This window comes from Synchiropus splendidus, chromosome 4 (genome assembly GCF_027744825.2).
Source record: "Synchiropus splendidus isolate RoL2022-P1 chromosome 4, RoL_Sspl_1.0, whole genome shotgun sequence".
Lineage (NCBI taxonomy): Eukaryota > Metazoa > Chordata > Actinopteri > Syngnathiformes > Callionymidae > Synchiropus > Synchiropus splendidus.
This window is the reverse complement of record NC_071337.1, coordinates 30,511,122-30,739,258: the sequence shown is the minus strand read 5'-3', so window position 1 is coordinate 30,739,258 and position 228,137 is coordinate 30,511,122. Positions and strand designations below refer to the sequence as shown.

General features: G+C 41.8%; 8 protein-coding genes across 22 annotated transcripts; 3 read left to right on the top strand and 5 right to left on the bottom strand.

Annotated features, from left to right (window-relative positions):
- Positions 1–1,458: 1,458 nt before the first annotated feature.
- Positions 1,459–4,676, bottom strand: rpl14 (ribosomal protein L14). The gene is made up of 6 exons (XM_053862789.1): positions 4,627–4,676; positions 4,058–4,159; positions 3,892–3,986; positions 3,675–3,774; positions 1,624–1,677; positions 1,459–1,552 (listed from the first exon to the last, which is right to left on the bottom strand). Exons 1-6 carry the CDS (start codon positions 4,627–4,629, stop codon positions 1,493–1,495), a joined length of 414 nt encoding a protein of 137 aa, XP_053718764.1. The 5' UTR covers positions 4,630–4,676; the 3' UTR covers positions 1,459–1,492.
- Positions 4,677–19,210: 14,534 nt separating this feature from the next.
- Positions 19,211–53,070, top strand: LOC128757106 (growth factor receptor-bound protein 10-like). 7 transcript variants are annotated; one of them, XM_053862160.1, is made up of 17 exons: positions 19,211–19,243; positions 24,798–24,885; positions 30,095–30,179; positions 33,844–34,090; positions 34,517–34,634; positions 40,931–41,087; positions 43,035–43,150; positions 45,260–45,334; positions 45,987–46,124; positions 46,744–46,854; positions 47,389–47,487; positions 47,990–48,067; positions 48,565–48,681; positions 49,281–49,347; positions 49,409–49,496; positions 49,747–49,840; positions 50,374–53,070. In XM_053862160.1, exons 2-17 carry the CDS (start codon positions 24,835–24,837, stop codon positions 50,518–50,520), a joined length of 1,788 nt encoding a protein of 595 aa, XP_053718135.1. In that variant the 5' UTR covers positions 19,211–19,243; positions 24,798–24,834; the 3' UTR covers positions 50,521–53,070. The 7 variants fall into 7 exon arrangements, with proteins under 7 accessions (XP_053718135.1, XP_053718134.1, XP_053718132.1 ...); XM_053862159.1 differs by lacking the exon at positions 19,211–19,243 and adding an exon at positions 20,958–21,021; XM_053862157.1 differs by lacking the exon at positions 19,211–19,243 and adding an exon at positions 20,972–21,244.
- An 818-nt stretch (positions 53,071–53,888) lies between these two features.
- LOC128756784 (triple functional domain protein-like) lies at positions 53,889–113,868 on the bottom strand. 5 transcript variants are annotated; one of them, XM_053861444.1, is made up of 64 exons: positions 111,170–111,223; positions 105,448–105,517; positions 101,099–101,149; positions 93,014–93,088; positions 90,461–90,575; positions 88,584–88,776; positions 86,392–86,496; positions 86,095–86,291; positions 85,320–85,566; positions 84,775–84,897; positions 84,114–84,305; positions 83,282–83,413; positions 81,710–81,940; positions 80,763–80,885; positions 80,288–80,479; positions 80,026–80,195; positions 78,059–78,233; positions 77,509–77,704; positions 76,208–76,374; positions 75,994–76,113; positions 75,487–75,678; positions 75,251–75,400; positions 75,071–75,185; positions 74,728–74,843; positions 74,258–74,380; positions 73,996–74,190; positions 73,801–73,916; positions 73,028–73,094; positions 72,803–72,912; positions 72,470–72,539; positions 72,301–72,390; positions 72,132–72,224; positions 71,948–72,059; positions 71,692–71,882; positions 70,850–70,951; positions 67,985–68,014; positions 67,586–67,728; positions 67,397–67,496; positions 67,092–67,335; positions 66,884–66,991; positions 66,516–66,709; positions 66,276–66,446; positions 63,666–63,761; positions 63,445–63,593; positions 63,148–63,214; positions 62,672–62,775; positions 62,529–62,598; positions 62,363–62,452; positions 62,196–62,288; positions 61,953–62,003; positions 61,799–61,876; positions 61,544–61,723; positions 61,293–61,473; positions 60,625–60,873; positions 60,090–60,505; positions 59,404–59,651; positions 57,822–57,960; positions 57,727–57,754; positions 57,488–57,650; positions 56,723–56,844; positions 56,561–56,639; positions 55,766–55,966; positions 55,562–55,700; positions 53,889–55,429 (listed from the first exon to the last, which is right to left on the bottom strand). In XM_053861444.1, exons 1-64 carry the CDS (start codon positions 111,206–111,208, stop codon positions 54,884–54,886), a joined length of 9,234 nt encoding a protein of 3,077 aa, XP_053717419.1. In that variant the 5' UTR covers positions 111,209–111,223; the 3' UTR covers positions 53,889–54,883. The 5 variants fall into 5 exon arrangements, with proteins under 5 accessions (XP_053717419.1, XP_053717421.1, XP_053717420.1 ...); XM_053861446.1 differs by lacking the exons at positions 105,448–105,517; positions 111,170–111,223 and adding an exon at positions 113,586–113,868; XM_053861445.1 differs by lacking the exon at positions 67,985–68,014.
- A 3,007-nt stretch (positions 113,869–116,875) lies between these two features.
- cfap90 (cilia and flagella associated protein 90) lies at positions 116,876–119,326 on the top strand. Its single transcript, XM_053862327.1, has 3 exons — positions 116,876–116,992; positions 117,557–117,673; positions 119,165–119,326. The coding sequence occupies exons 1-3, from the start codon at positions 116,876–116,878 to the stop codon at positions 119,324–119,326; spliced, it is 396 nt and encodes a 131-aa protein (XP_053718302.1).
- A 3,005-nt stretch (positions 119,327–122,331) lies between these two features.
- On the bottom strand, positions 122,332–164,388 carry adcy2b (adenylate cyclase 2b (brain)). 4 transcript variants are annotated; one of them, XM_053862698.1, is made up of 25 exons: positions 163,563–164,388; positions 157,051–157,248; positions 152,479–152,640; positions 151,798–151,947; positions 148,748–148,896; positions 146,848–146,959; positions 145,544–145,671; positions 145,087–145,245; positions 143,859–143,991; positions 140,033–140,209; positions 139,908–139,948; positions 139,746–139,850; positions 139,351–139,420; positions 138,064–138,161; positions 136,333–136,417; positions 135,602–135,742; positions 134,621–134,749; positions 132,043–132,227; positions 131,103–131,187; positions 126,828–126,986; positions 126,536–126,682; positions 126,349–126,456; positions 124,789–124,903; positions 123,700–123,824; positions 122,332–123,637 (listed from the first exon to the last, which is right to left on the bottom strand). In XM_053862698.1, exons 1-25 carry the CDS (start codon positions 163,824–163,826, stop codon positions 123,485–123,487), a joined length of 3,378 nt encoding a protein of 1,125 aa, XP_053718673.1. In that variant the 5' UTR covers positions 163,827–164,388; the 3' UTR covers positions 122,332–123,484. The 4 variants fall into 4 exon arrangements, with proteins under 4 accessions (XP_053718673.1, XP_053718674.1, XP_053718676.1 ...); XM_053862699.1 differs by having other exon boundaries at positions 135,602–135,739; XM_053862701.1 differs by having other exon boundaries at positions 135,602–135,739; positions 139,746–139,826; positions 163,563–164,387.
- A 12,124-nt stretch (positions 164,389–176,512) lies between these two features.
- Positions 176,513–189,460, bottom strand: tent4a (terminal nucleotidyltransferase 4A). Of its 2 annotated transcripts, none has more exons than XM_053863812.1 (13): positions 188,522–189,460; positions 186,105–186,228; positions 184,051–184,097; positions 183,837–183,957; positions 183,358–183,465; positions 182,309–182,437; positions 181,102–181,315; positions 180,497–180,623; positions 180,324–180,427; positions 179,471–179,655; positions 179,047–179,202; positions 178,759–178,932; positions 176,513–178,363 (listed from the first exon to the last, which is right to left on the bottom strand). In XM_053863812.1, the coding sequence occupies exons 1-13, from the start codon at positions 189,235–189,237 to the stop codon at positions 178,205–178,207; spliced, it is 2,364 nt and encodes a 787-aa protein (XP_053719787.1). In that variant the 5' UTR covers positions 189,238–189,460; the 3' UTR covers positions 176,513–178,204. The 2 variants fall into 2 exon arrangements, with proteins under 2 accessions (XP_053719787.1, XP_053719788.1); XM_053863813.1 differs by having other exon boundaries at positions 178,879–178,932.
- Positions 189,461–190,547: 1,087 nt separating this feature from the next.
- srd5a1 (steroid-5-alpha-reductase, alpha polypeptide 1 (3-oxo-5 alpha-steroid delta 4-dehydrogenase alpha 1)) lies at positions 190,548–195,588 on the bottom strand. The gene is made up of 5 exons (XM_053862540.1): positions 195,163–195,588; positions 194,902–195,068; positions 194,208–194,309; positions 192,904–193,054; positions 190,548–192,841 (listed from the first exon to the last, which is right to left on the bottom strand). The coding sequence occupies exons 1-5, from the start codon at positions 195,471–195,473 to the stop codon at positions 192,775–192,777; spliced, it is 798 nt and encodes a 265-aa protein (XP_053718515.1). The 5' UTR covers positions 195,474–195,588; the 3' UTR covers positions 190,548–192,774.
- A 428-nt stretch (positions 195,589–196,016) lies between these two features.
- nsun2 (NOP2/Sun RNA methyltransferase 2) lies at positions 196,017–209,393 on the top strand. Its single transcript, XM_053862448.1, has 19 exons — positions 196,017–196,211; positions 197,142–197,299; positions 197,480–197,584; positions 197,658–197,763; positions 198,717–198,788; positions 198,920–199,004; positions 199,108–199,300; positions 199,724–199,798; positions 199,932–200,062; positions 200,763–200,836; positions 201,548–201,678; positions 202,624–202,720; positions 203,697–203,791; positions 204,645–204,737; positions 204,816–204,951; positions 205,835–205,915; positions 207,246–207,384; positions 208,681–208,720; positions 208,792–209,393. The coding sequence occupies exons 1-19, from the start codon at positions 196,149–196,151 to the stop codon at positions 209,087–209,089; spliced, it is 2,172 nt and encodes a 723-aa protein (XP_053718423.1). The 5' UTR covers positions 196,017–196,148; the 3' UTR covers positions 209,090–209,393.
- The last annotated feature ends 18,744 nt before the right edge of the window (positions 209,394–228,137 follow it).

Genomic DNA, 228,137 nt, shown 5'->3' with positions numbered 1-228,137 from the left:
ATTCTAATATTATTGGATGAGATAGAAATGAACTAGCACAAATTCGTTATTACAATATGAAGTCAGCTCCAACCTGCCCCTCACCAGAAAACTCTCCCTGCTTTCTCTTTGAGTGCAGATCTCGTCTTCCGGGATAAATCACTGGATTTATAAACGCAAACCAAAAAACGTATAAGAAATCATTAAATTGAGCGTAACTAAATCCAAACTCACAGACTCTGAAACCCAACAAACCGCTTTAACCCTGCGCCTGTTCCTCGGGATTTTATTTTCTTAATGGCATTAGCTAGTTTCCGGTAGTGAAAAGGGTGACAGACGTTGTCTTCATACTGCGCATTCTCGCGCGTTGGTGCCGTTCATCTTTGACGTCACAGCTACGCTCACAGGGATGCGTGTTAGTCAGTTTTTGTGATCTCCTCTCCATGTTCTGTCCATATGACTGGCCATGTGAACCAACAGAGCTGGAAAACAGATATGTGGACGAGCCAAATTCTAATTCGTGTGCGGTTATGTTCACTGAGTATCGATCCGAATCCTGACATGTGTCCGGCAGGTATCATGGCCCAGGTACATTACTGGGCCTCTGGTGTTCCGACTCCGCAGTGAGGGACGAAAGTGAGATGACGTGATTATGCAACACTCGCACCGACCGCCGAGATTTAAGGCAGAACCTGTTCTTGTGTTGAGAACATGTGCATGTCCATTGCTGACAAGGAGTTGCAGTGAACAGTGAACGTTTGAGAACGACGTACACCCATGTCATGTCGGCAATGTGTGGCCTCTTATTTACACCTTGTTGGTTTTTATTCCATAGAAAAATAGAGACAAAGGGTGAGACTCAATTTAAAGCAAACTTCTCCACCTAGCGGTAGAAATTGAGAATGTTGGGACGCTCAGTAAACAACCCGTGATGCATGTGTACATGCCGTATATATATTTATATATTGGTAAATTTCAGGCACAGTGTATAGTATGACTTCATACAACAGCCAGGGATTACAAAGAGAGCCAGGTATTAAGTGGCACGATGCAATGGAGCTCCAGAATTAGTTTAAATAATTTAGATCAAAAAGAAAAAAAAAAAAAAATCACAAATCTGAAGAGATGTTGAAGAACACCCTGATCTCAGAACAGCAGGAGCAGTTGAGGCCTGCGTTTACATGCCCCTGCCTGTTGCAGCAAGAGGCCTGAAGCACTGCAGCACACACGTGAATTTGGAGTTCTGCCACATCTGCCATAGAATCATTTGTCACTTTACATCAAACAATACTCCGTGGTAAAATGAAGATAATGAATTACTCATTTCTGAACCATCAGATTTGCATGTATATGATGCAATTAATTGGAATTAAATGATGGTTTTTATCTGGCCTTAGAACAAATAGACCCATAAGAATAAACAGCCAGGTGTCGGTTGATCTGTCGGTGAACTGTAAATAAATTGAAAACACAGCCAAACAATTTAAACAATGAATTTTATTTGTGAAACAATTCACTTCTTTGCAGCTTCTTTCTGGAGCTTCTTCACCTCGTGCTTGATGATCTTGTTCCTCTGCAGAGAGACAAGATGCACAATTGACACGCTGTTCCACAGACAACTGAATGTGGAGTCTGTTTACTCACCATTCTCTTGGCCTTCATGACCTTGTAGCGGTCAAAGTCAGACATCTGAGATCGCTGCATATATAAAGACAATATTTCAACGCATTCATATCAGTGTATTTCACAGGCACAAAAATCAGACAAAATGCAATTCCAGTTAGGATTGAACTTGGAAAGATTGAATGAATGCTGAACAAATTGATCATATTTCTGGTCGCTATAAAATGGACATCTAAACGACACAACACCTGTCATGTAAATACATTAATCCACACACAAAAAAAAAACAGCAAATTGACATGAAGCTCAGAAAAGTTGTGGAATGAGTGATGAACCAGGAGTGATGCCAACCTTTGTTTCATTTTCTTATCAACACTGTCAAAGTTTACCCAGTAGGCACAGAAAACAGACACTTCTGTCTTAACAGCAAGGTACCACTCTAGAAAAGGCAGAGTGTTGGAACATTTCACTGAGCATACAAATTAAAGAGGTTAAGGTCCCTAGTTGTCACCAAAGATGAGCAGCAAGACGTCTGAGAAGGTTCACGTTTTCATGCCTAGTCTATGTATAGAATGCCGGGGAGAAGCCCATCGCTGCTAAATGAGGAAAATACAGATGGTACTCTAACAGTTCTTCAGTTGCAGGAAAATTAAACACTGGCATCCAGGTACATTTTTCACATTGTATACTAATTACTGTCCTATTCAAATAACATTCTCCAGAAATCAGTCCATTCCATGCGTTATATCGTTGCAGTTTGGTAGTATGGACAAAATGACAAGACATTGATGCAACCACTTCCATTATATGGATCACCAGCCAAGACCAAAGAATCCAAGTGTACTGTATATGCATCCACTGGGTATCAATAAGTTATTGATTTTCCAACCAGAGGTGGGCGATATTGACAAAAGAATTTAAATAAAAATGATGAATAAATTCTTATTACATGTATTTGACAAACTGCATTCTGTCTTGAAATCCCAAATGTTATGATGAAATTGACCAGTTACTAAGTGGTCAGTTCTCTTTTCTGCATTACTGATTATCACAGTTAGCCAAGCGTTGAAATGGGGAAATTCAACGCTTGAACCGTCATGCTTGTAACCTGTCGGACTGCTCTGCCAGTTTCATTTTGAGGTTAAGTTGAGCTGTCTGTCATCTCCAATGTATCTCACGTCTCTTTAACAGTTTACTATAACTAAGACCGCTTTGAACGCCACTGAAGAAACATTTAAAATAATGTGAATTAATGATCAATACATATTCTATTTTCATAATGAAAATACACTGTCATTTATTTTCTGGCGTGATACAAAAAAATATTTCTACAATTCTCTCCCCTAAAATGGTCATTTTTCATTGACATCCCTGATGACTTCACAACTACACCAACCGATTGAGAATTTGTTGATGGTCCCAAGCTGATGGTGTGTTGTAGCATTTGTACCGTCTCTGAGACACTTTGGGTGGGATCAGTGAACCCAATGTGAGCAAGTAGCACTGGCCACCGCTAAGACCCGAGCAAACGCCCGTCAAAAATCCAGTATCCAACTATTTTCATTTATGTGTTTTTCAGTGGCAGCAGTGCTGCGGGAGACCCTGCATGTGCAGACTCAAGGGTGTACTAACGTCATTTATTGAGAGTTTCTTGAATTAAAAATAGGACTCAATCTATGATCTTGAACCGCAGCCCTCCAGACTCATGCTACATATCGGCTGTCAAAACGCCTCAGAGCTGGAGAGCACAGTGCACCGTCATGGTCTCAATATATTTAAGCATTCCAAAATATGAAAGTGCGTAACACGCATGTGCAGTCCAATGTTGTAGGTGCGCTTGTGTTTATCAAATGAGATGGTAAATTCTCCTTGTGGGGACCATGTGCGATAAATTATCAGCCATTCCCATTTCTAACACTTGGAGAGCAGTTCAATTCTTCAGTGACAAAACAAGTTATAAATAAGGTAACAATAGGCAAGTTCCAAAATAAGTAAAACAACTGGTCAACAACATTCTTAGATTTTTTTTTTTTACAATATGACAGATTATGATCCAAGGAGTTCCAACACACCTTCTTTTTAGCCTCGATCTTCTTGGCCCAGCTGGTTTGTTCCCACTTCTCATTGACACCAGCCTTTTCCCAGGCTCGCCTCACAAACTTCTGGCGGGCACTGCAGATGACCAAGTTAAGTTAAAGAAGTAGTCGTAACAAAACGTTGAGGTGAAGAGAGAAACAACACTACAACTTACTTGAACAAAGTTGCTTTTTTAGATAAGGTGTAACTCACCTGTGTGGTACTTTAATGACGAAGTCTGTGAGCTGCATGCATTTGAATGGCATTGACTGCCTTTTCACGCCAGTGCAGGGACCGTCAACCAGTGCCTGCAGCCACAGACGATATTAAATCAGCAACAGTCCACAAGACCTCCAAAGATGCTCATTCTGACACTCACCCGGTTTTGGTCGATGACATCAACGATGGCCACCAGTTTGCCAGCGTAGGGTCCGAAAGCAACGTAGGCAACGCGGCCAATCTCAACGAAGCGCTTGTACACCTTAGACAGTAACAGTACAAAAGTGACCTACGACGAACAGTCCACACACGTCATGGTGGAAAGAGGACTACGTCAAAGCGGGACGACAGTAAGCATCTGCTAACTGCTAGTGGCTATTAACATTACTTCAAGACTCCTTACATTGCATTTCAACTTCATTTCCACAATGTTCGCGGTGGCCAGAACTTAAAATTCAAAATATTGTGACTTTGAACTGAAAACACGTAACACGGCAAGTCGGCTACCATCGCTAGTTCACGGCCTCGTCGCTGCGGGACCACGTTTTAATGTAGCTCAACACGACCAGGTCCTTCCTTACAAGTTTACTACACAGAACAACTAACATAACATCACACCATATGAAAGAGTTTGTTGTGTTACGAAATATATAGTAGAGCGAGACAAAATGGGAGGGTACAATGGGTGAAATTCATATTTTTATTTCGGAGTACACGGCACAAGCTTACCATGATGGCTGACCGGGAGCAGAAAGGACGTTACAGCTTCCGGTAAAAGAAATTACCACTTCCTTTTAGAGAGTGCGCATGCGCCCGGTGACGACAAATATTTCCTGCCTATGAGAAAATTTTTAAAATGAAATTAACTGACGGTCTATGCATGTCCATCAACGTTAATTCAAATAAAATTGGCGAAAAAGTTTCTACAACTACTCAAAAGAATGACTCATAACATGACGTCTTCACGGAACCTACAAAACAATTTCTCCACGATACATCACTTGATTCACTTGAACGTAAATAAAACATTATCATCGAAGATTTCAAACATCCTTTCTCTATAGTGCACTTATATACCCAAACATCAAAGATAAACAAGAAAAAAATATAAATGGATTAATATCGGACATATTAAATTTTGCAAAATGCAGCAATTACTAATGCATTTTGGAACGTTGTTTATACCTTTACACATTATAATATACAAAATGTTAGAATCACGAAAATAAAGGAAAGGGTATTTGCCACCAGATGGCAGTCCAATCTTATTTGGCTACAGTGCATTTGCATGCTTGCACAGGTGCCGCACTGAAATCCAAAAGGGTCGTGTGGGTGCAGGTTTTGGGTCCAACCGATCAAGAGCGTACCGTTAAACCAATGAGGTGTTTGAAGTCTATCATTTGATTTTCAGGCAGGTGCAGCTTGTTTGGTTGCAACAAAAGCCTATTTATTAAGCCAAATGGTTTAATAAATAATACATAATACATTTTTTTTAATCATTGAAAATCAATTTATTCAAGATTTCTGTGGATCTACGTGTGCACTAAGTAAAGTAAAATATAAAAAAAAGTCATCCTACTGCCCTACCATTGCAAACAAAGGAGGATTCAGTATCACATCTAATTGTCAGTACAGTGATAGTAAAAAGAACAAACACATTTTAGAAAGATCATGGAGATGATGATACCCATCATACCCAGTTTTTTTCTTTCTTGAGTGTTAAACATTTATTTTAGTGAATTTATACATTTCTTTTTACCCTTGTACAAGAGGAGACAGACTGACTTCACCTGATTTTAAATAATTCTGAGATTACGAGGATAAATTGGAGGTTCTACCTCCTATAAAGCAGATTTAAGGTTTTACCTCCTATAAAGCCATGGTAGCAGTTTTGTTTCAGGGGACATGCCTCACCTCCATGTGAGTATCACCACTCCTCTAGTCATAGAGAACAGAAAAGATAGAGAGTAAATGGCTAGTCTTCCACCAGCTGGACCACAGTGGCTTAGATAGCGCTGTAGGAGCAGCTGCTTCCAACAGTAATAACTGGAAAGAGAAGACTCTTTCAACTCTTTCTTAACAATCGCACACTTGGTACATGGTGAGGACTATCAAGTGAACAACACAAGTGTCTTATCGTTTATGTCTGACAGTCCAGGCTTCATATTTCACTCCAAACAAAGCCAGGAAGCCTGTTGGTGCGTGCAGCTGGACCCCCATTTGTTTAATGGCCAGATGACGATCAGAGCGCAGCAGCAGGAGCAAATTACTCACATTCAAGTGTCATGAGGTGGATTGAGTGGCCGGAAAACAGAGGGTCCGGCAACTGATTACAAGGTTACACACACAGTGAAAGAATTCCACAAATTATTAATCATGCCAAACTCTGCTGATACAGTGCTTCATTCAAACAATAAGTGACTGCTCAGGCCAGTGAGTGCAGAGGTTGGCTCCAAACATTCAGCTGGAGAGCTTTCACGTCTGATGGATGATGTGATTTATTTTCAGCTGCCACGTCACCAATGCTTTGTCTGGGTTTTCCTGTGGCCCTCGGTCCAATAACATGTTTGTTTTCAGGTCTATATTTTGAGTAGCTGACTGGTAGCCATGAAGGAAATCCTGTCTGACCCCTCGTCCACTCCTCTGAAACTCTGGCACTTAGTGACGTCCAGGAGATGGACATTTTCATGTCTTGTAAACATTACGTAACTTGTTGGTCCAATCTGTGTTTGAACAGCCAATCTTTAAGAGGTGACAGGTGAGCAGAGAGCCCTGTATTCAGAGTGAGCGCCACTGCTATGGGTTGGAGAGCATGGTGGTTATAGATGCACCAGTCGCACATAATTCATCACGGGCTACAGGTATATGCTTCAATGTACATGGATTTTATTATGTTTTGGGGCCAAAAGTAAGAAGACACTTAATAACGTGTCAGCTGCTTCCTGACACTGATTGTTTATTAAGAAATATCCACCCTGATCTCATCTCATTTTGGGCTTTAATTCTTTTAGATGACCATCAAAATGAAAATAACTCTGCAGAGTTTAAACAAATGATTCCTAAAGTCCTCAAATCTTCATCTAAGTCATAAACAAAAATACTGATGGTGTGTTTCTAATCAGCAGACTGGCTCAGTCGGTACATCACCAAACCTCCCTGGTCCAGATGACTGGCTGCATTTTTAGTTCTCTTGACAGTGTTACTGTAATGGAGGTGTCAAATCACACACCTACGTGTATTTTCAACACACCAATAATAGTCATATTATCTCATAATTCTTTATTACAGTGCTGTTAGAGTTGAATTTACACACATTCCTTCATGTTTTTTTTCCATAATGTGTACTATATATCTTTTCTGTCGACCAACTAAGGTTACAGGCAACTACCTTCGGAGAGCGGTAACACCCCTGTGTGAGCCGAAAAGTGTTTCACTATGAAAACACGCACGATTGATGAATGCCTCAACACACAAACACACACAGATGTTTGCAGTTAAACAGCAATATTTTCACTCGGCTCAGCCTTGGAGTTGCAGTTCTGGAAAATCTGAGTAATGCTTGTTTGACAATTTATCTCGGATGTAATGGAGCTTTTGTTTAATCAGACCACAAGGCATAAAAACTAGCTTGTAAGGGCAGGCGATGACAATTAGACACATTCTCCAGCAGGACTTTATTCACATCAGGCACGTTCATGTATTGAAAAAGTGGCCAGAAGTTAATGCAAGTGGTCTGATTTGGACGAACCTCAGAACCTTATTCATATTAGCTTTACATAATCGGATCAATCACTGGTCCTGCATCTCATAAAATTTACAAGAAAAGTGGAGCGGCGTTTTTCCATTTGAGTCAATGTTTCTTCTCTAAATGAGTGTAAAAAATGTTGACTTGCACTGCCGTTACTACACCCTCATGACTTATCCAACATGGATAAGCTGTTATCTAGGGTGCAACAATACTGACTTGTTTTTGTGGAGGGATACAGGAATCATTGCAACAAAGGCACTAATACTTTTCAGCATTGTCAACTCAAATTTCAGTAAAAGATATGTAAATATTCCAATAAAATATCTCTCACAAAACCTATGCCTAAAATCCACGAACAAGTGCACGTCTGCACCCTGCTACTTACTCATTCACTGAACTATTCGTCACACTTTAACCAGCCAGTCATCTTTGTCATTTATTTATCGAAAAATCGCTGGCTAAGTTTGGACCCCAACCTGTGAGAGAAAAGATTTAGTGTGAGGGTTGCTTCCTTAACCATGTGTGCAGATGAAGTGACCCCGATTCTCTTTGTACAAAGGTTTGTCTCACCATTTAATCATTAATAATTCAAACCTCAACATTTTTTTTCTTACATTTTATCCTACAAAACAAAATTGAAAATGTTGCTGCATAAATCCTGCCAGAACATTTTTATCTATGTATCTAGACACACCTGTCCCCTCAGAAGAGCACATCTCCATCCAGACTAGACGGAATTAAAGAACCCAGTTATTGTGTACTGGGTCGCAAAAGGAGCTCACCTGGAGGTGATGTAATTCAAATGGAGTTGGTTTGGTTTGGTTTGAGTTGGTTTGGGTTCACACAATTGATTTTGATTGAGATGAATGTCAAATCTGATCACCGGCCAGCTCCGTCAATAACCGAGCATTTTGACAAGATCATGTTTTCTTTTGGATTTTTTTTCTCATTCATTTTCAGACACTTCTTTGTGTCAGTAATGCGTGTGTCATAGGGCCGCCATACTGCTACCACCTTCTTCTGTTGTATGGTTCATTGCATTTTCACAGCAAGACTATTTAACATGAAATATAGAACAGTGCCTTTCTAGCTCCAGTTGGAGTTGGATTGCAGCACAAACTTACATGTGATATCTGGAACATAGTTCATAGTTCATTTATCCAGGAGGTAAGCAATGACTGGAAAAGCTTATTACCGCTGCCACCTGCTTATCACACAGCATCACAACCACCTGTCTGCCTTCATCTGAAGCCCTGAAAAGCCTTGTTTCAATGCCGGTCTCATCTTCATTGTCCAGTTTCGCAAGTTTGTTGATCCTCTGTATAACTATATATTTTATGTTGCTACTTATTTTTGTACTTATTCTTATTTTCATTTATCTGGCAACCAAACGTATGTCTGCCCCTATGCTTTGAATTGGGTGTTTTATAAACCTCACATGCCCTGACCTGATCTCCAGCTCATGCAAATGAATGAATTCAAATACACATAGGTTTGTTGAAGTTTAAACTAACAGATGATGTGTAACAGTTTTTTACTATCATCATGCAGCCTGGGTAAAGAATCCTACCCACGCAGACCTCTCGTTACTGCAATGACATCTTCAGAGTTCTTTGGGCATCAGAATGGTTCAAACACCGACATGACTCTTGTCAACAGGCTTTGATTTTAGAAGTTGTTATTATGGTAGATCTAATATGTAAATATATAATATGTAAACATTGTGATGATTTGTGTTTCCTGAACTATTTGATCTGCATATTTTGTTTTGGCCAGGGAACATCTCACCCAGAGTCCTGTCATAAATATTCCCCTATAAATTATTCAAATTTGGCTTTGGACAATTGGAAGTCTAGAAATCCATAAAAGCATCACACAAAGAGCTTTCACTGGACCCATAGCATAGAAATGAAATAACCAACTGACTTGAAACACCCCAAAGCTCGACCAATATTATTGCATCAGAAGTCAACTGCAGTATTCCAGCAAATGAGGAAACAATAGTGGCTTGATAGTGATGAACATCAGAGCTGTGCTAACATCTATGTGGGTCACGGTAATAGGGAAATGCTGCGTGCAAACCGCGAACCTCATTTAGGAATGCAGATATCGCTGTGACCACCCAATCACCAGTGTGTTTGTTTGGGTGTAAACACTGCACAGAATAGACAGAGCATCAGTGTGCAGTGTGAGAAATAGCAGTGTGGCCAGTCATTTGTTGCTTGGGATGTGTCAAAATAGGCCAAAGCCTACTACACACATCCGGCCATGGAGGACAATAGATTTTATGAATGAAAATTGTGTGTGTGTTTGTCCTCCACCACAGCAGGGTGTGTGTCTGAGGGGTTAACATGATACCGCTGCCATCAGACAGCTGAGTCCTTTGGAAAGGCTAGTTTCTCAATGGGTGACTCAGCAAACCAATGAGGGTGTTCTGTCACAAAAGCGGTAAAACAACACAATACCTCCTGTGGTTTGCCTGGAACAATATCTGTTCTCAGCTTCCAAGACCTACAAACTGAGGGAGAATTGTCATCATTTGGACCATTTGTTCATGAGAGTCTGCGCGTACAATCAGGACATGAGGCTTTTGTGAAGCAAGACAAAAATATATTCTGTTACTCCACATTATTATTCAAACAAATATTCATAAAGCGTTTATTTAATACATGTATTGACAGTGGGCAGTTGAAGGTTCGAATCCAGGTCCGGGCCTTCCTGGGTGGAGTTGGTATGTTGTCCCTGTGTGTGGGTTTTCTGCGGGTACTCAATAATGCAGAACACCTTCAGGTCTCACAATATTGAATGAATATTGTGCCAGATTAATGTTACATTCTACAATAGATTTTTGTCATATGATGCTGATCTAGCAAAATGTTGAAATCTGGAAACTAACAAGATTTCTGACAAACGTTACGCAGTTTCAACGTTTGCTGGGTTTACATTACGGCCAACAAAGCAAAAATAAATACTGTGTCTCTGAAAAACAAAGCAAACAAGTTGTAGTCAAAGCAGATCTTACGTAACTTGCCCTCTTGCAGGGGGGCATACAGGTCTCAGCCTCTGTGTAGTCATCATCTGGTGAAGGAGTGAAACAATGGGAGTGAAGGGTGAGCGATAACGGAGCCCCTGCCGCGATAATGACACTGTGGGGAAGTTATTTATGGACGTGCTGTGGCAAAATTGTTAGGTGTGTGTTTGTGTATCTTGATCCTTAGTTGTGTGAACATAAATCAGTCTTGTGACTTTTAATATCATTTTATCTTTCCAAGATGTCCTTGGAGGTATAGGTACCCAAGTTGGCACAGTGATGCAAGGTTGTCTCAGTAGTTTATCAGATTTCATGAACAGAAACAGTGCACTAAAGCATTTTTAGGTGGCAAAATTCAAGACCAAAGAACTTCAATGTTAATAATTATTACTGCACATGTAGTAAAGTGCTGCTGGAGCTACAGACATTTAAAAAAGTAATTGCTGGATAAACTCGGGGCCATATCTTACTCCCATTTAAATTTAAACACTTGGTGATGAAGCTGGACGGAACTGTACACCCTTTAAAAATAGCTGCCCTCAACAAAGTAAGCCATTGAGTTTGAGTGACAAGTATTGTAATACACACACTAGTGTTGTAGTACTCGAGATCGGTCCACTTCTTCAGGGTCTTGGTTTCATCTTAGTCGAGAATGCATTTTTACTTGCTCTTGTCTCGGCCTCGGACTGGGAGGACTCGGTTTCCATTCAAGACCTGGCCGAGACAGACAGAGAGAACAAGTTTACGACAGCTTCCTTCCCGGTGTCGTGCCCCTTAGGTGACCCCTCTGCACAGCAGATGACAACACAATTAGGATTAAATACCTTGTTGAAGGTTGCATTGATGTAAAAGCATATTGGCTTATTATTTTATTTCCATTGTGTTTTTTCTTTGATATATGTCAGAGGAGAGGAGGACAGATACACAGAACAGTGGGTGTAGGATTTTGCCGTCACTAATACCAAAACACCAATGAGGTGTCTGAAGAATGTCAACTGTCAGATTGGTGCTGCTTGTTTCAGCTGACCCCTTATTGGTTCACCTATGCAGGTTAGTTTCATTGGAACAATAACCTGCACCCACATTTGCGGATTAGTGAGAGATTCCTTACATATACTGTTTTGGTCTTGGTCACAAGCTTCAAACATCTTCTCCTCCTCTCAGTCTTGATACTTTCCACTCGCAATAAAGTTTTGGTCTCAATTAGTGCAGTCTTGGCTACGACACTAACACAAACATTGTCATTCTCTAAAAAATGACTTTCACGACTTTGGAGGTGAATTCTCGGGCCAGAGTGGACAGTTTAAGGATTCACTTCAATTTCAGTGACTTTCCTGGAGTTTTTGTTCTCTGTGTATCCCAGATATTCTGAAGCTAACTCATTGGCTGAACCTGCTCATGGGAGTTCTGAAGGGACACTGCTGCGCAGCAAGAGACTCTGAGTCCAACTCTTGGAAGGTTGGCTTCCTCCCTGTGTGTCAGCACATTATGTTTTGTTCTCCGGCTGATTGGAGCGGATTGTTCCTTGCTCTGTTGCTGTTGGCCCACCGCCAACATTTTTAAAGCCATCACGAAGAGATAAGCCAATCGACGTGCCCGGCTTACCCTCCAGGTTATCAGCGCTGTTTTCCTAACCCCGCTCAAACTGTTCACATGTGTGTAGCTGTGCAGCTGGGCACGCTCATTGTTCCCTTTTTCACTCTTCTGATTTTTAGATCATCATGATCCATTTGATCATGGCCTCAGCCAGCAGTGAATATGACTCGCAATGTGACTGTAGCAGAAGTCGAAACCCAGTCATCAAAGCCGGATCTTGGGAGCTGAGATCAAATGTAATGTGAAAGCCTGGTTTCAACTTCAGTGTTGTGATGTCGATTACGCACAATGTCGGGTAGCCTGTCAATTGATTTTTGTAGGTTTTTCAAGTTGTTCAGGCCTGTCAATGTGGCATCCTGGGACGGATCTATCAAGTGGTCCTGTCTCCTATCTGTGTGCTGTGTGATCACCACAACAAGAAGTTCAGCTACGTAACAGTGTATCTCGTAGTTCCCAAAAAGTAGTTGAGATCAAACTCTCTCTGGCAAAGTGGACTGCCTCATAAAGCTACACCAAGAGTTGCTTTGTTTACGGCCTTCTGAGAACACTCACATTTTGACAGTTTCAGAGTTCAGATAGAGTACTGCAGAACAGACCTTCTATGATGTGAACTCACAGTTACTCCCAAATTGACCCATCCACATATGTTCCATCTCCTCCCACTGCTTCCTGATTTTTAGCTGGTGGTTCCAACAGAAATCAGTCTTGACTTTGTGAAGGGAACATTCTGCACTCGTTCAGCATCTTTGCTTCCAAAATCATAATCACACTTGTTACATCACATTTGTTAGCTCCTGTTTGACCCTTCTCCAGCTCTTTTAACAGAATATCCTGCCAGGCTCAGACAAACTAATTCTGTTTTTCTGCTAAATGAAATTGGACAATGTGAAATGTAGTTTTCAGGGGATTTATTTGTTTAAAACAATAATGACAATAAATAAATGAATTAAAAAAAACACCATTTTAACAACCAGCAAGCCACTCAAACACATGCTGGTGAATCTGTTGGATAGATGCCAACGCTCATTAGAAAATCACATGTTGCTCCTTCATATTAAAACTATTTGTTTGGTAAGTGAATGCACATTTTGCCGTGTTCTAATGCACACATAATTGATCATTTTGATTCTACTTGTTATGAAATACAAAGCAACAAAGCAAATACAATACAACAATCATCCTGGTTCAAGTCAAATATTTCAATCTGTCTCAATGTAGATTTTTTTTTTTTTAACTGGGATTATAAGTGTAAAAGAAAAACATGCCGACCATATACAACTGGGGAGACTGAATAAATGTTTTTTTTTATAGTAGAGTGAATGTGGGGAATTTTGGCTTCTTGGCCTTACATTTGATCTGTGTGCTGGAATGCTCATAAATCTCCCGCACAGCAGCTTTGCCAGTTTTCAACAGCAGGTCTGCAGGTCGCAGACTGGAAGTGTACAATATACAGTGCAGCTCTCTCACAGACTTTGAATGATTTTACTCTTCCACTGACCACGAGGGAATGTCACAGATCATTCGTCATCACTGTTCACTGGGTAACATTATTTTTCTTGCGTTATATGAATGCCAAACTACTCATGTATTGGAACAAATGTGATGTAGATTATGGGTGAGATGCTATTAATATCCAGACAGACTTTTGGCAGCATTGGACATGTAGGGAGAGAAGTGCCCACCCTCCTGATGCAATGGAGAGAAACACTGATTCAATAGAAAGGTTTTCAGCTTCATTCCGCTGCAGGTCAGTTGGAATGGAAGAGAGCCAAGACTGAAAAAAAAGTTCACTATGAATCATCAAGGAAAGGTCTAAGCCAATTGAGAAATTGCATTGTTATGAAAATAACAGAATAATAGAATAACAGAAAAATGTAGTGGTGTAGTCATTGAGTTCCTAACAGATGCAAGTGAAATCTGATTATGACATTATTATTTTCTGCTTTTAAGAAAGGACAGCCAACCAAAGTTTGCATTTATTCTCCTGTTTTCTGTCAGCCAATTCATAGTTTTCATAGTTTTGATTTTGGTAAGACCTGTGGGTCAGTTTGAAAATGAAAAAAATCAGAAAGAGCCAAACCTGAGTCACCGAAGCAATGTCTGTGGTGTGAAAAGGAAATGACACAACCTGAATGTTGAAAATATTACTATGAACCGGCATTTGCTTAAGTCACGGGTTTGTTTTCCTGTCCCTTTACGGGGGCGCTCTCTTGTTCTGACCTCGACTAAGAGTTTTTTAACTTTTCACCGTCACTGTCGGTGTTCTACTGACTTTGTATCAAAGAATGTTGTTCATGTAATGCAAAATTTTATTTATTTGGTCAGTACTGTAAATATAATCCCAACTACTATTGAATCACTAGCATTTCTGATACATAACCATTTGCTTGTACTGAGCCAGGAGAGCCAGTTAAAAGTTCCACCAGCATTGTTTGGTATATTGCTCAAATTCCACCCAAATAATTCAAAGTGCTGACACAAAATAGAACATTTCCCACCATCCAATCATAAATGATTGTCTGTTGATAGACATGACATGTCTCTCTCAGTTGCTCTGCAGCAACAAGAAATAATTTAATGGTGCTCTCTTACGGAAGTGTGGCTTCAGGGAACAGTCTGAAGAAAGTGCTGCTTGCTCAAACTGTTTTTCAAGATCACCTACCTTACCTTTATGTTGCTTGGTCTGATGAGTGTGTGGGAGTTTTGGATGAATGCTACACTCCTAAGAGATGAAGGATCATTTACTACACGCCCTTAAACAAAAACAAAAAGGAATGCCATGAGCAATAATTGGCCTCATAAAAGAAAAGCAGGTGCAGGAAGAACAATTTTATACTATACCATATGCCATAGAAAAGAGTGGCTGTTTTCACTGCTTTTCTCTAAACTCTATTCCTGTCGGCTGAAGGGTCTGCGCCAGATGGAAGGGTGGCGTCTCAGCACACAGGGATCCAACCCAAACATCTGCCTGGCAATGGCCATGGCCTTCTCCATGAGACAAAATACAGACTTGCTCTGTGTTACACTGTTACAGAGCTCTCTCTGTTTGATCCGAAATATCTTTTGCATCCGGCGATGGGGTCGCTGTCTTGGAAATGAATTCATAGCTGTTTCTGCTTCAACTACTAGCAGTCATCTGAGCAGCGTCTTCATGTCGTGTGAGACACCTTTCCAAGTACCTCACTGAAACTGCCTGAGCTAGTAGAGAGACAAACACTGCTAGTCAGAAATGCACTGCTATCATATCATAGGACCAGAGGAGAAGGGGGAGCTTCTACCAACCATATGCTAGAACCACACTGAGACTAATGTACAGTGCAATAGTGGGAGGGAATGTGGAATTCAGTGTCAAAGGAAATGAGGAAGGAAAACAAGAAAATGGATGAGAAGCTCAAACTGCTACATAAGTCTGGAGAAGAGACCATTACATGAATATTCGCTTAAAGGCCAACTGTATAACTATTTTCGCTATTCTAATAAAAATCAAAGTGGCTTGTTCTCCATGGTGTCCTATTATTAATTGGCTATCATCACTACACTGGACCGGACACGTTTGAGAAGCGTTTAACATAAAAGAGAGACAGAGGTTGTGGTTACGTCAGCTATGGGAGCGCTCTTTTCATTCAACGTGTCAATTGTTACTTAAAGATCCTCAGACAGCCATGCACCACAGTCACAATGACCGGAAGTGTCACGAAGGAGGGGAGCTAAGTAAGGGGTAATAATTAGCAAGTGACATCCAATGTAATTCAGGGAAGGGTGCTTCCAAACGTCTCCCTGCGCCTCGCTTCTCCACTGAAAAGCGAGGCGCAGGAAAACTAACCCTTTCACTTCATTGAATCGCCAGTGCGTCAACCTGCAATGCTGAGGGCTGCCTTTAGTGTCAGTAAAGGACCAAAAATTGAAATAAATGAAAGGCTGAAATAAACCAGTAATATGTTTCATTTAAGCATGATGGTCTGTTGCGGCATGCACCTCATACAGTATATATCTCCTATCTACATACTGTATCTCAGTTGCATGTGGATGGTGAGTGTTGCAATGTACTACTGAATATAGATGGGGTTACGATGGCTGGATTCTTGGTTTCTTTCAGGATTCTTGACTGATTTTGTGATTTAAACAACCCTAGACAAACGGTAGCTCTGCTTCCCTCCTAAACTGAGGTATATGGTCCCAGGTGAGGGTATAGAAACATTGTTTCAAGTTGAAAAGTTAAACGAGTTGATCATTGTGTATTGGTTTCAATACAGCTGTCTCAGCATGTCTACTCGCCAGCTGCTAGCACTGTGTTCTTGTTCAACTATCACAAGGTCTCATCGCCAGCAGCCAATAGTGACTTTGCTTACTGGGATGCTGGCAACAATGCCTTGACAAAAAAAACATATTTCGAGTGCGGTGTCTGGAAGTGTGACTCTAAAGATGACAACGTAAGCAGAAAAACATCCTTGTAAGGTTATACTGTAGAATCATTTTTGTCAGATTTCTTTTCAAGGAACTGGCTTGAGAATGGCACAGGCTGTCTGCAGCCCTTCATCCAGAAAAAGTGGGTCGTGATCCACAGCTGTGGGGTGTCGTGATTCTAAATGTCGGTTCAGACATGAACTGGCTTAATAAGCTTTTTTAAATGACCCACCACAAAGTTATTGATCTTGACAAGCACTCTTTAAACAAATGGTTTAATCCCAGAAATAAAGTCAAGGCAGACTGCAAATTAGACTTTTCACGTCATAACACTTGAGATGAAAAAAGGTCAACATAAAACTTGATACTTCATATTTGTAGTTCGATTGAAAGTTGTGGTGATAAACTGAGCCACCTGTCTAGCAGGGGACTTTTAAATTTTGTGTTCCAGTTTAATTGTTGATTTGAAAGATGTGTTAGAACACTGACCCCTGTTTTTTGTTGTTCAGTATTAGAAATGACTTGAGCCTCTCCATGGAGGTATACATTTAACAAACTTCACCACAGACATTTATGAGACCATGCAATCCTATACAACACTATAAATCTTGAATATCACTTGACTCCTGATGCTGTCTGTAAAGTCTCACTGCTCCAGAGGTACCAGGCAGCTAAAAGAATGTTATTAGTGTAAAAGCTCTTGTTACATGGATTAATCCACAGCTTCGACTTTGATCTCCTGATTCTCTTTAAGCGACTTTGTAGGACCCCTGCCCTCTTGAGCACACACTCACACACACGCACACTGCTCTACATGACGTCCATCATGAGTCACCTAATCTCCGTTGAAAACCCTGACTCCTTCTCAAACGATTCCAAATATACAGTGAACTTCAATATGTGTTCTGTGTTATCTTAATAATGAGAAAAGGGCCTTGCAGATGTCTCTTTTTTAAACCAAGGTGGGAATAACCAACTGTGTGCCGGTGCAGGTTGAATCTTATCAATGCCGAATGAAGTACAATCTCAACACAGTGTTCCAAGCTCTTAATAAGATTTAAGTTTGTGATGTAGCTGTATACCACATGTCTATATTCAAGTGAAGGACAGATCATGACTGTTATAACAGTGTGATTTTCTTAATGTATTTTATATTTTGATTTAGTTATTTAGTTAGTTTCATAATTAATCGTAATTACAAAATGATAAATACATTATAAAGACAGGAGCAAAATGTGTGAAGGTGTGCCAGAATATTAACATTTCACCCCCAAAGTAGATTGCAAAATAATTTTCCTTGTCTGTGAATTATACTTAATTATCCAGAAAATTGGGGATCAAGAGTGTTTTAAACAGATGGATATTTTTACTCATGCAAGCTGACTCCTCTGTCTTTGTGATATTCTCTTCAAGAAGGGTTAAACAATTCAGGCTCAAGCATAGATAGAAGCACTTCCTTTACTGTTGCCTGTGTGTGCCGTTGGGATTCCTTAAGTCACTGGGAATTATACACAATTGCCATGCAACCATGTGTTATTAAAAGTGTGCTCATGAGCTGACCCACTTCAGTGGGAATTATCAAGCTGTTTTCGCCGTGGATTGCACAACTCAATGAAACAGAACTTAAAAGTGCAAACAAACGAAACAGTGGCGACTCTCCAGTCATCAGACGCAACCAAAGCTGGGCTGGATTTCCCATTTCTACTCTGCCTTCTTTGAAGCAGTGGAGGGCTTGACTCCTGTTAGCCTGTCAAAATACTGCAACTTTTGCCAGCCCAACCAGAACCTCAGCTAGTCTTTTCAGAAAACAACAATTGTTGGTTTTCTCCACTTTTGATTAACATCCTACATCCATGAATAGTCAACAGTGTTTTTCTGGATGAGTGTGGATGAGAGTGAGAATTACCACTATGAGATGAGGTTCATTGCTGCATTCAAGAGCGATATGTAGCGACAGGTTTGCAGGTCTACTTACCACAAGTGTCATTTGAAACAGAAGACAGATCAGGATTTTTACCATCAAAGGGTACGAGGTGACATCTTTGAGAGACGATCAACCCTTTGGACTGATCCCTCCCTACGTGCACCTGCCCAGTAAGTCTATTACGGACATGACAGAGCGCTAGCTCCTAACTTAATGATGACTCGCCATCGAATCCCCACTATTTTATCATGAGCCACAATTCATGATCATGGTACGAACAAAGATAATGGGTCCATATGGGAAGCTTAGAAGCTTTGTGTTCTGTTGTATAGGAAAGGGAATGCCTATTTGAGTCATCTACTGATTAGGTTTTAAGGGCCCAGATATCTGGAGAAGAGACAGAAATGCTTTAATAGGAGCAAAAATAAAGACAGTGTGCCAAATGCAATTAAATTAGATTACAGTAGATGGCCTTCATCGGTCCCACCATGGGGACCATGGTCACAGCTGCAAATGACAACAAAGGCACTGGCCCATACCAAAGACATTAAAGATACACAACAAACATCAAAGACGTCCACAAAAGCTTCAGCATTGAGAAAAGTGAAGGCACATCCTTTTCAGGTTTCAATTCATTGCACAGGTACGTTTATCCAAATGAATGAGAAGGGAGCTAAAACATACAATGAGCAAAAATATGTCCTTGGACTTAAATAAGATGAACCATAGTGTAGATTTCAATACCGATTGTATTGTCCTGTCAAGGAACTATAAAACCTGTTTCAAGTCTGGCAAATGTGAAGACTTATAATGATGAAGTACAGCCAGCAAAGATCCATTATTTTAATTTTATACCTTTCACCTTTTTCTTACTAGTATTGACTTTGCCGAACACAAGAGTGCATTGCGTACACAATTCCTCAACAACCAGTCAAGTTACTCAACTCAAAAAACATTAAACACAGCAAGAAAGTCAACAATATATAACTTATAACTCTTATTGGATTAATGACATGCTTAAATCAGCCTTCGTAAGCACTGTCGTGTTAATCAGAAGTACTCTTCGTGGACTTTATCTCCATTCTCAAAGGCAGCAATAAAGAGAATTTTATGTTGTTTAAAACATTGTTTTCCTGTTATCAACTGGCTATCATTATTTATGACCATGCATTGCATGTAAATTACTGGGTAAAGTAACTATCGACAGCAGTAACATGAGTGTAAATTAATTAGATAGATAGATAGATAGATAGATAGATAGATAGATAGATAGATAGATAGATAGATAGATAGATAGATAGATAGATAGATAGATAGATAGACAGACAGATAGATAGATAGATAGATAGATAGATGTCATGTCAGGTAGTGAACACACAAGCGTCTGTGACACCAGCCAGATGGATCCACAGTGATGACTATGTGTCACTTCTCATGTTTGAGGGCACCCTGCTTTTTCCAAGGCCAAGTCAGGTCTTGAGCACGCTGCAAGAAATATCTAGTGTAAACAAGTACACAATCTGCATTCACTGAACAGTTTGACCACAGAGTTTGGTATGATAGCAAATGGTTGCATAAACGTTTAAATGAGGTGTGTAAGCAGCTCCCAAGCTTTGCATTTCAACAAAACAAAAACATTTTTAAAACTTTCCCCGGCAATGTACAAACAAGACCCTGTTCTGTATAACCATCCACCCTCACCATGGAGGGATTTATTCTCTGTAATATTCTCCATAATATCACACACGTAAGGAAACTGCCAAGAGAGGCGATCTCACCCCTGAATGATAAGGTACAAGAACAGGAACAATGCAGGACAGGGGTGAAGAATATGATGTATTCTAATCACATTTCACCATGATTGCCCTCTATAAAACCATTAAGACAGAAATAAACCAGAGGCAATGAGAGAGAAATTCCAAAAAACAATGGCAGACACACACATTTTCTTCCCAACAAAGCTGAGACGTTAACTCCAAAACGGTGAAGTGGCAACCTGCCAAACCCCAGAAAAGTCGATTCATGTCCACTATCAACAGAATATGAAGCAGGGTGAAGACATATAGAAACCATCTGTTGTCAGAAATGAACAAAGAAGTGCGACGAAGCGGTTAAAAACGCCAATGTTACACCTTTCAAGTGTTTCAAGAGTTGCTGCTGTATTTTTAATATGAAGTGGGGTTGATAACAGCTTCTTTTTTAGTTTGGGTGTTGACGGATTCACTTTTTGCAGCGTGCAGTTCCTTGCAGTGCAGAGTGAAGGAGGGAGGCGTGTGTGTCTCTCTCTGTATGTGTGTGTGTGTGTCTAAAGAGAGCGAGAGAGAGAGAGAGAGAGAGAGAGAGAGAGAGAGAGAGAGAGAGCCAGTCAGCTGGTCCGGGGAGCAGCGTGAGATCAGTGTGCATGTGTCTGGATGTATGTAGGTGAGTGAGCAGTTTCAGGAAAGCGTTCGGTGTGTATGCGCTTGTGTGCGTGTGTGCGTGTGCGTGCTAGTGTAAATAAGGAAACACGACAAGGTAAAGACGGTACTGCGAAGCGATATTTGGTGGTGGGAGGCATTTGGAGCGAAGATCTAGGAGAGGATAGACGTCTTGCGCCGGCTGCGTCCTGGACAAGATCCTCGACCTGCGCGCGTCCTCATTTACCGTAAGACATCGGTTTTCTGCCTACATGCAACGCGTTATTACACGAACCGACCCGTAGAAGCACTCGGCCCAGGTACGCGCACGATAGTGTTGTGCAGAATGAACGAACCATCGCACGGCTAATGCTCTTTACCCGGCAGCAGGCAAGTCAGAAATGTGCAACTGTAACCGTGTTCAGGGTGTCCAACACGTTCATTCTTGACGCAACAGTTGTTCTTGGACTAACGAGTGGATTGTAGCAGCAAAATAGGAAAAATAAAGCACCGAATAGCTAAATGGTAAATTGCCAATTGACCTATGAATTGTGACGTGACCTATAAATGAGTTAAAAATCTGGAAGGCACAAGTGTTTACGGTTAGCTAGCCAAAATGCAGCTATCACAAAGACCACTTGCACCGGAGTGTAACTACTCATGTATACTGGATAGCTAACAGTTAACTCCAATCGTTTGTTGAGCCTTAGCTCAGGTGCACAAAATACAATATATGACACATGTAAAATCAGACAACAAAACACAAATGATTTTGGTGTTATGATTTACTGCCAGAATAGCGAAGAACTCAATCCTCCATACATCCATTGCAAAAGGAGTTTTTTCCACGATGTGCTTTCTGATTTAAACTGAGATTCAGCAAATGTCATTTGCTGGATGGCATTGGTGTGAATTTATTTTTTGAAATGGAACATCAAGAAGTAATATAAGGCACAGCTGGGGTCACCAACGTGTTGCCCACGTTCACCAGTTAGCCAGCAGAGGCCAAGGCCGTACCCCTGGGGCCTGCTCAAAAATATATGAGTATTTTCATATAATAACCGTCTTATGATCTTTAATTTTACCATTGGTAAATATTGTGGAAAGTCAACAAAATGATTAGTGTACTGGAAGAATATAATTCATTCAACCTTCATTCTTAGTGATATGCAACAAGTCTTTTCAGAACTGTGTCCAAAAAGGTTGGTGACTCCTCAGATCCAGAAACAAAACATAATCACATGATCTTTTCAGCCTGCGACTGAAGCATATAGTATCATAACTTTCAAATATTGCGTTGGACGAGTCATGTTTTTACCATTTTGACTGTGAAAGATGTTGAATATGTCAACAATTACACACAAATAATGTATCAAAAGTCTCTAAAGGGTTCTTTGTTTGTTTAATCTAAGTATCACTTCATAAGTGGAATATCTGAGTCTACATTATAGTGGGTATATTTCAGGTCCCATATTATACTTACTTTTGAAATGATACGAGAAAATCTGAAATTATATGCAGGACAAATGTATTTTCCTTCCTACACCTCAGTTTGATTGGATTCTCCATTCTCCTCACCCAACCACACCTCCGTTGTTGCAATTGGTCAAAGAAAATGTGAGCTCTGCGGAGGCATCAGCTGATAACATTAATAAAATGAATGTTTCGCCTATGAACATGGGACCTATCATTGTTGTGCGGCATTGATAAAGCGATTAAATAACCAGTTGATTGTTATTGTGAGTCAGTTGGAAGCGAACTCAAATTTAAATACAATGGTTTTTCTTGTCTACTGTTGAAATGTGCTGGAAATTGACTTGAGGACCGTGTGCTGAATTCAACCTGCTCATCTTTGCATGGTTGGATTTATTTCTTTTCTAAATAAACATTCCCTTCTTCTTTTACGTGCTTGCTAAGAACAAAAACAACGACCCAAATACCATAAAAAGTACATTTAGCATAATATGGGATCTTTTAAACTATCGTTTCCATTTTACACCTCTCCATTACCTTTGTCTTAATGCGGGTTCACCACAACTACACATTGCTATTCTTTCGTCTTTTTCTCTTGTTTAAGCGTTGGCATTTGTAAACAGTCCCACTTCAAACCAGATACAACTTTGCTTACATGTGACTTTGTTATGATGCAATGGACCAAACAGAATGCTCCCCCATATCCAGTAATACAGAAATTCGCCCTTTCTCTGCGGGAGGAGCTACAATTGTCAGCAAATGTCAAACTCTTGGAATGTTGGATTTGCTTTCAGGCATATTAACAGAATACACAGACCACTTACCCGAATGCCTTCGCCACACAAATTTGTGTGTGCCTGAACATATAAAAGAAGTTTGTGATTACTGAAAAAAAAAATCTCATGCAATTATGCAAAAGCATAGAGGCAGACTTCTCAATCTGTGCACAGCTCACACACATTTAGACACACATTCTCAGTCAGTGGAGCGACCTAAAGATAGCTAAGCCCCAGTGGAACCAGTAATTAGTGGGGTGAAAAGAGAAGGAGAGAGAGAGAGAGCAGGAGGAGATATTGTTTGGATCATCTGATAACTGTTATATAATGATCCGTACAATAGAGACACCCTGTGAGAGAAGAAAAAACCCAGCAGAGTCAAAGAGTGAAAAATGAGTTCTGTGTTTGTCAAAGATAAAATCATCTCTACAGCTGAAATTGGTATGTGGGCTGCAGAGAAATCCTGCAAGTCATTTCTCCTCTTGCTTATACCGAAAATTGATAAAGACATATCCAAAATGATGTTGCAGTGTGCTTGTTACCTGCTTAAATGGGAACAGGTGAAATAGGTTTCTCATGCTAGCAATGACCATAGCATCACCAAAGAAGACTACCACTGGACACCACTATTTACACACTTACTATTTAAGATAGACCTGAAGCAATGTTCAGACTGTTCTGGTTAGAGATATGACTTTGTGATATATTTCTTCACTGCTTCGAAAGGAAATTAGGTGATAATTTAGTTGGTCACAGTGCTGAGCAAAGGATGGATCTTTACTCGTCCTTAGCCTACCCTTTGCAATCTGCAGGTGGTGTGTGGTCATATAGAGGGTGTCTTATTGAGTGCCACCCCCCTCCGCTTTGTTTGGCGACTGACTTTGTGTGTGTGCGTGTGTGTGTGGTGCAATGTTTACATTGGTTCCAGAATGCGCATGTTCAACCGTGCATGCGTATTTGCTCCTGCAGGCTTTGTTTTCTGTCTGAAAAGAAAGCTGATGCTGAATTCAATGTGTTGTTTGGGTTGAAACTCAAATTCCTGAGGGAAAAGGAGAGCAAATTATTTCATGGAAGTAAGGGTCATGTCGATGTAATTTTGTGTCACTACCAGAGTTCTAACCAATACCATAGTTTGTTTGAAGTTACAAAGTTATCTGTGTCTCTAGGTCAATCCGCCACCACAGGTCAGCAGTCATGAATGGAGATTTGCTGTGGCTCTTCCAAACCTTTTAACAGCTGTAGATTGATGGAGGAGGTGTTGGGGAACCAATGGTAGTTTGTAGGAATAAATCACAGCAACAAAAGACACCTAGTGGTCTGGTGGCATGGCTTGCTGCAGGAAAAGTCACTTGCAGACTGAAACAATAATCTTTTATTGATAATGAATCAGTTCTTTAAACAGATTTTTCTGGCTAGCAGTGGGCTATTACTGTGCCTGTCTCGCCGTGACTCAGTCAAAAGACATGAGGAATTAAAATAGTGAAATTATCTCTCTTAAATTTGGTGAGTTAAACTGTGTATGGGAAATGCATAATTCTCCCTGTTTTTCCAGGTGTCGTTTCAAACAGAAGGTGGAGTGGAACAGTGCCATGGCCTTAGCAGGATGTCCTGACTTCTTCGTTCACCACTCAAACTATCAGGTTAATGCCCGATTATAAGACAATGTTTTACTCGACATAAAGTCTTGCGATACGTCTGTGATCAGAGCCAAACAAATACAGAGACTGTTTTGCCATGCTCCAAATTTACATATGAGAACCACATGTGTTACTGTTATTACCATTTTGAAAAGCCCCATTGCCCTACATTGAAAAACATTAGTCAGTTAACTCACAATCTTCATTATTATTGGATTATTCTTACCTCTCTTTTTTGTGAAAAGCAAGACTGTGATCCACTTGGAAACAATCTCGTCCCTTTTCAGACTACTGTAGGATGACCCAGTCATTAGTGCTTATAAATGTGGACTAGTGAGTCAATGAATTTTGCCATCTTAATTCGTCAGCAGTCAAATTGCTGAACTTTCACTAATGACATTCACAAGGGCTCTGTTGTTTTCCAGTGCCCCAGTAAGTCATGACAGTGTGACCGTGCTGTGCTGGCCAGAACAATACGATAAGCGGCCCATTATTGAACTGCTGAAAAAAGTCTTATTTCCTTTTCTGACTCTGATGAAGCTATCGTTAGAGTGTCCGTCTTTGGTCCCGAAAGCCAGTTGAGAATGGAGCTTTTTGTCTATTGAAGTCTTCCTAAGCACTGCAGTCGGGTTTTGACTGAGTTCATTTGTGAAAGGACAGAGCCTCACTCTCAATGCTGATCCCAAGACTCAACTCCAAGCGATAATAATCTTTTTCACCTGTACCTATTGACTTTGTCTAAACAAAGGAGCACCTTTTATGAAGTACCTGAATTATATACGGTAATTTGTCTCGCTCTGATTTTACTCACCCTTCTTCTTTCATCAGCTTATTTTTCACTAGTCTATGAAGCTGACAATTCTGGGTTAAACAGAAACGAATCGGTGTCACACTTCTTCACACGCTGGACTGGCTAATATGGTGCAGTCTTTGACTGACAACAGAATTCTCCTTCACTCAGTTCATTCATAGATCCAGACGTGCCTTACACATCGCCATGGATGACTGCAGTTATTTCAAGTTGCAAGAAAACACAGTCAAGCTCAGATAAAACATTTTGCTGACAATGATCTTTCGAAGTGCTGACAACCAAAGAAACCTCACCCTATTAACTCTTTCATGAATGCAAGTGTTATTCTAAAAAGTCTTTGTGGGGAGTAAAATGGGAAATAAAAAAATTCACTTTATCAATTTATCATTGAGTTGTCTAGTTTCTGAGGCCTGAAAAAACAGACCTAAACCAAGTCCATGTTTCAAAATATGTAATAAAAATAATATAATATAAGTAATATACCTGTAAGTGTACTTCTTGTTACTTCTCTATGGACGTAGAACTGCCATAACCTTATGTAGCCATAAAGCTGATTCTGATTTCTTTTGAGCAATCAGAACACACTTTCCTTATGGAGCCAACACTATCTCTTAGCTGTCCCTCGGATTTTCAATATCTCTCTTTTCAGATATTTCATCCATGCTATATGTCTCGTACTGTAGCATGTTTGACAATAAAGTTACCTTAACTTAACTTAACTTAACTTAACCTTAACCTTATTCATACTTTTCAGACATGGCTCGAGAATGCACGAGACTTCTACATTTCTCTGTCTGGTATTATTTAGAATACAAGTGCAATGATGTTTGCCAAACATGTGACACACCACCTTCATGCTTCATGAGATACAATCTACATCTTATTTTCTGTGGGCATCCTGAATGCATCCTGTTATAGTTATTCTATTCAACAACTTTTTTGGTCTTTTTATTGTTCTTTCGGATGAACTATGCCCGGTTTATAAAAATTTTTTTATAAAGTAGTAACATGATACATTTTTTGTCCATTCAGCAGTTAACTTTTAAGTGGTTTGCGAACTCTGTGATGTGATGAGAAATATACTGACCTATGAAATTAATTTTCATACGATAGGCTGTTGTTTTTAAGGATTGATCTGGTACATTCTTCACATGGTCCAGCTTGTCATCGATGTTATGCCTAAAAATGATAGGTTGTGGAACTGTATAGACAGGACGTTACTCATGTCAATCAGAGATGTTGGGGGCAAAGTTTTTGGCTTCTTAAGTTTCCAAAAGGGACATAATATTAATTCCCCCCCCTTTTTTGGTATAGATCATTTCAAGTACGCCCACAGTTGCTTGAACAGTCCACATGCTCACAAGTAAATGACTGCAGCCATGGTGAGGTTCAAAATTAAAGCAGCCCGCAAGACTCACTTTTTACTGTCCAACTCCCACAGAATAAGGCCATTGTTTCACTTCTTGCATTTTCTCCCTTCCAACTCACCATTAACCTAAAGAATTTGGCTGAGAAGCATGCATGTTCACGGTCTATAAATAGAGAGCTAAACAAACATTGATAACAAGCTTTGTTGTGCGAATGACCTGAAAGCTTGGGATTGGTGGCCTGACGTCTCTCTGAGACCTGATGGAGATGACGTAACCTCAGATGCCTTGCTTCTTTTGGTGTAGGTTTAAAAATGCAGCTCCATGCTAAGTGCAACCGTGGGACAGCAGAGCCCCTGTTGAGCTGACATTAAGTTGGATTGGTGCTCGTCAGCTTCCAGGAAAAGGTTTTGCACCAGTAAGACTGCAGTGAATAGTGAATTGAATCCCCATAGAAAACAACATTCCTCTACTCCTCATCTAGTGGGGAAAAAACAAAGTTTGATAGTTAGGAAGAATAGGTGGTTACAGCATTGCTCAATGTGTGTCTGTGTGCCTTTGTCAGTTTTTATGTGTGGGTGATTCTGTGTGTGTGCGTGGTGGTGTGTGGGTGTGTGTGTGCTGTCTGTTACGTAAAGTCTAGTATAAATGATACAGCATGCCACGTATAGATGCACACATGTGCAATGCTTTCATCCATCCAAGTGTTGATAAATGGAAAGTAAGCCATCTAGTTTAGTTTCTTACATAACAGTAAACATCACATACTGTATGGCACGATTGGCTCCACAGGCTGCAGTCACTTATTTTATACTGTATACATCTCAGCGAAAGACGTTCTGCTCCTCAGCCTGTGTGTGTATAGCTGAAAATCCATGTGAACTTACAAAGCACCACCTGTCCCAGAGTTATTGCTTTGACACTCAACTAGACTCATCAAAACAGGTTTTGGTAGACTAGGCCATTCAGTGTGTCTCACAGTCTTGGGTCGGCAGTTTGCAGAAATTGCCTTGACAACAGGCGCGCTCAGTCTTGTGCTTTCAAAGAATTATTGCTTGAGAGAAGATGTGCAAGACCTGATTGGGCAGATGTCAGAGCACAGATGTCAGCTGAAGTTATGTCTTTCAGGAACAGTGTGTGAGATTTCAAGAGATTCAAATATATTCTGACAAACACAGTCAACGGAGTGAGCTTTTCATGCTGCTATGGAGGACTAGATTTGGATGGTACTAGTTTTCTTTTCTGCATTGTTTTGTCAAATTTTGTCGGAAACCAGAATTCCACCCTTCTTCATTGGGTATGTTATAATCCTGTTATATCAGGATACATGGTGTATAGTAACCTGATGCATTTGGGGACTTTATAGCAGTTTAACCAAACAATGGCCTCTGGAGAGGGTCACAGACCAGACATCTGGCCAGGCTGTTGGGCTGACTTGTAAGCATGCAACAGTTTGATAACAGCAGTACCACTGCTTCAGCCTGGCGTATCAATCTAACAGAAATTGTGTTTGACTTTCATCCATGACTGAATGTCCTGCGAACCAGTCAAAGTGGTATAATTCATCGTAGTAGTGATTCATCCATCGCTACCGTTGTGTGTGACAGTCAGGAAATGTACATCTCCTGTCTACCCTTTTGATGCCAACATAAAATATCCGGCACTTACGTACTGTAAAATAAGAAGTATCCCTGGAACACAATGGGCATGAAGGCATCAGTTATTTCTGATTCCCCTTTGATATGTGTAAATGTGGCCTGGCCCCGAGAGTCAATATCTGGCTTCAATGAGGTCCGTTTGTGCTTAATGAAACACTTCTAAAAAGGGCATTCCAGCACATTTTGTTAATTATAAACATGTGTATATTTATTTATTTATTTATGTAACGTTGCCCATAGATTGATAATGTACAAATAAACAAAGACAGATGGAAACCTAACCATTGGCGAGGAAACCAGCCGTTGCCAGTTGAAAGACACTCAATAAACATGTACACTCTGAGCCAAGAAATAGTCTGGCATATATATTTGCTGCCTGTTTTCAATTTAACAGCCAGCTGTAAGAGTGCTATTGATGTCCTCTGCTAACTGCCTGTAAATGTTAAACATTTACTCTGCTATTTTAATTAGAGCTAATATTAATGGAAAGTCCAAATGAGATCTAGTTCAAGTGTATGTTTTGTAAGTGTCACTCACATAATATGATGTGCTGTAAATAATTTGGCCTGCAAGCTTTCTGCATTTGCAGCCAGTTAGTTGGAAGTAAAGACTGCAGACGTTCCCTGTCATCTCACAGGCCCTGCAGCCAAGTTGCCTTCATTGGAAAGCTTTTGGCTGCTGCTTCCCAGAGCTATAAATCTTACTCTGGTCATTTATAGATGTTTTCGAAGCACTGGAGGAGAGCCTTGTGTGTGTGTGTGTGTGTGTGTGTGTGCGCGTTTGTGTGTGTGTGTGTGTCAATATGCGATAACATGCACAACAGGACCTCTGGCCACAAGTAGTTCCTGGAAGCAATGCTCCGCCGTTCTTGTTTTTCCTGGAAAAGTGAACATTTAATTTTTTTCTTTTTTTGCTTGGCCCTTTTCCCTACTTTCTCCTCTGCTGCTTCCCCCCCGATGGCTGCTTCAAATTAGACAATGTGTGAGAGGCTTGGCCTAATATACAGTATGTGTGTGTGCATGAGTGTGTCTACTCGTGTGAGAGATTCTATAGGTGTGGCTGAGCTAGTTCTGTTGTTGGCGATTTTTGAGGTGTGTCTTCTTTCAGAATAGGCTAGTGAGTGTGTTCTATTTGGGTGAGGGAAGATGTGCATGTTTTAGTGGCGCAGGGAGATGCCTTAATGGGTTGTAAAGTCACGGCTCCTCAGGTTCAAAGTAGGGATTGTTGCAGTTTTGGAAGCTGTTGTTCCTCGAGAGTCAAGACACAACCACAAGTCTGCTCTGACCTTGAAACACTGACAAAATAGTAAGCTTTACTAACCATGTGCCTTTTTTAATGTGCTAAAAATTTGTTCTATTTGTCTACCTTTTTAACAGGAAGGCACTTCCTCTCGAAGGCCTGAAGAAATGATGGTTCCTGGCTTTCAACGCTCTGCCAATCAAAACATGTCTCATCACCATGGTAACTCTCTCTAGCCAAGGATCTCAATTGAGAATATGTCCAATAAGCCAACAGTCTATTTACATTGTAGGTTATAGTGGATTTTTTTCTTATAGTCTTCAATTCCTTTCTTTATGGGGTCTGTGCTGCTAGATCTTCAGACACGCTTCACGTTTCCAATGAAAAAGATATTCTTTTCTTTCATTGTATCACTATGGTGTCCAGATGGGGAAGGCATAGTCGGGGTTAATGCACCCCCTCGTGAGTAACCGTGGAAAATGTTGGGAGCCCTCCTGAAAAGTAGCCAGTCTGGTTATAAATCCTCCCTCTTCTCTCCTGGGTCAGTTGGTTAGAGTCTTGTCAGCTGTGCTGGTGTGTAGTGGTCATGCTCATGCATGTGTGTAGTAACAGGAATAAACTACATGGAGTGTTTTTATAAGCCTTTTCGGTCATCCAGGATTAACATTAAGGAGAAAGTAGGCCAAAGGTTGGTAAGCCAAAAGTGGTCATTTATATTTGAACACACCAGACAACTACTGACAAAGAGCATACTGTCTTTTCACACGCAATTAGCATGTCATTTACATTTGCAGCCACATATTGTGTGTCTATTGTTTTCCCATAACATGTGGTAACTGTGGTGCATAATGAGAGGAACATACTGAAGGAACAAAATGAAAACAGTATGTGTGTTATATTTTTGGCAGAAGATTAACAACCTACAGGAGCAACCATTCTAGTGGTGGTCTGACAGGAGGACCAACCTTGTCTGTCTTAGTTATTCCGTCGAAGCACTCCCATTGAAGGCAGCAGCTGAACAGATAGAGAATTTTATATTTTATATCAGATTATTACATATTTTTTACTATAATTTTACCAACAGCATGTTCAAGTGCGAAAAGGACTCTTAAAAACAGACATTACCACGAGTACAGGTGGATTATAGCTGCAAGAGTCATCCTAATTGTTGGTACTTCTCTATAGGCTTTTCTTGTTTCTAAATGGGTAAAGGAATCTTTTGGCTGCTGATCCTTGTCACCATTGAAACAAAGAATGCCAGATCTGTGATGTTGTCTGATCGTACATCGTCCAGCTGCCTCTCCACTACAACAGACCAGACCTTTACTGGTATCGATGCTGATCTGTCTTCACTTACGCCGTACTGTACAGAGCCGAGCCCAAGTAGTTATGGCATTTAGTTTGCAGTGAGACTCAGGCACGGGAATATCATTCCATAATGTATCAAACAAAATAAAATGAAGAGAAACTGACAGGAAGCAAAACAGAGGGCGTCACCAAACCAGGAGAGAAATATGGAGTGAACTGAGGAAGAAATCTGAAAACAAATGAAAATGCATTTCTAGGTGTATGCCATTAGCAAGTATCTTGGGGATTAAGAACAGATAACATAGACAGTGTACAACCAAAATAAAACAAAAACAAAACATGGACACCATCATCGTTGTTTGCTGCAGGGCCGACTCTTGCACCTTCTACTGTATCTCCTCCTATTGCTCTGATTTTTTTCACATTCGCCCTACATGGTCAAGCGTCAGCTCCAAATGTGCTGCTTGTGGACTGTCACAGTAAATGGACTCACTGACATGATGTGCTCCGTCACACTGTACAAGTGAAAATCTTCATTAAACTATGAATAGTCGTCTTTTTGGCTGGGGGCAATTTGTGAACTGTATTTCCTCTAGTGCTTTGACAGAAAGTACAGTTGTCTGCCATCTGCATGTGTAAAGTAGTAACTACTTGAAGTAGTATTCTCTTAATTTTTTGGGGATGACCAAATGAATTCACTATATAAATCCAAGCTGAAAATGTGATTTACTACTGCTGACAAACCCACTGAGTCACTGTCAAAGTTACCCAGCTACAGTTTCATTCTGGCTGTGCCCGACAGAGGAGCGTCACGCAAACTGTCAGGCACCCTGTATATATTTGGAACATGGAGGCTCTAGTTTCTGCGACTTTTTATGCTCAGTATAGCATTTGATGATCTGATGACATGTTCCTTGATTCAAAGCTCTTGGTCAACTCTGTTTTGTTCACCAATAACTATGATTTCCAAAGCACTCCTCAGTATGCGTTATCAGTATCAATGGTTATATGACATCAAAGTAAGCCGTGTCTTTAACAATCGCTAACGCACTGGTGGGGAAGTCCGCATTTGTTGCAGCAAAAGTTTAATAAAGATGACTTAGAACTTTATTTTATGAATCTAAACTTAACCAATATTGTTTTCTATCCTTAGATTGTCCTTGTCTGACCCGTTGTTCCTACCCATCTCTACCTCTCCCCCTTCACCTCACCACAACCTATGTCCCACTCATGAACCCCCAGCATCACATGATGTCCCGGACTGTCCTTTCACTGTGTGCACTGCATGTTTTGTGATTGGAGATCAAACAGTCGACTCCTGCTGTTTTGGTTACGTCCTTTTCCCTTCAACTCAGCGGGTTTAATGTACAGTAAACATTCAGTGTGTACATGGGAACACACTTGTACTATGTGTTTAATTCCCAGCTTTAATTACATCCACATTCTCATCTTTTTTTTAAGTGTACACGTTGTGCTTGGCCGCATGAGTGTGTTGGTGGGTGTCCACGTGCTTTGGTGCCCTACTTGTTCTGAACTTTTGGCCAACATTGCACCATGAACGAGCTTAAGTGTTCCCAGAGTGCCGTAATGTTTTCCAAAAGGAATGATAGGAATTCTCTGTGTGGTGTTGGGGGTGGGACACACGTTTGAGTAAAGAGGGCTTTGGCACACATAGTTGGGATTGGATTTGTGCAGACAATTAAGTCGCTCATTTATAACTGATTTGTTTCAAACATTACTATAAAATCAAGCGTTTTGGCCAAGGAGCATTGAATATGTGGAATTTAAAGTATAAGGAGGGAAGTCAAAGTGACACTCGCCTGTGACTTCATTTGGACAAGCCTATGAGCTGTTACTGTGGGCACCCTAGTAGTGTTCTTTTATTGTTTATTATTGTTATTATTATCATGTGGTGGCAGTTTACGACACCAGTGTCAGCATAGCATCAGCATCCTGTTTTTTTGTCGTCCTAGACAAATACATCAGTGAGCCACATTGGAATTCAGGCGCTGTCCCTCTTGAGGTTCTTGTTGATGACAGAAGATGGAATTGTTTCCTCTAGCATTCTTTCATTTTCTTGAGCTCGGCATTGTTGCAGACTTAATCAACAAATTACACAACTGAGTAATGATGCAACTTTCATTGGTCATTGATTCGGAACGTCCAGACCACTCCTTTGACACATCTGGACACAAATAAATTTTATTTATAAGGGCTACCTTTATAAAACAACCACTCTACCATTGCACCATCCCTAACTTTACCTTGTCAACATATGAATGCTTCGAGCTTTTCAGACTATTAAAGCCTTTTCAAGTATAGCTAGGTGTGTGAACTATTATTCAACAGAATTCAACATTATTTAATGTTGAATTGGGTTAAGAAGTGACAGTGATTAAATTTTGTGAAAGTTCATAACTGACAGAAATGATATATGATGGACAGAAATAGTATAATGAATTTGTGCCGTAGAAATGCTCATGTGACCTTTAACACTTTATCCTTGAATCAAAATTTCACACCTGTAAATATGTTATGAGGAAACCCTGAACTAAACTTTATTTTTCTGTCTTCTTAGATGATGATGTGGATCTGGAGCAACTAGTTAATGAGATGAACTCGTCTATGGACAGTGTCTATTCTACGCAAGTGGACACAGAGCTGCTCCTGAACAATGGCCATGGCCACACAGCAAACCACCACCCCGTATTTACTGCCTTTCAGGGTCATGGTCATAATCCGCCTCGCTCAGCCTCATTGGCTCCTGCCTTCTCCTCTAGAGGGAGCCTGCGGCCCACTCAGCCTGTTCACATCCAAGCAGACATGTAAGCAGATTTCATGTTTAGTCAGGTATCTTCCCCAGACAGCTATGCTGTCAATGTTGTCGTCCTTTGTCATAATAAGTCATAATGCAATATCAAAGGGACATGCCCTCATCCATCAATGAAACTCAGTTGTCAACAGTAAGTTGAAGCTTAACTTGAATGCCTTCATTGTGTGCTTCTCCATGACCGTAACAACGCAGATGCATTGCCTACATCATCAAATAATTATACATCAGTCTGAAAATGTTGTTAAATGTTAACAATGTCGAACAAACATTTGAAGATTATCTTTTGTGGCTTTTTTTTTACTATTTATTAAAGTCAAAATAATGATCATTATGGCTGAGTTGTGTTTTCAAGTGGGATTTGTCATCATTCTTTGTAGTGCAGTCATTTTCATGTTCTCATCGTCATCTTTGTTTGCAGGTTTTTGCAAGAAGAACAGAAGTCACGTCCAGCCTCCATGCCGCTCATCCACAACCCATCTCCTGAGATTGCCAGTCCAGCGGGCTCTCCAGTCCTCAGCCAAACATCTGACAAACATGTGAGTTCACAGTGCAGCACCCAAGTGAGAAAAGACAAGAAATGCGTACATGCTTGCGCGTGTGGGTATAGAATTCAGATGACCGTCCTGTTATCTCATCTTTGAATGCGTGTTGGGGTGTATGCAGTATTTCCTGCTGTGGGACAAGAGTTTTTTGAATCTCACTTATTGCATGTGTGTAAACAAAATCAATTTGATCAGGCATGTTTTACCAGTGAAGGATGTGAGTGCTGTACAGGATGCCGAAGACAGAGTGCAGACTTCCGCGGCACAGACAGGAATTCAAACATCTGCAGTTGCTCCTCTGAAGTGTTTGCCAGCTCTGCCAATACAGGAGTCCATTTCCGGTTCACACGCTTTCCCTGTTATTCCTTGACGTCACAGAGTGTGGGTTAGTGTTTGCTTGTGTGTCTCACAGCCCTGCCCTTCCTTCCCTGGGAGTAAGTGTCCTGTCACCGGAATATTTCGTACGACTTTGAGATGGATGCACATCCTCAACAATGACTTAGTTTAGTATTTGGTGAAGGACATGACACACCATTTTGTGTTTTCTGGACACTATCTCTGAAGGTCTGCAGACAGGGGGTAGGTACCAACAAATTGTGTATTACCCCCTAAGTTTGGCTTTTGAAACTTCGGTTGACTGCTACTGAATTAGAATGAGAATTGAAATAACAAAAGCCATGCAGTTGACTAGCAAATGAGTACAGGTATGTGTGGTAAATGAGGCTCATTGATGACACTGCTCATGCATTGATTTTCCTGTGGAGGCAGATTTGAAAAAGGTGAGTGTGATGAACAACCTTAAATCTGGTTGTCTGTTCTGGTTTCATTGCACATTGGCAACATAAACAGTACAATTGTGTTTTATCAGCAGCTGTTGGAGCATTTTAGCGTGATATATTGGGCAGCATGAGAAACTAAAGTCGCAGTTGTCAGAAGCAGACTCAGCTGGTTTGATTTGTTGGCTATAGCTTGTCTTCTTTTGTCGCTTGGCTCGAGAAGCGTCATGAATTTAATCTGCCTTAAAGCCTCAAAGGAACATTGGCTGGTGTTTGATGAATGAATGAGACTGATCAAATCAGTTGGGATCATCCAGACTTGCATGAGCGTGGCCACTTCAGACCCAGGGCCTCTAATGGCATGCGGTGTTGTGTAATGAGTCCAGTTGTGGCAACAGGTATATGCGCCGTTAAAGATCACTTGATGGAGACATCTTTGTAAAGCAATTTATGAAGAATTGTTTCCCTATCTAAGGCTGACGACACTGTGAATTTCTGAACAGACATAGCTAATTGCTGCATTGGCACGGTTTTATCTGAACATCTCTCCCCCTCCAGCTGAACATTCTTTACTAAGCTTCAGTCATTCTCAATGGGAAACAGCGCATATTGTGAGTCATTAAAATGCCCTTTGCGTGACATGAGAGGTTTGTGGCCCCTATTCTCGGGAAAAAAATGGATGCATTTGTCTTCATGCTTTTGACTCAACGAATGAGTGGGAACAAATAATATGATGTTACAGTCCTGTAGTTATGAAGTTGAACAGCTCTTTGCATTCACCTCTATAGCCTCTGTTTTGAACCTTTATCCATGATATATTTTGTCTTCATACCTGCCTGAAATAGTGATGGATTGCTGCCTCTGTTTAGAACAAGCTTACAGCATTATTCAAAGAAACCTGTAGCAAAGACTTCTAATTTAAGAGAGACTCTCTGACTCACACAGTCTCCCTCACATTGCTTTTGTCTGTGGTCAGCTGATAACCCCTCTGCACGCAATGGTCTGCTGACCCACTGCAGTTAGATCAGGTGCATGTGTGTGTGTATAGGAGGGATGGATGACCAAGCAGAGTAATCTCATAATGACATGGATATACTGTATAAGTGCTATTGTTAGCTGGGTGTTGCATCACTAGTTTCTAATAAGGATCTAAGTGCTACACTGTAAATTGAAATTCAGTCATCCAACAAAGCTGAATCCTGAAATGCATAAAGGTGATCCTTCTCCTGCATCGTTTTTACTGTTTGTAATAAAGCTCATTATCACTAAAAGAGTATGAGGTAAAAGTCAATTTGATATATGTTATGGCAGTATATTCTAGAGTTGCTCTGTTGCTAGCTATTGCCTTGTTGTTGTGCTTTACATTGGATTTCCATTTTCTTTACTTTAGTTACCAGTATCAGTTCGCCGCACATATAAACTTGCAGCTCTTCTCTACATAAACTTTGCTGTAGTTGTTGTGACTGTATGATGGCACGCATAAACATAAAAATGGATGTTTTTTGAGTGCAAGACAGCAGTTGGTTACCAGGAGATGGGGTGGTAAGCCACTCACTGAGACTTTGTGGTGGCCATTTAGTGAGGTGAAATTGAGTTTGTGCTGTCTGCCGAGCTAATGAGTCCTGCCTGGCTATAGATAGTTGTTGACACACATACCCTGAATGTAGCTTGCGTTTGCTGCTGGTAAGTGCAGCTAAATTCAAAGTTTTTATGGCATCAGAGTCACGTTTGTTTTTTCGTCCATATGTGTTCCACCCTCTAATGGGCTTCTCGTGTGCTCCTAGAACTAGTTACATCCTGGTAAATACCTTTGAAAGATGTCGAATTACCATGCACAGCCATACCTCCATCATTAAACATGGTCCTATCTATGTGTGGACTAGAAGGTTTCACGTCTAGCCACCTTAAGTTACAGTAATACAAGCCAGTTTATTAAAGTATTGATGGAGGAATGTTCAGGTCTGCCTTGTAAGCATGAGTGGTATCGATTTGTACCTTTGAAAAGTAGACATGTTCAAAAGTAGCAGCAGTGTTGGGCCTCAACACAGGAACTCGCATCCCTCCACCTCACCCATCAATTTTCAAGAATCCTCTTACAATTCACAGCTTGTGTCACAATGGATGAGATCAACTCTGGCTTAAACTATGGGATCGCTGGTGTGTATGTACTGCTATATGTAAGCCAGAGGGTAGTGTTCCAATAGCCTCATAGGTTTAGGGGCCCATAAACCTCTTGGTCAAGTTGTTTTGACCCTGTTACAGATTATTCTTCCTGACCTCTGTCCTTGTACATACTGTGCTCGTACGCCTTTATTTAAATGCCTATTGGGGCTTGTTCATGACCTGTCTGTCCAATATGTTGGCTTTGGCCCTTTCCACGGATGTGGTGAGAGCCCGGTGGGAGAAGATGTTTGTGGGGGAAGGGAACATTCAGGTGACATTGAAGATAAATATAATAATGGTGAAAGTGAGGAGAACATCAAGCATGCTATCATTTATCTATGAATGCTAGGGATTAAACAGGAACAAAAATGTTTGACTCATGAGGCGGGTTTAGCAAACTGGTCCTTTGGCTCACGTGCCCTCCCAATACGGGAACATGCATCATTCTCACACACACCCACACACACTCACACATAAAAACGCACTCCTATAAGCGTTGTTCTGCTCCCCAGATGGCTGCAAACCTGCCGCGTGAGGCAGGAGGGAAAAAAGTTGAGCACTAAAGCAGTTAACTGCTGGAGCAGATAGCCTTGGTTTACATTTGGCTTTCCCCTTGAGAGTGAGGCAAGGTTGTGTTCACATGACCGTCTCACTACTCAGAAAAGATTTCACTGTATTAAATACAGTGAGACAACAATACAGAAAAGCTCTGCAAAGATAAATCTGGAGGTTTGATTCAAATGAGAAATTACACCAGTACATGGTCTCAAACAACAAAAGAAGTTTACAAAAAGATTGCAGACGTCTTCTGTCACAAGATTTCAGACTTTAATATTTGTTGAAAAACAGTGACGAAAGCCCTCGTTCTTGGACAAATGCAACTGTGGAGACAATCCTGACTCTAACGTGTAGATACAGGACTCAACAAGACTGAGAGGGTATACTTTCTGTTTTATTGCAAGACTCCCAGTAACCAAAGATGCTGGTGTTGAGGGGTACCCACAAACCAGTCTTGGGGCCCCATGCTTGGTCTGGCCAGCGCCAATTAAGACTGCAATTTTGCAGCAACCTACCGCTCCTAAAAAGGCAAAAGTCATTATGTTATGCAGCGTCGGTATATGCAAAATGCATTCATTTTCAGTCCCACTGCAAGCAAATGGGATCAAGTGTTTTATTGTGGGGCAGAATTTGGTTGAGTATTTGAAAATATTTCAGAAAAATATGAATCATGAAATGTTGCCATGAGTAATGCCATCATAACTTAAGTGTGAGAAAGACGTTGGCAGTTTTAGCCCCTTGTCTTCTCCAGTTCCACACATGAGCCTAATTATGACTCAGTATTGCATTACTGACATTCCTCCATTGCTCTCCCTTTTTCTTCTAGACCCTGCTTTCATTTTATGAATTTACCTCTCTCCCTCTCTCTCTCTCTCTCTTTCTGCCTCTCTTGAGGCTCCGCAGATTTGCTGAGCAACCACCTCCCCCCACTGCTCCCCCTCCTCTACCCCTCCTCTGACCCCCTTGGCGAAGACCAAGCGACACTCGATCCCTTCAGTTTCACATAGAGTCAGCTGTTCGCTTTAACCCACCTGCGTCTTTGGTTTTAATCGTTTTATCAGGGACTTGGAGCACATCATAATGATACGTTTTGCTTTGGTCCTGACACATTTGCACAGTATTTTACATACAGCTGAGAGCGAGGAAGAGGAAGAGGAGGAGGCAGATATGAGAGGAGGGAGGGGATAGAAATTGAAACCGTGAGGCAGCTCAAAAGGAATTGTTAATGGATGCATGAGAATAAGGGATGTTCAGCCTCTGGGTTTGTTTGATAAATGAAGCTTGTGTGTGTGTGTTTGTGTGTGTGGTTTAGGAAGACAGACAAGGTTACCCATAGCTCGGTGGCTTTTCTTGCAAGAATTGTCTGCAGGGTTTTTTGGAAAGCAGCTCTGGAGATAAGAGTGCATGCTACGTGACAGGTAGCAGCTCACCGTTACAAAATCCTATGGGTTAATCCAGGAGGAGGAGGAGAAGAAGGTAAAGGGAGGAGGCGGGGAGAGGACAAGCAGGTCACACCACTCCTCAGCCTTTATGCTGCCCAGCACAAGAAGAAGAGGCAGACTGTCCGTTTTTCACTCTGTCGCTCTTTTGCTCTCGTCTTTCCTCTGTCACTTCCTCCCTCCACCCCCTCTTTTTTCCTTCTCCTCTGTTCCCCTTTGCTAGTCAGCCACTACAGCCCTCCCTCCGTCTCCCTCTCTCTCTCTTCTTGACTTCCTCTCCTCCCGTGCCTCTCTCTATGACACTGGAAAGCGTCTCAGTGTGAAAATGCCATCCTGCTCTCCAGACTGTTGCCTCTTTCAGGCGGTGGAGGTAAGAGACTTGTATGTGGTCTGTGTACTTTCTGGACGTCAGCGATGACCTCTTTGTGTGTGTGCAGTTGTCGGTTTTTGAGGCAGCAAGGATTTGGGCTATTAAAATCTAAAACTTTTCTGAAACAAATTTTGAAGAGAGGAAAGTTGTCGGACTTGGTGGAAGCTGAGTGATTTGTGGTTTTAGTGTTTGAGCTGCGTTGTTGCACTGTTTTGTATAACGTCGCTGATTTGGGCTCCTTTTACTTCTTCCTGCTTCTCAGATGTTGCCTGATTTTAAATCACATTTTAAAGTCATTGAAGAGATGTTGAATATTTGATTCAAACAGTAGGTCTTACGAAAAAAAAGTAAAGGTTTATGGATGATCATCGGGGTAAAATTGGGCTTCTGGAGGTAATTTTTCATCATGTGAGTGTCCGGTCTCAGCGAGTGCTCTTTGTGTGAATCTCAACATACACATGGTGAGAAGCAGATGGTTATGGTCTCCTATGAAACACTCTTTTTTGGAATGACAAACGAAATAGTTAAAACAGGCTCAACAGCCAGAGGCTTGAACTGATTGCTCATCATTGCTCATTTGATAGCGCAGATTCAAAATGCATTCCGTAAACCAACAGTTTTATTTGACTCTCTTGATGTTATTGCATCCAACAAAAAGTGTCATTGCGCGTTGTGTGCAACCAGGTTTACATGCGTATCTGTGGCGTGGGGTTGGACAAAGGGCTTGATCTGACAGAGTGCAGGGGCCAGACGACCTTTCCCTGGACTCATCCGTTAATTTAAGCAGCCGTCCTGTTGAAGTCACTGAATAATGTGAGCACGACTCAAAGGGTGGACTTGGCCCGACAACTGGTTATGGAGGTAAACGCAACATGCGATCTGATACCTTTCTTCCCCAAGACAACCACGCTCCGGATATTTACTTCCTCTCAATTTAAAGGTTGTGCTGCTTTTATCATTATATTTGTATTCTTATGGTTGCAGATCGTGAAGGTTTGGAGCGAGGATGGGGCCGGTAAAGTGGTGGAGATCCCAGCGGACATGACAGCAAGAGATGTTTGTCAGCTTCTAGTCTATAAGAGCCACTGCCTGGATGACAATACCTGGTCATTGGTGGAGCACCACCCGATACTAGGCCTTGGTGAGTGCATGTCATCTATATGTGCAGACTATACATACTGTGGTCATTTTATTATACAAATGTCTTTGGTACAACCTCGCCTTTTACTTGTCTTTGTGGGCACCAAATATTAGCTAATTTCAAAGTTAATAAAGAGTCATTCTCCCCCTCTCCCCCCCTAAAAAAATCCACTGAAATGTTGCACTTTTGTTGATAGAAACGCTATATTTGGTAGCTATTTATCTGATTGACTCCTATTATGAATTTAAGACATGCTATTTTCAAAGGCAATTTTAGCATTCGATCCTTTGTATCTCCACTGTGTTGTCAAAATGAAGCCTAGTGGTTTCATGTTCGGTAACTTTCTAACAGGGCATTCCACTGTGTTTCCAAAATGGTTTTTGCAAAGTGACACATGCGAACACTTTCCATCACTTTTTTGTGAGGGAAACATCAAAGAGATTATCGTCAAGGGCAAAGTCTGTGTCAGAGTCCCTGTTGTGTGTCTCTCAAACGTCTATGTTCACTTGCGCACGTAGTGACTGTGAACTTGTGAGACACCAAGGTTGTGGCGTGTTTGCATATTAAGCATTTTCTTGGCTTTTCACGCTTGTCTGGCTAAGAAGATGAAACAAAAGACTTGATTTTTCTGAACTTTTTTTTTCTGAACTAACGTATAGAGCTGAGTGGTGCTTTTTTCTGGCCCCTCTATCATGTGGACACAGTCAAAGGACGGCTTTGTGCATTGCAGCTTGATCTGCTTTTCGGAAGAAAAAAATTCAACCGGAGAGATGGAATGTGAGGTGAGGAGAAGGAGGGAGCGAAAAAGAGAAAGAGCAAAAAAGAGAGTCAGAAAGAGGAGGGGGGATGGGTGGAGAGGTCTGGACTAAAGTGTCATTCCAGACTTTCAAGGAGCCAATCCCCGGCCTCTATTGGACGAGCCCCTAGCACTCTTGGCCAATCACTCCTTACTAAAGCCAGCACAGGAAATTCCCCTGCTTTTACACCCCCCCATCCCCACCCACACACCAACACACCCAGACACACACACACACACACACATATATATATATATATATATACATGTGCACATTTCCACCCCTGAACTGTAGTCAAGGTAGTTTCTTAGTCCCACATGCATGAGCTGCTGTGTTTAACTTAAATAATTCAATACTGCAAGTTAATCTGCGCAACAGAATTTATGATGAATCCCCCAACATTTCAGCCGTGTACATATAGAACATCCAGTCTCTATCAATTTATAATCAAGCTCACTTAGAGACGGGCAAACAGTGCATATGTGTGTCTTGGACTTTGCTTATGGCTTTTCCGCTCTCAACAATCAGGCTAAATATATGACATCATCTGCCTGCAATGCCCACAGCAGCACCCTCCTCTCCCTGTTCTCCTCTTCATTGCATGCCACTTCTTCCCATTACGTCTGACACAGCCCCTCCTCATTTGCAGTCTCTGTGCATCGCTTTTGTGTGTCATTCTTGCTGTGTCACTGTAAAGATTGTGTACACAGTGAATAGAGTTAAAGTTTCATTTTATGTCACTGATTGCTTGTGCGTGGGTTGAAGAAGGGCTGAGTAAAAGCAAGTATCAAAGTTATAATATGCTTAGCGTTACTGAAAGAAAGACGCCAAACCTGAAGGGCAGTTGTTCTCAAAAGTCTGTTTTGTTTTATTTTCCACGAACTTAGTTATTTTGAAGTCTTGATCCTCAAATTGAGGCTTAACCTTGTGGGGTGGCAATATGACCCCTTGAGGAGATATGTTTCCAGGAATTGGCTATACTTAAGGGGACATGCAAGCTTACACTCACTGTCTTTGATTTATTCTGGATTTCTCAATTGGTCATGAGAATACTGGGTGATGTCACACTGATTATTTTTTTTTATTGTAGTGTCTGTTTGAAAAGGTCAACTCACTATTTGTGTTCTCTCTGTGTTTGTGCCTGGTACAGAGCGATGTCTGGAAGATCATGAGTTGGTGGTTCAGGTTCAAGCTTCAATGAGCAGTGACAGTAAATTTCTCTTCAGGAAGAACTATGCCAAATATGAATTCTTCAGGAACCCCCTGGTGAGTATATCGCGGTCATAAGGCGACTTTTCTGTGGCATTTAGAAGATATTGAAACTAGCATGCACACATGACATGGCTGGTTCTCACTGAAGCATGGCTGTTTTTAACAGCTATGTAAACTTGTGCACTGTGATCAACGAGCAAATAGCAATCTTGTCAATATAACACGTGGACTGTAAAACTGGCGATTGAAAAACAGCTGATTTCCACAGTTTGGTCGGACTAAAACACGCTAAATCAGGGGGCAGCTTTGCTAAAAATTGCTAATGTCGGTGTAACTGGTGTGTGTAATGTGTAATCCTGCACACATAGCTGCAGTGACTGTGGTGACAAAACAATAACCACAATAATGATTCAGAAACAGTTCACTTCTCTCACTCTCTGAATGTACCTGCTGACAGCATGGACGTTTGCGCTCTGTGAAAAATATAATGGCGAGGATGTACGAGCGGCCGGCACCTTTTCATGAGATTATTTTGATCAGAAGTCCAGACTGTATCAAAATCAAAAGAGCGCTCATGAATCCTGTCTGGAATCTGGAGTTACACATTTAAAAATAATCCTTCATGGCTGTTTCGATTCTAAATTCTGCTCTTCACTTTTGCTAAATAGACGTGATTTTAAGCAATGATATGGTATTGCTTTTTATGACTCGAGCACTCTTCAGTAATCCAGTGTTTCAGACTTGTGTGAGGCGTTTATTTAGCTGGCATCGTGTGCTGTGTCTCTTTGCACCTGGTTTAAACTGTAGTTGCAGTCGTGTTAAATCACTAGCAAGTGGAGGTTGAGATTCCTGTGAAGGGTTCTAGATCTGTATCCTGTTTGGCGCCCACACAGAGGGAATATTAACCACATGCTTGTTCATTTCATCGAGCTACATAGCATTCGTTGGTGGCTGTTCAATCATTGAGTTTACAGGGCTAATACTGCTGTGTATGCTTTGTTCTTGCTGGGTGTAATGGTTAGCTTGATTTTGGGTGTAAACACCCTTCAGGTCTGTCCCAGTATCTGCTGCTGGGCTGAGCAACATGACTATTAACAAAGCTTGAAAAATGCAAATTCTGTGAAATTGTTTCGTACGCTGTGATGCTTGAAATCAATCTCTGGAAATGAAGTGAGTGCATGGTGAACTGAATTAGCAGATTTTGCAACTTGACTAGTAAGTTTCCTAAATGTGTTTTGAGATTATACAATTGACCTAAAACCTGTAAGTACCGTAGTGAATCAAAATATACTTATCTAATTTAAGATTTGAATGGTCGAGATTCAGAGCAGTGCGAGGCTGGTGGGCTCCGCTGCTTCGTTTTATGAAAATCAATTAATGGATGGCCTTGCACTGTATGTTCAAAGGAATGTGTTTTCCTGTCTTCCTCAACCATGAACTCTGGGCACCAAGGAAAGCACATCAGCTGTAAATCACATGATCAGTGTGGCACCATCACCATTCATCAGCTCCTCAAAGTGGAACCTGGTTGTCCTCCTTCAAGCTAGCATGTCCAGCTGGAAGATGACTGTGGAAGACATGGACCTCTTTCCACTTGCATTTCAGCATTTCAATGCTGTCGAGTGAGCGCTCACTCGGGATTGTCTCTAGTGAATGAATGGACTATTCCCAGGAAATCATATGACCAGGATGGAACTCCGAAATAGCTTCCAAACTGGGTGTTACCTGCTTGTCCAGAAGAGCAACTTGAGCCACAGCTAGCAGTCATTTCATCAACTGTTGGCGTGGACTCTGCTGCTGTAACGGTGCCACGTGCTAGGTTTACGTTGACATTATAGCCGTGGTGATTTAGGTGCGTATCCACGCCAGCAGGTGATCTCAGCTCAGTGGTCAGTAAAACACCAGAGTGCTGGCCGCAGGCTGTCAATCACGCTTAGAGTAGCGCTGCTGGGCAAAGGGGATTACATCAGCGGATGAGATCATACTGCATCCACTCCTAAGCACAATTGTCCTCTCTCTCTTTCTCCTCTGGCTGCACTCCTTGCTGTGAGCCTTGCATTCATTTCCACATAATGAAAAACTCTGATTGTATATAAACAGTTTCCAGTCCTGCCTCAACCTTTCACTCATTTTTCTGGCATTTGTCTGTGTTTTTCCATTCAGAACTTTTTTCCGGAGCAGATGGTAGCCTGGTGTCAGGAGTCCGATGGCTCCATCCCTCAAACACAGCTTTTACAGGTGAAGAAACAACTCAGTTAGTAATGACAGTAATGACCTGAACCCTCACAGTGCTTATCTCAGTCCAGTTCACACACACTCAGCTGCACACAGATCATGCTTACTAAATGATGCTAATGCCATACACAGTCACACAGTCTCACCTCATTTAGAGTCCTCCATTGAATCATAATAACATAACCCTGCAAGAAAAAAATATCCATGTTAAGGTGTGGAATACAATAATATTGCTCCTTTTTGTTTTTGAATCAAATAAAACTGGTTAAAACAGTAACTATGTATATAGTTAATGTTTTTTAAATTGGAGAATTTGTATTATTAGAATGATGAATTATTAACTTCATTAATGAAGGAGAATAGATGGTCAACTGAAATATATTCAGGTGTGAGAAATCTATCACAGCAGAGAGGTCGATGTGATCAGTCTCATGAGATGTGAATGAGAGCTACGGCACAGCACAGCTGGCACTAAACACAATCGACTGAATCCCGAGTTTTACAATCTGCTTGGTTCATTCAAATGTGTCCAATATCTCCAACTGCATTTCTGCTCTGCCTCCTCTGCCTGTGTCGCAGGAGGTGGGGCTCCGTGACGTAGAAAGATAATTGTCTGTGAACACGGTCAGAGACTGTCTCCATGTGACTCTTTCAGAACTTCCTGAACTCGAGCAGCTGTCCAGAGATTCAAGGCTATCTGTACTTGAAAGAACCTGGACGTAAGTCATGGAAGAAGCTCTACATGTCGCTGCGACGCTCCGGCCTCTACTACTCCACGAAAGGAACTTCAAAGGTAACGAGAAAGTGACACAAAGCAGTTTCAATGAGCACCGTTTTTTAAAAACTCTGATTGTTAGTGACTTCTCTTAGTAGTGAGCGTTGGTTGAGAATGATGAAATCATCATTGTAATGACACATCCAGATGCCAGTGCTCTTATGAAAATGATTTCCAACCTGACACGTGACAGAAGAGGGCTGTGGTTGAGATCTAAAGTCTCAGATCACAGGATTTGAGATGGTATTGACTCTGTTTTTTTTTTTCACTGAAAGACCCCTGGTTTATTGATTCAAGAGCAATAGTGACTTGATGACACGTTCAGTTGACACTTTTTTTTTTCAAAGAAGTCTGTGGCTACAATAGTTTTGCAACTTTTTAATGTAACTTGAGTGCAGAGTTGTGACTTTAAAAAATGTAAATTTCAGGGGAAGCAGTGAGTATGAGGAAGAAGCTGCTCCTGTTCCTCACTCATCCAGTTCTTTATTTTATTTAGTGGCTTTTCCAATGATTCTTCTCAGGGAAGCTTAATTGGTCACTGAAGTGAGATGGAGCTGTTGTCTTTCTCTCTGCCCCCCCTGATGGTTTGGTGACCTGTCTGGGGACCTTGTTGCTAACCCTCAGCATCCCCCAACAGGAGCCACGTCACCTGCAGCTGCTGTCAGACCTGGAAGACAGTAACATTTTCACCTTCATCCCGGGCAGGAAGCTTCACAACGTCCCCACAGACTTCCAGTTCTGCATCAAGGTGACTCATTCTGAACAAGCACGGACAGACTGGACTAGTCCCTGCACATAGTTCAAGCTCATTACCCCTGAGCTGTGAGAAAATGAATCTCGGCTCACCACCAAAGAGGCAGCTTTATCAAATCCTTCATACACTGAGAGCTAGTTCCCTCGTGCAAGTGCTGCGTTGAGTTGCATGAACCATCACGGACATGGTTTTGAATTCTCCGCTCGTTCATCATATTTAGAACGGTGTGTTCCTCTGGAGGAGTTATCTATGGCAGATCACCAGCTGATCTAGGATAATCCTGCTGGGATAAGCCTGGATGGAGTTGAGAATCGAACATGCCATTTTCACCTTTGACAAGTGAGGTTCTGCTGCACTGATGAAGGTTCACTCCTTACTTGTCGGCACGCCTATAGACCTTCGCATGAAACTCTGGCAACTGAGTCGTCACATTTCTTCCAGACAGATGTGTTGCTCTCATAGGGAAACATCAATATGGTCTTTTGTTTGGGGGCAGATCAGTCACCCGCTTGTCTTTGCTGTTTTCAGCCCAATAAAGCCTGCAGCGACTGTAAAGAGCTGAAGATGCTGAGTGCTGAAGATGAGCAGAGCCGCACCTGCTGGATGACTGCTTTCAGGTTGCTCAAGGTACTGCTGTTTCACTTCAATTGTAATATGATCTATTGTCATCTGGTCCTGCACATTTAAAAATTCATTTAGCAAAATCTGCCTTAGTGAGTTTGTGAAACTGACTCAGGCCTCAATGTTAAATTAGCTGAGATGTCATTGAGAATTTCCAGAGCGACCAAGCAGAGATTCTATAGCAGCAGGCCTGACACACTGGTGTCTTATCCCGGCTGTAGCATACTTCTCATGTTGCTCTCTAAGAGACAGCCAGTTGCTCAGTTCCTGCCGCAGACCCATTCCATCCTGATAGTTTGTGAGTTAGTCACCTGGTTAAGGTAGTCCACTTCCTACAGATGAGGTCCCTTTCCTCTGGTTAGGGGTCTCCATCCTCTAAATCAAAAACGTGTTAGCCATGAAGGCTGCAAGTCATTTAACTCGGTTTGATCCATGTGTGTTGTTAGCAAGCAGCAGCAGTGTGTTTGCATTGATCCTGGAGTTAATGGCATCTCTCTCCTCTCCACAGTACGGAATCGAACTGTATAAAAGCTACACTGTCCCCCAGCAGAGGAAGCCCAACCTCTCGCATTTCTCTTCTCCTGTGGTGAGGATCTGTTCTTCTCTCGCTGTCAGTGACACAAAGGGTTCGCTTAAAACAAGTATGAATGGGTGCATGTGATAACTCACACTTAACATACATAATGGTGCAAAGCAGTTGTGTCCCTACTTTGCCTTTGCTTTGCGTGTTGTTTTAAAACGTTCAAATGTATTGTTGATTAGAATCTGTAATACGGATATCTGAAAGTGTAGAGAAGATGTGTTTTGTTCAACACAGAAAAAGAAAACTAATTGGCAGCCACTAATTGCTGAGTGGATGAAATAAATAATACATAGTGAGTGGCGACGCCTCCTGCAGGGACTGTCTCCTCATCGGGGCATGAGCGGGGCAGACTGAAGTGGGTCTCTGTGCAGACAGGATTTGTCATGCCCCAGTGAGTGTGTCTGGCTTGTAAGACCTCTGACCTTTGTCTACCGCCTCACCACCCCCCTCCCACCCTACTCTTTGACCCCCTGTACTTCCTCTCCCATGTTTCCTCACAGCGAAGCGTGTCTGAGAACTCTCTGGTTGCCATGGACTTCTCCGGACAGACAGGTCGGGTTATTGACAACCCTGTGGAGGCCCAAAGCGCTGCGGTGGAGGAGGGACACACATGGAGGGTGAGTCTGAGCTCCACTTCAGGCTATGATTTTCACTTAGAAAATGGAGGATAATTGTCCATGAGTGATGCCACTGCGTATATATGTGGCATGGACCTCTTCTGCTTCAGGGGCAAATGATTGGAACCTCAGTTGGCTTTCTGGTGGTCACACGGTTGGGCTTGTGTTGCTTCTGTCTGAGTTGTTTTTTTCTGCATCTTGTTGTCATGTAATTCTGAGGAGAACATGGTAAATAATATTGGCTGTCAAGCACCCGACGTTAGGATAGTCTTAGTTGTGATTGGAAAAGTAGAACACACTGAACTCTTGATACAGCTGCTGTGCTTCACATGTGCTACATGTGTGGCTGTGGGTGATGTGTGAGCACGACAGAGCCATTTCTAATGTTCGTGACAAATGTCAGACCCATCCTGACGGCCCGAAGGAACTAAGCGATTAGCTCTTCTTAGACAAGATGTCTCCTTCAGAGGGTGGAATCCTCTAAATGAGTGAATAAAGGCCTGGTGTGAGTGGTTCATTCTTATGATCACCCAGTTAATTCAAGACAAAGCTCCCAGTTGTAAAAGCTAATCGATGGAGTCACTTTTTTTCCTCCGTAGAAGCGAAGCCCACGCATGAATGTCCTCGGGAGTCCCAGTCCCCTGCACCCGTCCTCTCTCAGCACAGGTACTGAGACCTCTCACGCGCTCAAACGCAAGCATCTAATGTGAGTGTCAACCTGTGCCAGTCATCCACAGAACTCAGGTGTGGTTTCATGGGCGCATCGTGAGAGAAGAAGCCCACAAGATGATCATGCAGCAGGGTCAAGTGGACGGGTGAGACACACCATGGTTTCTGTGGAGCCAAGAAGATTGACATATTTGGTCTTCAGAGCTTTCTGACATTTACAAAACTAGAATAGAGCAAGTGATGATCCTCAACCTCAGTCAACATTTGTTTGATTTTAATCTAAACTGTTGCAGAGCTTTATTCTTTATAATGCTGTCTGACATAAAGTTGGACGTGTGTTACTGTATATTTAGGATGGCTGGTGACTCAGACGCTGCCACTGCTTCTGCGTTTTAGGCTCTTCCTGTTGCGGGACAGTCAGAGTAACCCCAAGGCATTTGTGCTCACCATGTACCACCACCAGAAGATCAAGCACTTCCAGATCCTCCCGGTCAGTCCTCAACATTTATTGAACCGTGTACGGTATTTATTTGGAAAAGCAAGTTTGTCTCGCACTGAGACGGCACGTGCCTCTGCCAAGCGGCTGCTTCCACGTGGCTCTAAAAGAATACAGTCAAATCAATAAAACCACTGGCATGATGCGAGAACACAACCTGTGGGAGTGAACGCACGGTGTCATTCCCCAGATGTCGGGCAATGTAACCCAGCAACCCAACATCATTGTAGTTGACTTGGACAGGATATTTTGCGACATGGATCATGATCATGTACGCTAGTTCTGCACAGATCCCTTTAAAAACCTTTCGGGAAACTTTTTTAGCGGGGTTGTCCAAACCAGTCCTCAAAGGGCCAGGGTGATGCAGGTCTGTGTTCCGACCAATTTCCAGGTGTCAGCTGAAACAAGCAGCACCAGGCTGCGGTTTGGACACCGCTGTTTTTGACAGTTTGGAGTGAGTTGCGGTTAGTGAGTCGGTGAAAGTGTGGCACACACGGCGCTAACTGTTCCTCTCTTGTGGTGTGAAGTGTGAAGAAGACGGAAAGGTGTTCTTCAGCTTGGACGACGGCGCCACCAAGTTCACCGACCTGATCCACCTGGTGGAATTCTACCAGCTCAACAGAGGAGTGTTGCCCTGCAAGCTCAAACACCCGTGCACCGCCGTGGCCTTGTGACACTCCCCCTTTGTACCCTTTTCTTTTTGCACACTTCCCCTCGCCCCGGCTGAGCCCCCTCCCACCCCCCTTACAACCTCTCACCAACCCTGAAGAGTTTGAGGAGATCCGGAGAAGTCAACTCAGCAGGAGCTAAGCACTGGAGACGCCTCTGGTGCACAAGCTTTGCTTCGCCTTACTGCGTTTTGGATGCTTGAACGGAAAATGAGGTCTGAAAGTTGGGACAGTGTGGGACCAGGAAGTGGTGGGGTTTTATGGTTGGATCCCTCTGTTAGTCCCCTCGACACAACTCCTCCATTCCTCCAGGCATGATAAGCTGCGGTGTCCCTCAGGGGGGCGCCCTTTGACTTCCTCACCGATCATCAGGGATGGATGAGAAGCTCTCTGGCTGTTGGTCCAGGAGTTCTCTCAGCCTGCGCAGTCCAGTCTGGATAAGCTGACACAACGACCCCGCTGATTCAACACGTGCCCCTCCTCCTCCACACAAGCTCAGAGGGCCGGATGAAAGGAAAAAGGAATGTTCTGTCAGGAAGGCCGTGACGAGCCTCTCTTGTAGAGTCGATTACTTGATGTCATTGTGATGCTGTTTTATTACTGTTGAGTCAATGCAGAACCCGTTTTGCACTTGTGGGGGCGACAGAGAGCGAGCTCTCGTCCTCTTCCTCCTCACCTTCTGAGGGGATCGCAGCCCTGGCGCTAGAGACCTGGCCGCAGGAGGAGGCGGAGGAGGACGGCTGGGGACGGCGCCCCGGGAGCCCGTCCACCCCCGAGCTTCGACCATTTCTTCTTCAATCAAAGGCTGACGTGAATTGGTGTTGAATGTGATTTGTGTTTCTGGAGGTCTGTTCTTAGCTCACTGCTTGCACATTTGAATTTCAACGTTGAAGGGTTCAGAGCCGCCGTGTTCGGACTCACTGCTGCGCGCAGACACTGACCACTGTTTCCAGACAGAAGCACTCCCGAGACGAATAACTTGAATCGTGAGCTCAGCTGACTGTACGGCAGCCCAGTCAAGTGAGCGTCACTTGCCTTAAGTCAGAATGGTGAGCCTCGTGTGTGAAGAGCTGCATGTGAACGCGCGCGCTGGTGCTCACCACGAGGACCGCAGTCGCCGTCAGCAGAAGCTACGCCGGTCTAGGACAAAAGCCACCAGCACTTTTTGGGCCGCGGGGTCACGTGCAGTCACGCCGCACGCCACACCCGTCAGACTCCCGCACCATCACCTTCGCGTCACGTGACCCGAGAGAATCAGTTTACATCGGACGTTCGCCTCGTACCGGCGTTAGCCGCTCCTGGAGACAGACGTCAACCACAATCGCTCTCCGCGATCAGCTCTGCAGCCGCGCTGTGAACGCTCCAGTTGTGTCTCCACAAGATGGGTGTTGCTTAGTGGACTCTTTAGGAACTCTCACCTGCGCTGCTCCCCATGGTCTCATACGCTAACAGAACGATCCCACCGCGTTGCATCTTCAGGGACGAAGCTTTACACATGAACTGCACCCACCATTTGGCGCCTGTGTAGAAGGTTCGGTTCCAGTTTGGTCCTCTGATCCAGAGGTTCAGCGTGTGCTTGCGGCCTGCAGGGATCCAGTCTGTGACTCTGCTCAACTGTTAGACGATCTTTCACCATGTAGCGTTGTCGGCGCATCAGTCCGCCTGAACTTCTGTTCCCCTTCGAGCGCTCACAGTGATGAAGTCCCGCTTCACTGCGCTGACCCTCGATCCTCATGATCCCTTCGCAGTCTCAGTGACGGTAACATCAGCCCGTCGAGCCTCGAACATTGTTGAGCCGACTTCCCTCACTGAGGCTTGGGAACCAGATGCGACGCCGGCGCGTGCTTGCCTCTGTAGCAGTCCCACATTTCCTAGAGCCGCTCAGTCAGGACCGTGACCCGGGTCTGACCCTCCGACTACCTAGCAAACTGGTGCCGCCCGTCCGACCAATCTCAGCACGCGAACCATTCGGCCTTCGTCAGTCAGACTCTCCAGGGATTGGATAATGCTTGAACCCCAACGCCCCCAACCCAACTGTGTCCAGCCTGTAAGCTATTACCGTGTGAGTGTGAGCGAGCGCGTGCGCGGCTAGACTGTTATACTGACTAATCAGGATTGCTAACTCAGCTGTTATCATACATACATGCCTTTGTAGACCAGTAGTGAGAAGGTGGTGACAGGAAAGCGATGCCTTGCTTGGTTGAGGACGGGAGGTGACAGGTATCCCAGTATTCTCGTCACACGGGGAGGCGGGGTATGAGGTCACTCGCCGTCCTCCTCCTCTGGTTTGTGCTACCGTGCAATTGTAGAGCCCGAGTCCACCAGTAGAAGTGTGAACCTATGTGAAGCTCTGGAGGAGACGTAGATCTAACACTGTACCTAGGTCACAGATCACTATGTGAGGGGCGTTATGTTTTACTCATAACTCCACGTAAATATGAAGAATGATTTATTTTGTCCTTTTTTTTTTCAATATTTGACTGTGTGTATTATTGTGTATTTTCTTGTTTGCCACAAAAAAAGACCTTTTATAAAAAATATATATAAAATAAAGATTAAATCACAAAATGAAAAGCAGCTTTTTCTATCATGTACGTTTCACGCACATTCATTGGTTTTCATTGCCTTTACTGAAATGCATAACTGAGGAGTGAATCGGTGCATCATTGGCCTGGAGTAGCGCTATATGTCAACTAAAGGTCTTAAAAATGGAAGAAAGTATGTGAGACATCGTGACCGCATCACAGGAAGAAGCTTTTGCTTAGTCAACTTTTGTGCCTTCTCTGTGGAGTTTGTATGTTCTTCTCTTGCTTGCGTGAGTGGTTGTTTGTCTCTGTGTGTCCCATGACAGACTGGTGACCTTTTCAGTGTGTCTCAAAGTGTCTGGGACTGGGGCCCCAAGCGACTCCCTTAAGGGAATAAAACGGGGAAGATGAATGAATAAACTCTAGGTCTATGCCGACTGTGTGAAGGAGGCCTCTGGCTCAGCTCACTCTATAGTTTGGTAAAGCCAGACGGGAGTGTCCTTAATGCCACTAGCATTTAGGAGTCGAGACTCATATCTCGTCAAAAGGCGATGCTGACCACCATTTATGCAACACAATTTTCTTTTTTTACCCTTCGGATATATCGTAGTTGTATCTGGTTTTACAAATGGACTGGATCTTTTTTTAAGCTTGGACGTGTAGTTTGTCAGCAGCAAAACACACACTCTGACTTGTTTTGGGATCAAAATTGAAGGCGTAGAATAAACTCAATATTTCTGCGAAGCTAAACCAAACTTGCCAGTTTTCCAATGATCACTGAATCCACAAATTAATAAAAATAATACAAAGAGAAACAAAAATGAAGACACAAAACCACAAACACATATCCATAATGTTTAATTTTCTGTTGGCAAATGAGAGTATTTACACACATATGTATGAACTGTACAACAAATATACATGCAAACATAAAAAATATGAACAAATGTTTCGATGACAAAAACTGAAGCCTCCGAATGGAGTTTCCTTGTTTCAATGGCCTCTGGAGACGACAATGAAATAAATAAGGAAATTACACTAAAACAGCAGAGGAAACCAGCCATGGTTTGCCAACAAGCGTCATTTAAAAACTCACAATTCTGACGTCTCGCCGTGTTCGCTTGTCAAACACCAGTTCCTCACTTGTGTAAACCAGATCACAACAGAAGCAATTTAAAGCTAAAGAGGACTTTGGTGCTCCGACTACATCTGTACAAAAAAATACTCTCTCAAATCAAAGTGTGTCGTGACCTTGAACGAGCCTCCCTAAGTTGAAAAAACACAAACCACCTGGCTGTACATTTTTACTCCTAAATTTATTACAGAATCTTCATAAATAGTTGCATAAAAGGTTAAAGCTGCAACATTGCACATGAAAGTAAAAAAAAAAAAAAAAAAAAAAGAACGAGTGCATTTTCAGTATTTTGTTTTGCTTCGCTGCACATTCACGGCTCACAGTCGCTGTGAGGACAAAGAAGGCAGAAGTTCCTGTACAAGAGTTTTAAGGCTTCAAACATCTCTGCACTCCATTTTGTTCTGGGTAAAGAAGCGACCCGGCTCGGTCAGATTGGACGATGCAGCCTGGTTTACTTGGTCGTCTCTGAAAGTGGCACAGAAATATACATTTTGGAACCCGAGAGTTCAGAGCAGAAACCACACACGTCTGTCGGCGTCTCTTTTTTCTCAAAATAAATTACTAATTTATTTATATATTTAATTTATTTTGTGTAATGGAGTATAAAATCTGTGTCGAGCAGCAGCAGCAGACGAGGGCGACCCCTCAACGATGGGACTGTGGTCGTGAAGGAGGACAGATCAGCGTTTCAGCAGCGGGAAGTTGAGCCTCAGGGCTGCAGCCGACACTGGATGAAGCTCCGGACTCCCCCCATGGGTCGAGCGTCCGTCTGATGTTTCCGGCGGTCGATGAAGGCCACGAGCCGCGACGTGTCCAGGCAGAACTCCATTCTGGCATCGGCCCGGTTGCCCTGCAGCCACGGCTCCTGAAGGCAGAGTCCGGACGAAAGCCTGGCGATGGGGTCGGTCCTCAGCAGGAGACAGACGAAGTCCCGGGCCGCTTGGCTGACCCCGTGGAAGTAGTCCCGGGGGAAGCTGAAGTCCAGCCTGCAGATATTCAGACACGTCTCCTCGGCGCTCTCGTCCAGAAAGGGGGAGGCGCCGCTCAACAGCACGTAGGTGACCACGCCCAGGCTCCACATGTCGGTGGTCAGCGACACCGGCTCGCCCAGAACCAGCTCCGGCGAGGCGAACTCTGGGCTGCCCAGCAGCGGGTGGGTGTAGTGCGAGCTGTTGAGCTGCACCGCATCACCAAAGTCAGTCAGTTTGACGATGGGCTGAGCAGCTGAGCTGTGGGACACCAGCAGGTTCTCAGGCTGAAGAGAAAGGAGAAGATGGAACCATGAGCAGGTGATGACGGAATCACAGCACACACGGCAGGCAGGCTGAGCGAGTCAGTAGCACACGGCCGACGCCTGTTTCCATCCAGGCAGAGAGGAGCGACTCACCTTGACGTCCAGGTGAACCACGCGACAGTTGTGCAGGTAGTGTAAAGCTTCTAAAACCCCTCGCAGGTAGCCCGCCACCTTCTCCTCCGTCAGGTTTCCCCAGCTCACGATGTAGTCCAGCAGGCGGCCCTGGTCAGCCCTGGAGGGAAGGTGGTGTTAGAGGAAGGGGACAGTGGCACTGCTGAGACAGGCGGCGGCGCTCACATCTCCAGGACCAGCACGTAGCTGCTGGCTGTTTCATACGTGTCCAGCAGACTGATGATGTTTGGATGCTGGAGTCGCTGGAGCAGATTCAGCTCCTGAGTCACTCGGTCCCTCCTCATCATCTTCTTGTTCACCAGCTTGACCGCCACAGAGCGTTTGGTTCCTTTGTGGTCGCATCGTTTGACAACGGAGAAGCGCCCCCTGGAGACGACCTTGTGTTATTAATGGTCATGGGTAGGGGACTAATGAAATCCAAGTCAAAGTCACACGGAAGCATTTAAAAAGGTGTTGAAAACCTCCTTGCTTCACTTCAGTTTCATGGCCAGAACGAAAGAGCAGATGAAATAGAGAGCAGTCAGGAAGGCTGCGGGACTCAGGTCAGATTCACGTCTTTGCAGTGACTAACTCAGTCAAAACGCCAGTCGGATATAACTGAATTGTGTTTATCATCTCCATTCCTAGTGGTGTGATTGACTGAAAGTGCCCCCCGAACATCTAGCCTTGTGAAGATGAGTCCACTCTCACAACCCTGAGATGAAGTTGGTTTCCACAAACGTTTCATTAGATTTCAGGGGAGAATAAAACCCACTGGACCCTGAGATGGACAACATTAAAGCGGGTTTCAAACAGGAAGCTGGACTTGCACTGCTGGTCCTGATGGCTCTCGGAGCTGGGTTGGACTCAAGTGTTATAGTCTCTCTGAAACGGCTCAGCAAGGGTCCATATTAGGTCCTCCACTCTTCTCCCTCGCCCAAACAGAAACTCAGCTCAGCTGCGACGTCTAGACCCACTCACCTCCCCAGTTCCACCACCTCGCTGTAGTGAGAGTCGAAGTTGTCCTTCCAGCTGACTCGGCTGCCGTCTGTGGACACGGCTGGCGCACACAGACACACACACACACACACAGCACCGTCAGTCAGCAGCCCAGTCAGACGGCTGTCAGCTCCACAGTCTTACCCAAAACTCTGAGGCTGGCTGAAGACGAGACGCTGCCGAGCTCGTTCGTGGCCACGCAGGTGTAAACGCCATCATCCTCGGACGTGGCCCCGACGATACGCAGAGTGGCCTCGCCGTTCTCACTGAGAGCAGCAAGCACAGTGACAGTCAGGACACACTGGTCCAGAACATCACAACACATTAGGTTCCAGTCATTGTCTTAAATGATTTTCTTCCAACACAAGCTGTACATGATTCTCACTTTTCACTATACCAAATAGTTCTGAAGGCGTCTCTACGAACGTGTTCACAGTGTTCCACCACACTGCAGTCACTTATTTCCTATCCAGAGCAGGAGACAGCAGCTCCCACGAGGGCAATGACACATGCACTCGGTTCTGAGGTTTTACACATGTAGAACTTTGGGCAGCACTTGGCAGGTCTAGCTCTGAGAAACGGTCCAAAATGCTGTGATTTAATATGGTTCAGATTTAATGCATTTGAATCACTGCTCATTTTGGAGGAAATAGTGATTGAAAGACACACTAAATACTTGTCCATGATTACTAGAAGATAATCCCAATAAACCATACACTTACGGACACTTACGGACTGTGGATGGGTTATGTAATGTATTTATAATATTGTATTTAAAATATAATATTTTTTTAATATTTTACAACATCAGTATTGAGACCCCGACACCCACCATCACTGGTTGAACAAATCACCTCCACTTCCCAGATAGTAGGAGTCAAACCCTGCGTGTGGATGATCATTTCTCACCTGAAGAGGGCACTAGTGTGGCCATTGTTGAGGAGGTTGCTCTGGTTGGGTCCCCTCCAGGTGACCGTGACGCGGGTTCGACTGCTGACCTTACACCTCAGGGTCACGCTCTCTCCGTTGTCACAGGTCACATCACTCAGAGGGAGGAGGAACTCCGGGGGGACTGGGGACAGAACCAAGTGTCAACTTTTGTTTTTGAGGACTTTGGAAACAACCATCCATCAGGACGTCTGACTCACCGTCGTAGATGTAATTGGGGTTTAGAAGCTGAGAGGATAAAAGAAATGTCAGCTGAAACATGTCACAGGTGACGCACAGGCACAGAGGGACTGACCTTTACAGACACTTTATTGACAAGTCCTTCTCTGGATTTCCTGTAACCGTTCTCCAACTTGTTTTCCTTCTTCCCTTCCTTCTCCTTTTTCTCAGATTTCTTGCGAATCCTCAGGGTCGAGTGCCAGGAAGACTTGCGGCTAAAAAAAAATTGGAATCAAGATTTTAAGCACTGATGATGTTTGAGGAACACAGGGAAAACAAAAACAATGGGATGAAATAACCACTTTTCTTAAGTTGCTCTATAAAACATGAGGCCAGGTTCCCACAGTGCATACCAATAGTGTTGCTTGCCCTGTGCAATGTTAAGGACGACAGCTGAGACTGACGCATCTACGACTGACAACCTAACACGTCCATGCGTGACGACACACATGGAAGGTGGCCTCCTGTAGACATCATCTACAATCATGTGACCAATTCAGCTGCTGTCGTTTGACGGTGCCACGTCAAGCTGTGTTCAGTGACAACAAGTAATGAAAGCTGTCGGTGGCAGAGTGGCACTTCATTCATTATTGAGCGAGCTGTAGTCATTCGACGTGCCGCGGTACTTTTGTGTCCTTCGTCCCCTCCCCTAACCCCCACACACGCATGCGTGCGCCACACATAGCTGACACAGGCAGGACAGCGATCTATTTGTCTCTGCAAAGATACAACCAATATGTACACACAGCACCTCTTTCACTGTGCATTACATCAAAGCCTTCATGTATATCGCCCACCTGGAAGCTACGTAAAATATATTCAACACCACTCTTGGACCCAAAAAGCACCACAGTTTTCCCTTTTATAATAAAAATCCTGCAGCCTCCTGTCACGACTATTAGACTCTCCCCAAGTGGTGTCCCTGAACTGCAGAGGGGTTTATTTCATTCATTGTAAATGGATTTATTCCAGCAGATGGCGCAACACTGTGTCAGTAGCGACACCCTCTGAGGCACGGTTTCCTTATCACTCCTGAAAACTAATGCATATTTGTCTAAACACAACATTTAAGAATGAATAACGTGAAGTAAAAAACAAGAACACATTGAGGAGAAATGTCATTGTTTTGATAGAAGATAACCAAAGAAATGAACGCTGCAGTTACAAACGTGTACATGACAAAAATCCTTGTTGACCACTTCATTCAGCAGAGCATGGTGAGTGGGGAGTGAAAATGTTTGAGGCATCAGCTCATTGACACCAGGAAACTGCTGTAATCCATGTTCACACTTAAACTAGTTAAAATCTAGACAAGCACTCAAGCGAGTGCAGACCTAGCCAAGCAGCTTATTGATACTTATTGGTGTAAATGTTCAATAACTTGATAATATTTCAACATTGTTGATATTAATGAGCCTAGAGGGACAGCAGGCGGCAGTAGCAAAGCTAACAGTGAGCAAGAACGGGAGCCTGCACTGCAGCTCCTTCTGTATCACAGAGAGAGACCAACATCCAAAAGACTTGTGGACCCAGATGGTGACGCAGAACACCGCCAGACTTGTCTGCTCCATAAAACTCCAGGGAAATCAGTTTTCGAGTTATTTGGCTGATAAGCAGTGATGGCCATCCATCCTGGTTGACAGACGTAATAGACTTACTTGACTGTTCCCTCAGGACAGTCAGCCACAACAGCCGAGGTGTGTCCGAGCACGAAACCGGGGATCCAGCCCTCTGCGGCAGGACCTTGTTCTGTGGCCGCCCGGAACACCAGGAACATGTTTTGTTGGTTGCTTGCCAAAATCTGGACCACCTCGCCCTGACTGACGCTGATCTCATCCTCCTTCACGGCCATGTAGTCCTGGGTCACCAACATGGTCGAGACGCTACTGCTGCTGCCGCTTTCACTCTGAGAACAAGGAAGAGAAAACAAGGATGACTGGAGAAGAATTAAGAGACAGACAGTAAACAAGGGATTTTTCAAACCCAGACATGTCAGTTAGGGGACAAACTAAGGTTAGTCGCAGGAGCACACTGGACCACCACCATGGAGACAGCAGGAAATGAAGGTGGGCCAGGAGGAGGTCAGTGTTAGTAGAAACTTGAGAGAATCAGGAGGCAGTGTTTTGATGAGTCATTCTGGGTGAAAGTGAAACACCCTCCACTCGGGGGAGAAGAACCAGAAGACCAAAGAGCAGGAGGTTTTAGAAGACGCGGCCCGCGTGCGAGAGTCAGTGCAGTCAAATTAGCGGACAGATTAGTAGCGCTGCCTGTTGGAGAACAGGACACAGACAGGACAGACCAGAGCCCCCTTTGCCTCTGTTAGTGGCAGCAGTGGGTGTCTTACCCCGTTACTCTGGGTGGACTGGATAGACTGCTCGCTCGCCGAGGAGCAGGTACTCATGCGGTCGGCATCCTTGCTGTGTGTCGAGTGTCGGTGGGTTTGGTTTGAATTCTGTCTCACTGGACTTTCGCCCGCTTCCCCAGGGAAGGTAAAGGAACTGGGCCGACTGGCGGGAGAGCCGGGCATTGAGCTCCAGAATCCTGATTTCTGGCTCGGGCTTGGAGGGGGGGCCACATCTTTGATAAAGGTAGGGGCAGCTTGAGGCGGGGCCAGTGTGGACACGGGTCCTGGCCGCTGTTTGGACAAGGGTGTGGAGGGTAAAGGGTTGACAATGGCGCGGGATACAGGCGCCACAATGCTGGTTTGGGGCTGTACTTGGTCCTCTGTGGTCTGGAGGGGCCGTTTGGCCTGTGTGCTACCTGATGGAGGTAGCAGGGGTGAAGGGACAAGGCGAGGGGTTAAACCTGGATCACAAGTGAGCGGAACTCACACCTCCGTCACATGTTTCACTTGACCAACAGACGGAAAACACTCATACCTGATATTTTGTTTGGACCATCCAGATCAGCCCCCGGGTGGTGCCGCAGGGGCTGAGGTAGTCTGGATGGTTGGGGTATCCTTGAGGGTCGTCGGGAACCGCCCTGGACCGAGCTGCTCTGAGGATTCGCGGTGACGATTCCTATAGGACTGGATCCACTGCTGCCAGACAGAGCTGCCGTTGGGGGCCCACAGGGCCCGCTGCTCGCACCAAGATGATTCCTCTGGTACTCATTGGGAGAGGTCAAAGCTGGGGGAAAAACATTGTCCATGAAACTTTTGCTGCCTCTTTATTGTGAAAGCTAGCCTGTAGTGCAGAAGATCCTGGATCAGTCACTTGATATAATGTGAAGGAAACATCACCGAGACATGCAAGTACCGCCTGACAAGTTTACATTCAGCCCTCAGTCATGACGGGTTACACAGGCCTGAGTCATAGATCACTGTGAAACAGCAGAAACAGGTGTCTGGACAGGAAGTGGTTCAGGGCTGTGGTTTCAGATGGAAAAAATGTCTCCTGTATAGCCACTTGCTCAAATTAGTCAGTCTGACTCGAGTCATGCACGAGTCAGTTATATCTGTAAGTCATGCTGGCTTGAATTGATCTGGTCAGACTACTGTACTGTACTGTATTCAACACTTTCCCCTCAAGTCTGTGTTTGGGCTCACCGTTAAGGAAATTGCGCTGAGTCTCCAAAATCTGACTGATTTGCAGCGTCCAGACCTCGCACACTCCTGGGTGGGACGAGTGAAGAACAAAGGACTCTACCACGCTGTTACTAGCACGTGAGGTGAGCGTGAACTTGCAGGGATCGCCTTCCCTGTTCGCCTCCAGACCTAAACAGCTCATCTGGAAGAGAGGAGACGTCACTCTCATGTAGGGGCTGATTCCAGCCTTGGTGTGTTGGACTCCTCTGTACCTTGATGCTGTGTTTGTAGAGGAACCCAGGCAGCGAAAAGCCCTTCTTCTTATCTGTGGGCTCACTGAAAATAACCAGCTGCTCAAAGAGGAAGACTCGCTGCTCTCTGGTCCGTCCCTCTGCATCTGTCACCACGAAAGTGTCCTGGAGCAGCAGACGCCCCTGAGCCACGATCTTCCCCTGCGGAGACAAGGTCCAGTAACTTTTCAACAACTTTCCAAGACCAAGTGAGACGAATGCTGAATATTCTCTTACGTCGAATCCCTGCAGTCGACCCACGTTCATCATGTCGTTGCACCTTTTCGGCACGATGCACATCACCTCCACTGCTTTCTGTTGTAGCAAGGAACAGAGTTCATATTGTTAGCTCCACGTTTGTCCTTGAACACAGTTCCACGTCTCCACACACCTCTAACTCTGTAGACTCCAGCCCAGCCCTTTTGGAATGCTTCATAAAATCCTACAAAAGGATGCAAATGTTAACGCAGTGTTGGAAATACGCGCCCATGTCAACACAAGTGCACTAAACCAATGTTCCCTGCTTTCACTTCAGATTCAGTCACTCTCTATTTAATTTAAATGCTAATCTGAAAGCAAGCATTTCAACAGAACAGCAAGCCATAGTGCCCATAGTGGAGAGCAGAATACAGACCTTGAGCAGTAGCTGGTACTTCATGATCCTCTGAACAGGCTTTATCAACAAGTCAGTGATTTGCAGACGGTGGCCCAGGCGGTGCTTCAACTCCTACACAAGAGTCACATGTTACTACAGTCGCTGCATTCTGCAGTCGCGCCAGACGTCAAAAAGCAGATCTGTACCTCAAAGTACGTGTCAATGTACTCGCTCACAATGTGCTCTGACTTGGGCTTATTCTGGCAGTAAACCACGTACATGTTTAGCCTCCGTTCCTGGGCAGCACAAGGACACGTGGTTACATGCTGTTTCACTACAAGTGGAAGGAATGAACATGATATTGGGACTGACCTGCTTGAGAAACAAGGCCCCGAGTCTGTCCGGGTCCTCCAGACATTTTTCTAGCTCCCCGAGGAAGAAACTGAGCAAAAAGAGAGAACAGTGTCACAGGCGGTGCATGGATCACATACGATATGCAACCTGTAGCTCCATACTCAGTGTGCCAGTCGTAGATCTGGTGAATGTTGCCAAACACAATCTTGTCCTTCCCTTTCATATCGTCAGGGACGCCCTCCTCCTTCATTCTGCTCATGTAGCCCTGAGACATGTACAGGTTTAAAAAGCTTGCTGATAGAAATGTAAACAGATTTTCAGTCACTCTACAAAAAACATCAGCACGAGATTGTATGTCTCATTATAAGAAAATTATTTCTCATTCATTTAAAATTGCATTGAAAGGTGAAAAGGAAGATGTGACTTATTCAGTCAAAGGCAAGAGATTGTTGTTTAAGACGCTTCTCACCAGTGAGACTTGACGCCAGGAATACTAGGTTCAAGCCAAATGTACAGTAAAATTAATATTTCTTTTATATTAAGAAACAGTGCTGAACTATGATTTTCCAACTCTGCAGTTTAATCTGCAAATTGTCAGGCAGGTGACTGCGTCACTCAGGATTTTGCTTCAACTCACCTCCACAATCAGACTAAGGTCTCGAATATATTCTCTCTCTGTGTCCACCAGCTCCAGCAGAATATAACTGAAATGACACAGAAACATTCCTTGTTGTTCAATACAAAACAATTTAATAAAACACATCTTCCTCATGTGAATAAACTCATTTGACACTCAGAGCCAGATTTGCAGACTACATACATTCATACAAACATTCTGTGGTGAGCATCATTAATGCGTAATACAATAGGAATAAAAGGCTTTGTTCCACATTTGAACATGACTTGGTGTTAGCTTAAGTTGAAGTTGACCTACTGTCGTTTCTTGAGGATGCTTGCCCTGCGTTCATCCATCTCTTCAATGGGGGAAGAAGAGGAGAGAAGGGAGTTGTCAGACGGGTTAAAGGACGGAGAGCTGCTGTCTCCTTGTTCCACTGACAAAGAGTTGGGACGGTCCTCCAGAGCCTGCAGATGGAAAACTGGTTAATTGACTAAAACGCCCCAAAGTGTATTCTTGCTTCTCCTGCGTTCCCTCACCATTTCATTTTTCACCAGCTCCTCGATGGCACTCACCAGCTCTGCTGCACTTGGTGTCTCAGAACTGGACGGACGCACAGACAGACGTGAGGACGTCTGTGAGGATGGAGGACATAAATGAGGGCCTGAACAACACTGATGCCTCCTCAGTTGACATGAATGAGGGAAAGCATTGTGCAACAATATTATACACATGAAAGACTTCAAGCTGAACCCTACAAATAGGTATGTGACGTGTTTAGTTTCACTTCATCAAAAACCGGAAAGATAACTGCCATCTCAAGTTACAGTCCTTCTGGTGATTTACAGGAACCATAATCTCACAACACCAAATATGAAATTTTAAATTGCTATACCATTGAACACTGGCTTTTGTAAACACATTAAACACTCAACATGTTTTCGCTATAAAAACAAAATAGTTTGATGACTTTTTGTAATTATTACTTGCATCTCATGAACATGTTTTAAGTATATATTCTATTAAATGCAGTCCTGTTTTTATTTACCATAATTTCTGACTCTGGTTTGTATTTGCACAGTACAGTAACTTTAAAAATATTCCTTAAAATAAAAAATAATTATGCTCATTACAAAAAAAAAACATAACAATTAGAACATTTTTACATCTCTCACATAGTTCTCTATTGCTATGTTTAATTTTAGTGAACTATTTTTATAGTCGCTCAATACAAATGATGGAGTGAAACTAAAGCTGCATCCATATTTGCTGCTGCTAGTTCACAGGTCTACCATGGATGGACATGAATTCACTCTGAAGGTCATGCTTGAGTCATTTGTTAAATCTGTGATGTTCAAGAGCCATTTAGGAGCCATTGATGAGTTGGAAGATCTTCAGTATCTTGCACAGAAAGACATTCAGGGTCACTTCCCAATCAGATTAAGAAATGACCAAATGAAAATGAACCGTTTCTATAAAATGGAAAAAAAAACAATGTAAAGAAATGAATAGAAAAAAAGTGGTCCAAGAGGAAGAGATGATTTTAGGATGCAAACTGTGTTAAAATGAAAAAAGGTAGGTGTGATTGGAATACTCGAAATGTGGACTTACAGTAAATGTAACTCTATGTACATAGTTCAGGAGAGTCTCACCCTTGCTCTGCTGTGCTTCAAGACTTTCCTCAAATAGGAATTCGGGGTGAGGCTGTGTGCCCGTCTGGCCTCACCAGCAATTAGAGGTGCCAATTACTCGCATGGGTCATGAGGCTAAACGCACAGAGGGTGATGAGGACGAGCGGGCGGTGGGTTTGTGAGCGGGACCTTGGGGTCAGGAGATGGAGGAACAAGAGGGGAACTTTTCCTGTATTGTCATTTCAGCGTCAGCCCAAGGGGATAGAACCACTTTAATATGAGTCAAGCTTACGGGGGGTGGGGGGAGTGACTGCTTCAGAGCGCTAGTTTCATGTAAAGCTCATGCATCCTCTCTATGTACACTAGAATGAAATGTCTGCTGACGTTCGACAGTAAGAGCGAGTGAAAGCCACATTTGAATCTAAATGTCCGAAGTAGACAATGTGTTCAGATTTGCAAAAACTAAGGCCATCGTGTTTAAAAGCTGAAAAGTGCCATCAAATCAAAGGGACAATCGGGTTCTCTTTGCAGAACACAAATCTAGTTAAGTTAGTGAAGCTGTTCGGAGGCAAGGCAAAAGAAAAAGAGAAGAGACAGTGGAAGGAGACAGAAGGGGGTCATCAGATGGACAGGTATGGAAACTGAGACAAAGCAAAGACAGGACACAAATCAAGGTAATGCTACAGAATGGCAAACAATACAACCAGGAAACAAAACAAAAAGAGAAACAGAAATTAGTTTCAGAGAACTCTTCTGGTCTATGAGACATTCGACTGGCTACATCTTTATTGCAGCTGACTTCTGTGTGCAGAATGTGTTTCACGCATGAGAGAAATGGATCATTACACAGCTCCCCTCGGTTGACTACACCACACGGAGACACTACTTCAGGACCAATAGTGCTAATAACCGCTGATAAAGTTTCAGTTAAATAACCTGGTTTTCATCTTCTCCACTGACGACTGAGTTGTATAGCGCGGCTCATGTGCAACATAACACTGTCATATAGTCAGAATTTGATTGACAGTAGCCTGAGTCAAGCCTAACCATCAACACATCAAAATTAATTAAAACAATATGACTCAAGGCAAGATGGACAGTATCTAAAAACACTTTTGTTATCATGTTGCACTCAAGCCCATGAGGAATAATTTGGAAATAAATACGGGATATTGGTTGTGCGTGGAAAATGCAAGAGCACCGTGTGGTGAAAGATTTTTTGCATCCACAAGGTGGCAGTACAACCAAAGGAAGCCACTTCAATTCCACAAGGCTGCTCCAAAGGAATTTCCAATAAACGGCACCGGAAAAGAATAACTCAACGGAGTACACTGCAATTCAGGGCAACAAAACTTTTTTTTCACTCTTTCAAACAAATCTGACAGGGCTAATTTCCTCTTTTCAGTCCCATGATTGAGACACACAAAAGAAGTCCTTGTGAAAATCATTTCAAAACACATCAGACAAACAACAGTGAAGCTAAACTACATTCCCTTTCATGTGTGTTGTGCTTCCAACCTTGTCGTCCTGTGAATCTGGCTGCAGCAGACTATGCTGCTGGATGGCCATGGGAGGAGGCAGAGGGACAGTGTCGGCTCCCTCTTCACCCTCCTCCTCCCCACAGCTCTGCATCCCTGAAGAACTGGACTTGGACAAAGTTCCACTGGACAGGCCTTCATTGCGAACCCTCTGCAACACCAAGACCCATTGTTCATGTGTGACTCAGAAGCGCAGATGGTTGGTTTCGTAACATTCTACCTCCTCTAAAGTCTCATCCTGTGGAGTGGCAGCGCTGTCGTCCGAGTCCTTCTGCGATCCCAAGGTCATCTCACAACTCTTCCTAACTTCGCGGCTCTTCTTGTGTTTGTGTGCCAGCTTCTTCACATGGCCGTCTGCTTTGCCACTGCTGAGTCGTCGAACTGGACTGGTGAGCCATTTTCTCAGTGTGTTTCCTGCATTAAAAACAGAACACGACAAAAATGAGGAGGTTCAATTCTAATCGATTTGATCCTGGGCATTTATTTATGTCTGGAAAGTACAGTAGTTTGCAAAAGAATTCAGGCCACTGCAGCCTGTAGTGGGAACACATAATTTGAATACAACAAATCTACCTACTACTCTCGTACCTGGTCTCTTTGGACCCGGTGAGTTGTGAGAACCGATACCATGACCTGGCTGAAGTGTTGCCGACGACCCCGGCATGATGGAGTCGTTGCTGCAAACTGAGAGTGTGTCTACAAAGAAACCAAGGGAGGTTTGGTTTACAGCACTGGTGCTGACCACAAATTGGTTTAAAGTGGTTAAGATATTAAGATATTGTTATGTGTGAATCACCTCTGTGGTTGAAGATTCCCTCCATCTCCATGGAGGAGCGGGAGTGGGCGATACAGAGCATGGAGCAGGGCACCAGACCCTCCAGGGCAGGGGAGCGGTCTGTGGTTCTGACAAGGCACCAGTCTGGTTTGTCGTGACAACGCTCCAGCACCTCCACTGTCTGGCCCCGTCGCACGGTGAGTTCATTGCTGTTGCTGGCCATGTAGTCATGGATCACCACAGTAAGCTCGCATCCTCCAGAGAGCTGAGCCACAGAAGACCAATGAGTATCGTCTGCTCAACTCCTGATGAATGACTCAACTTACCTTGTCACTGTCCAGCGTGTTCTGTGAGGTACGAGAAGCCAAGGAGATGGTGTCTGGTTGACTGCTGCCTTCACCCTGACTGTCCATGTCTTCACCATCCCTGAAAACAAACCAAGATTTCCTTCACCATTACAAAACAACAATCCTAGAAGACATTCAACACAGTGAGAACCAGGTCATCAAGCTGACCTTCTGCCCTTGTGGTGCTTGACGGTGGTGGTTTTAGGAATATGAATAGGCTCCTTGAGCGCCCCCCTCAGGTGGATGGTGCGCTCCTGGATTACTTCTCTGATGTGCTTGATCCAGTCCTGCTTGTTCTCAATGTTGGAGGCCTGTTAACAATCATTGTTAAGAATCCTGAGGTTATTGGATGTTGAGGACACACAATGCCTTTCACACAAGTCTGAATTCACCATCTCCACAATTACTACTTTGTGACGGCTATACTGAACATCAACTACACAGACTTTATGCTGATTCATTCTATGATCAACTAAACATGGACTGAACAAGTACACGTCACACTGTATTCTGATGCTGCTTGTGAGATGTTGCTCAGGGCTGTGTTGCGGGATATTTCGTACTCACCAAGGTTCCATGTTTGGATCCCTGACTTAGCTTCACGTTAGGAATGTAAAATAAGAGAATTTTACTTGTTTTAGAATTTCCAAAGTTGAATGAACAGGGTAGACACGTACAACACTGATAATATCCTCTACAGTGTAAGCCAAATGTAGCAGACTGGGATGGAAGACAGGGGTGTTTCCTGTATTTCAGCTATGATACACATGAGCAGTCACTCTAAAAGCACATATATAAGGAGCCCAGCAGATAACGTGGTAAAAGACAGAGTCGTGCTTGAGATGTCCTGATGAAGATTGGCAACACACAAGCAGGTCCAATTGACAACTAAAGCATGTGACGCTGAGTAGAGGTTGAACGCTTTGGTCCAAGTCAGACCATGGTCAGCAGCTGCAGTGATGATGCTAGGTGCCGTTGTCTGCAGCTGCATATGTCTTTAATGGCACACAACTTTAGCATTGAATCACAGAGTTCTAAATTCATTCTTATATTTACTAAAGGAGCAAGGACAGACATCATGGTGGCATTTTAAATGAAGTCCAAACATACAGTATACAGACTTCATCCCCACATCAGATCAGCTACGGTTGTGCTGGTTGTGCTCCAAACCAACACTTGTGACTTGTACTTTTGGGACCCTTTCAGAAAGAAGGTTAAGTGAAAAGCATGAGAATTGAGGAGAAACTTTTTCATTTTCATGAAGCAAAACGTAACTGTGTCTTTCAGAAAACATGCTTTAAAGTGCTACAATCTTCCGTCTCACTCAATGTAGCGAGGGCGGGATGAAGTTATGACTGTCTTTGCTCCATTGCACTCTCTCTTGAAACATCTAATTTTTAAAATTTTTACTTTCTAACGGTCAAAGTAAAAAATAAAAAAATGCATTTTAGTTTATATTGTCAGATGGTTGCTGGTAAACCGTTCTAAAATCAATACCACATATGTTTATGTAAGTCATCTTCCTCTCATTCTATCAGAGGAATGCTACTTGATGAGGACAGACTGATTCACAGTTACTTATAATGTTGCAACACCTCACTATATTGTTATATTTCATCTATATTGTTATAGTTCATCTTTTCTCTACAGTTTTATGTATGTTGAGTACGCTCTTAATATGAAATAGTTCACTTTTTTAATTGCCAGAACTACTAGTTCAATGTGCAGCTCAGAGTTAGTTGGACAACTTGCACATCCAGTTTTCTAACAGGGTTTCACAACAAGCTTCCTAAAACAGGCCCCTCTGATCTAATTCTTCTCACCACTGGCAGGTGAGGAACTTGGATCACTATCTCCAGCTTCACCTAAGGACACCACCACTCTCACTTTCTCTCTCTCAAATTCAAGATCTGTGGGCTGCAATGCACTTAGATTTGCAATGCACTTGTGCTCCAGGCTGCTGAAGCAAAATAAATAAATAAATAAATAAAAATGTCTCCACTGACAGCCCATGAGAGAGAGACTGAGCTGCTGCTTTTTAATGCGGTAATTCATGACAATGCGGTCACAGAACAACAGCAAAATAAGTAGCAACATTTTGAGTAGTTAAACATTTCTAAGTAAACTGTCCTTCCTCTGAGGTGCCTGTGTCAAGGTACATGTCCATGTGCCTGGGATGTGCTACAGAAATAATCTCAAAGGCTAAAATCTCTGATGGGTCCTGCAAGTATATTTGCATGTAAATTTGATAAATAACTGGTTCAAGCATGTGCTGTGGTCTGGAGGCATCAAATTAGGCTTGAGCATCTATGCATTGAATAGTATATTATGAAGCAAAGAAATAAAAATAAAAAAATAGCTCTGAGAACATAAAGTTGGTGCTGAGTTTCTTCCAGTGAGTGCAGGGTAATGTTTAAATTAGGGCCCCCATATAAAGACCACAGAGAGAGGTAGAGACAGAGACATCCAGGTGCAACAGAGCCCTGGCAACACAGCCGTGATGGACCACAGACAACGAGTGAAAGAAGAGGAAAACAGAGAAAGAAGGAAGAGTCTTCACAGTAAGCATTGAGCCAGACTAGAAGCTGAACATGCGCATGAAGCAAATGCCAAAGGTTTTTACAAAGGTAGAGCAGCTAGGCCAATATTGGGTTTCTACTGCTGCCAGAACTGACCACAATTCCTCCTTCACAGTTCATAAGCATCATCCAGACTTACACAAGAACAAAGGGTCTCCAATACTTAAAATCCAGACATAGAGGTCTGATACAAATTTTGTGCATATCTAAACACTGATTATTTGTTATACTAGTCTGGCATTTTATCGCTAATTGTACATGTTTACCCCCCTTTCATTTTAATTAACTGTGGGACAAAAATACATTAGAATTAGAATTAGAATTACAATGGCAGCTGCACTCCACTATTGGCAAACATACGTACATAGTCAATTAACCACCACCTAGTCCTGTTCAGGGAAGTGCTGGAGCCCGTCCCAGCAGTCAATGGGCAAGAGGCGGGAATACACCCTGGACAGGTCGCCAGTGCATCACAGGGCACACATGCACACCTGGGGGCCATTTTAGAGTGTCCATTTAACCTAGTGAGCAGGTCTTTGGGTTGTAGGAGGAAACCACTGAAAGGTGGTCCGACCCGGGCATCGAACCCGCAACCTTCTTGCTACGAGGCGAGAGTGGTGGCACCATACGTGATCTGTACTGTAAGAGACCCACTGTAGATCTCAGCAGCAAAGCTGTTCCAAAAATGTTATGACCAGCGATGCTGATAGAGCAGAAGCTAGGAAGTGTATTGGAGCAGATATAAACACGTTCTCCTCAGAAGTTGAATAGTTACAAAAAGCCTGTTCCAAAAACCAATATTGGACCAACTTGATGTTACAATTTTCAGTTGGAAAAAAAAGACGAGCATTACCTTGAGCACAATCTTGTTGTCCGATGTTGGTGTGCGTCCCACCCACAGAGCAAACTTGCAGGGGTCTCCCTCAACATGCTCAGTCACACCCAACTCTGATGTCTGTAAAGAGAAAGAAAAATAGTGGCTACGTGTTCAAACAGGAAACTTTTCATTCTGACCACATGGTTTTTGTTTGAATACGAGTTGGATTTAAAAGTGTTACAGGGAAAGTTATCGTGTTGAAAATATATGTGATCATCACATTGTTATGTTTCAAAATATAGCTCAGGCATAATTTCCTTACATCAACATTTTTTTTATATGTTGTCACTGTTAAATTTGAAGCTGCTTCTGAAGAATACTGCTGCCTTGTACCAGTCAAAGAGTACAAGAAATGGATTAGATATAAAGAATCAGAAGCCTTTGATATGAACCTTCATTTAAAATCAATGTAATATGAGACGACTGCAAGAAGTCAGCAGTCTACGACCTGTGAACCTCTTGTTTCTAATCACAGTGGTGATTATTCTGGTGCTGATTCGACACAGTGTGAGTTTAAAAAAAATTAAGAAATACTTAACCTTCAATGGAAAAATGTAAATGATTATAATGTGGCAAAAGACTGAGATACACGTGGTCATAAACGGGACCATGATGAAAAGTGCTCCTGCACCTCTGCTAACTTCACAGTGATCCCTCATGATTTAAAAATTCATTTATGTGACAATAATAGTTATAAATCAAGATAAATATGAATTTGTATTCAAAAAATTAAAAATATCACAATAACTGAACACAAAAATAAAATACAAATATATACATATTAATTACATAATGACAAAAATAAAATGACAACATACAAAGAGTTTGCTCTTGTAGATGTATTTGCTCCGTCCATTGGAATCCTTGACCTCCTTGCTGAAGACTAGAGAAATCTCAAAGAGGAACAGGTGGCGCTCACGACCTTTTCGGATCAGAGTCTTAGGATCCCAGACTTGGAAGGAATCCTGGAGGATGAGTTCCCCCTGGGTTTCAATGTTTTCATCGAATCCTGAAGACACAAGTGATGAGAGAAGGACGAGAGCAAAGCTCTTGTGCATGGCGACCATTGCTCACCTTCCAGCATTGAAAGGTGCATGGCATCGTTGGCTCTTTTGGGAACACTCAGCATCACCTCCAGGCCGTCCTTGATCTCACCTTTTCCTTCCTCACAGCAAGTCAGCAGCTCCTAAAATGCCCCGAACAATAACATCCCTGATTGTAAGCAGATAACTTGTTAATGATAGATTATAATTATTACCTTCAGAAGGAGTTGATATTTTGTGATTCGCTGAACTGGCTTGATCAAGTAGGAAGATATGGAGTTGGCTAGTCTGTGGCGCTGCTGAATCTCCTAAAAACGTATGGTGGCTGGCATTACAATGAGACGTATACAAAATCTGACTGTGAAAGTCACAAGTTATACACACATCAAAATAGTTCCCAGCATGCTCCAGAATGAGTTGAGTCGAGTCGGGTTTGTTCTTGCAGTAGTTCACATACATCTGAAATTTGTCAGCCTGGAGGAAAATAAAATATGTCAGTTACAATAAGATATTACAATTCAGCGAAGCTTGTACGGTATTTGATTGAACGTACCCATGTGACGAAGCAATGGCCAACATCTTCAGGTAGCTGCTCGTATTTCTCCAGCTCTTTCAGAAAGATACTGATGACAAGGAAAATAATGTTCAGTCTCCAGGTTCAGCTCGCGCATCATTTTGCGAAATCTATTTTCTGCAATAGCGTCTGGATCAGAACTGATAGAAACGAAGTCAAACACTAGGAGGTGCTGTTGAGTTATGACAAAGAGGCAGCGTTCTCCAGTTGGAGAAAAGCACAACTGTGTTTCTGGTTCTCATGAATAATATTTGAATTTCAACAGCTGGTTGGTATTTCCCTCATACAAATCCAACATGTGGTTGAACGTACTTATGGTGGAATTCATAGAGATCCTGCATGTTTCCAAAGATGATGAGCTCCTTGTTGACTATGCCTGGAGGAATCTCTTCCACCCCACTGGTCATCTCCCACAGGTAGGTCTGTTTGCCAGAGAAAGCAATACATTAAATGCAAAAATATACCCGACAATGATTATTTTCGTTCCGTGTTTGGCGTTGGTGATGCGCAAGGAAAATATTGACGTGGTGAACTCACATCCATGCACTCCCGCAGGTCTCGCACGTAGGTCTTTTCAGTCTGGATAAGCTCGGCCATGATGAAACTGCACACACACAAGCATGGATGTCACAAGGTTGTCACACAGTGAATGATCAATCACCAACTACATCCGATTCCTGCCTCATCCAATTATGCTGATGAATAATGGAAAAGTAATGGGCCATAAAATCTGGTCATAAAGCAGTCGTGGATGACAAAAATCAGGCACAGCATTGTGCTGATGCAGTCTCCATTTCCTTTCTTTGACCATGTATCATGTGTAGGAGTGGATGTATAACTAGGGATGGATTGGTATTCTCTGTCATGGTGTGCAGACAAACATCATCATGTCACTTCCTAAACAGCACCACAGCAAGAGAGTGGTGCTTGCTGTGGAAGAGCGTTGCAATTGGGTTTATAAATGTTCATGTTTCACTACAACAACAGCAAATGGTTACTAGACTGGTAGCTTGAAATTGTGTATATTCTTTATGATATTCTAGATCACTGCAGTGAAAATCAAAACCTTATATTTGTTAATACTTCACAACATATATGATCAACTAGAAGTACACTAGTTTGTACATCAATTAAACAAATGAGAATGTGAATGTGAAGACTGCATTGTCCACTATGAAAAATTCTGTTTTCCACCTGATATTACAGGCCAACAAACATTAGAGAAACCAATAGCAGCAATACTCCAAAAGCACATTCCTTAAACATCACAGAGAGAGCTGCGTCTGCAACAGACAAAAGGAAATTCTTACTCTTTTCTGCGAGCAGACTTGCGTTTCTCCTCATTGAGCTCATGGGCGGCATCTCTGAGCTTGACCTCTGACCCAGGTGCTGTTGCCGGGATAATGTCTAACTGCAGATCCTTGCTCTGATGATATAAGACAGAAAATGACCTTGAAGAGACTAGGTCAAGATAGAATGAACAGATGACATTTCATATCACTTACCGCCTTGTTGGAGTCCGAGGAGATGCCCAGAGCTTTCTCGAGGCTGCAGCGATACTTGTCCATCCTCAGGGAGAAGTCCCTGTAGCGTTTATCCACAGCTGTCACCCATTTTTTGATCTCCCCAGCATGACTGTGGCCTTTATCACAGAAGCCATCCGCCAGCTGGATCAACAACTTCACGCGTTCCTTGGTTTGCTGAGAGAGAGCGGGAGACAGTGTTGAAGACGTGCTCATCATACTGCGTAAGTTAAGGGGGACTAACCTTGGCTGTGATGTGGAAGTCCTCATGCTCCTTCAGCAGCTCCTGAGTGTGGTGAATCGTCGAGCCAGTGGAGGTGTGTGTGGACAAGTAAAACTCCCCTGTGTCGTGAATCCACTCCAGAGCCTAAAGAACAGTAGAGGCAGGGTACTAAGGATGGTGATGCCAAGAAGAGGCAGAAAGAGAAAACCTATCCCGTACGTCATTAGATGCTATAACTAATGACATTTTTTATGGAATATTTGGGGAAAGTGACACTAGGCCATTTGAGAGAGGTGATTAAGACATTAACTTAAATGCTTGCTATTTGTGAAATTATTATTCCTTTTCACAATGATACTGAGCTGAGGCTGCCCAAAACATGGGTCTCCAAATGAATGAACCAAAGATGGACTTCCATCATAATAGTTACACCTGTATCTGCCAACCATGAAAGCAGAGATGCTGAGTGTCACGTTTTTTTTTTAATATACCTGCTTGGCACTGCGCTCAAACACCACATACTGCTGACATTGGTCCAGGCGTCGTTTCCTCATGGTCCAGAAGTGAAGGACACGATTTTCTCTCTGCAGCAGCTCATTGAGGATGTCTGTGTGAACAATATTAAGCCATTAATTGTCAGCCAACCATTAACCGATTATTATGCACCTGCCTCTACTTAGACTTAAATAGCCTAAAAAGGTTCATACAATAACAGATGTAAAGAACTCCTGAAACCAGGCGAGAGATAACGATTACACTCTTTAGAGTAGGCAACATGTGTGACATTCTGCCTTAATCCTGATCAGCTACATAGATGTCAACGATCTAACTCACTTTTCACTTGCTGCTCTGGCGCTTTGACATGGCTGAGCATCCCTGGCATGTTGACGCTGTTTCTGTGCATGTACTTGAGGAAGACGTCTGCGTTTCTCCTGGCCAGGGTGCAGGCCTGCGACACACATTGAAATAAGCAGGTTTCCCACGCAGGCATGCAGCTGCTGGAAAATGGGGTACCTTCAGAAAAGCTTCCTTCTGCTCCAAATGTTTGCTGATCATGGGCGTAACATGGTCAGTCTCACAGTTTGGTCCCAGCTTATCTGCTCCTCCACACCAGTCCTCCTCTCTCTTGTACTCTTGTTCCAAGCTTTCTAAAACACTGCACACCTAAGGAGAAGCAAATTACAACCAGTGTCAAACCCACCAGAAGCAATCCAAGTGCGGTGATTTTAGGCTTAAACCATGTCTCATACTTGTTCAGAAGTCTTATAGAAGGCCACAGAGGCGTTGACCAGTTTCAGCCTGTCCTCCATTTTCAACATGAGCTGCTGCCAGTGCGACGCCACGCTCTCAGCGCAGTCTCGAATTCGGTCCATGTCATAGTGGTTGGCCTGCAGTAGAGCCTCTGCTTTTTGCTGAACCTGCAGCGCACTCTGGTGCGTTTTCTGGAGAGAGATCAGCAATGATCTTAGGTTAAATTGGACATAACAGATATGAATTTCTGCCATCACTATGGTTCTTAACACTATTCTTGCTGTGTGCAGATACATTTAATATATTTTTCCGTGACCCAGCTTAGACCTCGTTACATACTAGTGTTTATTTAGATGAGACAAAAATCTAAGAGCTCAAGTGGAAATTAGCCGATCCATTTAAGGGATCTAACCCTGACACAGAAGCTGATCGATGTTGGAACCAGCTGTTTTGGTGTGATATGAAACCATTGTGCATGGGGTTATTGTCCCAAGAAAAAAAGGCACCTCAATGGCATGTTGAAACTGCTCATGCTCTCTCTGGAGCTGCTCAGCCTCCTGAAGTGAGCTGGCAGTGATGATGCCAGCGTTCAGCATGGACTCGCCATTACGTATCCAGCCCAGCACCTGAAAGAAATCAGTTTTAAAATCCAACCACATCTACAAAACAGATCAATACATCACTCATTTTAGTCCAGGTATTCGTGAGAACATGTCATACCTGCTTGACCTCAGCCTGTAGATGTCTCAGCTGGACACACTGCTCTAGGTGCCGGCGGTGCTGCTCGGCTGCCAAGTCCAGCTCTTGCTGTTTCTCATGGAGAAATTCAAGGAGGTCCTGAACCCGAGTGGCCATGTCAACATCCCGGTCACACAGCAGCTCAACACCTGCAGGAGGTCATTGTCACAGGCATTTGACAAACTGTAAATCCAAAAGCTGTTTAGAAAATTATATACTATCGCTTTAGAAAATTATATACTCTATTAGCAGGACTAAGAAAAGAAAAGACTTGAAGGGGTCAGGGTTTTTTACTTCCAATTATCTCAGATTATAGGGCTTTTATAAGATGCCCATGGGATAAAAAGAGAGAAATATCTTGCAAAATATAATGTGTTGGAAAAGGCCACAGTTTGGAGAACACTATCACACAGAACGCAGAAGTAGCCAGAATAATAAATCACAGACGACTGAATGTGCTATGTCAATAAGTAGCTGAATAGTCGACGATAAAAGTGGTCAACTGTTTAGTGAAACCTCAACTCTGTGGTCTTACGTAATGCTTTCTGGCTCTGTTTGAGAAACCAACAATTAACATGCAAGATCACAGGTGAGTGATTACGTGGGGATGAGTGGGTGACGCTCATGACAAACACTGACACAATTTGACCCTGGGCCACCTACGCAGCATCGACAATAAAACTACTGTTGCAGACTCTTGAATCTGTGCAGCAGGGAGCATCAACGCTTGTATTTCAATCTCAGATGGAGGAGGGCTGAGCTGCTGCGGCACAGAGGCAACACTTCACTGCTGTTTCACAAAGCTACATCATTGCACCACAATTGCCAGTCCACAAAAAGATCTTACATCAAACCAATAAAGTGGAGCTCGGAGTTCTCAACTCGGCATGCAGAACTGGAAGTGACACTAATGTGAGAATGGGCTTTGCTCGCCAGGTTAAATTTTAGGACTGGTGAGTTTCATCAGTTAAATGGGAGATAATAAACACTCCTGAGGGTGTCACCTGAGAGCACTTTAAGACACACTGAGGAAGCTCTCTCACAAATTGGTAGATACAGTGAATGGGTTAAACTCAGTTTCACAGAAATACTACTTCTAATGGATTACATACAGACAATGATACAGGAGGACAACACCAACAAGGAAATCAGTAAGTTCATATGTTGATCAGGGACTACTGTTCTGACAGTGCCGTTGAAATATTAACGGCTTCATAATGTTGCATTATTCCAGTTGGAGATAACTGCAGTGTCTGTTATTGAGTAAAAGGTACATAACTGACCAGAGGCCTGGACTTCATTGACATACTGCAGCAGCTCCTGGCCCTGGTGAATGACATCAAACGTGAGGTTGTTCATGGTTAGTGCTTTGTCAGCATGGTGCTGCAGTCTCTGCTCGGCGGAAGTCAGATCCTCTGTGTCAAAATCGTTCATCTGACCAACCAGCTCCTCGTTCCAGGACTCCAGATCAGAGATGATCTGAGGAAGAAGGAAAATATAGAGCAGAAATGAGGTGCATTATTAGGTGCAACACGAGAGATGCTGCACAAAACTTATAAAAAACAACCACTTCAATAACTTATATTCCAAATAACAGCAATGAAGGAAGCACAGTGAATGTCAGGCATAGAAATTACAACTTAATATTCATCATTGCCCAACTCTCTTTGTACCCCCAATCCAGGCGTTTTATCCAAACTATTCACACTCAAAGTGTATTCACCTTTCACTTGTTCCTGCTTTGTGTTATACTTTAGGAGAACTTGAACGATCAATGTGATCTTGCATCAATGAAAAGCACTTATCTCTCTAGTAATAAGTGCTGACACTCACATCAATGGCGTCTCTCTCAAAGATTCGTAGCTGAAGGAAGAGCTCCAGCTTTATCTTCCTCTCCTGGAACAGCTCCTCCATCTGGGCCTGGGCTTCATCCAGTTGCTGCAGGACAGTCTCTATGTGATTGATGGAGCTGTTGTGAGGGGTTTTGTTACTGGAGATGGCCGAGTCCCTAATGGGAGAGAGACCGGTTAAATGACTTGGATACGATCAAAAGCAGTGCATTGTACACAATGAGAAATTGAGCAAATCCTTGTACTCAAATAGCCTGGATCTAAACATAAAAAAAACTGCTGACCAATACGAGCAGGAAAAGTATCTGGCTTCCAATTTCATCTGGTACACACATCAGACTCGATAAAAGTGTGAATGAAACGCAAGTGAAACAAATGCGTACAGAAGGTTCGGAGAGGAAGAGAGAGGTATGAAGACTAGAACGTTCTACACAGAGCTGGAATTAGGGCCTCTCCAACACCTCCTCACGTCCTCACATAAATACCCTTTCATAGCAGGTTTTTATTTAGCTGTGATTGCATGCATATCCTAACAACCTGGCTGTACTTTTAATCACACCCTGCTGAAGAAGAAAGGTAGTTCACTAGGATGTTAGGTTGACAACAAAATAACATAAGCTGACATTGATGTAGGACTGACAAAGTGAATTATGTGGAATTATTCAATGATGAGTTCATGCCAGATATTATGAGAGACATGGTATAAATTGAGAGTTTTATGACAATCATTAGCAAACCAAGAGTGAATGACAGCTGTTACCACCTGCGTCTAATATCCAACAACTCACACAAAATAGAATGAGGAATATTGGCAACTATTTGGTTGAGCTATTTATGTGGTTCTGTGGCTGTAAATGTGACGGAAGGCTAAAGAAGATGTACACAAAGAATGAAGAATGAAACCAATGACTTATCAATAAATGTCTGCTTTCAACATAAGGCTTTGATTAACAGGCAGACTCCAAGCAAGACCAGATGTAAATGAACAAAAGCAATTAACTACAGAGGAAGAGCAGAGGAATAACTGGGTCACAAGGCTAAGTCTAAGAAAAAAGAACAGTTTATCATAAAACTATCTCGAACAAGGGAAACGACAGATTAATGCTGAGGGCGGTGTTGTGATTGTGTCAGTACACTATATTACCAACAGTATTTGACCACACATCCGAAGGTGTCCTAATCATTTGGTCTGGTCACAGGTGTATGAGATCAAGCACCTGGGCCTGCAGACTGTTTTGACTGACATTTGTGAAAGAATGGCCTGCTCTCAGGAGAGAATTAGAGCGGAGACTGAGAGCCAGGCCTTCTGACCAACCATCAATGTAGGACCTCACCAATGTGCTTTTGTAAGAATATTCCTATAAACACACCCATCAACCTTGTGGACAGCCTTCCCAGAAGATTTGAAGCTCTAGTAGTTGCAAAAGGTGGACCGACATGCTGTTGAGCGCCATGGGTTAGGAATGGGATGGACACTTAAGTTCAGATGTGAGTCACGGCAGGGGAGCACATACTTTTGGTAACATAGTGTATGTGTACTGTAGAACCAACACAAAACAAATAAGCTGTAAACGTGTACCTCAAAATAAAACACACACTTCCTCAGTACCAACATTCCAATTATCTAACTTGCTGTCTATTTAATTGTTTGAGCCAAAAACTTTCAACTGACTTTTGAGGGTAAGTAACCTGATGCAAGTTCATATTACTTAATGGCCACCCTGAGATGAAAACAAGAGAACCAAAAGAAACCGCATCTACATTGAGGCAACACCAATCAGTGAACATTTTCATTCCAACTGTTTACATGCTGATGGCTCTGGCACTGCCACCAAAGGTTGCTACTGTAAAAGACTAAACACTAAGGGATATTGGAGTCTATCTTTCTGTGTCAAGGTCGAGGGCAGACAATAAAATATAGCCTGAGTGCCGCTGAATTCTGATCACTACCTGAGCTGCTGGATCAGATCCTCTCCCTCTTTAATGACGTTGACTGTGACTTGCAGAGTGGTCTGCTGCTGCTGCCCAAAGCGCTTGATCAGATCTTGCACGGTCTCAACAGACTCGGCATACACGTCATCTAGGAGCTCTTTTTGTAGCTCCTCCAGCCAGGTCCACAGCTGCAGCAGAGTACATAATGTTTCAATTGACATACTCTCTTTAACAAAAAGATAGAATTATCCATGAAGAATTTCATCATCCTCCAACCCACCTCTTTTACGTGCGTATGAAAGGCGACAGACATGTCCAGCAGGACTTTCCGCTGCTCCACACGTCTGACAAAGTCTTGGATTCTGTCCTCAAGTTGGTGGGCGGCCTGGTAGATCTCTTCTGGGTCGCACTCTCCGGTCTGGGCCAGCTGCTCAGCCGCCTCCAGGAGCTTGTCTGCGTTTGTGTAAGTGTTCTGAACAGCAAGAAATTTTGGAAACTTACACAGTGAATTCACTGACACAAACATCCTCTGGGACAACTACTGTGAAGAGAGATACAGTAAGTATTTATCATAAAAACTGCCATAGCATTGTAAAATATAATTGTTTTTTCTTCATTCTATAACTGAACTTTTGAATGACCATTTAGCTCCCACTGGTTTGGTTTCAATGTGAGTGTTGAGTGGTCAGGGTGAGCAAGGATCATCACTTCTCTCTCTCAATCGCTGAACTGGATTTGACTTGAAACACTAGTACCTGTGCCACCTCCTCAAAGTCTTCATGCCGCTTCTGCAGGGCTCTGGCTCGATGAAGGGATTTCCCCACACCCGTGTGTTTGCTGAGGAAAGCTTCCCCGTGGTTCTCTATCCAGTCTAGCACCTGTGAAGTGAAAGCAGGGGAACAAATGAGATTGATCGGGAACACTGGGGTAACAATGACGCTGTTCTTTGAAGTACAGGATGTGCTTGTTGCGCTCTGCTTCTCTTCTCTTTTGTCCTTCACAGTTGTAAAGGAAGAGCAGCATCTGCATGGGTGTATGACCCAATTCAGTTTTGTTGCCATGGCTACCGTTGCCATGTCAACACAGCAGTCGAATTTTGAGTCCGTTGCAACCAAATGGCATATTTTCCACTCTTTTTTTCCTCCTCCAATCCCTTAATGTTGATATTTTGGAGCACCTTTTAATAGCTCACTGGCCTTCAATGACATAAAATGGCCAAACATTCCAACTGTTTCATTTGTGTAAACAAAACCTCTGCTGTGGTCCCAAAAAGGCTGTCTTAGTGTTCACAAGAGCACTGATTTGTTTACAATAGAACTCAGTTGGAGCACAATGGTTTTTAATTGATAAATTAAGAGCACATTTCAGACTTCCTTGGAATGTGACCAAAGACGATCCACAATTGTAAACTGAATAGTTATTAATCACATCTGATAGCATAGTGCCTTTTTCCCTTAGTGAGGGTGTAACTAAACATCCCACATGATGTTTATGAAGAGTATAAATATCTAATATAACCTATATCTGATCAACTTTGTCAACATGATCTAAATATTCTTGTTTGGAAAACAAGCAATGATGAAGCCCTTTCTTTTCAATTAGATATATATGTGCTTTTTGAACTCCTCTGTAAGTGTGTTGGTATTTAAAAGCAACTGAGGGACAATATACTCATAATAGTTTGAGAAACATTTGCACGCACCTGTTGGACGTCTTGCTGAAACACACAAAGCTGCAGACGTTGATGCAGCCGAACCTTGCGGTGCTGCCATATGTTTTCTAGCTGCCTCTGATGGTGCAGAACCTCATGGATAATATCAAGGACATGATGCACAGCCTTGGAGTAGTTTGCAGAGGCCGTTAATGAGTCTGCACCTCCTGGTGTTAAAGGTCGTTGCAGTTTGTCCAACAAGGCTTTGCCATCCTGACTCACCTGATGGCACAATAACACATGTAAACTTTAATAATGGGTGGAAACAAATCAACACCACCTGTGTGAATGCTTTGGTTCAGAATATGGATGTCCCGACACCAATATTGATACACGCACCGATAATGACACTGATCAGGCCGTGAAAAGTGACGTGAATTTGTTTCATAAATAAGACCCTATGTGTAGACATTATTTTAGTGTAAAAGAGCAACTGGTCTGGAACATTACAACATGAGTGTGAAACCTGACACCAAAGTCAAGTGTGTTAGAGTTTTAACTGTACTTTCAACACCAGAAACTCAAGCAGTTGACACGATGAGATCCACCCGTGCATCTGGCCCAATGAGATTGCAGACGCGCCGACTTTCTTCAGATGATTTATGACCTGGTCCATCTGCTACGAAATACGACTGATATACTGAGGGAATATTTCTTTTCATGACTGTTATGTGTTTTTGTTTTTCAATAAAACATTCAATACTGACATTAGTAGTTACAGAAACTCTAAATTTATTTGAGGATCGGAGCTATCCTGTGCAACACAAGGGTAGATGCTACTTCCTTCGATTATGGTGCTTCAACAATCGTGTGTGGTCCTGGAACATGATTATATATCAGCATATGCAGATTGCCGAGGCTAAACCTGAAATCTTTAAAGAGAAATCTGTGGCAGCGGCGTCATGTTTGATCAGGTAACGTGCTAGAAATAAGAAATCATAATTTAAAATGGTTGTTACAATATTATTTGGCAAGTATTCAAATGTCGGTACTCCTAATGAGTTGGTGTGAATGAATCATGACAGTTCCCGTAGGTTTCCTTTGATTCACAAAATCTTCTGAGCCATGGAATTCCTTCCTTCGAGTGCGTTTTACTTAAATAATGTACATCACAGCCGTTACACTTTTATTTTCAAAACAGAAAAACTAACAGGAAAATGTCCACTGAAATGTGAAATTCATTCTGTTACTCATTAGTTAGGTTCAAAGTGAATCTTTTTTAGCATACAGCACTGCAGTTTTACCTTGTTTATACCTGAATAGGTAAATGTAAAATGGAAAAATATGAATGGACAGTTGGGACTTAAGTTCTGAGAGGGACCAGCTCAGATTTGTGTGATGTCCATGAGTCAGACATTCTTCCTGGTAAGCAGCTGGAGTCTCAGGCACTTACTTAGAAGCATGTGATTCATTGATTCAGGAAGTCAAGCTCATTTCCTGTCAGAGTGGTTGGAAACCACTCCCGGTTGACTTATTAGTGACAAATCAAGCCTCCGTCATTCATCCCCACGGTAGATAGGTTATTGCAAAAAGCATCATCGGAGAATGATACTAAACAGTCACCTCAGAGTAGGCTGCCGTGATGTGCTCGTATAAACCCTGGTGATGGTGGATGGCTTCCTCAAGGTCCTGAAGCTCGGATGGTAGGTCGACCTCACCACAGGCCTTGCACCATGAGTCTACATTGCTCATATACTGCAGAGGAAGAGTGTCAAAGCATTAAACTCATCGTCCCCATTATGTGGCCTCTTGTGTTGTTTCACAGATGTCTGTTTCAATTCCATAATCTACCTTTTTTGCATTTTACCTCAATAAATTATTCTTGGATAATGGGCATTGACAAACCACACAGTGGCTACACACCCCCTGCTTGTGCTTATGTAAATTAGATGCAAATGCACTGTACATGTCAGACTACACATTGTTAATAAAGTCTTATGGGTGTTTTACAGTCAAATGGGGGCATATGTCAATATATAGATTGTTTCACAGTAACGTCAATGATTTTTGATGTATCCACGGCAGCGATTGGAGTTATAGCATATAGCTATTACTATATATGCATATAGCTAGAGTAAAATGCTTAACAATTGTCACTTTTCATTGCAAATCAGAATTAAATTTGTTTCTGTCGTAAGTCCAAATTCCAAATTAAAAATTAAAATCACATAAATGCAACATAACACAGTCACAGTTCAAGTATCTTAATTGGCTGCCACCCTCATTTAAAATGCTGAAAATTTGGATTTCACACTATCGTCAGCAGCAGAATTTAAAGAATTCCATAGTGTGCCTTCCTATTATAGTAATATGTCATTATGTTTTCTATCCGTAATTTGGCACTTGAGTCCATCCAAATGAACAACACGAAGGTACAAATGTGTGGCAGTATCACCTTGTCACATTTTTGGTGGAAGCTGGCTGACATTTCCAACAGTGTGCTGCGTTCGTCCAGGGCAGCTGCAAACGCCTTCCACTCCTGCTCCAGCTGACCTGAGATCTGTTTGATCTGCTGCGAAGCGTAATGTCCTGACTCAAGCAGCCGGTTTCCCACAGACATTATGCGATTGATGTTGACGTACACATTCTGCAATGTCACACAAACATGAATGATATTTTACCATAACTTTTCATGTTGTTTCAAAAGAGAGCATTTTATTAATCAATGGATTGCTCTCCTCCACCTTGTATCAGCTAGAATCAGCTATTTAGCTCTTACACTTACACAAAAAACAGTGAGAAGACTTGATATTAAAGCTTCATGAAAAGACAGCACCTGCTGTCGCATGAGCAGGACCCCAAGGGAATCGACCGGATTTCAGACACTTTCCAACATCAGTTATGCAACAACAAGCGTGGATTAAAAATGAGATGACTTAATACCCGGTTGAGCCTTTGACCCAGCAGATTCACTGCAAGTGCACACATGCATAACGGCTGCACTCAAGGTTGACGTTGAGTGCTATAACTGAAGGATTATGAAGTGGAGGCCACGGACTTGCTATAGTGAGTGGGCAGGAAAACATTCTGTCCTGCTGTAAAGAAATGTGTCTTACCATGCAGTTCATAGCGAAGTGATTGTGCTGGGTCTGCAGCTCGACGGCGTGGGGGTGGTTGTTGCCGATCTCTGTGTAGCCTGCCAGGAACAGACCCTTGTTGTGCATGATCCAGTCAAACATCTGAGGGTTGGAGGGACAGACAAGTGAGTTGACCAAATACAAACAATCCAGGTAGCGAAATCAAACCAAGTCATTTTGTTTTTGCTGTGCTGCTGTATAAAAATGACATTGTATTATCCACAAATAAACTGAAGTATAAGGAGTATTCTCTACGGCTCTGATCGAAAACAACTTATGGCCAGTGGTGTCCTAGCAACAAGCTGAGTGCTGCAGTGTATCCAAGACTGCCTCTCTGTCTGATGCTGCAACCCGCTACTTTATTCCACTCACTCAGGCATGGCTCGCAGACTTAAAACTCTATCTTTTTGTTTTGTGCTCAAGTTTTCATCTGAACCAAACAGTCACAGCAGGAGTGGGGTTCATACATGGGTTACATCATTCTACAGATTTCTAACACCAATGAGGAAAAACTTCTAAACTACCTTCTCGGCATCTTGTTCGAAAAGCCGGAGTTGGAAGCACTGGTCCAGCTGCAGCTTTCGCACGTGCCAGGCCTGGTGCACTTGCTGTCGGGTGGAGTGTAGCTTTTCCAGTAACTGAGTGATCCGCGGCGCGAGGCCCTGAGTATCGGCATTGCAGACCCCACCATTGCTGCTACTTCCCCCACTGCTACCCGTGCTGCCATTACGGTTGGAGAAGATCTCACTGCTCTGTATTCGTTGAAGCAATCTGAATGTGAAAGATGCATTATTATCAGTGAGATCATAAAGAGAAACATGCATCCATTTGTAACTTAAGTAATGGAAATGAAAAACAGATGATGAAAAATGACACATTTTGTTCTGTGGGTCTGAATTAAGTTACACCTGTTACAGATCTATGTGCAACAAAGGGGTGAATGAAAATACCATCTTAGTTTCATTTTATTTTTTACATTGAGGGAAAAAAAACAAACAAACAAATAAGACCAAAAAATACAGGTGTAGTGAGAGTCCAATTTTTAAAATGTTTTTTTGGTGCTTTTTCGGTTTTGTTTCTATTTGAATTAAGTAACAGAAACATTCTTAACCAGGAACTGATCTTTTCCAAAACAGCATATTAAAAAGTCACAAAAGAGAACAGGTGCTTATTTTAAAGTTGGTGGTCATTGGAGATATTTGATGTTGAGCATGATATAAGCCTGCCAGATAGATGAATGAAAAAAGCCCATTAAGTATGCAAATTTCTGGGTTAGTCGAAGCTCAAGACAGTACTGACCTCTGTCCTTCTGTGTCAAGCTCCTCTATAGGAGCTTTGATTACTTTCTTTTTTAAGGTTGCATGTTCTTCTATCATTCGCCGAGCTCCCTCAAGTTCTTGTGGAAAGTCTTTCCTTGACACGGTTTCCTGCATCTCCTCAAGGCGGGCCAGCATCTGGGTGGCATGCCCAGAAAACTCTTCAAACGCCACCCGTACCTGCAGAAACATAGACGGCGATACCATCAGGATGACAGGAAATGCCTTATCTCACTCAGTGTTTATTAGTGGACAATATTGGATCAAAAACTGTCTGAACCTCAATCCACTCATCGTGGTTGTATTCCAAACTGCCATCGAAGTCCGCCGTCAGTTGGGAAGGGTCCACGATCTTTGACAAACCCTCTAATGAAACCATTGTGGTCTAGACAAAAACACATTGAACAGTTAATCAAAATGAGTCACGGTTCAGAAGTTAAATCACAATTAGCACTGTACATGCTCCATAAATTCACATTACAAAGGAAATTGATTTAGGAAACCAACAGCGAGATGAATCATGAAAGAATTCACTTGCAGAGACAGTTCTTCAAATATGACATTTAACAGGGAAATCACAACATGTTTTCCTTTTCATTCCACGACATGAGCAGATTTGGTGGTCACAACACAGCTTCCTGTCAACAACAAAAACACAAACGCACAGATACACACATGCTCTCATAACCAACAATATCTTAACGCAGAGGGAAGAAATAAAATCGACTAGCACCATCTCTTAATGGCAAAATGATTGCACCACCCTTCAGCAGCATTCACAAATAGAGAACTAGAGAAATACAATAAGACTAAGTCTTTCTCATGGTTGCCTCTGTGCTTCTGCTAAACCACCTCCACATACACCCCCACACACATGGCCAGAGATGATGAGAGCGAGAAGGACAGCTAGATGGCTTTGTGTAGGCCCAACAATGCAGATATGTTTGGTTGTCCTTAGGAGGCAAGGAACAGAACCACTTGTGGATGCTTTTATGACGGGGTCGCTTATTGTTGTGGTCAATGATTGGTATTTGAGAGGGAAATGAGTGGAGGCAGTTGAATCATGAGTGTATTTTCACAAAGAGGAACAGAACAGAAAAATCCACATTTGGTTTTGATGTTTAAATTGAGACTAAACAAAGACACTCCTTCCCGTTGTGTTTTTCATACCCCCATTTGACTAGAAAGACGACCTTCTGTTACGCCTGCTGACATTTGAAATTAAGACTGGCAGAGCTGTGAGCTAGCTCTGGTGATGTGATGTGACTAGTAAGATGTGATGAACAGATAATATGGGCACAGGCCAAGTACTGTAGCTGATCAGTGTTATTGGCAGCGTGTGTGTCACTTTGGCCTATTTAATGACATGCGGCTACTTTATCAATCAATTTATCAATACCTCAGCACGCACACAAAGAACAAGTAACAATAAGGAAATATACATGTGCAGTCAGTAATTTAAAACAATAATAGTCTGTTGGTTCAAATGGAGTCACATTGTCTCACATATATCAGATCTGAGAGTTAAAAAGGCTCCGAGCAGCAAGTGACAGTGCAGCCCAAGTTTGACAGAGGGACAGAATCGAGAGTGGCAAACATGCTGGCAAGTGGTCCAATGCTTGATGGAAAGTATCAGTGTAGAAGTCTTATGAAACCTTTTCACAGTCTGATCTTCATGCTACGATACCCCAATACGAACCTGTAAACGGCATTAATACCTCATGTATTATCGTTGGTTATACAAAACAGAATGTCAGAAACCAGTGTCAGTGATCACCTTCTGACTGTTGGGTCTAATCATACTGAGGTACATGAGGAAACTGGGAAACAGCAGTGGCTTAGGAGAATGCAAGCACCATTCTCATGGTCATCTTTCAAACAACTACACCTTACTATGTCATACAATTGCACACACGCTACCAAATCATTACATCCACTGCTAAGTGTTTTAAGGCTAAATGAAGCAGAAGTGCAACTTTGCAAGGTTGAAACAACTCAGCCAACAGCAACTCATCTAAGCACCTGCGTTACAAATCTCAGCTAACTCATCGAGAAGAATCAACTGCATCAACTTCCAGCAATTGTTTTCCTAATTGCAGAGATAATGAATAAACCAAAGCAGACGACTTCAGTGTGACATTTCATTATGCAAATTACCTGAGAGTATCAATTAATTTGGGAGCACATTTGTAACAAGTTTAAAAAAAATGACTATATGATATGAGCCTCCATGAATATAATAATCAAACAATGATCACTGCATGAAATGGACAAATTACACAACACTTTCACAGAGTTCTAAGGGCTAGTCAATTCCACACATATGCTCAATTCAAATGCGTATATAGATGTTCAAATTGTATTGTGACACACTGCGGGAATACATTTACGACAACACAGCAGAATCTCATCAGATAATGGTCAACATTTTTTTTCATTTCATCTAATAACAGTGGCAGCTGGTCGACTTACCTCAAAGTCAAACTTGGAGCTGCCAAAGGTGGTCCTCTGTTTCTGCCAGAAGTTGTCAGGTTTTATGATAAGTGCGATGTGGATGCAGGATGGAAAGGACTCTTGCAGGATCTTCAGCAGAGGCTTGATGCTGTCCCACTTGGATCCACGCATATCAACAATGACCGTGAAGCCATGTTTACAAACCTCCTCGCTGAGATGGAGAGAGGTCGATGCGAGTGGGCAGAATGATAGAGGAGAGCGGGAGGGAGAGAGGGGGAAGAGGAGGATGAGAGGGAGCAAAGAGAGGGCAGTGACAGATAGTTGAGAGCATAATCCAGGGATGGAGAAACCAGGAGACAGATGACAGGTGTGGGGATGAGAGAGGGAAAGGGAGAGAGGAAAACAGAATAGAGGAGGGCATGGAGAGAAAACACAATATGTGAGAATGACGCATTTTCTATACAGCGAAAAGCCCACGCAGCAAACAGCTCACACGCCCACACACTCGCATATACACCAATAACTATGGCCAAAACCAACAATCATTATCATTACTCACACTCTATTAGCATGCATCAGGCATACACTAGCATTCAGTGCTTTCAAGCACTATTTTGAACTGCTACAAATTGTACTTGATACACGCACAAAACCAGATATTTTACACATTCAACTTACTATTGAGAATCAAGTCTAGGAGGGTTTTTTTTGTCAAATCAAGTGAGAGTAGAATGTTTAAATTAGGTTTCTTCAGCTGTTTTTTCCTCAACAACTAGCAGCACAAAATGATTAAGTCTATATCAATCAAAGCACTACTGTGAATAAAATAGTGTTAGGATGTTACCACACTCAATAAAGTGTGCTGCGGCAAAACATGAAACAAATGTTGACTTAATTTCTTTAAGTAGCTGAAGCACTGATATTATAGGGTCATTGACACCACACATTCACAAAGCTAGCAATCAAAATAGAATTAATCTAGACTACTTTTGGAAGTTTTTTCACAGAGCACAAGGCGGTATTCGCAAAAGACATATTCTCCCTGATTAAATATGGCTTCAGAAATGTGAGGACACCAACATATGCTCTAGATCTTGACAGCATTTATAGTCTACAGTGAGAGACACAACAGAACAACAATGTCAGCATTTGCTGGAATCTTTTTATAATTAAAACCAAATGGATACAAATTTCCCCAAACTTCAATATGAGCCATTTTCACTGGAATCTTCACATACCTTTACATACATATCTATAGATTTACCATGCCCAAGCATGCTCCTAAAAATAGACCCTCCAAACACCACACAGCTGCATAATGAGGATGCGTTCAACGTGACATGATGGCAGGGGCGATATGAATTCTCTCTAGATTGGGTGCCAAATTTAGTTGAAACAGTAAAATATGCAAGCAACAATGAGAGATGGAAAAGATGGAGCAGAGACAATGATGCAAGTGTATGAAGCGATAAGATAAGATCCTCTACCTGTGAGACTGGTCCACACTTACTACCACTGCTGTGCTGCTTTTGCTACTGCGACACTATGTTTTGCTTTCACACACACACAACTCGCTCTCGCACTCACACAAGCTTGCTCTCTCTCTCTCTCTCAGGTTTAATCCTCCCACCACTCTCCTCCTCCCTCTTTTCTCATGCTAACTTGTTTTCTGTTATTCATCAGAGAAATTAGCTTTTTCGTGTATTTTCTGGAGGTACAGGAAGCTAAGTGCTCTTGAGGTTTTGCTCACTTTATCTGCCCGCTCACATCACATGGATCAACACAGGTTTTCACGTGCTAGCCAACAGACCCACTCGATCCTCTCCTTAAGGAGAGATCATTTGTACTTCGCAGCAGCAGACAGACAGATACAAAACACGTGATAAATGAGAAACCTGGGGATGCCGGCCAGGTACGCGATTAGTCTCCTCAGGTCATCTGCTCGTATTCTGTCATGGTTGCTGCGGGATGGAAACGTGAGCACTGGACCTCCACGTCTGTCTCTGCCGCCTGAAACACAAGAGCCAGGTAAAACTAGTTAGCGTGAGGAACTAAATCATGAAAATAAGGTTAAAAGCAGGCTGCAGGAATTGATGATTCACTTCTATCATAAGAGAAATGTGTTAAATTTAATTAGCAAAAAACAACAACAACTGCATTTCATTGCTTTGTGACTGAATGCTGAACAACAATTTGTTGTCCTGGAAAGAATGATAAATGCAGTAAAGGCCATAAGTGTTCTCAGTGTCATTTTGTACATGAGATGTTGGCTCCATCAGGCCTTGACCTCCAACCAATGGTAAAAAGCCTTGCAAACAGACTGTAAAGCAGCTGGAATGAGGATTGGCTCAAGACAAACGTGAAAGTACAAACGTGTGCAGGAAAATTGAGGAAATATAAGGGGAATTAAAAGGTGTCATTCAACACACTTAGGACTGAGCTACAAAGTATATTACTTTGTTTTTTGCCTCCCATAAAATCTGGCACCTCATCTAATGTCACACACTGTAGTCCTCTGCCGTTTCCACAAACTTGGTTGGTTTTCCTCCTTTCTCCCTTTTTACAATATCACCAACACTCTTCGTCACACGCCTCTATAACCTTGTCTCCAGATCTACTGCTCCGATACACTCATTTTTAATCCAGTCTGAACTTTACTTGGCTCATTTCATGTACGTTTGAACACGATAGGTTGAAAAATGCTTAATCTCAGGATTGTACGCAGGTGTGAATCTCCAAGAGGCTGAAACACACATTGGGGTCTTATGTCAAGTGAGGGGGTGCACAATACTTATTTCAGTCCAAGAGGCTTTAAAAAAAAAGCAAAAGTAGCTGAGGATGAATTACATAATACAGTTTTGGCAGTCTGGTAAATGTTTAATGAAGTGCTGTGATGACAAATTCTGTTGAACTCTTTCGACCCACCCCTACACTGACATGGGAACGAGTATGAGTAAAGACAAGAAGGGGTGGAAGAAGGCAGAGGAAAAAGAGTCACATGGCTGTGTCTTAAACATGAGTGCGCACAAACATGGCCAATTTATTAAGGCAACAGATACTGGATAATAGGCTTAGCTCATTTACCCTCCTTCTCCACATCGACCTCGCTTCTCTACCTCCCTTCTACCTTCCCTTCTGCTATTTAAAGCCAATTACTGTGACAGTGACTACTACAGGATGGAGTTGCTGACACTAAGTCATCACCATGGCAACACTGCTCTGTATGTTTTCAGCTGCTTGATTCAAAGTGCTCATGACTGCGATTTAATTTTTAACCTCAATAACCTTAGCAAAAGAAACTGAGTTTACTGCAGTTTGTGCCACTTTTAAATGATGAATTGATCATGCATATGAAACAGGCAAATATTTGCACCATACTGGGTGAAGGCTTGTGTGGAATAGACATATCAAACCAAAAGGAAAAAAAAAAATATTGAAAATACAATGTAAATGTAAAAAAAAAAAAATCTAAACCAAATTTTAAAATCAAACAGATAAAATTGATTATTAAACAACCCACATAAAACACTGTGGGTTGTTTAAATTCAGTTAAAAGCAAATAAAAGCAGTAATAATTCATCCCGATGACTAAACATGTCAGCATTTATTGAATTAACGGTGATTATCTTTTTGGCCATAGCTCTGCTTTCACTCGAGTGCTGTGTTTCTACCCTGGGGGGGAGAAGACTGCATGCTCCACAACTAATGATGATGATTATTGGGAGAGAAGCTATCCCATTGTTACTACAGTGACACTCTTCGATGCATGTATCCGTGAGGTTGTTTTACTTATGGATGACGTTGGATGCTAAAGGCTGTAGTAACTATGATGATGCAGGACACACAAAAGATGTTGTCCAAAGATGCTGCAGTGTTTGTACCCTCATGTCAAGATTTGAGAGACTGAGCCTCCATCTGACCCCACAAGTTTCATTAGGACAAGGTCAGGGCAGGTTAGATTGTCCCCTCAGTAAAATAGGGTTTTGAACAGCAGCTGCATGCCTCACTGAAAGGTAGTTGTAGAAGACAGCAAGTGTGTGAAAAACACCGGACAGTCAGACTCATTTGTCCGGTAATGATAATAATTATTATTATCAAACTAAAATGACTATGCTATTAATACAACAAATACTGAGACCATCTCGACACAGTAATATAAAGTTGAGACTTGAATATGAATAGCTCAAATCACAGGGCAAATCCAGGCGTACTCCAACTGACATTATTACAGTAGGAGTACGCCTGGATATGGTCTCGTAACAATGAATGAGTCAAAATAATTAGCAATTTAATAATGAAGACAGACTTTCTAAAATGTATATATCTATGACTATGCCTGGTAACTTCACTTGAACATGAGGAAAAAATAAAATGTATAAAAAAAACAACTATCAAAGATCATTAAGTCATATTTTGATCATCTTTTTCTGCCATAGCAGAGAGCTTACCTGATAAAAAAGCAACCTTTTCTTTCAGGATGGGCAGAACCTCCATTGCTCTCATGTCCTCGCTTCTCCTGAAACCTACAACACAGGTGAAATTATTTTTAGAGGAACATATCACACAGCAAGTTGATGACTGTGGTCTTACAATAACATATCGTACAAACCAACCGTACAAAATCCTCTGTATTCAGCATAGCTCTATGGAATCACAAAAAGGACCTTCAAAAAACATAACACTTGCTATTTAATCTTCAAAGGTAGAAATTTTGAAATGTGGGAGACCTTAAACATCATATCAGTATGCTGTACTTGCTTGAAATACGGAACATGGATTTGTACTCTCATTTGTGTCTTCAGCACTTTGGTAAACCACAGAACATATTTAAAAAGTCCTTCCCCAACAGCAAGAAAATGTGCAGGTTATAATTAATAAGCCCGTTGTGTGGTGCCAAGCTTAAGTCTGTATCTTTAGGTGAGATTTCACAAAGTTTTGTTTGGAATCAAAATCATGAACTTTTAATTTGACAAAATCAATCCATTAAAAGTGCTGATTACCACACGGTTTGTCTCAATAATTCAGATGGGGTTTAAGAGACACAGAAAAGTTACATTTATGAACATCGAGACAGCAATTAAAAACAGTATTTTTTGTCCAACACATACTATAATACTCCTGAATCAGCAAATTCAGAGGGCTTATGTCATTGGTGAGTTTTCACAATAATTGCCAATGGTGTAACAAAAAAATCAAATACAAGATGATTATTAGATGAAAATTTAAATTCTTCTTTTTTTTTTTTTTAATGGCCTAAGGGCTACTCCCTTGGTCTCTGCGGGCCGCCCATTGGCACCATGTTGGTGACCCCTGGGCTGGAAAATAAAAAGATTTATGGAGGACTGTAGTTGTCGTTTCCATTACATTTGATCATAATCAATGTAAAGTTACGAGGATGTTGATTATAATATTATATATTGTAATTATGGATTTTGTAGTCTGCCTCGTAAGTTTAGTTTAAGCTTTGTGTATTTTGTTAATTTTGTTTAGGAAATAAAACAATTAGAAATCACGCATGATGACATGACAAAATATGCTTGGTTTAAATTACGTGCAACTCTACCGGGAGTCAGCAGCTTGACCGTTTGTACGTCTTCCTTCGCTTCAAATTTCCTGTTTCAGAACTAAACTAAAGTTCCAGATTCTTATAGGACAGACGTGAACCAACTTCAGCTCAAAAACCTCTCACTTCTCAGGACTTCATCCAAATGGTTAACCAAATGTGCCGTACAAAAAAAGCAATCTGGTCGGTTTTGACTGGATAAGATTTTCTAGTTGTCTAGCTACAGGGTGAACAGCCCTGTAAGCAAACTAAGTGAGGGAGCCCATGAGACGAATGCCCATCAATTGCTGGGTTCAGGAAGCAGCAGTCTCTTACTAGCAGTTTCATAAAGCCTGCTGCTTCACAAGAGCTAAACTTTAAAGCTCAAAAGTTTGACGGAGAACTGCTAAAAAATGAGCATAGTTAAGTGTTTCTGTTGGATATATTAAGTTTAGGTGTCATTTTAAAAATACATTTGTCTTGCACATAAGGTAGTCAATGAACAAGAGTCAAGAAGATCTCAGTGAGAAAAAAAAGAAAAGAAAAGATGAACAAACACATATGTTTGATTTACCTTTTTTTGCTTAATTAGCTTTCCTTATTAATTATCTAAAGGTATAGGGAAGATGGTGCAGGAGCTTGGCAAAAGACAGGTCCATATAAACAAGCATTTCTCACGCAATGTTTTACCTGTTAACCGGATAAGAGCGGAGCCTTTCTGGGCACACTGCCACATGTAACAGGTCGTCAAACAGGTCATGCTTGAGATTTCTTCCTTAAAATATTTTATTTCTTTAAATATTTAGCAAATTAGTATACAGTTAGGGATTTGTTCCACAACCATCATAAAGCAATGAGACAAAATATTGAAAGGATCCAGGTTCAAGGCAGCAGCAATAAATCCATGGTTCCCAGCAGAGATATTCCAATCTGGTAGACGGACAAAACCACCCAAATTGGTCACGTCTGTTAGTCTGCGTGAAAAAGCTGCAGAGGACATTTCCATGCAATCACATGCAGCACTGTGTCGATGCATATAACCACGCAGCTCTCATGTTGCATTAGGTGAGCTGCTAATCTGCTAGCCTTTTGGAAAGGCAGGTTCCTTGAGGTAATCCTATGCGTAGGAGGGGCCCAAATTATAACATGCCTATGTTGCATTTATGCACCTGCAGAAGCTGCTTAGTGTGAGAGAAGACTTGAGATGGGTACTCATAGCAGCACACTTTTGTCCAGCTGTCTTCCCCCAGGATCTACAAAAACCAGACTTCAAACCGCAAAGATTTTTATGAATTTTAAGTTGTTTCTACAATATGACATTATTCGCACAATGAGTATTCTTTGAGGACAGGCACAGTACATAAGAAAATATAACATCCTGAAAGTGGGAGAAAATACTTGAGATGTTGTATGGTTGGGTAATCCACAGGCCCCTCACGATTCAATACAGTCAGAACATTTTGCAGGCGATAATATCATGGTACAGTGATTCTGTGATTATTGATAAATTGCAAGAAATATCATCTACGAAGACATTTGGTAAGAACCTTGGATGACGAGGTCAACTGGTAGATCTGGACACAACAGAAATATGGAAAGTTGAGCCCAAGTTGAAAAAGATTGGCAACCACTGTTATACAACAATGTGTCATTTGGCATATAAAGCACCACAAACAACCAGCACTGTCAGCGGACGGGAGAGCCACATACCGTGAGGAAGATGAGTATACAGTATGATTGCCCAGTGATTTTGCAAGTTCTCCAACTTAGAAATTATGAAGGGGCATGAAATTTACATCTTAGAGTTCCACTGTATTATTGTTAAATTATTCATTTCTACTTCATTGCTGCACACAACTATTTGAACACCTGCAAAAATCATTATTAATATTTGGTAAGAAGCCTTTGTTTACAATTGCAGTGATCAAATGTCTCCTGTAGTTCTTCACCTGCAAAGAATCTTGGATCTGAATTTTTATGTCCATCAGAATTGATGAAAACACCAATAAAAACCTCTTGAACGAATAAGACTGAACTTCATGATGCCTTGAACAAGAATGAGGACAGACATATTAATTAAGGGTGTGAGTGAACAGCTGTGGTGACAAAAATGCTTTCTTTGTCATTTAAAAAAGAGCAGTTTAAATGTGAAACAAGTTGGATACAATCATTCATTAACTATGTTTGAAATGAACATATCCAAGGATTCAGTTTTGTTTCAGTCGGTTATTTATCTGGCATTTAAGTATCCAGGAGAGGGGGTTAATCTTTTTGAGATGGCTACGCTCTGTCACATAGCAGGCTTTTAGCTAGGATTTTGAAACAGGAAGTCCAAAACCCTGCCCCTAACACAACACCCTCCCAACACACCATGTCAACAACTGACAACAACTTCCTTTGTAAAAAACAAAGCTGTAAACATCTACTTGTACCACAATAACGTGATAAACAACAAATCAACAAGCATGTGAGTCAAATAAACGTTAAGAGACATGAACTCAGTAAGTATTGCGATGAGGGGTCCCCTGGGCAATTTTTTTAATTTGCTGACCCAGATTAATTAATTAATTAATAATAATAATTCTTTCCCTTACTACAAGCCATCGTGTGTACAGCCTTGTGTCTACATCTTTTTTCATATATTTAAGCAAGATAAGCATGCGACAGCGCCAAATATTCCTCCAATTAAAAAGCAAGATCGATTGGAACATTCACTTTGCTCCCGTCATCAGCGTCAGACATCCCATCAATAGCAGCACGCTTCCATGCCACGAGTGTCGCGCCTCGCGAGATCACCGCGAGATTACGCCGCTAAACAAATATGGCGGCTGCGATGGCCAAAATACGCTTGCGAAATGTGTGAGAATCTGTAAATTTGGATTACATTCAGCGAAATTACCGGGCAGAAACACAATGTCATGTGAACCAGTGAGATGACACTACGAGTTGGGCATTGAGAATACATTTAGGGCGTCCTGTTGAGGAAACATTGAATCCAGTTTTGAATGCTGAAGGACGTCCATTTTTTTCATGTTTGGCAGTTTAGGCAAGACGCCCTCTAGCTAAAAGCCTGTCACATAGGGACTCATACCAAATAAAGTAGGTGGTTCTAGGATTTGGTAACCAATGACACGACTCAACCTCTAAGTGACACATCATAAAAAGAAACGGAAACTGTGACATCACAATAGTCAGAAGTGTCATGGCTGTTACCGGGTCAGGTGTGTGAGTGTGTGACCATGTGAAATGCTGGCAGGCACTTCAAAGATTCAAGCCTTTTCACAGCCCCACAGAGGTCAAGTGGGCATTAGTCTAGCTGATAACAACAAAGAGGTTTGCTCAACAACCTCCCCCTGACACACTGTGACAAATATTTCCTGTGTTTTGCGGAGTGTAAAAAAAAATGGGGATATGCAACAGCTGCCAAACCTAAAACAGAAGGGACGTGTTGGTATGGTCAGCCAAGTGAGGGGAAATGGTGCCTGCTACATTCCACAAACGGAACACACATACACACATTTTTACACAGGCTTCTCTATTTGATTAGAAAGCATTTTCAAACAAGCTATCATGATGGCCAGCAGCTGACTTAGCAGACAGCACACAAGCCAGCTGTTTAGGGTCAAAAGCCAGAACTCCACATAGCTGCGGATGTCCCACATTCACTGCATGCCAGCAATACCATGATGATGGATGTGTGGTAATAGCAAGAATTCCCAAACACTGGGGAGTGGACAGGAATGGGGTGTTGATGACCCGGGACCCAGAGCTACAGAATGAGATGTGTACTGTTCAGTCTAAATACTGTTAAATATATTTCATATGTTGTAAACGGCCCTTTAATGCTTTTACACATTTTATAACTCATCCATTTGCTAGATATTTTGTTTTAAAAATGGGCACAAACTGCACGTTACGCACAGAGCAATTCACAAACCGATTTTCACATGGAATCATGAGTATCCACAAAGGATCAAGAGCTCCATTCACGGTACAAACACCTACCCATGTTTGCTGTGTTGAAACGCTTCACAACATGCTAAATATGGTTCTGTATAAGGAAAAACTAGGGGTGCATTGATCAATCGGCTGGCCAATTTATCTGCGCCGATATGGCCATTTACAACGCCATCATGAACGGCTGATCAAATGACAAATATAAGCCGATTTCTTTTTATTATGTATTTATATATTTTTGTAAGGTCCCAACTTATATTTATACATGATGCAGACAATGGTGTCAGCCTGCCACGATGGCGTTATTTTGGCAATACGTCTCCGTCAAAAAAAGACAATCAAATTGAAGTTCACAACATGTGCACCCATGAACGACATTGAAACAAGACACTTGGTCTCAAATCACAGCGCTGAATTCGAGCACTACCAAGAGGTTAACAAATGAATGCTAACCGGAGGTAACTGCAGGAGAAACCACTGTTAATGGAGTTTACAGTTTTGGATGAGCAGTCGAGTTCTGTTGTTGAAGACTGGAGGTGTGCTATCTGCAGCTAATGTTTTTCATAGGGGTGGACCGATCAGGCTGATTAAATTTAAAAGTGAAAACATTAGAAAAAAGCTCAATAATGCTCAATAAACTGAATAATCCATTCAAACGCTGCCTGACTTTTCTTTTATGCCGAACCTTTGAAAATCCACTCAACAATGACAGCTCTCATGAGAACAATTTCTCTGAACAATGTGGAAGTGTTGGAGCCACAGAACTATATTTGATATCAATAAAAAAGACATTTACTGTGTCTATAACAGCTCTAAATTATCGCCCAAACTCGGTTAGGATGTTTCAATCGAAATAGTACAGGACAAAGAATTTGCCACCAAAGAATGAAAAAGCAAGTGTTTAGAGTGCTTTAACCTGACAACCTGTTAATCGTGTCCAGGGTCACTGTGAGACACAAAAATCATTCACAAGCCTCACTCACTATTAATGCATCAAGATCACCAACTGTCACTTTTGTTTCCAGCAGCTTCTCTGCACTCCTGTTTATGTCCCAATTTAAGATTCTAGTCTGGGAGAGTGAGCAAGTGTGCTCTTTTACACATCACTTCCAGACCTCTAATAGAAGGGTAGGTTAGCTGAGCAAGTAAAAGGCCAGGATTACGTCAGGGACCATAACACAGAAGGACAGACCGCTGAGGGAGGAGGGGTGATGAAAAAAACACCAGGAGAGAAAGCTTGTTTTTTGGGTTCCTATAATAGTAGAGTCTAACAACATCCGATCTGGTTGTCAACATACACAAGACAACTGACAAAAGTGTAACAAGGGAGAAAGATGACAGTAGTCTGTCAGAAAGCAGTTGTGGACACACCAGTCGAAGTATGTCCTCTTGATCCAGACCACAATCATCTTCCTATTCAGACCAGCAGCTTAGCTGACTCGGCCAACAGACGGAAAGCCATCAGATCCAACAACCACATCCATTAACCAGGAAGTGACGGGCCATCGGTAGGAAGTTGCACTGCAGGGCCAAACCAGAATACTGAAGCCAAGTATCATTTAGTTATGAATACATTAATGTTGGTTCAGTCACATTTCTCAGTGGGTACTGGAGCTGTCTCCTCCATGGCCCCCGGGGCAGTGAGGCAACCTGCCATTTCACTGTCCTCTTTTATATTTAGGTTGAGGGCTTCTTATTTTTTTGGACAAGCGAGTATAAAGTGGGACTGATTAGCAGACATGATTGGGATTTTTCTTGTGCCTTTCACTGTTTCAAAACAGCCTGTCAACTGCTTCGCTTCCAGTTTGACTCATATAGTTGTCCAGAAGCTTAAAAACTAACATTTGGCCAAACAAAACACAAGAATGCACTTCTATAATCCAGGTCAAATGAAAAAACAGGCATTCTGGGGCTAACCAAGGACCACAATTTCTTAAATGTAAATATATATAAATCCCAATGATTGTGGCACTTTTGCAATTTCCCACAACACACAAAGAAGTAGTGGTGGTAGTTGTAGTAGTAGTAGTAGTAGTACTAGTAGTCTTGTTATTTCAATATTACATATAAGAACAACAATGACTTGTCAAACATCCAACCATTATCCCTTGAGTACAACCCCTCGGTTCTATCCACGGCGCTAAACCAGCATGTACAATACCAGAGGAACAGTACGGAGCAGCTCTGTCCAAGTAAGCATCGCACGGCTAACCACGAGTAGCATCACCTACATGGGTACTTGTACGATTTCGTGTAATACATTGCTTCAAGTTATTGCTTATTGGGGTCTGAAAATAAACGTTTGCCTCATATATTAGCTTTTTATTGGCTGCTCTGTTGAGCATGTTCTTCAACGTATTTGTGATGGCGTCAAGAGACGTAAACAAAAGCTGTTTGTTAGACTGGCTGCAGCTGTCGATCAGCATGAAACAAGGTTTGTGGTTGGCTGGTGTTTTAGCTCCGCTCTAAAGGAGAGAGCTCAAAAGTGACCTTGATCACTGTCATCTCATAATGAACGCTATCAAACGTGATTGTTAATTTTTTATATTAATATCTTGAATGTTCCCCTCTTACTCTGAGTGGATGAGTGGAGTCATGTGTCCACACATGCGTTACCATGTTTTAAAGGGGAATGCACATTGCCCACCACAACGCATGGTCAGAACATATGAAAAATACATATATTTTCTTTTTTTATCAAAATACCAAATTTACTGACATGGGCAAAATGTCGTCAGTTATCATGGTACATTTCTGTAACTTATTATATACAGGATCAAGAAGGAGCAGACTGAAGAAAAGTTCTTATAATTTCTGCTCCTTTTTCCCAGAAAGATGTCCAAGACCACCAAGTATTATTTTAGCCACATGTTCATGAATATTGATGATACCATGTGCAAGGTATGCAACGTAGAAAGAGAATCACTGTACAGAGATGCGATGCATTATTGGCAACATTGAAATATGTATGTGAATCAGAAAAGTAAACCTTTGAAAACATGAATCACAGGTGTAGTGTGAAATCATTATTTACCTGCAGTGTGACTCGATCCATCTCCTTTTGGCTCTTTAGGGAGCGGTCCATCTGGAAAAGCACACAGAGAAAAAAACCCATCAGGAATATAAAGCAGATCCTGATCAAGGTGAAAAGCACCTGATCTCTAAGGGACATTTTATAATAGGGATCAAAGGAAGAATTATACAAAGAAATATTTTACCTATCCATAGGCAGATAAAAGCAGTAAGGCCAGCAACGAACGGAATCAGTACAGGCTTCTTCCAAAAATGCTGCATGTGAGTATTTTTTTCTTTTTGTACTAAACATAAACCCAAAATCCAGGACACTAGAATGATGGTTGTTTTGTTACCGAGTCCGGTAAGTTCTTGCAATTCTTTTTAAGAATGTCCAATATTTTATCTAGTACCTCACAGAACAATGTGATGTGACATTATCTTGGGACCGAGCTAACCATTTCGTTACTGCTCACAATGGTCACACTGATCCAGTCAGATGATTCCTAACAACAACACGGAGCACTGTGACTGAGAGGAAGAAATTGTTTTTGTCATCAAGCAAGCTTTGTTGCAGACACATGACCATGCATCAGTGTCTCTGGACCTCACTGCCTGTCAGACCGAACATAATGCATTATTAAGGCCGAAGTGGGAATAAAACATGCTCATAAAAAGGAGGCACGATTTGTAAAAACCGGACCAAGGAAGTTAAATTATCAATCACAAGCACACTATATATTGAACTATCAACGATTTCATTTGAGAACTGCAGTCAAATACAATACTGTGTTGAATATTGTATTTGTACCCGAAGACACACCAATGGATATTGTGAACCAAAACGGCCCAGTGGGCTCCAACCCAAAATATTCACCACAGAATGACAGAAAAGTTCCTTCTGGTCGACATAAAGATGTCAGAACTCGGTGTGTTATGCACTGGGCAACTGTCAAATTAATTTAAGCAGCAAACCAGTCCACAACAGCTAAGCAGCAACTCACTAGTCTCTCTTAGTTAACCTGGACAATAATGATCGCAGCGTAATTGTTCAAAATAATTCAGGAAAACTTTTCTGCTAGGTATAATTTAATTTACCTTTTGTTTCTGTTTTAGCTCTCGTTCACTTCATTTCTTAATTTCTCCCCTGTAAAGCAATTTCTTAGATGGACTATGAATGCAGTTTAAGAAAGCATACAATGCTGGCAAACCCATGGGACAAAACAGGCTGGGAAAACATCAAGATCCTAAGGTTTATTTGGTAAATCTGGGAGAAGCTCAGAATGAATGGAGTGATGGTAACTGACGGTGAGGTAAGTTCTCAGGAAATACAGCAAACAAAGACCAAAGACATAGCACACATTTTTGCAATGCCAGAGATGTCCATTTAAGCTAAGGAAGGCAACAGTATAAAGGCTAGAGGACAGCAGTGGTCAGACACGCGTAAACACAATGCAAACAAAAAAAAAGACATGGCGCTGATATTAGAACCTCTAAAAAAAAAACTCAAGGTCAAAATTGCAGAATCGCAAGCAGAAATGGTTCACACTATATACTGGATAAGAACACAAGGCACATACCGAATCAAGAGAGACACTGCATGATAACTTCCATCCCAACGAACAGTGTCAGTCTTCTGTCTCCGGGTTTGCTAAATATGCAGATTTAGATGTTGTGACGCAGCGTGCCATCTGAATCGCAAACTCTTAAATTAGATTAGATTGGGGGTCAGTTCTTGCTCGGACTGAACCAGTGGCCTCGGGGGTTAAACATGGCGAATTGAGCTACGATGCCACAAATATTATCACCATGATAGCACATAGTACATAAATATTAGTACACAAGAACAGCTTAATGATGGACAAGGGCTTCCCAAAGATGCCAAATGATAGGTAAACATGTGATTTTTTTTTCCAATGTAAATTCACAGCTGTTCGTTGATGTGTTTAAATCAACAAATCTAGACTAGTTTGCAAGAAATATAAATAAACAGCTGGCCTTGATGTCAAATCACAGGGTCACTGAATGGGCTGGCAGTGTGTTTTTGTAACGTAACAAACAGTAAGAGTCCTTATGTTGCCTCTAAAGCTGAATAGAAGAGGTTTGTTTTCCATTCCCTTCAGACCTGGATATAACTATGAAAGCAACTATGTGAAGACAGTCAACGTCTTCCCTCTCACACACGTAAACACACTTGATACTGTTCTGCTCAGCTCTGTTAAACACTGCATTGACTGTATCCCACAGCAGTCACTCACACATTGTCTGTCTATGCGCCCGCATGAACACAAGACCACCCTTTCTACAGGCCTCTGCCTTCCACTTCTCAGCAGACACACTCATCGTTTGACTCATCCGCAAAAAGGAAAGACCGCTTCATTTCAAAATTCCTATTGTCTCGTTCACACTGACTTAAATGGGATGTGAAGCACAAACACAGTGAGTAATGCTCAGCTGTCAGGGGAGTCTCACACAGTGTAGGGGAATGCATGACTACAGGGGGCTCACTGACTTTTAAAAGTCAACAGATTTGGACAGCGCATTCCAAGAAACCCATTAAAGCTTAACCAGTTTGACGCGGAGAGAAACCATAACAGATAGCTTGTTTGATGGCTGATGTGGCACCATCAAAAAGTTAATCATGACCATCCTGGCAAGTCATTCAACCTGACTAAAACGTATCTGGTGTATCCTCCCTCATCAAGCATCGTCATGATCTCCTTTATCACATCTATGAACCAAGTCTTTGTCTTCCTCTTCTTCTCTAACATTCTTTGTCCTTCACGTTTTCTGTCAGTGGCCCTTCTCCTGTACGTCTACGGCCCTTGTGAGGTCAGAGGAAAACTACACAAGAAACCATTTTAATCAATCATCACCCAAATTCTTAATATAACTGATTTTTAGGCCTTTATTCCCACCCCCCTATTTTGTTTGTCTGTTTTTCCATCTCCATAGCTATTAATTTTTATACTGTAACATTAAATTACTAATCCTCATTTTGACAGTATGTTTTTCCCCATGTTGTTATTTTCCAATGTAGCTATTATTCACTACTTAAAAAAGCTTTTCCAATAGTTGTGATTATATTAACCTTATAAAAATCATAGAAAATTAAATGAGAAAGAAACAACATTTTCAGAATGGCATCACATCTTTCCTTTTATCTTTTTGTTTTATAATATTTTAGTGGCAAAATTTCAGTTACATTTTAACTCTTTTTCTTGCGCTCTTATGTCCCAGATGGCTCTTCTCAACAGTCACAGTCAATAATGGTGCCACTAAGGAAATAAAACCCCTGCGTTAGAATTAAAATCTGAAAATATTGATCCTCCATGTAACAGTTGCATGAGTTCAACATCCAGGCTAATAGAGCTCTGTTGAGTTTAGCATCCTGAAAACCTTGGATGCAATGTTACAGCCTCTCATGTTTCCTATCCAAAAAGAGCCAGTTTTTGTAGCTGCCAACCAAAAAACACTGGGCCCATGTCAGGCCAAATCTCCATCCAACTCGAAATTGGGTAAGCAAATGACGAACTCAATTGCAGTCTTCCATGCCAAATATTAAGTCCCCGTTCACTCGTACAAAACCAGGAGTTTTTCCATCCTCTACTAATAAAAAGCTAAGACCCTGTTAAAGGGTAAAAAGTAAGTAGATTCAGCATGCTTCTGGTTAACTAATAGTATGTTGCATTTCTATTCTCACTTCAGTTCCTAAGGCTTATCTTTAAACATGATGTTGAGCATGGGATGATTTATTAAAATTAAAGCACACACTTCAGTCAAACATCATATTGCAGCTTCATTTCAATGTAAAGCCATTTCAAGTGAGGATTGGCTGATTTCATGGCACAAGAGCATTGGCCCATTTTATTTGTAAAATGGGCCGATGCAATTGTCCAAAGTTAAAAAGGAGAGAAGGACAACAATGACAATGCACTTTGGAATGCACTGGAGCCTAACTAGAAAAAGACTGGTCTTTGCGGACTTGTCCTAGATTGGTATCCTCTTTCACTGCCACCTCCCACACTTAGAACAAAAGAAGAAAAAAAACATTCATATAAACTTCTCACTCTCAATCGAATCATTTGGAGTCAAATTTAATTTGTTTCTTGAAGTCTTGACAAGTACAAACTGTGCGGGCACATCTTGGCACACAGATTCACGCCACACTTTTCATTTTTAGCACTTCAAGGTCTACTTTGTTGGTTTTTTTTTACCTGTATACAGCAGAATAACTTGTATCTCTTAAAAAAAGGCAAATCAAAACTCCACAGAACAGCTACAACGCTCTTTTTGCACAATTGTGTTTCCAATATAAAAAATGAACAACAGGGCTGTCACTGAATTGATAGATCTCTTTCTGCAACCTACCTCTCCTCTTTTCCTTCTTTTCCCCATTTTTCTCCTTAGTCCCTCGACTCTTTGGCCTTTCCTGTTCCAGCTTGTTTTAAGACAACAAGAGCAGAGCAGCAAGCCAGTGTTCAGTTCACACCAACTAACTAGCACACCAGAGAAATTAGATGAGAGAAGAACGTGATGAGAGGGTGAAAGTGGGACACACTGCCATTAAAAAAAAAAGTCCTCCCATGGTCTCAATAAAAGAAAAAAAATCAGTGCAGAGAACTGGAAAACATTAAGTTGCAAAATTAAGTCCTATATTGTTATTGATTTTCAATCATTTATCAATGGTCTACTTTCTTCCCAACATGAGAAGTTGCTGATCACAGTAACAAACCTCAACAGCAACTGCCGTGGAGGGCACAAGTGCAACCCAACTGAGGACACACATACTGTCTGTAATATCGCCTTTTGGTCCATGATGACACCAAATACATAACCTTCCTAAATGTATGGCTACTAATGAAATTTCCCATAAATAAAACAAGCTCTTTCCTGCTCCTCCATCTCTACTGTTAGGTCTGAATTTCAAAGGCTTGAATTACCACAACTTTGAGAGCGCGTACACCCCAGACACCATCAGCATAATTCTCATAGTGGGTGTAACCATATTCCTAGAGATTGGAGCGTCTTAAATTCAGTTCCCTCCCAAACCCTTCATGCCCAAACTTTTTTTCTGATTCGTTTCTTTCATTTTTCTGTGCTACCTGGACAAGAAGGACCTAATAGGAATACAGGGTATCCAAGTGTGGGGCACAGCCGGCAACGTATTAAAACAAAGTGGAAACATAAAAAACAAATGGATAACACATAAAGCATCATGGAGGTGGATATGACGGTTATCAGCATGTTTTTCACAGAAAAATTCCAAAAGAAACACATGACTTAATGTCGGACGACCGTTAGTCGTGGAACGCAAGTTGTGCATTGCGGCTGGACATATGTGAAGAGACAGATCATGTGAAGACGACTGCAGATTGGAGAGAAATTTACGTCTCAGGTTTAAAAACTAGTGTTTTTATTGTCACCAAAAGTAAATGTCATAAACTTTCCACTCTGCTTTATTGTTTGTCTATCGCTTATTGAATGGCTTTGTTCCGTTTTTTTTTTTCAGCCACATCCTGGCGGAAATCCTAGGTATAGTAACTAAACTTTGTCTTTTGAAACCAGAGACTTTGTTGCACGTACATAAAATTGTTTCTTGCTGAAAATGTCTATATAATGTTTTTGATTTTAGTGTGGTAGCCCCTGTGGAAGTAATTTTCTGTCATTCCTGCGGTCTTGCCATCATCGAAATGGCTGTAGTGTTGATATATTACAATTGTGTGTTTAAACAGTGTCCCTAAATGTGGCTATTAGGTCAAAGTTTTAAGAGCACACTTGACCAAAAACTGCACTAAGCACCTGCACAATTTATTTAACAAATGTATAAACAAAAACACATTCTTTCTTGAATGAATATCAGAATATCAGATCATTTCATTTTAAAGTCCTGTGCAAAAATAGGGTCCAGCACTTGAGCTCTTGAGAAATATTAACTGACTAGTATAAAATGATCTATTACAAGTAGTCATTGTTCCAAAACAATGGGACTCTATGTGCGGCATCAATATGTCATGTTGAAGCTAACTGTAAAGCTGGTGAGTCATTATAAGATCATATCATGTTGCGTCATGTCTGTTATGTAAAATTTTTCCAACTTCCCTGGTGACTTATCGACCATAGTTACTGATGTTAAGTGTATATTGTAGTCTTGTCTACTACTGAGACCTCAATCGTCAAACAGCAAAATAACATGAACCACAGGTTGCAGTGACCTCTTATTTGGCCTTTTGGCAGAACCTGTGTAAATCTGTAAAAACAGGCCTGATGGTGTGGGTTGACAGAAAAAGAAAAAAAAACAGAGGACTTTAATTTGTGTAGTTACGATGATTTGGACATGTAGCCTACACTTTCCCAACCTCTTTTATTTTCATCTTAAATCATGAAGACACCATTTCCTGAACCACACTATCTGCATAGTAACAGGAACACAGACAGTTTTACTGGCAGCGTTTGAAAAGTTCTCATCAGATAACAATCACACCTACCTACTGCTTCACACATTAGACAAGGAAACACAATAATCCCCACACATAATAAGCAATACCAATGAGTGCATCCAATGAACTCTCACCTCCAACATGTCTGAGGCTAATAAAGCCACACTGTCAACAACACTGTCTTCCCAACAAAACAAAACCTCCCTCAGTGCACTAACACACCGTGATTGCATGCTTTTCAATATTCAATTAGTTTATTAAACATTGTTTCTAAGTTTGCTGCTTAAGAAAAAGTGCAGATTGTGTTACTCGATTAATTTTGAACATTGACTTCAGGCTTTAGGCTGAAAGTCATTCCAGGCATGCAAATAAATGTCCCACAGAGTTTAACTTGATAAGAGTAGGGAAAATAATTTTGTATTCCACGGCCATACATATCGTTGATGTACATTGTTTACATCCATGTTGCAAATAAAATTGAGTCACGGACAATGTCAATTTACAAACACAATTAAAGTAACATTTGCACTGTAATACATCAAGCACTAACAATTCTTTTACACCCTACACATATTTCAAGTATGCATGTTTACTTGAAAAAAATACTACTAGTGCTGATAATAATAATAATAATAATAATACAAGTGTTATTAATACTACTACTAAAATTAAATAATAGTAATGATAATAATTCTCTACTGGAAGTAAGGGTGTGCCAAAATATTGATCCTATCAAAAACAAAACTTCATTTGCATGCGGATAAGTGCATCACATCAATTGCTCACACACGTTTAAATAAACTCTCCTTTAGTCACTGAACATTGGACTGCGGAAAGAGTGCTGATGTATAGACGTCTGGCATTTGGTCCTGAAATAGGTGGAAAGCGTAGTTAAAAAAAAAAAAAAAACACGTAAAAATAGGAGATTTTATTTTTCACCGCTGCCTATCTGAAACCAAATCGAAACTTCTCATGGCGCCACCCCATGTCATGGGGCTGAACTGTGCTGATGAATATGAAAAAAGCCAAAAAAGCTTTTGTTTTGTAAGCAGATAGACAATGTTGTGTGCTTCTTCTGAAAGAGATTCCATGCAGTCAGTGACATCAGAATTTAATAAGAGACACATATAGTGATGCATCGCGGATGAAATGTCATTGAATATATTGCTAATCGCAGTATCACAACCTAATCATTATTTTAGGCAAAATACTGTGGTTGTATCGTTTCATTTAGGAACCTGGTAGTAATACCCAGCACTAAATGGGAAAGGATTAACACAATGGTGAAATACTGCCAGCATTTGTCGTTGCTGTTAGGCTGAACCAAATAGCCTGAAATTCACCACATGGAGCAAGCTGAATCCCTTTGTGGAGGAAATATGTAAACGTTATTATACGTTATTTATTTTTGTCTTTCAGAATGGGTTGTATCACTTGACAAATTGAAGGCCCAGGAGTAGGGATGGGTACCAAATTTGGTACATTTATTGGTACCAACAGTTTTCCGTCTGTACTACCAAGGTACCAATAAAGCCACACGTAAAATCAAACGTCTTGGTACTTGAATGCATCCTAGTGACTGTGAGGGAGCTGAAGAGTAGGCGATTTTACAATCCAGACATGAACAAAACCCTTGTTTTGAACGCAGAGACTATGCACAAGCATGCAGCATGCACAACTCAAGGACAGTATAGTTGAAAGACTTAACTGACTTCAAATTGTGCTCATAGCTGAATCTGATTCTAGTTTAATCATATGTCTAAAAAACACTGATCTTGACAGAAACAGGCTCGATCGAACAAAATCGCCAATAAAATGAGTGAGTCTTGTGACAAAAATTCATCTAAAACTACAACAAAGTGCACCAGATTCTATTTTGGTTACTTTTGAAAATTTTAATTGAAATTTTAATTGAATTTTTTTTTTTTTTTTTTTTAATTTTGGCCAAATTGGGGTTGTTTAGTGTTGTCTACTGCACAGTTGGTAAGCATTATGATGACAACCTGAATATTTCAGTTCCGTTGATAGACAAAACCATATTGGAATTCAAATATTAAAGAAAAAAAAGTTCCATTAAAATAATTATGCAGTTTAGGCACAATAAATATAAACAACCAAGTTATGGCACCTAAATCAGTCACAGAAATGTGATTGTGCGGTATAACCAGATAAGTGTGATCTTATTGGCTATCTTTATCCAGGCATCTGGGCATCTAACCTACTTGAATGGAACAGAGATAAGTCGAAAGGCAGAATATCAAGTGTTGTATCTTTTTCCTGGATCAATAACCATTAGTTTCAGGATGTGAAAGTGTGTCTGTACATCATCCTGACTAAACTGCTTGAGTCATGAATCCATTTAACTCGGATCCCATCCTCCCTCCCTCACTGGCAACACATGCATACAAATCTACACACCAGCAAGTTCGAAAAAAAACTTGTTGATCTTCTTAAAAACGCCTCAAAATCTTCATTTCATTCATAAAGAATTGTGTAAAAAGAAAGAGCATGCTTGTGTTATGCTTAGAATGCCATAATGTTCATCACATTTTCACATACTCCACCTGTCTCTAACAAAAAAGATGAAGTACCAGAATTGATTATGCAAGAATATTATGGTATTGCTGTGCTGTGGCCATCTACCAGAATGGAGGTGCGGAAATTGTGCAATTCATTCGGTTTTTTTTTTTTAATCGATATTAGGATTTTAAAAGGATTTTAAAAATCGATATTATATTATGCTACTGGAAAACCACAATACACGAAACGGTTTTTTTTTTCACACCCCTACTGTAGATATGGTCATAGCTTGGCACGGAAATCAAAGCTTTTGATGAGCAAATTGCGAACACGAGGGAGATATATGGTTTGAAAGTGAAACTTGCTATTTTCAGTACGCTTTGTCAAATGTTTCGGTGCAACAACAAAGTAAAATGAACAAGTACATGTGTTAAACTAAAACTAACCATGCTTCAAACTGGGCAGCCATTGTGAAAAAAATAACAGCCACCCATCCTTTCGATCAGCAGGGTTAACACACAATGACAGACCACATGCCAAAACACAACTCGGTTTCAGAAAAGTGAGGCCATGGAACAGATTCCAGTCTGGGTGTCAGCGCAGAAGATGTGTACATCATACTGTATAGGTCGTAATTTTCTTTCAGGATAACACAGAACAATTGTAGCAGGAGTGGAGGGGTTCTTTACGACTCTGTATTGGTAAATCAGAGCCGTAGCGGCAGGCAGCACACAGAAATACAGTAGGGACGGAGAACATGGGCAAAACGACGAAAGCTATTCCTTAGGAAGGAAAAAGAAGATGAGGACAGTGATGAAGGGGGATGGGATTTGAAGCTTAGCCTGTGGCGTGACACTCAAAACTCTGCATGTCAGAACAAGAATCCCAGATTTATAGAAGAGGAAGTACAAGTGTGAAAAAAATGAACCAGGCACAGTCCTTCACAGCCGGTAAAATATGGACAGCAATGCCACAATGTGTCTGTATGGCACTTTAACTTATTGTCCAGTTATTCTACTAAAATTGTGCATGAAAACCTGTTCATTTCAATGAATTTAAATTTCCATATGATCTGCACAGACATGAATGTGAACAAGGCCGACTGAAAGTGACTGAGAACAGAAGTTACTTACAGGATGTTGGTCTGTGTTATCTTTTAAAGAGGAAGTCATAGGATCAGCTCAATACTGACACCGACCTTCCCATTGTGGCTCATTATCTCACTGGACACAAAACCACAAAAGCCGAAGGCTCCATGTCAATACTCTGAATACTCTGCTTCTTGTTTACATCCTTCTGCTGGCTCATTGAATTTGCAACCCTACCGCCTTCAAACAAATAATAATAAAAGCAAACACAAATGAGCACATGATTCCAGACAATTCTGGCACTTCTGCTTAGGAGTGTTTCTCACTTCCAGATAAAGAACTATCATTTCACATTACCAATGAATGCACAGCAGGAATTTGACAAGTGTGATGTGCCAGTTCAACCATATACTGAATAGCTCAAACTGGTTCTACGAAAACGTGCTTTGGGTTAATGAGACTGGCAGACATGACAGAAGGGTCTGGATTCAGCCTGCTGTCTGCAGTGTGTGAACCAAGCACAAGGGTTAGATGCCAAATATCAATGCTGCCTGCAGGCTTTCTCACATTTGTGTATCAAAGGAGGAGGCAGTACCTGGATTAATTAAATGTTCACAGTCAGGTAAGACCCCTCACAATAAAGCTGCGAGGACCATATTCACACATATGGAAGAGACTGCTATATGCAAACATAGCATTTCTGTACTTTTCTGTACTAATATGTATATGTTGAATACTGTACAATCAACTATTTGCGTTGCTTTTGATAAACACATCTTAATATGAGCAGCATAGTTCATGTTATTGCATAGGAAGGAGCCCAACTTTTGTTTGTTTTGTTGAATACAAATTCAAGCATAGATTCCTCTTAACAACATTTTTTTTCTATAAAATAATCACCACAATAATAACAATGCAGATTTGGTTCCATCTGCTTTCGTTAATGAATGATGTCATATTAAAAACAGCACTGCAATCAGTATAACATATGACCAGTTATTCAACTTTTGTTTTTTTGTTTAATGAGTCAAACCACAGATTGCAGTATATTTTAAGTAGAGTTATTCAAGTCAGTACTGGAGATCATTATCAATTCCCATCATCCTGTTTGCAGATTTTTCCATTAATTTTTCCAAAAGCAGCTACTTTTTTCCATCGCATCACTGTATCACTATTTAAATATTTAGATGTATCCATCTTGCAGTCTTAACTTTGGTTTGTTGAATTGGTTTGTAGTTGCATGAAAGAAACATACCACCACACCTTGTTTCCTGCAAATATATAGCTATAAAAATGTGTCAATGCAAATAACATCTTTTCCCTAAACTAGCTCCAACCATGGCATTCACATTGAACAGCTTCACCTGTAGGTTCGTCACCCACTATTGCAAAAACATCTGAAGAAACAAGTCAAATAGCAGCAGTTCCATCACAGCGACATGATGTTATTGTAGACGCCTTAACTCCACCGTTGTTACTATCATGTAACTCTACTTATAGGGGAAGCTCATCATTTCTGCCAGCAGAACGGTTCCGTGTGCGGCTGTGACAGCAAACAAACAGTCCAATGATGATCACCAGGAGAGTGGCCTTGACAACTGCTGTAGCACTCACAGCTAGCTACTGCTAAACACAGCACAGCCAGGGTATATCTGCCACGCAATGTATTGTTTACATAGCCTGTCCACCAACAACCAGCCGCGTGAAATCCACAAATGTGCCAAAGCACAATTCCTTTTTCGTATTCCAGTAATGGTTTCAGCGGTGTAAAATCACAGACGAGCCTTGTCAACTCACACACACATGCTAGCATTCAAGGTTCACCAAGTTAGCACACAGGCTAGCCACCAGGGCTAGCCAGATTAACCCATTCTCGGACACCCATTACAAGTAACATATATATGTGAAATTATCACAAATATGAATATTCATAATGTAAAGCCCAACATCTACGAAGATGAAATAAGTTTGTGGACAGCCTAGAGCTGGCTGGCTGGATATTACCCAGAGGAGTTGCTATGTTTCATCGTAATATAGTCGCCCACTGGTTGAGAAACACATATATAGATGTATAATAAAGCAAACATTTGAGGACCGTTTTAGCTATAGTCACACGCGTTTGCATTTCCCAGCGAGGTAAGCTGAAAACCTTTCATAGGAAATGTGTCCGAAAATGGAACTCTAGTGTTAGCGCTTACGCTACTTGTTTACAGTCAGGTTATGCTAACACTTTTGTGCTCTAAAAAGACACGCGACGTGTCGTTATGCTATGAATGTTTTCATTATGTCCCACACATCTGAAACACGTCGTTTAGAAATCTCCGCCGAGAAAGCCCACTTTTATTGATGTCTTTAAACCCCAAAACAGACAACAGTGAGGGAACAATGTCCCTCACGCTGGTGAACCGAGTGTAGCAACTCGGGTGTCCGCCTGACCCCGAACACTGGTTTTGCGGCTTACCGGTGTTAAAGAACACTGCCGTGTCGCCGGGGTCTTTCGCCGACTCCTCTGCACCGTCCCCGGAGCTCATGGCTGCCACAATCCGAACCCGGAGCTCAGTATCTCCCACAAAAAGCGACAAAGCGGAGACAAACGATCACTCCTGTGATCGACGATAGCGTCATTAATGACACATGGCGGTAATTGGGCCACACATTAGCTACGTTTTCCAATTGAGGATCCCCATCGTGTGAGATAAGTCATCGAAAATGATCGACAAGGGGCAGCGGGTTCCTCCTCGCAGTGAAGCCGAGGGGAGAGTCGCTCTTGCGGGGCGGTGGGGGCGGGAGGGGCCGGGTCGCTGCTCGGCGACTCTCCCAGAGTGTGTGAACGATGGGTTTGTGTGTCACTTTAAATGCCAGTAACACGTTCAAAAAGTGTAACACCAGAATCGCAACCGTTTTTTATTTGGCCTTAGCGAAGCGGTACGTGTAAAATAGAAAAGGGAAACTTGATGTGGTGAGAATATAATCTTTAGGCGCATTACACTTTGTATTACAAGGGTTAATGATACACCAGACGTCATAAAAATACACGTCTCCAGGAAGCAATTCAAATAGCGTCCGTTGTTTTAATTGGGGTCATTGGTTTTTCATCCTCCACGATTTTATCAAACCCACGACTGCCATCTGGTGGTTAACGATAGGTACTTGCGTTCATGAAGAAGGATGGGAGCGTTGTCTTAACGTCGGAGCATTTATCATCACAAGACCGGGGTGATTTGAAGACGAAGAGGGATGAATCAAAGACAAACCCATTCATTAAAACCGAAATAAAACACTAAACCGATAAAATAGCGATAAACCATTCTCAAATGGCAGATTCAGAACGCGCCTCCAGCCCACTGTGGTTCAATATACGGCATTTATGATACTCAATAGGAGAAACAGGCACGGCGAATCAAAAACAGAGGAAATTGCATACAATGTCAACCGTGTTCTGTCGGCGTTGTGTGCGTTTCTCCACTTCAATGTATGTGCAGCTGGATCAGTCCACCAGGGGGTAGAAATGTATCACGTATGACGTGTTTCACTTCTCTGCCCGCACTTACATTCACCCGAGTGTTCTATCTATCTATCTATCTATCTATCTATCTATCTATCTATCTATCTATCTATCTATCTATCTATCTATCTATCTATCTATCTATCTATCTATCTGTCTGTCTGTCTGTCTGTCTGTCTGCCTGTCTGTCTGTCCGTCCGTCCATCCATCATCCATCCATCCATCCATCCATCCATCCATCTATCTATCTATCTATCTATCTATCTATCTATCTATCTATCTATCTATCTGTCTGTCTGTCTGTCTGTCTGTCTGTCTGTCTGTCTGTCTGTCTGTCTGTCTGCCCGTCCGTCCGTCCATCTATCTATCTATCTATCTATCTATCTATCTATCTATCTATCTATCTATCTATCTATCTATCTATCTATCTATCTAGCTATCTGTCTGTCTGTCTGTCTGTCTGTCTGTCTGTCTGTCTGTCTGTCTGCCCGTCCGTCCATCCATCTATCTATCTATCTATCTATCTATCTATCTATCTATCTATCTATCTATCTGTCTGTCTGTCTGTCTGTCTGTCTGTCTGTCTGTCTGTCTATCCATTCATCCATCCATCTATCTATCTATCTATCTATCTATCTATCTATCTATCATCTCCATATGTGCTCAGCAGAGGCTCATCTTCGAGTCTGGATGGCACTGCTGACAAGTGGAGTGACTGCATGATTCAGGAACTGAAAAGCTGTTGGAGTCCAGCTCAGCTCCCAGTTCATAATATCGTCGATCTGAGATACTGTATAACACCAAAATGAATCATGAAGACGCTCAATGATTATCAACTTCTGTTTGTATGCGCTTCATTGTTAGTGCAAGTTAAATTTTGGGGGATGGCAGAAGAAGAAAATGCATGTGGATCTACATGAGGCTTTGAAAAAGTACGAAGTGAAGTATGACAGCTAAATGTTTGCATTCCAAAGAGAATGGGAATGTGATTTGACATTGATCAATCATAGAAACGCTTTCCATGCTTTGTGGAAGTGAAAGAACCCTTTCCTTCCTTCCAGTTTCCAGTTGTTTTTTTCCCTCTATGCTGATTGTTCAAATGTTTTCACATCTGACTGTGAAGACACAAAGTGCTCACACAGACGTTCTTTGGTAACATCTTTGTCTGTCTGGCCGCGGGACATGAACCCAGGCTCAATGAACCATCTGTGCTTTACACTTTGAGATGCTGGCATGTTATTTATACTTTGTCTGTTCCAACTATTGGACGTGGTTGTCACCTCGAAACAAACCACATATTCCACACAGAGCTTCGGGCATTGTTGGTCAGACGTCTACACTCCATTCTTCAGAGCAGAGTCAGTGAACAGACTTCTACAGCACAGTGAAACAAATTAAAGGCAGCAGTGAAATCACAATTGTTTCACCGTAAGACCGAATGAGCCTTTCATTAAAGACCTGTGGGACCAGTAATGTTTGACATGGATGATGTGGAGCAAAAGTCACCAACCTTTCTGCAACTGCAAGCTACTCCCTTGGAGCACTGTGGGCTACCATCAGTTTGGTTCACACCTCTGAAGCCTCTTTCGAAATGTTATTATGAATGATATGATATGATGAATGATATCCTTCAACACACTAATCACACAGCACTTTATAGACAGCCAAAGGAGGAGAGCAGTTGTGATAACAAATGATGTCAAAATAACAACTTTATCAATCTGTGACAACAATGTGTGATTGTTGAAATGAATAAATAAATAAAAAAGGACGTTCATTTCTTCCATCCTAAACTGAATGCGCCAAACATACTTGCATTTATCATAGCATTCAAAATGATGCAGAATGTTGTTTCTAAAACTGATGAGTTGCAGTTCAATATAAATTGAGTTACAATGAAAACGTTTCCCAAAAATAAGCAAAAACATACATAATTTAACTGCTTTATGAAGCAGACAAACATGCCTGGTCATTATGAACCTGGAGGACTAAATGTGCATCCAAAACGTACCACACAAAAACCCCCAAATCTATGAAGGAATAAATCCTACAGGACATTTAAATTTGGAAGTTAAATCTTCACATATCAGCCAATCCTTGTTCATGCTGCAATGGTCAAAGTTACGACCTGACAGAGGGACCGTGAAGGCACCAGTTTCCAAGCAACCGCTCACACCTGTGCCTCGAAGCCACGGGCGGCTCCTGAGCCAAGTCAACAGGGTTTATTTGTTGGTTTGTCAACAACTATGGACGTGTCAGCTGAAGGGCAAACGCGACCACTTTCTACATTGTCTGCCTTCAGTTATATCCCACCACGCAGGAGGGAACCGAAGGAACTGTCATATTTTCAAAGTGAACCCAAGGTACGTTAGCACTGTGACGTCATAAATGCGAACTAACGTGCCAAATAATAACATAAAAGAGATCAATTAAACACCTCACCGTGTTGCTTTTTTTTTTTTGCTAGGCTGTAACAAACACTCAGATATGTGCATATTTTAAATTCCGGCTTCATGTAATGCCAAATTAGTTTCCATTCATGAACCACAGTGTTTTTAATACAGCTAACCTTTCAAAGAAACTCTTCATAACTCTGAATAGTTTTGAGTGTCAGTGAAGGCTGTTGTGATGTGCTCTTGTTTTATGACATATCACTGTGCGCCACTTGCTCAAAGGTGCACGGCAGGTGCAAAGAACAGACAACAACATTGGAGGGTGTCAATATGTTAGATCATAAATTCAAATATAGACTGAGGTCAACAAGACATTGCCTGAAAGTAGAATCGCTCAGAGGTAGATATTCTACTCACTAAGTTCATTATTATGAGAAATCCAAATCACTGATACAGTATAAGCATGTTTACCTTCAAGCCAAAAACGATTTTTATTTGCATTTGAACCATTTGCATACCATCTCCTGGATGTAGGCTCCAGAGGTGTCCATGTATGACCAGCTGTTCCACCAGCCTCTGGGTTACGATGAGAACATCCCCCGCGATGATCGAAGGCACTTCAAAGGGAGAGGGTTGGACATTCACGAGGAGGTACCAGGCCTTTGTCACGTTTTCTTTTGTTATGGTTGGTGACGGTCATGACAGAGTAGCTTGGCAGTACTGGACAGCTCACCAGTGGTGTGTCAGCCTGATGTGTCTTTATTAAAAAAAGTTTTGACCGCATAATGAGGATAAATCCTGCAGAGAAAGGGCTTCTATTTACAGTATTTCAAGGTGGACAATGAACTTACATGGTTGTTGAGATGTAACTTGTTCATCCAGACAGATTTCTCTGGTTCGGTACTGCACCCTCTGCTATTTTCAGATTCATTGAAAGTCTGAAACCTTCTACGCTGCAGTCCTGTCTCCGATAAAATCACGTCTTTGGTGAGAATACTAAAATGTTGTACGGCCATACATCAAACCAGTAAATGTAATATTGTGCTTTGGCTCGATCAAACAGACAGTAAAATGGACAAAGCGGTGTGATGGGACGTCTGTGTAACATCGGTTTGATGTCATGAGGGAAAATAGACCATTTGGGAACCTGTTATTGTGATTTACAAGTCTAAATAATTCACCTAAAAAGCTCACTCACACCGACACTCAACTTCAAAAGCTTCAGTCACATGTTTCATGAAAAAAAGATTATTTAAATGAGTTCATTTCGAGGTTGCTTATTAAAGTCTTGTAACATTTCTCTGTTATTCGACGTTGTTCTCCATTTCAAGACATTTGTTTTGAAGCCATGTCTCCTCCTTGGAGTGATTATGTATGCCAGGCCTCACACTCCAGTTTCTGGGTCATAGAAAGTAGAAAGGGAGGAAAAGAAAGCCGCCGCACACACACACACACACACACACACACACACACACACACACACACACACACACACTGTGTCTAATTAGTCAGCAGAGTCTGTCAGAGTGTGACAGCTTCTGCGGAACGAGGACGTTCCCTTCATAAATTCATATTTGAATATGAATCAAATGCAATATATAGAGTCAAGACTTCTCCAGCAGCAAGTTACTTCTTCTCCCCCGTTTCCTGGGAAGCAGCCTCATCTGTGAGCAGCTACAGTGTGTTCCGTGAAAGTAAACGTAGATGTTTAACAATGTTCAATCTCCATGAAGACACCTTAATAAAGAAGGCCATTTCCGCAACATCATGCAATATTACAAGCGACTGTTGAAACGATGTCGGAGTGGAAGAGAAGCTTTCGACATCCTACTTCAACACTGGCACCTCACGTGGTTCTAGGAAGTGAAGTGAAGTTCTCAGAAACAAAATACTCTGCTCCTTCCTGGCAGCTCAGCTCCTAGATACCTCAGGAGTTGTCTGACAGTGTGCATGTATACACCAGCGGCCAGTATTTGGAAAGAGGTGAGTTGCTCATTTTAAAGGAACTAACTCAGGAGTCACACTAAGAGCTCAGAAACCCAGAGATTGAGAAAAAAATAGTAAAAGTAAAAGTAAAAATCACCCTTAAAAAACAGCTATTAATGTAGTCTCTCTCTGTTCTGACTTCTTTTTTACACCCAGGAAATGTCCAGAAGTATACCAGTGCGAAGGTCTTCAGAATATGGCCGGCGTCCAGCTCTACCCTCGTACCAGCCCGACCGCCAGCACACTCGTGTGGATCGTGTTCAAGCAGACTTCTTCATGAAGAATGGGATCCCCTGGACTCTGCCTCAGGACGGGTGAAAAAGAAACAATAAAGCTGACAGGTGATCAGGATTGCTGAAGCTGAAGACCCTCAGCTTCAAAGCAACAAGAACTTAATCTGATCAAATCACCAGAATCATGTGCAGATGATAATGACTGAATCAGGCGCTGCTGCCCAAAATCATCCACCTTTCTGCTGTCCAGTCAATTTGGACGTTCTCTCTGAAAATACATTAGGTAACACCTGTAACAGAGTCATTGCCACCATGAAAGGAAAATTATCCACATAATGGAAACTAGGGATGGGCGATAACTTATGTATGTGATATACAGCTCTGTGGCGTGTGACAGTTGTGGAGAGTTTGGTGGACTTTGGGTCACGATTGTAGTTTTAAACTTATGTTTAATACAGGGAGCCTTTGATAATGACACTGGTCGACTCTGAGTCTCTTGTTCCCTGTTTATTTTATTAGATGGAGTGGTCCTCATAGGTTCTCTGAAGTGGTCGTCTGCCTTGGTTCACATCAACACATGCAGGTTTCCCACTGTGCTGGCGCCTCGGTGGCGAAAATAATTGGATATTGGACGGACCTCCACTCCGGTATTGGCGGCGGCGTCCTCTTCCGCGTCCCCATTAGGGTTCACTGATCGAGGACACGCTCTCACAGACAGCGCTAATGCTATGACCAAGCATCTGTTAGGGACCATCAACAAATTCTAAAACGCTCAAAGTATTAGTGACGTCTTCTACAAGACAATGGAAAACAACCATTTTAGGAGAGAGAATTGTGAAAAGGTTTTTCATCACACAAGAATATGACTAAATGATAATTTATTCACATTACTTCTAATATTTCTTCAATAGCACCTAGGATATGTGTCCAGACTGGTCCATAGTTACAATCAACTCTTAAAGAGACGTGAGACAGAGCAGACAGATGACTCAATTTAACCACTAAATAAAAGTGGCAGCACAGTCTGTCAGACACGAGCGGCTTCCACCAGAGATGTGAAGCATTGAATTTCTCATCTCTACACTTAGTTAACTATTATATTTAAACATGGACAAATAATGATGTTGGAGACAAACTCCACTAGTAAGTTTCATCATAAAACAGTTTCAAGAGAGACTGTAGTGTCCAACACATGGACTAGAATGAACATGGATTTATTATGAGAATAACTTTCTTTGTCCATATCGCCCATCCCTAATGGAAACTAATCTGTTGGTGTGTCCTGCTTCCACCTAAAGGTTGGTTCTTACAGATCACCAACTAACTCAGAAATGATGTTGTTGTTCTGACTCATGAATGTTTATAGTCTTGAAACATTGCTGCAACTACAAACTCTGGTCAAGTGGTTGACTATGTGTATAGTACCTTCTTATAGCCTGTGTCAAAACAGGTCTGTTGTGAACATAGAGAGGATCTCTGCTTACATGCCATGGTTAGGGTTAGAAAGGACGCCGTTTGTCTCCAGGTAACCAGCATCTCCAGTGAGTGAGATGTACCGTTGTGTGACAGCAGGATGTTCTGACCATGCAAGTCAGCATGGAAGTCTGTTCTTCTAACCCAGTCCTTCTCAAATAGTGGGGCGGCCTTGGAGCAATGCCGGAGGGCCCATGGGACTTTTTTTGCCGTACTAGAATAATAAAGTGTAATTGCACATCCACTCATGATTTTCTTGATGCACTTTAAGTATTTTCTGGGATACACTATTACACTGAGGTGTACTTATAATTATTTTATAGACAAATTATACTATTCACAGAGGCAGTGGAGAGTTGGGGGGGAGCGTGAAATGTTTACTTCTTCCTGAGGGGGGACGCAACAGAAAATAATTGAGAAGGACTGTTCTAACCAAAAGATGAAGAGTGTGAGGTGAAGGAAGTTTAAAGAATGAGGGGTGACTTGTAGCCATCTGGGATACACTGCTTTGCAGGATTTTTTTGTCCTGAAAGTTTCCCTTCAATGGGTTGTGAAACCAAATGCCATTGCTCCCAGTTTTAGAACTTACACAAACAGCAGGTGATGATGTCAACCTGTCAAAACTGTGGAGAAAAGCTATCGAAAACACTGGTGAGGAGGCACCAATACTTGCTGGTAAAAGAGAGTAAGTACCACTGTTTACCTAAACACACTGTGTTTGTACTGCTTCTTGAGAGCTTTACATTATATTGACATTACCATTCAGTGTCGCCGTCCACCTGTCTCTGATCCATTCAGACACTTTATCCTCTCACAATAGTGTGAGTGGTCGCTTCCACAAGAACGTGGTTGGCGTAAGAATAACTCCTTCTTTCACATGAACCCAGCTCTTCCATATACCATGTATTTTCTGGTATATGGTACATGAAAGTGCAATTCTATTGAATTGTTTTGTGTACACGGAATGAAAAGGCTACTTGCAATGTATTGTTGATGTTGGTTATTGATTATTGGTTTGTATGTGTTGATCCTGCTTTCACTCAACTATGCCACATATGCAATAGCCAAAGTCCTTTTGTCAGTCACTGGAGTTTCTGTATGATGACCAGCATTAACTCAGGCTCGTTTCAAATGTTCACGTCTTGTCCTGTGTGTTCACAATTAATCACAGGAGAAATCATGTAACAGCTGCAAAAGTCCGCTGGGATCTAATTCCAGCCTGACAAGAGTGTCCATAACTAACCAGCCAAATTGGACATGGCGGTAATGTACTTTGAAATCACACTGTAGCGAAGACCAACAAGCTGTGCGGTATTTCTGTATTTTAGGATAATTTGACTGAATATTAAGGAAGTTAATGGACTGGTTTGGACTGAGTGGACCGGCCCAACCATCTGGCAGTTTCCAATTCACTAAGGAGCCTATTTGGATCACCAAATCCATGCGCACACCTTTAGAACCTGGCGGTTGTGTTGATTTTTTACAGACATCTTCGCAGTTTTCCAGAAGAAACCTGTGCATGTCAATCAAAGGTTTAGTCGAGCAAACTCCAGCCGGTGGATGCATCTCAGCATGAAGCGCCACACCAAACACTCAGACTCATCATTTTATGTCCAAACATTTAATGAATAACAAAAGCAGTGAACAAAACACGTGTTGCTGTTTGCTTTCATCCCTAATGGATTATAAACCGAGAGGCCGCCGACTATTTAGTGGAACACTAATGCATCACTAAAAGCTAGAAATAGCACTCACAAATTCTGGCCAGCTACCCATCCCACAGGAAATGGGCTGGCATCATCAGCTTGGTATGATGGTAAATTATTCTTACGTCCGTGTTGAATAAATGGAGAGACACCAGCTGCAAGTCTGCCAAGTGTCATAAACAAAACACACCGTTGCCCGTCCACAAGTACAGCAGGAAGTCATGAGCTCTTTCTCCTCTAACAAAGTACTCATGTCCACAAAGGCACACATTCAAGTTGTTTAGGGCAACTCCGGATGCAGTCATTCAACATTCAATAAAAAATCACCACCTTAAATATATATATATATATATAAATATATAAATATATATATATATATATATATATATATATATATATATATATATATATATATATATATATATATATATATATATATATATATACTGGCACACACCCCATATCAAACATCATATTTAACAAAAGTGAGGGATGCACAATTAAATGCCTTCATAGTAACACCACAAAACATGAGCACTTCATCAGCTAGAACACCATTAGTTAATTTTAGTAGTACTGATTTACCACAAAAAATATTTGGAGGAAAAGACAGTAAATGTAACACTAACCCTAAATGTTACAATTTATGACATGAATTAATGCATCATAGCCAACAAGGTACCGTAACATAATGGGGTGCAGATGTTCTGGGACTTTCATGAGGCAGACTGCAAAGATCGGTTTGTGGCAGTGAGGAAGAGGATCCAGGGACCTAGGGATGGATCCAATAGGTATGAAAGGCTGAGATTCCATGCTTGAGCAACAGTCCCAGTGTGGAGTGTGGATAATGGCACTGAAGCCAGGTTGCTCAGGTATCGATAAGGCTCAGAGACTTGCACCGGTTGGTTGCAGTGCATCACAACGTGCTTCGTACCACTTTAAGATTGGACCCACTTCACCTGGCCCGAGTCCACTGCAGTACTTTCTTCTGACTTTAGTAGTTATAGCATGACAAATCACTGCAAATGCCACTTCGGAAGTCTATTTTTGGGTGAGCAAGCTGCTCAAGGCATAACTGTACCCTGAGACAGAGACCGCGTCATCTCTGTGTGGACAAAGTATGTCTTCAGCTCTCCTTTGCCCTTCACGTTGATGATCCCTCGACAGCAGCACATGTAGCCAAGCGCTGACAAAATCCGACTCGTCTCCTCCGTGACCTGAGGAGGAGATCAAGCACTGATTCGAGGTGACAATCGGAAACCATTCAGGATTCAAGCACCTGTATTCTTCCCAGTATTCCAGTTGACTCCATCCGACTGGCCACGTTGACGCTGTTTCCCCAGATGTCATACTGCGGCTTCTGGGCCCCAATCACACCTGCTATTACCGGCCCGTGATTGATCCCTACCAACAAATAGAATCAAATCCAGGACGGGTCGAACCAAATGCATGCCAACAACACGCTGCACACAGCTGACAGAGATTCGGAGCTGTAGTTCTGTACGTGTTGACGCGAGCTTGTGGGGAGCCAGCTGCCCACAGAAGTGTCACATTTAATAAATAAAGTTTGTCTGATTCAATAAATCACTGATATTTTATCATTAAAGAAACATAGTCACACTTAGTGATTCAATTTAATGTTGGCAGTTAAGTTTTTACATTGTTATTCCTGACAGCTAGACACCATCAACCTCCTATGAAAAGAAGCAACAAATGCTGTCCTGCAGCAAGATTGGAAGTGTTGCTGGAGCTGCTGCCTGCCTTGTCCAGTGGCTGGGGAAGTCAATATCACAGACTGTGTACTTCAAGATAAAAGTGACAAAGGTGTTGTTTGACTTCACTTGGAAGAGGCAATCACTACTTTTACAGGCCGCCTCGAGGGTTGTGAGGTGGGTGTCTGAAGAACAAGCTGAGTCGACAAAACTAACCTGAGAATCAGTTCACAACATGGCTGTATGTTGCCGCTGTGTAAATCAGGCTAGGCTTATTCATTTGATATTTTATATTTACTGTAGTAGTGCAATGAAGATGCTATACATTATTACAGCTGTTTTTGGCTTTTAGAACGTAACCAATATAAAAATTCTTTGCCCCTAGGCCACACACTATCAGAAATGTAAGTGGCTGCTGAATCATAAAGTCCCCTGACAGGAACTCAGTCTAGCTCACTAAAGTTGCATTTAAAAGATGTTAACAGCCACTCGCTCACTCAAGTTAAAGTTGCTGTTATTTTTTTTTTCGAATAATGAAGTAAGCTGAGGTTTTGTTTGACGCTTCTTGTGCTCCGACTCTTCAACACCTTTGTGACCTCTCATGTAGTGGCGTGAAGTGCCGTTGGACTCTCAGTTGTTCAACAAGATGTGTGTACCAATTCTGAGTCTGAAGTCATTGAAGGAGTGTTTGTTGATGACATCCAGCTTCCCGACCAGAGCGAAGGCAAACTCCACCATGGTGCCAATGTGCATGTTCTGCCTGTCGTGCTCCTGCAGAGAAAACATATACAAAACTGTAGTGAGGTACAACAGGTGTCAGGTGTCCTCAAACATGAGAATGTTGGCCCCGTACTCCTGAAGGCTCACGTCTCAATATCCAGTGGCCTCATTTTATCAACTGTGAGCACAAACATTTCCATGCAAAGTATGGTATTTATCTACCTCTGACCACGCCTACACACACAACTTAGAGGTAGAACGGCACCCTTGGATATTTTAGGTTTGTCCACGTTTCCTGATCTTTGAACAGTTTGGCATGTCACGTCCAAAGTTTGCGTGAGGAAATAATTGTTTATAGTTTAAAAGTTTATTCAACACTTGCGATCTGCCTGCAGCGACCCATTTCATTGACCTGTTTATTTACAGTAAAGTATTTGTGATGTTGGTCAGTGGATACTTAATTTCTTTATTACATTTGGTGGTGTCAGTCAACAGTTTCGCACATCGAGAGAACTGGCTGACGATGATCCTTCAGAAGAACCATCGCATCATTGTCTTTATTACCTCTCAGCAAGAAGGTTCAGGGTCTGAATCCAGCTCTGGACCTTTCTGGGTGGAGTGTGCATGTTCTCCCTGTGCCTGCATAGGTGTTCTCCGGGTTCTCCGGTTTCCTCCCACAGCCCAAACACATGTTCACTAGGTGAATTGGACACTTGCCCCTAGGTGTGTGTGTGTGAATTAAAAGAAATTAATGAAATCCAGAGTCGACACTTCAGTTTGCCGACGTCAACATCACGTGTCCACTGATCTTGGCAGCCCTATATCTCGTCTCGATATCAAGATATCCGGCATGCTGATATGAAATTTTGCCCATGTCATTCAGCCCTAGTCTGCAGGCTCCCCGGTGAGTCCAGCTATACAATATGCTGGGTTATTGCTTGTCCTCTTCCAGTTGCAGTTTGATAGCCAACATGTTAAAAAAGTGTATTTCTAAGAGCATTTTTGCCTTTGACTCATGATAATTAACATCTGCTGTTACATTCTGTCGCACAGTAGTTTTCCTTTGTTGGTCACACCTTCATTGAGTGTTCCGCACAATAATTTTACCTCTGTGTATGTTGGGTAAACTATTCTTCCCGGCCCGCATTGCCATGATTTCAATGAGTGGAACAGTCCATTCGCACATTTCAGAGGGGTTGTTGTTGCATGGTCAACCGAAGGCCTGTCTGTACCTGCATGTTGTGTACCAACAAGTGGGATTCATCATCACGGATTACTTACTAGTGTACGCACGCTTGAAAAATCAATTTGGTTTGTACGAATGAATCGGGCCCTCGCCAACACACTGATGAAGGCCTTTTGTTCTTTTAGTAGTAGAAGATTGTTCATTTTAAATATAAATATAACATAAATATATTTGTACTCGCTGGGGAAAGGCGTTTTGGGCGCTCCCAAATTTGAAACTATCTTACACAGATGGAGTGTTGGAGACGAACCTGTGCACACTCTGGTCCAGGAGTCACATTCAGTCCTGTGGCTGCCATGTAAGTGCTCCCGATGGTCTTTATCTTTTCTACGCCACTGAACTTTGGTTTGGACAGAAGCTGAGAAGAAACACACCTCATTATCAGTTGTCAGCCTGGGGCAGGAAGCGGCGGCAGAAAAAACAAGGGCGGCAGACACCTCATCAAAATCGGCTATGATCTCATTTAGCAGACGGAGACACTCCAGTCCTTCCTTGTTCACATCCGATTCTGTGTAGAACTCTTTAAAGTCCGGGATGGAGGCGAACATCACGCACACAGACTCATACGACTGATGGTAGAGGTCCTGGTCACCAGAGAGGACGAAGGTTTTATGTGGAGATTGAATGCACAAGTCAAACAACAATTATTTGCCAAATCGAGTCGCTCTCGTAAAGTTTAGCGATTCAAAATTTCATGTATCGTGTGCTGTCATTGGACGAACCAGTCACCTCATTTTTCCAGTTTCGTCCCAAAAAGTGCTCCGCAACATGGGCGGGGAGGACGTTCTCCAGCAGAACCCGGTTCAGGTTCTCCATTGTTTCGATCTCTTCACACTCCCTCTTGAACTTGTCCCTCCAGAGAAAGTCCAACCGACAGTAATACTCGTTCTACAACACAGAGGAAAGAGTCAATCCCCCAAAGACTCCTCTGATTCGATGCTGGTCGTCTAGTGCATCACCCTCTTTAGCAGCAGATATGAATGCACTTCATTGACAATACAATGTGCTTCAACCCCTCACCCCTCTCCCTCACCCTATTTGTACTATTGTCCTTAAGTTTGGGGATTTCCTGCTGCAATCCTGCCTCAATTGGAAGAGTCACTCCACTAAATCAGTTTAACTTTATGAACTCTACACTCCACTCCTCGTTGATACTGCCTTCAATTGAGAGCTTCTTTAGTTGCCATTATATTCTAGGCTCTGCCCCAGCTTTGATTCCTTTGTTTTTGTACTCAACTGAACTGCGTCACTTTCACTTCTGCTTTTGTGTCAACCCACTCCTCAGTCATCACACATTGTGCATACAGTAATGACGCTCATTGAAACTCGAGACGATTCCAGTTTTAAACGGCTTGATATGTTGTTATATACACTCTATCACACCCTACAGTAGTTTAAAAAGCTTATTTACTAAGATCCTTGTGTACGAATCATTCTTCTTCTCTGAGTGAGTCCACCAATGTTCTGACTAAATAAAAAAAGAAGGTTAGATGTAAGCTCAGGGAACATACATTGCCATAAATATACTACTTATTCGTGTCTGTGTTATTAGCCAGACATTAAACAACACTATCATCACTCACATAAAAAAGTCATTTATTGATTCTAAATCTGTATTCCTCAACTTGAAGTTTATCAAAAAGCATTTTTATAATGTCTCTTAGTGACTATATTCACTGCCAAATGACACGACAAACCATACATACCAAAATAAATATGACTAACAGTATATTGCAGGATGTAGGCCAGTTTATTATATTATATTATATTATATTATATTATATTATATTATATTATATTATATTATATTATATTATATTATATTTTTTATATTATATTATATTCCCACATAGGGAAATTCCATGTATCACAGCAGCCAATGACAACATACCACAGACATTTAAGATACACAACAAACATCAAATATATCCACAAAGCACAAGCATACATAAAAACAAATGCTTTAAAGCCTTTGACCATTGAAATGAGCCCTTTTTTTGGAAGTAAAATCCATCACATTACAAACATGACTACAACCAGCAGAGGTTAAGAAGATGCTCAAAGTACATTGTTTCTGATGGCATCAGCAAAATCTGGAAGCAGAAATTTACCACCCGAAACTAAAGAGTGTGCTTAGTATTCATAGAAAATTAATGTCCCATAGTGATCTCATCGCAGCAGTAGGAGTTGGGCTCAGCGCTCCAGCAAACCACAAGCACATTTTTCAAAAAAAGACAGCGCTTGGTTTCCACGCTTGAGGGAACATTGAACACGTCTAAATATGTCAGCATGACTCTGCTCTCAGGGTCAGAGCATCTCAGGAGTGCAGGTTGGCTGCTGACCTCCTCATCACGGCAGATATCCCGCAGCTGCAGGCTACCTGTGGGCTGCCCCCTGCAGACATCAGTGTGCGGATGTGTGGGTGCTCTCCTGTGAAAAATATTTGATGCAAGTTGTAAACAGTCTGGACGATGTATGTTTGCACTGGATATTTCTCCCTGCAGAAGCAAGAGGTGGCAATTTAGCAGGCTTCAGCAGAGGGGCCACTTGCTGCTTGGCAATAAGATATGATGCAATCGTGTTGATAACTGGAAGCTAAAATAGAAGTAATCACTCTTCCCTCATGTCACAGTTGATCCACGGCGTTGGATATTTCTATACACAAACGAATGTACAGTAATGAGCATCTGCCGCGGTAACATTCCCCACAACGTCCTCCTGCCTCCCCGCGGAGACTGTAGCTGCAGCAGTAGTCGGGAAAGTAGGCCAGGAGAAAAAGTAGAGTGTTAGAAAAGCAGCACTGGAGTATAAATGAGCTCCTCTGCTCATGAAGGATGAATTACACAAGCTCCTGCTCTGCTCTTCAAGCTAAGTGCCCTGAATGGGCTCATTAGAGCTGACTAATAAATTGTAAAAGCAGAACTTCGACTTTCATTTTTGATCAATAGTCGACTATTTTGTACACGATTGGCGAATTAGCGAATATGTTGCTGCTCTTTCTACATTGCCATGACAGAATTCAGTTCATGATGAGTGTTGATTCTACTACTAAAATAATAATCTTCCAAGGGTTCTTGCATTTATGAACAAAAGAAAAAAAACCAGACTGTAGCTGCTGCATCACCCAGATTCAAGTAATGTGTAGGGGAGGAGGTGGAGACGGTTGTCAGGGGTGATCTGTCACAGAAGAGTGGCAGCTGGGGGGGTTGGAGATGTTCAAGAGACTTAGAGAGTTAGAGAAGGTTGTGAGTTCGATTCCATTTCTGCATGCCTTTCTGCATGGAGTTTGCATGTTCCCTGTGTGCGCGATTGTTTTCTCCGGTTTCCTCCCACAGCCCAATGACATGCTCACCATGGACACTCTAAAATTGCCCCTAGGGGTGGCTGTGTGTGTGTGAATGGCGTGTGTGCCATTCACCATGCGACTTGTCCAGGGTGTATTCCTGTCTCTTGCCCATTGACTGCACCCCCCGCAACCCTGAACAGGTCTAAGCCGTGGTTAACTGAAGATGTAAGTAATTTAGAGAGACAAGACTCAGACGGTTCGGACATGTGGGAAGGAGAGACAGGGACATAACGGACAGAGAAGCCAGGAGCAAAACAACCAATGAGCTCCAGGACGAAGAGCACAGTTGTGATTAGGGAGAGTGCACAAGCACAAGGTGGATTAGCTGTTGCAACCTCTGTTGAGAACATGCCAAACGAAGAAGACTCAACAGAGCTAACAGGAATTTTTTTTTCATACATCACAGGATAGTCCCAAATCAACAGTGTTGAATTAATATTTGTTAATATTTATTTTGAATTAATAGTTTTGGTTCTGCAGGAGTTGTACGATTTCGATGCAGAACCTTTGTACCTTTCACTTCAAAAGAGAAGCCTGCAGCAAAGATGCACAGTGAAACCACTTTGTTCCAAGGCTTCAGGAAAATGCTGTTTCATTCTCTTGGACTGCTTTATGTTTTTGTCGCCGGTGTTATTTAATTACATGAAGCAATTAGAAATGAATCAATACAGCGAGGCACAAAACCAAAATAAGCCCCGATGCTGGGGCTCAGCAGGCGCTTATTACTTTTTTTAGGTAGTGGATTTTCTACGTTATGTTTGGCAGGCTCATAGAAGTCAACAGCAGCTGTTGAAGGACAGATTATTTGAATCATTCAATGCTTTTAATTAAATATTTTGAATACTTCTTTTATTTGTATTTGTAAACCTTGAGTTTGCTAGGATGGGGACACAGGATGAAAATGATGATATGTCTCATTGTATAGTTTCTGAGAAGACAGGCGCAGCGAGAACAGAGTTTTCTTTTGAAGCTACTTCTTCATAGAGCAGAACAATAAAGCTCTCTACTTGAATAAATCATCACTGAATCTGAAATGAAGAGCGCAGCTGTCTCCTTCATGTGGAAACGATGGCAAAAATGTACAGTCAGTAAATCAGAATGCTTCTGAAAACTACTGCACTATGAATTTATTGGCCAGAGCCTTCACTTTTTTCAACTAAATAGACTGATGTAAGAGCACATTGCACGGTTGTTAAGTTGCTTCTACATACAGACTCTCCAGCATCTGTAGACACGAGGCAGTGACCTAGAACAAGAGCAACATATTGAGCCGTTTGGCTTGAGCGAGAATCTCCAGGGAAAGGCTGTTTTGGGATTTCCCATCTGGATCGCCAGCTTTGAGGTCACAACTGATGGATGGGACCCCAATAAAAATACAACTGTGAATGTGCGCCAGCTGACGTCACAGCTCTCATGTAAGACAGATGTCTCTCTGGCATTCACAGCACCAATCAAACAAAATGGCATCCACTTTTTTCAGCAGGACTATAATGACCCAGTAAGATTCCAAGAGCTTACGAATGAAGACGGCGACGACCCAGTTTACACTCCATTTCTTTCAAGTTTGATATAAAATGGCCTAAAAACATCATCTCCCTCCAACCCAAACTATTCCCCGGGTGTAAATAGACCCTAACAAAGCTAACTGAACATCCTACCTGTCTGGCCAAAACCAGGAGGGTGATAAAGAAGATGAAGAGAGACACAGACCCCATGGTCTTCAGATCTTTTAGGACTCCTGGTCTGCAGATGAAAGAGAAATGGTGCCATGACAAAAGGCAATGCATCAATTATACGGAGACATTCCTGGGGTTGGTTATTTGGAACAAAAGCAGACCACGACTGCTCACTGCACCGCACACACACAGAAGTGAATAACGAAAAGAAGTGCCCTTCGTATGATTACTCATATTACTCGTGTGGGTTCGTTGCATCGATTTCTTACAACAGCATCACAAGTAGCCGAAATTAAGGTAAAAAATTAAATAAAAATTGAAATGTAAATTCAATTGAGCATTCACTCATCGATGTGTAACAAGATAAATGAGGTTTAACACTGCAATGTTACAACTTAATTACTGTGAATAAATTCTTTATTTCCTCTAAACTTTCAATGTCAAATGGAAAAGAAAATAGTGTGACACATGTGACCGCAGACGCTCACAATAGTGGGAAAAGATTTCTTAAAAATTCCCCTGATGTGCTAATGACTGCCTGTCCAGGCTGCTGTCAGGTTTCAATTTTCATGCAAATAATTATGACATGTCACAGCTAGACAAGAGGGTGGGGGCAGGAAAGCAAGCTTTTTTTTCTAGAGCATTATATGAAAACGTATTCTTAGATCCCTCCTCAACTTTCATCTCAATTTCACTGCCACTCCCCGTCCTCTTCTCCAGGGGTGACTGGTGTCAACAGCATGCTGGCATGTTGCCTCCTCAGCGATACTCGGGTCTCATTAATCACTTTAATAGGTGGTGCTGGTGATTCGGGCAGCCCGCAAGGTCAAGCCTTAAACAGGATGGCTGACCTGAAGTGGGCGCGTTGATTGTTTCATTAAAGAGGTGCGAGAGCACTGGGAAAGCGCGGGATTACAATTACCTATCCAGTGTGTCGGTCGGGTACAGAGCTTTGCTGAAGACATCCAGAAGGGAAGCATGCGTCTGCAGGATGATGATGTTGTAGATCACCACAGCCACTAGCATGACCACCATCTTCAGCTCGTAGTTGATCCTCAGGAAGACAGAGCAGGACACCAGACCCAGGATGCAGCAGTAAATGAAGTACTGTCAACGGAAGAAGGTGGACGAGAAGGTCAAGAAATAAATGGGACCGGAATCACCCACGGGACATCAGCGTACTGTATCTCCAAACCAAGGCTTATTTTAAGCATGAGGGCAAACATTGTTTTATTTAGGAAAGTACAGTACAGTACAGTACAGCACTCCACTGCGGTCCAATAAACATTCTCAAACATAAGGATTCTCTGTGTACTTGAGCATTCTACGACGATTTGATTTTGGAACCAGCTTGTGTGCTAAAACATACTGCAGCCGGATGACGCCACGATAAAGCAAACTTTTAGTCTTTTAGAGACTATTAACGTCACGGCTGCTTTTTTCTTCCACAATATTAACGTGCAGGAAAATGATCCTGGGCAGGGTTCCAACTTGCAAACTCTTAAAAAGTTGTTCCCTTATAAGTAATCCAGCAATTTTCCCAGAGCTACATCACTAATATGATTGATTTTTGTCCCCTTCATCTCCAAAATCATTATTCAAATCGTGCCGTTGTTCATCTTCAGGAAGTGAAACATCTGCTTGCTTCAATTTTGCTCATTTCTAATGGCCCAAGAAGCCATCAGGGAGTGTTTTAAATTAGCTTTTTTCCCAACTTGTAATAAGAAAATCTATAGATTTTCAGCACAGAACCACGTTGAGTGGGTGCTGACGTCAAAGAATTGATGGCGTGATCAGGATTGCATCATGTGCTAAAGTAGCAGTGTTAAGTTTAAATATAGAATTCAAACCTGTGACCCTTATCAGCCATTGGACGCATGGCTCAATTCAGAACCTTGAAACACCCTCTTATGGTGAGGAGTGAGATCCATTAGTCAGAAATGCAGCAGCAAACTGAAACACCGAAGACAAATGAGGCTGCATACAAGCAGGCTGCTGCAGATTTTCTAAACTGTTGTGATGTGAAAAATTAATAAGCATCCAAGGTTTTGATTTGAATGACCCAAATAATAGAATTGCAGTATTTGAGACCGGTCTACATCTCAGGACCACATTTTCCAATGCTTGGAACAAACTGTGGTAGATTTTTGTCAAGACACTTACTATTTCAGCTGCTGAGACCTTTATTTGTTTTCAATTTATTTTAAATTTCATTGCCATGTTATGTCCATTAATGAAACTTTATTATGTGAGGGATGAGGGGGAAATGTGAGCTCTGACTGGGAGTGTCGGTGAGCTCCAAGTTGAATATTAAAGTCATCAATAATCACCTCCACTAACAATGAAGGTTATGTATCATGCGTCTGAAAAACAGCCACATACATTTCAATGAATTAGCTTGGTAGGAAATTTGCTAACTCAGAACGGACTCTATTTGATCATGTCGCTGGGCGTGGTCTCACCGTGCCTTGGTCTAGGTCTTAGCACTGTCCCAGGTTAGGTGGTCTCAACTACAACACTACCAAATAAGCATCTCTAGGTAAAAAGGTAACATTTTCATACACTAAATTTGTGGAATCAGGCTGACTTTTGCCTTTTCATTGCAACTTAGAAAATCAATGGAAGCACACACAGATGCACCTAAATCATCTGAACCAATTTTGCATCTCATGCTTCCACCACTGAAGCTCCAGCACATGTTCCCACTCCCACCCTGAAATATGGGGCCAGAACACAGCCTCCGATAGGTGTTGTCCTCTCCTTTGCTAGGAACCGATCACCGCTGTCCACTAGTCTGACAGTTCTTGAGGGCAAAAGGTGTTAGATTAGATAGATACTTTATTGATATCTGAAGAGAAATTCCCATTTCCAGCAGCATGACAGGTGGAAACATGAGCAAGAGCAAGTAAAAAAAAAAAAAAAAAAAAAAAATGCTACAATGAGATAGGAAATGAAAATTAAAATAAAAATTAAAATAAATAACAACAGTTCAGCATGTGAATGTGTGTGTGTCACGAACTAAAGTGTGTCTTTGGTGTGAGTGTGTAGTGAGTCTAGAGTGTATTTGTCCATTTTATCGTCCTTTCCGAGAGATGTTGAAGAGCCGAATGGCGTGAGGGAGGAACGATCTCCTCAGTCTGTCTGTGGAGCAGGACAATGACAGCAGTCTGTCGCTGAAACTACTCCTCTGTCTGGAGATGGTGTTGTGCAGAGGATGACTGGGATTGTCAATGATGGACAGAAACCTGTTCAATGCCCGTCTCTCTGCCACTGATGTTAGGCTGTCCAGCTCTGTGCCAGCAAAAGAGCCTGCCTTCCTCACCAGTTTGTCCAGGCGTGCAGCATCCTTCTTCTTCAAGCTGCTCCCCCAGCACACTACTGCTGTTAGGTTCACTGTTATCATACCATAATCTTCATTACCATGTCTGCAAAAACGTGACTTGTAGATTCCAAGTAGCTTGAAAATACAGTGCTTTCACTCTCCAAAAAAAGACACTTACTGGGAGGTAAAACCTTCTTTCTCCTGGGCTTCCATTCTGGTGGTCCCACACTGTGTCATTGGTTTCATTGAGTGGTGATGAGGTTGTCAGGGTGGCATCCATTGATCCCCCTGGATCCTCCACAAAGAACTGATAGCAGAGAGAGAGGTGTGATATGGAACAGCTGATTCTAATCACACTGAAGAGGCAGCTGTTGGCCATGCTGCACACGGTTGTCGAAGATCTCACCTCAGGAGGGGTACATTTTATCTGAAAAGAACATGCCCCTACCTGAGCACGTTCTGGGAGTGTTGGGAGTGTTTCTAGCTAAAGACGTGGGGACCATGACTTGAGGCGAGCACATGGGTCGCCCATCTGAGCAAGGCGTGGTGTTACCAGTGCAAGTTATTACACCTGGCATATTACACTATGGCTTGACCTATAATTCTATGTCTCCTGACTGTGATACCATCAGCCTCTTTCCAAGCTGATTCATGTCTTTTGGCTTAGTCCAGACTTAGATCCTGAACACTTGAGTTTTACGGTTTGTCAATTAACCATTCAGGGTAACCACTAGGTTTGACCAATCTGGGGTGCATTTTTGTGGACATCTGGCACCATTGATGCAGCTCCATGAGCCTTGGCAGTCTTGTGAAATGTTGCCACTGCAGTGGTGTCAGTTGCATTATTGTACAAATTAAGCAATACACAGGACAAATACAATAAATTCAATAATATCTTTGGATGAGCATCTCAGTTTCATAAAAACCCTCATGAAAAGTCATTTATGAACCAAAGAATTGTCGGTCACAGACATCCTGCAATCACAGATATGCACAGCATCTAACCTATGCACAAAAATATCCGATGTTGCCATTATGTCGACACAGCGATAACGAGGCACACTCACACACACCATGGCCCCCTTAACACCAGTGACTCGATCAGACTGAGATACCGTTCTCCAATTTTTGAACAACTCACAATGGACCATCTTCTTACCATATTGAAAACAGCCATCACCAATATTAGAGCAGTGGTGGTCATTGTCAGGACCAAACGCAGCCAGGGGTTATTGGTGATGATGATGTGGGAGGAGGCAGGAAAGCAGGTGAATGTGCAGAATGACCCTTTTCTTCCCTGCTGAAACACAGAAGGCAGAACAGTGTGTTAACATCCCATCAAAGTGAAGGTGAATTTTGCTGTAACGGCTGCCTACATCCCTGCAACGCACAGACAGTGTTTTCCATATATTCCACTCCACACAAAAACAATGTTCTTCTGAGACTCTGACCACAAAGCCAGAACAGTATCCAGGTAGCTGACAGCTATATCCAAAGAAATGAAGGGCCACTGGTCAGCATTCATCACTGCACAGCAGGGGTCTCAAACCTATCCTCAAAGGACCGCAGCGGATGAAGGTCTTTCTTCCAACCATCAAACCAACAAGCACAAATAGCTAACCAATGAGCTGTTGGCTGAACTGATAACAGTGTATATATATATATATATATATATATATATATATATATATATATATATATATAGTAAGTATAGTAACCGAGTAGGAATCCAAAGCAAAACATTTTTTATATTTAGTAGTGCAAGATGGTTTTAATTCTAACAATATTCTACTGTGACCCAGCTGTGGTGTCGAAATATGACAAAGGAATCATATAACAAGCAAAAAAAATTTGGTCATTTCACGAGTTTCAGTCTGTAGGCAAACTCACCAGAATGTGGCCAGCGAAACAAAGGATGAGGATCAGAGCCAGCAATAAGAATGCAAAGCCAAATGAAATTCCCAGAACAGCAGTTCTGCAAACACATAGATTTTCATGTGTCAGCGTGTCATCCAGGGAGATAAATGGAAGTGCGATTTCTGAAGTATGCCCGTCCTCCCCACAGTTTATATTCCAGAACTATTAATCTCAATTTACTGCAGAGTAGCACTCTGTGGACCATGTTAAGATGAAGCACTGACGTCATGGATGACGTCATGTCTCATTGTGTGCAATCGACTAAGAGTTGGAGCAAAGATAAATTAGACCAGAACATGCAAGATGTAAAAGTCAATGGCGCAAGATGTAAAAGTCAATGGCGATGGAGGTGCTGGAGTTTCAAGATTCAAGAGTGAAGACATCTTGTCCTCAATATAAAGTAGAACAGGACAATATCAACCACATGTAACAGCAACATTATTGTGTTTCCCTCTAAACCAAAGTATAAATAAAATAAAACAAAAAGATTAGAGTAGAACTGAAAAATAGAGCAGGGCGGGGTTTGGCTGGGTGATTTGCAGGCAGCCAAGGAAGTTTCCCTGTCAGAGAAATAAGCAGGACGTTGGCTCTCCCGGAGTTGATGAAATCCTATGGCGTCTCCATGTTCAGGATGAGGGTGTTGTTGCTGTACCGTGTGAGCAGTAGCCTCCCTGCAGATAGACTCATTGTTGATGTCACCACCACAGCGGTGTTGTCCACTAACTTGATGAAGAGGCCATTGCTGTGTGATGGTGAGCAGTCATGGATCAGAGAAGTGTTGTGGGCCCCTGTGGTCAATATAGGAGTGTTGGATGTGTTGTTGCTGTACCAAACTGCTTGCGGTCAAAAGGTCTAGTGCAGCACAGTGAAGTGTTAACGCCTGGCTCTCCAAAGCAGTGAATTACCCCTGACTCACACTAAATGTGGTCACAGATTGTGGCAGTTCTATGTCGCCGCGTGTAAAGCTCTGACTCACAGCAGAAGAGCTTGTTTATCCAGAGCATGATGGAAGAACACTGCAAGGTCAGCGTGGAATTAATAGAGTCCAATGTCCCAGGAAAAGGCCACCTGACCTGTGCCACGCACGACTGCGACTGGCTTGTTTTGTATCACACCACTTCTTGTCAAACTGTTTTTCATGTCATTAAACTGGATTCCTGTTGTTATATTATGGGTATTTTAATTACATTTAAGATCTCAAAGTTCAGTTTTCAGCTGCGTATCACCTGGACTTCCCATGGTTCAAATTTTTTTAAAATAATATGAGAACAGCTTTCAATGCAAAACAAAAATCATTGAAATGACTACTAATCCTAATAATTTAGGATTCGCAAAGGACTAAATCAATAAATATGTTAGTTCAGAATGTAGAGCAACTCAATAGAAACAATTGCAGAATACAGGAACAATTATATATCTAATGGCCCCGTCAAATTATTTTAGTCAGTCTTCCAAGGCTATTTTTGTCGAGTTACAGTTTGTATTTTGGTCTCTTTCTAGCCATGCAATTCTATAGCATGAAAAATACCTACTGCCGTAGAAGAAACAGATCTGTTAGACGAATAATAATAATGAGTCACTAGAATAAAAACAAAAAACTAGACAGCAAGAATTCCCATATATCCAGCTGTTCTGCCACCGCTGCAGGACACCTTATGTAAGAGGGGTCCCATAGTGTCAACACATGATATGTAGACAACTTACTTGGGCAAAACAAGGACTTGCACAATGAATATACAGCAGAAGATCAAGCAGGCACATGTGATGTAGTACTTGAAGGCAGGAAGTGTTGTGGATCTGTACTGTAGTGAAGACAAAGAAGAAAAATAAAAGCATCACATATCACATCACATCTAAATCCTTTATGTCAGTGTGTGTAGCAGATATTATAATCAACATTTACATACAAGGGCCAACCGAAAAATATTCTGTAGGAACATCTATTGATATGAAAATGAGCAGTCTCACTGTCTCAGTGACTTTTTAGTTAAAGGGAACCATGAATGTTAACCCTTCATCTGAGAGTCACAGTATCTAATGTATGAGCAAGCTGAAACGTCACCTTAACTCAGTCCTTCTCAAATAGTGGAGCGTGGAGCGAAGCCAGTGGGGGGTACATGTGACCTCGGAACATGCTTTTTTTGCCTTACTAGAATGAAGTGTAATTGCACATCCACTCATTACTTTTTTCTTTCAGTCAAATTGATGCAATTTAAGTCTTTTCAGTTACAGACAAAAACACTGTTAATAAAGTTAAATAATGTTGATTGTAAGTTGCTCAATATTACTTTCTTTTTTCTTTTCTTTATCACTGTCTTAGCTAATAGTGTCAGTGTGAAAAAAAGCATGGTGGGACTGATGACTCAAAACAAAACTAATATTGTTAGGGTACATTACCTTCTCTCTAATTAGCCTACACATCACTTAAGGCTATAAATATGGTTTGAATAAATTATTTTCATTTTCACAACAAGATAAAGAAGGTGTTTTCATTTTACTCTGAGGCTTATGCTAAAGCTGGGGTGACGAGTTAATACAATGGTGTCATGGCATTAGATTTTACATATTAGCTGAAACAAATCAGGCGATGGATGCATCTTCTTTAAAATCAATGAAAATCATTAACTTCTTGTGACCTTATTTCATTTATGCACAGCATTACATGTTTTAAACCTGAAGGTAGAAAACAGTGATGTCCACTTGTTTTTTTAGAGAAACAGCCACCAGCACTTACTCTTAAAAAGTCAGATTGTGATCTTTAGCTGTTTCCTTAGTAAAAAAAGTATCGGATTTTAGAATCCATGTAAATGAAGCATCATTTTTGATACACAGCACCTTCAATGCAGAGACTTGGTAAAAAGTGAATCTTTCATCAGACCATATATTTTTATCAAGATGCAGTCCTTGTAGAACAGGGAGAAGACTGGCAGAAAGCGGCACTACGTCCATATCATCTGCCCTAACACCCCCATTCATTGAGCTTTCACCTACCTCTTTCTCCAGGGCTTTGTTGTGAAAGAACAATGAGATCCTCTGGATGTCCTCGGACTTCAGCCACTGCCTGAAGACAAGTGAGTCAGAGTGAAACAAAACCAAACGAGCCAGTGCATTCCTGAAATCAGAACCGTTATGTAAAACAGAAACATGGACATAAAGGAATGACAATTGAGACTGCATGAATTGAGCAAATAAAAGACGCTAAAGCTCACAGAATAATATGAAGAGCGGCGTTGATGTTAACGTTTGTTATGTTCACTGTCTTGTGAGCGGTAAATGGTTTCTTCAAATGGTTTTCTACATTAATATGTTGACTATTCTAAAACCACTTATATTGTACTACAATATTGTTGCGCTCCGCAACAACCCAGCCTTTCCCTGGTTCTTACTTCTGAGAGTTGATGCCGTCAATGGTGCGAATCATTCGCTCATTAAGTTCCTCCTCAAATCTTCTCCTCTGTGACTTGGACCTTTCGTTGAAGGGAGAGACACAACTACATTACATTTCATCACACGTCCAGACCAAATAGAAAATGTGTCAATGTCAAAACCTTTCTCGTCGTTGGAATTGATACTGTCCCATTGGAACGTCCTGATGAAGAAATGAATACATAATTTAAGTACAATGATTCAATGCACAGCACAGACAACCAAACCTGAGAGACAATCTTCTCACTTTGGTGTTGATCTTGCCATTTTCTGTAGTCATGCTGTCTCTCTGGTGCAAGTTAGCAAAGGGTTTTGCAGCCCCCCAGGACTCCAAGTAGCGCGTCATCCTAACCGACGCCCTCATCTTTCCAGCATCGATCGAAGGACGAGAGCGCAAACCCAGCAGCGGGCTGTGGCGTTCAGTCTTTGGAAGGAAAATAAAGGTTAATAAGACACATGAATGAAAACCATGCAGTTTCTCTTACAGCTGTATCAATTCTACAGCTGTACGAGCTCCTGTGATCAGTAGCATTGTTCACACAATAATAAAGTATAGACAGCAGCAGAGTGGAACTTTTAATAATGCTATCAGTCGAAGCAGTAGACAGCAGGCGGAGCAGTTACATTAGTAGTAACAGTTACAGATGTTATAACAGTACTCAGTGATACAGTGATAACAGGGAGAAGAATAAAAGTTTCAATTCAGATAGTAATCAAGTGAAGACATTGCAGAACAAATTATTTTTTTTATTTTTTTTATCATACTAAGTCGGTTCCAGTGAGATAAAATTAACTCACGCCAAGAGAGAAGATTAAGGAATAGAGACTCAATGGCGACTATGACACGAGAACAAGCAAAATACTTTTCAGCTTTAAGTCTCTCAGAAGGTTGTTGAATTTATCGAGGGTGATGAGTTACTTCCATTTCGATGTGTTCCAGGCAGCTTGGCCAGAGTACTTAAAAGAGAAGTTCTGATGTGAGTCTTTTGAATGTAAACCACAAATGCCGTCTGCTATGTGACATAAAAAAAGTCAACCGTGGCTCTCTGAAGGGATCCAAGGCAGACAACTACACCCGACCATTGAAGGTGCAGTGGTGGTTGAGGGCTCTACAGCCAGTGATAAACTTTATGGCACTGCGATACGAAGAATTTAGGGAGTGTTGACATGTTCAAGGGGCATTCATGTACGTGTATACGACACAGAACAGGTGACAGTCCATAACAATGCTAAAGTGATGCAGATCAAGACTTGAGCCCCGGGGCACATCAGAGGAGACACGGCATGATTGAACTGCATCACCACGGCAGCTGAGTGAAGGAGTTGTTCACACAGAAGAAAGCCATCAACTGAATATTACGTTGAAGTTTCAGACAAGACAAACTGCTGAATGACTTGGTTTGGTGCAAACACAAATCATGCCAAGATGTCGAATTTAATTTCATCTAGTAGAATCTAATTTCTAATCCGTGCCAGGAATTGGCCTGATCCTCAAGGAGCATTGTTTCCTAGACAGGCATGATCGACAGAACCATTCTGCATAGTTATAATTTAGTTAATAATAAAAGAATAAAGTTAGAATAAGTGGACACGAAACAGTCCATGAGCTGGGACGATCATAGATGGCAATCCACGGTCTGATAGGATCCTATTGGCAGGAAGAAAAATAGAGTAGATAGAATGCATGACTGCAGTGTTGGTGGAAGCAAGAGGCTGCAGGGCCAGTGAAAGCTGCTGGAGGGCCATTGTCAGCCAGCTGTAAACCTCCCAAATAAAGGGCCAGGGGACGCCGGCATTGGCAATACACTGCCAGATGGATATTACAGTAGCTCCAGTGAGACCCTAAGCAAAATAGGTCTCAAACAATCCGTAAAAGAATAAGTGATGAAGTATCCTGTGATCCCAGGGAGCCATGCATTATTCATTGTTTCTTAGGAACGCGAGACTCCTGACCTTTTCCTTGCTGTAGTGGGGGCTTCTCAAAGACCATCATAGCAATTTACTAGAGGATTATTTCCCTGCAGAGGGCACTCCTGAACCCAGGTGCAATATGATTACTTGCTGAATAACAGCAGGTGAGATTTGGTATGAACTAGCTTCACGAGAGGTTGTTTAACAATGATTTCAGCTTTTTTATGTCGTTGTGGGTTTTATTTTCCTAGAATAGGCTCTTTGTGTGGTGATGGTGTGGCTGAACAAACCATTAGAATGAGATTAAAAACTCAACTACAAACTCAGAAACACACACTGCACCATCCAATATACACATGCTTGAATAGTGTCATTCACCGGAGCAGGGCACCATAAAGAAATGTATACAGCGTTCTGAGGTAACATTGGCAACTTAGACTAGCATCCTGATTTTTAGAGGCCACCAGATGGCACACTGTAAAATGTTTGGACTTCAACAGCTAATTTGTTGAAACCTCACATGATTTCCATGATGCCTCATCTAATCTGCCCATCACCACCTCAGAGAGTCAGTTACAGGAGCCAAGATGGAAAACAACAAAGGAACAACAGACTTCCAAAGAAACGAAAAGCCATGGAAGTATGACAGCTCACGACATCACAGCAGTGTGCAAGATGATGTGCCCATAACAGACGCATGGCCAAATCTCACTGCTACCGAAAGCTGCTGAGACTGTGTGGAAGATCAAATTTCACGCTTCAATTTGTTGTCATATCATTTAAACAAGTTCTATTTAATGGGCAAAAATGTTTCTGCAAAAAAAAGTTATATTTGTTTTGTCTTTATCTCCTTGTTGTTCAATATTTTTCTTGGTGATCCGATGTGAGTCCAGACAATGATCTGATCTGAACCGTGAGTTTTTTGATCTGTTGCAACCATAATGTCAAGTAACATGCAAGTGGTAAGTCTATAGGACTTGCTATTTTAAAAATACATTTCAAACACTATCAACAGAAGATGGAGAACAATTGTCAAAGATATACAGTACATTATTTATTGGCCAAAGAGCGTCTAGCTCTGCTGCAGTTGGGAAGAAAACCCTTGTGATCATTCCAGAACAGAAAAAGAAATACAAGTTTTAATTTGGAAATGTGTGTCAACAATATTGTACCAGTCCATCTGAGGAGAGTTGCTGTTTATGACATAGTTGCTATTATCGTAGTCAAACCAAGGCATTTATGAACAACAAAGTCTAAACATAAGCTTCTGTTGCAGTGTTCGGAATTGACCCAGAGCATTTGTGACCACTACTCAAACAGACCAGAACAAAATCAAGTGTTCTCTCTTCTTTTGTTTTGGTGAAGATGTGCCAACTCTTATCAGGTCAGTTAAGAAGATCCTACCCAAATTGTTGGATCCAGAACAGAGGATAAGACAGATGGACTGACTTTATCTCTTAAAGTTCATTCAGCAGTCACTTCTATTCATTTCACTATACGGATCAAGGCCATCTAGATTTTTCTCACACTGACGATATCCATTTAATTCCTCATTAATGGAGCAGCTTTGATTCTTACTTATTTACATGTGAAATTATTTGATTTTATTTTTTGGCATTTGGCCCCATTCTCTGCAACGGCTTTGACCATTCAGTTGCTGTTCACTACAGTTAGTCACAAAAGTCAAGTTTTGATTTATCACTCATGCAGAGAAATGACAGGTGAGGATGTTTAACGTTTTAATTACAATTACTAAAACAAAAACAATAAAAATTAGGTCATGTGAAAAGATAGGGTCTTCACTTTATTATTTAACGTCTTATTTCTTGTCCGACAATTTGACTAAATATATAATAAATAGGTGATGGTTGACTACACCAACAGCAAAGGTAGCACAAATCAATGGAGAACACCCTTAATCATGGGCTAGAAGTTTCACAGAAACCATTGACTCGAAAAAAACCCCAGCAGGTTAAATTAAAGCAACTTTGGGCAATGTCGAACTGAACTATCAACTAGTGGAACACTGAATGAAAAAAGCTGAAGGCAACATCATTTTAAGTCACACATATCACTGAAAATTGTCCCTGTCTATGAGATATTGGCCCAGTGTGTGTGAGTGCAATTGTGTATGAGTGTGTGAGTGCGCTGAAGTGACTGACCTTGGGGTTGATGACCAGGTATGTCACCACACCATGCTCCCTCAGGTAAGAGTCTCGACTCTGTCCTTCTCCAGGCTCCACCTTGTATGAGCCTTTCAGGTGTTCTAGTGTCACTGATGAAATATGGACTCGTCTGTGGAAGTGAAAATAAACAACACAACGAAATGGAAAAATTCAACATTCAAAATTCATTCTTTGGCTGTACATCTCATATTTTTGGGTTCTCACTCAGCTGCGGAGGAGAAAATCCATTAGCAGCCGACATAGTCAATACACTAGCAGCGGTCAATTCATCCACCGTCAAGTGTTATTCCAGCTAACAACAGCCAACGGGGACTACACATCTTTTTATAATTACTTTTCAATTTCATTGTATCATTGAAAATCTCAATTAATCTGCCTCCTTTTAAACAGTACTTGTGAATCTAACAAAGTGGACCCCTTTCAGGTCGGAATGTAAAAATTCCAATTTTCTATTCAGCCAAAAATAACAGTTCTGGAACAGCACGACGGGAAAGGTGAAAAAAGGGCTTATCCTTACAAAAAACTAGTGTCAGTTTTTAGCCTTAAAACAATGGCAGGCTGCAGTGATTTTAACAAAATATGCTTTTGCAAAAAGCAAGGAGTGCAAACAGCACACGCACTCAACAAATAATTCAATAAATGCACATGCTAAAAAAAACATGATAAAATAAGCTCTTTTGTTATGATGTTCCATGAGTAGTTTCCGGGCAGACAGTGTGTAGTGTGGGCTGTTGTTACGGAGCTCCTCATAAGGGTGGAGAGACAGACAGAGGTTTGGATGAGTGGATTCTGAGGTGGGGAATGTTTGTGTGCCTCTGACCAGAGTTGCTTATTGATACAGCTGCTGGTATGTTCCACAGGGTCGGGATGCAGAGTGTCAGAAATGGCGTTGCGGGAGATGGACCTCGTGTCGGCCATGTTTGTTTACATCCACCACATATAGGATCCAAATGATGACACGTGGCACTGGAAAATTCTGCTTTAAGTTTTGTCTATTATATATTTACTGTAAATAATCTGAATTTGGACATTTAAGAATCGATTTTAGTTGTGTTAGCAGTTGTGATCACGCCATCACCATTTCATTGAGGGACTGGTTGAATAGTCATCACACAGTTGAACAGCACAATTGCATAGTGTCTGTCTGCGACTTCTTGAGACTAATAACAAGAAGAATAACTCTAACGATGACATGAACTCTTACCCTGGAACCCCTCCTGCCTCCATATGATTGGCTAGTGTTACATCATGTGACCAGACATCATACTGCCATTTACGGAGCCCAATAACACCACACAGGACATTCCCAGAATGGACGCCCACACGCATGTTGATATCCACTCCAGTGGCATCCCGCACCTTCCTAAGAACAAGACAGAGACGAATCTGCATACTGGAACAAACAAGCATGTCATTTAGACTGAATTTTGTGAGGGGGGCTAAACTAATAACTGTGTTGATTCACGGCACGTTTGTCACAAAGCAGATGGCAGCACACAAACAGATTAGGAGCCAGGAGGCTTATCTTATTGTTTCATATTGTATTTACTGAGTTGATCAAACTGGGAAACCTGGCATTTTAGTCTGCGCTGCGTGTTTGTTGAGGCCATGTGTTTCCATGAGTGTGAAGGAGCAAAAGAGAGACAGATTTGGTGTTTTACTTGATGGCCTCACACATGTCCAGGCCCATCTTCACGCAGTTCCTCGCATGCTGAGGCAGAGACTGGGGCAGGCCAGACACACAGTAGTAGCAGTCCCCCAGAATCTTGATTCGCATACATTCATTTTCCTATATGGATGCAAACAAAAGAAAACGGATAGTAAGAAATCCTCGATATGTATTTTTAATCAAAACTCACTCTCAGACAAACTGAAGACTGTCATGATATTTGGCAGATTTTTCCCCAAAATAAGCCAGAGGCAGTACACCAGAAACATAAATCAGAAACCTTTAAACCACCTTTTCCCATGTTTACCTCATACTTAACATTACAGGGTTGGTAGGCCCGAGAAGTTGCATTAATGTTATACATTCAATAAATGGAAATATCTCAAGACCTCAATACTTCTAAGCTTCATCATCACATTCTACAAGTGATTTTACATTTGCACAGTGAAAAACAATTTTCTACATGCTGAAACTCAACTCACTTTTATCACTGGTCATTTTGTCCATGATGACAGAATAACTCAACTGCTTTTGGTATCAATTCTTTGAGCTCAGAAAGTTTAATCCGGTGTTTTCTGAGCGACTGCATCAACGACTACAAAATAGGTTAAAATAAATGTGTACAATTACAAACAGGGCTCGTAGACAGGGGTTTGTCTGAGACATGTATAGAAGCAGTGATGTACTCTGCCAGTCAGGGTCATCCTGCATTGTCTTGTTTGTGGCACTGCCATCACTAATTCATTTCAAAATTTTTCATGTCTGTAGCTTTTAGAAAACAGAAAAAAAGTGTTGCTTAAAAAAGCACACAAACGCTTGAGCATGTAAAAACAGGAAGGAGATGTCCTTCGGACCATCGTTTCGAGCCTTCGGAGCCCAGGTGAGATGCCATTCCAACTGTCCTTCACTTTCATACAAACACACCCCCACATACAAATCACATTCGCTCTTCTTCCACATGTGGGATGTCTAACAGCTCATCTCCGGGCCTGGTTTATGTAATAGTTACTTCGTCAGCAGCAGGATGAACTGGTGGGCTCTGCACCTCGCTCACCTGTTCAAAACGGGAAGTTGAACACAAGACCCTTGAATTACAACACCGGCGGATAGGTATATGTCAAGGCCGTGCTTTATTAGATTTAAAGCACATCGGTGGCTTTGTGTTGAGTCATTGTTTTCTAACATCAAGAAATGAGCTGACTCTGTGGGCTCTAGATGTATTCATAAACAAGAGAACAAGCAGCTGACAAACACATCGGATTGGACAAACAAAATTCACAAATATACTGCTATTACCTTTGCAATCTGATCAAACTTTCCAAAAAGTTCATTCAGCATATGCACAAGTTCCCCTGGAGAGCAGTCGCTGGCCAGTCGAGTGAATCCCACGATGTCAGCATATAGAATACTGAAGCAAAAACACAATGTATGTGAAATCGAGACAACTTTCACTTTTAAAAAATGACGTGGGAAATGATTTCAAAAATTAAATACAATTATTAACCTTCATTTAAAAAATAATACAATTATTCAGGACTAGATGACTCTCATTATATTTAATGATAGTTCTACTCTTGAGGATTCACTTTTCAACATTAAGATTTTCACAGTTAATCGGTTAAAATTTCAAATGGGGGAAAAAAACCAAGACACTGCAGCGGACAGGCGTGATTTACATAACTTCTTCAGACAAGTGATGTAGCGCTGACTCCCACTCCCTTACTGGATGACAAACAGAGTCGACTGTGAATACAGCGGAAGTAACGTCTGGAATTGATTCACTCTTTTACCACTAAAACTAAAGCACTTTTCATGGGTAGAAATAAAGCTATAAATAAGTGCTCATCGACGTCTCAATGACAGGATGGGTCTTTTCGTCAGACACAGCAGGGCTAAATTGCAGTGTTCTCACATGCTCACATCGTGACATGAAAAAAGATGATTAAGCATCATCAGAAATTTGAATTTCCATTTTGAGGCATAATTGAAACAGTGGCTACATGTGGGTTTGAGATTGCTTTGATGGATAGCATTTTATAGAAACCCCATCATTTCGAGGGCTTTATGTAATATATTGGACGCCAGCGGGGCACTACAGGGAGTCCTTGAATAAAACACTGGCAATTCATTCAATTATGCGTACGAGAAAATAGTTCATTAATTCTTATCTCAACACTGCAATACGGTGTGTGTGCTCGTCCATGACCATGCTCGGATAGTTGCTACAGACCATGCATCAACCATACATGCCTGTGTATGTGTCAGTCTCTCGGCTCAGTCTGTGAGAACACACTAGTTGGACATAAATCCGAGAAGCATAACTATCCACCATTAATGCTGGAATTTTGAGAGTTAGGCACCACATTGTTATGTTACTTCAGCCTCTGAACCTCTCATTGGCTGAGATGTCAGAACAGGGAGCACTTTATGAGGGAGTTGCTGCATCATAGAGGATTTCAACATATGAAACATCAGCATCAGTCGGGAAAATTGGATTTGGACATTAGCTGCTCTTTCATGAACGTTTGACTGCACTACCTTCATGTGCAGTCTATTTATTGACTTGATGGATGACATCTGATGGCATATGATTCTTTTCATGGGGGCCAAATAAAACAAGAATTTGCTGAACTCCATTTGTCTATAAAGGCAACTTTCAAGAAAAAGCATCAAACAGCATCCTCATTGACTTGTTGATTCATTTAGAAAGATTCTCATCAAATACTTTTGTTTTCATTTCTGTGACAATCTTTTGGTTTTCGTTTATTATGTGTCTTTCAGTCAGTGAGATAGAGCAACATTCCCTTCCTTTGGTAAGCCACTGCAAAGCCACAGTCCTCTTCATTTCATGAACATCTACAGGGGACCGAAAGCACACAGATGAGAGAAAGCAGCTCTTTTGTCATAGGCTAGGTTGAAAACACTTCAGATAGATACACACTCATGATGATCCTGGATTTTAGCACTCTCAAACCTAATCCTAAAACAATATCAGAAACAATAACAATACAAGGATTAAGTGTGAATTGAATTTGGCCACGAGAACAAGAACAAAAAGGAAGTTATAACCAAAGATCAGGTGAAGAGCAGAAACAATCCAAGAGCATAGAGAAAAACAGAAATCAACATTCGAGGGTCAAGAGAGGGACAAGAATCAGAAACAAGAATCAAGAAACAGATATAAAACAACTCTTACCTCACGTTGGTGTGACGTTGCACATAAAGGTTATGAAAGTTATTGGTGCTCTCCGTTCGACCAAAGTTTGGTCCCTGCAACCTCTGGATTATCTCTGCTTTCATTACTCTGGCAATGTGAGCCGGCAGTAAAGAAAGGAGAAGACGTTCCTTGAGAGAGAGAAAAAAAAAGAAAGGATCAACAAAAATAACGATGGCTTTTTTTCTAAACCTGATGCCAATGATGGCAATGCCAATAAAGACAGCCAACAAGCAAGGGCGTCTGTTCGGGGAGGATGGGATAATTTGGATTGGTTTATTTCCACCACACAAAGATCCTGTAAGCCATCATACCCCGGTGTCTCCAGTCCTGGAGAAACCATCCTGCACAAATTTGAGATAGGAAGATGAGCACTTCACCAGTGAGTGCAAAAGAAAGCAGTGAAAGCAAACTGGCAGTGTGATGCAAGCACTCTGGTGGACCGTCACGTGGAAAAGGACTCATCTATTTCAGCCAGATCAACTCTTGCGGGTGGTGCCAGCAGCCTGAGCTACGGTGGCCTGAAGTGGACAAAAAGTATGTCGGACTTAATTCACTTACAACATAATTGTAAGAGAATTAAGTTATGCTAGTAGCCTAATCTAAAGTACAACCCATTATAATCATTGTCCCACCCCCACCACACATACGGACGGGAGTCTGGAGGACACCGTAGATGGACACTGCAGATCTTTCCTTTCTGTTTCATGCACATGAGTCATAAAAACACAATCAATTCCTTCATGTAACCAACCTCATCGCTAACCCCGCATTTTAGTCATTACAAAGCTGAGGATATTTTTAAGCTCCTCTGTAAGACACATTTTTGTGGGAATCTCTGGACTTGGTAAGGAGTGGAGAAGTGATGAAGCGCGCCAGCCCGAGATACACCTGATCAACCTCCATCACCAACAGCTGCCATCACCAACATGGTGGCTGCTGGTCCAAGTGAGCATCCCGCCAGCCTGTAGGATTATTATTTCACATTCCCAATCTTTTGCTAGACAGACAACTTAACATCAAATATGTTTGGCTCTTCAATGGGATTGATCAGATCATTGAGAATGAAGAGAGTGACAGTCAATAAGTGGCCGTACAGCAGTGCCACTGAATGTGACATTGCAAATTCATAGATCTTGGGAAAATCTGAAGGTCAACACTCCTGACCACCCACGAGACAGCAAAGTGGCGTACAGTGAAATCGGAATTAATCAGAACTAAAGAATAAAGAGTTGTGACGGTTGGCATTTATTTTGGAGAACGTTCCTGTTTTGTGTCCACTGTGTTCTACCAAACGTCACTGTTGAAGACGTGCAGACGTCCTGCTGATTTCCACAGCAGACTTTGAAATCCGTTCTCTCTCTGCATCCTGCTTTGCGTTCTCATTCTCAGTTTGGTGATTGCCTTGATGTCCACGATCTTTGGACATTCCCAGATATTAGACTCATCACTGACTCATTGATAGCAACCTTACGATGTGGCACAGTAGAGCAAGAATTAGACAAAAGTCACTAAAAGGCCCCTTAATCATTTTTTAAAATAAAAATTCTAATTGGCTCAAAATGAATAATGAATAAATTAATAAATAATGAATAATAAAATACATTTTTCAATACCTATGTGCCATATTTAACTAAATGCAATATTAAGAACATTACTGAATGTAAGTACTTTTTCATGCTCAGATTTTGTGATCCACTGGCAGATGCTTTAGGTACTAAAGCACAAGTCTGGAAAATATATGTGTGTGTACGTGTAAGTTTGTATATGTGCACGTGTGTAAAGCAAAAACAAAGTCGTTGCCTGAAGGTGTGTGAGTCATCAATGCTGAGCACGGTGAAGAGGGTCATTATATTCTTCACACGCCACAGGCTCATTTCCTAAAACACAGCAGCAAATTAAGTAGATCGAGGGGTTGAGGGGGAGAGTAAGATCTAAAAATAGAAGCCTTCAACACTCCCCACTTCTTTATTTATGCAGCACAGAAAGCATCAGAACCATCCTCTTGAGTGAGAGGTAATATAGTCTAAGGAGATCTGCTGAGATCAGGTCATATTTTGGGTTCTGTTGTGTCTGTTCTTCGTCCATAAGCACATAACTGTACATCCACAGACTGCAACGGATATGTCAAACAAATGCCATTCCATATAATGTAAAATATCCATAAAAACGACCATTTTTGAGACAATATGTGAAGGTTTATAAATCATATCACACTCCTCTGATCCCTTACTTTGCCAGTATTGATCTACCAGACCAGACAAACCACAGCAATAAAGCTGACGCCAGAACATAATATATTATTAATGGACGACTTTAATGGCTTATTTTCAAGAAATAGTAAATGCCAGGTTGTAGCCTTTAATGTCAAGAAAATGTCACTGCATAACAAATAGCCCTTCAGTGGGCTCCATCCAAACTGTAGAGTGCAAGGTTCGTAAGATTAAAATTGAACACAGCAATTTTGCTTCATTTCAATTGTGCCGTTTGTTAAAGGGAATGAGCTTGAAGAAGAGGAGAGCAGAACAGTTCTTTCTTCTTACCTTTATTCATCTCGACAGTTGCTCATCTGATAAGTCAACACACTCTCAATGACTTATGACCACTATTTATTAATTGTCAATGAAAACCTTCTTGTGGGTTTTACAAAGAAAAAGCTAATGATTAGCCGGTTAAAGGAGAATAATTACAATGGCTTGAAGTAGTTTTAAGTAGGTAAGATTTTACACCGCTACAAAATGAATTTCTGTTGAACTTGCTGAGCAAAGCTGAAAGATATCTTTCACTCACAATGTGCCCTCTTGGCAGCTCAAGTTCATTGTGGACCACAAAATTGTGGATGAGCAGCTAAAAGTGTGATACTCTCATGACGGTGTGGTACAAGAAGCTGGAGAAGGGTGTCCAGCCTCCTGTGTCAAGACTAGTAAGCAGTGGATTTCAAGAAGAAGAGTACATTTTCTGTGGTATTGCATACACCATTGAACAAAACCAAAACTAAAAAAACTAAATACTGGCTGGCGCAGTATGCGTACCTGTTGGTGCTTCTCAAACTCCAGCTTGATTGGAGATTTTATACAGTTGCACGTGTCTTGGTAGGTCTGTTTGAGGGCCAGGTCCATCAGATGCTTGTGATATGCTCCGACCAAGTTTCCACACGTGAAAATGATTACGTTGGCTAAAATCTGCCGAAAACAAGCGCACACAGACATAAACTCACAAAGTCATAGGATGCATCTCTGTTATCAAAAAAAAGCGTGTTCACGAACATTTTCTGTCGAAGCGATGCACTCACACCGGGCTTATCATGTGAATTGATGTCTTTAGTGAGAACATCCTCCTTGATAGGGCTGATCCAGCAGCCTACGTGAGCAGGGTTTATTGTGCCATTAGTGCATGATGAAGGAAAAGTTCATTGATTGGTGTTCTATCAGCTTTTACTCGGCTCATTTATCTGTGGCCTCCTGTGAGCATTTGTGTGAGATCCAATATAAATGTGTTTACGTAATGATCCATCCGTATTTCATTCATTCATTATTTTACACCTTTTCCTAGAAACCAGCAGGGTGTCAATATCTGCCATTGAAAAAGTTTACAGAACGCCACCCAGTGATTTCTGCCACATGTCATGAGTCAGTTTGAATCAGGTCAGAGTCAAAATCGGTTTGCTGGGAAGAACATTGAACTCAGATTCATTTTACTCATGGGGCTCTTACCTGCCAGACTAATGGTTCCAGGTCTGTGACAGTTGAGGCCAAACAGATGCTGAGGGTGACAGTGTGGGAGAAGCAGGTGATGACACTGGCGATAATGGCTCCTCTCATAGAGAACGGCAGCATGGTGTACACAACGAACACGATGAACAGAAAAAAGGACACCTGGAAATAAAGGCAGAGATGAACGCTGACTTTTTTTCTGCCAAAACAGTTTACTGATCAAACACTCAAACATCACAGGGCAAGAAAGCACAACAATATCATCGATAGTCAAGATGGACAATATCGCACTCCTACTTTTAATTCAAAAACAGTCTTGACTGAGTGTACGCTTTGTGATTCATTACCATAGTCACATTTGCAGAGCACAAATCCTTTGAAAGGTTTCTTTGTAGGTGGCATTCCAGCAACAAAAGTGCAGTGACAGAATGGAAATGAGAGCCAGATGGTGAACATACGGTCATATGACACGTTTTCTCTTATCTCTCACTTGCACATGTACATTTGAACCCCTTCACATCCTAGTTATCCAAATCCCCTTCCCCCTGTCAGTCCACCCTGTCCTGTTGTTGCAGTGTGACATGCAGGCGGGTCATCTTCAAATGAACTGTGACCTTCCTGTACGTCCTGTTTCCCCTCTGAGGCAGGTTCAAGGCCCATCTATTCTCCACAGACCAGATTATTGAGCCAAAATATTTCAATATTTCAATTTAATGCAGAGTTATATTTGAACAGTGTATGACAGTGTTGGCTAATTTAAAGATTATTAAAATGAGACCCTGTTTTATGTACGTTTTTTGGGTAGGGAAGGTCCTGTTATAAAAGCGAACAAGAAGAAAGATTATGTTAGAGCCAAAACAAACTTGAATATACATGATTATTCACTTGGTTGGGTGGATTCTAAGAAAAGAACAAAGGAAGAAGACAAAGGTAAGATGTAGGTTTTTAACTTTGTTGCTAGGCAACCAGCTGCCATTGTCAGTGTGGATTTTAAATGCCCTGCATATTTTAGCTTCAAACAACCAAACTTTTACCGGAGATCAGATTAGAAAGCATGGGTCTGTGCTTATAGGTGAAATTGCATACGGCAGTCTAATTTCAAGCAGATGACTGCATGTGTCAACCACAGATTCCATGGAATCCAACGCGAATCCTCACACACCTTGAATTGGGAACTGCAGCACCCATCATGTCTTTCTGTGCTCTTTGATTTCTGGTTTTGATCTTTTTTCAGCGCACAAACATACACTATCACAACAACCTCAGTGATGTGTGGTTTCAGATTCATGATTTTACAGAGGAAACAATGACAGTCAATCACACACATCTGCCAACTTACTTTTTTCACACAGACACACTCTCTCACATTCAGTTACAACACAACAAGACACATTTATAGTACAACCATAATCGGATTTACTACCTCCTCCCACTGGTTATTCACACTGACCACTAGCGCTCATTCTCTCATAGCACCGACCCACGAGACCACCAGTACCAATCATGAGGCCACCTACAGTAACTACTTCTCTTCTGCCTTCTAACTGGCCAGAGAGTTAGGTACGGAGGAGAGAATTGTACAGGACCCTTATGTAATCCACAGTCAAAGTTTTCACTTATTTAAATCCAGATTATCCAACTCCCTCTTGATGTCGACACTTTAAGTGTCACTGACAGCAACACCAACCAATGCAGAATTGAAAGAAGGTTATAATTCTGTGCATACAAAACAATTTATTAGAATTACAAAATGCCGCCGCCATCTTGTGACGTCACAGGAGGCACCAAACACAGGTGTGCTGTGCACTAAAGCGGTGGCAGTATCAGCAATATCAGTGAATAATGGGGTACGGTTATTGAGGAAATAGAGCATGTTCATGTAAAATGAATCAGTGAGTGCCCCAGCCTCCTCTATTTTGATAGGTTGGTATCATTCCACGCCATTTATGTTACTTTGTTTTTTCATGACAATATTAAATATTGATGTTTGACCCCGGAATTGATACTGTAATTTTTTACATTTTATGTGATGTTATATCTATTTATAGGTTTCAGATTAGACAGTCAAAACAAAGGGGAAAACGTTTAAATTCGACTCAAACTACAACTTCAGCCAAATGTATACAAAGAACTCCGCTGAAATGACATAAATACTAACTTGGTGAGCACACTCTGCTTACTGCTCCTCTGATCAAGGGTCGTCCTGAGGTGCAGTATAGCAGTGAAATTCATTGCAGATTGTTTATTAAATCCAGCTCCAATTGTTTTTTCTTCCACTGCAAGTTCTCAAACGATTGAGATTGACTAGCCCACCTACTAACGAAAAGTGTTCATGCACATTGTAATTAAACAGAAATTATATATAATTTCACATACATTTACACAATATAAGGGAAAATGATTTAATAAAAGTACAATAATAAACACAATCAAGGCTCACCAGTATTAGAAGCACGATTCAACACCTGCATTTGGGATAAAGTCAAATCGGTACAAAATCATATCGTCCCATCACCAAATTGGCATCTCACTTCCAAACCTAAATATATATGCAACATATTGATCATCCTACCTCTTATGCAAAGTAAATAGTATTTGAGAACGACAGTGTACATTTGAGAAGCGAGAGGAGAAGATGAACATTCATAATTCGGAATGACGCCACCCTCAAAGGCTGCTAGTGTCTCCACTCCACTAAAGAGGAATCGTGGTGAGGTAAAGAGAGAGGTGAGGTAATTACAGCAGAGTGATAGGGGTGATGGAGAGTTGGGCAGTCTGAGAGTAGGAGGTGAGGAAACCAGGAATTGATGAATGGGGTGAGACAAGGTGATAAACTAAATAGGATTCATTTGACAAAGAGTCTGGCAATGAAAATGAATGTGACTGTCAGCTGATTTGTTCTCATCTGACATGTTGAATTAATCTAGCACAGTGTGCACGCACTCACTCGTCCAAAACAGTTGTACTCATTGACAGAAAATTCATTTAGGCGTCTAGCTCCCAAGACAAAAACACAATTTCACTGTTTTTGAGGAGTCGATCAACTCAGATAGAAGAAAAATTACTTTATAGAATGTTTTGTTTTTAAGTTTGTAATACAATAAACAAGATCAAGGGGCAATACGGAGGGCTCCTTTTACTTTCTATTTTTTTTGTACATAATCACATAATAAACACTAGCAAAACACTAGTCAATAAATACTATCTGAGGAGGAGTCCACCTTTAAAGTATGTTCACACCAGACTGGCAGCAACCATTGACTACCTTAAAGAATCAGTCGACCAGTCGCCAAATGTCGTGCAGGGTGACGAGCACAGTGACATGCCTGATTGTAGTGTTGTGAATAATAATTCAACAAGAAAGAAATCTGTGTAATAAATTGATCCGAACACTTGCATAGTGTTAAACGTTTAACTCAAATGTAACGCAAATATTGCATCTGACTTTTAGGTCCATACTTTTGACATTTTGTTGACATGAAGCCACATTGGCACTTCATTTAAAAACCCATTAAAGTGGACAATGACACATTTTCATGACACGTGCCATGCTGCTCAGTCCTGTTCAGTCTGATACGGACGCCACCGCCTCTTGGGGCATCAGATTCTCCAGGTGTAGCGTCAGCTAGGGGGAATCAGTGAATGTGAGCAACACCAGCTGTCACCTTCTCTTTCATTTAATTTCATCTTCCAGTTGTCGTACTTTCCCTCGCTGCAAATGACACAAGTAAATCTGGCTTCTGAATGCAATAATAATAATACCAATACCAATAATAACATCTAGATCGATGTATCATTTTATAGAACGCTGTTCACAACGTGCTATACAGGCAAACCAGCAAAACATGTAAGCACTTGCTCGTCCACAAAGGTGGACAGCGATGTCCTCAGTGAGCTTGAACTAATAAAATACTAGGAGGATATTACATAAATACAAAAGTGAGTTTTTAGCAGAGATTTAAAGTGATTGGTCACAATGCTGCAACTTGTTGTTTCAATTTGAGTGTTGGACACTACAGATGTCATTTGAAATGTGTTCCTAGATGCGCACGGAATCTGTGACCCAGTCGCCCCAAACGTGTCACATCCCCTGCTCCCATAATGACAGTTTGTCAGATGTAATAGCACCTCCACAATGACTTCACGTGTAAGTTTGTTGCTTTCAACGTGTACATCATGTGTGGTGTGAATTTAGAGTGCATGTCAGTCTCTGGTGGTGACCACATAGCCGTGTCTCGGACACTTCACTCTATGATCTTAAACTGCACAGGCAAAGTGCTACACAAAACAAGACCTTTCTCAAACAGCCCTTGGTGTACAAAAAGTACATAAACACATCCATGCATCTTTGGTGACCCACTGCCTAGTCCTGTCCAGGGTTGTGGGAAGTGCTGCAGCCTATCCCAGCGGTCATTCGGTGAAAGGCAGGAATACACCCTAGACAGGTCGCCAGTCCATCGCAGTGTGTGTAAGAAGAGTTGCCCACAAACATATATAACAATGTAAAACTATAATAATATGATTTCTAGGAGGTTACATTGCAAATCCCACTGAGACTCAAAAGGCACATACCTGGTCCCAGGGACTGAGTATTCCCCCTGAGAACATGAACAGGTAGCCCATGATCACCAGACAGGCCCATATGAGTAGGGAGAAGAGCTGCAGCATCCGCTTGAAGATGGACTCAATGCAGACCAGGACAAATATGGACAGAAACAGGAAAAGAGCAGCCGGCACTGTAATGAGGAAAGCCAAGTGGTCCTCTGTATTCTGAAAAACAAGATGGACAGCAGAACTGGTCATCATGCTGCAGACGGAGAATGTGTAACATTTATTAAAAAGAGCTTTTTGGGAAAGAGGCATCAGAGGAGCCCAATCCTGCGTTGGCAAATCTTTAACAAACGTATATGTTGGCTGCATTTTGAAGATATCGTTTTAATCCCTGCTTTAATTTGAAGTCCGCTGATGCTTCTCATTGGACGTTAACAAGATCGAATCAAATGTGAATTTACAAAATTACGTCTTCTTGAAATACACTACTGCAACTGCACAAACCACACAAGCTGCGGCATTTTGTATTAACATACATGATTAAATATGAAATGTATTTCATTATATTTCTCAATATTGAAACAAGTAGTTAATGACACTCTGAATCTGTCAATGTTCTATTAAAAAAAAAAAAGATTGATTGACTCCAGTTTTGCACTATAATAGCTGCAAAGAACGTGAGACGAGCTTTGAACATGCATCTGGCCCAACTCATTTATATTCAAATCTGGACCAACTCAATTTGTATTTGAAACACCCTGGTCAACAAAATGACACAAACACACATGCAAGCCTCAATCGCTAGACAGACAGTCTGAGCCCAGAGAATGTGCCACTGTATCAGTTCTGCTGCGAACCGTCAAAGTCAGCATTTTGAAAAACATCACTACAATGGACACACACACACACACACACAGAGAGAGAGCACACAGAACACAATGACCCCCACCAACTGTTTGAGCACTCAGTAAGGACACACAGACTTCTCTGCCACTGTGTTTGCTCAACAGGAGAGGTGTCAGTCAGATGAGTGACAGCCAGAATGGGGTTGAAATGTGTACATAAAAAAAGACGCAGGGCTATTCTTCATTATTAAATGAAACTTCAAATGAACATCTTACAAATCTTTGTAACTGCAGCCTTTGGAGCGTGATTGGAGGATAGAGCCACTCCCCTGCACAGCCATTACGGCGTCTAACAGAACAGGCTGTCGGGCAACGCAAACAAAGACGAAGGTTGGGATTATGGTGGGGAAGGTGCGCCTTTCACCCGACATGTTGTATCCTATCTGGTGTCACTTGGTATATAAAGTGCCCAACAGCCTGATGACGTTTTTTTTCCCTCATGGAATTTGATGTTTAGTGAACAATCTCCAAGATGCAAGGGTATCCTTCAGTCCCTGTGCCCAAGATCTCCTCTTCGTGCTTATCAGGGAAATAACCAGTTTGTAGGAACGTGCCCGTCATAGTGAAATCAGTCACTATGAAGAAGACAGTGAGGCTCTTGCACGGGTCCATGGTTCATTTGGACCATAAATCAGTCAATGCCGCAAAATAATGTGCATCACGCACTTCTGCCTCGACTTCTGCGTGCACTTTCTTGTACATAGCTGGCAGTGCAACATATGAAAAATAGTTGCGGCAGTGGATTGCTGGGTTTACGCCAGGTACTTTGAGACTGTGGTGGAGCGGAGCAGAACGCAACCAATCAAAAAGTGATGGTGAAACAGAGGGGAAAGTTTTGCCAAAGGTCGCTGTGTGGACCGCAATTGTAAATTAAATGTGAATCTAATTGAATTAAAAACAGACACAGGTGTGGATCGAAATCAAGATATTTTTTATTTATTGTGCAACCCTACTCTGAAGTTACTGTAAATGTATAATAAGCATTTGTCATCAAGCAAGTCTCATCTTATTCTGACTTGACTCTTCCACTTCTGATAGACGGATTAGAGGAACGATAACAGTGCAAACAGAGTGAAACAGTGTTTTTAGCATTCAAGAGGCTTTATTTTAAAAGCTGGGCACACTTTTTATTTTGTATGTTAGTATGACAGCTGTTCACGTAACCAATGCATGGATATAGAATTGCATGAGTCAGGGTCTGGTGGCTACACCCCACAGAAGCTGCTTGCTGTTAATACTTCAGCCGTATGTTGAGAAAGTGGATTGGATCCTGGCGAGGATGTAAGCAAGACTTCAGACTAATGAAGGGGAAAGGGTCTTTTTTAGGTTAGAGTAGACACAACACAACAGACTTTTTTTTTGCAGGGGATGAAATACGCCTTTCTCAGTTTGCACATTGCAGATTGCAGGGAACAAAAATTTCTAAAAGCCTGCATTGAAAAGCATTACCCCAGACATACCAGACACAGACGCCTGCCATTGTGTGCTGCTTTGTCTTTTAGAACAATTATTACCCTTTTTAACCGACTATTATATCTGCGAGAGAACAAAGCAGCGACTGGAAGATTGTTCAGCCAGGGAATAAAATGGGGGGATTGATATAGTGTTAATGTTAATAGATTTTCTTGTGATATACTACATTTCACTTGGGTGATGCCTCTATCGAGTCAATGAGTGTATGAAGCAAAAGTCCAGACACAGCAAATGCAAAAGACATGATCTTACTGCGGGCAATTTTGGAACATCAAAGATATTTAAGACAATTTTGTTACAATTGAGTTTGTACTGCAGTGAACCTGCAAAAGTGACCGTGACCCATGTACATCGAGGAAATTCAATGTAACTCTATGCGTAATGGCGTATCAGTGCATCCATAGCGTTTTGTAAAATACACATTCTTCAAGAGATCAATTTACAAAAAAATAAACCTTCAACGTCATTATTGCTGTTACTCCATTACAGCCATCACAGCAGTCCTGGCTTGCAGCTGCAAGTCAATAATTAATTTTTTCCCTGCAATATTCAATCATGTGAATCATGCTATCGCCTTTTGTCAGGTGGCTCCCACCCCAGGCTGTATTGGCTGGATGATGCAGAATCAATTATTGGAAAATGAACACGTATTTCCATTTAAAATATCAATAAACAGAAGGCCTAATGCGCACAAATGTGAAATGATGCTCAAGGAAAAGACAGAAGGATGACTAATGACTTCAAATTGATCAAATGAGTCGATAGAATAAGAGTTCATTTTACAATGTATAACGTCGCACATCAATCACTGAACATCTAGACTACAATCATGGCACGCTGTTATATTCGTCAAACTGGAAGACGCACACGAGCGCACTCTGTAATGAAGGATAAGATATTTATAGTTAAATGTTGATAGTCTGTAAAGGAAATGGAGCACTTCCCCTGACAAACACACCCAACGTGAGTCTTCTCCTCATTTGTAGCATCAAAAAAAATCTGCTCACACACAGAACAGTCACGTGGAACACAACATGAAAACACTAAAAAAACAAGCCAGTTTGCTGGTAAACACATAAAGCAACATCCCCATCTCCCGGTGTTGTCCAGCTCCCCACTGTTGATTCCCTCTAATATTTTTTCACCAGAACGGCTCAAGCTCTGAGGCACAGTGTCCATTAATAAAAGCATCAGATTAAAAGAATATGGAGGGCTATTGAAAGTGAAAGAATATTAGCCGAATAGATTTTAAACTGTCCCTTGGACGCATTTACAGGGAAAGCCAGGGAGCCAGCCATTACATTGACCGGTTAAGGAAATTAAATCCATCAGGATGGTCTAAATAAATGTCCGGAAATGTAGTTAGCAGTGCCTCCAAGAACAATCACTGAGTGCGTGCCTGGGGTGGTTCTTTGAACAGTGTGGATTATATCGACAAGACTGTTGAAAACATCGGGCAGACTACACATTTTATGACGATTTGGTATTTATGCCACACTTGAGAAACAATAGCTTATGTGAGCGCATGTTTAGTGAAACACCTTTTTTACTTGACAAACGCACCACAACCCACGCAGCTGCACACTCATCTCACTCTTGATCTGCTCTGTAAACCTGGTGGTAAGTGGTGCTCCATGGACTGTTGTCACACAACATCATACAAACAAATGGAGGTCATCCAGCCACTTGCAGCGCAGTTGTGAGGCCTAGACAGTGCGCATATTTTTCATTTCACCTGAAATCTCTCACTGCTTCTCACCTGGACTCAATGCAGTTTGCCTACAAAGCCAACAGATCTGTGGACGATGCAGTGAACCAGGCCCTTCATTTCGTTCTGGAGCATCTGGACTCCCCAGGAACCTATGCCTGGATCCTGTTTGTGGATTTCAGCTCTGCTTTCAACGTGATTCTCGCAGCTCTTGAAGACAAGCTTCGCCAGCTCAATGTGCCTGACTCCTTCTGCAGATGGATTACAGACTTCCTGACCAGCTGGAGTCAGTGTGTGCATCTGGGGACTGTCTCAGACACTCGGACCCTCAATATCGGGTCTCCTCAGGACTGTGTTCTCTGTTCATGGCTCTTCTCTACACTACACACTAACTGCTGTACCTCCAGCCACCAGTCCGTGAAGCTGATTTTCAAGTTTGCGGATGACACCACCATCATCTCAGATGGAGATGAGTCAGCTTACAGGAGGGAGGTGGAGCGGCTGGTGTCCTGGTGCAGCCACAACAACCTGGAGCTCAACGCCCAGAGGACAGTGGAGATGGTCATAGACTTCAGGAGAGTCACAGTTTCTCTGTCCCCTCTCATGTTGGCTGGTTTATCCATTTCCATTGTAGACTCCTTCTGCTTCGTGGAAACCACCATCACTGAGGACCTCAAATGGGAGCTGACCATCAGGTCCCTCATCAGGAAGGCCCAGCAGAGAATGTTCTTCTTGAGGCAGCTACAAAAACTACGACTGCTGACAGAGTTGCTGGTGGAGTTCTACACGGCCATCATCCAGTCCATCCTCACCTCCTCCATCACTGTCTGGTACAACAGCGCCACCTCCAGGGACAAGGGCAGACTGCAGCGCATCGTACGTTCTGCTGAGAAGGTGATCGGTTGCAGGCTGCCACCACTTCATGACCTATATGTCTCCAGGACGCAGAGACGTACAGGTCGGATCAGAGTCGACCCTTGTCATCCTGGTCATGGACTGTTTGTCCCTCTTCCCTCTGGCCGGAGGCTACGGTCCATCCAGACCAGAACCTCCCGTCATAGGAACAGCTTCTTCCCCTCAGCCATTAGACTGTTGAATTTGTGATCAGTCTTTATTATTTTATTTTAACAGCACTTTATATCGAAGCAGTTTCCTAGTTGGAGGGACCCCCACTGACCATGGCAATAAATTCTATTCTGATTCAGATTCTGATTTCAACTATCTGACGACAATTTTAGTTTTTTTTCTGACAATGAAAACAATAGAAATGTTTTTAGAATTATAATTATTTAAAGTACAAAATTATTTGTTGTAATATTGAAATTGTAATGAGCTAATTTAAATGTATAAACAAATATCAGTTTAAGTTTTATTTTTTATGTTTCACCTTAAAACATTCGATAAAAGTTGAAAGTTGAAGAACTAGTAGCACAAACTCAAGTAGTAACGATGGTACGGTGGCCAGACACCTTCCATCTGGAGCTCCAGCATTAAAGCTTTGAAGTTTCAATCAGGATGATAAATGATAGTCTTTGTTTGTTTTTCAAAACTGCCGGGTCTTTGAGTTATCAGTGCAATGCATTACCAGGACATAATTTGGTGAAACCTCAGCAGACACAGTCCTGTGTTGCCTTTTAAGAAAAACTGACAAGATCCACTCTGAGCAGGGTCAAAAGGTGACCATCAATGAGACAGAGAAGAAGAAAAAAAAATGAAGCCAGGACTTTCATCATGCTCATATAAGAGGCCAAAACCAAACCATCGTAGAAGATTATTGCTTCTCATAAATGCTGGTTTAAATTCAAACTTGACAGCAACATTATTCGACTAGATTGATCCACTCACTCCGAAGCAATATCAGCCATGGGTTCAGGTGCTCGCAGACTCTTTTGAGCGGTGCATTTACTGCTCACAGGCGTGTCAGTAAGAGACAGTGCCTGACTTTTGTTTGATATCTAGTTTAGTGGAAACATTTTTGAACACTTATGATCCATTACTGATGACTTTAGTGCACAAGAGAGCAGCTAGCTTTGATTAATCTGCTTATGAAACTATAAATAGCTCACTGTCCGCCCCATTTACTTAGATCAGGGCATGGAGTGATATTTAATGTCTTAGGAAAACAAAAGTTTATATAAAAAACAAATGTTTGCTCTGTTTTATTCATTTTTAATTAAAATATTTCCACTTTAAAATTGTCACCAAAATAGGTTTGAGAGAAATTTTATTTAAACTAACAAAAAAAGAAAACAAGAAAAGCACCCAGAGAGTGCACACCTCTGCCAGGCAGCTCCAGTTCGCATATTTCTGGGAATATTTCATCCAAATCTGTCAATTTAACTTTAATTTTGAACACTGCCAGAGAGGCAGAGCAACACCATTGAAAGCATAACCTCCTTGGTAGAGGTAATAAGAAATGTATAAGAAAAAATATAATATAAACTCACCAGCCCGGAGGCGAAAAAGACCACAAGTAGAGCGAGGCAGGTTCCCATGACAATCAGCAGAAGGAAAACGATGAGTGGATGCTGCTGGCTCATTCTGTAGTAGGACTCGTATAGCCAGTCTTGGGGCTTCTCCCCTTCCACACAAAGTTCTCCCTGGAAGCCGGGACAGCCATCTGCAAGGCTCTCGGGACCCTCTGCTCCCTCTCCGCCGTCGCTCTTCTCTAGCAGGTAGCGTCCACGGGTCCATAGAGCTTCCTGCCACATGGGTAGTTGCCTTTTACAGGACGTACCTGTTCACCGGCCTCTGCTCTTCACCAAAGCACAAGAAGCTCTTTGGAGTGAGTTTGTCTTCCTGCTCCTACACCGTCTGTTCTACGCTTTTAAAAGTTCGCTGAGACGGACCGGCATCTGAATCACTTCACTTTCCATTGTGTCCTTTAGTCTTGGCGAATCCTTCTCCTCTTGGCGGCGCTCCTCTACAAAAGGCAGCATGAGCAGTAATGACAACAACACACCTGCCCAGTCGGGAGGCAGGGAGCAGTATCGGAGCAGCAGAGAGGCACCATGTTCCTAAGCTGAGGTGCAAATGAGAATGAGAGCCAGCGCAAGCGGCTGAGGAAGGGGGAGAGCGAGAACAACTGGGAGGGAGGAAGAGAGACAGGGAGGAGAAGAGGGTGTGTGTTCATGTGGTTTAGTGGGGGTGACTGCGTGATCCAGACTCGATACTTCTCAGAACACTACATGTGTGGACAAGTGTTTAAAATTCCAACATAAAAGTGAGGAATAACTTGTCTGGTATCAGATGTAAAAAAAAAAACAAAAAAACATCTGCATAAATTATTATGTTCATTCCTGAATTAAAAAAAAGAAAATCCGTCAGTATTGTCCATTCCCCATGGATGCTGTTGATAGCACTCACTCTGATTTGGATATCTTGACAGAACACACCAGAAGTTTGAATCATGTCGGTTAATTAAAAGTAAGAATTATGACAATTAAATACTGTACATATGACGGTTTCACTGAGCCTAGTAGCTTCACATCGAGGACGCTTAATGCATTCATTTCTGTTGCCATGTGAGTATTACATGTCAAGGGTGAGCTGCGATATTTCCACCAACCCAGAGGCAGAATGTGAGGTAGATGATGCTGTTTCCCCCCCAGCAGTGGGCAACACAGTGGGTGGACTTTTCGAGTGTGTTGTGTGTCTGATCAGTGATTCCTCTCTGATCCACATCCATTGGTACTAAGTGCAGAGTTACTGGTGGTGCACTACATCTGTCAACGAGACTTTGCTATTTTAGGAGTTGTGATATCAGAAAGAGATCGTAATCTACATCAAGAACAACGACTTTTTTTCTTTTTTTTTTACCAACACAGAGACTCAGAATACGGACAACAGACGCAGCAGCCACTGTACTGTGTGTAGGGTTCTCAAATTGAAAACACAGTTCTCTAGAGATTGAAATTATATTGCAGCTACAAACATTGAATATCAAATCTATACACTCGTGCTTTGACTAATGGAGCACATGGTGCCAGGAAACAAAAAATACCAAGTGCAGTGATCATTGACCGAAGGTTTTTTTCTTCTCGCACATGTCTGCTTTTTATTCCTACTGTCTCTCGAGACATTGAGGGCAGTTAGGACCTTATTTCGAGGCTTTCTTCACAGATTCACAATAAAAGGACAGTGAAACATACCTGCAGATTATGAGACAAATGAAAATGTCTCATCCCTATTCAACACAGACCAGTGACCGTCCAGAAATAGAAGACAGGAAAGCCACTGGGAAGGAAACAAGGGGATTAAGAGAAGCAGGCATAAATATTCTGACAGGTATTTTTCACTGAGACTGGATCAGAGAAATCAATCTTTGGGAAAGTAGCATGAGGGGAAAATCGCAGAGAATCTCGATCCATTGAGCGAGCGTGATGACAATAATGACAGTTAATGATAATGGCAGCGACCTCATCATGTCCTGCCATCATGTATCATTGAAAATGCTCACCGGGTTCCAGACCCACTGAAGATGAAGAAGGGAAAGAGGAACTCTGTGAATTCTATCTTACAATGTTGTTCAGACCCTGTAAATGAAAAGTACAAAATCATTTGAAAGATTTTAGTATTCATGCCATGAGCAACGGCCCTTTGTGATCTTCAGCAATCAGCTTTGCCGCACTTTGAACACAGTATGAAATCAGTTAAGTAATTTGCCAATGAAGAGTTGACTCTATATTGTCATCTTCGCCATCACACTCATTGTGAGTGCTGAGACATGCTTTATATTGCTGGAGTTGTTCTTAACCTCCTTCCCTTGGTGAAGGTTTTGTTTCTAACAGAGTTGCTTTCTCTGTCTGGATGTGCAACACGACTTCAAAAACCTATCGACAATTTTGATTGAGACTGTCAGAACAAGTCAATAATAGGATAAGGAACAAGTATTTGGATTTTGATCTATTTGGATTTATGAGCATTCGAAAAATGTAATAGATTAGATACCTTTCTATAAAAGAGGGTCACATGTCCAGCTTTGGTTAAAAAGTTAGCACAGCCAGAAATCCTGCCGTTGTAAAACAAAATATCCAATGACTGAACAACTGAAATAAATCCACTTTCATGGGTCTGTGTTGACAAAATGAGCAAAACAAAACATTGCACTCAGAATAAATTTAAAGGGGTAGGTTTATCTCTAATAACAACAGAGGAGTTGCATCAAAAGTAAAAACTTTTTTTCCTTGTTATATCAAGTTGACATTTACAAACCTTTTGAATTGAATGAGTGTCAAGGACAAAAAAGGGAGGATGGGCTGTGGCATCACCGAAGCAATCAGGCCTGTTCGTAAGGACTAGGGTTAGGGTTAGCCAAGTAAAGCGTGCCATGTATCATCCTACCAAGACATTAGTGGCTGTATTTCAACACGAGAGCTTTGTTCAAAAACAACCTTAATCCACTGAGCTTGTGTAGCAGGGTCTTCAGGAAAGACACCTTCACAGCCAAAAGCACTCTTCTTCATCTTTATAAGCAAGTGTTTTTTAACCAGTGTGTTGCAGCAGAGACCATCTGGTGAGCCATTGGAAATGATCCAAATTCACCTCTGGAGATTGGGATGTGCGATATGACATTAGATGAACGTGAACGAGTAGAAACTTGATAGTTGGTTTAAGCCTAAATGTGCTCCAAAATGCGAAGACACAAAGAACAATTACTGTTATGAAGCAAGCAGAGATCATGAATGTTAAAGGTTTGTCTGTAAACCCCACAAAAATGAGGTAGATAAGGAACTGTATACTAAACATATCACAGTGCAGTCTGACAAAAATGCTTTTTATGGCTAACAATCAGAGATCAGATGAAAAAACAAGTAGGATGTCTACTTTATAGAAGCAGATGAAAAGACACCCGAACTGTAACATGTTTGAAGATGCTGGATCTTTAATGAGCAGGTTCAATTAGCAGACATTATACTGTGATCTTTTTCTTCAGTTACTTAAGTTTGCATTTTAAGTTCTGGTGCACTTAAGAGTCTGTTCAAATGACTGTGTCGACTCATGTCTTCTATGATCTTTAGGTTCTGTGTTTATTGAAAGCAAACTTTTTTTCAAAGCCTGTTGTCGTTCATCTTTTGGTAAGTTCACATTCTTTGCATAATATCTTGGAAAAAATATGTTCTTTGGCCTAAATTGTAGGATTTTTAGCATGATAACCGTGACTTTAACAAAAAAAAATATGCTGATATGATATTTTTGCCATATGCCTCACGCCTATGTGAAGACATTCTTTTAACCAATGAATTTTCTGCAATTACTTTCTGTAAATAGCATACCAACATAGCGGAGTGTCAGTAGCTACAATTGACCATAAATAAATAGGGATTTTCTAGAATTTCAACAAAGCACAATTGTGCTTTGGCTGAGGCTCTGTTAGTGGTGCGGCTTTTTTTCACGAGTGAAGTGGGCCGTGGCTTAAAAAAGGTTGAAAAGCAATGGTGTCGATAACTGAAAATATGGATGACCACTGTAGGGCACCTTTAACATGAGTTACATAGACAAAATACATGTCAGGCCATCAGCGGTGGCGCTTGCGGAGGGCAAAGGGGCAGCCCACAAATTGATGTTCATCCAGTTTAGTACATAGAGAAATGCTCCAAATTACACACTTACATTTTTTACTGATTACAAATGTGAGCACCACCTATATCATTGTTGGCAACAACTTGAAAAAAACTACTTTAAAAAAGTCGTATCCTAGCATAACTATAACTGATTATTAAAATGACTCAACGTCTATATGCTGTATACCGCTAATATTTTTGTTTTTAATTAGTCAGTAATGATTTGGGTATTAGTCAGGGATCGTATGAAAATACTCAACATCCTCAGTGGGAACACCAGTACCTCAGTACCACATTTTTGTGACAAATTACTGCAATACATCACATGATAGTGATTTAATTTTTCATTGTCCCATGTTTATATGAAAGAGCGTCATATAAATAGCGAGAGTGTGGTGTAATAATTCCTGCAAGGTACTGACCAATATGCAGCAGTTGTGAGAAATGACTGGTGAATGAATGAAAAAGCCGAGTGCTGTGAGTCGAGTCAGCTATTCTCCAGCAACACATTTCCTTGGAAGTAGCTTTAGGCATTGGTCCAGTCGGTGTTGCTGAAAAATAGGCTGTGCAGATGTGACTTTCTTCAGGCCTGTAATTGAAGCTGTAGTCAGCACAAAGACTGTGTAAACAGTATTTGGCCAAGAAAGACTGCCTAACCAGTCAACATGTTTGCCATATCACCATGTGCCTTTGTCATTTTGAATAGAATAAAAGGGAAGGACGAGAGTGGAAGAATACTGACTAACCAAAGAGAGCAGTACGGTTTATGGGCTCCAAGTGCAATTGACTGCACAACTGCATAATTCTGGTGCAGCAGTAGTTTTTAAGTGGAAGCATTTTTGTGTCTTTAAATCTTATTAGGTGCTGAAACATACTCACCTGTCAACAGCAATTTTGTTTACAGGGACAGTGACATTTCACACAAGTGTGACAACAGCTAAAGTTAGCTTAGCCAGGTGTTTCTTATCATTTGGCGCTGAGAAACATCCGTGTCTCAATGAGATTGAATGACTCTAATTTTCATAGCCCTCTAAAATATTCACACAAACATTTCCAGTGACAAATTTGACAAATTTCCCTTTCACATCCCACCTACTGTCGCTCCATGTACAGTCGACGAATTCGGTCCGGTCCGGGTGGTTCTCCCTCTTGTGGCGAGTAGAGGTATCCACATCTTCTGAGAGCACTGCGTTCTTCTGCCAGCATTTTACTTTCATCCATTGATTAAATTGCTTGTGATGGACAGCATCTCTCTGATCATTCATCCTTCATCACTTCAAATCTCCATCTCAGAGGTGATAGCCCCTGCTTATCCTGAGGGTGTCCATGCACCGGATGAGTCATGTGCTTGTGGGTTCAAAATTTAAAATAACGAGGTTGTTATAGTTGGGTTTCAGTGTGGAGTCATGGCTAAGTTTCACCTTGTGTTTCGGATGGTGAAGTTGAGGCGGGTATGAGGCTGGGGAATGCATTATGGGAATGAGAAGCCTCCAAAAATCCTAACAAGGATAGAAATATGAGTGTGTGTGTGTGTGTGTGTGTGTGTGTGTGTGTGTGTGTGTGTGTGTGTGTGTGTGTGTGTGTGTGTCTGTGTGTGTGTGTGTGTCTGTGTGTGTGTGTGTGTGTGCGCGCCTGCTCCTCGCAGCATACTACAGGGAAACATATGGCTTCCAGCAGGGATGACAAGATTAATGAACATGAATTTGTTTAAGGAGAAAGACCGATACACTCGCCTGCACACATCCTTCTTGGCACATCTGTAACAGACCAGTCATTAAAAAGGATTCCTTACAGTGCCAGTTAGGCTGCAGGTTCCATATGAATGTAGCTAACATTCATAGAAGTAGCAGTCTCTCTCGCTGGATGTCATTTGAAAGACCAGACGAATGAGAGTGAAACACTCACCACGACAATCTAACAAAACACTATCTGGACGAGAGCCGAAACTAAATGAATTCAAAGTGTTTTGAGATCATCAGCCCACTCTGCAGTGGTGAGAGCAGTGAGTGAAGACCCACTATTGTATGTATATCATTGTGGGAGTCAGCTCTAAGACATTAGATCAGCTCCAAAACCCATGCCGACAGATTCATGCGTTCATGTGTCAGGGACAGGCCTGTCAGCCGAGCCAAAAGACTCAGTTCTATGTGGATATTCTCAGATGATTTTGTATGTTTTGAAGACAGTTCTGTTGTGATTATGACATAACTTTATCAAGACTCAGCATACAATCAACTTCCATGAGAATTGTGTTGGGTCAAGGCAAAAACTACGTTCTCAGCCTGGTTTTAAACTTGTCTGCCGTCATGATAACCAAGCCACTCTGGTCTTTCTCTAGATCCACAAAGACACAGAGCAACTTCCAAACACCAGATCTGTGCTGCTCTTCCTCAGCTGCTCACCTCTCCTCCTACACTTTTGACTCAAATGGAACAATGTCTGGACCTACTGCCATCCCGCTCTTGTTCCTCTTCAGAGCTGCCTCTACTTACAGTAGGTCCGACTTAACTCCTGTAACTACTGTATCTTATTTCTAAATAAATGATCAATCTGATGCCTGCAGGAGCGCCATCATGTCAGCATGCTTGAATTACAGCCAGATACTCCAGGTGTTTTAAGGCAATTAGAAAATTATTTGTTAATATAGAGCGATTCATTTCACCAGACTGACCAAACCAGTGAACCGGAAAAGGGCTTTAACGCTGTATATTCTACGAACACACTGCTTCAACAAACAGATTTGCAACCCATCCAAAAAGCCCAGAGTTTCAACAGGAAGGTAAGTGCAGTGAAGTAGTCGAGCAGAGATTATAATTATCAATTGACTGCGTAGCAATGATGTGACATTGCAGCTGGCTGAAGTGGCTGTAATGCATTTTGGAGGCTATTTATAGAGAATTTAACATATCCTGGTGTAGTCCATCACATTATCATCAGCTTGGGTTGTGCTGAACACCTGCTGCCCACACATGGACACAGACAAGCGCACACATTTGTGACAGAATGAGAGCATATGGAGGAAGAGCGGCCGACATCATCATCCTCACACAAACAGAGTCAGACAGTAAAGCAACATCATGATGCGCTGCCTTCAAGCACAGTAGGAAATAAAATGCTTTGTTTAACTGAGCACCATCCTGACTGAGCCACTTAGCGTTCATTTACTTTTAGGAATTCATTTCAGGAACAGATTAAAATGCTGCTCAGATGTGATTAAAAAAAAAAGCACGGAGCAATTATATTTTTATACCAGTAAAATCTTGGCTTTTCTTTTGTAGCTGCTAGGTAGAGTATTAAATATGTAAGTGCTGAGGATTGCCGAGGCCCATCCCAGCACTAGATTGTCATGGGTTGGTAATTCTCTTCAGGGGAATGATACATCCAGCCTGCGTGATCCCGATTCTCTGTGATGACCGGGGGATGAACCAGAGCCGCCAAAAAAACGGTGGAACTGTGGGCGACACCTCCAGAGACCGCTCACACAAATCACGACTTCTCATTATAACCAACACAGAGGTAGCAAGCAGGCAAAGCTAATGGCTTGCACCTAACAGCCATCAAACACAGACGCCTTTCACTTTGATATTTGATACATTTCAAACACTTTTTTGGTGACTTGATGTCTACATTAGGATGTGGTTAAGCGAGGATGTGTACCTTCAGGTTGTCCGTGAGTCTGCACAACCACGATGAGCCAGACAGCCCGACACCAGTTGAAGTATTTTAAAATATTTTTTTACTTGCTACTCAGGTGGTTTGCCGGAGGACATTGATCAGTCCTTGGATGCCTTACCAAGTTTTGAGGAGATACTTCCTTTTTACAGAGCTGAGGTGGCTTCATCTCTGTTTGTTGCTGCTGTCACAGTGGACAGAACGATTTTCAAAAACTGCCGTAGGAGACGCTGCTTGAAACTCTGAGGAGGCCAAATGACGAAGAAAGAATCACTAGTCATTATGAATGTGCTTATAAGATAAAAAAAACAAAAACAAAAAACAACCATGTCGCCTCAAACTACAGACCCAGATGAAAGTCAAAAGGAAGAAACCAATACGTGTTTTGAAGGGGAGTCGCAACAGCAAAGCTCAGCACCAAAAGAAAATAGAAGGGGGTGAAGGTTGAAGATATTGATTGAGAAAGTGAAGGTTGGTGCTCTGAAAATGAGAAAGAGGGGTCAAAGATGGCAGCACTGATAGAGCAAGTTAAAAGCCAACAACAGGAAATCGTCAAGCTGAAAGAGTCAGAAAAGACACAAAGGAAGGAAAATGACAAAATAAAGGGAGAGATGAAAAGAGTGGAGAACAAACAATCAGAGAACAAAACAACAAGGGAAAGCAGAACCAATCCAGACAAAACTGAAACACTCGTGGCTGAGGCTGAGGTGGGAACCATCCGTCTGAAAGCCAACACAAGAGCCAAGAATGTGATGATAGGTTTTGTGCCAGAAGACATGGAAGCCGATGATGTCAGGTTCTTCACAGAAAACCTGATCTAGTAATGAACGTGAAGGCACGCACTCTCTTCCTTGCAAAGCTGAGAGTTCAGTTCCAAGATGGTAAGATGGAAGTTCAGGCCTACTGGCATGTTACCCATGGAAGATGAACAAGAGTGAGAAGAAATGACTGAGAGTGGCCTGATCAGAAACCTTCTGATGTTGACAAGTAATGGACAATGATGTCAATGACGCAGTCAAAAGGACTAATGATTCATTCATATTCTTAAAGTGAGCAGCGTCTGTGCTCTTACTGTGACAGTCCACAATTCAGTTTACTTGAGGGAGTCTGGAAATCAACTAAGGTAAGAAACAACTAAAGCTTGCAGCCTGTCTGGCAGTAGAAAATACATTAAAAAAGGGCAGGAATTATAAGAACTGTTCTTCTCTCTGCTCCTTTTCCATCCCTCCACTCATGTTGAGATGAAAGAGCTGTTGAATGTTGGATGAGGGATTGAAATAAACAAGGACCAGTCTGAACAGATCCAAAACTCATGTGGAAACTTGCAAAGAACAGTGTGGACAGTCAGTCCGGAGTTGGGAAGGAATCAACTGTAAGTCAGATTCCAGCCTGCTGTCTGAACGCAGCTATAATGAGCTCTGACCTGAAAGAGAACCCAAAGACAACGGAGCTGGGCAGAAACACAGAACCCTTGTTAATGCCTGTGGATGTTCGAGCTGAACAGTAGGCCCGGTGGAGCTCTCCATGGTAGTCAACGCGAAAACGGCAAGAGAATCACCAACCACATCCTCACATTTATCCGAAACTGGGGCAGACTTCACACACAGGTGCAATGTTGTTCACGGCCAACAGCGTTCTGATGCCTTGTCACCAAACTACTCTCAGAAAACACTCGGAGGTGTTGTGATATTGTGTGATATTTGGAATCTGAGTAGAGACTCATCCGACTGGATTCATCATGCAGCTGTGAGAGCAGCGGCTCACTGACATGGAAGTCTTGTCCGGTCGCTCTTGTCCTATTTCTGTCTTTTGTTACAGCTGGATGGAGGGCTGCTGTTGTCCCATCACTCCGCACAGCTGCACCGCTACAGACCAGTAATGACGTACATCCACCCCGAGGATATTTCCACTCTTCCATTGTGTCCAGGCTTGAAAGTGAGTTTATGATGCTTTGAAAGAAGATCAGGACAGTTACTCCGGAAGCAGAATGACACACCAAGACCAGAGTCCTGTCTGGGTCTAAGTTCACCGAAGTTCTATTTCATATGTGCTCCGCCCTCTAACGGCCTTTGCTATTGGTTAATCCACATCGAGGCACTGGCCTCGGCCTGAGACTTCGATTGATTGGCTCTCCGCCCAGGAAGGCACCACCCACCACTTATAACTTTCCCCTGCTCCTGCCACTCTGCTCCTTTTTCCACTCGGCCTGCGACTACAACCATCGAGTTAACATGAAGCGTTCCTGTTCGTCCTGTGCTGATTCTCTTGGTGAGTTGGACAAGCATGACGCCTGCGTCGTCTGCTTGGGCCCTGACCACCTGAGACTGCTAGACTCATGCCCCGCCTGTGTGGCTCTTCCAGGAGAGGAGCGCCGCAGGCGGGCAGGCCTAGCTCGATGGAAGGAAGTCGACCAGGAGTCTGCCTCCCAAACCAGCTCCAGCGAAGAATGGGGGCTCGTGCCACACGTTTTAGAGGCGGACGGGGCTCGCTTTGGGGTTCCGGTCGCGGACTTGTTTGCGTCAAAAGAGAACTACAAAGTCCCTCTGTGGTTCTCCTTGAGGGCGTCGGACAACCCCACCCTCGGGGTGGATGCTCTAGCTCACGCAACTTGGCCGCAGGGACTTCTGTATGCATTTCCTCCGCTGAGAGTGTTGATGCCGTTCCATCTTCGCCTGAGGACGCAGAAGTTGACGGTGATCACGGTGGCCCCCGACAGTCCCGGGCCAGCATGGCGACGGGTCCACCCTGGATGATTCCAGACTTCCACGGGGCTCTGTTGCAGGATCAGGGCCGGATTCGGTCCCGTCCTGTTCTGGGGCGACCTCTCAAGGTCTGGTAGCTGAAAGGGTGAGACTGCTGGACATGGGGCTGTCGTCATCCGTACGGTGCAGAGCGCCCGTGCACCAGCTACTAACAAGCTTTACACCTCCAAGTGGCGGGTGTTTGCTAGCTGGTGCGCAGCAAGACAGCTTTCACTGTCTAACTGCTCTGCGGCGGAGGTCTTGTCCTTCCTACAGGAGCTGCTGGACAAAGGCCGGGCGGCGTCCACACTCAATGTGTTTGCGGCCGCCATCTCGGCGGGGCAGCAAAGCTTTGGTCAGGTCTCTATGAGGAGTCACCCGATCACTAAGAGATTTCTTCTTGGTCCTCGGCGCATTAAGCCTCCGGTGAGGAGTCTAATTCCGCCCTGGAGTTTGCAGGTGGTTTTGGAAGGGCTGTGTAAGGCTCCGTTCGAACCATTGGCGGCCGCTTCGTTGGATGTTCTGTCCTTGAAGACGGCTCTTCTCCTGGCCTTAGCTTCGGATAAGAGAGTGAGCGATCTGACAGCCTTGTCTGTGAGCCCACGGTGTATGTCTTTTGGTGAAGGTCTGACCTCTGTGACCCTTCATCCAAACCCGGCTTTTAGACCGAAGGTCATCACGGCTTCGTATCGGTCTCAAGTCCTGATGTTGACGGCCTTTTATTCCCCACCTCATCAGTCTGATCAGGAGGCTAGGATGCACCGGTTGTGCCCGGTGCGGGCCCTAGCTTGCTATGTGGACAGGACTTTCGTCTGACCGATAGTCTGTTTGTCTGCTATGGAGGGAACCTGAGGGGCAAAGCTGTCACTTCGCAGCGCCTTGCCCACTGAGTTTGTATAGCCATTTCTGTCGCATACAAGGCTGAAGGCTCTGTGGCCCCAGAGGGCCTCAGGGCTCATTCATGCTTTTCAGAGGTGCTTCCATGGAAGACATCTGTCAAGCTGCTTCTTGGTCATCTGCTTCAACATTTGCTCAGAACTATCTGAGAGACATGACGGACACTTCAGTGGCTCACACTGTTTTGTCTGTGCGGGGATCTTCGACCATGGCTGGACCCTCTGGCCGTTGAGTTGGGTTCGTTCCTTGACTGGTCTTCTGTAAGGCCATGCTGGGAGTGAACTCATCCCTACGATCTTCGCCGTGGTTTTTAACCAATAGCGAAGGCCGTTAGAGGGCAGGCCTGTTTCCGCTGAGTTCCAGAAGGAGCAGAGCGGTGGGAGTAGGGGAGAGTTATACGTGGTGGGTGGTGCCTTCATGGGCGGAGAGCCAATCAATCGAAGTCTCAGGCCGAGGCCAGTGCCTCGATGTGGATTAACCAATAGCGAAGGCTGTTAGAGGGCTACGCACATATTCATAGAACCTGGGTTACATGAGTAACCACCATTTTCTAAAGCTTCTGGACATCACAAGTGGACTGTTCTATATTCGTTTGGGGGGTGAATGAGGTCTGCAGGAATGAGTTCGAACACTCGCTGGTGAACATCTGTGCTGGGTGCAATAGCACTGGTGCGCTATCTAGAGTTTGTGTAATGAACTGCAAGTTTGAAAAAGAAACTAAAATGTTTATAAATTCTATTATTCTGTATAAAATTTTAATTTTTCACAAATTAATTGTACGCTTCTTTTTCTTAAACTGTTGTGTTGTCTAAGTTGCCTTTATGCACATCCTATTAAAAGAAGAGAGACTTGCACATGCTTTTGTACAATTTCAATCATCATTGGGAAGTACAAGTTCCTGTAAATATAGATGCTCGCACTGCTTAAAAGTTACATTTTTGTAGTTACATTTTTCAATACCAAAGTAAGACTGAAGTCATTAAAAAAAAAAAACTTTTATTTTTTGTTTTTAATTAAACTGACTAAAAATGTCATTATTCCAAAAAGCAACAAACTAGTCAACATAACGAGATGATAATGCCTTTTATGACTAAATAAAAATAGACATTTTCACAATTAAACTTTTTAAACAGGGGCATTAGGGTATGTGCATGGCACTCCAGTTTCACCAAAATTTTGTAAAACCCTTTAACTTCAAAACTTTACTTTAAGACTTTAAAAGAAGGTAGTATTGGTGAAAAACCAAATCAAACCCTAAACATTATATTAGTGTTGTTATCATTATCAATGCTAGCTTTCTTTTATTTAAGAGCAAGACAATGTTTTTAATTCGTTTTTTCTTTTTTTTATATCACATCAAGGCATTAAAATAATTATTTCTTTACAACTTTAAATATTAGAAATTATTTCTTGAAATAGTGCAAGTTTTGAATTGCATTTTGATGGAGCAATTAATGCATCATGGTATGTAACACTTCCCTTCACCGTGTGCTCCACATAAACAATCACACATTCACTGGCAGTTTGGAACGTTTATTTAAAAATAAAATAGAAAAAATATATTTACATTAAAATGTTGAAAAAATAAAAAGCTGGGCAAAGGTTTCCTAGTGACCCCTGCATAGTGACCAGGAGGGGGATTGAGGAGAGGGGGGGGATTTACTACTGTACTCTTAACAGCAGCTGCAAGTTTAAAAATCTTTCGCTGTATTTCAGCAGCAGGTCACATTGCACCAACATGGAACACACAGCAGTCCCAGGACTCTCTATGTAGCTTCCCTCCAACTAGTTCCTCCGTTGTTTAAAACCAGGAAGGTGAGACGCAACAGTGGACGTTACAGCACAGGCAAGTCCATCCACACAGACCTTAGACATAACTGCAATTCACTCTTGACGATGTGGGCAACTCTCACCTAAGCTCGTGTAACATATCTCTCAATCAGAAATGTGTTTGGTCGATTAGATTTGAAAAACACTGGTGTCAGAGGCTCAGTGGCAGACACCAGTAGAGTACATATTTGGATGAATCATAGGGAAGAAGAGTAGAGTTTGGATCAGAGTTGCCCAGTTTTACTCCAAAATATCAGACTGAGGGAAGTAAAGAAAATAAATTATAAGTGAAATGATACCGCACATTTGTAGCAGAAGGCAAGACGCTCCCTGCTAGAAATGCCAAATGTCCAATTTCAATGACAATTAAAACACAAAAGAGCTGGTAAGATTGTAGGTCACACGGGAAACAATGTGTCAATCTCATCAATAAGTATGGCGGGTCAATTCCCAGAGCAACACGAAAACAGACGAATCCACTTGCATAGTCATAAACACCAGTGTGTGTTGTGTCCGAGTCACAAACTTCCAGAGGTTTGTGGTCATACAACCAGCACACTGAAGAGTAAACACAATGGGGCAACGAAAGGCAAACAAATGGCACAAGTACCAGGTAATAAATATACACAAGATTCCTGAATGGAATCAAAGTAAAACTCCCTTTGAAAAGGGCCATGGATGTGGGGAAACCTCTTTCCTCTTCATCCCTTCTCTCGCTCAGTAGATGACAAACATTTGGCTTCATTAGTTTGCAGGACCAAAAACGTGCTGTTCCTTGCGTTCTGGCAGCGTCCGATTGGTGCACAATACTGCTAAAGAATGTACTTATTCTGAGGAGACTATTTTCATCAGTTTCCCTACCTCTTTAGACCACCGCAAGGCAAATACACAAAACTGAACACCCATCAGAGCACTACACCTTCTTCCTTACTACCAAGACAAAGAGGGGCTTTAAGGCGCGCGCACACACACGTCTGGGAGGCACACAATCCTGGATGAACACAAACTCCTGCTTAAGAAGGGGGTGCAAGTTTTGGTAAATGAAAAATTCTACAAGAAAAACAACCACATCACACGCAATTAAATTAAACCACTTACTGACAAAAAAGGAGATGAAGAAAAATATTGCACAATTTAAAAAATAATAATAATAAAGTGTGACATTAAGTTAACCCCAGGCAGCTTGGCTGTGAAGGTCAAGATGAGGTCAAGCACCAAAGTGAAACAAAATAGGAGGTCGGACTTGAAATAATACCAAGGGTGAACCAAAGTCATGCAGAAGCTGAAAAGCAATGCGAGGAGGAGGAGGAAGGAACTCCATCTTCATCGTCTCCGAGTCCTCCAGTCTGCTGGTCCAGGATTCACAGCTCCATGGTAGAGTGGGTTTTATCTGATGAGACTGACTGGCAGGGCCTCCCTCTTCCGGTGTCGCCACGTGTTTCGGTGATGCTGAGGGTAAGTGTGAGTTTGTGAGCGGTTGGCCACCATGGGAATGTTGACCATAGGAGGGTTGTGGAAGCTCTTGACGATGAACTTGGCTGCGTTCTACACAACCAAAGAGGAGAGATAGACAAAGTACTGTGAGCACAGCCTTAAGTCTGCATTTAAAAGATGAAATTAAACTGTCCGGGCATTTTTAAGTTGCATGCAGATTTCTGATGGAACCTGCTGGAGAAGCTGAAGCTGAGACATTTGGACATTATCAGCCTGCCACAAACCATCAACCTTTTTTGTGAAACCACCCAAAAACTGTGAATCAGTTTTACAGTCAAACTGATTCACAACTAAGCTCGGTATTTCAGTTACTGCAAGAGGACTGGAAAGCAACTGTGCAAGTTTACGAAGTGATACAAAAATGACACCATGTGTTGTTCAAGTCCAAAACGGTTACACATATCTCAAAAATTGAGAGGAACGACAGGAAGGTAGGTCCAGCCTACCTGGTTGTTATGACAGCTTTGGGGACTGAGTGGAGGCTCAGGGCTGGATGGGGGTGGTATGTGAGCTTGGGCATGGGGGTGCATGGGGTAGAAGGGAGGGAGCCTGGTGTTCATACACACCTGTCTGCCAGGTATGGAGTGCACTGTGAAGGCACTGGGCAGTGAGACACGAGTCTGAGAGAAAACAAAAACATGACAGTTAGGAACCAAACGCAAGATGATGTGCAGGAAACAACATCTCGGTCTTTCATGGCATCTCTTCCGTGAGACAGATGTTTGCAAGCACACCTGAGAGCCAGGGGGCAGAACCATATGGTGTCCCATCCCAGGCTTTCCTGAACCCACGTTGAGTCTCGGTGGCAGAGTCATGCCCAGGTGTGGGAAAGGCGGGTACGGAGGGAGAGCTGCGGGAGGTACTGGACACGGCAGCGCGGTGTCAGAGTCCTGATGAAGAGATTCAACAACAGTCATCAAGAGACGTAGATGAACAGGCATATCATGAACTATTCAAAATTTGAGTGTCCCCACTTGTTACTGTTGGATAGTTTGACAGGGAATTCTTACTCAACTATTCCACATTCTTGAACTTAATGGTTTACAAAAATATAAACTTTGCACGACTAGAGAATTCAAAATGATCTATAGGAAGTATACACACATATGCTACTGAACTATTTACAACAATGCCAGCAAAGAGATGCATTTTTCTCACATTGTCAGATCCAGACAGTGAAGAGACAGAGGAGGCAGAGGAGTGCTGCTGAGGACTAGCGATGGACATGGGTGAGTCAGCACTGTGGGGTGACGCAGAATCCCTCTGCTGCTCCTCTGATGTGACGCCGTTATCAAACTCACAGCTGTGTTTCAGAGCCAGGACTCGCTCAGCGGAAAGTGCAACTGGAGCAAACAAAAAATGTTAAAATTCATCTCGGTGGACATATATTTACGTAACAACATTGCTTTGACATTTTAGGTTGAAGTAGCCAGGAGAGAAAACTAACTTTGACCAATTGCATTCGGGATCCACGTTCTTAATGTTAACTATGCAAAGCTTGTGACCACATTTCAGGGTTGGACTGCAGCTTCATGAGGTGGCGGCTTCAATTTAAGTGCTCAACAGGTGGCGCACTCAGTTTAAAATTATGCTCAGTTTTATTCTAATGCGGATCCTAGCGCAGAGTGCCATCTAGTGGCCCCTGACAATGACACCACTGCTTCATTAAAGTGGTAAATGCACATGATCCAGCTCCTATGTTTCACTAGTTAAACGTATTGCTCTGAATAAAACACTGCAAACACTGCATAACACCTCATAACCACCTTGTCAGCAGTTATTAAAGATCATATTTAATGAACGGCTATGGAGTGACAGTGTTTAAATGGCACATATTGGTGACTGTCGGTGTTTCTTGGGATAGAAATGAAGGGGTGGAATTTCACAGACCTGTAAAATCCAAGGGCCAATGCATGCAGGTTTAATTAAAAGAACAAGTTTGGGGTTGAATTGTGGCGCAAGTAAGAAACACATGTACAGCTTTGAATGCTCACGAACAAGTATTCAATACCTCTGTTATCCGTTGGCCCCTGATCCCTGAACCCCCACTTTCTGATGATCCACTCCCGGTAGTCGATCACTTGCTGGGTCAGTCGAATGATCCTGCTGAGGGTGCTGCAGAGAGAGAGAAAGACCAGTGTGAGCAGAAAGCCTCTATGCTCATGTTCAGATGCAAAATGAAACCTTTCACAGTCTTTGTTGGGGTACAAGCGTGCCAGTGGAGAGACGGCTTGACTCAGGATGATATAAGCATAGTCGAACACCTGCTTGACGTGCATGGCACCATAAGACCCCCGGCCAACGTCATTCCCTGAAATAGAGGAACAGTTAAATTACAGTAACATCGTGGCATTGATCTACCTCAGCCTAGATTAGTCCAGTGTTCTAGCCTTGGATGGTTTCATCATTTCATACCACATTTGCTCTTCGTGATTTTTTTTCACTGACCTTATTTTGTTATCATCATCATCATCATCATCTTTTCTTTTCCCACACACACAACATTCTGTTTCATTACCAATAAGTGCAGTATACGACACCCATTCATCACAGATTGCTTGGTTCCGTTCAGTCATTTAAACCAAGTATATAAACATTTTAGCAAGCTTAAAATGTTCCTCATAGCTTTGTTCCCGATTAAATCACCCTTCGTGTGGTGCAGATAAGTGAGCATTAAAAAATGAGAAAATAGACAGATCATCAAATAATGACTATTACAATGACAGAGGTCAGCATTCAAAATAAATCCCATAATGCCTCATTAAACACTGAGGCTCAGGTGTGCTGACCTGGGATGAGTGGATCCTCTATGCACAGCGATGATGGCCTGTAACCGTTGGTCATGGTCTTCATGATCTCCTCTTTGGCCACATATGCTCCGCCTTCCTTGATGCGGATCCCGGTTTTCAAGTAGTTAAAGTGACGACCATACAGTTCAAAGAACTCGATCAGCAGGACGCCAAGGTTCTCATTAGGGTTGGTAGCATCAATGCGTGGATGGAGCTGCAGGTGAGCAAGAAGAGGGGACAATGAGAGGCTTGTTTCTAACATGAACTTTCCAACAAGCATGAGTGCCACAAGAATTAAAAGCAACCAGAGCTGGATGTCAAAAAAAAAAAAAAAAAAAAAAAATCAACCTTGTTTACATGGGGGCATTGACTTCTTTATTCCAAGTAGCTAGTTGGAAAGAGTCTGACAGTCCAGTTGGTCTTGGACCCTCCACACTCACAGATCAACTTTTCAAAACATACATAATTTCCATACTTTTTGTTTTCTTAAAAGTAAAAATGAACTACAGTCTGACATCTCAAATAGTTGGACTGAAATGATCCAATGGCATTATTGCAACTTTCTTCCCACAGTTGTTATATATGCTCTTCTATTACTAGCATTTCTCTTGAAATAATTGAAAGGCGAGTTCTCCTCAACACAAGTTTTATTAGGTACCTTGGAAGAATTATTGCTCTCCAAGGATTTCGGTCCAAGTTCCCAATTGGTTTCAGTCTTAAATTTAAAAATGCAGCCAGAGACATGAAAATCAAAGAGAGTAATGCACAGATGTTTTTCTATTTTAAAAATGACCCTGAACCCTAGTTCAGGTAGCAGTAGTTCATATATACATAAATACTTTTATGTCAAAATAGTTAGCATTTTTATGGATGCAGAAAAATATATAGTGAAAATTACTGCTGCTGCACAAAGTTAGAATAGAGTCTTCTTACATCATAATTCATATTAAATGGCAGCAAACGCACAAAGAGGTCAAAAAGAATTGAAGTCCATGTGGATATATTTGGGCCTCAGCAATCCTTGGTCGGTCAAAATCGGGTCAAAAACAGACCGATTATCTATGTGGTCCCTTAGGCGTAGTGGTCGACATCCCAGTGTAGAGGAACCATATGCGAGACTAGGGGCCCTCAACACCTAACTGCACGGGCAAGAACCATGTCGGTGAAAATTCCAACATTTGTCCGGGACATGCTGCTCAGTCTGTACCTGTAGGAAGCTGATGACCATGAGGATGAGGCTGTATGAACTGATTCCTCCAGTGAAGACTTCATTGAGATCCCTTTGCAGCAGAAACTGCTTCAGCACAAAGATCAGGTAGGGCAGCACCGGGTACTTCTGCAGGTAGGATGTGTGTGACAATCCATGAAAGTTTCAGTTTCAGTTTCAAACGGCACACACTCTGTTATGGTGAGACGAAAATTCTAATACTTAGTAATCAAAATAGTCACAGCGACAATGTCAGAAGAACTCAATAAAGTGAACACAAGTCATTAAATGCAGCAAGTAATGTCACTCACTGCAGGAAAAATACTAGGCTGAAGAAATCCAGGAATGACCCATGCAAACCGAGGGCTCAGACACGTGCACACACGCAAACTAAATTCATTGACAACAAGATGACTTGTCAACAGGCGGTCGTGCTGAGGCGTAACTCCCAAAAAACACACTCAAGTCAAAACTTGCAATCAGGAGACAGCAAATATTCCTCGACAGTGAGCCGAAGAAAAGGTAACCCACAAGTGACCCATGTGAAGTATGCAATTACTTCTTATACTTAAAAATAATTTCACTACAGAGAGGCTCTCATTTCCCTGTCAATCCAGATTTATTATATCATATCAAAATATTTTCCCTCAGAGTACAACATAACAGTAACATTTTATTTAGCTTTCATGTTTGACATTAAAAGGAGCCCAACATACACTATATGTACACAATCAGAGCTTAGCTCTCTCTAACACACAACAGTGCAGTAGAGTGACTGCAATGCCGCCCCTGCCGTGCTGATTCTCCGACCAATCTCCCACTGCCTTTACCACTCACTCGAGAACAAGTCCCAAATACATACATTTATTCACACACATTTTTCTTCACACTTCATTTCTTTCATGGACATTGCTTTTCATTATGATTTCTGCACATACTTTTCTCAAATAACAGTTGAATTATTTGGATATTTTATTAGCAATTAAAAAAAACCAATTGTGTCACCTCAGCACCATCACTTGGATGGGGAGGATGGAGCTTTGACTCACCTTGACATAATCTTTTATTAGACATGCAGCCTTGACCCCAGTTTCAACGTTGAAACTGATGTCCACCTTCACCTCTGTCTCCTGGTCTGTTAGTTTGATGATTGGCACCTGAGTAAGAAAAGAAATGCTAGTCAAAAGCAGAACAGAACACTGTGGTGATTTCCTTAAGGCTTATTTCCAGGTCAGTGTTGTTTTCTGTAGGCTCACATGCATTGAGCATCAATTTGTAATAAAAGCAAGGCTATGCTGAGAGCATGATGTAGAAAAAAGGAAACATAAAATAACTTTAATTTAGTTTTACACATTTTGATCTTCAGTACAGAAAATACAAAAATTGCGGCCACAATGCTATTTAATCAAAAGGACGATAGAAAAACATTAATTTTAGTTAACATTATCCCACAAACTGATTCGGGTGGGTACTGAATCACTATCACATTAATGAAACATCCACAACAGATCGCAGTGTGGCCACTTACTGTAGCTTTGTCCAGCACTTTGATGGAGAAGGGTTCCGCCACTTTATGCTTGAGAAGTGCTTGTTCCAGATCTGGCAGAGGGGGGCGCTCCCACTTCCCAAACACCACGAGGTCAATGTCACTATAGCCAAAGAAGACAATCAGGACATGAAAATCCTTGCTAAACACCCAGCTCTCTCATTGACCATCTTCAATTGCGTCTATAGTTTCTTGCCTGGTTGGGAGGTACAATCCAGTACTGAAGCTGCCAAATATCTGAACCTATAAAAACAAATAAAAAAAGAAGTATTCAATTATGGCCACCAATGAATTAATTAACACCGAAGTGTGAGCAAGAAATGTGTTGGATAAACTTCCTGTAAATTCCTTTGATAGGTCTACTAATAAACTCTCCTGATAGATACGGTCAGCTAGATAAGTGGCATGTATATATAATGAAGAGACTAGAGTCAGGTTTGTGTGAAGTGGTTATGATCTTCTCATTATTAGTTTCAAATGCTGCAATAATAATGCAACATGTGAATACAAAAGAAAAGTGGCCTGATTTCAGCACTGGTCGAGAAGCACTCTCAGTGTGACCTTCGGTTGTCATTCCTTGCTGTTAAACTCATGTGCTTGGATACCGTCAGATCAGGGATTGCTGTGTTGACGCACCAGCTCGTAATCAGACAATAGAGGATCTATTGTTGTGGAGTCATCATGTCAAATTTGAACCTTTTACAAACAGGCTCTGATAGTAAATTACAATGAAGACAAAACCTAAACACGTTTATATTGGGCCCATGTCATCTCCAGGGAGTTCCAACTGAAATCAATTTTTAGCATGTGTTTGTGCTTGCATGTGTGCCATTACTGTATCAGCAAAGGAGGAATCGACATCACATATGAGTCTCATGTGCAGGATGTATTTTATCAATATATCTCAATTGAAACACAATGAGTACAATGAGCATAAACGGATAGCAGATGGCAGTGGTGTCACAAAATTCCTATAAGACACAGCAGGGACATGAAGAAGAGGCTGCTCTGCAGGGATTGACTGAGACAACCTTTAAAATGTTGGCAATTTTATCATCTTCATTACATGAAAAAAAAAGACTTATTCGATTGTAAATCGTGTTTCATCCAATCCAAATGCCTGCTCCTTGCCTGGTTTAACTGGGACTGGTCATGTGACTAGAAATACCATTAGGCCCATTAGAAATCAACAGGAAATCACACACTATACAATATTGGTAAATCTAAACGTACCTACAGGACACTAAATTACCGAACTTAGCTCTAATAGTTTGGCCGCTTTGATTGAACATATTTGCAAGCACGTACATTGTGTTCAACTTATCATTAAGTATGCCGTATGTCCAAGTATGTTATTTAGCATATACGTCGCTCTACTTCCCCAGAACAAGGTGTTTCTTGGCTTCACCTCAAGATAAAGCCAGCCAAGCTCAGATCCTTGCCAAAAAATGTTCACAAAGGCAGAGAAAAGAAAGCGCTGTATTGGAAGGCTGGAGGGAAAGCCTTTGACAGGAAGCCGAGAGGAAGCCCTTTTCCTTCTTGCGCCTGGTAAAAAGCAACACTGCGATAGTACAAAGACAGGCCGCGATTAATGGCCCGAAAAGAAAAGTGAGCTGGTACAAATCAGAGGCTTGGTCCATTAACCTGACAATCTTGCCCGCAGTGCAAAAGGAGGGAAAAGTGACAAGCAACAAATCACGGCAAGTGTTATTAAGTTAGAAGACTCTGCCCACTATCAACTGTTACTAAGACCATTTCGTACCAAGGTAGTAAAAGTATTTGTAGTTAACTTTTATCATGAAGCAAACTGCAACATATTGACAATTCAGACGTTTTTTTTTTTTTTTTTTTTTTTTTTACTTTAAATTATTGAGCCACGGCCACAGCTTTTCTGGCAACAGGGGTATTTCCCAAACATATGTTTAACTGGCAACTGCCATATTGGAAAAAGCATCAATTTCACACGATGAGAATTCCATAAATATTAAGAAACTGAAATATGTAGCGCATCTTTTCTGTGCCAAACATTGCACAATGCCAGATGGGATTTTAGGTCCAACTACTAACTGATTTAAAGCTATGCTCACACTAAAAGTAACACAGCAATAATACAGATGATGCTAATTAAGTTAGTGGAAAACAAAAACATAAACTGATTGTGAATAACTGAATGCTAACAATAAGTATGTATGGTGTGCATCTTCCCAGACAGGAATTTTTGTCATAATAAAGGGGCAGTGTGTGTCTTACATCAGCCGAGGGCCACAGTTCCTTAATGATCCCCTCTATTCGGCTCACAACCTCCTTCCTCATTGCTGCTTCTTCTGGCCGGGGAGACATGAAGTTGTAGAAATCTATCACCTCTCTGTGGAGTCTAGGGAGAGGTAGTAACAGAAACAATTATGGCCAGGAATTAAAAACACATTCGACCATACACAAAATCACATCTTGTATATAACCAAAGGGACAGGCAATATTAGGGAATTGCTTTGTGCAGGCTTCCTGTCTCTGCTTATCTTCACTGAATGAGCCAAATAATGAGCCAAGATGAGAGAAATCGTCACAGTAACACCAATGTAGGGAGCTCCTAAGACTCTGTCCATATTAAAGCATTCGGAATAGAAATGATAAATGTCAGCAGCAAAATAATGAAATGTAATTAAGACTCACCAACTATGCAAATATGATAAAATATTCCTAGCTAATTTGTGTCATTGCGTAGGAGCTACAAAATGCTGTTCCTCTATACTGTTGAAATGCATTGCAATGCCAAAACTTCAGCTACAAACATGCACACACATTTTGTGAAAAAGACCCAGTGTTCAACACTAAAATGTGTCATTAATAATGCACACTTATTTGTAGTAGGCTACCAGGAATTAATGAAAATATAACAAAAAGGTTCATCACCTTAGAGGAGGTGTAGAAGGCTCAAATTGAGATAGGCCTTAGATAGTCTGTTTATAAGGCCCCAAGACAGAATGGAATGATTGTGCATTGAAGAATATTGTATCAAATCCAAACAGCAAATTGACTGTTATGACTGTATGTTGGCCATATCTCATGCCATTTTAGCACTGCTTCTTTATTTTTTTTCTATTTATATTAATGAAACACATACAAGAAGACTAAAAACAGCTGTGTTCCACTCGGCTCATCTTTCTAGGGACGCATGCTGCGACCTCATTGGTGTGAAATACATAACAGGAAAACTTTCACAGTCAACTACACGAATCAGGATGTTAGGCAAGTGTCAGTCATTGGTAAAAACTGCTCATGACCAGAGGGGAACCTCCGTGTAATGGCGGGTTCCCCACACGGTCAGTGTGCTGGAATGTCAAACATACCCTTCCCTGATAAACTATTTAAATCTGACATCTCTCTAAAAACACTGCAGTCACAGTTACGCAATGAATGATTCCCAATACTGCACTTTATTAGAAGTAAATAAATGTTCTAGCCCCAAAATAACTGACATGTAGTGAAACTCCAGACAGAAACATTCTCACATGCGTCGTCATTTGAGGTGTAAATGTCAACTATGTGTAGTACTTCAGAGAACGCCCCTCTAGGTAAAACCAGTGAAGGACCAATGGGTTCACAGGCTGAAACTTTCATAAAGCAATGCACAGAGAAAAAGGACGACTTAAAATCTAATGCTTAATGAAGTTCATGCATTTGAGCAAAGAAAGACCCAACATTCTTGACCAAAACAAACTGCTGGTGGAGAAAATTCCCACAAGAGTGAAACCAGACATCACAAATATTGCAAGTTCCTGCAAACATTCAGATTCTAAGATCCACAATCCTTTGCTGTTAAACAACTTGTCCATTGTCAGTGCATAAATCAAATCAGAATTTGACTTCTTGATATCGACATATCAATAGTGTTAAAATCAAGATGGTTTAAAATATTGTTGCTTTCATGCCAGGCAAATTGGTAAACCTATAACTTTTTCAAAAAGCTTCCAAGTCATCAATAAAAGTTAACTAAATACTTCTTAATAAATTATATTGGGAACTCAATGACAAAAAAACATACTGTAATAAGTACATACATACAAACATATACACAGTACATACAACAACTTCAAAATACATGGTTGGTTTCATCATGAATTTAAAGGCAAATAGCACGCGGTTAAGACTAATTGCGCTGTCTCGTGCAGCTTGATTAAATTTGATAATACTAAAGGTTTTAACTTCAATTTGGGCAAGTAAATGTGAAAAATCTGAAATGCACAAACGTACTTCACCTACAGTCAAGCTACCGACGTTACATCCGGTAGAGCTGTGTGGGTTTACGTAAAATACAAACGAAAATACGACATGTCTGCATTGGTTGAGACGTGCTAACGTTAGATAGGCTATTTGAAGGAACTAATGACAATGTGTCGTTTTAAACTTATCGTGACAAAGTATTTTGTTTTGAAGACCAATATTCAATTTGAATGCAAGAATCACAGTACTTCCGGGGTAGTTCGGGCCATCAGATGGTGCTTTCAAGGACCTAACGGTATTTTTTTTTTGTCGGAAGAAAACGTTACATAATTAATACGGAGAACTTAAACGTGTGTGGAATTATAATGGATCCGTGTGACTTATGCTCTTTTAAACTGGGTAGTGAATATATAGTAGATCAAACTGTAAAAATCAGTCATACTGACCCGATGACACCGTGGTGGTACTTCCTCATCTTCCAGGGCGTCCAAGTGCTCACAGAGTTGTAGTTAGAATTCAAGTAATTGATTCCATATGTGCTCGCCTTATTGTCACTTTTTCTCCGGCCCGGGTGGTGACTGTATCTGTGAATAGAAGGGACGGCTGAGTGGACCGCATATATCTGCTGAAAATTGGAAAGCGGCTGCTCCTGCGGGTGACGGCGATGATGGGGGTGTTGGTGATGGTGGTGAAGGTTGAGATTATTCTCCATACTGTCTCTCAAGTTATAGAGTAGTGAGGCAGCCTCTGTGTTTTCATTGCCCGTTACATTCCCAGTCACAGTCCCCCCCGGAGGGCAACTCAGAGCGGTGCCGTCTATCGTGGAATCCCGTGAGGAAGACACGAATGTCGTCTTCCGAAGAAGAGGTTTCTCGGCCGCCTGCGCCGAACCGTGTGGGTTAGGTAGCGTTCCCCCGAGCGAGGAGATGGCGCTTCCGTTCGTGATGCTATGGCCGCTCTTGCTCGTCGCGACCGCGGTCACTACATTTTTTGAAACATCAAGCGCGGCGTGATTTGAGCATTGACGTTGGCTCTGGTTGAGGAGGTTCCGCTGCTGGGACGAGGGTATCCGAACTCCCTGAGAGGTCTCCCAGACGTGCATCCATATCGCGTTCGCAGGTCCCTTCTGTTCGGGCTGAATCCAGGCTACCCTCGGATCCATTCAACTTATCTCTCCGATAACCCCCCAACAAGTCTCCAACTACGAGCAGAGGAGCCGTCCTGGTTCGGTGCCGCTTCTGGACCTTTCCAACGCCGCCGTGCTTTCCGGGGAGAGCGGAAAGCGACGTACTAAGATAAAATCAGTGCATTAAAAAGTGCCTCCCGTGCACCGCTAAGTGAATAAAACCTAAGCCGAATCCTACAGGGATTCAATATGGCGTATTTTCTTCAATTCTCTGCGCATGCGCTGAACGGAGGGGATCCTCACACGGACGACTGCGCCCCCATACGCCCACCCCCACATTTTTCAGCTGGCTGCTTAAAAAAATCTCTCTCTCTCTCTCTCTATATATATATAATCTGAATATTTAGCATTACATTACAATGCACATTTACAAAAAAAAAGTCAAAAGCGACCTACAGGTGCATTCAATAACAGACTCAGTGCTCACAGTGCTCCACACTCCTTCCTTAACTATGCAGTGTCACCCATGTTAAATTAAATAAATCTTCTCGATTTTCCAAGCCAGCTCATTTACACTACTCTTACCTTGAACATAGTTTAAACTAGGCAGCATCCTGCTGTGCTAAAATGCGGCACAATTAAGGCGTTTAAACAAAACCCTCATCTCAAGCTCATCTGCCCAGTCAAATACACAGCAGGTGGCGCTACTCATTCTTCATTTTATTTGCACCTCAGCCACAAAGCAGCCATCTTCTGGCCCATTAAGCACGGTGATGGACCACCAGCAGAGAGAGTAAATGTAACAAGCATCTTCTGGGATGTGGAAGTGAGAAAAAAAAAAAAACTGCTCATATATATATATATATATATATATATATATATATATATATATATATATATATATATATATATATATGCTAAAATGCGGCACAATTATATATATATATTTTATTTGTATTATTTATTTTTTACTTGCGGTGAGCCAAAGCCCTACTTGACAGCACCACTGCTGTGAAGATGGCGAAGTCCGTCCACTCAATTATCTCTCGGCTAGCATCAACCGAAAAGCAAACAGCATATTAAAGCCATATTAAGCAGCCATGTTAGAGTTGACATTTTTGTATCATTCCCATGACTGGGAGACGTCAACTACTATGGCAAGGCCAAATCCAGCAATGATAAATCAGGAAATGAGTGAAGAAAACCGATCACATGATGTGCTGACACTTTATGTCACTTGAATAGTAATGAGACTGCATAATGATTTACAGAATTAAGATGAGGAGCGCCATTTACATGACGGAACCTGAATGTACATCATTTGATCTCTGGTATATATGGTTGGATTGTTCCAGGAAGATGACGTAGCAATTCACTAAATTTCAAGGTCACTGCATAATCATATTTGAAATTATCCAAGCAGGATTAAAAGAGCAATATTTTAAGTACATTTCAAGAGTTAAGTATATCCTGAAAGCACAGTATAAAAAACTTAAATGACATATTAGAAAAAAAGACTGATCACAATTAGAGAACACTTCAGGATACCTCCTAGTTATTGGTGTTATTCTGGCACCTGTTGCTAATTTCCTTGCTTACCTGACAACCCCTATTTAACTGGCAGACAAACTTCCAGTTTCTCTGACTCTGCAAGATGGTGAGCCGTTCTAAAGTGACCGAAACCCTCCGGCAGCACGTTGTCCAGCTGAAGGCCAAAGGGATGACCCTGTCAGCCATAGCAAATCAGTGATTTCAAGAATATTGCATCTTTACAACATCACAATCTCATTCAAGTCCGCCAAGAAGGCTGGTCATCCATGAAAGACGAATGCAAGAGAGGACAGGATAATGCGGAGGATGTCACTGGGCAATCATTTCAACACTGCAGCTGGGATTGCTCACCAGTTCAGCGCTGAACACGGTCAAAAGGCTGGACTAACCTTTGCTGAGGAGCATGTTGTGTGGACAGAGGCAGACTGGTCCAAAGTTCACTTCAGTGATGAAAGTAAGTTTAATTTGTTTGGGTCTGATGGGAAACATTATGTTCGGCAAAAAAGTGGTGAAAGACTGAACCCAAAGTGTGTGAAGAAGTCAGTGAAAGGTGGAGGATGTGTCATGGTTTGGGGCATGTTTTCTGCAGCAGGAGTTGGGCCTCTCATACAGTTACATGGCCGAGTAAATGCAAATGTTTACAAGAACCTTCTTCAACAACATATGATTCCTTTCATGCGTTCATCACCCAATGAGCCGGCAGTGTTTATGCAGGACAACGCTCTCTGTCGCACAACAAAACAGGTGAAACAGTTCCTTGAACAGGTGAAACAGTTCCTTGAATACCCAATAGAGAACCTCTGGAAAAACCTTGGGGACAAAGTTATGGCCAAGAAACCCCCCACAGCCACTGAACTGTGGAAAAGACTGGAAGAAGAGTGGACCAAAATCACTAGTGATGTCCTGTGGCCACAGATGTGCTGACGTCATTCAAAGCAAAGGTCTGTACACTTCCTATTAATTGCTGACTGTTGTAACGCTCAAAAAAATGTTTGTTATAATCTTTTCCCGTCCTTTTCCAATCAAAACAGTACACCTGGGAAACAGGATCTTAAGCTCTCTACTTTACCTAAGGCTTGGGCGAGTGCTTGGTAGAAAAGCAATCATTATTTTACAATAAAATACAATCAAACAAAGCTATACATACATGTTGTGTTCTGGTTTCAAACCATGTGACGTCACAAATCAAAAGCCATCTTTATTTAAAATGTACCTGGTCGGAATTAATCTTTGAAACGATGTATCTGCTTCAGAGGAGTGTGAATTTTCATTTAAAAAGATATCTAATCTCTAAACATGCCGATATTAACATGGCAAAGATCCTTGATGAAGTAAAAGTCCTCGTGCACAACTGCAAATGCAGGTACTGTTTATTTTGTTGGTGTGTTGTATAACCACACCAGTCTGTTGATTTGCAGACACCGCCGTAAACACACTGAAGTCAAAACTAACTTGGGCTTAAAATGTGTTTTAATACTACATTTTGATACACAGTGGTTTTAGAAGTCCATATGTGGCCAAGCAGCAAAGATCGCAATTCCAATGAGAAAGTCAGCAAGTGGTCTGATAGAAGGTCCTTGGCAGGAGTGCAGGGCGTTTTCTGTAAAAAGAAGAACTGGAAGCTCACCTCAGGCACATCTATTTTCAGGCAAGTGTTGTACAGTAACTTGCATGAGACGTGTATCTACCCAGTGGTCCTGAATAGACCTTTGAGCCACCTTATTGGCACCTTAGTGACTGGACAGAGAGTTGCTGACTAAGCCATTTGTTATGAGTCGAAGAGCAAGAAGGGTTCTACTCCAGCTTGCAGTAACAGCTGAGTATTGGACAAACATAGGCCATTCCTACTCCCTTCCTCCAGGTGCTAAATTTTCCAATGTTAGGAAAATCCTCCACCATGAATTGGCAACAAACATACACAGTAAATGGCCAAATGAATTTGCAGGTGTAAGAGCCATGTCCATTTGTGTCAGTGATCACGAAAGAGCAAAAAACAAACAAAAAAAAACTTCTAGATTATCCCTAAATCAGAAGCGGAATCAAAGCCTTTCTACTTTTGGGGTAGTCATCGAACTTGGATAGATACCACCTGAAAACAGAAGAAAGAAAAAGTGAAATGGAGACATTGCGGGTGGCGTGTATTCATCTTACTTGTGGTGAGCCAACGCCCTGCTGGACAGTACCACTGCTGTGAGGATGGCAAAGGCTAAACTGTGAACAGAGTGACCGGCCAGAGCGAAGCCCGCCCACTCAATTATCTCTCCCAAGAAGTTGGCTCCGGATACATATTCAAACATGCCACCTGTGGAATCATTCAGTCAGATTAACACATACCCTTAAAAGGTTTCCTGAAACAAATTTTAGAACAAAATTTACTTTAAATCTACTATGTAGAGATCATGATTAAAATATGCCAAGAGGCCACTTGAGGTCACCTGCAGGCCTCCATGTAATAATGCTTCATTGTCGGTGAGTGTTAACAGTGAGAATTAATAATTTAATAATAATAATTTAACCTGGAGATGCAGGGAGGTGATGTAGTGAAAGCGATTTGAATCTATTACCTAAAAGCACAGAGGTGAAGAGGAGAGTGCAGTCAGGGCTGAATAGATGGAGATGGCCAGACACAACTGTTCATATTTTGACTGAAAACTGAAAGATTTAACAGGACAGCGTGTCCAATCACGACACAAATAACCTGTCCAGTCAACAACACGCTGCTGAAGCCACTTATGATTGATTCTCTCAATTTCATTTAATTATCTTTAGATAGATTCTTCAATTGGTACTAGGATTGTGGGCTTTCCAAGTCAAGACAAGGAAGATTGTTTTAATACAACAGAATAAAACTAGGAACACGAGGAACAACTCTTCAGTGTGCTGTCGAGATGTGCACTGTCGAAATTCTGAATAGAGTGCAGCAACATTTATGGAGCACATCATGATGTGATCCACAAAACCTTCACCAGGTTTAATCACTGTCTCAACACAATGCCATAGTTGAGCGGACTTATGAAATACTATTCATTGCTACTGCCCAATCTCATCTACAAAATGACCACCTGCCTAACAGAGTTACGAGCTCTATTACAGCTAAACTGATCTATGGTGTTTAAGATCAGGCTGACACATGTAGCACTACAAAAACACAAAACGTTTTCAGCCTCATGCATTGGGCCGGTTCTGTTTAATTAATGTTTGGTTTCTGAGCAAATTTCACTAAAGACATTGCAAGACAAGCAAAGGTTCCTCCACAAACTTCTTGTCTAGTGACATCAGTCTGACTTGAAGTGTCTTGAGTATTGTGCAAATTTAGACTACCACCTAAACAATCAGCAGAATGTGCATCACATTCTCTAAATGCATTTAATACAATGGGGTTCAGGAGATATAGATTTCATAGGACACCCTGGGTCAGTTGCTCTGTATGGTGTTAAGATGACTGGGCTGCTTACCTTTAGGAATTTTGTAACCAGTCTCTCCTGGTTTTCTCAGGTTCCTGAGGATGTGGTCAGAGTGCACATTCATCAGCCAGCCCACAAACCACAGCAAAAACCCTGTCAACAAATAGAGCAGCCACTGAATTCACCCAAGATAAACTTTTAATTCTGAATTGGTTTGGCGTTGCTTGTTAACCAGCACAGTTCTGTTGACAGTACTAAATGTGAGTATGCAATAGAAATGGGAGAATGCATATATTGCATACATTTTGTACAACAGGGGTGAACAGTACAACGCATACTGGAACCAGGTGGACCAGTTGAACATCTGGAGATGGTTCAAAAATAGCACTGCTTAGCTGTGTGCTGCGTTTTTGAATCATACTTGCAGTAATAGATATTCAAAAATTCCATCCGTCATTTTTTGTTGTGGTGAAGGTGACAAAACTTCGTTCAGGGACAAGCTAGCATCTTCACAATGTCTTTTGCTTTCATTTTGATACACACGTTTAGTAGTAGAGCACATATAGGAGCTAATCTTCATGCAACCGTCCGTCATGCAACACAGTTGCATGACGGACCTGGATAGATGTGCAGAATGACCTTTCAGAAGCAACACGGATGTCAATAAACCATAATAAACGACATCAGCTTGAATCACATTCACCTATGCCTGTAATCAACTGAGTACAAAAGAAGACTGCCATACCTGTAATAAAGAATGGATGAGTAACCCAATCCTCAGGGTACTCTGCATAATGACTCAGGTACCTGACCTGCATGTAGCCATTGTAGATGCAGAAAAAAACAGCCATGATAAATGTCAGGAACGGTGTTGGTTTACCACCTCGAATTAAAAAGGGATAAATAAGGGACCTACAATTGTTAGAGAACAACAACGATTAACACCAGGCGCAATTATAATGTACATAGAAATAAACATGACGAATATTGCTTAACTGTGACCCACCTTTGTGTGTAGTGGCAAAAATACATCAACATCATGAGCTGATTTGGCAGACGGGACATCTTCGCAGGTGACGACCATATTACCAGGAGCAAAGGCAACAAGAAAGCAGGCAGTTCTTGGACAAACCACGCAAACTTGGCGTTGACTGGAAAGCCATACTTACTACTCGCATACCGACCATAGGGAACATTTTCTTTCAGAAGCGAAACTAATGTGCAGGCCGTCATGAAAATCATGAAGTTAGCCATGTACCTTAAAAAATGAAGCTCGGTTTCCTCGGAGGAAAAGAGCGCTGACAGGAGAGAGTCCATGACGACGGCAAAAAGCGAGAAGTTGCCAAAGACTCGAAAGCTAGTTGCTCTTTGACTATCTTCCAGTCGGATGTATTTTGTAACATCGGATCATTATTCAACTTACCCACACACAATTTCGTTTACGCCCATAAAATACCGACCAATCAATGCTAACGTACTCATGTCGCTTTAGATCTTTTGAGCCAATCAGATTGCTCATGACGTGTTTAATTAATTATTTACCTTACCAGCAAAATGAAATGAAAACATTTCCGGAAAAATAAATACATTTTCATTGCTAGAGCCAGGAAAAAGAAGACTCTGCGATTCATAAAAATATATAAAATGTTTAGTTTTTTTTGCCATTAACACTCAAACGCTAATTGTACGGCATAAAAATACTTTGCTTTTATTCTAATGTTTGCAGTATAGTAAGCTGTTATTAAGTAGTATTTTTATGGCCATAACATAACGGTGTTTTCACTTAAATCCGCGTGACATGATTTTATAGTCAGGCGGTATGTGGGCAGCCTAGACGGTCCTCATTCACGTGGGCAGGAGGCAACGCGTGTCGGGGGTGGAACAGATTGGTCAGACAAGCCATCAGTGTCTGTCATCTCATTCATATTCGTGTGTTGCCGAGTTTTCACGCTGATCCGCAGATATATATCAAAAGTCGTCTGCTGCACCAATATGGGGAGAAATAAAAACCGACAGAAGAAGAACCGGCCACCTGGCAGAGATGACAGAGACTCTGTAAGCTTTTCCCTGCTTGCACTGCGGCTAATGCTAAATGTCAACTTTTTGTTATTGGCGTCTGTATAACGCCGTAACAGATGTATGTTAGTGTTCAATATGCCCAGTCAGGCACTTTACGTTAACCACGCTTTGTTAGCAGAAAGTCACACGAAGTTTTAGCTTTAACACACCCTATGTTTACTTGCAGAAAATTGTATTCCTTCAACCGACCTCGTTGCTTAGATTGACTGATTTCTTTTCGATATAACGGTAAACTAGATAAAAGAGACTTCAGAGCTACGCCTTCGTTGTGCAAAATAGCTGCTAGATCTCCTGCTGAGCGACTCAGCGGTCGCTAAAAGCTATATAGTATTCTATCCGAAACTTTGCTGATCAGCAAAGAAGAGTATAGAAGAGGGATAGCTGTCGTTGGTTATTACTCGTAGGCTACTCATTATCCTGGAATATTTGCTTGTATTGGTAATAGTTTGTGAGGAGTATTGTAACCCGTATCCTGTAATCTCTGAATGATGATATATGGCTATCAAAATTACAAGCAAAATCACGATGTGGATTTGTGATGTCAATCTGGACTCCATACTCACTGCATTTGTGTGTCTTATTGTATTTTGTTTGTTTTGCGGTGGCTGTTTAATTGACAGTTTTGTCAAATGAGTTGCGTGTTTAATATTCAGCATTATGCAATGACTGAAAATATAAATCTTAATGATTTAATGGTGACAAACATATGTCAATAAAACCTTATAAATGTGCTTCCACGTGACGGTTTTGTTGATAAAATGAGTATAGTTTAGTAGCAGCTGCGGGAATAATACATAATTATTGTTATCAATTTCCTAAGCATGTGTTCATTATTATGTTTCTTAGTCACGATGCATCCAGGGTAAAAAGTTTTCATCATCAAACAATGTTTTCGATGTGTTACAGGGGTGGGGAGCTGGCTATGCTGACATTGTTAAAGAAAACAAACTCTTTGAACATTATTACAAGGAGCTGGGCCTGGTGCCTGAAGGAGAGTTTGATCAGTTCATCGAAACCATGAGGGAACCATTGCCAGTAACTATCCGAGTTACGGGATACAAGAGGTGAGGTGCACCCTAAGGATTTCACCATCCCTTTTATCACTGCAACCATCATCTTACAAAGCCGTATAATGGTGATATAAGTGAAACTATGTTGGTCAAGGGTACTGGAAGTTAAACAAAATAATATCACCTTAGCCTACCCAAACCGAACTGTAATTAAAGTCACTTTATGCTCACCAGCCATGCCAAAGAGATACTTCATTGTCTGAGGGAGAAGTATTTCAAAGACATTCAGGACCTGCAGATTGACGGACAGAAGATTGAGCCGCCTCAATTGCTCACCTGGTAAACTTCTCTTTTCTTCATCCGGGCAGTGAGATTGTGATCATAGTCTCAAGTGACTTCCATTGATGAACAGGTATCCAGATGAGCAGGCCTGGCAGACAAACATGAGCAGGAAGATCATCAGAAAGTCTCCACTGCTTGAGAAGTTCCACCAGTTCCTGATCAGTGAGACAGAGTCTGTGAGTCCATATAATCACCCATTTAATTTTTATTGGGTGGTTTGCTTTTATGGTCTGTTGTGGCCAATTATACGACTAATTATGCAACTTTTATGATTATTTTCGTTTTTGGCTACCTATTCTGCATTTCTATTTAACCTAAAGTAATATCATTTCCACTGTGAAATCATCTTATTGTGACACCATATATTTTATTAATATATTGCTAAATAATCCAGGAACATGTAATAACTTTGTGAAGAATGATTCATGAAACAGTTGACAGAGTTCCTGTTTTTTAAAACTGAGCTTTCTATTGGTCCCTGTGAAATAGATTTTATTTAAAATCATCAGTGTTCACATATTTATCTTCTATATTATGTCTGATCAAAACGTCTCATTTGTTTAATTATCTAAAACGTTCAGGCAGCTCACTAGGTCAGTTGTAGTTATTATTATTGGTGCAGGAGACTACACATAATTCCTGAGGAGACAGACAGGATACTTCTCTACATCACTGTAAAAAAATCACTGTAGTAGTGCAGATGTGAGCTGTGTGACATTGTTAAAAACAAATCAATCTCTTCTTACAACAACAACACTTAGCTCTGTGCTAACTGACAGTCCCAGCTGTGAGCTGGAAGGTGTCACAGATCAAACACGGAACATTCTTTCATCATTATACAATGATATCAAAGGGCTTTGGCCGTATGATAGACGCGTTATCTTTACAAACAACACAAACACTCCGATTTGAACAGTTTACGATCTATCGCGGCTCGAACTCCTCTGTGACTATGACTGTTGCGATTGGCCAGAGGTGGTGACATGGAGCCAGGGGCGCGCAGCAAGTTGGTGTCAGACCTCAGTCAGGAACCAATTCGAGGATCAGATACTAACGTATTTTAATGATTCCAGAGTATTTTAATGATTCCTCAGTGGCTCGGAATAACAACCGGTTTCTCATTTCTCAGGGTAACATCAGTCGACAAGAGGCTGTCAGTATGATTCCTCCTGTCCTTTTGAAGATCGCGCCCCATCACAAGGTAAAATGAATGTTCGGTGTGTTTGGGAACAAAAATCTCAAACAGATGTTGAATGTGAATGAAAGTAGCATCATTCTTCTTGTGATTTCTTTTCTTTTTTTTTCTCTCTTCTCCTCCCACCCACCATTCAGATCCTAGACATGTGTGCTGCTCCTGGGTCAAAAACGGCGCAATTAATTGAGATGCTGCATGCAGACATGGATGTGCCATTTCCAGGTTGAAAGATGACAACACACTCATTTTACATTTTTTATTACCATACTCTGGTGTATGTTTACAAATTCAAGTATGCTGAGTGTGATGTCTCTCTGTTCATTAGAGGGGTTTGTCATTGCCAACGACGTGGACAACAAGCGCTGCTACCTGTTGGTGCATCAGGCCAAGCGTCTGAACAGCCCCTGCATCATGGTGGTCAATCACGACGCCTCCTGCATCCCAAAACTGCACATCGACGTGGATGGAAAGAAGGAAATCCTCTTCTATGACCGCATTCTGTGTGACGTTCCCTGCAGGTCAGTTAGACTGTTGGTCAACAGTGCTAAAGTAATTGAGTTGATTTTTTTTTTCCTTTTTAGAGAGTCAAATTCAGATTAACTTCTTGTATATTATACGACTGTGTTACATGAAGTGCCAAACCAGTATGTGGTGACAAAACATTGGCACCATGTTGATAAAGCTTTTATGCACAACTTAAGTGCTCTGAAATAACGTTAACAGGTTTTTAAAATTGAAATCCATTATTTCTATTTTGCCTTAATTGTATACTGCACTTAATATATAATATATGATGAATTAAACTGATTGTACAAAATCAAACAGGATCCTGCAAACAAATTGTTCTACTTCTGTCCTTTTTAGTATTTGTAATAATAACTCTTTCTCAACACATTTTATCCTACTTTCTGAATGATTGTAATCACTTTTTGTTTCTGCAGCGGTGATGGCACAATGAGGAAGAACATAGATGTGTGGAAGAAGTGGACCACCAGCAACAGTCTGCACCTCCATGGGTGAGAGCATATATGGACCGCTTTTTAAAAGAGAGTTTATGGTTGCTGAAACCGAGCCCAGATTAAATGAGCTAAAATAAATAGGTGGAAAGTGAGTCGTGTTTGTTGTGTTCTGGATTGTGTATGTCATCAGGCTGCAGTTGCGTATTGCTGTCCGTGGAGTGGAGCAGTTGGCAGTGGGAGGGAGGATGGTTTACTCAACCTGCTCGCTGAACCCGATAGAGGACGAAGCTGTTGTAGCCGCTCTATTGGAGAAGAGTGAAGGTAGCCAACTCATTTCTCACATTCAAACTGTTTCTTTAGTGCATTGTAAAGGGTTTTAAGAAAAATAATAATAACACGATCAATATAAAAAAATATATTTCTTAATTGTGATTAGTCATAGCTACACAAATTATAAAATGTTTGTCTGTGCTTTATACTCATTTTAGATGTGTTACTGTTGGTTTCGAATCACCTGACACGAACCCACCGAAAAAATGCATCTGTAAAGAGGTTATGACTACCCTTACATTGAACAAATTACTGAATAGCTCTTGCTTCTTTTTGGATACTCGAATTTCCTGGGGTCCTGACAGCAAGTGAACACATCTGTACGTGGCAAGCATAAAAAAATGTTAGTTTTTTGTGGCAATTAAACTTAATGAATTAGTAATACTTGAGTTTTCTGAATCGAGGTTCTCGATTCTGACTGAAGGTGGCGCTAAATACTAAAACCAAATCTGACTCTGCAAGTACTTGAAGTCCGATTTAATTGGTGACAAGGAGGAATATACTGAAAGTTAATGAGATCAATAAAATTCATTTATAGTATCATTTAAAGATCAGTGTTGACCTGTATTTCATTGAAACTACTGAAATGAAAGTTTTACTATAAAATAAACTGAAAACAAGGCATGTTCAAATGTTCCATCTGAAGCTGCTATGGTCAACTAACTCTTTTTTTTTTTCGTCATATTACCAGGAACTCTGGAGTTGGCTGACTGCTCATCAGATGTCCCAGGTTTAAAGTGGATGCCTGGTGTCACGTCCTGGAAGGTACTGCGGCTTCTTAAGCTCATCGGCTGTGAACGCCAAAATTTAATCAAGATAAATGTATTATGGTTTATTAGCTGCAGTTACGTATTAATGTTGATGGAGTTCAGACATTAAAGTACAATGAAAATAAAATTAAAAATCATATTTTACAAAATGTTGGAAGTCACAATGATTTCATCGGTCATTTTCCAAACTCATCTGTTTTCGTGAAGTCACAATTTTACAGAAATATCCCAAAATGGCCATGAACATCATTCTGTTTTTATAAAAAGCTCCTTCACGGCTTTGCACTCTTGTTCATTAAAAAAGAAGGCTTGAATGGCACGCAAACTCTCAAATGATCAACACAATACTTACTCGGAGGAACCACTAATAAAACATTTAATCGCTGGTTTGGTATAACTGCCTTCCAATAGCAGGAGTGACGTTGTGTTGCTTTAACCACTTTACATTGCTAAGTTCTTAGCAATGTAATGGCAAAAAAATGACAAAAAATGTTTTCACCTTTTACATTATTTTATTTTTTTAATTAATAATGTTTTGATTCAGTTTTGTTGTTCTTTTCCTCACCTCTGTCTGTAATGAATAATGTTAATAATTAAGAATTTCTTGCATATCAATGTACTTTTTCCATAATGTGTTAGGCCTGTTGCGATGCCATACCATGCCATGCCATGCCATGCCCTGCGATCATTTTAACTTTGTTTGTAGCTGATGACCAAGGAAGGCCAGTGGTTCAGTGACTGGTCTGAGGTCCCCACCAGCCGGCACACTCAGATCCGACCCACCATGTTCCCACCAACAGACCCAGAAAAACTGGCAAACATGCATTTGGAGAGATGGTAAGAACATCCCATAGATATTAAGGTGTTTCAGATCCAGAAATATACTGTGTTTTATGGAAAGAAACTTACTCCACTGGCGTTCAATATGTAGTTTTTTGCCTATGGTTGCAACAAACCTTTGTGGAAGATAATAGTAATTGAAAAGAATGCGTTTTTTTTTTTTTTATTCAAATGCGCTTACCATTGTGTTGGACTCCCGAAAATATTCACGTCTTCATTGATGTCAAATTTTATTGACATTTTATGCAAATTCATCACCTGTCTGTCGAAATTGATGACATATTACATTTAAAAGGGATTATTCACATTAAGTGAGTTGCAAGTAACCTTACTTTGTGATTTCTAATTAACAACTCACTATTGTTATATCAATGTCCAAGGTAGTATTTGTCAGGTGTTCATTTTGTTCACAATGAATCTTTGTAAAACTCTTGGAGTCCATCTATTCATGATGTAATAATAAAAAAATAGTAAAATGTTTTGAAACCTGCTTTATTTGCAGACAAAATACAACCACTAGATTTTTTGCAGTCACATTTTTTCCTTCAAATGTGTTGTCTTCATTTTCTTTTCATTTTTTTCTTTTACTTTTTATTTTTTCATTTTGTCGGTATTTCGTATTTTTCGTATTTTTCTTATCGTTTGGTGAGGTCACCATTTCGTAACACCCCTATAAAATATGCATCTGTGGAATAATGCAAGATTGACAAACGCCTGCATTTTTCATGACGTCATACGAGCCGCACCTCAGTTACAAACAGCTTCCTAAAGAGGGTGCTGTTGTCTGGCGTTTGAGTGGGAGCCTCTGAGGAGGCTGAAAAATAACACCATAGACTTCACAACAGTAAGAGACAATAAATGAACAGGGTGACTTTGTTATCGTCACAACACTCGTAATGTGGCAGTCGTTTTCGGTCGGGTTCTAATGTACGTTTCTCACAGCATGAGAATCCTGCCACATCACCAGAACACAGGAGGGTTCTTTGTGGCTGTGCTGGTGAAGAAGGCCGCCATGCCCTGGAACAAAAGATTCCCCAAGGTACTGGCCTCTAATTCCATGATGATAATGCTGGCAGCGTTGAGTCGGCATTCATTTAACTTTTTTAAAATTACTTATTTTAACCCATACTCATTTTAATCCCGCTCATAATTCACCTCATTCTGTCAGACAATCATTTTCCCAGGATTATATGTCTGCTTGTGATGAAATCACTGCATGAATGTTTATTATTTATCTGTGTTGTTGGCAAAGCAGTTGAGTAAGTGGTGGCTGCCACTTTCACCATGATTGATTTGGTCAAAATGAGTAACCTGGTTAGCGATCAAGAGTCTGGGAAAGTCAGTGAGACATGGAAAAAGAATCTATTGTGCCGAAATTTCACATTCAGTTTACTCTTGCCGATTTTAAAATAGACTTCGAAAAAAGGAAACTCTAGAATTTAGATGAAAGAAATGAATATCAAATACAATTACCTGCCCTCGGCGTTGTTCGGTGGGATTTGCGTCAGCAGTCGAAATATATCATTCCAGAACTGCTTGTTAGGCTGTAGCAACACATCTATGCTGTGTTTCATTGCAAATCTTTAAAGAAAGAGCTTTTTTTAACCACACCTTGGAATCTAGTCAACTGTGCATAATGCATAAAAATTGCTGTGCTTATTATTTCACATCTTAGCAGACACATTGAGGATGAACTAGATTACGTCTTTAATTTTGTTTCTCTTGACCCAACCGCTTTATCTGGTCAAAGATTCATTCAAGCCTTATGAAACGGACTGATTGATTCAAATGTGCATGTTTTCAGAGCAGCCTTTAAAGGTTTCGCTTAAGAGGTACCACCCATAGATCTGGTTAGCATGCTAGCAATTTGTGCTTGAAGAAAAAAAGTGTTTCTGTTTTGTATTCAATGATGTCTGCAACAGTAATTTCATTTATTTATTTTTTTAATTCATACATTCAAATGTCATTTTTATTTCTGTGATCTGAACTAATATTAAGCTTTCCACAACCCACAGTTGAAGAAGGAGGTGTCTGGTTCAGAGGTGCCCACTGAGGACGGAGAAGAGGAAGTTGATGCTATGTCCTCTGACACCACAGCTAAAGTTTGTGGGTGCGTAATTTAACTCAAGACTAAGTGTGTGCCAAATAATTTATCTGTGGTGAGGCGTGAATAACTGCTCTGTCCATATTTATATTAATACTAATATGATGCAAGTTTGTTGCATTCATTTGATGCACCGATGTACAAGTCTCATACACATAAAAGTATCTGACGTTTAACTTCGTAAACCTTTCTTACACAGCAGACAAAAGGTTTTTCTGCAGTCTTGACTGTCACCTGTGTTTTGTGGACATGTGGACATCCATGTACAGGAGAAAAGCTATTGACTTTCACTGTTAGGGAAGTTTGATTTTTCACATCCTCTTGCCAAATTGTTCCAGAAAAACAAAATGTCATTGTCATTAGTGAGCTAAAACTGATGACTGCTTGTGGCAGTAAACTGAAAATGCCAGAAGATGTCAGTCAAAAAAGAGGCATAACAGAAGATTATTTTTTTGGGGGCCGTGATGTATTTTGGCCTGCTGAGGCCTTTTGAATGATTTTTGAATGAACCTTTTTTGGAATTAAATACAGAAAACCCACACCGTAATAGAAAATTGTTTGCCTCATAAATATTGTTCGAACCTAATGAGCAGATCTGATCTGCACTTCGACCTGTCTTTCTTATGTCGGAATCTGTGATGAAGCACGAGTTTCGTACCCAAGTTGCAGCTCATATCAACTAACCATTGTCACTTAAATCTTTGTCTTAAATGGTCAAAACTAATTATATGAAACAAGCTTTGTCATTGTCATTTACTGAGTGTGTTCTGCAAAGTTAAAACCTTCTTGTGGACATTAGAAATGTACAGTATAATGAAATGCACATTTGAAAAGTGTATATGTTTTCTTTGATTTCCAGACCACCGCCTCCTAAAAAGATGAAGCTGTTTGGTTACAAGGAGGACCCTTTTGTGTTCCTCACAGAAGATGACCCCGTCTTCACCACAATTCAGTCTGTGTCTTGAAGATCTAGCTTAAAAAAATGCCTTTTTAAGCTGTGCTGAATCAAACACAATGTTTCTCTCTGCAGGACTTTCTACAATTTGTCCCCAGACTTTCCCAAGCTCAACGTTCTCACCAGAACTCACGAGGGCAAGAAGAGACATTTGTACATGGTCTCCAAAGAGCTACGCAACGTGCTGCTGAACAACAGCGAGCGCATGAAGGTGTGTGTGGGGAAAAAAAGAATGCTTTTGAAGTGTATCACTGACACAAATGTTGAATGAATTCAATGAGCGTGTACAGCTGTGTTATTAGTGCAGTAAAAGTGGATACAGACTTGATGTTTTCTTGAGTTTGAATGCTCAGAGAATCCAAACAGATGGGACCTGCTTCCATCCAAAATTACTTTGGTCCTCCACCTAGTAGCAGCTGTGCAGGTGGTGTGTTTTTCTTTTTGATGTTTGCCCATTTCTCCCCCCTTTTTTCAGGGCACCGTGCTTCAGTAACAGCTTTTCGTTCTAAACCAAACATTTTTTCTTACTCCATATCTTTTAGCTTCTCTGTTTCCATTTTGTGAGGCTTTTTATCTTGGGAGGAGACTGAACAAAAAAAAGACAACTTAAAGGAAGATTTTATCAGCACAAGAGTGGCCAATAGTATTTACAATGTTAGATGTTGTTGAGCCTTTTCAGTGCCTCTGAGCTTATTCTAAAGAATGTTCTTGACAGCATGTTACATTGGGTTGTTGGGGTAAACAAATGTTTGCATGCAGAAAGCATTACTGGCCACTCTCAAAATGTGTGATTAATTAGCCATCAATCATAAGTTAACACAGCTCTAGTGCGATTAATTGAGATTAAAACATTTTATTTCTCACTCTTATTTGGACAAAATAGCCGTGGGAGTGATAATTTTAGCAGTTATTGAGGTCGATTCTGCCCAATGTCCCCATTAATGTTTGGTTAAAGTATGTAGCTTCTTGGTCGTCCCGGCCATCAGACGTTTGAAAACAAAATGTTTCCTGTCAAGATGTTAATTTTGTTTGCATGGCATGAAACTTTGTAACCATGATGTTGTTTGACAGCTGAGTTCATCTCTCTTTCCCAGGTGATCAACACAGGAGTCAAAGTTTGGTCACGCAACAGTGATGGTGAAGAATTTGGCTGTGCTTTCAGGCTGGCTCAGGAGGTAATGAGAAATGCCTCCAATCATATTTCCTCCCTAAGCATCATAAGCGGGGCCACATGAATGTCCCATGTGTAATACAGACCTGAGGCCGTGGTGCTGCTGTGGACGGCTTCAGTCAACCTGTTTATTATTGCCGTCAAGTGTGTGTTGTCATGATACAGAGCTGGCAATGTGACTTTTTTTAATGCATAACTTCTTCATGTGTGAAGGTTGACCATGACTTTTCAAAGGTTTGGGCTTGGGTTCTGTTTCCCACGAAAACTTTTACTCAAAGACTTAAATAGAATAGGAAATATTGTCTTAGACATCAACAAGGTGTGGAACTATGATTTTTTTTTTCAGTTAAAAATGCTGTTGGAGCACTTTTGCAGCCTTACAGACTTTTGGCTTTCTAGGTGTCAGACTTTGTGAAGATGTTTCACCCCATGCTTCCTGAAGCACCTCCCACAAGTTAGACTAGTTTGATGGGCACTTCTTACGTACCATACAAGCTGCTTCCAGGAGCTCAGGCCAGTGGAGATCTGGGTACTGTTCTGGCTACGCCATCACAGACAAAACACCAGCTAACTGCTGCGTCCCTAAATAAGTCTTTGGTTGTTGCCCGATTGTCAGAGGAAGCGCTCCAGTGAAGCGCTGGCCACAGTCATGCCACAGCTGGCAAATTCCCTTTTATCTTGTACACACCTCCCTCTGAGCACCAAAGCACCCCCAGACCATCACATTGGCTGCATCTTTTCCGTTGTCTTTAGTCTCACAAAACAACTGACTGAGTTGTGCCCTGGGGCCTGAAACATCTCTTTCCATCCTGGTAAGGGCCTGTTTTGCTGTTCTCTGAAGTGCACATTATTGTAGGAAATCTCCAGTTTAATGGTAATTTCTCTCAGGGATTAGCCTTAATTTCTCAGGACAATAACTGACTTTAGAGTTTCAGAAGCCTTGCTAGCAAAAAGCCTGCGACTGGTTGAAAATGTACCCGTCTGTAACTAATTTCGTCATGGATTATATATGGTGATATTTGTGATGAATGTGATCTTCATTGAAGTGAGAAAATGCTTTTCTTTAAAAATGTCAGACGTTTCTGATCTGACAATATTCTCTTGACTTCCATTAATGTCACAATTAAACTTCCAAGCCTTTCATGAAAAGTATTTTCACTTTAATCTGTAATTTCCTGAATTGCCTAAATTTCAAAATATAATTTGGCTAAATAACTGAGACATGCATACATAAGAATTTTGAATCAATACACTTTGCCGTTTCTACTCCTTATACTTGCCACTCTTCAGTCCCAGTCAGCATGTAACACCATGTCCTGTGTTTGGCAAAACAGGGCATCTACACGCTGCAGCCGTACATCCGCTCCAGGATCGTCACCATCAGTGTGGAGGACATCAAGGTTCTGCTGACCCAAGAGAACCCCTTCATCAGCAACCTGGGGGATGATGCTCACACTCAGGCCAAAAAGATTGGTAAGTCCAAAACAGTTTTATTCAGGGCTACAAGTAAATTATTTGGATAGTCGACCAGTCAGCATACGCCAAATATGGGTTGACCAACACACCAATGTGATTCATTGTTCTAACTAGAATAGAAATGAATATAGATGGAAAATATGTGAAGTGTTGTAAATATTTGTTTCATGTTGAATATTATTTTGACATGTTACACTTGTTTTAATTGCTCAAAATGTGGAGTAAATGCTATGTGTCCTTTTTATATGCCATTTGTGTCCCAGACATACTGCAGATTGTGCTAAGAGAATGAGGACGTCCAGTCAGGCTTTCATCCAGGATTTTGAGACCGGTGTACAGGCACAATACAGGCCAATCAGAAATCTGATTCCAAAATTTTGAGCATCCTGGCCTGGAATGAAAAATTAAAGCAGCAATAACTGAAGAACAGACAGACCAATCACCTAGTTTGGCTAATGCCACGTCTCTGTCAGGTGGAACAGGAAGTTGATCTATTTCTCTTGTAGCTGGACACGCACAGTACAAAAATGATGGGATAGGCACGTGGGCCTGTTGAAAAAGAAGCGACGGGAGGATGAATAAATGCTTCACCAAAAAGTTAAAATAATCATCTTTGTCTGAGAACAACTTTGATGGAAAGAAATAACAAATCAAAGACAAAAATGAAATTGTAATCTAACAAAGTATTTCAATCATGTATTAAAATTAGTAGTTTAACATTCCAAAGCGGAACAAAAACCTGTGATGAATTCTAATTCATGTTCAATTTATAAAGACTATTTTCAAAACTGGAGTGGAGTGCAGCGCGGAGTTAATTCTAGTTGATTTATAATGCTCTGTGCACTGCTGGACCTGTTCTCATTGCTGTAAGAAAACATGGCACCAGTGAAGTGATGCAGCATTTACTGAGACTGCATGTAGGATGGCCGTGCACATGGACGACTGCAGAAACGTGGATATTTCAGAATGAGGTCATAGACATTAGTTTTGAAATTCACATAATACTTCAAAACGCTCCACAAGCGGATAGCTAAAGATGGGATTATCCAGATTATTTGCCTTGATCTGATACAAAAATGTTTTTTTTTTTTTATTTATAAAATACTCTCCTTAGCAGGTAGCTTTCACAGGGAAGACACAGTGAACTGATTAGACCTGAGATTATACAAGCATTTTAAATGTTTGTGAAATGTTTTCTGTCGACAGTCGAAAGCAGATAGTCGTGTACTGGACACAAATCAGGTCTGACTCTACCTTATTGGTCTATTACATTTATGTTTTTCTCCTCTTCAGGGATGGGCAGCATTGTGTTGAAGTACATTCCAAACTCGGAGTAAGTTGTTTTTTAAATCTCAAACGTAGAGTTGTTCTCCGTTTGGCTGACCTCACCTTGATGTCTTCTAGCAAACCAGAGGAACCTCAGTGTCCCATCCAGCTGTGTGGCTGGAGGGGAAAGACATCCATTCGAGCCTTTGTCCCCCGAAATGAAAGGTTTCACTACCTGCGTATGCTTGGCGTGGAAGTCTTTGGAGACAATGGACAGAAGAGGAAAGATGGAGAGAAAGAAGGCCAGGAAGACTCGGTGGAAAAGCAGCAGGATGGTGAGGGGCCAACGGAAAATGACACCGAGGTGGATTCTGATAAAGCCAATGAAAATGGATCATCAAAAACAAAGACGGACAATCCAGCCGAGATCAGCTGAGGACGAAGAGGAAATGGAAAATAGAGCTGCAGCCTTGAGACCACATTTGTTTTCAGTGCTTTCCCTTCCTCACCAAAACCAGGAGGTCACTTTTTTCATTTCTTGTTTCATAGCTGGGCTTTATTGGTCTAATTTAACCCATCAAGTTGTAGATTAGTGTACGACACGATAATCCTTCTCTTTAATGGTCGACAGGTGAATGAAAAGAATCATGCGCACCATCAATACCAAGACAGGATTTTTTTTTAGAATCTAAATTTGTCTCCATCAAGCTTTCATTGGAGCTGTTTGCTTTTTGTATTAAGTCTAAAAACATTAAAATGGTTCTTAAAGAAACACCTGTTTTGCAATCGTTTGGTCAGTCTGCCATCGTTTTGTCGGATGCGGCGTTTTACACAGCAATGTCAAGTTGCCACCGAATTTCCTGTGGCAGTGCAGCATTCACCCTAAAGCTGAAGTGAGCAAACAGTAGTACTGAGACAGTGTTGATATGAAGAGCTCTTTTTCATTTATCCTCGATTCTTTATGAAATATTTTAGGTTCTTTATTATAGACATACAAACCACCTGAGCTGAATTGCTGCGGTAAGTAGACGACCCAGAGCTTGGTGAGTGCCAACATTGCAGGCCCATGTGTCGTTCTCTTTCCTGAGTTCTGTAAAACTACACTGCCACTCAATGACCAGACATGGTTACTACAACAACAGAGAGGTGTTGTTGCCATGTCGACATGGTTTCTCTGCGTGTGAAGTAACTCACATCCCGTCGTTTTCGGTGATGCCTGAAAATGCCTGCATCAAGTCAACTAAACACACTGCTGTCAGCAAGCTTGTTTCAAATGCCTCAGGATGAAAATGAGTGCTTGTGGTTCAAATAATGTAAGACAGACACTTGTTTTCCCAAGACTGCTTGAACCATCAGTCGACCCAACCTTAAAACGTGTGAACTTGCCTCCCGAGGTTGCTAGGGAAGAGGCTTTGTTCTACAACTGAATTCAGCCTCTCTCTGTGGTGAAAGCGTTTGGTAAGCTCTTTTAGAACTATAATTCTCAGCCAACATCTGGACCTTGATGTCTCCAGTGTTTGTAATAATGAGTGAGCCTATCGCTAAGCAAACAATAAGGAAGAACACTGGTAGAATCAGTACTTGGTTAGCTAGAGCGACTACAGGACGGCAAGGTTGCATCACTTCACTTGGCTGTTACTGGAATGGACACAACCTACCTGCTGGTCCCTCTCTTGATACTAAAGTATGAGCCATTTCTAAAGCACATGACAAGAGAGTTCAGAGGATCTTATCAAGGGCTGCCACCATGGCCTCCCTGCAGCAGATGGACATCTCCAGTTTATTAGCAGGTCGGGCTGCCATGACAACAGCCACCATGACGACCAGGCCTCTCGTCTCACGGAGGGACCACACAGCATTGTCTCCTTTCTGCTTTCCTGACTTGGTTCTGACCCTGCCATGCTATCATTTCATTACTTTGGACTCTGTTTCTTTTTTAATTTCCTGTTTGCTCTCAATATTTAGTGTTTTCATGCTGAGGAGCGGGCGCCTTGCCAATATCACCAGTTTCAGAGATAACGCTGTTCGTCGGAAGAAGATATTGGACACGCGGAGGTCATGGATACATCCATTCAATGCCACAATAAACAATGCTCTGTTTCCACATTTGGTGCAAGATGATTTTTTTTTGTTTTATTACAACCCAACATGATGGGAGGTTGTATTTAAATGGCTGTTCAAATTTTTGAGCAGAGAGTGCCATCTACTGGCCTCTGAAAAGGAGGACTCTGTTTCATGACGCCCATCACTACGTTTCAGTGAGGCTTTCTAACTTGGAAGTGAGTTTGTTGGTCTTCTGCATCTGGGTTCATGATGACTCCTCTGTCTTAGTCTTGGCGCGGTCTGGGCTTAGGTGGTCTCAACTACAACAGTAGTACAGGTGTAGCACATACAATTTTATCACAATAAGAAAATGATTTATTGTTACACAAAGAGGTAAAATCCACGGAGGTTGCGGCTCCATGCGGCTGTGTAAATACAAGAACAAGTACAAAGGTGCAAAGCAATGGAATGCAGACAGACCTTTTCATTCATCGATCTGAGCTGACTTGCACGCCTTCATTTTCTGGATGCATCCAGGTCATGGAGGGATGGATGAAGGCAGTGGATGACATTCTCTGCTGAGTAAATAACTGCACTCAGTGATGGTCCTTGACAGATTCAGTGGAGTACCAGACCATCGTGGAGGTTGTGATAATAATCCATTGTCATGGAGCAGAACTGCACTGGCGTTGACTGGCTGGAACAGTTTGCACGGTTGACAGAGAAAGTACAGGAACGTATATATATGATTTCGAACAAATCACTTCTCGAACGAAGTGATTTGTGATACATATATATATATATATATATATATAAATAAATAAATAAATACACACACATATATATATATATAGTGGTAAATAGTGGTACCTCGGTTCTCAACCACAATCCGTTCCAGGCGGTCGCTTGAGAAGTGATTTGTTCGAAATCTGAATCGACTTTTCCCAATACAATTAATAGAAAGTGAAACAATGCGTTCCGAGCCTTAAAAGAGGCTTTTGTAGGAGTGAATGTAGAGTGTCTGCTGCAGGTGCGCTGTTTGTCTATGCGTGTGGCCGCTGCATGTGGGAGGGGTTGCCGAGTGAGTGACGTCTCTCCAGAAGTGAAGAGGTGCCCGGTGCGTGTCCAGCTCTGAATGTGCGCTTCTGTGCAGTTTGGCTGTGACAAAGTCATAAACCAAGTAACGCTCTGTCCGAGTCTCGCCTCATCCCTGCCCCAGCTCCAGCCAACAACAGGACATAAAACCCTGGAGTGTGCGCTCCAGCACCTCCCCTGTGACACTCTACCACGGTCCAGTGTGGAGACAGGAAAGGTTTTACGCCTCAATATGAAGAAAAACAGTCAGTAAAATGCTAAAGGGACACGTCTGCATACAGAGGCTGCGTTATACACAATAACAAAATGTGTCAGCTGTGTGGGTCAGCTGATCGGTCCGCGCACGTTATGTTTTTTCCGCCCTTTTTCGGGGGCGTTCGAATTCTAGATTTTCGTTCAAAATCAGAAGCAAAAAAATGTCGGAATTTTTGTTCGAACGAATTCTAGGACGTTCGAAAACCGAGGTTCCACTACACACACACATATATATATATATATATATATATATATATATATATATATATATATATATATATATATATATATATATATATATATATATATATAAAACAACAGGCCTTCTCTGCTGGCCTAACATAACCAGAAATCATGACCATATTTACAACAAAAGTGAATTTCATTTTTTATGTATTTTCCCTAAATGTATTATATATAGTATATGTAATAATCATACATCATACTCATGTCATACTGCCCAGGATTGTTTTTCCAGGTTAGACTTTCTATCAATCAGAATTCAGCTGGCTTGTGTTGGGTGACATCAGTCCAAGGCCCTCAGCAGCCACAGAGCAGACACAGGTGTCCTCAGACTGAACGGGCTCACATAGTTATTTTGTTGTAATTTAATGATGGGGCGCAGTAGTTAGCGCTCTGGCCTTGCAACAAGAAGGTTGTGGGTTTGATACCCTTGTCGGACCACCTTTCTGCATGGAGTTGCATGTTCTCCTATCTTGCATGATATATATATATATATATATATATATATATATATATATATATATATATATATATATATATATATATATATATATATATAGTTTTGATGATGCCAAGTCTGCCATATCTATCCCTTAACCTATCTACCATATCTATCCCGACAACAAAAAAACCCTTAAAATCTCACTCCTTTCCCAAAGAAAACAATACAGCATGTTCAGTACCTGGATGCTGAGGAGAAAGAATGCAAGCTGGATAAGTGGACGGCATGAATACAGAGACACAACCAAAGGAGACGAAAGATCGAAGTCAGAAATCATTTGTGGGAGAACAAGATAGAGCTGGAGCTGCAGTCAGTCAATGAAGAACAAACGGGGGGGGAAAAACGACTCCATTCTCCTGACTCAGAAGCATCCTATTTAATGGATGGAAGCATAAAAAGATAAAAGCTGTACTAAGATGGAGAAGTGCTGATACAGAAGCATCTTCTGCGGCCCCAAGTGTGTTTAAGTGAAGCATATATGTGATGTGTGTATAATTCAGAAGTGTTCACTTAAGTGCCTCGCACTTCTTATCTTTGGCATTTACTGCTGAGTTCCATCTGCTTCAGTCTGGAAGCCACTAGTCTCCACTTTCATATACCACTTTTCATTAGTAAGATCTGAAAGCTGAAATATTCCATCAAAGTTTCTGCTTTGATACAGACACATCGCTGCATCTCGTCGGCCCTTTCATCTTCAAGTCTCAAATGAAAAGTGGACGTAAGAAAGAAGTGGGGACCAACTTGCCACAATTCCATACTGGGGAAGGTAGAATGACACTGTATTTCTGAATTGATAGTTTTTACCCACACCTTCTTGAATGTGTACTGTTCTTGAGAGATTTAGGCATATGCAATGCATTGTCATGACATACGGGGTCTACTAATCCTATGATGAATTCTGAGAATCAATCTCATCTTTGGATGGCATTTTTTATGTATGAAAGGCTTCTGTGCTTTCGTTTACCTTCTGTTGTCTTTCCTCATCATCTCACTTTTGATACTGTGTATTCTGCCCTCTGCAAGTGATGCTTGTGGATTTGCATATGTGTATGGGATTATATAATCTGTGTGCTGTAGGTGAGTGTGTGAGGAAGTAATGGAGGGAAAATCTTGTGTTCATGTTTGGATTAAGCCAAATTCCACTGAACCTCTCTTGTGTGCACACACCCAAGTTTGTCATACCACCTTTATGGGGACCTCTCATTGGCATAATCCTTTCCCCAGCCTCTCCCCTAAACCAAACCATCCAAAACAAGTGGCTCACCTTAACCATGACTCTGAACCAAACTTGAATTCAACTATAACGACCCAGCTAGTTTGAAGTCTTTATCCTCAAATTGAGGCTTAACCGTATGGGGTCCCACTCTAATCTTTATTGTGATTTAATTATTATCCACACTTGATTTATCAATCTGGTTCTGAGACCCGAGTGTCGAGTGCTCAGCTCTGACCCAGCTGGTGACCCAGTTTACCCGAGTGGTGAGTGTTCAGATCTGGACTTGACTGGTGACTAGAGTGACCAGAGTGTCATGTGCTCAGATTTGACTTGGGTTTCCTCCTTCTGGTGAACTTTTTTTCACCTATGACTATTTTTTACATCAATTGTATCACATCATTTCTACGCCTTTATTTTAACCACTCCATCTCACTAACATGTTTTCAAAGGATTTTTATTTCATTTCTGTTTCACTTGATTTGACATAATTTATCAATTATTTTTGAGTCATCAAATTCTTTATTTGAGTGAATGTTTTCATTTCTTTTCTCCTCTGTCAACTCTGCTTTATTGGTGGGTTCTGTCATTCACATTTGTCCACATTCAAAAGCCTAATGTTTTAAAATATTCATTTTCAACATAGTGATTTTGACACTCTTTTCAGTATTTTCTCTTTGGTCCCCTTCTAGTCTTTATGGATTTTTTTATTTTTTCTGGGTGGCTAGCGTTGCTAACTGTGTTTCCTCCTCACTAGTCTGTGAGACTGACACCAATATGTGTTTATAATCAAGTACGTCTAATGTCATCTAATCTAACAATAATATCACGAAGACAGAGAGTGTTCCAGAAGCATGGTACATTTATTGAAGGCACACTTTGCTCATCAGTGAGTTCAAAGGTCAGCAGTTATTTACATGGATCATGGCGGCTCAGACCGGAGCCTCGTCCTGCACACCTGACTCTGGAGACAGCTGGGACATCTCTAGCTCCTCCACAGGTGCAGGGAGTTGCTTGCTCCTCCTGCTCCTCCTCACGATCACCCCCACGACAACAACAACACACAGCATCATCAGCATCACAACACTGAGCAGCATGGACCTCAGCAAATGGAGATCAACCTCTGGCTTCACCCAGAACTCAGATCGGAACACGCAGTAGCGACCTTTCCTAACCACACACCAGAACTGTCCACTGTCCTGCTGAGAGATGTCAGAGATCACCAGGCTCCCGTCAGACAGATACATATTGTCTGGTTTTCGATACTCAACATCAAAGACTCGTCCTCCGGTTCTGCCAGACCTCATGAACCAGCGAATGTAATAATTCAGTTTCCAGCCTCTACAATGGAGAGTGAGGGCCGCCCCTCGACTGAAGAGCTGAGCAACCGGAGGCTCAAGCTCAGGACACACAAACAGGTAGTAATGCTCACCACCAGAAACACCCCGGTCACAGGTGTAACTACCTGAATGGTCCAATGTCAGTGATGGAAGCATCAGAGTAGAGTTCAGACTCTCAGACCGCAGCGAATTAAACATCGTCCACTTGTGTGTTTCTTTTCTGCCTCCGTCAGAACACTTCAGCTTCAGACTCTCTCCCACCGAGCGCAGGATATATTCTGGTGGGACTTGAATAGAGAAGCCACTGTGAAGGTCACACCTGAGCTGCTGCTTCTCCAGACAGTAATAGGAGATGTAATCAGAAGGCCTGTCAACAGTGAGCAGGAGAGAAGGTTTGTTCTCCATCAGCTGGAGTTGGTACACTGAAGGTGTTTCGTCGTCTACTGAAACTAGTCCCTCTGCTTGAGATTTGGAATAGGCCCACTGAACAGTCTGGTTGGGTCCCACACCATCACAGGTCAGCTCCACCGTCTCTCCAACATTCAGGTCCAAAGTCTGATAAGTCATCTGGTCGTCACAGACGAGGAGAGTGGTGATCCTTTCCACCGTCACCTTGCCCCGAGTCCAGCACTGCACCTGGTACTGACCCGAGTCGGAAACAGCCAGTCTGGACATCCGGTAAAATAAGGCTGAAGAGTTCAACAGGAGCTCCTTCCCGTCACCGGTCCATCTTGAGACCAAGCAGAAGTCAGCTGCATCGTCCAGGAGGAAGTCATGATTCCACCCTGCGCTCTTGAAGACCTCAGCGTGGATGTTGGAGACGAGCGTCAGCAGCAGCAGCAGCTGTGCAGCCATGGTGTCGTCTGTGAGGAGCTGAACTCTAACGGCTGCTTTTTCATCTCTATCTCAACACCATCAGCAGCGTTGTGAAACTCTAGATTAGACCAGGAGGAGGCTGCATGCTACTTCCTGTTCGATTTGATGACTGGAGGAGTGGAAATGAGCATCAGATAAGATGAGTTCTTTGTGTGAACGACACCAGTCCAAGTGGTTGATCGGTTCTTCAATCTCACACGAAGCGACGACTACCGTTTGTTCCCAAGCCATGTTCCCGAATAAACCTGGTGGACAATTCATCTGAAGGTCCCGTGTGTGACTGGAGTGCTCTCCACATTTGGACACTCTCCAGGACAAGTGATGATCCCAGGAATGAGACAGCAGGGACTGTTTTTCACCCGCAGCCTGTTGGGCCAGTGAATCAGAGTTTCACTCATGAACATACTTCCCTTCACACCCTTTCAAAATAAGACAATAGCTAGCTTGGATGCGGAGCGATGGAGCCCTACATAAGAGTTAGGCGTAAGCAGCTCCCCGCTCCCCAGAACAGTGCATCATCTTCCTGTCCGATCCAAGCTAGCGAACCAATGAATACCATCGTTGAATGACATTTCCTGGCTCTCAGCAGTGCAGGTGCCTGACCAGACACAGGCAGCGATCCAAGAGACGTTACAAACACCTGATGGATGACTGACTCCCGAACACTGCTGTCTGTTTGTGTGGCGACGGGTCCCCCTCTGGAGGACTCATGAGTTGCTCACCACCCTTCAGGTCGGCAGACAACTCTGGAACAGCTGAGTGAGCGCCACTTGTCACCGTTTGGACAAATGTTTCTGTGACACCTGCAGGCCCACATTGGTAGAGAAGTCAGTTCATTTCAGCTGTAAACCAGAGATCAGGAAAGCCCACAATCGGTTTTCATCATGAGGCCGTTCAGAGAGAGGCAGCAACCTCTCTGAAACTACTGCCAGGCCACACCAAGTGAGGCACACGGGCCAAAGAGGGCCGTTTGAATGTTTCTATGTGGCCCTCACAAGGTCAGTGTGTGACAAAAAAAAACAAAAAAACATATTTTTTCAAGCTCAGATGTTCAGCGACTGAATCAGTCAGGTCTGACTGATTGCCAAGTGAGTCACTCAAATCATTCAGATTATCATCCAGGTTAAATGAGGATTCACAATTTAGTCTCAGGACATGTGGGACTCAGCATTTCAGGAATTAATCAGACACACGTGTCACAGGTAAGAGTGACAATATTCTGTGAACTTTTTTGAATCGTCTCAAGTGACCCAAATAAGTCATTTATATATTTGATACGATTTTTTTTATTGTGCAGGACAATGAGACTCGCTCAGCCATGTGGGATTCATCACATGAGAGCTTATGTAACACGTGAAAAGCTTCACGATAATATGTCAGATTGAGTCTCAAAACTTTTTCTGCCCTGTTAACACAATCTTTTTTTCTATTTATATTCTAATCTATTTTTAACAATCGATTTTGAGATGGTTTAATAGGATGGGCAATACGTCATTCATTTAATGAACATCATCATGTCTGCACAATTCATTCTCACTTCAATAATACAATACAAAAAAAGAAAAAAAAAACACCAATGGCATGTTTATAGCCTTTTAATCTGTTTCATTGTAAGTCATAGACCTCAAGCAGACAAAAAAAAAAACTGAAAATATTTGGATATTTTCTCTGTGTATATATCTCAATATAATATCTCAAATATAATAAAAAGTCAGCATACTTATACCCGGAGTTACACCTCAGTCTCAGTGTGACTTGGTGTTGGATCAAACATCCTTTTTCAAAACTGCCTTCTACCTTCTTCCAAAACTTTCTTGTTACGAACTTCAACTTCTTACAAATTGAAAACCAGAGATGTGCGGATCAATCTAAATAGAAGCTGCAGTTCGCCCGACAAAGTTTGACTCTGCCATTCTTTCGTGTAAGCGGAAAGACATGAGGTAACGTGACCTGTTTCCGATAGATACCATAGCAACACAGGAAACCTTTAAAAAACCCTAAAAAAGTCATGTTCTTTTTTAGGGTCACATGTTCTCAAAACTGCGCTGCATTCTGCTGCACAGTTATGAAGAATGATGAGTCAATATGAAAGTAATGCTCCAGATACATGATCAACCAGGAGATGGTAACCTGTCCAGAGTGGTCAAGAATGAACCCTTCATAAGTCTTACGTTACTTCATCCGAGTCACTTGATTAGGAGGCAGTGAGCCCTCACTTGAGTTAGTCCCAGTGACTCAGGCCCAAAGTGAATCCACCAACTTGGTTCTTCTGGGTATTCTGGCATTCTATCCTTGTGGGGACATTTTGAGGTTTCTAATAGCGATTTGTATTGTAATGACCCAGTATTTTTGAAGTCTTCATCCACAATTTCAGGCATAACCTAATGGGGTCCAGGCAAAATATCCCCAGGAAGTCATACGGTCCTCTCAGGGAAGTCCTCCACAAAGTAAGATGAACACACGGAGTAGAATATGACTTTTCTGCTCCCAAATAATTATTATATAATAATTGTGCCTGGTTTGTTTCATTGTCTTTTCATGTCTCAACATGTGTGTCCAGTAAATTAATAGCACTCTAAAAGCAGCTGTCGCGCTCACACAAGTGTGCACAGATTGTGGCAACACACACTCACGCACACAGTTGGGATGAAGCCACAGCTTTCGTCGGCCTTAATCCGATCTTTCCTCTGCCTCGTGCACGCTCCTCATGCCGCATTAGCACTTAATATGCCGCCTGTCTCTGCTGAATTGGACTAAAACAGCTTTTTCATTGAAGAGCACACCTCCATGAGCAATCTGTCAGCGCTGGCCCAATTTACAAGCAGGAGAGGAAGGCTGCTCTGCTCTCCACTCACATTTACCTAATCACCCCCCGAGCGTCCTCATGAATTACACATCGGTCCAGATCACGACAACAACGGATCGATTTCAGCCTTGTCGTGGAGTTAGAACCAAGTCAGACGCGCTCGAGTTTCCTGAGCTAATATATGGTTGAAATATTCATCCTGCTCAGCAGCAGAAGAACGATGGGCTTGAGAATGAAAATGACAGTTTGGGGTTATGTTCAACAGAAACCCTTCACAGTGATTTCTTTTCAGCGCACACCTTGCATGGGAGACGCGCATCACACGCATGCATTTGTCGACCCAATAAATGAAACCCAGAGCTAGTGACAGACAAGTGTTCCTCTGGTGCTCCTCACTGTTCATGTCCTTGAGTCAGCTTTGGAACAAAAAACCGCCAGAACATTTTTGGTCTCATTGACCACAAGCCAGAAGTTACTCGCAGCACGCTCTCGGTTGCCTAGCGACCAATAGCCGGCAGGTTCCTATCATTGTGTCGTCTCACCTTAGACTGTTGTGCTCTGATACTGATTTGTGTGTGTGTGTGTGTGTTTATACTGCCTCGTGGGGACCAATTCCTGACAAAACACTATCCTCATGGGGACCTTTTGTCTTCATGGGGACCTTTTACCGGTCCCCACAGGTCCAAACCTCAATTTGAGGATGAAGACTTAACTGGGTCACTGTAATTAGGTCTAACCTTGGTTCAGAGTCCTGGTTAAGGTTTTGGATGGTTAGGTTTCGGGTGAGAGGATGGGGAAAGCATGATGACAGTGAGAAACCTCCCAAAGTCCCCACAGGGATAGTGTGTCACTCTCCCTTCCTCAAAACACACCTTCATACTGATCCAGATCTTACATCATGAACTAATGACTTTTTCTCCCACTGTAGACAACAGGAGTTCATCCATTCGATGCCCACTCTCCACTCAGTCTGGGACGGACAGTTGTCCAACTTGCTCATTGTTCGATCATTTCAGGAGATGGAGCAGCAGTCACTTTGGACGTGGAATTTGCTGGATTAATGATGCGTTCCACTAGTGCTCATACTGTGTTACGCACCCGGTGATGTCACCCGATGTCAGATTACCCAGTCAGAGGTGGGAGAATCAAATCAACATCCCAAGTATGTAAGTATGCAAGATGGCTTCCCTGAATGTAAACATTTTTGAATCAATGAAATTCAGCCAAAGAAACACAAACATATTTCTGACATTTGTCTTTTCTCTTCATCCTGCATCCTTCATACACACTGAATTCTGTTGTGATGTCATTCTGAGCTCCAAATTCCTACTTCTCCGGTAACTGGAACACAGCAATATTGTGGTTGAGGTTTGCACTGAGGATAGAACTGTGGTGAAATGAGGTGGATATCTGGTGGATTATTTTGTCCAGTTCCTGCAGCGTTTTCTTCTGTCTGAGCTGAGGTCTCTGATGACGAAGGCTCGTAGTCACTAAGACAATTTAGCCCCCAAAGTTTACTGACAGAATGCATTCATGCACCTTGTTAAACAGACTGATTTAGGTGATTAAACAGAGTAAATAATCTCTTTATGAATCCCCAAATACCCCTACACCATGATGACCCCCTTGTCTTGCCAATTTTGAGTTGAACACCTGGATGAGCATTGTCTACTGAAACTATGACTCATTTATTATTTCCTGATGTGTGTGATTCAACTTTTGTTTTGAGACACGCAAAACAATACTTGAAAGGGCACCTGATTTAGCAATGCATTGTAGGCCACCATGTTCACGGTTTACAGACTGTTTACATTCTCCATGAGACGAATATTCCAGCCCTATAAGGAAAGTAAAACGGCAACAGTCATTTCACAGCTGTAGTCGAATCGCAATAGATCTCATTGGCTCCCACGAGTCGGAATAAAATAAAATAAAATATGCATCCTAGCTGGGTTTTTAACACTACTGAAACACCCCACCTGTACATTGAAGTTATGTTAAATGTTGTTGCTTCTCAAAATGATGTTTTTCAGTATACGTGGTCATATTGGTATTTCTGAAAGATTGGAGGCTTGTTGTTCTTCTCTGCCGCTCTGCATGTCAGTGGGTGGTCATGCAATATGCAGCTGACTGTGTTGTGGAACGGAGATTGACTCCTTGTGTGGATGTGGTGTGAGTCACTGAAACTCAGCCTGCCTTTGCAGATTAATCATCAAAAACATTTTAGAGTCATTTTGACAGGAAGGACTTTGAGGTCTGAAGAGTCAGTGAATATTCAGAGTTTAATATCTGCAAGCTGTTTATTCAAATCCATCCTCTAGTGAGATAGAGAGCTTACCCTGTAAGACTGGTCAGCTCTGAGATATGAGTGCTGAACTGTGACTGAGAGTGGTTTCTGTGGCTTTTAGCATCTTCCAGACTGTTAAAAATGCATGAAAATCTCCATATAGCAGCAGTATCCAAAGAAATGTGTCTCAGAGTGGAAAACAAGGATGGTGTTTTTTGTGCTGTTGAGTGGTACCGAGGTGAGTGCCAGTGGTTCCAATACCCTCCCGTTTCATACAGGTCAACTCTGTGTGTGTGTGTGGGGTGCATGCATTTTAGCTGCCAAATTGACAGAGCTGAGCAATTCTCTTGATGTGTGCCTGATGTCCACTATAGTATTTGGGAAGGTGTTTAGATCACAAAGTCACTCAACCTTAAAATTGAGAATGTGGCTCTGCCAGTGTTCCAGACCTTACACTCAGATATGCTGAAAGACTTGGAGTTTAAAGTCAAGCTCACAGGAGCAATTTTAGCATCTATATTCTCAAGGGCATCTGTTTGTTTTGAGAAGTGGTAGGAACTGTGATTATAGTGGGTTTCGCTTTAGATTACCATACTATAAAAGCATCACTTCTTACATGTTTTGAGTGAAGCATAGCTGCTTTTATTCTCTAAATACATACATACAATGCTCGCGGGGGAGCTGTGCCAATCTCGAGGCGGGGGACACCCATCACAAGTAGCCAGTTCATCGCATTTCTTTTGAAAAAACACGTGCATTCAGGGAGGACATGCAAGCTCCATGCAGAAAAGCCACCAGTCCAACCCATGAGTAGGACCCAGGGACAAAACATCCCTTTGCCAAAAGTGTGAGCGTTGGGTGGAGAGAGGGGGAGATTTACTGCCCCCTGTCTCCTCCTTCGCCCTCATCACCCTAAACTGAGGCCTGTGTATATTCTTAGGGGAAGAACGGATAATATGATTGAAATCAACTGCAGAAAGAAGTAGACATGGCAGTGCCATGATGTACACAGCAAGACACTACAGCAAGATCCAGTAAAATGACTCGTAGAATCTGATGATGAAGCAGTCTTGTACAGTAGTATTGTATTCAAGACTAGTGTCAGTCTCAAGTCTAGTCTCAAGATCACATTTCCCAGATTTTCCGAGCCTTTCCTACTGTAGGGTCTAGCGATGCAATGATGACAGGTGTCAACTCTTAGGAATGATGATGGGTTTGTGTGTCTGACTGTTACATGAACGTCATCATTGGACATTGTTATTAAACCTGAGATCGACCACAAAAAAAAAAAAAAAAATGTGATAATGGCTCATAAACACACAACATGCGGTCCTGTCCTCCTTCATCACCTGTTCTGGTTCGACCCGACTATTGAAGTAGGCAGGCAGAAACAAAAATGATGGTTTTTACTGTCAAGGAGAGACACAAAGCTAGAAGCACTGTGTTGCATTCAGAACACTTCTAAATAAGTGCAGGTGCAGATAATTTTTTTTTTAGAGGGGAGCACAGAAGGGGGCAAAAGTAACAAATATTCGAGGTGAAAAAAAGCTCAGTTTTAAACCTCTTATATTCTTACAATGCAAAAAAAGTGTATAATACTGCAAAAAATAAAAATATGGCAAATTAAAAATATGCCAGTGTTCTGTGCAGTTTCAGACACAAAACATGCTAATATTACAGAAATAGTGGAGAGATGTGTTAAAGTATATTAAGATGGAGAGCTAACTAAAGTAGAACACACCTGTCACGTTGTTTAAGAGCAATTTTCTTGCAAATTTAACAGAAGTTGTCATCATTTTTGCGACAGACGCTTAATGTGAACCGATCAGGACTCACGGCAAGCTACGCAATTCTTGCTGAGTGACTTCAGACAGTATGTGATAGATGTACTCTGCGACGTAATAATGTGCCGTGAGTCTGAAGCGAGCTCTGTGAGACAACTGTGGAAATTTTGGCAACCTACTACCTCATTCACAGATACCTGGCGCCCCGATCCCCCACATCAACAGTGACAGCACCTGACTCAGCACGGTTGCATGGTCTGCTGATGACCAAACATGAGCGGCCCAACACTGATCGATATTTCTGTATTTGGACTTTCCGACCCATGTCTCACACTTTTGGGCTGCAGATCATTGTGTTCAGCTCTCTACATACGACGCACAGTGACTCTTGCAAAGGTGTCTGGCGCTCTGAGAAGCTTACGTTGTGCTGGGGCCCATGTTAGTAAGGTGTTTGCCACACTGAGTTTGTTATATAATTTCACTTTCCCAAATTGAATAATCCGAAGGTCACAGCTTGCAGGCCAGGCTTTGGAAACTTGGGGTATGATTCAATGCTCGTGCTGAGAAGTATGTGAAAAGTAGCGGCGTATAATTTAGTTTTATACAGAGGATCCCTTCTTATCTTTTCAGCGGCACATCTGGGGGAGTGATGTAAGACCGTGATAGGTTGTGGAAGGAAAAGGCAAGAGCACAGAAAGGGTTGAAGGCTAAAGGTCTTAAAGGGGCAAGGGACAAATGAGAGAAGGGCGATGAATGAGGGAGCACAAGAGAAAGGCAGAATCGTGCGTGTCAAGTGTGTGTAAGGGGGTGCATGGCGGGTACAAGGCTTTATTTAGTGCATGCCTGCAGGTGTTGCCTGGTAACAGAAGGAAACAGATAGTGGGAAGAGAGTTAGAGAGCATATCCCTTCATCTTTCTCAGACTTTTTCTGGCATTGGGTCTTTCCAAGTCCCAGACTAGACTAAAACACAGCCTCACACAAAGACAAACAAACAAAAAAAGCACGACGTCATTGTTCTTCAGACGCCTGCAGACGTCACACGCTGTCCCTAATTAGTAGTCCGCACCAGTGCTGTCCCTCTGTCAGGAAGAAGAAGGAAGGAGAGCAGGGAGAGTGACAAAATAGAAACACGGAGGTTTGAAATGTTTCTGCGGGGGACAAAAAAAAAAAAATCAGCAAGGTTGTTGCCATAGCATTTGTCGCTCCAGAAGTGTTTGTCGGCTCCGTGGCGGCTCACGCTGGATGTGGGTTTGGCACTTTATAGACCGCAGTGATTTCATCACCAAGACTTGCTCCACTTCATGGTTGCTAATGAGTCTTTTTCACATCCAGCACGATGCTAAAGAGCCTATCAAATGTGTGAGGAGAGTAGCTCAATAAATCAGCATGTGCTTTCGTAAGTCCACTCATGGCCCTGCCGGTGCATTGATCAAGGGTAGCTGGAGGACACTGTGGGTGTAAGGCGTGCGTGCCATAAACGGAATCACCTCCGGCAACGCCCACAGACCAGCAAGTAGGTATCACAGAGATGACTATTATACTGTGTTAGGGCCACCACCAGGAACGATTTAACCAGACACATTGTCTCTGACGTCTATTGATACATAGATGGGTGCTGTGCCTGGATTACTGTTGTGCTAGCGTGGTCTGAACACTCCTACAGCTGCTGATGCTTGACTGCTGGCTGTTGCTTATGTTCACACATGCATGTCTTGGTGGCCAGGCAGAGGATGTGCTCTGCATTTTAACTGCCCCTCCCTCTCTAGACTGTCGTCCTCTCCTTCTATTCTCTCATTTACCCTTCAGTCTGTGCCCCCTGCATCACGCCTACCATGAAGCTCCAGACAAAACCAACTCCAGCTCCCTGAAATAAGCATCACGTATCAGTATTTCCCCTCACTTGAGTTCCCACAGTCACTAGGCAGCAAGGCTGATAAAATGAATCGTAGCAGGCTGCGATGCACATGCACACACACATAAGCAGGGTGACAAGTGAATTAGACACAAAACACTGTCTGCTTTCGCAGAGAGCAGCTGAAGGCGCGGATGGAGGCTAAAAATACATTTTCCCACATGCACTGTGCCATATCAAATATTTATAGTCAACGCCAGTCTGTGTGTCTTCACTTGTGTCCACGCAGAGTTGCACAATCAAGGCAGAACTATGGTATGAATTCATTTACATCCGCCCAAGCAAACTGTGGGATTTCTCAAGCAAGGCAGCAGCGGCAAGTCAGTAGCAGCTGAGACTGAACTTACAGTGGCATCTGTTTCTCTGGGCAACAAGACAACTTTGGAACATGTGCTACCATTGGTACTCCTCTCCTTCTGTCTCTATTGGACGGGTTGAAATGATGACACATCATGACACCACTGTTATTAATTGTTAATGAGACTCTCATTAAGGAGTCCCCGACTCAACAACGCAAAAAAAAAAAAAAGAATGATTCGCTCACATTTTCATATTGACAACGTAATGATAACATTTCAGTTGAATTTGTCACGTGAGCGTAGACATCAGGGTGGAAGTTCCCCACAGCAAAAGTTTATTGAAGAGTACAGTACAGTATACTTATTTTATACAAAAACTGAAAAGGTATACTTGAAGCTAACTTTTGACATGCCACATTTGAAATACTTCAAAGTAGCAATCTATGTTCTTATACTCAAGTATACTTAATAACATTTACTTCAAGTAGGGATTTTCTGATATCCTTTTGTTCTCATTTGACAGTGGTTGATTACTGCTTTCATTGAATTACTAGATAACGGTCACTGTGAGTGTGACCCTCTGCCATCAACCATGTATATGATATTGTATATAGTATGTACAGTCATACATAGACATACATTGGTTGGCACGGTTCTCGGATGATAGGTACTTTCCCAAATGTGTATGTCTGGGGCAGTTTTCTCCTAAAAATAATGTCAACTTAGATTGAATAATTGAAATGTGGATGAAGTATGAAGTATTTACCTAGTACACTAGTAGTATACTTGTTGTATTCTTACTGACTACCCGGAAGCATACTTTAGTAAACTGAAAATGTTGTCCAATTTAGTCTGAAGAAGTATAAAATTAGTTGTCTTTCTAGTATACTACGAGTATATGGTCTGGACCATATTGTATACTTATACTCAAGTATACTCAAGTAAACTACACATCCATTTGTGCGTCTGATTTTAGTTTTTTAGGGTACATCTAGTTTTTCATTCTAAAATCTTCCATCCGTCAGCGGCATTTCAATCGTCGTCATCATCATGGATGTTTTGGTAATGATATAAACATCACGTAAAATACTGCTGCTCAGAAAAATGTCCTGTGGAACGTAGGTTATATGTGATTGATCTAGGATTTGGAATGACTAATTACTCTGTCAGTAATTGCAGTCTCATGACATCAGAGAAGTATGCAGTGTCGGGAACATGACAGATATTCACAGTTGCGCAACAGCTCTTTATCAGCACAAGAAGTCCTTTCTGAGTGTAAATGGTTTTGACTTTTGTGAGTGATTTTCCCGTCAGCTCATGAGGTTCTTAGTCTTAATTGTGAGAGGTATTCAATTGAGCATGAGAGTGATTCACTGCTGCTTTAGAGGGTCCGTCATGAGCGCTCCTTGGTGTTTCACCTGAGTCTGAGAGGGTTTCATGCCTTTCATGCGTGTATTTGAGGTTTGACTTGTAGTCGTACTACATCTCCACGTGTGTGCTCAAGAGTGCTTCCCTTGCGTGTCAGAGGCTTGTACGTGTGTGCGGTCGATTTCAACAGAGATATTCTCTTGTATGCACAAGATGGTTTCATGGTTTTATTATTGTATGATACTCTCAGATGTCTTCAAGTATTTTACAACTATGTGTAACATATTTTGTTGTGTTTGACAAGTTTAACACTTTAGAGCAAGAGTTTTTTTTAAACATAAAAGTCACATTTTATTCGCTTGTATGACTGTTATCAGCAGTGAGTGAACTATCTCAGCGGTTTGCAGAATGGTGTCTCTATGTAAACACAAACTGTGCCATCATGTCATCAGGGTACACTCTCATGCAAAACCAATTCCGATTTTCCTAATGGACAAAATATATGTTTGATTGCACGCGCTTTTCTCTCTCCAGACACAGACGCACATCTATGTTGTAACAGCGGAGAAAAGATTTGCTCTGAGCATTGGGCATCGATGCATAATAGATGCTGCCTGCAGAGAAGGAATCAACATCTCTAGTGTCCCACATCGTATAGCTTCACACCACCATCTAGTCCTGCTTACACCACATTTTCATTTCAAATGTTTGTAAATATTTATCAAGCCGTAGTTTAAAATCCGTCCAGCACGGTGGACCTCATTAGTGGGTGTCAAGGTGATGCATCTTCGGTGGCACGTCTGTTATAAATGCAGAGCTTTCTGCAGAGTTGTGTGTTGAAAAAGACATACATAGATCACAGTGGCGTTTTTAGTGCAGGAGGGATCTATAATTCAACAGGCTTTTTGATGGCTTTTCCTCAGAGGATTGTATTCCACTGGTTTTTCTTCTCTGACCCTTTAATGGCCTCTCTCTGCCTGCACCGATCCTTCTGACATTCTCAATTGATCAGCCGCTGTATCTGCGCTTGTCGGGGCAACTGTCAGCTCTGCAAAGGTGTGCGCGCCTGCTCATGTGTGTGGACGCGGCAAGGACACGTCAGGAGAAATTTAATAAAGGTAATAGTGTTTGGGTGCAGAAGAGATTTTATTCAATGTCACTCCGCTTGACACCTTGCAATAATTTTCAGATCACTGAAATATTTTAAAGAAAATGAATTATTTTCTTCAAGGCTTTTGAAAACCTCTCGGAATATAAGCCTAATGCCTCTCTAGCTCAAATGTGTTGGATTCGACCAAAGTACGTACCATGTGACCTGACTGAGTGGCTCAGGCACAGCTGTCTGAAGCAGAGATGACCATTGCACCTCAAGAGACACTGCTTTTCCTTCATTGTTGTCAGGTCGAAATATCAACTGTGTGTATATGTAACTGTCTCCTGAACATAATTCAGAAAATCAA

Coding starts and splice junctions, on each gene's coding strand:
- tent4a (XM_053863812.1), bottom strand. CDS start 189,237: ATGGATCCGAGGGTAGCCTGGATTCAGCCCGAACAGAAGGGACCTGCG. Junction 184,098..186,104: donor AACTGTGGCCCTCGGCTGAT/GTAAGACACACA, acceptor TTGTTTTTATAG/GTTCAGATATTTGGCAGCTT. Junction 179,656..180,323: donor GGGGCCAACGGATAACAGAG/GTATTGAATACT, acceptor TGTTTGCTCCAG/TTGCACTTTCCGCTGAGCGA.
- LOC128756784 (XM_053861444.1), bottom strand. CDS start 111,208: ATGACTTCCTCTTTAAAAGATAACACAGACCAACATCCT. Junction 73,917..73,995: donor CCTCGGACTCCAACAAGGCG/GTAAGTGATATG, acceptor TTATATCATCAG/AGCAAGGATCTGCAGTTAGA. Junction 63,762..66,275: donor CAGATTCACAGGACGACAAG/GTTGGAAGCACA, acceptor CCATCCTCACAG/ACGTCCTCACGTCTGTCTGT.
- adcy2b (XM_053862698.1), bottom strand. CDS start 163,826: ATGTGGCAGGAAGCTCTATGGACCCGTGGACGCTACCTGCTAGAGAAG. Junction 157,249..163,562: donor TCTTTTTCGCCTCCGGGCTG/GTGAGTTTATAT, acceptor CTTGTTTTTCAG/AATACAGAGGACCACTTGGC. Junction 146,960..148,747: donor CAACGTCACACCAACGTGAG/GTAAGAGTTGTT, acceptor TTTTTGCTTCAG/TATTCTATATGCTGACATCG.
- rpl14 (XM_053862789.1), bottom strand. Junction 3,987..4,057: donor ATGTCATCGACCAAAACCGG/GTGAGTGTCAGA, acceptor CTGTGGCTGCAG/GCACTGGTTGACGGTCCCTG. Junction 1,678..3,674: donor AGATCGAGGCTAAAAAGAAG/GTGTGTTGGAAC, acceptor TTATATATGCAG/CGATCTCAGATGTCTGACTT.
- srd5a1 (XM_053862540.1), bottom strand. CDS start 195,473: ATGGACTCTCTCCTGTCAGCGCTCTTTTCCTCCGAGGAAACCGAGCTT. Junction 194,310..194,901: donor TCATCCATTCTTTATTACAG/GTATGGCAGTCT, acceptor ATTTGTTGACAG/GGTTTTTGCTGTGGTTTGTG. Junction 192,842..192,903: donor AGGGCGTTGGCTCACCACAA/GTAAGATGAATA, acceptor TTCTGTTTTCAG/GTGGTATCTATCCAAGTTCG.
- nsun2 (XM_053862448.1), top strand. CDS start 196,149: ATGGGGAGAAATAAAAACCGACAGAAGAAGAACCGGCCACCTGGCAGA. Junction 196,212..197,141: donor GCAGAGATGACAGAGACTCT/GTAAGCTTTTCC, acceptor GATGTGTTACAG/GGGTGGGGAGCTGGCTATGC. Junction 199,005..199,107: donor CATGGATGTGCCATTTCCAG/GTTGAAAGATGA, acceptor TCTGTTCATTAG/AGGGGTTTGTCATTGCCAAC.
- LOC128757106 (XM_053862157.1), top strand. CDS start 21,057: ATGCGCTTGTGTGCGTGTGTGCGTGTGCGTGCTAGTGTAAATAAGGAA. Junction 48,068..48,564: donor CGCATTTCTCTTCTCCTGTG/GTGAGGATCTGT, acceptor GTTTCCTCACAG/CGAAGCGTGTCTGAGAACTC. Junction 48,682..49,280: donor AGGAGGGACACACATGGAGG/GTGAGTCTGAGC, acceptor TTTCCTCCGTAG/AAGCGAAGCCCACGCATGAA.
- cfap90 (XM_053862327.1), top strand. CDS start 116,876: ATGGACGTGTCAGCTGAAGGGCAAACGCGACCACTTTCTACATTGTCT. Junction 116,993..117,556: donor ATTTTCAAAGTGAACCCAAG/GTACGTTAGCAC, acceptor TCCTGGATGTAG/GCTCCAGAGGTGTCCATGTA. Junction 117,674..119,164: donor GGTTGGACATTCACGAGGAG/GTACCAGGCCTT, acceptor TTTTACACCCAG/GAAATGTCCAGAAGTATACC.